The following is a 288,358-nucleotide window of genomic DNA, read 5'->3' on the forward strand; positions in this document are numbered from 1 at the left end:
CACTTGCGTCGTTTTTTCTACGAAACGGTCTTCTACAAAAGAAAAACTTTTCACCGCTTCGGGCTAAGTATCTCCTTGTGGTGCCTTCAGCTCTGCGACCAAAACTCCTGCAGGCCCTGCACGACGATCCGACGGCAGGGCACCTCGGTGTTTCTCGTACGCTCGCGAGGATACAAGAAAGGTACTACTGGGCGCGTCTTACAACCGACGTCACTCATTATGTGAGGACATGCCGGGACTGTCAGCGACGCAAGACACCGCCGACAAGGCAAGCGGGACTTCTGCAGCCAATTGATCCACCTTGCCGACCTTTCCAGCAGATTGGTATGGACCTACTGGGGCCGTTCCCGACGTCGGCTCTCGGAAACAAGTGGATCGTGGTAGCTACCGACTACCTCACCCGCTACGCCGAGACAAAAGCCCTGCCAAAAGGCAGTGCATCCGAGGTAGCTAAGTTCTTCGTCGAAAATATCGTCTTACGTCACGGCGCCCCGGAGGTCCTTATCACCGACAGAGGAACGGCATTCACTGCCGACTTAACTCAAGCGATCTTGGCATACAGCCAAACAAACCACGACAGCGTACCACCCACAGACCAACGGCCTCACCGAGCGGCTTAACAAGACGATCGCCGACATGCTGTCAATGTACGTCGATGTCGAACACAAGACGTGGGACGCCATTCTTCCGTATGTGACCTTCGCATACAACACGGCGGTGCAGGAGACGACGCAGATTTCTCCATACAAATTGGTCTACGGAAGGAGCCCGGCAACGACGCTCGATGCCATGTTACCCAACGTCACCGACGAAGAAAGCCTCGATGTGAGGGAGTACCTTCAACGTGCCGAAGAAGCCCGACAACTTGCGCGTCTCCGCATCAAGAATCAACAGACGACAGACAGCCACCGTTACAACCTTCGACGACGCTTCGTGGAATACCAGCCCGGTGAACGTGTTTGGGTGTGGACGCCGATACGCCGACGTGGACTAAGTGAAAAGCTTCTGCGACGCTACTTCGGACCGTACAGGGTGGTTCGACGTCTCGGCCCACTTGATTACGAGGTTGTCCCCGACAGAATCACGAACTCTCAACAACGCCGATCGCGACCTGAAGTCGTGCATGTCGCGCGCCTCAAGCCGTTTTATGCGCGTTAACAAAGTGAAACAGTGTTTTTTGTATTATTGTTTCATCGTAATTTATTAATTGTACTTTATTGCATTATTATTGTACCTTCATCTTTACTTAAAGCATCGGGACGATGCCTTTTTTCAGAGGGGGTCAATGCCACGTTCCATTTCCCAAGTTTTCGTTATCGTCCCAAAACACCACACGATTCTCAGCGCAAACCACGCCTGCAGTTTTCCAGAAGGTTCCGGACTGTAGTAGATCATTTCGATAAGATCACGCCCACTGTGCGAACGGTACAGATTGTTCTGGAACCTACGCCACCGCCAGCGATATCGCTAGAACATTCGACGGCAAGAGTATAAATGCCGACGCGCTTCGCCGCTTGTCAGTTGTTGATCGAAGGCCGACGCTCCGTTCGCCGCTATCAGTCTGAGACTGCTATCTGTGCGAGACTGCTGCTGTAATTGGACTTTCTGTTTACCGGCCACAGGTTCGCCCAAATAAACAGTTACATTCCAACAAGAAGTGTCCTGTCTTCGGCCACGTCACGACCCCGTGACAATATTCACGCCCTGCAGAATGTTGCTGAAGGCCATTGTCACCAGGGCACCGAGCAGGCACCTTGCACAGCTTTGCCGCGTTCCATGTTTTGCCGTCGTCGAGAATGAAGGATGCTGGGCCACATTGCTCGATGACTGTCCTTGGCTTCGAAAAAGAGATGTCACCTTTGAATGAAACCGGTGGTTTCTTCACCCGCACCATGTCTTCTACTGCCACTGTTGTCGGTTTTCCCGCTCGTCTCCTGTCGGTCTAGGCTTTGCTGTACTCTTGCCTGCGCTTGACACGTTGCCGCAGCCTGGCCAGCTCCTGGTAGGGTGCCTTTGCGAAGGACTTGGCCGATAAGCCGAAGATGTCAAGCTTCGCTCTTGGCAGCCTTCCATGTAAAAGTACCGCAGGGGCCACTCCTGTTGTGGCGTGTGGTGTACACCTGTATGCGGTGAGGTAATCCCGTACAGCAGTTCGCAGTAAACGTTGTTCTAGACGGGCCAGTAGTAGGTAAGTCTTGAACGTGCGGTTGAACCGCTCGATCTGTCCATTTGCCTGCGGGTAATAAATAGATGAGTGCGACAGGCGGATCGCTTGTTCTTGTAGGAAGTTAACAAATTTCTTTGACGTGAATTGAGGCCCATTATCACAGACTATCGCTTCAGGATAGCCTTCCCGTGCAAATACGTTGAGCAGGAACTCGCTCACGGTTCTTGTAGAAATTTCCCTTCAAAACTCTACTTCTGGCCATTTTGAGAAGTAATCTACGAGTGTCAGCACAAATCTGCAATCTGGAGGCGCCCTCGCCAGGGGACCAACGATATCTATTGCAAGTTTCTGCCAAGGTCTCTCTGGTAGCTCGGTAGGTTGCAGTGGGGCAGGCGACGTCTTTGCCGATTTATCTGCTGCTTGACAGATGCTACAATTGTGGACTGCTTCTTTCACGTGACTGTCCATGCGGGGCCACCAAAACTGCTCCCTAAGTCTGGCTTTGGTGCGTCCAATACCCTGGTGAGTTTCATGTGCTGCTGCCACAAGATGAACCACGAAAGGTGATGGAACTACAAGCCTCTCTGCACGCAACAACAATTCGCTCACCACTGACATTTCGTCTGGAACTCTGAAATATGGTTCCAGACCTTCCGGCAAGCCTCTGTGTGACGGCCAAGACCCATTTACAAACACCTTCACCTTTTGAAGAGTGGCGTCAGCAAGAACCGCTTGTTAAAACTGCTACTTGATCAGGCTACTTAGTTGAACCATGTAAACAATTTCCTCCTCAAAAGTCAGCTCTCCATCTGCCATATGAACGGGTAACCGCGAAAGAGCATCGGCTACTCTGTTAGATGAGCCTTTCTGGTACTCCACCGTGAAATTGTAACGTAGTAGCCTTGTGCACCAACGTGCAATTCTAAGTGGGCGTCGGCCTGAGCCCTGCGAAGACAGAAGCGAAAACGAGGGCCTGGTGGTCTGTTCGGAGAGTGAAGCTCCGTCCCCAAAGGTAAGCATGCCAATGCTCGCAAGCCCAAATGCATGCAAGTGCTTCCTTCTCGCCAACTGCGTACTTTCTTTCAGCCGGAGATCGCGTGCGTGGTGCAAAAGCAACAGTACGAAGCTTATTATCGGCGTGCTGCTGAAGGATTGCTCCAAGACCACAATCGGATCCAACAGTGGAAATAATAATTGAAAGCGCAGGATCAATGATGTGCGAAACAAGATCTGACGATAATACCTCCTTTACCGCACGGAAACTGTTATCCAGCTCAACAGACCAGGTGAAGGTTTCGCCTTTCCTAAGAAGAGCCCTCATTGGTTCTACCATCTCGGCCAAGTATGGCACAAACTTGGCGTATTATTCCACCAACCCAAGAAAGGAGCGGAGTTCAGCGGCATTTCTTGGAAGTGGGGCTTCCACAATTGCGTCCACTTTCCCTGACAGTAGTGAAATACCGCAAGGTGTCACCTTGTGGCCCAAGAATTCGAGCTCCTAAACTCCAAACACACATTTGCTGTTGAGCTTCTGACCTGCGTCTTTGATACGCTGCAACACTGCCTCCAAGTTCTTGAGGTGCTCCTCAGCTGATTTACCAAAAATAATTACATCGTCGATGTAAAAGAGGACACCCGCACAATTGCGAAGGATTCGAGACATCATACTCTGGAAAGCAGCAGGTACTGAGGCTAGCCCAAAACAAACGCGTTTGAACCGGTACAGCCCTTCATGTGTTATAAAAGCTGTCAAGTCCCTGCACTCAGGATCCAGCGGAACTTGGTGGCAGGCAGACGCTAAGTCGAGTTTGGAAAAGTTCGTGGCACCCACCAAGGCTTGAAGCAACTCATCCATGTCAGGCAGCGGAAAGCTGTCCGGAACGATGACCTTGTTAGGTTCGCGTAAATCTACACAAAGCCTAATACTTCCATCTTTCTTCTGAATGACTACAATGGAGGACACCCATTCTGACGTATCGATACGTTCAATGATGTCCAAGCTTTCCAGGCGCTGCAGTTCGGAAGACACGCGTGGTCATAACAGGAAAGGAAGCTGGCGAAGTTTGGATGCTACTGGCTGAACACCCGCACGTGTCTTAATCCTGTGAACAAAACCTTTTGCAAGGCACAGCTCATTTGAAAAGAGCGAGCAAAACTTTTGCTGGAGTGCTGACGGCAGCTGCATGGATGGCTCTATTGGACATGTCCGAGCTACTTCGGCGTTCGATACCGTGCTGGTTTGAAAACACTGCAGCTGAGAGCTTTCAATACACAGCTTCAAGGCCTTAATACCATCCAAGCCAACGAGAGAAGTGCCCTGTTCGACGACATAAAATAAAAGTGGTGCACTGCGATTCTCGAAAAAGACCTCAGAAAAAAAGCATTCTCAAACCGAAATTGGTCTTTTCGAATAATTCAGAAGCGTCACACTAGGAACAGGAAGAAGCGCACACCAGATAAATGTTCGTCAAACACCTTGCCTGAAAGAATAGAAACGGAAGAGCCAGAATCGACTAACAGCTTCATAGCGACCTGCCCGATTTGAATGTCAATGTGAATTCCGGATGCAAGAGGCTGTTGAACTACAAGAACCTCGACGGTTTCATCCTGCAACGGGCTATGTACTGAAACCTCGTGGACAGCTGCTTGCGACCGCTTCTGGTTGCAAACGTTTTCAAAATGTCCGATACGGCCACAAAAGAAGCATTTTTTTTTCCTTTAGCTGGGCAGCGTTTCCAAGAAGCGGCAAGCTCTGTTAGCGCGGTCACGTATTCGTGAATAGACTCGCCTGGGAACTGAATTCGACGGTGAAATCGGTGGCACTCGACGACCAGGTTGCAGGTGGCATCGAAGTGCTTAGCCAGTGCCGCTACCGCGGAGTCATACACGTCGGGCGTAGCTCCGGTCCCTTCCTCCTCAGTCTTTTCGGCCACCTGCAAAATAGACATAGTATTGAAGATACGTTGACCTTCGGGTCCCAAAAAATGTAGTAGAAGAGCCTTGCGTCGCTCTGGGGAAAACTCTGAAGCACCGGACGCCAGCAGATAGACCTTGAACATGTCGCGCCATCGGAACCATGGCTGCACGGGACGACCCGGTGTCGGAAGGAACGGATCCGGTGGGGCGATGCCAGCGAAAGCCATCTGGGGGCGTGGATGGTTATCCCCCGGCAACTATCTCAGACGGGGTTCAAACACTTGTCGCCATTGTAGTGAACGAGTGACGTGCCTCGCACTCCCGGGTAGCGGTTGCATACTCTCCTTTTTATTCGATGTTTCACAAATATGTACAATCACAAAAACCCAGTGTTGTCAACTCAAACACAGGAACCGAAACTACAGGTACTATATAGAGGATACAACAGTCCGTAATTACTTTTAACTTATCTGCCAAAGACTAGCCCAAGTGAAACTCGCTGGTACCGGTGAGGTATAATACGTGAAAAGAGACACTGAGAAGAAGAGATTACCAGCCAGATCTGCAACACCACCAACACTGTCACTATCAGCGCTTTTGGGTTATATTTAGTGCACGTCTGGCGAGGGCGATTTCTTTATCTTTCTTGCCCGTTCTCCGTAAACTTCTCCAGACATTGTTATACGAAGAGGCCCTGTTCAGTTCCACATGATGTTGACTCTTTCTCACTGCGTACTTCCTCGAAATACCTTTCTCAACTTTCTGGAGTCGGGTAGGGGGAAGAGGGCGACACGAGTGATGTCACCTATGCATGCCACCGCCCCCCCCCCCTCCTGTTTCGTAAATTATTGGAGTGTAGAAGGAGAGCGCTTGCAACGTGTATTTCTGCAAGCGGCATTTTTTACTATGTACACAGTTACGTCTCCAGTCTGACAGCTTACAATAACAAGAAAGGAAAAATTATGCACTCATGGTGATTGCTATGGCATGAACTGACGACTAGGGCAGGTAGGGAAACAAGAACGGGCGCTGCCATAACAACTAGCCCACGCCACTACCCTTCTAAGCTATAATGCGCTTGCGTAGTTTTCGTGCCATTCGCGGTCATCCGCTGGGGCGTCTTCGGACAGACTGAGCTTAACGGGTGCCCACGACTTGAGGTAGCAGCTGGTGCAGTAGATGACCGGGTATCGGTGGTCGAAGCTGTGCGACTTTCAGCGTCGCTGGCCTTTCATCGTGGTGTCAGCCTTCTCCTTGATGGTCACTTGCGTCTTGCATTTATTCAGACAGAAGAAGGAGCGACGAACACCGGGACACAGCCTGCTCTGCCACTGCGGAAATTTCCCTTTCAGCGGCAACATCGCTGCGTGAATCGGGGAAAATGGTTCACGTGTCATGACGAATGCATAGGGTCACAGGTCGGCAGAAATTGTGCATCTCGCTCAAACTCACTCGCGAAACATATCTGGCGCTCTGGACTCACTCGAACCGAGACTCACCAACACTTTCCTGAGCCCGGCACACTCGGACTCAGGCTCACCAAGTTATTACTCACCCGGACTCACTCATACTAAGGCTCACAGCTCGATCTGAGTGAGTTTGAGTGAGTTGACTCGTGAGTAAAATCACCGACCTATGCATTCTACTGAAGACTAAACTTACGTTGAAAAAGGACAACGTCATTTTGCGCAGCTATCAAATACGTTTAAAAATCGGGAGCACAGGGTGTCTCACTTCAAGGCTCCAAGGCAAGTCCGCTGGCCGAAACATCGGCACGAGCGACCCTCCGTGTTCACCAATTGTTCTTCGCTTCAACCTTCACTCTTCCCCTGAACTTCTGCTTTTTTTGTCGGAATTTCAAGAGTTCAGACTTTGTTATTGAAAGCGCATTAAAGACAAGATTTTTGCAATACATAGACAATAGTATTTTTGATTCATGGAAGGAGCCTTTTTTTATTTTTGCAATATTGATCTCTCAGCCCTGTGTGTAGTGGCATGAGAAGAACGAGGTCACGTGACACTGAATTCACACATTCGTTTCCATGCATATGGCTCTATATTGTTGCACGGCGTTAATTTACTTGGTAATGGTTCAAAAGGGCAAGGTTATCTGTCAAAAATAGTTTCAACTAGACGCACGTGTAAAATAGTCTTCGATGCCTTGTTTTTCTAGCTGTTGACTAATAGTCACAGTATATTTACAAGAGCTACCTTTAGTGATCAATCAATTGTGTTAAATAGCACTACTGTCTCATCGCAAATCTATTCTCATTTTGTTCGTTATTTACAGAACGCCGTGTGTCAAAATTGTTAATTGAGTACTGCCGTTTTTAAGGAGGCGCAACCTTGTTAAGGAAACGAGCACGCCCTCTTTGCATCAATGAGTCTTTCCATCGGACACAGGCCCGACGAAGAGAGTTGCTCTTTGACATGGGTGATGTCCTTAGGGTGCAAAATGTCAAACCAGCTTTGTCCGAGAAGATGCCTGAGGAGATCTCCCTGGAGATACCGAAAAAAGGGATGAAAAATGAACCTTGACGATGTTGAATGCGTAAATCGACATAACACATCATCATGCATAGTAAGCACTTTGCCTTAAAATGACGGCGAGGATTCGTTACCGTTGGGTGACATGAAATTGTATGTATATTAAAGTGTTTTTCTTTTTGGTTTTGGTCATTCGTAAGGACTTGCTCGTTTACCTTTCTTTTTACAGCCCTAGTAACGCCTGCTACGGTATAGTGAAACTATACTCCTAACCCACATACGCGCGCGCAGACACAGTCACTGTTACCTTGATTAGCTCGTTTCGGGGAAAAGTCAAAATCTTTCAGTACTTCAAGTGAGCACCCCCTGAGCCAAAGCTTGTATTAGCGTGGCACATATAAAAAAACGAAAAGACGACATATACGTCAAGAAATGTAGGCGCTAAACGCAAACTTGTGCCGCCAAGTGCGCCTCTACTGGCACGTTCTGTTCACAAGTTTACGTTTGATTGACTTGTGGGGTTTAACCTTTCAAAACCACCGTATGGTTGTGAGAGACGCCGTAGTGGTAGACTGCGGAAATTTCGACCACCTGGGGTTCTTTAACGTGCACCCAAATCTGAGCACACGGACCTACAGCATTTCCGCCTCCATCGGAAATGCAGCAGCCACAGCCGGGATTCGATCCCGCGACCTGCGGGTCAGCAGCCGAGTACCTTAGCCACTAGACCACCGCGGCGGGGCCACAAGTTTACGTTTAGCGCCTACCTTTCTTGACGTCTGTGTCGTCTTTTCCTTTTTTTTTCCCTATGTGCCACGCTGATACAAGCTATCTCCATGGGAAACCAACTCGTCCAAGCCACACGACTTTTGAGCCAAGATTCGCCTTGCGACCACTTGGGTGAAGCGTGAGGGTTGGGTTGGTTTTACTCTGACGGGAAGGGGGTGATTTTCATTGGAGAGTTGTGACACTTTATTACCTAATTCCTGAGGACAACAACATCTATAATATTTCATCATATTTTTGTCCCCTTTACTATTCATAATTATTCCTTTCTTCCTATTTAATCCACGCAACATGATTGTGCTCATACATCTATTTCTTACATTTCATCTTTTATCCTTTCTATTATTTCCCCTTTCCCCAATTCCAAGTGTAGGGTAGCCAACCGAGCCAAAGCTTGGTTAACCTCCCTGCATTTCTTCTCTAGTTCTCTCTTTCTTTTCTTTCTCTATCCTATCACTTTGAGCAGATTTGCAGACGGCAGAATATTACTTAAACTTCCCATTGTTTTCACAACGGTACCACCTTACATTCTTTTCTTCCTCTTTCAGTTACATGTTCCAAACTCGAACTCGGAAACATTGGTCGCTGCAGCTCTTGTGGGCCATTTTTACCACATTTTTATGAAAAGAAGATAAGTGAACTGCTGCACTATTTTCGTTTTTTTTTTCCACGCAAAGGTATTTCATGCCGAGGTCAACCACGGCTCCACGACGTATTTCTGTCACGAATATGACGTTGTGAAATATTTACACAAAAATTGCAAAAAAACGAGAAGAAAAAGTACCGCAGTGGGGCGCCGAACCAGCAACCTCGCGCTCCACAGCACGTTTTAGTAATCAGTAGCGATACGGCAGGACGGGCGCACGTTGGGCGGGCGCGCTCCAAAGGTTGTCGTGCCATGCCAACCCGTGCTTCGCTGTGCATGTGCGAGCCGGCTCCGAGGCGCACGCCCATGAAGGCTCGCTAACACCTCCACATATCGTGGTTGGTGTGGCCAAAGTACGTTAGATGTTCTTTAGCCCGGTGGCTCACTCGCGCACACGCTTATCTCGGACTTAGGGTGCTTTGTATCTCTTGCGTTTCCTCCTTAAGTTTGCTTTGAAGTTACAGCGGTTGAAGAGAGCACCACAATTAGATCACTACCACGGCCGTGTTTACGAAAGAAGCGAGCTGCTCACACCAAGTAAAAACTGTGACACAGTTGTTTGAGTTCTTCCTCTATAAATTCAATTCGTGAGTGCGTTCTGCTTGAGGTACGCGTTGCAAATGTCGGGCTGTTTGCCGTTCTTTGCGTAACACTGCAATTGGTTACTGCAGCATTCATTCCTTCGCCCTTGTGAAGAAACAACGCACAATGAATGCTCAACTACCTCGGCGAGGACGCGTTCAACTTTTGTGCTATGATGATTCCTAAAAAGAAGGATCGTCTTTTATGCGGAAAACAAGATGCGTGTGAGAGAACACCGCGGTACTTTCTCCCTCACCTGAGTGTAGTTGAGCATCTGTTGCACCGACTCTGGCATAAACAGGATGCGACCGTGGTCAGAGCTCACAATGAACAGAAAACCATCAACAACCTGCAAAAAACAATTCATCAGAAGTACCTTAGGTAACAGCGTTTTAAGTCTGACTGTCATTCTTTATATTACATGTTCTTCAATGCCTCACTGAAAGAGTTTTGTTAAAGCAATGCCTCCTCTATTTTATCAATGCTAGCCAGATGCGCTCGATCCAGCTGTTCACCACCCTCTCCTCTAGCATTTTTGTTATCTCTCCTATCACCTAGTTTTCGCCTGTGCTTTGCGGTCATGGGGACGAGAGCCCTTCATGCGCAGTGCGTCACGACGGGAATAACATTAATCTTTTTTTTTGCTCAGTTGTGTACAGATCCGTGGGGCGGCGTCTTGCATTCCTCCTCATTACTATATCCAGCATTTGGTCACGCTGGCTTTGTAAGTGATACGGTGTTTGAGATAGCGTGTCGCCATTCGTGGCGCTATGCGGGCCACCAATGGAAACGCGTTACGGTGCCGCCGCTGCCTAACTAGAGCTGTGAGGTAGCAGTGGCATTGCTTCCAGCCACAAAGAATGAGCATGAAGGAACAAATCTAACAGACGTATGATATTGGAGAGGGACACACGTCTATCGTGTTTCCATGAAAAATCGTTCGGAAGGACCAATGATGCACGCAGCCCTACCCCTCCTGTGGCATCGCATCACGACCACTTTCTGAACTAAGGGGGACCGACGGCTTTCGTTGAAGAGCGCGCGTTTGCACTGGCATTGAATGAAATAAAGGATTCGTTTTTTTAAGGTCATTGTAGGAAACCCTCATGTCACATTAGCTATGGCTTATGAACTTCAATTTTTCACGATAAGCTTTCGCGAACAGGGAATGTTCCACAGCGTGGTTATCATCTGATAAACGTTTTTGCGGTTCTTGCTGCAAAAGCTTATCCGCGCGGGAGTACAAACGAATGCGCGACGTGGCACCAAACAATGCCCGCTAAAGACAGCCTCAGAGTAGCTACAGTAAATTGGACGAGAGATTTCTAGTACATTGCTATCTTGATCGCAAGTGAAAATAAGCTTTATGCGTAACTTCTAACGTGAGTTACATGAAGGTTATTTAAGGGAATAAACTTTCAGAATGAAAGTTACGCTATAACTTACCTGTAGGACAACGTTTTTGACGTCCTCGTCCGACAACCATGGGAGCTTGTCCTTCTGTGTACGAATTTTCGGAACCGGCATGATCGAAGACAAATGAATGGTATGAACTGAATACGACCACCCAACATAAACATCAGTAATGATCTTAGGCATATAAGATTCATGAGTCGAATAATGAGATTGATTGGCGAACTGATATTGGTAATGCGCGCAAGCACTGCGAAGTATCGCAGCACAATGAACAATCACTGAACGAATACATGGCATCGTTTTCTGTGAAATCATAAGTGATTAACAGTGCAGTAAATATCCAGCTAAGTTTCTGTAAAGCACACGAATTCGAAGGAAGATTGTACGTCGACCCCAGTGATTGTGACGAGCATGTTCTAGGTATGATCTTGATGAGCTGCACGATCATGTGGAGTATACGGTCAACTTGTCCAGCTTCCGGGACATGGCCTTGCACATGGGCACCAGGGAGGCCATCGCGCTGATCTACATGTTCACCTTGTTCCGGCGTCGCTTCTCGATCTCGCTGTGATTCTGCTTGCAAATCCAGCTTCAACCGTAACACATAGAGCAACGCTTTTACCGCGGTGACGCCTTTAGGACGCCTATCCATCATCGTGCTTTGGCATAAAGAAATAAAAAAAAACGTTATAGGTGTCACTTACTTCGAAATTGGCATAAAATGCAGGCACACATGCTCTTTCAATGCACACCAAAAGCAAAAGTCATTGAATTTCGCTAGCTCGCACAAACAAAAAACAATTGGCTACGTGCCGTGCATATCCTATAGACGTATCAGGCGGGAGGGGGGAGGGCAAAGGGGGCAGGAGCCTTTCACTGTAAAGCGAGCCCCTCTCCCCCCTTTCGACTGTGCTCACTATTGGCTGCACGCTGAGAAAACTAACTGAGGCGAAGTTTTCCTTCACCATAGTAATCGCTCAATTATATTGTTCCGAGGAAATGAAAATATTACGAGGGAACGCTACAATATAGAGCAATTTTTCCACCCTTTTTGCTGTGGCGATTTTTAATAGGCTTTTTTGCAGTACGGGCTGCCTATTCGGCGCTTTTGTACTGTAGCATATTGCAGAGCACGCTAGTGCTGAACAGGGGACCCATAGCATTACATCACTTGTTCATGCTTTTTATTTTGCTGTGGCTGGCCAATGCAGCTACGAACGGGAACCTGCAAACTTTCTGTCGACCGGTCAAAGCATTTGCTGCTTCCGGAAAGTAATTTTCTTTCATCGAAAGGGAATAGCATCACCGCTGCTCTGTCGAAGCTGCTGTGAGCCGGTGAGTGTTACAAATTTTATTAATGTTTTAGTTTTCCCGTACTGAAAGCACCAAAAATAAAAGCTTCCCACTTTACTCTTCGGTAAAACCTGATCAGCCTTGTTTACGGTAACTTGGAGCGACGGCGGCAGCTTGCGAAGTGGCGACGAATAAAGCTATAAACTCCAGCACAATGGAAAGCTCTGCTTTTAAGCTTGCCCTGAAACTTGACCAGGAAGAAGGTGAAAGACCACGGGTTTTACCACTATGGAGGCTTAATTAGGAGTAGGCTCAGATGACAGATTGGTTTTCATTCAACTTGAATTGTATTTTACATCTTACAATATAACTAGGACAGAAAAGAAGCAAGCGTGCAGCGCTCCTTCTTTCTCTCTCTTCCTCTCTTTCTCAGTAAGGGTGAGCTCACAGAGATGCACGCACGCACATGCTGCTAAACGCTGTTATGCTGCATAACGAAAATATTTTATTATACTAATATTATTACATCTCGCCAACTGCTATAAATAGCCGCTGCAAATGTCATCGGCTGCTAGAGCCTGTTTGACTTACATTTTGAAGGAGATGCTCGCCCGCAACTTCAACAAGCTTTAGGTATTATTCAGCACTTGAATGCGCTGTTTAATGTGTATGCGCTGAAATAAACAACACAACATTTCATAGATTTGTGACGTCATGTAATAAACAGGCAACTTTGTGGCAGCCAGAAAATTTGAAATGTCCAAGAACTAATGGCAAATAATATACCGTATTCAAAATAGTTCATTCTCTTATTTGTTACGTCGTCGTACATAAGTAATCATTGCGCGATGGATTCTTGTCGCATCTTTTGGTGGCTCGCGTAACTAGCTGTGCTGTGTACATGACACAGCATATTTAGGACAACTATATACAGCTAGCGACCACTTCAAAAGAAACTAATAAAAGGTAGTTTAAAGTAGGAATACATCCATGTAGCGCGCTAGCAACGTACCATACGCACTTTGCACCGCTTTGATGTCTGCCTTTTACAAAGTAGATTCAAGGCCTTGCGTGGTTCAGTGGTAGAATACATGACTGCCCACGGAATGCTTGAGTTGGATACGTGCTAAGTTTCTGACGTTTATTCTTCGCAGTCGTCGGAGCAATGCTGCCAAGGCCAGATTTTTCAAAGGCTCTCTCATTCTAATTATCGACGACTGTTGTCGTCGCTTCTAGGTAGATACAATCTTTAAGGCACATAGCCGCACATCCGTATAATGCGGCCTGTGGTATACGGGTATGTGACGCATATGACTAAAATAAAGAGCTTCATGACGTACAGGACATGGCTTTCACGTTATTTATGTCCCAACCAGACACACCTCATACCGTCATGCCCCCCTGTATGCCAGTTTTGGTCTATACTAAAGTAATGAGGCAACTACGAGAATAGCAAGACGTATCTGGCCAGATACTCGTGCACCACGGGGCCGTAGCGACCGGCCCCGTGGTGCGCGAACAGGGGCGGCAGTCGTGATGCGTTTCCGCCCAACGATAGTTATAGCGTGAGAACAAAACGACGACACAGAGACAAGAAGGACACGAAATACTTCTTGTCTCTGTGTCTTCATTTTGTTCTCGCGCTATAACTATTGTCATGCCATACCAACTAGCCCAAGCTGCCACACTTTTAAGTTGCGTTTCCGCCGTTGTCTTTCCCGAAAATCACCTCCATGGTGACCTCGTTGTCTACGGGGAGCAGATTACACCAGCGCGCGACATAACTCGCAATCGCCACGAAGATCAACAAGAGTTTTCAGGCCATGCGGGTATCTTGTAAAGCGAAGCCGTCATCGAGGTCACTGTGCAAAGCACTGCCGAGGCGAGAAACGCCGGACTGCTGGAGCAGCGACTCAACGGCTAGCAATATGATTCGACTATGTCATGGTAGTACAAATGTGTGCATAACGATCACGCTTATGGTGCTGGTCACAGCAATGGCGTTGACTCTAGAGGCAGCAGTACCCACCCACGAGGGGGAATCTTCAATAATCAGGCAAAAAGAGTTATGGAATTAATTATTGTCTAAGTATCACAAGTAGCAATGAAAGCAATTGCTGAGAAGATTATATTGGAAGAGATAACTTGACTGGTTGATTGCATATACAGCTTTCACAGTCCTGTACCATCTCACAAGCTGGTTAGCTCACTGTAGAAGCAATGGGGAGCATGGCGGTGGTATCACGGCGCACTACAAAACAGTACGCTCATTGCTATTTTTGTTGGTATCATAACTACAATAGGTGCTTTTGAGTGTGCCCCTATAATTTAAAGCCCCGCACCGGTGGTCTAGTGGCTAAGGTACTCGGCTGCTGACCCGCAGGTCGCGGGATCGAATCCCGGTTGTGGCGGCTGCATTTCCGATGGAGGCGGAAATGCTGTAGGCCCGTGCGCTTAGATATGGTGCACGTTAAAAAACCACAGGTGGTCGAAATTTCCAGAGCCTTTCACTACGGCGTCCCACATAATCATATGATGGTTTTGGGACGTTACACCCCACATATCGATCAATCAATCCTATAATTTAAAACTGATTAGAAGCTTTCTGTTGTGAATATTTAGAGGATCTCCGCTTTAGTATTTTTATTTGGCTTTTTTAACACGAACATTTTATCCCGGAGTCCACCACGACTCCACTGACGTATACTTCCGTCACGGAAGTGACGCTGAAAATACTAAGAGATTGCAAAGAAAAAATCAGAAGGAACATATCTGTCACGCGGAATAGAACCAGCAACTTCCCGATTCTCAGCCCTCTATCACGGTATATCTGGTACACTACAACATGGCAGTTATAGTGTACCGGGCATACGGTGATAACGGGCACGATAATAGCGGGCTAGAAGTGCGCGTGAGCAGATACGTACGTTACCCGTACCGCTTACCGTAAGCGCGCTATTTTTCAGATTTCATGGTATACCGTGTTAACGGTAACTTGGCGGCGCTTTTGGACGCCCGCTTCGAAGTGATTTTAGCGTAGTTGTTGAAAAATTCACTTTGATCACCGCAAACGACTGTTTGAAAGGGCTCTGCTTGCCTTCAGTTACTTTCGATGACGGAGTATTATGAATAAGCTAGCGTAATTTTTAAGATAGCTTCTTATGTCGAACGTATCTACGCCTAACTAAAAAAATTGATGCAAAGAAACTGGCAACACAAATGTGACGTTTGATGTCTGGTTTATAATTATTTAGTTTTATTTTTACTAATGTAAACTTGCGTGTTCAGAAAAAAAATGGCAGCATATCCACCGAGTGAATGATGGATAGTGGGGCGACGCATCCGCCAGTCCGTGCGTGCGTCTGTTCGGCGTCCGCACGTTCATCTGTGCGTCCGTCTCTGCTTTCGTCTATGCATCCGCTCCTGCATCCGTTCATGCGTCCATCCGTCCATGCAGCCATCCGCGCGTCCGTCCATGCATCAGTCTGTGTGTCCGTTCGTCCATCTAGTCAACACTCCAAGTACCGCCGTCTCGCATCTTTTCATCATATATTCCTCATATAGAAGCACCGCCATCCAGCGGACATTTCAAGGACTGAATGAGAGGAGGCACACGCACACTTTCTTACGGCTTGCGCTTCGTGTATAATTCCCACCTTCAACCACCTCGAGTTCATGGTATATTCTAGTTCACTGTATTCATGGCACTGCGGCCCAACGCTCGCTTATGGCGTATTCGGTTGGCCGCTCTGGTCCTCTGGCTCAGAGTCGCTAGATGCAGAGGCAGCTTGCAATCGGAGCGTAAGAGGTAGCGTACCAACCGAATACATCGGTGATCTCGGAGCACCCAGAGCAGCGCGCCTGTAGCGCCACCGTGCAGTACCCACCCAGTACCCACCCACAAGGTAGTTTCTCGCCAGCGCGAGAAACTGCCGGGTAAACAGTGCTGCGCCTGCGGTGCGGCAACAAACGGGGTCGATCAGTTCAGTGAATATCGCTGACATGTCTGACCTCTCTTATATTTTTTTTCCTCTCATACGCACATGTCTGGATGTAGCGAAAGCTCTCTGAGCTGAGCACACTAATCTGGCGATCGTCTTCCTCTGAGCTGCTATCCTCAAGGCAAATCACGACGCTGCCTGCGAGCTGCGGTAGCGACAGCATTGATGTTTCCTCCACCTTCGCGCTAGCCGCCTCATTGTCGACATCGTGCATATATGGCTTCATAGATGTGAACTCGCCCCACACACATTCAAAAGCCTGGCGAAGCCCCCTTTCGAAATGCACGCTCGCACTCCTCACCTGCATGGTTCGCCTGCCGGCGGCTACATCGTTGGCCGGCTTGTGTCACGTGATCCGTCCTCCCGGTCAGACTGCGCCACGCTCTCACTTCGAAGTCAGAGCGCTCGGGAACGCTCTGAGTCAGAGGCTGATGCTCTGGAAAAAACAACCGAAGGTAGTCCGAGTGCTCGAACTCTACGAACCGAAGGTGCAACCCCTTTCCAGAGCGCTCTAGAGCGCTCAAAATCGCCCAACCGAATACGCCATTAGCCTTTCTAAAACCTAGGAGGTTGTGCCCAGCGAGTATAACGTAGCAACCCTTTCTTGTCTTCTTTGCGTTGTTCAACAATAAAAAAAGCCCAGCCTGCGCGTTAACTAAAAGCTGAATTCTCCTGTCTCTCATTCCCCATTAGAAGCCATTGGCATGTACCTTGAGCACTATTTTTTATTGTTCAACAACGCACAGAAGAAATATCTCACCAGCACAACCTTGAAGGTCAAAATGTTATACTTGTTACGCACTACTACAACGGCTACGAGGGACGAACGGGTGCCATTATAAGGAGCTTCGCCCCTGAAATTTGTCAATGATTTAGAGTACTTGGTATTCTACTATGGGAGAGCATAAAGTCGTCCCGTGGGTATATAGCTAATAGCCATGGCCCAGTGTACCAATGCTTCGCGCGGTGACACGGGCAAACACTCTTGCTTTCTTTTCCTTTTTCACTGTTCTTTAACTTTTGCGACCCCGTGTTTGCATGAGTTACGCAACTCGTGTTTGCATAAGGTCTCCAACCCATGTTTGCAGATTTTTTTTGCAAGCTTCTATCTTCCTCTTTTTGTCGTTTTCTGCAGCCATTTATTTAACGACTTTCTTCACCTCTGTATTTGTTGACACATGCTCCTGCTTCTGCTACGTTTTGCCTGCTCGTGCATTGTGGTTTGGTCCCGCCGTTTACAACTATGCACGCAGTCGGCTGTGATGTCTGAAGTTTACCATGCTGCTCTTTGGTCAACCACGACCACCGAAACGCAATTGGCTCGTAAAACAATTTATCAATAAAATAAGGTGCCGTCCGTTTAATGACCGATCTGCTGCGGTGGGTTGCGCGATAGACCCGTAGGACCGACCGAACGACCGACCGACATGACATGACATGATCATGATCATGACATGATATGACATTTTATAACATGTTATAAGAGCACTAAATTCTTCGCCGATCCCCCACAGTGGGTATGAGCCACAATAGACGGTGAGCAAGAACAAGATGAGATTGCGTTCGAAACGCAGAGGTCAGGCTGCTTCTTTTCTCACAACGTTGTTTCTTTTCAGCCACGAAATGCAGGCCGGTAAGTTTGGCAGTTACTGCTAAACAGAGCAAGGTATGGCGTTGACTGATTTCATGAAGAGTGCAAACGACTGGAATTAATTCCGATTATTTGTGCTTCTGGAGTCTCTCGTATGCCTTCCTTAGCAGATCTCGCGATGCTTCATTGTTCTGTGGTATTGAAGCATCATGATTAATGCGTGACTCCCCCATCCCTAAATGTGCTTGCTCCATCGATAACTCTGTACTAGGGCGAATTATAGTCATCACTACACTTGAACTGCAAATGTCCTTGGGATCTTTGGCTAGTACTTCCAGCTGCAGTAGCGCCTTCATGCAGCCCAGTCTCTGTAGGATCGACTGGATGGGCGTTAAGCACTAGAGCTGAAACCGGTAGATGCAAATGACCTGTTTAAACAATTGCTGAATTTTAATGAACTTACTACTAGTATCTGCAAGACATCTTGTGCCCAATACCAAAAGCAAGTGTACGAACCGCTTATTATAGTACACCAATACCGCGCATGACAGCACTATACCCCTGTCACACGGCATGTGCAATATCATTCGCAGATAATGCAGTTAGGTTATAATGGCATAACAGCTGCTGCTACAGCATCACAGTAAATGACATCTACAGCTAATGGCGTTAGCTCATTTATTGGGTTCTCCGAACTTATGCAAGTGTGACATGTGTACTCTCGATGACAGGAGCTCGACAAAAGTTGCACAATTGGTAGGTTATAGCAAAATTTTATCAATGTCAAGGTTACTGTTAAATTCTATCTTAAATTTTTGCAGCAGTTGTTGACGTATATTGCACTCCAAGCAATCCATGGAACTACATTATTTTGGCCAGAATCCAACTTGACACCCATTCGTCCTTTCAGCCACGTTGTAGGAGCTTGCTCGGCAAACTTCTAATGCTCGCGCCTTGTCCTGCGTCCGGCGTGTACACCAGCCTTCCCAGTATACACTTCCCTGATCACCACTGAAGGTATCTCCTCCAGTGGTTCCAACAATGCTCACTATAGGTGGAGCGCCACTACCCGAAGCGTTGGTTTTCGATGGCCCGCGCGCTCACTTCCTCGCGACTATGTCCACTTCGCTCTCGTCGTTTCGTAGACACGGCAGCACGTGAAGAGTTCTTACGATGAGTGTTACGCACGGATACCGATATCTACCCAGGCCCCCTCACCTGCCTGCTCTCAACCCCGTTGAAAAACACCTGCTAGCTCCACGTCTGCAATTTATGAGCGTTGGGCATTTGACTCACGGCAGCGGCCAGTATGACATATAGGGGCTGGTGGTTAACGCACTGACACATGGGGCCAACACTGCGCAGTGCCGGCTGTGGAACGTGCCCAACAACGCTGCCTTTTACGTACACATCATGCACCGGCTCGTTAACAAGGCTTGTATAGAAATGGTCTCGCCAAGAAACTCCTCGTGCACCTCCAAGCAAGCTCCTCTAACATAATTCACTTTGTGAATATGGCGGTGATATTTCAAACAATCGTCTTCTGTTTCTTCTTTTTCAGTTTCTCTACATGCTGTTCTATAGAAGTAGGGTCACAATCACAAGATTAAAATTTTGCGCACTGTACTTACTACAAACACCGACATATACTGTGAAAACCATATTACATACCCGTATAGATCACGTACACAAAACCGCAATGAAATTCGCTTTGAATGCCATTGTCGTATTGCGCAATCACTCTCTTAATCGTCATTAGCAATGTGATTAGTTTTGTGGAATGACGTTCTCTATTGTCATGAGCAGTAAATGGCACATTGAATGTTACGGTCCTGTAGCTAAATGAATAGCATCGCCACCGTTGTGCATCTCGTCTTGTGAACATGAAATTTATCTCTATTGATAAGTAAAATAGGTGGTTCGTTTCCTCTTCGCAGCGCGAGTGCTGAACCGATTCGTGCGCCACTACGAGCCACTGTCCTACGAGCCTGTTGGTGTTCGCGCATTGGGGCGCTGGAAACGCTCTGCCACCGCTCATCGGCACGACAACAGCAGGGCACGGACGGTGCAGGTCGCATTCAGAGCTCATGGAAGGTGAAAAAAAACACCCTCATTACTCTCTTTATCTCCATCCTGCCCGCCAGTACTTCAAGCCACTTAGAAGACCCCTAGAATAGGCAACACCACTTTTATTCCGTGGTAAAGGCGACGTCTATGCAGGGTTGTATAAAAACGTACTTCAAATCATATCCCACCGTCTGATGCATGCGCAGCGCTTATTCGTTTGCAAAGCCCTAACCCCTTCATGCTTTCATAATTAGCAGCGACAGGCATTTCTAACGGAGCACCCTTTAGCCAAACATCTACCACCTCTCTCTGTTTTTACGCTCTTCCTTTTGCTCGCTTTGACTCCTTTGTTTCTTTAATAATTTGGTTGTTGTCATTCTTGGCAAAAAATGGCAGCATATCGACGGAGTGAATGATGGAGAGTGGGGCGAAGAATTCGTCCGTTCATTCGTTCTTGCTTCCGTCCGTACGTGCGTCCGTCAGTGTGACCGTTCATGCGTCCATCAGCCCGTCCGTGCGTGCGTCTATTCGTGCGTCCGTCCCTGCGTTCGTCCATGCAGCCGCCCCTGCGTCCGTTCGTGCGTCCATCCATCCATCTGTCTATGTGTCCGATCGTCCATCTATTCAACACTCCAAGTACCACCATCTCGCATCTTTTCATCATATATTCCCCATATAGAAGCACCGCCATCCAGCGGACATTCCAAGGACTAAACGAGAGGTGGCACACGCACACTTTCTTACGGCTTGCGCTTCGGGTCCACTTCCCACCTTTAACCACCTTGAGTTCATGGTATATACTAGTTCACTGTATTCATGGCACTGTGGCCGAACGCTCCCTAAACCTTTCGAAAACCAAGGAGGTTACGCCCAGCGAGTATGACGTAGCAAACTTTTTCAGTCAGATAGTGCTCAATGTACTTGCCAATGGTTGCTAATGGGAAATGAGAGGCGGAGAATTCGGCTTTTACTTTTTTACGGCTTGCGCTTCGTATCTACTTCCCATTTTTAACCACCTCGAGTTCATTCATGGTATATACAAGTTCATTGTATTCATAGCACTGCGGCTCAACGCTCGCTAAACCTTTCTAAAGCTAAGGAGGTTACACCCAGCGAGTATAACGTAGCAACCCTTTCTTGTCAGATAGTGCTCAATGTACATGCCAATGGCTGCTAATGGTGATCGCAGCCTGCGCGTTAGCTAAAAGCCGAATGCTCCTGTCTCTCATTCCCCATTAGCAGCCATTGACATGTACATTGAGCACTATTTTTTATTGTTCAACAACGCACAGAAGAAGTCTCCCACCGGCACCACCTTGGAGGTCAAAATGTTGTACTTGTTACACACTACGGGGGACGAACGGGAGCCGCTATAAGAAGTTTCGCCCCTAAAAATTGTGGACCAACTTTCGTTTTCTGTTCAACCACTTTTTGTTACAAACTCACGATTTCCATACGGGCTTTCTGAGAGTTCTGGTTGTCTTGTACAAATTTATTTAATTGCCGTGCAGGGAGTTTCGGCTTCAGTTGACCCAGGACCGATCTGCCTTCACTGAAGACTTTTCGCTGGTAACGAGCCGAGGGCGAGAGAAGGCCAGCTTTGATCACATATACTCCGGCCACGTTGCAGGTGCCGACGCATTTTTCTTAAAATCCAAAGTATGTTGATATCGAAAGATGTTCAATATACTTAATAGTGTATCGACTATAACTTTTTCGTGACTGTTACTTTCTACTTAGAACTTGTGCTCTACGTATGAAAAGATTTTTACACGACACAGCATTCCTGAAGACAGCAAAAAGCTGTGAAACGGGTGTAGACAAAGTCTGAAGAAAATGTCGCGCTAGTGCATGGGCTCTCGGTCTTGGCTCTTGCTATCGTTCGGCAAAGCCTCTACAATACAAATCAAGCGAAAGCGTTCCTAGGAGGGCGATTGGAGCGAAGGTGTTCCATATGAGCACAGATGTACAGTGTGATGTCTCGTCGCTGTTCTACGGGGCATCAATGCAATGTCTAGGTTGAAACAGAAGAGCCGTTCTGTTTTGCTGTGTAATCACTTCTTGAATTTTCATCCGCTCTTCCATTGCTCTGTTACCTCATACATAGCAGAGATGGTGCTGTTGTGCCAATTCAGTGGCTCCGGCAGTGGGCGTTGCAAACATAAGAAATCACGCCATATTCACGGAATGAATGATAAGGGGGATGAGCTCGAGAGGGGGAGATCATTGGCAAATCAAAACTGCCTCGTGACAAGCTAGTCCATTACATCATTACAAAGACGTAAGACTGTGCGTATATTATACAAATCAACGTTTCTTTTGTTCTTGTTCGTTTGTTCTTTCGTTTCTTCGTGCGTGTTTTTTTCCATTTCTTTGTTGTCATGGCGGCTGGATTGCGAGGCTGGATTGCCATCCGTCCGCCTGTCTGTCTGTCTGTCTGTCTGTCTGTCTGTCTGTCTGTCTGTCTGTCTGTCTGTCTGTCTGTCTGTCTGTCTGTCACTCACACTAGCGCCACCTGCTGAGTCACACAACTAGGTGATGACGAACCGGTCACAAAAAGACATGCATGGACAGACCCACAGCTTTAGGAGCTTCGCCCCTAATAAATAAATGAAATATGACAGTTGCTACAGCAGCAACACTTAAAGCTTTTCGTATTTATTACGTTCGTTTATTTGCTTGAAAAAGGCCACAGACACCCCCCTCCCCCCCCCCCCTCCCCCCCAACTAGCAGTCCATGCCACTCCTTCACCAGAAAGAAATCGTGCGGGGCGTTTTCCTTCCGTCTTCTACATAACCATCGACGACAGCACGGAGGAAGGAAAGGTAGGAGAGGGCATGCCTAGCCGGCGCGGGGCGTGAAAAGTGTAGCGGAAATGACATCATGGCGGCCATATTCACTAGGCACAATGGCGGCATTGCTTTGGTTACGTGTTGCGCAGTGGAGCTGGTCTAGCAGTGAGCGGCCGCGGCTGGCGGCGGAATGTGGGCCTCCCCAGGTCTCGTGCTGAGCCGTGGCGGATAATATCTGTGCTCTGCGCCGCGTTATTGGTTACGCAGTGTTATCCTGGCAGTTACATTACTCTTAGCAACGTTTACAAATACCTTTGTCCACCACGGGGTTTCAACAGTGCGTAGAACAAGTGCATATCCATGTGTCGTGCGGCGGATGACGCGGATGAAGCAGTTGGTGTTCAGCGAAACTGCGTTGTGCACCATGACGAAGCAGAACGACGACGAACGCCTTGCAGGTCAGTGACGGTTGGGCAGTGCTCCTGCTTGTGACAACGGACGACGCTGTTGAGCCCAGCAAGACGCAATGAGGACCATGTGCACATACGTAGTTTCGTGTTGTGTGTCTAGTGTAACAACTTGCATGTGCGTATTAAAACACCTTTTTGTACCACTTCGTATACTCACCCCCCGCATTGCATGTAATCTCAACGTAACAGCAACTGCGATCAAGTGTCACTTGCACCGTGCTTAAAGTCACCATGGTCGCAGAATGCTGACGCTGGTGAGTTTCACGCGAAATACGGACACAGTGGCCGGGCGCTGCGTCGGTCTCGTGTCGGAATGCAACCGTAGAAGGCGCACGACCGATCGTGTTGTCTGTACAGTTGCTGAATTAATGACGGGAAAGCACTCGTCGTTGTCAGTGCATCTAGCGCGCATTCTCTCGTAGTTGCTTTGTTGTTGGCGAGCTGTTACTCCCTGTTATTACTCGGACGAAGCGATTTCGCTGAAGGTGTCCCGCTGGCTCAGAGTGATGAGCCCAGTTCCATTAGTTTCGGTTCGCCACGACACACGCGCTGCGCAGCCCACGTGCTTTAAGAGCCGGAGAGGGAGTCACACCTTCTGCTTCGCATTCATATGTAAACAACAGAGAAGAATTTGCCTAGTCAATATGGCCGACTTCCGGCTTCATCGTGGCTTCACAACGAGTGACGTCAGGGCCTCTCCTTACCTTTCCTTCCTCCGTGGACGACAGCCTCAAGCGTAGAAGGTGTTATCGTATGCACCCTTCGTGCGGTGGAGATGACCGGCTCGTTTCTATGCTTCAGACGCGTTCGACCCCAGCACGCGCGCGCATAGCATATAAACGATGCACGGGGTAATGCTACTGATTTGTACATTATGCCGAACATTACGGCTATGGCTAAACCTCGCCGAGATTCTCCATATAATTGCTATGGCAATAATAAACGATCAACACGTCGTGTGGGTGATCTTTTGCCGCTCATATACTGTGATTTATTGTATGGCCCGTGTCTCACCAAAATACAATGTGTTTCCCCATCTAATGCTTTGCTGAACCGAGGTATTCTGCATTAAAACGAAAATAAACAATATTAATTTACCTTAGTGATTATATTGAGGCGGCTTACTTTTCGCGCAGATACGCAATGTAGCATCAGACACGAGAGAGACCTGCTTTGGTCGCTTGGCGGAAGAAACGTAGCGGATGTGCGGACAACCAATTGCACGTTGTTGCAATACTTCACCTCCTCTCTGTGTTATTCTTTTACATCTCTTTGTTCGTACCCATGGCGTCAGCTGAGGTTACTTACAGAGTACAGAACTATATAGCTATAAAGAGGGCCTATACGGCAACTCTTAACGATATGTAGAAAATATACTAACCACTTTTTCATGAATATCTGCCTGCTCTGTGAACCTGCATCGTGTTTGCTGGTCGGCCGTAACAATTGTACCGCTATGTTGAATGCTGCAGTGCGAATGGCGGACGCTGTCGTTCCCTTATGCGCAGGTGCCCCGGGTAGCCGCGTGGTGGGCTCCATGATGGACGGAGTCTTCAGCGGACGGATCTCTCTGACTCCTGGCGACGACGACGGGGACTTCTACGTGGAGCGTGTCCATTCTTACCTCTCCTCCTCCCCCTCCTCTCCTACTGCCCTCTTCCACTCGCTCATCTACGCGGCCAAGGACGTCAGCTTCGATGGCACCGGATGCGGAGTGCGTGGACACGCGCAGGACGTTCCCGTCGGAGTACGACGTCCAGACGGGCGTGAATCGTCAAAGGTGATTGCTAGACGTATGGGACCCTGGGCCAGGAACTCCCCCAGTGAAAATCGTTTCAAATGCTGGATAATACTGTGATGTCTCGCTCTCCTAGAGACGAACTTTTTCATGCTTTTCCGCATGAACAGTGACCAGGTAGAGCGAGCGATAACTGGGCACTTACACTCACCGCGAAAGCTGTCGCAAATGCGGAGCAGTGACCATCGCCTCACTCGGTGACACTGGCGTACACGGGCAAGTAAGCATTGGCTGTCTGTACATGCGGTCAACTCAGCGTCCATGGCGGGAAAAGACCCTTCATATTTGATGCTGAGTGGCCCTCTCCCCTTCTCCATTCCCTCTTCCTCACTCTCAGACTACTGCTGCTTGGTATTCCTCCCGACTCTGTTCTAAAATGGCCTTTTTTATTATTTTGTTCTTTTTGGTCTGAGGGTGCCCCTGACGTGTAGTACACTATATTTTCGTAAGCTATGCTGCAGAAATTATATCTTTTTTTCTTTTTTTTTGTTGCACGCTTTCCAACTAATGATAACGTGTGCTATGCTGAAAGTTTGCGATGACACGAGGTTAGGCATAAACACTTTTCGAGGAAGAGAATGTTAACTTCGCAGAATTCAGAACTGAGACGAGCCAGACGCTCCACAGCAACAGCCGTCGTGGGGCATCCAGAATCGCAGGACCCCCTTGCCGACGTCAGCAGCATTGGCGCCGTGTCGACAAATGCCGGTGCGAACCAGCGGCTGACAGCACGGCAGATGGCCTTTGAAGCTCGACCGGCAGACGCTCGTATCCGCAAGGGCGTGCAGCGGGTGTGCAACATCGAGCTCATCGTCGACCACACCTTCTACGAGGTGAGCGCGGGGAGCCATACAAGGAATTCCGTATGAAAGGGAAGCTAAGGATGTTTGAGAATTCGATAAAACTTCTTCGTGGTTAGCGAGTACCTACATTATTGACGGCGATGGCTAAATTGGTTTCACGGTTCTTGCAGGAGCGTTTAAATGCGTGAAAAAGTGTTTATTGCTCCGCCCAAGGGAGCGTGTTGAAAGTGTGAACGCGAGAACCTACGTCATCTTCGGTTTCTCTAGCGGAGCTTAGCTGCACTCCGGAAGCTTCCGCAGCCACTCGTTCATCCGACCTACGAGAGTGCTGTTTATGTGACCAATGCTGAAGTAAAGCTAGCAAAGACGAAAGTTCTGCAGATGGAGTGCGATATCCGGAATAACGACAGACAGCCGAGATATACGAGAGGAAGCGCCTCTCGTATCTTCAACCGTGGTTTCCGTGGCTAACTAGTGACATCCCCTTGCCGGATTAATCGAGGAGGCCAGAAGCCCTGCGACCACAGTCTGTTTTTGCCAAAGAGTGCGCTTTCGCATTCACTTTGGGGAATTTTAACACTGCCTTTTCTAGCAAAACTGAGATTTGGCCTAGTTGGAACAAATTCGTGGTAAAGGTTCTTGCGCGAGCACACAGAGGCCAGAACTATCCGCGTGTTTATTTTGCTTGCCTCGAGAAAAAGAACGTTAAGACACTTTTTTATAACTTGGCAGTTATCACACTGTCCTTATACCCCCCAAAGCCAACTTTTTAGTTGCTTCAGCTTCTCTTGAGTGGTGGCGTCATAGTTCGTGAAAAAGCTAGTGACAACAAGTGTGCAGAAGTGCGGCAGTGCACAGATAGGCCTTCAGAGGCGGACCGGTGCCATGCGCGTTTGTACGCACTCTTTTGCAATAACTGATGCTCCTTCGATCGTGGGCTTCTCGGGAACCAGCTGTTCGATATGAAAATCAGGCCTTTAATTAAGGTCCCTGGCCCTTTCACGTTGCCACGTTTAAATTTCGCCTTTCGTTGTTTCATTTCACTGTTTCGCGCATGACCGTCATTGCTGCCTGTTCCAATTGAAATTTAGCGCTGGTGAACACGTGCGAGATGGCTCGATCCCGGACATAAAGGAAGGAAAAAGTTAAGAGGAGCATTTCGCAACGCAAAAGAAAGAAAGAGTAGGTGAGGCGCGAGCACACCAAGCTTGGCTTGCCGTTCATATGCCAATAGGTGAAGGACCCCTAATTTTTTTTTGGTTCCCTTCCATGACGAATTAATGAACAAGCTATACACCTTTTCAAGTTTTTTTGTTCCTTGTGTGTATCTTAATGACAACACGAGACTATCAACAACATTTGTATTCAACAGAGTTATGATGCGCGCATCTTCTTTATTCTGTGGAGTTGTTTATGCACTACGTGAGTGCGTTTGCTTTTTGTTTTGTTTTGATTTTTTTGCCTCCATTTGCCATCTGCAGATGGTGTCGTCAGATATGAACGGCGATCCGAACAAGATCCAAGCGGCCATCACGAGCCTGGTGCATACGCACGTCGCCTCTGCGACGGAAATCTTCGGGACCACAAATTTCAATGGCATCACGGACATCTCTTTCGTCGTTCAGCGCTTGCAGGTACTTATGGCACGCGTCGCGGACAATGCATTTAGCGGGGAAAAGTACGCCTTCATCAAATGCACTCACAGAAATACGAAGACCAGTTAGTCCAGTAGACGAAAGTGCAGGCGTTTTCGTAAACTGAAGAAGAAAGGCTGATTGTGTGAATTGGTAAGTTTACATCACAAAATTATGAAGCAGCACTTTACTAACTTGACAAAGTGACGCATAACGCTGAACTTTCAACTGGGTTTATTAAAAAAAGACCAAAAGAGCTCACACGAAGGGGTGCTTCATGGAACGACAAATCGTTTTTGAAGAAAACATGCACACTAGATTTAAGCCGTTTGTTTGATGAAGCTCCGTGCCCTATTTCAGTAAACCTATTGGGAAGGTCAGCGCAATGTATGCCATTTCTTCTATTTTTTCTATTTTTAAGGACTGTGTAATATTTTTATTACAATTTTATTATATTCGTAAAGTCGGTACTACTGTGTTTACAATCCTCCATACAGATTTTGCATTCTGTATTACATAGTGATTTTATTGCACGAGTACTAAATGGATCATCTAAGCATTTACAGGGAGTGCTCTCCTTTTACGTGCGTGTACTACCGACGGTACAGCGCATTCATAGCTCAGGGTGTATTCGCGTTCTGCAAGCACTAGTGGCCCCGTGGAAAAGACTTTCGCATTTTTAGCTTAGGATCGCAGCATCTTAGAAACCTGGCACCGCCAAGAATTTTTATAGCTATTTGTTCTACGTGAAAGTGGAACGTGTGCACAAGTGAATGAACGGACACACTAAACTAGTTTAGACTCAGAAAGACCTACGCGCTTTAAGCTAGCACTACAGTCCTGAGCATACATAGGTCGGCGAAACTTGTGGAGCTCACTCAGAGCCACTCATAAAATATATTTCGAGCTTTGTACCCACTCGTGTTTAGACTCAAGAAAATTTTCTACAGACGGACTCACTCGGACTCAGACTCAATAGAACATTACTCACCCTGACTCACTCAGACTCAGACTAACGGCTTGGTCTGAGCCTGAATGAATCAGCGCATGAGTCCGTCCGCCTATATTAACCTCTTAGGCAATGGTGTCAATGCTCTTTAACACCAATATCTCACGTAGTCGGTAATCTTGTTGATGCCATTTGACATGGTGTCTTCGATACAAATTCAAACAGCTTCCAGACTAGTAAGGTCATTTTTTCTAGGAAGAGGTGACAGCATAAAATATAGTAATCATGAAATTCTCTGAAATAGTTGATGGGGTGAGGTCAAGGCACCCTCCTACGAAGTGTACAACTCTAATTAACAAATATTGAAACGTTTTATGAACGGCACTGCTTTGAAATACCTGAGAGTAGACACGAGTTTAAACATGAACCCAGGTAAGGCTGATAGTAATGCTCAAGATGACTAGATAGGACTTTCGGTCGGAAAAAGTAACTGGGACTGCTCACTCAAGAAATATATTTTCCGCTTTGCACTCACTCCACCTCACACTCACAAGAATTTTCTTCACTTGGACTCACTGAGACTCACGCTCATGAAAACATGACTAACCCGGACTCACTCAGACTCAGGCTCACGGCTCGATCTGTCGATCTGAGTCTGAGTCCGAGTGCGTCGACCCATGAGTGAGATACGCAAAATGATATTTTGCATATCTAAACGAGTTCTAACTCCTTTTCCTTACTTTATGTGTATATAAGGTAATATATAGCATGAAACAAAATGGTATTATGTTCTTGACCATTCGGGCGCATGTAGACATGCAGTATTATATTAAATGTATTGCTAGTGAAGCGTTCACTCTTCTCGTTTGTTTCTTATAGACTTTTTGTGAAACGAGTTTGTTTTGCCATGAAACCATTCTCTTTTGGCTGCCGATTAGCATATTCAAGATAACGGTGCATGCTGACGGCGTTTTAAAATGTCTTAGGGCTTCTCAGCTATGTAGCTCCCCCAGTGAGACCGAAAGGCTCGATCAGGTCTGCCAAAGCTAGGTTCCCTGCGACTCCGCCGTAGGGTGTTGCCAGCAGAGCACTGTATCCCCCTGCAGTGACAGAAGTTGCCGGTCGCATAGATTGCATATGGGAGTCAAAAGCAAGGGCTGGATAAAATGACTATCAAATGTACAGCAACGGGACACATTGTCAGTGTTTGCGGTTCCAAGTAAGTCTGACAACCATTACATTAATAGCAAATATTAGCTATGAAAACAGCTTGGGTAGATAGTCTTGAGGTGTTACGCAGTGTTTGATATTTAAAGAATCACTTATCCCGTGTCGCAAATTTCTTCGTACTGCTATCCACCAATAGCCGATTATCCTCAACCAGCTCTAGCCGTGTAACTGTTGCGCGAACTCACACGTCGCCCGCCACATCCGCTCTATTATTATTCAATAGCCAACCTTCCTTCCTTCTAGTTTCACTGCCACTGTTACATCAGCATAACACCGTAATGTAACGCAGATGGTCTTGACGTGCCTGTTCTGTGAGGTTCCTGACGCGTTCGTTTCTGTACATTGTCCAGTATATAGGTTTACAAGCACCAGCATCAGGCTTTCGCAAACTGAAGTCAATCACTTCGTTCGCAAGCTCACCAACTGCAGAAAAAAGTGGGGCGGCTGCTTTCGGTGCGAACATGGTTTGTGGTCTGCTCTTCCATCACCACAGATCAACGACTCCAGTGCTTGCGAGGGCTCGGTGCGCCGCACGAATCCCTTCTGCGCCGACACCCTGGACGCAACGCACACGCTTGTCGAGCTGTCCAAGATGAACCACGACAACTTCTGCGTCTCATACCTATGGACGTACCGTGACTACCCTGGCGGCACACTGGGCCTCGCGTACGTCGCAGAGCTCAACGGTATGCATCACGACACCAGAGCCACGTTGCATAAGCGAATCATTGGGAATTAATAAGCTGAAGAATTTCAGGTTTGCACACTTCCCGCTTTGACATCTATGACGCACATTTAAAACGGAAGCGAGAGCGCTTATGTTCTATATCGCTGACAGTGAAGTTTCCAGTCATTGAAACCATATGGCCACCTGTTCAGGTACTCTTTTACATACCATTGTGGCGGGAGGCACGGCTTGCTAGCGTGGCACGCACAGTTGTGATTTACGGCTTCTTCAGACGCACATTTCAATAGCGTCAATAGAAACGGTGGTCAGCGAAACAGAGTGGTGGACGGCCTGTTCACCAGCTTTTCCCGTGGGAATAACCATGCCATGGACGTAATGGTATCAATAATGCATCATGCGAATACACTGCATATGCTCTATCTACGTAACAAGGAGCGTGCAGTCACCAAAGTAAAAAAATCGGGAAGTATATTTTGCACGGTCGCATTGATACAGTCATGTGCTCGTTTCCCGCGAGTTGCGAGGCAGAGAAATCTCTGAATTCACTGGAATCCGTAAACACTAATGAGTGCCAGAGAGGTGAAATATGGACAACATCGAGTATTCCGTCACTTTTTCTTGCTCTGCGTAGAACTTAAGCATATAGCTTCTGTTAACTGAGTTACATCGTCCATTTGCTGTATTTTTCACCCTTTTCGCATACGTTCCGTGGCAAAAACACTGAAGGTATTCAGAAACTACCATTGAAAAAAGGTTATCAGGTGTAATCTTGTCACTTTATTCCCTTCATTTTCTTTTTTTTCATTCACTGTGTCTACAAGGACAAGCCTGAGCATACGTTTCTGTTAGAACACTGTTAACCCCAGATAACGGTAGTAGCATTGTGACGGACCACTTCAGAGTTTAATATCTTTGCGCCCTAATTAGAACATTCAAATACCCGCACACCTGGAACGTTTGATGCCAGACATGCACCTTTAAAGGCGAGACCGCGTAGTTCACCAAATGCCGACTAGCAGTTCAGACGCACAGCAAACCATTGCTGCACAGAAACCAGGTCTTCAGCTGCATAATAACTACCACCTTTGTTCTGCAACGGCAAGCGCCGTTTGCATCACCCGTAAAGTCAGATCACCGAGCATCGACTACCACAAATGAAGACGGAAGAGTCCAAGAAGACTATTTGCCGACACAATCGGTTTTTGTCAATGCGTCTTTATTTGCGTCTTTACCATTGAACGGCTGTGGTGAAAATCGCGTAAGACTGGGAAGGACAATAGTTAATACGCATCTCGCGAGCTGATACTCTGGTTGTCAAACCCAAGATGAGCCCTGTTGTCAGAGGCTGCAGTCTCGGGGTGAGCCTTGTATTCGAGCAGTTGCCGCCATAGCTCGTTCGTGGCCGCGGTGGTGCTGCGGCACCTGGGTTCAGTACATAGACCTAAAAACAAGTCGGTTGCCATTCCATTAGAATTGACCATTGCTCGTGCGCAGTGGAAAGTCTTAGGTGATGTACTCGATGTCAACCCGCATGTTGCAAGCTGAAGACGCCAGTGCTTGATGTTTTCAGGCCACGAGGATAATAATTTTGGTGAGAGCGCTGCACACCAGCAGCAGCTATACCTGCGGCCTGTGCACACCATAGGGGTTCTCGCTAACTGACTGTGAAGCACGCCTCTTGCGAAGAAGTGGACTACGTTGCGCGGTCGAGACTGAATTGGTGTTGTTCTCAGGTAATGCTGGCGGCCTGTGCGAGAAGTTCCAGTCGGACGTGGCATTGCAGCTGACCTCGGACTACATGGGCCGGGTCAGCCTGAATACGGGTATCGTCACGTTCGTCAACAAGAACGTGCGCGTGCCCCACCGGGTCTCCGAGGTCACTTTCGCCCACGAACTGGGACACAACTTTGGCGCACAGGTGCGTGATTGCACCCTTCATGTACACACATACCTGCGTGGTCTTGCGATCAAGGAAGTCCAGGCACCCACCAATCTGCTTTTTGCTCAGCAGCTTGACGTTTGCGTATTGAGTATCCGAATTTGACTATGACCTGTACAAGGGAAGACACCACGGAGGTCATAAATTAATCATTAAGTGAGTGGTGCCGTCGAGGCTGCACCAAATTATTTTAATCCGGCGTCATGACGTTGCACCTTCAATAGAAATGTTGTAACAATAAAGTTCATCATTAATCTCGGCTGCTAAGGTGGTATGACATCCTTAGATGAAAATGGTTATATCAAATACGTTTATTATGTATTTATTTCTTTATTTTCCTATTTGTGAATTATTTATTTATTTATTCATTCATTCATTCATTGATATATGCCCTCAAGGCCAAAAGGCATTAGAGAGAGGACTGGTCAATAAAAAAAATTGGCAGGATATCCACGGAGTGAATGATGGAGAGTGGGGTGAAGCATTCATCCGTTCATTCGTTCTTGCGTCCGTCCGTCCATGCGTCCATCTATGTGAACGTCCATGCGTCCATCCGCCCGTGCATGCGTGCGTCTGTTTGTGCGCCCGTCCCTGCGTTCGTCCATGCATCCGCCCCTGCGTCCGTTCATGCGCCAATCCATGCATCTGTCTGTGTGTCCGTTCATGCATCTATTTAACACTCCAAGTACTACCATACCGCATCTCTTCATCATATATTCCCCATATAGAAGCACCGCCATCCAGCGGACATTCTAAGGACTAAAAAAGAGGTGGCACACGCACACTTTCTTACGGCTTGCGCTTCGTGTATACTTCCCACCTTTTAACACCTCGAGTTCATGGTATATACTAGTTCACTGTATTCATGCCCAACGCTCGCTATACCTTTCTAAAACCAATGAGGTTACGCCCTGCGAGTATAACGTAGCAACCTTTTCCTGTCAGATAGTCCTCAATGTACATGCCAATGGCTGCTCATGGGAAATGAGAGACAGGAGAATTCGGCTTTTACTTCCTTACGGCTTGCGCTTCGCATCTACTTCCCACCTTTAGCCACCTCGAGTTCATTCATGGTAGATACTAGTTCATTGTATTCATGGCACTGCAGCTCAACGCTAAAACTTTCTAAAACTAAGGAGGTTACACCCAGCGAGTATAACGTAGCAACCCTTTCTTGTCAGATAGTGCTCAATGTACATGCCAATGGCTGCTAATGAGGATCGCAGCGTGTGCGTTAACTAAAAGCCGAATGCTCCTGTCTCTCATTCTCTATTAGTAGTCATTGGCATGTACATTGAGCACTATTTTTTATTGTTCAACAACGCACATAAGAAATATCCCACCAGCACCACCTTGGAGGTCAAAATGTTATACTTGTTACATGCTACAACGGCTACAAGGGACGAACGGGTGCTGTTATAAAGAGTTTCGCCCCTAATAAATACACGCAAAAAGTCACACTTTTGGCGCAAATTTCACGGACGGTCACGCGCAGAATGGAAAGCAACAGATTGAAACGTGCTCCCCGTTTTTCGCGCACAAGTGACGCACAAAACGTACTTACGGGTACATCATCACCATCAGCCTGACTACATCCACTGCAGGACAAAGGCCTCTCCCTTGTTCCGCCAGTTAACGCGGTCCTTCTTGCTGCTGCCAATTCATACCCGCAAACTTCTTAATCTCACCTGCCCACCTAACCTTCTGTCTCCCCCTAACCAGCTTGCCTTCTCTGGGAATCCAGTTAGTTACCCTTAATGACCAGCGGTTATCCTGTCTATGCACTACATGCCCGGCCCATTTCCATTTCTTCTTCTTGATTTCTGCTATGGTATCCTTAACCCCCGTTTGTTCCCTAATCCACTCTGCTCTGTTCTTGTGTCTTAAGGTTACACCTACCATTTTTCTTTCCATTGCTCGCTGCGTTGTTCTCATTTTGAGCTGAACCGTCTTTGTAAGTCTCCAGGTTTCTGCTCCGTAGTTAAGTACCGGCAAGATACAGCTGTTATATACCTTCCTCTTGAGGGATAGTGGCAATCTACCTGTCATAATTTGAGAGTGCTTACCAAATGTGCTCCACCCCATTCTTATTCTTCTAGTTACTTCAATCTCGTGGTTCGGCTCAGCGTTTATTACCTGCCCTAAGTATACATAGTCTTTTACATCTTGAAGTGAACTATTACCTATCTCGAAGCGCTACTCTTTTCCGAGGTTGGTGTACATTACTTTCGTTTTCTACAGATCAATTTTAAGACCCACCTTTCTGCTCTCCTTGTCTAACTCCGTAATCATGAGTTGCAATTCGTCCCCTGAGTTACTCAGCAATGCAATGTCATCGGCGAAGCCATTAACTTTTATCCCTAACTGTTCCCATTCTAGGCTTCTGAAAACCTCCTGTAAGCACGCGGTAAATGGCATTGAGGAGATTGTGTCCCCCTGCCTTACACCCTTCTTGATTGGTATTCTTTTGCTCGCGGGTGCAGATGAACGTGAATAAGCGTCTCAGTTGTTACTTCGCTGTGTCTGAAAAGGGCGCCCTTTCAGCCAACGGAGAATGCGCAACGATTGCAGGAACCATTTTGCGCCCGGTAACTACAACAGAATAGCTCCGGTGAACACCCATGACCTACAATTGTCTCGACCACGAGATAAGCAAGCGCACGTGTGAGCGTCCACCCTGCTTCCTCTCAAAATGGCAAAGTACGCGTGGGAGATGAGAGTCGCGCCGCAGCGTCGTGACAATGTGGCGACACGCGCTCATTGCACCATCGCGCTGGTAATGCTGAAAACACAATAGCTCCCCCGAGAAACCCTTTACCAGCGGTAAGTGGTAGGTATAAAGAGCTTGCCGTTTGAACGTTGAAGAAAATGCTCCTTCGTGGCTCAGTGGCTAACACCTCGCACTCATGATTCAGAGGTCAGACGTTTAATTCCGCGCGCTGGAGTCTTTTTCTGGATTATTTTTTTTCTTTCTTGCGTTCTCATAAATATAGATACGTATACATATATGGTAAATGACGGCGATGCCAACGCCCACGTCGACGCCGAGGCCGATGGCGAAATCCTGCCAAAATTGTCTATGTAATTGCTATCGCAATAAAAATGAAATTCCAAACACCAGCGCTATGTTCCTGGGCTATACAATTATATACAACGCTCTAACTATTTACGAACAAAAGTCAGAGATCAGTACAGAACAACTAACACGTCTTTTCTAGCCTTGGTATACAAGGTTAGCTAAGTTATTCAGGAAACAAGCGTTGTTCTCGATGACGGCTGTTATTTCTGAAAGGCGGTTTCAGTCTACTGCTGTGCAGACAGCGAAGGGCTGTGAACAAAATGTTGTCTGAAATGAAGGTACGCCTACTTTGTGGGAATTATCTTGCCTGGGTGAAATGAAAGATGGAGACATATTTCATTGTGTATGTTAGGGCAATGGTAAAAATATTTTGAAAGCAACATAAGCGTGAAACTTGGCGTCGAGATTCTAGAATTGATAAAATAAAAGTGTTTTTCATGGTGGCGACGATTGCGGTACGATTGTAGTTGCGTAAACTGAAACGGGCAGCGTTGTTTCGTACGAGCTCAAGTGCAGTAATTAGGTTAGCCGAAGATGTGTCCCAAATAGCTGATGTGTAATCTAGTTTGCTACGAACAAGCAAGTTTGATTGAATACATTTCGGCCCACCATCATCCAGCATTGGAAAATCAGTTTCCATACTTGACTTTTGTTGTTCTGTATTCCCTGTTTAAAGAGTTGTAGGTCTGTCAAATTCGCTGCAAAACCATGCAGTGGCCGGGTACAGGGATCCGCATATTTTCGCTCACTCTCACTCGCGACATCTGAAGTTCGCAAGTCTTAATAGGAAAAAAAAAATTTTCCTGTTTGCAACTTCGCAGCACGACCCTCCAAAGTGCGTTCCTGGGGGCAGCGTGGGCAACTTCCTGATGTTCGCCAGCGCATCTCAAGGCACGATGCCCAACAACCGGCGCTTCTCCGTATGCAGCATCCACGACATCTCGGCTATTCTGGCGCATATGTTCTCGGAACAGAGTACCCGCTCAAACTGCCTCCAAGGTGTGCTCATTCGCACTTCTGCTCTCTCTTTTGTATCCACTTCGAAGACATCATGGGAGATAGCCGGTGGTGCTAGAGTTCTTCTCGAAGGGTAGATAGCTGAGCTAATTGGTAGGAATTAGTTAGAAAAAAGACAAGCTCAGATTATCAAATAAACCACGACATTGTGACTGAGAGAAAAATAGGATCAGCAGAAAATAGTTGTGATTGAGAAATAAATAGTGTACTCGCACCATAGCTAAAAAAAAAGACGGATGAATACTCACTGTGCTAATGCTCATTGAGAATTCTTTGATATATTTTTACAGCAGCACAGCCATTCAAGCCTGATGCAATCAGTTCAACGCGAACAGAAAAAAAATCTTACTCGCAATGACCCCAGCCACGGTGTTCTAGTGGCTAATGTACGCGGCTACTGACCCGCGGGTCGCGGAATCGAATCCCGGCTGCAGCGGCTCCATTTTCGATGGAGGCGAAAATGCTGTAGGCCCGTGTGCTCAGATTTGAGTGCACGTCAAAGAACCGCAGATGTCGAAATTTCCGGAACCCTCCAGCACGGCGTCTCTCATAATCATATGGTTGTTCTGGGACGTTAAACCCCACAAATAAATCAATTACTATAAATGACGTCACTGCGCGTTGCCTAGCGACCGGTTGCACAGCTGGGTGTCTGCTTCGCTACCTCCTACGCTGTTTCGAGCCCGCCTGCCTTCAACAGAAACTAAAGTCAAATAACAATTTACGTCAGAGTGAAATCTCAATGTGTTTGAACGTCTAAAGCGATAATATTATCAACAGCAGTGCCCTACTTACTGAAAAGCTAAGGTAAATGCACAAGAATACGAGTGGTTTGAAAATTGAATTTTCGCGTGGTTGAACTCCACAGGTCGTGCTATTTAGCGGGGCTTAGTTGAACCAAGCAGCCGGCGATTATGGAGGCCATGGTTAAATATGTTCAATGGCCATTGTTGCTGTTGGCGCTCCCGCTAATTTCCCTCTGCTGCTAGTTGGCAGCTGCGTATTAAAGCCGGGAAGCGTTTTGTGCGGCAACAGTGACGTCAGACGTTCCGTTGAGGCGGGTAATTTGAAGTGTGCTAACCCAATGCGAACCACTAAAATGCGATTTCATTTAAAAATAAGCCCTTCTTCGACACAAAAGTAACGCTACGAGGTTTCTAGACCACTATTTCAACAATCAACGCTGACTTAATAGAGGCCTTTAGTGTCCCTTTAAAGTGATTTTGCCTGCCTGGACTCCACGCGCCACCACTCGGTCGCGTCAGACATGACTTTGCGGTTAACTGTGCTTGCGCTCCTTCATTCTTTATAAAGCCTGTGCCTGAAGCAGACATGCAAATACCAAAGAATGCTTGCAATGCCGATGAAGAAGCCGCTTACTGGGAATCACCAGAAATCGACTCGGAGGAATTTCAAAAAGGACCTGGGATGACGTGCTTAGAAGATCCACCGATGTCATAGCAGCAGCCACTCATTTTAACCTGTCACTAACGGCAAAAGCAACAGTCATTAGGACACAGGCATGCGCTTTTGCGTTTTACATAGCACACATCGCCCTTTTACCTCGCCATGTAACAGGACGTCTCGCCTCCATGGCGGGGACCTTCCTCTGGGGAGGAATATCAGCAAAGGTACAAAAGAAAATTTTACAGCTTCCCACAAACCGTGGAGGCTTGAGTCTCCCAGACATACCACCATTCACGAGAGCTCTGGCAGCAAAATAACAGACAAGCTCTTCGATGACAGCAACTGCCTCGGGTACAGGCTCTTGATGTACTGGAGCAGTACACTAAAAGGTACTTTCAGGGCAAATCCGTACATCGGACCACGAGCAAAAATCCCGCTTAAGTTTTACAGAGCTGCCAGTGCCTTCAAACGAACAGTGGAATCAATAGGTTCATGCAGTTTGGAAGATGTTTCAGCGCAGGAAATAAGCGAAACGGTGAAAATTAGCACACTGAGCAAAGAGGAAGAAACAGCATCCTCTACGAAAAAAAGGGAAACGATGGCGTTGCAATCGCGTACCTAACCAGGTGCGCGAATTTGATTGGTTGAGAAGATGGAGGGCATTCCCTACGCGTGATCGGTTAGCACATTTGGGGAGTCGTTCCAAATGACCGCTGCCCAAACTGCGGCAAAAGAGAGACGGTCCAACATGCTCTGTTTCGGTGCTCGGTGGCGAGGGGCGTCTGGCACATGGTACAACGCCTCTTTGGCTTTCGCCTGGCATGCATGGGAACAGAACGTGGGCTGTTTGCAAGACTCGTCTTTACAGTGATCTTGTACGTACTGTGGCGGCGACGCTGTTTAGCGGAAGTACGGCACAAGCCGCATAGAGGCGCCTATCCCGCACTACAGAAAATTCGGCTCATTGTGTGAAATTACCTAGATCAGCAGCTATAAACTCACGGTGAAGAGGCTTTCCTTCGACGATGGCTCACACGTTTCTTCAAAGTAAAAGAGGAAAAGCTGAAGTTTTCAGTTGTTCCGTACTATCCATGTGCCCACTCTAGTACGCATACATAATTGTTATCCTGTGAAATGTAATTAAATTGATTCATTTTAATTTTTCTTTGACTTGTAACATTTGGATACCCAGTGATCATTCAGGTTTTGGTGGTCGTTTTTAAGATGTATGCACTGTCTTTACTTGTTTTCAATGTTTCGCTTGTGTATGTACAAGTTAAGTGTGCAATAAACTTTCCATTCTTAATAGTCCGTTACGTAGTACGCTGGAAATGGCAAGACGCGACTGTGCTGAACTTGGTTGGAACAGCCCCGCCGCGGTGGTGTAGTGGCTAAGGTACACGGCTGCTGACCCGCAGGTCGCGGGATCAAATCCCAGCTGTGACGGCTGCATTTCCGATGGAGGCGGAAATGTTGTAGCCCGCGCGCTCAGATTTGGGTGCACGTTAATGAACCCCAGGTGGTCGAAATTTCCGGAGCCCTCCACTACGGCGTCTCTCATATTCATATGGTGGTTTTGTGACTTTAAACCCCACCTATCAATCAATTGGTTGGAACATGGCATCACTTCCCATTACTTCGTGTAACTTAGCATCATTTGGCATCTTTCGTATAATCTGATACCACTTAGTATGGCAAGGACCAGATTGGAACAGATCACCATTGGTTTCGGTGGAACAGTGATTACGGTGCTTGGCTGCTAGTCCCAATGTGAAGGGCTCGATCCCGCCAGGATGATCGCAGTTCGATGAAGCCGAAATGCTAGAGACCCGTGCTCTGTGCGATGTCAGTGCATGTTTAGAACACCAGATGTTCGAAATTTCCAGATCCCTCCATCACGAGGTCCCTCGTAATCCTACCATTGTTTCGGCACGTAAAACACCACAGATTAGAGACCAATCAGTTCCACTGTGCATTGCGCCACTTGAGCAAGCTACGCCCGGATTTTCTTCTTGTTTCATTCATTCTCATTCATTTTTATTGCCGCAAAGGTCCCGGTTGAGATTAATACATGAGAAAGCGGGTGATAGAAAGGCCATTATTATAATGGCAGTTACGATGGGATGGTTTTGGTGAGCCGCTTGAATGCTTAAGTGTCGATTATAGTGGCAACTTCACTGGGCAGGTCAGTCTAGCCCCTGGCTGTGCGCAGGAAAACGATTGGGGAAAGTTGACGGTATGGGCTTGAACTGGATAGTCGAGAAACGCGAAGGGCTCCTCTAATGTATGGGTTATCTAAAGGCAAAAAATGGAACAATTTATGATAAAGCTTAAGACATGTGACTTCTTGGCATTTAGCCAGATCGAATAAGTTAATATTTACTTTTTTAGTGCCGAGATCTTTGAGGTGTATGAATAGTTAGGTAGTATGAATCACGCTGCACGGTTCTGGATAGGCTCGAGGGTGTTCATGAGGTTACTGTGGTGAAGATCGAAAAGCGCATGCGCATACTCTAGCTTTGGTCGAACAAAGGTTTGGAATGCAACTTTTTTTAATAGAAGGAAAAGCGAGCGAAAGGTTACGGCGTAAGTAGCTAGAGTATACGATTAGCAGAATTTATGACGTGGGTAATATGACAGGTCCAAGTTAGGTCACGATAAATGTTCACACCAAGGTATTTAAACAAATCGACTGTAAAAAAACTGGCTTTTTGACATTGTAATTATAAACTGCGTGATGATGACGACGATGGATAGACATTACCACGGTTTTATAAACATTCGAAGACATGAGCCCACATTTACACCCGTTCTGTGTGCGGGTGAGATCACATTGTAATATGGAATGATCGGATGGGTTAGTAATTGCACGACAGACAACACAATCATTGCTGAATAAATGAATGTGAGAAGAAATGTTTGCAGCAAGGTCATTAATGTATATTAAGAAGAAGATGAGACCAACTACGATATCATTGCGGTACACCTGAAAGAACGGATGTTAGAGATGAAGAGTATGAGTTGGCATGAACGAATTGCTGATGGTTGATTAAAAAACATCGAATCCAGTTTAGAACACAGTGTTGGATGTTAAGATGGGACAGTTTTACTAAAATACGACCACGGGGAACCTTATGCATTGTCTTTTCGAAATCTCAGAATATTGTGTCGGTCAGAATGTTATGGCCTCGGTTTATGTTAAAATCACGCAGAAAAAGAGCAAGTTGAGTGTCACAGGAATAATTTTTACGAAAGCTATGCTGACTTGGGTGAAAGAAATTGACAGATGTTAAGAAGTAGCAGTACGAGAGTGTATGCATGCTCCATTATTTTACAAATGTCGCTTGTTATGGAAATGGAACGGTAGTTACTCGGTCATGTTCTGTTTTCTTTCTTGAAGACCGGGATGACCTAGCCCACCTACCAGTCATGAGGAACTGAACCACCGTTAAGTGATTCATGAAATAAGAGTGACAAAAACAGGCTACACACATGTTTAGTATCTTTAAGCATTTTAGAATTGATACCGTCTACTGCTGTGAACGATCAGTTATTCAATGACTTTGACAATGCCGTATGAATTGATGTGATATTTTGCATCATCGAATACGTGGAAAATGAAAGATAAGATAAACTGTCGGGTGGCTTATTAGTAAAAACACTGCTAAATACTGTGTTCAGGCAGTCAGCAACACCATTCTCAGGAAAAGGAAGTCTTGAGCTGTCACTAAGTGAACTTTTATTAGAAGGAGAGGGACTAATGGTTTTCCAAAATCACTTAGGGTTAGTTTGCAACATGGCTGGTATTGTAATTGAAAAAAATCACGCTTAGTTTTGAAGATTAGCTTATAATATTCTTCCTCCACTGCGTAATACCTCTGCCATGTAGACGCACACTTAACTCGTTTGGCGGCTCGAAATAGACGCTTTGTTATTATTTAGCCGTTTGAGGAATGCATTGAACCACGGAGAATTATTTTTTCCTGTTATTGTAATGGTCGGGATATAAATACGTATAAGACGATGAATCTCTGTTTTGAAAAGCAACCAATTCGACTCGAGAGAACTTAGTGGAAAGTTAGCGGCAAAAGTGTCAAAGTATTCTGTTAATTCCCGGTTTATGCTAACTTAGGCTCCGCTATCGTGAAGGCTAAGTGTCTTTCGATTTTTTTTTGTTTCATTAATACAATAAAATGAGGTGTGCACTGTTTGGTGATCGCTCAAGCCATGCAATAAGGTGATTGGCGTCATGTTTTCAGGGTGTGTTGTTAACACCAGCTCGAAAACGTTAAAAGAGTGATCAGCGATGCGCGTAGAATCAATGACGAGCTGCGTTAAGCCGAGTGTCATGCACGTGTTTAGAAAATCGCTCGCCGGGCTTCTGTTAGATAATGAAGAAGCGGAATCAGACCAGTCAATGGTGGGAAAATGAAAATATCCGAACAAAAGCAGGGGGCCATTGGGATACTCCTTTATCAATGTATTTAAACTTTCATGAAGTAAAGGCGTGAATGAACGGTCGTAACTAGGAAGCCGATAGCATATACCAACGAGGATGTGGGGGTGCGTGGCTATGTATCGAAGCCAAACCATTTCCAATGGTGAAGGAAGGTTTACAAATGGACAATGCGAATTCGGCTTAGTTGCGATTGATACACCACCACCACGCAAGTTATCTGCTCTATTTTTCCGTAATATGTCCCATTGTGAAAAAAAGAGAAGAATCTCGGAATAGTCGACGGATGCGTTAAGCCATGTTTACGTTAATAGAAAGACATCGCATGAAAATAAGTTTATTAAACTGCACAGTTCATCGCGTTTAGGGAGCACACTACGAGTGTTAGCCAGTAAAAATGAAAAGTAACTATTTAATGCAGAAGGTTTAATACCAGATCTAAATAATGGCTGTTGGTGTTCTTCAACGACGCAATTAAAGAAGTGGTCGTAGTATTACGTTTTTTTTTCATTCGCTATTATCTTTTTGTGACGTAACACGTATCACAAGTTTCGGGCCCCTCCAAACTTGTTGAGGCGTCTGTGGACGAGCCGCGTGCTGGGGGAGAGGTTCTGCGCGACTGAATAGCCAGTACCTTTGAATTTCCGCCCCGAAGATGGGCTCTTTATAGCGAGCGAATTTCACGATTGGTGACCTGCGTTTTTCAGTTTGGCAAAACCCGATGCGATGTGCAGGCTCGGTATCGCGTGGTTTTACCTGTGTGTCTCATATTCGTTCGCAATGTACGATGGTGTTTTTTTTTTTTCAGAATCAAGCTATGTTTTTTTTATTTACCTTCCACGCCTTGGAAAACAGGGTTACTTCTTCTAGATCTATTTTCAGCATGATTTATCCGGTTATACAGGGTATTTATATGCGCCACATTTTCGGTACAAGTCCCATTGACTTTCAGTCATTCAGTCTGCATCTCATCGATACTAGCACAGACTGTCTCGATTTCCTCGAGTCGAACTTTATTTCACTGAAAGTTTTATCATGATCAGCTAATTGAATTTTGACCAACTTGAGCTGCGCTAATATCACCATCTGCCCGGATCGTTTCATTCAAGACTTTTAGAATTTTTTTTTGTCGGGGCCGGGATCAGATTCAACATCATCGGCTAGTAAGACGAGGCTTTGTCACATTTGAGCACAATCACTTGCGATGGAGCAAAAACGCCGCCTGCCCGCCAGCATCAAGAGTGCTCACTGACTAGTTGGTTTGGCATAAAGACAATAAGAGTTCAATACCTGCACCAGGAAGACGGCGAGGAGCGTTAGCACGGGTCACCGCTATCGTGCTACCAGGCCCACTGAACGGCGCGTTGTTCAAGCTTGCTTTTTAACCAAATCCAAAGCATGCGTGGATTGGTTCAGGGGTGGTTTCTGTGCCGAAGTGGCCGACTGAAAGGCACAATGCTCGATGATACGGTCGTCGACAGGGCATGAAGTGCACAGATCTGGATGCTCCGAGCAGAGGTTAATTTGAGGGTCAGGATAATGCCGTCGGTTGGTGCTCGGGTAGCAGAGGCCATGGCCTGACATCAGATGCTGGAAACGGGATACAGAGGTCGGACGGCTCCAGTAGCTGCAAACTCTAGAGTCTGAGAAAGTGCACCAAGAGCAAACGAGGAACGTTAGCACGGGCCATTGTTAGCGTGCTTTCCATCTTCTCATCTATAGTGCTATATTTAGCCTATATACATCAATATTGCGTCGTATATTTTTCTGGCGTATGTGTCTGCACGTATTACTTTAATTATTCATTATTCTTCGGCTTTGGGCTCCGCCCATAGCCATAGGCGTCGTTCTATTTCACGTGCACAGTATGAGTAACGGCAAAAGCATATTCAAGCGATTTTTATTTACCCTTGTTTCACTTCAGTCGAATTCATCCTGTGCTTGCGAATTGGCCTATTATTGACTTCATCATACAACCTAATCTGCTAGTGTCCTTAGCGTTTCTATATGCTTGGTATCGCTCTTTCGTTTACCTTCACTATAGTCGCGCCGCTAGTCGTCAGCACTGCGCACTTAGGGACTTCTAGAACTGTACTTTTCCCTCGTGACCTCAACACGACTACCAGGCACCACCTGGTCGTGATTTGATCTATTTTCGTGGTCATGTCCATCAGCGTTGCGCCTATATTTTGAGTGACTTAAACTGCAAGTTGCCTCGTCCTAATTGCTATTCTAACATCGTACTGTCCACATAATGGACACCCAGACTGCATTCCCTATGGCAGCGTGCCGTCGCTCAAAACGATGACGCTGATCGCGTTATTGCGAGGCTACAGCCTTTCCTCGCCTTCTCGCGCAGGTGTCCGAGGCCCGTTCTGCGGCAACTCTATACGGGAGGAGGATGAAGAATGCGACTGCGGCTACGACTGGAACGAGTGTCGCGAGATGTGCTGCTATCCGCGTGAGCACGGACAGCTCAACCGCAAAGGTTGCACGCTTCGACCGGATGCCAAATGCAGGTGCGAGAATGAAACTACCATCATTGAACTTGCATGACCAAAATGCACGTACCTTCGGTGAAGCTGCTCACCAGCAAGTCGCTGCAGGAACCAACCAGATTTTATATGACCGCCAATTGCGTTCCTCAAACCTTCGTGAAGTGACTCAAGGACACTTCCTTCAGTTTCATTCGTATACTATTCGAAATGAGTACGGTCATTGCGCCATTTACCGTCCGCTGTGTCCCACTACATCAGCTAGTCTAATGCGATATTGATATTGTCATGGGGTCGTGACGTTGACGAAGGCAGCAGTGAGTTTGTATCAAGTGAAACTCCTTATTTGGTCGAATTTAGTGACCGGGAAGGGAAGCTCAAACTGCAGCGAAGAATGCGTGCCCCCCGTTCCTGGTCTCCTTGGAGTAGGGGGAGGGGGGGGCGCAAAGTTTGTTTATACATTGACCTAGTATAGAGTGAGGGGGCGGGGGTGCTGCGACGAACCTTCACTCTCCGCCCCATAAAGGGCATCCCTGTGCACCCTCATGGGTGGTAATTTAAAATGTACAGAGAAAGGAGTGTGTGGAGCAACATAGAAATGACAATCAATCGTCGGAATAGGGACGGTGTAACAATTGAGTGCCCCGTCAAAGGCGTTTGGATGTGAGCCAAATAGCTGGCAACACTTCCAGCTGAGCTAGAACTACTTCTATAAAAGAATATTTGTATTCTGTGTTATGGGTTCTATAATTGAAAAAGGGATCAACCATAGCGCTCGAGGTAAGGGAAATGAGAATAATGATTTCGTCATAACTATATGAAAGATAGCGTCAAAGTGACTCCGTTTAGCCCCTGGCAATATCGTGAAATCAAACGTCTACGGAAAAAAATCAAAACGGGCCGACACCCCCTGCATGCCCGAAGACGCCTCGCACATGCTGTGGATCACGTGTTGAATTTGGGTAATCGTATTCGAGAGATCATAACGTCGGAAGATCGAGACACAGGCATGCCAGAAGCACCCTATATCCACCAATGAGCTTGGCGAGGAGAAACACTGGCGCTCTCACGTCTCCTTTTTTTGTTTCCTGTGTTTATTTGTGCGGGTGAGATCACACTGTAATATGGAATGATCGGATGGGTTAGTAATTGCGCGACAGACAACACAATCATTGCTGAATAAATGAATGTGCGAAGAAATGTTTGAAGCAAGGTCATTAATGTATATTAAGAAGAAGATGGGACCAACTACGATATCATTGCAGTACACCTGAAAGAACGAATGTTAGAGATGAAGGGGTATGAGTTGGCATGAATGAATTACTGACGGTTGGTTAAAAAACCTCGAATCCAGTTTTATCCGAATCATAGATGAATGAAATGCGTGGGTGTTTAAAATATTTAACAGCAATGACGATAATAGTAACGCATTCATTCACATTACGGTCAGCGGTGTATCGAAGCAGAAATACCAGGGGAAGAGGAAATATTCGTTTGTCCCGTACCATAGACTTAATTTTTTTTTTCCTAAAAACTGCCCCCAGCACGTTTCCCAATAGGCGACCTCGACCTGTGAGTAAAAGGACCTGATGAATTTCTAACCTCTCTCCGGGTTTATACACTTCAGTCAATAAAATCGGATATATATATATATATATATATATATATATATATATATATATATATATATATATATATATATATATAGTGATAAACTTCGAGAATAGTGCAGTATAGGAAACAAAACAATAAAATATTTATTTAATCCTAACAGTTTCGGCTGGTGGACCAGCCTTCTTCGGAGGATGTAAGTGAAATGATACAAGTTCCCGTAGCAGAGGGTCACCCTCACAGTTTAAAGACCCTCCAAAAAAAGAGAGAGAGAGAAAAAGACAAGCGGGCGAACGAGGTAGCAACAGACAACAAGAAGCAGAAGAAGGAGAGGAACTAGAAAGGAGCGACGGAGAGCCGCCGGAAACGAGCGGGTAATTCTGGCATTGTTGCTGCGTATAGGTAAGACGCGCCGCCAGCGGAGGCGACCAAGAAAAACGGAAAAATGTGGAACATGTTGCCGCCTTACTCGCATCCCACACATGGATCGAGTTTAAGTTCACGTGGTTCGGCGGCTGGCCCGTGGCATCGGGCCACACACACACACACACACACAAGAAGCATACGACCCGCTCCAGCTTTCGGAATATAATGGCCACGTGGAAAGCTAATGTGCCCTCTCCCCCTCCCTCCACCTGCCCTCTCTTGCAGAAAAATGTACAACCAGTCATACTGAAAATAAATAAATGGGTATTCTTGTAAAGGATGAAAATATATAAAAATAAATAATACTAAAAAGTACTCAGAAATGAAAATAAAGCTTAATAATACTAACACACTCCGTTCGGTTTACGTAGCATCGAATTCGTTTAGTTTCGCTATATTGACTAACTTGCGTGTGCGACTTCACGTATGTATAAATAAATTAATTGAGTAATTCAATTTATGTGTTTCACGAAACGTCGCGGAGACACGTCAGTCGCCCAGGGCTCTCGTTGATTCCGTGGGTAAGTGATCTGAATTTCTTTATAAAGTATGACTCCCGCTGTTCGCGCTCCCGTGTGTTCTGGAAGCCGGATTGTAGGAGTATGACACTTACGCGTTCGAAAGAGTGACCAGGAAGATTGATATGTTTGGAGAACGGCAAATTGGGGAGGCCCTTTACGTGTGCCCTGTGGTTGTTGAAACGCAAACGGAACGCGGTTTCCGTGTGTCCAATATATTCCTGTTTGCACACCTCGCAGCGAATTTTGTATACCACATTGGCTGAGTCACAGTTAAGGTCGTCTTTAATTTTGTACACATAGTCTGAACAGGAGGCTTCGGCCGTATCTGTGGTCACCATGTGTGTGCACACCCTGCAGCGAGGTTTCCCGCACGGTCTACAGCCCTGATGGTGGTCGGATTTGTGTGTTTTCGCCCTGACCAGTAAGTCTCTCAGGTTTTTATTTCTTCGGTAAACCACCTTGGGCGGAGTCTGAAAAATGGCAGAGAGGCGACTACTCTGTTTAAGTATGTTGAAGTGGCGGTTTAGTATAGAATTCACCCGAGGGGCGGCGGCGCAGTATGTGAGGATTAAATTTGCCCCTGAAGTTATATCATCCTTATTCCCACCTTTTTCTCCCATTGTTGATTCTCGGTCCAAAGAGCGAGCGCGCTCAATTGCATTGTCAATTATTTTTTCGGGGTACTTTTGACGCAAGAAGGCTGTTCTCAATTCCTGTGCGTGGGTGTCAAATTGCGTGATTTCAGAGCAAATTCTTCTGTATCTGTGGGCTTGAGAGTAAGGAACACCTGTTTTGCAGTGATGGGGGTGACTGCTATGGAAATGCAGATACTGTTGGCGGTCTGTTGGTTTTTTATACAGGGAAGTAGATATGGTGGTGCCACTGAGTGATACAGTGACATCCAGAAAGTGAACACTCTTCTGCGAATACGTGTGCGTGAATGTTATCGAAGGATGCACGGAGTTGAAACCGGAAATGAATTTGGAAAGATTATGTTCACTATCGGCCCACACGAAGAATATATCATCGAGATATATATTCTTCGTGTGGGCCGATAGTGAACATAATCTTTCCAAATTCATTTCCGGTTTCAACTCCGTGCATCCTTCGATAACATTCACGCACACGTATTCGCAGAAGAGTGTTCACTTTCTGGATGTCACTGTATCACTCAGTGGCACCACCATATCTACTTCCCTGTATAAAAAACCAACAGACCGCCAACAGTATCTGCATTTCCATAGCAGTCACCCCCATCACTGCAAAACAGGTGTTCCTTACTCTCAAGCCCACAGATACAGAAGAATTTGCTCTGAAATCACGCAATTTGACACCCACGCACAGGAATTGAGAACAGCCTTCTTGCGTCAAAAGTACCCCGAAAAAATAATTGACAATGCAATTGAGCGCGCTCGCTCTTTGGACCGAGAATCAACAATGGGAGAAAAAGGTGGGAATAAGGATGATATAACTTCAGGGGCAAATTTAATCCTCACATACTGCGCCGCCGCCCCTCGGGTGAATTCTATACTAAACCGCCACTTCAACATACTTAAACAGAGTAGTCGCCTCTCTGCCATTTTTCAGACTCCGCCCAAGGTGGTTTACCGAAGAAATAAAAACCTGAGAGACTTACTGGTCAGGGCGAAAACACACAAATCCGACCACCATCAGGGCTGTAGACCGTGCGGGAAACCTCGCTGCAGGGTGTGCACACACATGGTGACCACAGATACGGCCGAAGCCTCCTGTTCAGACTATGTGTACAAAATTAAAGACGACCTTAACTGTGACTCAGCCAATGTGGTATACAAAATTCGCTGCGAGGTGTGCAAACAGGAATATATTGGACACACGGAAACCGCGTTCCGTTTGCGTTTCAACAACCACAGGGCACACGTAAAGGGCCTCCCCAATTTGCCGTTCTCCAAACATATCAATCTTCCTGGTCACTCTTTCGAACGCGTAAGTGTCATACTCCTACAATCCGGCTTCCAGAACACACGGGAGCGCGAACAGCGGGAGTCATACTTTATAAAGAAATTCAGATCACTTACCCACGGAATCAACGAGAGCCCTGGGCGACTGACGTGTCTCCGCGACGTTTCGTGAAACACATAAATTGAATTACTCAATTAATTTATTTATACATACGTGAAGTCGCACACGCAAGTTAGTCAATATAGCGAAACTAAACGAATTCGATGCTACGTAAACCGAACGGAGTGTGTTAGTATTATTAAGCTTTATTTTCATTTCTGAGTACTTTTTAGTATTATTTATTTTTATATATTTTCATCCTTTACAAGAATACCCATTTATTTATTTTCAGTATGACTGGTTGTACATTTTTCTGCAAGAGAGGGCAGGTGGAGGGAGGGGGAGAGGGCACATTAGCTTTCCACGTGGCCATTATATTCCGAAAGCTGGAGCGGGTCGTATGCTTCTTGTGTGTGTGTGTGTGTGTGTGGCCCGATGCCACGGGCCAGCCGCCGAACCACGTGAACTTAAACTCGATCCATGTGTGGGATGCGAGTAAGGCGGCAACATGTTCCACATTTTTCCGTTTTTCTTGGTCGCCTCCGCTGGCGGCGCGTCTTACCTATACGCAGCAACAATGCCAGAATTACCCGCTCGTTTCCGGCGGCTCTCCGTCGCTCCTTTCTAGTTCCTCTCCTTCTTCTGCTTCTTGTTGTCTGTTGCTACCTCGTTCGCCCGCTTGTCTTTTTCTCTCTCTCTCTTTTTTTGGAGGGTCTTTAAACTGTGAGGGTGACCCTCTGCTACGGGAACTTGTATCATTTCACTTACATCCTCCGAAGAAGGCTGGTCCACCAGCCGAAACTGTTAGGATTAAATAAATATTTTATTGTTTTGTTTCCTATACTGCACTATTCTCGAAGTTTATCACTTTTATTACGGTAGCCGGAAGAAACTCTGATCATCTATTTCATCATATATATATATATATATATATATATATATATATATATATATATATATATATATATATATATATATATATATATATATATATATATATATATTGTTACGGGGAAGATTTATTCACCGAGAGCTGGTCTTGCTAACGGCTTAAAGAGCGCACAGTCATGCAGGCCAACGGGAGAAGCTCGAGAGTCCAACCCACTACAACCACGTTGTAATCTTCTTCATTTGGTTGCCAATTCAGCTGTGTCGGGGTGACAGTTTCATACACGTATCATCACCCCGGCCCATAAGGCACCGTCTCGGTGCCTGTTAAATGAGCGAGTCGGCGTTGTAGGGCTTGAGACGAGAAACGTGGACTACTTCCGTTCTGGGTGCAGCAGCTGATGAGTTTGTGGTAGCGGAAATCTCGTAGGTCACAGGTGTGACCTGACGAATGACTCGGTAGGGCCCGGCGTATCGCGATAGTAGTTTCTCGCAGAGGCCAACACGTCGAGATGGGAGCCACAAGAGAACAAGTGATCCCGCAGAGAAAACGGCATCTCTATGTCGACGGTCGTAAAGGGACTTCTGTGCTGTCTGCGACGACGATAACCGAGCGCGCGCTACCGCGCGTGCCGTGAGGGCCCGGGTGATCGCATCCTGAGCGTACGAAGTGGAGGATGGGTGGTCTGATGAAAGCAGTGTGTCGAAGGGCAGTAAGGGATGACGTCCGAAGAGTAGATAAAAAGGGGAGTAGCCCGCTGTTTCATGACGCGACGAGTTATAGGCGAAGGTTACGAACGGAAGAGCTATGTCCCAATCAGTGTGGTCGGTAGATACGTACATGGAAAGCATGTCCGTCAATGTGCGGTTTAGGCGCTCCGTAAGGCCGTTAGTCTGAGGGTGGTAAGATGTGGTGAAGTTGTGACGGGTGGCACAAGATTGGAGTAGGTCATCAACCACACGAGATAGAAAGTAGCGACCACGGTCTGTGAGCAGGTGAGTCGGAGCGCCATGCTGGAGAATAATGTCGTACAGCAGGAAGTCGGCAACGTCGGTTGCGCAGCTGGTTGGTAGCGCTCGAGTGATTGCATACCGAGTGGCATAGTCAGTGGCCACTGCAATCCATTTATTTCCAGTTGTAGAAGTAGGGAAGGGACCTAGCAAGTCCAACCCCACTCGATAAAATGGCTCGGCTGGAACTTCAATAGGTTGAAGAAGACCGGCAGGGGGAGTCGTAGGCTTCTTTCGGCGCTGGCAGAGGTCACAAGATGTGACGTAACGGCGAACAGAGCGGTACAGACCCTTCCAGAATACTCGTCGACGAATGCGGTCATAAGTTCTGGAGACTCCTAGATGTCCAGAAGTTGGAGCGTCGTGGAATTGTCGCAGAACATCCTTTCGCAGGTGATGCGGTACGACGAGTAAAAGTTCCGCGCCGTCGGGGTGTAAGTTGCGGTGGTACAAAATGTTGTCTTGAAGCAGGTATCTGCTAAGAGATGGGTCAGGATAACGCGATTGAAGGCGGTCAATGATGGTGAGTAACGATGGATCTCGGCGCTGTTCGTCAGCCACGTTCAAAAAGTCAGTGATGGCTAAAACGTAGGCATCGGATTCCAAATCAGTGGAGCTAGGTGGATCAACTGGGTGCCGGGATAAGCAGTCAGCATCGCTGTGCAGCTTTCCAGATTTGTAAACAACCGAGAACGTGTACTCCTGTAATCGAAGAGCCCATCGGCCGAGTCTTCCTGTAGGGTCCTTAAGCGTCGACAGCCAGCAAAGCGCATGATGGTCCGTGATGACTGCGAACGGACGTCCGTATAAGTACGGACGGAATTTCGCGATAGCCCAAACGAGGGCTAAGCATTCCCGCTCAGTTATAGAATAATTTTGTTCCGCTTGCGACAAAAGGCGGCTAGCGTAGGCTATCACATGGTTGGTGCCATTCTGTATCTGAGCGAGTATAGCACCAATGCCATGGCCGCTTGCATCGGTGCGAAGCTCTGTTCGAGCCGTTGGATCAAAATGAGCCAACACAGGTGGTGAGGTGAGGGCGGTAATTAGCGACGCAAAGGAATGTTCTTGGTCCCTTCCCCAAGAGAAGGCCACATTCTTTTTGAGGAGATCCGTGAGGGGCCTAGCAATATCCGCGAAGTTGAAGACAAAGCGGCGGAAGTATGAGCAGAGCCCAATAAAACTGCGAGCTTCTTGTGTGGAACGCGGAACCGGGAATTCTCGGACTGCACGGACTTTGTCAGGGTCGGGTTGAACACCAGTGGCGTCAACAAGGTGGCCGAGTAGTTTAATCTGCCGACGTCCAAATGAACATTTCGACGAATTCAGTTGGAGACCAGCGCAACGAAAAACGTCAAGAATGGCCGAGAGACGAGACAGGTGGCTTTCGAAGGAGGGCGAGAAAACTATTACATCATCCAGATAGCAAAGGCAGGTCGACCATTTGAAACCGCGAAGAAGAGAGTCCATCATACGTTCAAACGTAGCCGGGGCATTGCACAACCCAAAAGGCATGACCTTGAATTGGTAAAGGCCGTCGGGTGTGATGAATGCTGTCTTCTCGCGGTCGCGGTCGTCGACCGAAATTTGCCAGTATCCGGATCGAAGGTCAATGGTCGAGAAATAGTTGGCGCCGTGGAGGCAGTCGAGCGCATCATCGATTCGGGGTAAAGGATAAACGTCCTTCTTGGTGATCCGATTCAGGTGGCGATAGTCGACGCAAAAGCGCCAGGTGTTGCCCTTCTTTTTAACTAAGACCACAGGGGAGGCCCAAGGACTCGATGAAGGCTCAATGACGTCTTTACTCAACATTTTCTCGACCTCCGTCTGTATAACTTGGCGCTCAGCATGTGACACGCGGTAAGGGCGTTTGTGGAGTGGACTGGCGTCGCCGGTGTCGATGCGGTGGGTTACGGCACTTGTGCGGCCCAGGGGTCGGTCGTCGACGTCAAAGATATCCAGGTAAGAAAACAGAACATCCCGGAGCGCCGCAATTTGGGAAGGTAAGAGGTCGCTGGATATCATTTTGTCGAGGAACGCCTTATTTTGCGACTTGATGACAGGTTTCGCCATGGTCTTAGTGTCAGGTGTAAAAGAACAAATCGAACATTCATCAAGGGTCGAAAGATCAGCTAAAGTGATGCCTTGGGGAAGAACTTGGGTCGACGTAGAGAAGTTCAGAACTGGAAGTAGCACCATGTTGTTAGCAACAATCACTATAGTATGTGGTAGTGCGATGTGGTGCGTAAGGGTCAAATCAATGAGGGGAGCTACCAGATAGTCTCCATCAGGAACGGACGGGAAGGGCGACAGAGGAACGTACATAGCAGCCTGGGGCGGTAGCCGTAGAGACTCCACGGATCGTAGCCGAGTGCGACTTGGAGGAGTGAAATCGGGACGCAAAGGCAATTCGAGCCGTAAGATACCGGTAGAACAATCGATGAGGGCGGAGTGGGTGGTTAAGAAGTCTATTCCAAGGATGACGTCGTGTGGGCAAGCATCGAGGACTGCGAAGAGAACGGAAGTGTGGTGGCCAGCAACAGTAACGCGGGCAGTGCACATACCAAGTACCGATGTTCGACTTCCGTTAGCAACTCGAACAGTAGTGAACATAGCTGGTGTGAGAACTTTTTTCAGGCGAGATCTAAGTGTAGAACTCATAACAGATACTTGGGCACCAGTGTCAATTAGAGCAGTAACGGCGTGGCCATCAACGAACACCCGAAGTAAATTGCGTCTTGAAATTGTAGCCGGTTGAGGGTTTTCGTTCCGAGTCGTCAACGCAGCGCCACCTCCAGGAGCTGCACTCGTCAGTTTCCCGGGGAATGGCCAGAATAAGCCGGTGACGGAGAGCGGCGGCGTTGAGGGGAGCGTGACGGCCGACCCTGAGGTGACGGCGAGCGGCTTGACCAGTTTCTTTGGGCGACGACGTCAGCGTAGGACGGTTCGGAGCGTGGAGATGAACGGCGAGCGGAAGAGTCCTGAATATGGTCATCCGAAAAACCGGGTTGCGAATAGTGTCCACGGTCCTGACGGCGGTCGACATTACGAAAGCTTGGCTGGAAATATCCCCTGTTGCGACAATGGCGGGAGATGTGCCCAACTCGAGAGCAAGAAAAACAGATGGGTCGATCATCGTGCGTACGCCACTCAGATGGATTTCGGTAGCGTGGTGAAAACCGAGGAGTCGAAGCTGCCGCAGCGACAAGTGGGGCAGAGTGGTGGTCAGCGTTGTGGACAGGAGTGCTCATGGGCTGCGGCTGGGGAACCTGGACGCCCAGGTTAGCAAACTCCTGGCGTACGACGGCTTGAATGAGCGAGACTGTTGCCCAGTGGTCTTGCGCAGGGGGCTGATAGGAAGCGGGTGCCATGGCTTCCAGCTCCTGGCGAACAATCCTTGCGATATTGGCTGGAGGCGCAAGTGTATGGGGCGCTGCATAATCCTCGCAAGACGAAGTCGCAGCAGTGTTTGGTAGTCTCGCGATGTGGTGGGTGATTCGCCTGCTTTTTGCTTGTTCAAATCGTCGGCATTCGGATATGATGGAGTCGACAGTGGTGCAGTTCTTGCACATTAGTATGTTGAAAGCATCATCAGCAATGCCTTTCAACACGTTGCTGATCTTGTCCGCCTCGGACATGTTTTTGTCCGTCTTCCGGCACAGTGCCAGTACGTCTTGGATGTACGTGACGTACGACTCCGTCGATGATTGAACACGCGACGCGAGGTCCTGCCTGGCTGCCATCTGACGAGCAACTGACCGACCGAGCAAATCGCGAAGCTTTTGCTTGCATGTGTCCCAGCTGGTTAATTCTTCTTCGTGCGTCTCATACCAGGCGCGTGCCGTACCCCTTAGGTAGAACAGAATATTTGCCAGCATAAGCGTTTCGTCCCACCTGTAGTGCTTGCTGACGCGCTCGAATAATGCGAGCCATTCTTCGACGTCTGTGCTGTCCGTCCCGAAAAACGTGCCAGGGTCGAGAAGATGGGGGGGAATCACAGGTGATGGGGCCGGCGCGGATGGCGAGGCCTGAGTGCCAGTTTCAGGCATCGCGGCTGGAGAAAGCTGGCGTCCACTGCGGAGTTCCAGAGCCGGGTTGTGGGAAGAACCCGCACCTTCCACCAAAAGATGTTACGGGGAAGATTTATTCACCGAGAGCTGGTCTTGCTAACGGCTTAAAGAGCGCACAGTCATGCAGGCCAACGGGAGAAGCTCGAGAGTCCAACCCACTACAACCACGTTGTAATCTTCTTCATTTGGTTGCCAATTCAGCTGTGTCGGGGTGACAGTTTCATACACGTATCAATATATATATATATATATATATATATATATATATATATATATATATATATATATATATATATATATGTCTGGGAGGGAGCACCGCGATAAAAGGGCGCCACGTCATTTTTTTACCGGTATGTTTATGCTACTTAAACCAGGGACTAACGAAGTATAACGGTAAATGTTACTTGTTGTCGTTAGGAAAGGCGCGATGTGCTGAATCGCTTTTCTCGCTCGTAACGTTCCTCTGCAGTCCATCCAACAGCGCCTGCTGCAGTGACACCTGTCTGTTTTACAACGCGTCGTGGCTGTGCAGACAAGACGACGACTGCCGATTCGAAGCCTACTGCGAGTATCCTTTACATCGCTGAAGGGCGTACACGGGACATAGAATTTAATATTAAAAAAAAGCTTTGCTTGTTTGAAGCACGAGCTTACAAAAACATTCCGGTGCATATTTTGAATAGGATGAGGCATGTCACTGTTGAAACAAAATTCCGGAAGCTACTCAACACGTCGTAATGCAATGCCATTGTTTTTTACTGACAAGACCAGTGTTAGGCAGTCATCAATGAGAGGCTAGGTATGTGAAGCAGATGTCAGTGTCAACTTTTCAGTGGTTGGGATAAAAAAGAGACGTTTAAAAGTATCGGCGAAAGAAACAAGAAAAATATTGAGGGAACAACTGCGAACGAAGGCTCGCGTGCAGAAAAAAAAACTGAGTGTTTCGTGGAGACGGTTAGAGTGTATATATAACATGTTTCCTTTACCTTACGTTAAATGTAAAAGAAATGGCGGCTGTGGCAACTTGCCGTCACAGCAGCCGCCGTGTCTTAAAGGGGATGTCAATTAAGATAATCATAATTCAACACCATTATACTGATTCGTCATAATCAGCACATAATTTTAGTATGCCACATTCTTTATGCAATAAGCTTGGCTCAAGGTACGTGGACTTAGGTACTTAAGTGCACGGCCTTTTATGATTGCCTGTTCCCGGGAGAATCGGCGTGATGAGGCTCATCGAAGGCTTACTAACTCTCTTTGAGAAAACCGATTTCGCCTCGCGTTCGTACACAATTCGCAATGTCACTACTCATTTGTCGTGACGTCTGTGTTATTTTTTTTTCATTTATCTTTCTCCTATCTTCTTCCCACTATCTTATTTTCCCCTGTTTCCTATTCTGGAAGAAGAGGCAGGTGTTGGGCTTCTTTAGGTGGTAGTTCCCAGCTTTATCCCTGCCCATTTCGTCTGTCGGTTCAATTAGCTTGGGGATACACTTACGGTAGGGAGACACCACGAAGAAGAGAATACAAAGAACATAGAAGACTGCTTAACAGAACGAGCGCAAAACGATGTGCTCGTTCTGTCAAACTGTCATGTGCTTCTAGTCTGTTCTTCGTAGCGTCTTCCTATTGTTAGCGCATCACCGTGCCAACATGATGTAACTAGCCCCTTTCGTCGCATTACTTTGCTTTCGTGTTTTCTGTGTATCCATACCAAATCACTACGGTGACCACGATGATAATAACAATAATAATAATAATAATAATAATAATAATAATAATAATAATAATAATAATAATAATAATAATAATAATAATAATAATAATAATAATAATAATATTAATAATAATAATAATAATTTTATGTAATGATATATGACAATGAAATGCGTGGGTGTTTAAAATATTTAACAGCAATGACGATAATAGTAACGCATTCATTCACATTACGGTCAGCGGTGTATCGAAGCAGAAATACCAGGGAAAGAGGAAATATTCGTTTGTCCCGTACCATAGGCTGACGCTCCGCGCACAAGCTTCACGAAGGGAGTGTAGGAAGCCGGGACATCCGTACAAAAAATTCCTCCTCCTCTCCGAAGATTATGCGCCCTACCGCACGCAAGCGGGGGACAAATGAGCCAATTCGGCGACGCTGTGGAGGGTGAAAGAGCGTCGCCAATTGGCTTATTTGTCCCCTGCTTGCGTACGGTAGGAGCCCTGGAACGTGTGTTGCGGCTGTGCGGGAAGCGCGTGGAGCCGGCCCTAACACCTGCCGGCGCGCGGCCGCCGCCTCGGACGCCGCCATCGGATGCCTGACATAGCCCGACTAAGAAATGTGTTCGCATTTAAAAAAACCTCTGCTGGGTGCATGAAGGACCTTGACGGACTTACTCTCAGCGGTTGGAGCGGCGAGTGTCCCGTCTCACCGCACAAGCGTGACGGCGTATTCTGCAACCACGGCACGCAGGCCTGCGAAGGTGGCGAGTGCGTGCGCTCAGTCTGCAGCCTTTACGACCTCGAAGAGTGCTACCTCACGGGGCCCCAGCGCACGCCGGAGGAGATGTGCCTCATAGCATGCCGAGAGAATGGTACGAGCCTGCTGCTGCTGTGGCAATGACGCTGTGTGATCTTTTAAAAGGAAAAAGTGTAAATTTAAGATCTCGTTTTTTTTTTGTTAGCCAAGTTGATAAAGCGGACGGGGGGGGGGGATGAACGACCGCCGCCACCGTAGCTTTGTGGTAGGGCACCGGGCGCGTGACTTAAAGGTTGCAGGTTCGGACCCTGACGGCGTCAAATTCTATTTTCGTCAACGTTTCTTTCTTCACATTATCATTACAATTACTGCTAATGAAAACCCCTGTACTTTCCTTGGCAACATTGTCTATTAGTTCAGTGATCTTTTGCTAGTTGCAGAATCTTTGAATGTGAACGTGCAAGTGTCTTTCTTTTTTCGCGAATATAGAAAGTAAATTTTAGGGCTCGATTTTTTAAGTAACTTTAATGAAAACTGTAATGGATCACGTTTTACGTGACGCCATCTGACAAGAAAAAAATGACAGCATATCCACGGAGTGAATGATGACGAGTAGGGCGAAGCGTCCGTACGTCTATGCCTCCGTGTGTCTAGGAATGCGTTCATGTGTCTGATCGCGTTCGAGAGTACAGACGGCGCGCGGGTAACACCGACAAGACGCGAGCCAATGAAGCCGAGCGCAAGCGTGTTCAACGCGCCCGCCGCTCTGCTTCGTCCATGCCCAACCAACGATCCGATACGTGCGGCAATTATCCAGAAGACTGAAGGAGGCACTCTTTCATCGAGCGCTGGCACTGCCCCACGCTCTACCGGGCGCTTCGAGTACTGGCGTGTCACGCCGACGGACAGGGGACATTGCTCGACCCTAAGGAGCTTCGCCCCTAAAAAAATGTTTCCCATTTGCAGTCATGACCTATGAGAAGCTCTGATTAACACTGTCATGTTTACATGTACATAAAATACCCATATAGACGAAGGGACGACTACCGCCGCACCTCAAAATCGCAAGAGCATCGGGCGCGTAATCCGAAGGTAGCAGGCTCGGTGCCTGCCACTTCACTTTCTTCACACCTTTATCACAATTACTGCGATAGACTTGAAACATTATAATTAACGTCTCATATACCTTCTTTCACTCCATTGTCGGCTGGTTTACGTTGAGGTTTATTTTTTCATAACTGAAGACAACCACGTGGGTGCACGTACGCCCTTTGGGTCCTAGTCTTTAGCAGTGGTGTGCAATGATATGTGTAAAGAAAGTAACGACTTAATGCGCTCCTTCTTTCATTTGGAGCGAATAATGCCTACCTTGATTTTCTGCCGCTGTTTCTTTCTTCACAGTGTTCTTAAATGCGTGAGAAAGCCACAAATGAAAAAAAAACGTAATATGACAGTGGTGATCCTGTAGGTTTTTTCTATGTGTGTGTTTTGTCCTCCTCCTTTACGCTGTAACAAGAGCACTGTCCAAACAGGTGAATTCATTATGTTATTATATTTCATTATTATTAGCCCTATTTTCTGATATCTCTAGCAGCTTTGTTCAGATGCAAATGACAGAATTTAGATAGACTCGACATAGTAATTTTCATATAAACAAAGCTGCTGAAGGTCCCGGCAAATGAGCACCTAAAATGATAAACATAGCGGATGGGCGTGACCTTGACTTGTCGGCAAACTGTTCGACGAAGGTTGTACAACTGTCTGTCTATCTGTCTGTCTGTACAACAGTCCTGTCTATGTGTTTCCTTCTGTGTGGCTGTGATTTTGGCTAGAAGACGACTAGTTAATTCCGACACGTACGAACTAGCCCAACAGCGAGTTCCACCGGGTTGTACAACGGTTCACAATCACGCGCAGTGTCGGGAAGCGTGTGCATGGAGGCGTGCCACTTCGAGCGCATGAAGGACTTCTGCAACAAGAAGCTGGAGCCAGGGGCGCCGTGCGACGACCTGCGCGGCTACTGCGACGTCTTCCAGCGGTGCCGCCTGGTGGACGCCGAGGGGCTGCTCTCGCGTCTGCACTGGCTCGTTTTCGGAGGACGTGGCCTGCGCAACGCACTCTTGGTAGGAGCTTGCCTGCTGTCGATGAAAAGTGTGGCATGCATTTCGCACTATTGCGGCGCATGGTGGAGCACTCACGCCATTTGAATAGGAGTTCTCATTTTCTACGCAATAGATAACGTGAAACTCTGTCATCGTCTCACATTCTTGTATTCGGAGGGCTTCAAGAAATGCGTCCTAAAATCCTAAAAAAAATAGGAGGAGTGTAATATTTGCTCACTATTTTCTGGTTATTTTTTCTATAAGCTTAAAATGACGTAAGGCATGAGTTATGGCAGTAATTGACGAAAATAACAAATATTTTTTTTATTATTGAGACCAGCGGTCTGGTGAAATGGATAATTGCAGCTCTCTCTGCGAAGACCTCATAGCTGCTCTGAGATTTCCAAAAAGCGGCCTTTGGTAAATGAGCAGATTGATGAAGTCCAACCGCTTGGCAAGCGAAATATAAATCGAAACGCGGAAGAAAGTTATTGTTATATTTTTTCTAGACGTCCAGAGCGAGTAAGCGTCGTTGATTGAACTTACGATCAATCGGCTTCAATTAATTCATGTGTTGACTCACTTTGGGACAAAAGCACGCGTGTATCACATACATTAACGAACGCAGAAGAAGCACTATCACTGCATATAGTCGTGGTCGTGGACCATGATGTCTTTGTGGTCACCTAATGCTTCAGCTCATTGGTGCTTTCGTTTCGGATTTCATAAGAACATTGGTTTATTTTCATTACACCGAAATGATTACCACAGGCCGCTTTCCGTAATTCTCAAATGCGATGGTACGTTCTTCGCAGAAAGGACCCCGATTCTCCCATTCTACCCAAGTTTTCAACTCCATGAACTAGGTTAACTATTTATTGTTCTAATCAGTGTTATACCTGGTGAGTCTATAGCCATATTACGGGGTCTTATACTACAGGAATGTAATTATGCAGAGAGCGAACAGACACTACTCTTCTACTTTTGGAGGCTGTCGGACGTTTTTCCTGAATTAACCAGGGGCTGGTAATAAATTCGTCTATTGCAATAATGTGGTTCGCGTGATTTTCGCATTTTTGGGAAATAATGCAATCGAAGCGATAACTGAGAAAAATCAATATCGAGCAATATGGATGCCCAGAGTGAATGATTGTCGAACGCATACGGGAGACCAACTTACTTTTTCATGTGATGTTCACCTCGGAAGTAAGGCCTGTTAGCCATATCTTATTTTGCGCTAACTAGTTCAAAGTGCTGAACCTGAACGCCATAGCATGCCTATTCACTACTTGCAGTTATCGTGTTCTAATTTATTATCCTAAGCAATTGAACTATTTGGCGTCAGTGTACTACTTCCTCTCATTTTCCTTTATTTAAACAATTGGTCCGACAAAGTACCTACCTGTAACCAGAGAATAACCTAGCACATCACAGAAGCCGCTAGATAGTTTCTGGTTATTTGGGCTGGACGTCACGTCATATAGCGAAAGCAGCTGCATTGTTTTGGAGGAGCACCTTGCATATTCATTATTACTCAGGTGGGCCTCTAGGTAGCCCACTAAAGTGTGCGGTGTTCGTGCAAACACTGTGCGGGCAACGACTGCTGGGCAGCCAAAGTGGGCAAAGGGTAGCATGCATTCTGGCAAGGCAATCATATGATACTCCTCATGAATGATGAGACAAGCGCAGTATGCAAGAGGCAGGATGGGGCGCTTACTACCAACTGAAAATTTTTGTTGCATTCTTTCGAAATAAAGATTTTCATTTGCTAGCGAGCGCTCCACCCTGTCTCCTTTCTAAGTCTCCGCGCATATTTCACTTGTTTCATCACGAATATTTCCCAACACGTCCAAATGGAGGCCATCCTAGAAAAAAAAAACATTTTCACCATAAGGGAAGCAATGAATGCGACAGCAACAATCGTAAAGTTATACGATGTAAGGCTGGCGGCTAACTCTTTCAGATCCAATCTCGGTCAACTCTAGCAAACGCTGGTATACGAGAATACGACCGCTCCAGGGAGAGCAACATTTTTCGCGCAATCTCTTCGCGTAGAGAGCGCAGCACGTAGAAGAATATACTAGCCGCCCGCTGATGCCTGCCGAGATGGCACGTGCGCCAGTGATCCATACCGCGCTCTTAGCATTGAAGTTTTGCTGCTCGAGTGACTACCCTCCCCCCCCCCCCCTTCTCGCGTGCATTCGTGCTTGTTTAAGACGGGTGGAGCGTTCCGTCTCTGCTTGAGCAGCATTCGAAGATAAGCCTAACATGCGCGGAAATGTTACCACATGCGCCCATCAAGCGAGGATGCCCACGTGCGAGCGGGCACACACTCATTTACCTGCGGGCAGAAAGTATGATGCATGGAGGAATGTCATCAACTTCGATATTATTCGGAGCATGACGGTAAAAATTACGTAGACGGCAAAACCTGTCGAGAGTATCTTTATAGGTAATTTCTATTGTAATGAAACGCGGCGGGAGTGCTGACCCTTTCCCAATGCAAATGTGTACACCTGCCGCAGCACTACTGGTATCTCACGGCGTTGGCCGTCCTGGCGGGCAGTGGGCTCACGGCGCTCTTTATCAAGCTGTGCGCCGTACACACGCCCAGCAGCAACCCGCACCTGAAGAGACACCGCGCCATCGGCGAGTCCGTGCGGAGACCCATGAGTTTGCTGCGCACGTGAACACCCATTGGCGCCTCTTCGCCACCACAGACGTTACCTACCACTGTAGGGAGCACATTTGTGCGCGTGTATAATTTTATTATGCCTCATTTCGTGTTTTCATTTATATTCGGTAATTAAACAGCTAACTCTTGTAACATTGTGTGTCATCTCATTTCCTTCATGCTGTCAGAAAAAACACACAAAACCCGAAATCTCAGCCTACACAAACGATGTCAGAATAAATTGTGCACTTGAATATAAAAAACGCAGCAAAAGGTAAGTCGTCTCACCCAAGTGCAGTGAAAACAAGGGTACCGTAAACAGAGAGAAAGAGAGAGAGAAAAGACTTTCATTGTCTTGTGGACGACTATACCCTTGCTCTGGGAGGAGAGGGAGGATACCGTGAATGTGCACTTGAACTCAAATAATCTCTGGAAAAAGAATTTATCACTTATGCAAAAACATGAACTATTCGTCAACAGTCCAATTTACAAACTGAAGAGTGTTTCGTTGCATATTCGCTGTTGGTTTTGCTACAGCAGAGTATTTGGTTGTAAAAAATATTAGGAGAAGATAGTACCTTTCTATTCTATCTACACAAAAATTTTGTCCTGATTCTAGCATAGCTTTACAGCCAATTATTTTTCGCACTAGTTAACTTTGTCGCAGAAAATGAAAAGATATATCTCGTGCTCACCAAATCAGAATGACTTGCTATGGTTCACTGCTGCGTAGGAAGCTGCAGAAGAACTGGAGTCGAGAAACAAGTATAAGCGACAACACAGCACGTCCTTAAACGGCCACAAGTGAAGTAACGAGCATTGGAACTTAATTTATTATTCTAGCAGCACTCCCGCTATCAGGCTTAGCTGTTTTAAATTATACTCTCATCAGAGCATTTCAAACGAGGCAGAAAATTACACCTCAACAAGATTTTTGTGGTTTCTTTTATGTAAACGTGATGCATCAGCTCTATATTATTTTCATTACTCTAGGTTGACATTTATCGAAATAAAACCAAGCCTATGCCTACAACCTTTAACGGGCCTGAATTTGCATGCTACCCAGAAAAGCCTACAGCAAGTGGTTTCAGTCTAGCACTATGTTAAAGAACTAAATAAATAGAAAAAAAAGCATGTGTACCTGGTGCTAGTGGGGCAAAATTCTATGAAATAAAGTTCAGCAATAGTGCACCAACAGTGAAGCATTTCATTATTAACCAAACGTTGTCTGTCAAACGTTTTCTGTCATATGAAACGTCTGTCAAATCAAACATTGTCAACCAAACGTTGTTGCCGTTGTCTGTCTGTCTGTCTGTCTGTCTGTCTGTCTGTCTGTCTGTCTGTCCGTCCGTCCGTCCGTCCGTCCGTCCGTCCGTCCGTTCATCTGTCTGTCTGTCCATTTATCTGTCTGTCTGTCTGTCTGTCTGTCTTTCCATCTGTCTCTCTGTCCGTCCATCTGTCTGTCTGTCCGTCCATCTGTCTGTCTGTCTGACTGTCCATTTATCTGTCTGTCTGTCTGTCTGTCTGTCTGTCTGTCTGTCTGTCTGTCCGTCCATCTGTCTGTCTGTCTGTCTGTCTGTCCGTACATCTGTCTGTCTTTCCATCCATCTGTCTGTCTGTCTGTCTGTCCGTACATCTGTCTGTCTTTCCATCCATCTGTCTGTCTGTCTGTCTGTCCATCCATCTGTCTGTCTGTCCATCCATCTGTCTGTCTGTCCATCCATCTGTCTGTCTGTCCTTCCTTCTGTCTGTCTGTCTGTCTGTCTGTCTGTCTGTCTAATCTGACTTGTCATTTCACGTTGCCACATTGGATTGTAGCCATGATATTAACGCACGGTTGTTACTGTTGAAGTGTTATCTTATATAAAGTGTCACGCTGCTCGGCGCGTGAATGAATGTCCGATTGTCGGCATGAAAAAAAAAGAAAAAGTGACAATTTTCTGTATTGTTCACTCGCACACATGCTCTGGCAATGTCACACGTTACCTCAGGGACCTATCACCAGTGAGTCCGACTGCGAAGAGGCACTCAGGAGCCCCAAGCTCCGACACCAACTAAAAGCAGTCCAGAGGGTCCAAAACCTAGCGAAACACCACCACGTTCCCGCCCCGACTAGGGTGTCGCCTACAGTAGCGGCTGCTAGGATGCCCCTCGCGGACACCCCGGTGGCTTAAGCTCTTACGGCCATTTTAATAAAGATCTTCACTGACTGAATTCGCCAAAAAGTTACAGCATCAAATACGAAGCAACGAATATAACAAAAACTGTCAGTATACTCCTTCGGCAAACGCGGCCGCTGCGTCGAGCTAAGTAGCCTCCATGCTTTATGACTTCAACGCGAACTGTCAGGATAAAAGAAAACTGCGTACAGTACCATGAGCCATCGTTTGAACCTTCTCTTAGAGATAAGGTGCAAGTAATGGCGACCATGCAGTGTAAGTCAATCTATGGCTGCCGTCCTGATCCTGCAGGATATGCAGCGCGGTGATGGAAAGGCCCGGCGATGATTCTTAAAGCAGTTCCTCTTGCACTTTGCGCCTCTCACCTAGCCTGCGCTTCATGCAATGGCCGATTGCGTCATTAAAAAAGCAAATGAGAATCTGGAACTGCGAGATGACAGAACCATGGCGCCGTAAGAAAAAAAGGAAAAGAAAAATAATATTCGTACTAGTGCTGTCAAGCCCGAAGAAAGTGTGGATTCGAGCGGTCTTCCACGTTTCTTTCTTTCCTCCTGCTTTCTTCCTCGCTTTCTTTTCATTTCTTGATGGTTTTTTCTATATTATTGTTTATATGCTTACTTATCTTTCTTTTTTTAACTCTAACAAAGTTTCTTGTTTTTATTTCCTTTCGTTCTCTCTCTTTATATTTCTTCCACTTTATTTGCTTCATTCTTTTTCTTTGTTGTATATAGAAAAGAAGAGGAGTAGCGCGTGTGGTTATCAAATAAAGATTATGATGTTAAGGCATCAGATGCATCGTTCTTGTGTGTTCTAACGTGATACAGCAGTTTAGCTTTCTGCCTTGTCTGTTTTCTTCTACCTCTTTTTCACACGAAAGTGTTCTATGCCGGGGTTCAACAAGACTTCAGGAATGTATTTCCCTCACGGATTTTGCATCGAAAGATGCACGGGATAAGATGACAAAAAAAAACATTTTTTGCTTTACGTGCTTGTCTAGTTTGCGATTTTTACTGACACGTAAACGAATTTTTGAATGTCGCCTTCTTTTATTGCACATTTGAAGCCTATATTTAATAACCAGTAGGCTTCTTTGCAATTTGAGGTTATTCTAAGCGACCTCCAATTGCATCTTCCTTGCTATTGAGCGCGAACTAGGGGCAGCGACGACCTCCATTCTGCCATTGTACCTGGTGGATGTGGTTACGTGTACCAGCAGCTGTAAATGTACCACTTGACGAAATTTAATTAAACCTGTGAGTCCACGCGTAGGTAAATAGCGGACAGCGTTACCATATTGCCGAGTTTTACTGTCAACGTCATCTCTCTCTCTCTCTCTCTCTCTCTCTCTCTCTCTGTGTGTGTGTGTGTGTGTGTGTGTGTGTGTGTGTGTGTGTGTGTGTGTGTGTGTGTGAGTGTGTGTGTGTGTGTGTGTGTGTGTGTGTGTGTGTGTGTGTGTGTGTGTGTGTGTGTGTGTGTGTGTGTGTGTGTGTGTGTGTGTGTGTGTGTGTGTGTGTGTGTGTGTGTGTGTGTGTGTGTGTGTGTGTGTGTGTGTGTGTGTGTGTGTGTGTGTGTGTGTGTGTGTGTGTGTGTGTGTGTGTGTGTGTGTGTGTGTGTGTGTGTGTGTGTGTGTGTGTGTGTGTGTGTGTGTGTGTGTGTGTGTGTGTGTGTGTGTGTGTGTGTGTGTGTGTGTGTGTGTGTGTGTGTGTGTGTGTGTGTGTGTGTGTGTGTGTGTGTGTGTGTGTGTGTGTGTGTGTGTGTGTGTGTGTGTTCGTCACACACCCCTCCTCCTCAACCTCACATATCTCTTCCTCACCACCTTCCGTTTTTCACCCTCTTCCCGTATACTGTACAAGACGATGCTATGACTCACTGATGCTTCTGTACAGCAGAGTAGTTAGGACGTTCACCTCTGAATTGTGGGGAAGCTGATTCGAATCTCGGCTCGACGACAAACTTTTTCGCCAAAAATGTGTCTTTCGTTCTCTCTCTATTTGCTCGCTACGTATACCCATTCTATAACCCATCAGAGTTATTTTATCGCACACCTGACAAATTGCCGCAAGTGTTCTGGCAGTGAAGCAGAAGAGGTAGCAAGGGAAAGCGACGAAGCAGGGCGAACACAGCACTTGTCTGCTCTTGATGATGATAACTTTCTACGCAAACGGACACCTTCGGCCATAACAACAGTGCCGTAGAAAAATCATCGTTTTTACATAAACCACATTGTTTTGGAACTACCCGATTCCTGAACGATTACCTCTGAGTAAGTGTGAACCAATTTTTCTAAAAGTCTGTATCTAAACTCACTTCATAGATAATAAATTAATACATATGTATTTTATTGCACTAAAAAACAATAAATAAACTGTTTTGGACAAAATAAAGAAACCTGGCAATTTTTTTAGAAGTCTGTGAGCGCACATTTATGTATCAGTGTGACCACCTGGCGAAAGTGCAAATCACCAAAATGACCTGTTTCTGTGAGTATTGATATCCATCAAAACGTTAAATAGGACGGTGCGGTAATGATATATAATCCTGCCCACTAAAGATGGCCATCTCATCATATTAGGCTTCAACATAGCCATAGCGATCTGCGTATACATGTAATCGTAATAAAAAACAAAATAATTGTCTTGTGCACCACCCGTCCGGAGATAAATTGAACGTGCATTAATCTAAATGCACCTTCAATTTCGCAGATCTTTTATACCCAATTCTGAACTGTTTATTTTTTCTATTTCTTCTCATTCTGCCTGTTCATTGTGTAACATCTAATTAACTCCAAGAACTGGTCATGAGCACTTGCCGGAGTAGGCGAAAGAATGAAACGTACACGTAAGAGCGCCGCATCAGCTGTTCGTGATCGGGTGCTTGTTCGTGAAATCGATGTGAGTGACAACGCAGTCACCGCAGCGGCGTACGGTAGACGGTAATTGCGTAAGTTTGGATCACTGTAAATTAAGCACGGGCCTACTGAACGAAAGAAATTTCTCGTCACCTATATGTCTTATAGAAGTCATGAACACATACGGCTTCTACAGAATAGGTGCGGTCATCTTACCGGACAAGTGCGGATTGCGACCTAATTTCTGCGCAAGAGGCTCTCGAAACGCATTATTAGGAGTTCAGCGCCAGCCCTCGTAAGAACGTATTGTGGTAAAAAGTTTTACCTGGAGAATATTTCGGCTAATCTTGATGGGAAGCATATCACTAGCGAAGCCAGCTGACCAGTGGCAAGACGCACAGACGAAAGGGAAGTTTTAACAAAGGGCTTGATTGGGCTGGTTGGTGCTGCATGGTAGACGAAGAATTAAGAAGAGCGCTTCACAGCGCAAACTACAAAAGAGGTCTCGCCTCTTCTATCCCCTCCTGTCATTTGCGCTGTTAAGCACTTTTCTAAATTCTTCGTCTACCGAGAAGTTTTATTAATCCTACCCCAAGTGTTCACCTCCGCCGTCACTGCCGTACCTCTGGACCATTTCATTTCACCTGTTATGTTGACTCAACGGCATTACTTTCATTGTGTCACTTTGTAAATATTCAATGCAATACGTGTCCATGTACTTCATTCTGTTTATGACAAGAATGCGTTATGTTTTCCCATTTATAAAATGCTTAACAAGATTTCACTCGTGCAATCTTTTGAAAGATGTTTTCCTGGTTCCCTACTCACAAAAAATGTCGGACGCTAAATGTCTTCGTATGAGAATATTTCATCCAATCGCGATGCGGTACACACGTCACTGCCGAAGCCGACTCACAAATGGTAAAAATGTTAAAACGCATTGACGAAAGGTTCCGCCCAATTGTACGTAATGCTTATGTTGCCTGTGATATGGCCGGTGAGTTGCTGGTGGTGGGCATGAGCCATACTGCCGGTTCATTGACAACACAACAGTAATGAAAACGCGTACGTAGAGGTAGACCAAATTGTTTTGAAAAAGGGGCGGCGCGGAGGCGACGTCAAGATGTCTTTAAACACCTCCCATGCACCGGGTGGAGTATTGGTCTTCACTGGTGAGCTGTAAGTACATCCTCGTTCATCAGCTTTACGCGATAAAGGCAAGTATGAAACAGACTGAATCGGCGTTTACTTTTTATGCATCCCCCCCCCCCCCCCGCCACGGCTTCATCACGTCTCACATAACTCTGTTTACCTAAATTGCCCCTTTAGGTGGATTACCCAAGAGGTGGCAGTTTATTAAAATATTACTTGGCTGATTTTTTTGTTTGTTCGGATGGGTTTATGATGGTTGAAATGACGTGATAAAGGTCATTGCAGTCTTTTTCTGCTCGTCTAAAAAAGGAGACTTGGAATGTAGTGATCCTGGTACGTAGTGGTACGACTTGAAGCGGATGAGCAGTGCGATAAGATATGTGTGGAGCGGTGGCACCTATATGGTGCAACGTCGTGCACTACTTGGCACCTATGGTACTACGCTGCTGAATGCAAAGACGTGAGTTCAAAAAATGAAAGTAGAGAACAAAAAAGTACGAGACACCGTAGACAAGTAGACAGACTCAACAATACACCAACTTCCGCAGCAACGGATTCAATGACGTGGGTTTTATTCACCGACACCGTGACCACGTTGTGACGAAAGTGAAATGCAAAAGCACCGAGGCTCCAGCCACGGTTTTCTAATGGCTAAGGCACTCGGCTTCTGAACCGCAGGTCTCGGGATCAAATCCCGGCCACGGCGAACGCATTTCGGATGGAGGAAAAAAAAATTGGGGACCCTTAAGCTTCACCTTTAAGAGTTGAACGCGATACCAAAATCCGGCCCCTAGTGCACCCTTCAACCGCTAAGTGCATACTTATTCATATGTTTTTTTGCATACACACGCACGCACATAAACACGCACACAGTATATCGGACCAGCGCCCGCTATTATCGCCGAATGGGCTCGTTTTCGTCGTGGCACCTATCGAACAAAATGCGTTAAATGGACCCTGAAACACTTTCTTCAAGTAACCATGATGGAATGAGTTCACTAGAAGAGCTTATTGCCTCACGAATTCAACACCGCAAACATTTTAAGAATATGGCCAGTGCGAGTGGAGTTACAAAGGTTTGTCGCACGGCGCAATTGCAATATATTGTCTCTCGTCTCGACGAAAGCGCTGGAAGCTAAGCAGGGAGCGGTTGCAGGGCAAAAAAACTACCGTGCCTCGTGACCTTCAGCACTTTTTTTTTCTTCGAATGCGCGGCTTTTCAGTGTGATCGCGCGCACACGCGTGGACAAGTATATAGCGGCCTCCCGCGGCTATCTCGGTAACTTGATTTTAAGTGTGAATACACTTTATAATCGATCCCAAACCATCCACCGCCGTCGGCGGCGTCCACAGTCTTCTCTCTATCTTTAAAAGAAAGAGGACTTGGCGGGCCGCAGCGCGACGCTCTACCGAATAAGCCACGGACGCGACGCTGATATCGGTGTCAGTAACTCGCCTTATACCCCCTCCCCCTTCGCTCGCTCCTCCACTCTCCTCGCTCGCTGCAGCTGCGCGCACCCCTCTCTCTCGCGCGCCCGCCTTCTCTCTCAGTCTCCCGTTGAGAGCGGGTCGTGCGATGGATGTCCCGGAGGCAACGCTACCATCAACAACGAATGCAGTACAACCGAATGCCAGCACTGCACCCGTCGTTGGAGGTGACGGTACCGCGGTGGTTTCGCCGACGTTCAAGCACGTATGATGAGGCAGACCAACGTTGCGTTAATCACCTTTGAAGGATTGAAAGTGCCTCGCTATGTGCGATTCTACGGCGCCGAACTCCACTGCTACCCTCATCGCCCTCGCCAACTGGTTTGCAAGATATGTCACCGGCTCGGTCATTGGGCTGACCACTGTCCCACGCCACACGTGCTTATTTGTGCAACATGCGGGACTGACAACCCAGCCCCGTCGCATCCGTGCACCCCTCACTGCAGGTCCTGCGACGGAAGCCATCCTACATCCGACCCAAACTGCCCACGGCGCGCTCGCCAGACACCGAACAAGGCGTGGGTGCGTAAAGCTCTGAAGAAAGAGCAGCGTGAACTGCGGCCCCCCAGCACATCTACTGCTTCCAAACATATAGCAACGACTGGACACTCACAAGTCTCGACTCAGGGGACACTGCGAGCGCGTTCGAAGTCTCACTCGAGATCCCGTCGCAAATCCCAGACCCGTTCCAAGTCTCGGTCCAGATCCCGCGGAGCATCAATGCGGCCGCCCGAGAAACGCCCTCCTGACCAAACTGCACCACCCTCACAACAACCCTAAAAGAAGGCCTTGCTTACCAACGCCTCTGCCAAGGTGGCCCAGGCCCCCACGGAGACGCAGAGAATCTCGGCGCAAAAAACATCCACACAGGCACCTCGGGAGGTAAGTCGAGCGGCGGATCTCCCACAGCTCGTTATAGCCCATACTTCACTTTCTACTCCGTCCCCTCTCAATATCTCATTCTCTGCTCCCGATCCCCTGGTAGAAATCGCCCGTTTACGCCGTGACATGGAGGCACGCTGTGAGCACTTGCAAAAACAAATGGACGCGCTGGTGGCAGACATGGGTACAAGTATGCAGGCGGCCCTCGACCGAATCGAACGGCAGATGGAAGAACTTCGTATAGGAATTACGGAGCAAGTGAAATTATGTATAGAACGTACTCTCGCATGAGATAATAACATACAAACTCCTGAACCTAGCAGTTACAGCGCCAGCCTGCCACCCGACCACATCTCTCGGCCGCAACATTCAAACGTGGGTAACTCTAACGGGGATAACCGACGCGCGCATCCCTATACACGCCCCTCTGCTTCCTTTCGTGATGATGATGGCGCCGCGTGACCCGCCACAGCTAATGGTGTGGCAGTGGAATTGTAGGGGATTCCGTCAAAAGCGAGGTTCCTTGCAACAGTACGTTGCCACATCCACAAACCCTCCGATTGTCAACCTCTTACAGGAACCCAATTGCACCCCTTCATTATCCGGTTGCAGCCCTCTCTCGGCTGTCTCACCTCTTGTGGCAGCCCTAGTCTCGAAATGCGTTACATGTCACATGCATACGACGACTAGCGACATTCCTCATCAAATATTGGAAGTTATTACGCAAGGAAAACGCGGCGACAGTTTGTTTATCCTCAATGTATACAGTTCCCCTCGTTCGCGTACACACTGTTTTTACCGTCTGTTAAAAGAATTTGGCAGCCTTGGACGGGTTTGTGTGGTATGTAGTGACTTCAACGCTCCACATGTCGCATGGGGTTACGTTAAATCGCAAGCCAAGGGAACCCGCTTATGGAATTCCATCTGTAACATGCGATACACACTGCTCACCGACCCAGAGCCCGCCACTCGTATAGGCAATAGTGTTTCTCGCGACACCTGTCCTGACCTTACCTTTGTCCGCAATACTGGCCCAGTCGTAGCGCACGGGCCTTTAGAAGAGCACCTTGGCAGTGACCACTATATTGTCGCAACCATCCTGTCGTTACGAGGCGCTCACAGGCCAGAGCAAAATGTGTGCATTACAGATTGGACAAAATTCAGGGAACGCCGCCAAGACCCGCCTGAGGACCAGGGCTACGAACGATGGCTTGAGTCTCTCGCTGACAATCTTGAGGCCACCACGCGTACAGTGCGTACCACAACTGAGACACCAGACATAGATCCGCATTTACTTCATCTTTGGAACGCCCGGAGAGGGTTGACGCGGCGATGGAAGCGACAACGCCTCAACAGAAAACTTCGGAAACGTATAGAAGAAATTACACGGGAATCCGAGCAGTACGCAGCGTCCCTCACCAGCAATAACTGGCGACAATTTTGCAACCGCCTCTCTGGCACATTAAGCACAGCTAAAACGTGGTCGATTCTACGTTCGCTCACACACCCCAACACATCAAAGAGAAAAACATTTCAGCAGCTGCACATCTTAATGCACGAGTACAGGGATGATCCTGACTTGCTCCTCACGGAACTAGAACATCAATTCAATCCCATAGGCCCGCCACCACAATACCCTGATTACCCGTATGTGGGTGAGGAGAATGAATTGCTGGATGCCGACATAACCCCGGACGAGGTGCGGGTGGTCCTACAAGACCTACGACGAAACACGGCTCCAGGAGCGGACCAAATCCGATTTTCCACCCTTCGTAACTTGAGTGACGCGGATATCAACCACATTACCCGTATCTTTAATGAATACTGGCGCGAAGGCACACTTCACCAAGCGTGGCGACATGCTGACATTACACTTATCCCCAAACCGGATAAACCTATAAAAGTTGAAAATTTACAGCCCATCTCTCTAACATCATGCATTGGTAAGCTAACGGAGCACGTACTCTTGCGGCGCCTGCAACCTTTCCTGGAAGAAAACACTTTCTTTGTTAACACACAATTCGGATGTCGAGCTCATCTGTCTGCCCAAGATGTCCTTTTACAATTACGGTAGGAAGTCTTAGGACCACCGTCGCGCGCCCAAACGAGAGCAATTGTCGCCTTAGATCTCAAAGGGGCGTTCGATAATGTTGCACATGAACTTATCACTCGCAATGTTTCAGAGTCGCATTGTGGGGCTCGTATGTACAACTATATCCGCGCATTTCTTCGAGATCGCACAGCTACCATCAGAATCGGGCCGCATCGATCAGGTACAATCCGCCTTGTAGGGCGTGGGACACCACAGGGCTCTGTTCTGTCCCCCACTCTATTCAATATCGCGCTTGCAGGGCTCCCCCCGCTTCTCGATCAGATCCCCGATGTCGCTCACGCTATTTATGCGGACGACATCACTATCTGGTGTACACGCGGTTGCGACGGTGCTATCCAAGAGGGACTGCAGCAAGCAGTCGACACTGTCTCTGAGTATGCGAGAAAAGGGGGCTTAAATTGTGCTCCGCAAAAGTCGGAGCTCATAATCATTCGCTCCCGCAGCCCCTCACCTATGCCGCCCATCACTGTACACGTGGATGGTATACCCATACCACAGGTCAGCCGTGCTCGCATCCTAGGCCTACACGTCCAGGCGGATGGCAGGTCTAACTATACTGTTTCCTTTCTATCCCGACAAACTGAGCAAATTCTGGCCATGATCAGGCGGGTCTCTAACAGGCGCTCGGGTCTTCGAGAAGAGGACCTGCTGCGCTTGGTGGAGGCATGCATCATCAGCCGTCTTACATACCATTTTCCCTTTCAGCGGTTGACCCAAGCGCAACAACTTCGCATTGATGCCCTCATTCGTAAAGCGACGAAGCTAGCCCATGGCCTACCGCACTATACTTCCACATACCGTCTCCTTAATTTAGGAACGCATAACACACTAGGAAAACTACTAGAGGCGCATTGGGTCAGTCACCACCAGCGCCTCTTGCTCACACGTACTGGCCGCTATCTCCTTGCACGGTTAGGGCACTCTGTCCCACCACTTGAACCTGAAGCCCGCCCAACGACCTTATCACCCGCCCTACGTAAGGTACTGAATATTCATCCCTTGCCGCGTAATATGCACCCAGTGCATAACAAAGAACGGCGTAAAGCTCGTATGCGATACCTTAACCGCATGCTCGAAAACATCCCAGAATCCCAGACTCTATACACAGACACGGCGCGCACTCAAGAGGGCTATACATCCGTAGTGTTGGATGGCACTGAATCTCTGAAGGACTCTGCTGCAATGCGCGGCACTAATGTCACGTACGGAGAAATTCTCGGCGTTGCTCTCGCCATTCGACATGTCGTTCGTGTCCCAGGGGAAGTGTATATACTGACGGTCTCGCAACAGGCATGCCGGGCGTTCCTATCAGGACATGGCATTCCGAGAGCGGCACAACAAATTCTCAAACAGATCCCGAAAAATGATGCAGTCACACCTTCCCGCATCCACTTAATGTGGACCCCTGGTCATGCCTCGCTGCCGAGCAATGAACGCGCACACGCAGTAGCCCGCGATATTTCCCTCCGGGCGGCCCGGCGTGGTGAAATGACCAGTTCAGGGTGGGGGGATCCCTTGCTGCGTTACGGAGAGATTCTCTGTCATTATAGAAGCGTTCGCTGCACTCACCGTGCGCCACCACCATCCTTCTCGAGAGAGGAAGCGGTGGCACTACGCCAGTTGCAAACCGACACCTTTCCTAATCTTGTCTCCCTGAACAAATTCTGGCCGCACTGTTATGCCGACAATTGTCCGGGCTGCGGCGGGTCACCCTCCATGTTCCACGTCACTATCGAGTGCACGGCAAACCTTTTCCCTCCATTACCACCCCTCCTCCGCCCGCTGCGCAAAAAAGAGCTGTGGGACGACGCCCTCCGCGACGGACCTCCCGAGGTTCTGCGAGCCATCATACAACGGGCTCGACACGTCGCCGGAGTCGTCCTAGGGACCCCGGACTAGGGGTCCCTCCCATGCTTTTTGTTCTACCTACATAATAAAGATGTTTGTCTGTCTCTCGCCGACGTGGGAAGACAAGGCGGCGCTGCGAAGGGCTTGTGAGACCGAACGTAAGCGGGCGAAGCGTGCAGCGGATGCCGAACTGCGTGCTTGCGAGGCCGAGTGCAAGCGGGCGAAGCGTGCAGCGGATGCCGAACTTCGCGCTCGCGAGGCCGAGGACAAGCGGGCGAAGCGTGCAGCGGATGGTGAACTGCGCGCTTGCGAGGCCGAGATGAGGCATCAGCATCGAGCCGCGAACGCGGCCCAAGAAGCGGAACGACAACGCAAGCGTCAGGCGGAGAAGGGCGATGAAGGCCGGCGTCAAGACGACGGATTTTAACTTTACTCCCCCTCATAGCATCACCCCGTGAATTCGCACTTAACCATGTTCACCCTCGGGGAAATGCTAGGGATTTTTTTTTCGGTCACACGCGCACAGACGATTTTTCGCTCCCAATTAACGGAGCCGACGCCGGCAACGGGTTTTCTGTGACACGAGCTCCTTAACGCTATAGCGTTAAAATGCTTGAGGCCCGTGTGCTTACACTTACGTGCACGTTAAAGAACCCCAGGTGGTCGAAATTTCCGGAGCCCTTCAGTGCAGCGTCTCTGATAATCATATCGTGGTTTCGGGTCATTAAACCCCAATAATTATGATTAGGAGTGCCTAGGCCTCTAAATGTTTGTTGAGGAAGCCCAGCTATTCAGTCAGTCCAGCAATTCTCAAACTGTGCGACTCGAGATCATATCGTTGTTTTGGTGCGTAAAACCTTCTATTTCAATTCACTCACGTGTTTAGCCTTCCGTTCTGTGTGAACAAGTATGGTCGACTTGAATATGCTGAACCACGTAAGAATGCCTACAATGAATAACGATGACGCTTGTTCACCCGTGGCCTGCTTATTTTTCAAAATTATAGTTCTATTCTGTAGCTCTATTCGTTCCAGTGTTTCAACATAAGCTGATGCGCATCGCATAAAAGTTTGGAGTTGTGGCACGCAAGCAGTGATGCAAAGAAGTGATGCGCTAAGTGTAGTTAAGAGACAACAGCACATGACTCAGATATGCCAGAGGTCTAACAACCGAAAGTCTCCTGCAATGTTGTCTTAAAGGGCGGTGAAATTCAAATACCTGGTACTTTCGTGATTCCTTCCAAACCACCAGCATCCTGCTTTACTCTGATGATGTAGAAGTGACATTTGAAGGCCCAGCTGCAAAGAAATTCCAGGGAGCCAAGAAAGGACGCATCTACCTCACCACGCACAGGGTAATGGGTTTTTTTCTTACTCACTGAACCTTATTTTTCTGTCCTGATACAAATGTGGCGTCATTTCTATTTTGTCGCTTATACACATGTCCCTTTTCTTTTATCCGAGTATTTGTCCGTGTAAAATGAAAAGCACTGCCTCTATTTCGATTGCTGAAGCCTGGTAGGAAGTGTAATCTACCAAGTAATTCATTGAATTTTTTAAAAAATAATCTAGCGCACGAGGTACACTACCTGGCAGCGTTGCAATGTGGATCGTTACTTACAGTTGTTGTGTCACTTTAGTCTTCCATTCTGAAATACCTCCATCTACTTTGAAAAGTAACGAAAAGAACAATTTTTGGGGCTTTATTTGAAGTGGCAGGACTTGAGGAGGATGTGTTTCTTTTTTAACCAAACTCGAAAATCCACACTAAGGTAAATTATTTGACCCACTTGTAGCTCATAAAAGCGACAAGCAAGTGACAAATCTACCCTGCAAAACAAATATTGCCAAACCAACAGAACACCGTCAGAAGTAGTGCATTTCAAGTGGGGTAAAAAAAAAGAGAGCCATGTAGTACACAAGCAGTCTCAATGCATATGAGTTAAATACAGTGAGTCAGTGGAATCTCTAGCCGAGGACGTTCTGTGGGTAATGAAGTAGTACTTAAAAGTAGTCTGATGTCCGCTTGAATGGTACGATCATTTAGCTTTTGAGTTTATATGCGAAATGGCGTGATAGGGGAACACAACTATAAAAATACCACCAGTCCCGTTTAAGGACATTGCAAACAAATGGCGAGTAGGGTGATCAGGTGGCCACAAAGGGATCGCGGCGCTGCTCAATTGCAAGAGATGTGCGCACTACAAAGCCATTTTGCAGTAAAGTGTAATCGCAAATAATCATATAAAGAACTTTCTGAAACTTATGTTTTGTGAATATACGCACACTCTCACCGAGTGACGCGTTTGTGGTTAATCCGAAATCTGACTCTAACCTAAAGCGTATACGTTCCCATATTTTGCCAAATATAAATAACTAATGTGAAATCTGCTGTTTGGCCATCAGCTGAAATGCGCACGCCCCGCGTTGAACAAGGATAGTGATTCCGGCGAGTTAATTTACGTTCACGGCGAGTATGAACAACTCAATGAATTGAAGTGCGGAAATACGGCGTTCGTCGGGCCTATTGCTTCTTCAGTTACGTCTTGCAAGGGGGAACATTCGTCGCGGCATCAAACAGGCCTCTGATTGCCAAAGCGACACGCATACCTAAAACCAGTCCTCATGCTGGGGTGAAGCGAGGCATGTATAGGCATGAAAAAAAAATAATTTCCGCGAATTCTGCTCGAAAAGTGGTGAAAGCGGAGATACGTGGGTCTCCGTACTCGCTTATGATCACCTGCTGCGCTTCGCTTTCCTTTTTCTGCCTACAGGTGGTCTTCATCAACAAAAACAGCAAAGACTACCTGCAGTCGTTCAGCATGCCATTCGTCAGCATGAGCAACCTGGGTCTAGAGCAGCCCATCTTTGGAGCCAACTACATCAGAGGCAACGTCACCGCCGAGGAAAACGGTTTGGAATATTTGTGCACCTGCCTGCATGGTTGTTAACGGGACGCTGAAGGAACGTGTCGTATAAACTAAAGTCAGTGGGTGCATCTACAACGCATCCAGTTCACCTATCTTATCGTGAAATGGCATTGTTTCACGCGAGGAATCGCGTGAAACACGAGTAAAATTTAAACCAAAGGCTGTTGTGGAAGTGTTCGTACGATACAAGCGCTGTATATATTTGTCTATTATACCGGTAACCATTCGTGTTACAAATGTTTACTGCGTGTAACTCAAACAGATGAAATGCAACACGTCCGAAACTATCAGATTTTAAGGTTCATAACTTTCTTCCCATCATAACAGTGGTACTGTTTCTTCACGCCGCTCTGTTCATTTTATGAAAGCTGGTTCAGTCCTTGAGCGGTCTTTTCATTCATATTAAGCAGAAAAGCAGTCAGTTGTAGAGTGTTACATCAAATTTGAACGTGGCCGTTCGGAGCAGGAGTTTTAGAAACACTTTGTTACGGAAAACAGCATGCGAAAAATCGCAGAAGGAGGATAGGGAAGAACAAGCACTGACGACAACACAGCACGTTTATTGTTCAAGAAAAAGCATCAATGTGTTTAAGGTATGCAAGCAAAATGTGTTTCGAAACACGTACAGGCCTCCTGCCTATGTCTAGCTCAGCGCCCCGCCGCGGTGGTCTAGTGGCTAAGGTACTCGGCTGCTGACCCGCAGGGCGCGGGTTCGAATCCCGGCTGCGGCGGCTGCATTTCCGATGGAGGCGGAAATGTTGTAGGCCCGTGTGCTCAGATTTGGGTGCACGTTAAAGAACCCCAGGTGGTCAAAATTTCCGGAGCCCTCCACTACGGCGGCTCTCATAATCATATCGTGGTTTTGGGACGTTAAACCCCACAAATCAATCATTCAATATGTCTAGCTCAGTAAGTTTACTATTTGCAAAATGTCTTCATTGCTTTATCGGGTATTGGTATCGGGTAATTCAATGGATGGTGAAGTGAACCAGCTCCCCACGCCCAGACTCTTTTTTTAAAAAAACAGGCACACTTGTAGTTGAGTTACTTGGACCACCATAAAGTTGTGCGTTCTCTTCAGTGTGCTTTTTTTTAGAATTTCATTTATTTTCGGAACTTCATTATATGAACCCCGCAATGGTGGTGTGATTTCACCGATCACTTTCGTATGAGTCCTAATTGATTTAAGCAACGCACGAATGTGCAAAAGTCTTCGCCATCCTTGTTTATTCTTCCCATTTTTCGTGAATTAGCCGTCGTCTACTTTGTCGTCTATTGGGTAATTTGCTAATATGGGATAAATTTTAGTTTTTTATAGTGTCTAAGAACATCTTAAACGCAAACTACAGCAAGGTACCGCACGATTTTTAATATTAATACGGTAGAACCGATCTCACGAATGATGTCGACATTGATGCGATAAGCACTGAAAACAATAATTGTCGCATCCCACAGCAGTGAGCCGCCTTGCGCATCAAGTTTAAATGAGAACGTGTGAATGAAATGGCGCAGGTCTTGTGTTCTTCTGGAAATCTAGAGCGTGGAAGCATCGAGAGGCATTCAACATGGCTTACAACACGAAATCGCGGGGCCTCGCGATCTCAAAGATCGTGCATGCACTCTAAGAAACAGAAAAGCACACGCCACTTTTTTCGCGTATTCTTGACTTTCCGTGTGTATGACTCTCTTTAGAGAGACATTTCAACTCTCTTTTGTGCCCCACGATTATCTTGTATACCGAAACATAACAGTCTCCTAAGAGAGTTCACGCGTATCCATAAACAGAGTCATATACGCGCCAAGCTTAAACTGAAAAGGAATCAGAGAGCTCTCATTTTTCTGAAATGGTAACTTGAACTCACTTTTTTTACTACCTAAAAACCACATTTTTTTCATTTTGACATCACACCCCAGTTAAGGACAGCATCTAGTTCTGTAAATAGAAGTAAGACACGGGTGATACTGGCGCTCGTGAGCATGAGCATTCCCTTGTCGCCAGTCATTTAAAGCGCTAGAGGTCAAATAACTGCAGATTCTGGGTCACGGCACACTTCGGACGATGTTCTTCACTTCTTGTGACAGGGAACTGGACCGGCAAGTGTTCTTTCAAGTTGAAGTTCATGAAAGGGGGAGCCATCGAATTCGGTCAAGCGATGATGAACGCGAGCAAGTTTAGTAAGTACTGATTCGTTCTTTGTAAACCGCGTCGTTTTCGGTATCAATTGCATCGTTATGATATCGATATCAAATTTGACATCAATATTTCACATATTGGCCAATTCAATCAGCTAATACACAGTTTTCGATATCCCACACGATGGAATACGCTAAACTTTCTAATATATATTCCAGCTCAGCGCGCACCAAACGTCGTGGTAGTGGCGCATCAGATGCCTGCTGGGCCGTACCAGCCACTCCACCCTACAGCCTACCTGCCAGGACAAACTACGAACGTCGGCTTCTTCCTCCCCGTCAACGTGTTTCCACAAGTTCCTCCAGGTGAGCCCTCACGTGACGTCAGGCAAGCGTGGCTCTTTGTTAAGGCCAAACGCGAAACGGACCATCGGCGCCTTCGAGATTTGGCAAGACCTGGACGATACTGCACAAGTCTGGTTTCGACATCAACATCAATAACGAAAAAAACTAATATAAGTCGGTCAAGTCATGTGATAGCCACGTAGTCAAGTCGGTAGATGTGTGCAGTCAATGTGCCAAAGTCTCATGGCCTAAATGTGACGTGACATAAATGACGTAATCGATTGCGTTGTGTTACGTAGAAGCCGTGTGACTTTTGGTACACCGATCTGTGCCGTCATCATGACGTCAAATATTTGTGTACTCGCAGATTGGTGCCATCACAGATCGTCATGACGTCATGACATCCCAATTTATGACCTCGTATGGATGCTATAATGATGTGTCCAAAGGCCACTAGTCTAGCTGAGCGAAGCGCCTGTGCCTCTTGAAGTGAATGAGATGGTGTGTCCAGGCGTAATCCATAATTCCTATTTTCTTCGCGGAAATAATAGGGAAAAGTGTGGAGGAAAAAAAGAAAAGATGGCACACGGCACGTGGGCGGCTACCGCATGCACATTCGGCTGACGTAACAGAAAACGCAGGCTGTTACACGATGACATCATCACAGAAATGTGCCGCTTGTTCAAAAGAGGGCCAATCACGGAGTCTGTGCAAAACCCTGTGATATGCGTAACGCTTTCAAATTCTCCTAATCTGGAAGCAGTCTAATTCCGCGTTATGTTAGGGAAGGTTTCTGAGGTTGTGGAAGGGAGGATGAATACGTCGAGTAAGGGGGAAAAAAGATGGCTTTTGCCTTCATGTCATCTTGGAGTTTTCATACGGAAACCTGGGAGCTCCTTTCCCAATATTATGACGGAAGCTTGTCTGTTGAAAACCCCAATATTCATTTGCAAGCTTGGGAAGCAGGAACTTGAGTCGTTTTTTGTACGTAAACCAATTCCTTTTACTTTACTCGCTTTCGCAGTTTTCATTCGGAAGAAGCATTCTTGCTGGCGTAAATTTTCCAATTTGCTTAGCATACAGTTGTTCTAATTGACCACCTGTTATCCACTCTATTTATGTCTTTTTCGGTGGAGGCGAAGATGGTGCAGGCCCATGTGCTTCGATTTAGATGCACGCTAAAGAACCCTAAGTGATCGAAATTTCTGGAGCCCTCCAGTACGGCGTCTCTCTTAATCATTTAATAAATTTGAGACTAAACCGCACATATCAATCAATTTTGAATAATGTCATCTAGACTAACTGTCAACTAGACAGAACAACAAAATAAACACCAAGGGAGGATAATCGCAGTGGAGGATGAAAGGAGGTTTGGTGGAATGATTAAATTATTTACTTTGCATGCATAAAATGGGATAAGCGCGCGCCATAAGTGTTAAATGAAATATCATTGGGGCATGCATTTCTCGTGAAATCGACATAAAACAAGAAGCTGATTGTGATGAACTTAAACGCAAATTAAGAACGCCGGGGTGAGTAGCAGCGCTCTTAGTGACATCTCTTCATGCTGTGTTCACCTACATGTTATAAAACACTATGTAGCATAAACATAAAAAAATGTAAACCAATGGGATTTCTTAAATTCATGCGCCACACAAACTTTTCGTTAGCTGGCAAATCTCCTTTTTATAAATTCATGTGAATGTATACAACCGGGTTTTTAGGTGCTACCTTGTTGTTGGGTCAATTTTATGGATCGAAATTTTCGTGAAGTTCCTTTAAATGCATGATGTCTGGAAGGAGAAACGTAACTCTCATGTGAGCCTGGCCCTTATCGCGACTACGCCTGAAGGTATAGTTCCGGTATTTTACTTTATGTTGCAGCAAATTCGGTGTACACGTCAAACGTGCCTCCACCGTACCCCGGAGTGTGCCCGGCGAATGAGTACCCTCGCATGAGTCCCTCGAATACTTCTGCGTCGGGCGCCACGGGCACAGCTGGTGGCACAGCACAGCCACCACCACCAGGCTTCAAGGAGCCGGCAGCTCAAGAAAGTGGCCACAAAGAAGCCAATGAAGCGCCGTCCGCGCCAGCCCCGAAACCTGGATTCAAGGACCCTCCGAGAAAAGATTCGCAGTGGTGATTCCTTGACAGCTTGCTACGGAAGTCTGTTGCATGCAAACGAAAATTCAATTCAGGGGCAGACTGTTACATCGCAAGGCTTAGCGCTCAGTTCTGGAAACGTTGTCTCTTCTCCGAATTGCCTAATTAGGTACCGCCCTTTCAGTTAAATTCAACAAAAACTACAGCGAGGTCTGTGCAAAAAGAAAGTTAACTATGCACGTGGCAAACATTTCGATATTGGTTTTGTCTGAGATGGCAAGAGAAACACTTACAAGATTCAATCGGTACTTCTTGTTTTGTGTAAGCTTGCATTTTCTGTTCGACAGTCACCTTCAAAGGGTATTTTCTGCCCTGATTTTTTTTACTGAGTAGAATTTTTCTTGTTGATTTTTCTCTACCATCCGCTCAATAGGACAAAAACTGGTAAATTGTGATGTCCGACCCCTGCCCTCGCGTCGACCGTTTAGTATACTTGTGTCTGATGCTTGTACTTACGCCTACGCACAGATCTTTTTGTTGAATTCTCGTAAACACCGCTAAACTAATTTATTTTTCGCCCCAGCAACAGCATCGAAATATATGTGCTGAACATTAATAGTCATATTTACAGGTGAGAACAAAGACAGGAGACACAAACACACAACGAAATCCTGCAGGAAAAAAAATCTAAGGTGAAAGTTGTGTAGCAGTTACAACAAATTACACTAACTGCAATGATGAATTGACTTTAAGTGCACCAAGATCACGAACATCCAGCAGTTCCAGTGGAGTTTGCTTGTTCCAAAGTCTAAGCTCACTCCTACGAAAAATACCGCTTGAAAGCCTTTAATCTATGCAAGCAGTCAATAAAAAGCTGAGAATTATTGTCTAGTACGAGAAGACACTCTGCTTGGAGGACTCAAGGTATTGAGGTGAGACTTGTGCGACCTAAGCGGGATAGTGTAATGAAAAGCATACCGGGTAAACTCTCCGTGCTTTAATAATACTTTTTTTTATTTTTTACCGGTTACCACCTCTTTTGTAAGGCCCGTGTGCTCAGATTTGGGTGCACGTTAAAGAACCCAAGGTGGTCTAAATTTCCGGAGCCCTCCACTACGGCGTCTCCCATAATCATATAGTGGTTTTGGGACGTTAAACCCCACATATCAATCAATCAATCAATCAACCACCTCTTTTGTATTTTAAAGCAAGCTATAACTCGAAAGCCCTCGTTTGCTTCAATCGCCGCCAGGTAGCACACAATGACACCGCCACGTAAAAAGTGCTGAACTTCTTGATGATTAAAGAGTCGTGTCAAAGGTTGTTAACCTTTGGTATCCTAATCCTGTGTTTCTTCATTTCATATACCCTCAACAATATCCCACTGCGGACTGCCCTGCTTTTGGACTATTAGCAGCATTCAACCACGTGTTGTCGAAATGTGAAGCCATTGGCTCAACCTTCAGCGAAAGCACTTAGTATATAAACAAAAGCGTTTGGTTCCCGGTTAGAGTCCACGCGACAGATCTCTGCAGTCCCTTTTTTTTCTTTGAAATCTGTTAGTACATTTAGGATGACTGCCAGTTGGGAGTGTTGGTACAGGTTCATGATGAAACAAGCGCTAAAAATACACACACTCAGAGAGTTGTCATATCTGTTAGTACAGATATGACGACGTCATATCTGTGACGGTAACACGTCAGCGGAGCCATTGTGGACCCCGCCAGCGGAGCTGTGGTGTACCCCACGAGTTCTTCAATCTGAATAGGTGCCAGATTTCTCACTCAAAAATAAGGACAACGAATACGACCAGCCGTTCGCGAATACTGTTGGGAGAGACATCAAATGCCCTTAAGCAGGCTCGAAACCGCAACTGTCCAGCTGCAGTGCTTGTACCTGGAGATCAAGCTCGGACACTGCACTACAATCGTCGTTACGATGAAGGCTCAGTTTATAGGCCATCATGTACAAAGCGAAACGCGTTGTATAAAAAATTTTTCAATCATCTAATTTCGTAATAAAGAAATTGATTTCAAGTAAATGCCTGAAGAACAATGTAGGGTAGGGTAGGGTAAAATAGGAAAAAAATTAATAAATAGTGAATATGTATTTTATTTAACTTCTGACAATTAAACATAAATGCAGAAACTTTCCTTTGGGTACAATGTATGAGCTGTAAATACTGTCATGTTACCACCGTTCAAAATATAAATTAAATTTAAATAATGTTCCAAATGTTTCATTTCGCCCCAGTCAGCGGGGCGAAAGGAGACGCTGCGTTAGGTGGAACAAGGCAGTGAGAAAAAAATTATTTCAGTTTTTGCAGTCGACAGACTTGAAATTCACTCTGTGGGCCCTTGCACAGTCTTAAGGAGCCAAGTCATGTCGCGTTTTGCCCTCATATCATGCCAGAATTCAAAAACATTTCCGCCTTGGCATCAAACGAACTAAAGTTTTGGTGTTATGTAGCTCGTACTCCAAAGTAACAAAATAAATATTTACGTTGCTGTACTGACGCAGTAGTAGCTTCATGCACGGATCCAAAAAATTTCGCCACGCAGAGTTTTGCCTTTTTTTGACGGGTCACGAACACACTGACACCAGCCGCGTAATTTTTCTCGCACGAACGCCGGGAGCAATCATCAACTTTTACACATGAAAAGGTAGACAAGAAAAAGCACACAGATAGGATGGAAGCAATAATCCTGTGGACGGAATATAATCAACTAAATTATCCATGGAAGTCACAGTGGGGCCAATCTCGGCAATCAGAAGTGACGATCACCAGATTTCAATGTCATGTTAAACTTTCACTTGTACAGGGCTGGTCTGACGATATCACCCTTCTACCAATTCTGTAGAGAACTAGAAAATATTGCACATTACTTTTTGTCATGTTCAAGATATTCTCGTATTAGAACTCGACTTCTAATTACTCCTCTTGCAATGATATGCTTGATCTTGTCGGAAAAAAAAGTTTTAAGCTTCTGTGCTTTAAGCTTGGGATATTGCCACAGGAATGCTTTTGACGCCATGTGTAATTTCATTACAACTACTTAACGAGTACCATTTTAGTCTGGTATTCAAAATTATTTGTCATTTCAATAAGTTAAAAGCTAACCAAGTTTTCAAAGTTGTTACCATCAGGTTAATTCGGCAGTCTGAAATACAAGCTCAAAAACATAATATTTGTAGTTTAGGTTGAATATTCTACGTATTAATGCCTTTTAACTTCTTTATTTTTTGTTTTTATGCACATATTTTATCTATATTAACACTTAACAGCCTTAACTTCGCATTCTTAGCCAATACCCCAAAGTGAATACGTGTCATTTATCGAAGGAAACAAACAAACAATACAGAGGCCGGCAAAGTGAAAATGTCGCGTTTTGCCCCGTCTGTCATTTTACCCCACCCTGCCCTAAACATCTACATTTTTCTGTAGATGCCTACATTCTTCGGTTTGCGGCTTAGTTATCATGATGGTCAGCGCAAAAAAAAAAAGTTACGGCATAACCCAGCTTAGTTACAACGCAAACCATGGGCACATCGGCTCTTTGTTCTGTGCCCCGCCACGGTGGTCTAGTGGCTAAGGTACTCGGCTGCTGACCCACAGGGCGCGGGTTCGAACCCCGGCTGCGGCCGCTGCATTTCCGATGGAGGCGGAAATGTTGTAGGCCCGTGTACTCAGATTTGGGTGCACGTTAAAGAACCCCAGGTGGTCTAAATTTCCGGAGCCCTCCACTACGGCGTCTCTCATAATCATATAGTGGTTTTGGGACGTTAAACCCCACATATCAATCAATCAATCTTTGTTCTGTGTGGCCATTCACGGACATTCATCAATTATTTATCATCATTTATTACCCGCGTGTCAGAATTCTGCCTCAGTTCAGGTTCACTCGGCAGCAGAGATCTTGCTACGAATGGCAGTAACCCATAAAAATTACTGCCTAGTGCTTTGGCACTATCGTCGACGAACAGGCGGTCTGCATTGCGAAAATCGACGCGCCAGCTCTTTTCCTTGCCCACACCGTATGAGTAGCATCTACGGTAGTGGTTGACCACTAGCTCGTTACTGTTCATGCGGACAGCTTCTTGAAAATCGATTCAAAACTCGACAACCCTGTGTATTGCCGCCGAGCAAACAGCACGAGCGCGAGCGATGTATTTAAGCGTGAAGTTGTTGTCGACCACGCTCAAATGCGTGTTCAAGATGGTGGATCGCAGCGGCAACACGTCCCGACGAACGTAGTCGTGGTTCAGTTGATGCTCGTAGCAAAATACGCGGTTTTTCAGAACGAGGCTGCCCACTCTACCGGCGCCTCGTCCATGTTCGACGCTGTTGATTAAGGTCGACAGGTTGGTGCCGTAGGTGGCTCCCGGCACTATGAGCTCGTCGAAGTCGACGTTCATGAAGTACTCCGTCTTGAAGCGAGACCGGAACGCGCAGTCCGACAGCATCGCTGTCTGGCCCCAGGCAATGTTCGAGTAGTTGTACGGTATGGGCAGCTTGAAAGGCACCAACGTGATGTCCCAACCTTCCGCTTGCAGTCGCTCGACGAGCCGCAGCATGGACTGACTCATCTCCAAGTCGTAGAAGAAGAATGACCGGGCGCCCAAGAGCTTGTAGTGAGTCACGAACTCGACGACCTCCCACAGCCTGGTCGTTGTACCATACGTTGGTCTCACGCACAGGGAACAGCACTTATTGGGCGCGGTCTCGGGCAGTTTCTGCACTGGCAACTCAACCTGTTCGGTGTCGGACTTGCTGGCGGTCCTGAGGATAACTGACGTGGGCTAAATGCCAGCGACACCTTCCAAAGGGCAGATCAGGTGAGCCCTGACAAAGTCGTGACGGAACTCTTCCCACACTTTCTTCACGATCACGGGCCTTCGCAGCGACTTGCCGTCGGCTGCGCGAACGAAGCACTCGATCGATGGCACGGTCAAGCTGCTCAGTTCAGCGTCTCTACGCACGAGACTGACGACGTGGACGCCCCAAATGCTGGCGTTCGCCAGGTAGGATGTGAAGACGTAGACGCTGTCCTTCAGCAAGACCTTCCACGCAGCCGATTCTTTTCGAGGTAGTGCCCCGGCGCTGCCGTTTTGCAGCTGCTCAATCAGGACACTTTCCCAGTCATCCATGTACCTCGTCAGAAGCCGCTCGTTCTCGTTCGGACAGGTCATGGCTGCGAAGGACGTGTGAGAAGCGAAATTTGCGGGAGGCTGAGCTTTGCTTTGCATGCAGTTTATTCACTACATGGAATCACGGGAGCTGGTCAGTAATGACAGGCATTATGTGGATTTGTCTGTTCAACTGAGGTGAATTCGCTCGTAGTATGCTTGAAAACTTAGAGCAGCATACGGTTGTGTTTAAAACTCTTATAACAAATTTCACTTGCTGCCTATCTCTTTCACACACACACACACACACACACACACACACACACACACACACACACACACACACACACACACACACACACACACACACACACACATGCACGTGCGCGCGCGTGCACACACATATACACACGAACACAGCACAAACACAGGTACAAACTTGCATGTAATACATAGCTTTACGGCAGAATCGCAAAATGGTCATTCTACAGAGTTAAGATGAATGCGGCAAGCCAGGTCGAATGAAGGCTGTGTCAACAGCAACGATATTGGTCTTGAGTCAGAAACATCCAACTAGAAGTTAAAATGATACAAACTCGCTTTTACGTATTGGTGGTTTTGTAGAAACTCTTTCATCTGACGCCAAAACACCAGTATTAAGCTCTAGCTCTATAACACAGAACTTTAATAAACCTTTTGCTGTATTATTTGCTGCTTACATGCTTGTTAATGCAGATCATTGCTCCACTAGGGCTCCTCTACATTTATGGTTGATTCCCTAGCTTAGACGTGACAACTGCTCAGCTAAGTAACTGACATGCATGGCTGTGTATAGTATATGTCTTGTTTATTGTCTTGATTGCTCCTATAGTTGATAGTTTTCACGTGTAAGAAATACACAAAGCGTAACCAAAACGTCCCTCATGGCTCAGAGCAAAGCTAGAGCAGGTTTTTAAAGGTGACTTCGGGAAAGCGCATCACGGAAAAAAACAGCCACGCTGGCCAGCACAAAAGGACACAGAGCTTACTTACAATTGATATTTATTGGTCAATTGTATAAAATGTATATTCTTGCGCAAGCGTACATCAAAAAACACCCGAGCGTAACGCCAAGATAAGACCACACCTTCCCAACGTCACAGATTAAAGTGTCATAGATGGAGGGAAACAGCACGAATGAAGGAAGACCAGGCAGAGAAGGACAGATACAACAGCGCTGACTCACAACAAAAGTTTATTCGTCAAACTTTGTGCCATATACCTGCGCAGTTGCAACGAAAAGAAGAAACAAAATTTACAATTGCGCTGTGAGAAAAGGAGGTTGTGCTTCTATTAGGATGACTGCACTCGTTGCGTTATCAGCATGTTTTTAACGATTATGTTCGTATTTCATTTAAATTCGACTGTCATTTTTCGTTCTTCTTTGCGTTTCAACTGCTCAGGTATATATATTGAGTGGTTTGACAAATACACTTTTTTGTAAAGTAGCGCTGTTGTATGTGTCCTCCTTTGCCTGGTCTCTCGTCTTGTGCCCTGTCTTCCTCCAATATGTCGTACCAACATGTCCAAGCAACCAATTTAGCTTCATAGATGGTTCGTCTGATCATAGAAGGACAGTTCTTATATACAAATAAGGCCAAGGAATGAGCGCTGGCCTATGCGATTCCAGTCCTTGCTATAAAATGCGCTTCGGCAATAACTCGCTTGATTTGTGATGGGTGCTTTTTCAACATTTAACACTGATCAAACTTGGGGGTAATATCCACTGTCTCGGTAATGAATTCCGATTTGTCCCTGAATTTCTTTCTGCCCGTTGTAATAGTGCTCGTTTAGCCTTTGGTTGGTTGATATGTGGGGTTTAACGTCCCAATACCACCATATGATTATGAGAGACGCCGTAGTGGAGGGCTCGGGAAATTTCGACCACCTGGGGTTCTTCAACGTGCACCCAAATCCGAGCACACGGGCACACAGCGTTTTCGCCTGCATCGAAAATGCAGCCGCCGCAGCTGGGATTCGATCCCGCGACCGGCAGGTCAGCATCCTTAGCCAAATAGACCACCATGGCGGGGCGCTCGTTTAGCCTTTACTTACGTGTTAACCTTCAGTCAGCATTCCCGCCATGCACCAACTCACCAGCAGGTCGCGGGATCGAATCCCAGCTGCGGCGGCTGCATTTTCGATGCAGGCGAAAACGCTGTGTGTCCGTGTGCTCGGATTTGGGTGCACGTTAAATAACCTTAGGTGGTCGAAATTTCCGGAGCCCTCCACTATGGCGTCTCTAATAATCATATGGTGATTTCAGACCGTTAAACCTCAAATATGAATCAACCAATGACATTTCCGCCAACTTTTTTTTCACCCTCTCTTCCTCTGATTTCCACTGCCCGCGTAAAAACAATTGATAAACAGTTACTCATTTTGTGGCTGACCACTGAAGAAAAAGTAGCCCCTTACCCGATACCTCAGCCACGTCATGTAAAACTGGAGCCACGTAGGCAGTGGTCGGCTTCATCGAGGTCAATATCAGGTAAGTCACACATGATCAGTGCACAGGCCAAGGCGGATTGGAGTCGCGGAGATACTGCGCATGCATGAAGTTGTTTTAATGGCTCTGTCAGTCTCGCAACCGGCGCGACAACACATGAGCGGTGCAAACACCTCCACCCCTCATATACTACTCATTGGCTGCCGAATGTATTCGGCGTTTGATATACGTGATGGTCATGGAATCAAGCTCGTCAAAGCGTAAAATGTAAATGCAGTCATTACTTTTGCAAATAAAATATTTTTATTATATAAATTAAATCGCTAAATTAATTACCATAATTAAAAATTTATTCACAATACAACTTTGTCACTTCAGTGTGTTCGTGAATAGCAGTGCTGTGACGTGTGATGTAAAAACACTTTGTAGGGCCTGTTTGGGCTATTAGCCGCAATGGGGAACCAGTATGTAAAGATAAAATATGAATAAAACACTTTAAATAAATAAACGACCGGTTCACGACGCGAGAACAGTGAAGCGTGATTTCTCTTTCAGTGAAGCTGCTAGAATATACAATTATAAAGATAATGAGAGCTAATTAAGGAAACACTGAATACTACAACAAAAAGTTCTGACAGGCATTCTACTTTAATGACAGTATACGTTCCCGCATTTTTCCAGGCAGAGGTTTGTTATGCTCACAACAAATACACACAACGGTGACGAGCAGGTTATGCCACATCTCAATACTGCGCTTCTCATAATCGTAAGCGCTTCTTATAACCTCGAAAAACGTATAAGTAGGATCACTGTAGCCTTATTGTGACGTCACTGATGTTATTGCAATTCACCTGATTTCGCAGTTTGCTTGAGACAGCGTGCAAGATCGCCATAAAAAAAATGGCCGCGGATCTGCAGGTTACACTGCAAATGTCGTCGAAAGACGATAGTCTTGCGTCTGGGGAGAGTGGACAAAACATTTATTTGATGTTCTGCGCAACAAAATCGGTGAATGGTATTTTGGAGGCTACGCGTTAAAGTGCTTTGAGTGTGCAGTGGAGGCGAACGAGTGCATCAACTTAGAAGTGTGGCAGCTCGGGCTAGTTGGTATGGCATGACGATAGTAATAGCGCTAGAACAAAACGACGACACCTTCGTGTCCTTCTTGTCTCTGTGTCGTCGTTTTGTTCTCGCGCTATTACTATCGTCGGGAGTGCATCAAGCCACGTCACACGGGTGACACGCGCTATCTGGCAGTGATCTTGGAAAACAAAGCGCGCGCGCCCTGCGCACCCGTCTCGGAGGTGACAAGGTGTAGACCGCAAAGCGACGGGTAAGTCCCACCACAGTGTCGTCTTAGCAAAGCGTTGGAAACACTTGCCTTTTCGTGCAAGCGTTGCATGGTCAGCGCAACGTGATAAATGCTACGGTCCTTAGAATTACTTATGTATGCCTTTTCTAGTAAGAAACACACAAACAAAATATTGGCGTGTTGTTATGGTGCCTCGGATATGCCCAATAACTGCTTTTTAATTGACAATCGCACCAGTGTGAGCGATGAACCTTGAGCAATATTGGTGGGTGCTGCGGATGGGGTCGGCCGTTGTCACAAACCGAGCGCTCAAAAAAGGGCACGCCACCAAATTCTCGCGACGAAGCGCCGAGAGGTCAACGATAAAAAAAAGAGAGAAAACAAGCATCCAAAGACTCCCCGGGCGCGCGCCTTTCTCCTCTCGGAAGTGTAGGTTCGCCGACGACCCTCCTCACCCCACATCGGCGCCCGAGCAAGCCCTCGAATGTTCTAGATGGAAAGGGGCGGGGTGATGCCGGGTTACGTCATCCGTCGCGGACGGCCTTCGAACCGTCTCACCCTTTCCCCAGCCTTCGCTGCGCATCGCGCCGACGAAATGATGAGAACTTTCTGGAATCGCGCGTGGAACGTATTTAACCGAGCAGCGGAGATGAGAGATCAGGGGAAGACGGAAGTTAGCGCCAGAGTGCGTAGGGTATCCCCCCGTGTAGTCGGTGAAGGTTTTGTCCGTAGTGACAAAGCAGGAGAAGAAGAGGATTTCCACCTGTGGGTGAAGGCTCGAGCTACAGGCAAGAGCGTGTGTCTACCGCTATCGAGCGAAGACTCGTGGCAACAGCTGCGTGTGTGAAGCCGACGTGTTTCCGGCGAAGAAGGTTGAAGCTTGGAGAGTGGCCAAGTGAAGACGCGAGGTTTCCTAGAAGAGAAACTTCGGGGGCAGTCGAGGTTTCCTGGAAGAGAAACTTCGGGGGCAGTGGAACGACAACAACGCTGGACTTTGAGTGAGTGATTCTCGGAAGAGTCTCATCCAGACTTTTGTTCCAAGAACTTTGAACTGAATAGGTTTTCTATCTCTTTAGTCTTTAAGTGTCTTGGTTGTTCAATGCATGCGACTGCATTGTAGTGCGTACTGTTATCTGTGTCCATTGTTTCGAGTGTGGCTGATTGTACTGTGTAGTACGTTGTTTGATTGGTGACATATTGTACTCAACTATTGTGGAGTGTGCATACTTGTGTGTTGTTTTTGATCTGCCATTATTGAGAATATAATTTTGTTTTGTTTATCAACTCTCGGCTCTGACTTGTTCTTTGGGCCACAGCCAGCGTCCGCTGGCGCGCCAAATAGGACCACTTCTAAATTGTCCACGCTTTCGTGGTGTGGTTCGGGGGGCCGATACTTCGGCCCTTGGAATTAGCCCGAGAATCGCCTCCCTAATGAACGGGACCTGTGACAGCCGTTTGGGATATTGTTTCGGATGGGGTCAGCCATTTGGGATATTGTTTGGTGCCGTTTGAGGTATTGCCGTTTGTGTGTGGACAAACAGACAAATGTACATACAGACGGGTAGACAGACAGACAGACCAAAATTTTTCCGTCGAAGGTCCCCAAGAAAGACTATCGTGTTTAAAACACAAGCCTTATTCTGCCATCAGAATGTGAGACGCCATGGGTAACAGGTACAGAAAATTCATTTCAACCTCTCCAGTTATACATCTTGCTTTTGCATGCCGTAACAGCATCTTATACCGGTTCTTACGTATACAGAGCGAGAACCTCGAAGCTCAAAAATATTGTTCAATTTAAATTGAGGATGACGCAACCAACGATGGAAAGTAAAATGATAGGTGTAACCTTAAGAGGGATAAAAAGAGTAGTGTGTGTCAGGAAACAAACAGGAGTTAAGGACATCATAGTTGAAATCGACAACAAAAAATGGGGCATTGGTCGAGCACGTAGCGCATAAAGAATGTAACCACTGGCCATAAATGGGTAACTGAGTGGATTCCGATAGAAGGCAGATGCGTGATAGGGAGACAGAAAATTAGATGGGCAGATGAGACTAAAAAATTTTCAGTTATAACCCGGCAGCAGAAAGCAGATGATCGGGTTGATTGGCGGAACATGGCAAAGGCTTTCGCCATGCAGTGGACGTAGTCAGGCTGAAGATGATGATGACGTCACCGGTATTCCGCCCACAGTATTAAGCATGACAACTTTGCATTTGCGGGAACACGATTCACCAATTTAGCTCAGCTTAACGCGCTCGTTTAGCAAGGGTAAACTTCTGCCCTTGTTAGTACAAACTGTTCACCGCTAAGCTAACTAAAGCATTGCTGAAAGTTAGCACTCTTGTGTGTTTTCCCCCCAGCATCGTCACGTCATATAAGTTCTGCTCTTGACACTAAGTAGGAATTCTCATTTAGTGTCACTTGAAAAGGAAATGCGGTTTTGTATACGTATAATTAGTAAAAAGAATCGGGTAGGTTTTGTAAACGTATAATTAACAAGAAAATTTGCGTGCTATTATTTAGGCGCAAGCGGCGCCGACGGGACGCGAAAGACAACTGCAGGGGCCACCATACCTTCGTTTTGAATTTCCTCTCTCGTTCTTCTTTCCGGGCGCAAGCCGCTGAACTTTGGCGCGGCTGCAAGCGCGAGATCAGTCTTGTTGGTTAAGGTGAAAAGTACGCGTCCGTAAGTTCAATGCGAAATTGTTCGCATGCAAAGACTCAGGACACGGCAGCCAGTGACAACTACACCAAACTGCCTTTTTGGGCGATAAGAAGCAGCAAATGCTTCGAAGTATCGCTGTTTGTTGGCGCGCGTCCACGATCAAACGCTTTGAATATACCAAGTGTCAGCAGCCTTTTCAGAGGGCCGAGCTGAACGAAGCCAGCCCGGCGGGGGCCGGCCACCAAATCAAAAGAGAGTAGGGGGAGGGGGCTTAGCATAGAAAAAGAAAATGCATGGAGAACTTGCAGTAATGTATACAATCTGGAATAAAAGTTCTATATGTAGTTCCAGCGCGCATGTCACAATGTTGAAATTTACAAACACGGGTTGCAAACAAAAACCCCGTTAGAGTTCAAAAGTGTCACGCCGACTTCGGATAAAAAGTCACGAGGGGAGGCGGGTGGTTCACGTGGTGTGCCGGGGTTCGCGTAATACTGCCCCGCGGACCACAGGTTGCCCACCTATGGCATATACAATACCTGCGAAAACGCAGACAATGCATGAAGCGTAAGAAAATTACACTAACAGCACGCCAATGACTTACCATGCTAACAGTATAAACAAAACAATCTTTCTTCCCCGCCTGTGCTTTTTGATAACACAATATATCGGCATACGTGAAAAATATAAAAAACTCCGTACTGTGGTCTTCCGGTAGAGCATCGCAACCTGCTTCACAAAAACGTCGATTAATTGATTGATTGATTGATTGATTTATTGATTGATTGACTGATTAATATGTGGGGTTTAACGTCCCAAAACCACCATATGATTATGAGAGACGCCGTAGTGGAGGGCTCCGGAAATTTCAACCACCTGGGGTTCTTTAACGTGCACCCAAATCTGAGCACACGGGCCTACAACATTTCCGCCTCCATCGGAAATGCAGCCGCCGCAGCCGGGATTCGAACCCGCGCCCTGCGGGTCCTTCACAAAAACGTCATACGCTACGTTTATTCCCAAGAAAAGCTTTTCAACTAATTTTAATGCATATAGTTACCTACACCAGAACAGTCAGTCAGAAAAAGCTTTTACGAAGATGGGTTTGGCGAATGTGGGCTCTGACCTCGCACATTTTTCAACAAATGAGCGTCCTTCCAGGTTCGCAAAGCAAAGGATGCTCAAAGGCTCCAAATCTACTACATTTACTAATGAAGGCCCCAACAAAAACGTTAGACGCAGGAGTTCATGGCAGGCAAAGGATAAACGAAACGACATACTCATCTTTGTAGCAGACTTTTCAGTTTGGAACAAGAAAGCTGCTTCGTTTTTCTTACCATATACGGCACGTGGCCACAACAGAAAGAATTCTCTTCACCTTCTTCAACGATATTAGTTCAAACAAGCCGCGAGATGAGGCGTCTCCTGTAACTCAGTGGTAAAATTACCTGACTTATTGCGGTACGTTGTTGTTCGCACCTCCACAAAAACACAGAAATCTCTATCTATTGTTAGAAGAATATTTTCATGAATTCTTTCTCCATAACTTCCTTTTTTTTTTTTGTCTGATGGTTGGCCTCAGTGCTCATGTACCAACGTATATACCGTGCCTAGGTTGTCAAAGTTGCTGGGAAGGTGTCGGGCACTTTTTTTTTTCAGTTTGTACTGCGCCACCACGTAGTGTCGTTTCGCGTGATGTGTTATGGGTATCGTTTCTAGTGTTTCTGCGTAATTGCATTATTAATCAAACCATGTGCAGCTATTCTGTGCGCAATTCAAAACCCTTTATCACACAAACTTGTTATGCTCGAGGTTTGGCGAATGTCTTAGATAATAATTTTGGGGGGTTTCACACCCCAAAACCACGATATAATTTTGAGTGCCAATAAAAAATTGCTATTATCACGAACCGGCACGTACTTACTTCAGCCCTCTTCTTCATCGTCATTTTCCCTTTTTCCTCTTCTGATTCGCTCCGAGAACGCATTCGCCGATTTGTCCTGCGTGGAAATGCAGTGATTCTGCCGGGTGAGAGGATGAGTGCAGAGAGAGTGAAAGAAAAAAAGAAAGGAGCCGTGAAGGCGAGATATAGAGCGACAAGAAAAATAAAGAGAAAAGCTTGACGAAAACGTTCTTTTGCGAGGTGAGATACGAACCCGCATACCCAAAGGCAAGAGTTTTAATAAAATAATATGTGGGGTTTGACATCCCAAAACCACCATATTGTCGCGAAGGCAATGTCTCGCGGAAAGCTTCTTCTTTTCCAGCTACAGCTGGAGTTCGTTCTTTGCCAGATGCTCTTGTTAGAGGCGCTATTTAACGACTTGTCTCGAGGAGGGCACCTCGAGGAAGAATGAGAGTCTGAACAGAAAAAGCTGCATCCGGTCGGTCACTGTGCGCTTCGCGCCAAACCAGGCACCGCGCCGTGCTTCCGACCGGGCTGAAGTGATTCTTAAAAGAGAAAAGAAGAGAAAAGTGAGCCCCGTTATTGTCTGCTTCAGTGAGCGACACCGCCACAGTAGCTCACGAGGGATGGGGGTGAGGAGGGATAAAAAGGATAGGAGTAAAGATATAGGAAAGCCGAAGAAGGAGAAGAGAGGAAGAGACGTGAGGTGGTGAGCCAGAGCGAGCGACGACAAAATGAGGGGATAGAAGAGATAGGAAAGATGGGAGCACGGTCACTGGAGTCCGAGGACGGGGCGCACCTGCGAGAGCTCCTTTCAGCGTCAGTGGATGGCGTAGAGCAAGTCCAGTAAGTCAGAGCTGCACCGTCGTCGGAGGTGAAGGTCGTCGGCGGCAGGAGGTGACGTAGGGCGAGCCCAGTCGGCCAGAGCCACGCTGACGCCGGAGATCGCAAGCGCGCGGAGCACGCGAGCGCCCGACCGGTCGGCCCGAAATCCAGCAAGCTGCTCTTCCGACCGGGCTCCAGAAATTAGGTGCCTTTCTCCTATATATTCTACCCACTACCACCACCATCCCAAACGAGCGAGCCGCCGCTCGTGTCCTCCGGGGCAATCGGGGGTGGACATTTGAGCACTTGTGTGCGCGTCAAGGCCGTTTTAGAGAATGTGCCCGTTTCAAGAAGCTGCCACAGCTTTGTTGCGAGGCAGGCTTCACGCGACCATGAAACCTCGTGTTGAAATTGGTTATCCTCAGTTTGCCTGATTGGTTCGCGCACCCATGGATGCTGGAAAACCCCATTTAAGCAGCGACTCGAGCCCTTTTTGAGGTGAGCGGACTTGGGGTCAACAGCACATCTCACCACTGGAAACCAGTCATGCAAGCTGAAGGGTATGCCATCATTTCCCATGTTTCGTATTTGTGGCTTAGTGCATTGTGTGAATTTAACTTGTATTAGATAAATAAACCCCTAATGAGTCCTCCCCGAATTCATCGTGTCGACTTGTCATCGCTTGCCTGTGCGGAATTGCTCCCACGCTTCTTTGCCTCGACGGTCTTCAGATGTGTCTAGCTTAAACAACCCCGAATTTTCGCTACAATAAGATTACGAGGGACGCCGTAGTGGAGGGCTCCGAAAATTCTGACCATACCAGCGGCCCTCGGGTCAGCAGCAGAGCAACACAGCCGCTACACCATGTCGGTGAACACGGCGAGCGCCTAAACCACTCGGCTATTCACGCCCGCTAGCGGAGCATGGAGTAGCCTTGTATAGTAGAGTATATTTCAAAGGGGTGCAACAGGGAAGTAAAGCTGAGAAGGAGAGAATAACCACCGAGAAAAAGAAATAGGTAGAAAGAATGGGCAGGCAGAAAAAGATGACAGGCGAGTGAATGACTCCAGAGCGAGAGAGACGAAGAGAAAGACATAAATAAGAAGAAAGACTGAAGTAGTGAGGGAAAGACAGCAGAAAGATAGAAAAAATTGAAAGACAGATAGAAATGTTCGCACAAAGAAGGAGATAACAAGAAAATGGAACAAAAGACTAGAAAAAAATAAAGCAAGCATATAGCCATGAATTGTATAGTATATCAAGAAGCGGAAAATAGAGGTGATAGTGAGGTCCTTAATACGTACCCACCAGCACCTAGCAGATCTGGTAGGCAGCTGGCAGGACCTGCTAGCTGCTGTCAACCAGCCTTGCGCAATTTAGCGCAATCCGAGGTAATTTTTACACGACAGTGTTTTATTCCGGGTCCTCCAAGGCTTCGGTGACGTATTTCCGTCACGGAAATGATGTCCAAAAAATGCGATTGACCAGGTGGCAAACAAGAAGTCGAACCAGTGAAATCTTAGTTCACGAGAAGAGATGCAGGGCATGTTGCCCACTGTGCTATAGCGTTACACATGCAGAAGGCTTAACTAACACGCTTTTTCTAGCTCACAATTTTATCACACAGGGATCTTGGTCGGCGAAATGGGGTCTCCATCTTGGAGCGACACACTAAAATAATGCATCATTGCCGTGACTTCCACGATTAGCTTTAGCAACCACGCTATTGCTGCAACTGCCCATTTGGCCCGTTTCCAATGTGCCATTTTCTCAACGCCTTAATTCATCACGATGTGGCGACCTTAGCCTAAGCCTCTACCTCACTCATAACATCCATTCGCATTGCTCGCACGCTCGCACCTAGAGAAACAAAGGGGAGACACGACGTGCGCCGCTTTTCTGCTGTATTAAGTCGCATTGCTGTAGCTTTGAATGGTATGTGGCGTTTAACGTCCCAAAACACCATATGTATATGAGAGACGCCGTAGTGGAGGGCTCCGGAAATTTCGACCACCTGGGGTTCTTTATCGTGCGCCCAAATCTGAACACACGTACAGACCTACAGCATTTTCGCTTTCATCGAAAATAGAGCCACGGCAGCCGGTATTCGATCCCACGACCTGTGGGTCAGCAGCCGCGTACCTTAGCCACCATTACCGCGGCGGAGCATCTTGCTGCTGCATTAAGTCGTACTGGCTGTCTGAATACAGGGACTAAACTAAAAAAATGACAGCCCTTGGTGTGTGTGTGTGCGTGTGTGTGTGTGTGTGTGTGTGTGTGTGTGTGTGTGTGTGTGTGTGTGTGTGTGTGTGTGTGTGTGTGTGTGTGTGTGTGTGTGTGTGTGTGTGTGTGTGTGTGTGTGTGTGTGTGTGTGTGTGTGTGTGTGTGTGTGTGTGTGTGTGTGTGTGTGTGTGTGTGTGTGTGTGTGTGTGTGCGTGCGTGCGTGCGTGCGTGTGTGTGTGTGTGTGTGTGTGTGTGTGTGTGTGTGTGTGTGTGTGTGTGTGTGTGTGTGTGTGTGTGTGTGTGCGCGTGCGTGCGTGCGTGCGTGTGTGCGTGTGTGCGTGTGTGTGTGTGTGTGTGTGTGTGTGTGTGTGTGTGTGTGTCCCGACACTGAAACAGTTTTATATAAAACAATTTCAAACTAAGGATATGCTCTGAGCCTCTGCTATAACTATTATAAGCCTTTACTAGAGCCATTCTTACTATAGGGTTCTATTCTTCGCAGATTTTTGTCTAAATCAGAAGTCAGAAAGTGCAACGGAAGTACTGCGCAAGAATCTATAGTGTCGCTCGGTATCGAGCTATGGGTATGAAATTCGGTAGCCTAATGGCCATAAGGGTATTCGAGAGTCGGTCTAAATGTATTAACACGTCACCTTTCTTCACGTTGTGATGCGTCAGTGGCAATAATAACTTTAGTTGCAGAACTCGGCAAGTGGCCCTGTAAAATATGATGTGGAAATAATTTCGCATAATTAGGAAATATATTCAGGAACGGCATATATGTAAACTAATAATTGTCACGAGTATCAAGAATGCCGCATATACGTACCTTCAAAGGATCTAGTGATTGTTGCACAAATATACTTTACTAATTGTTTAACAGCAGTCATTCAGCACGAAAAATTACGTTTAGCCGGAAATAAAAACTGCTGAGAATTATCTTAGGAAACATTCGTACACTCTCAAAACATCCATTCTGTCAAACGGTGAAAGCTACACAAAATAAAAGGAACTACCTATTAAACTTACGGCACAATACTTACAGCAATTCCAGGATGTCCAAGACATTACCGCAGTCATTCTTCTTTAAAAAAAGCTCTGACATCAAATTTACTCATGACCTTTTTGCGCCAACGAGTAGCTACCGACCCTTTAAGCAATTCGCGACCTAAAACGCATCTTAGGTACAAATGATTATCTGTATTATTGATTATTATATCCGCTGTTGAACGATGTTCAAAATGAGTCGAAGTCCCGCCAAATTGTAGTGCTGTCAGCGCTACCTCGCGGGCACGTCAAGGCTGCTGCACAGCTGATGCTGCTTTCACAAAAAATGGTGAAGTCACGCACACTGGCATGTCGTCTGCTAGGAGCGCACGTGCAGTCAGTCCAGCTCTGTCTCAGATGATGTAGACTAAAGACCCTCCATACCTTTTGCGCCGGCTAGTTTAAGTAGCGCCAACTCATTCTTCCCCTCTCCATTTAGCCCCAGCCTCGAGAAGGGGCCTCGTTCTACCTCTGTCGTTCGGCTCCAAACACACTCAGATCGTCGGTCGACGCCATTGTTACTATCGTATCGTCACTCAGGATAGTATTTGTAGAACGTATCACACCAAACACGTAGCACTAGTGTCGATGTCACAGGGCAGTCTATTTTCCGTTTTAAACGCTAAGCATTTATTCGTGAACTTTGGCGACCTTGAGCGTATCTATCTATCTATCTATCTATCTATCTATCTATCTATCTATCTATCTATCTATCTATCTATCTATCTATCTATTTATCTATCTATCAATCTATCAATCTATCTATCAATCTATCTATCAATCTATCTATCTATCTATCTATCTATCTATCTATCTATCTATCTATCCATCCATCTATCTAGCCGCTTACATTTGGGTGCTCTCGTGGTCAGCCCATTTACTTGGCGTGAACCAAAATTAGCAAGAGAGGGTAGGATGGTTTGCCGAATAGGACGCGCCTGTCAAGACATAAATAATGTCACAATTCCGTCGCGTACCTCGTCAAACACTTCCCACCAGACAGTGGCACGTATACCCATGGGTGGGTATGTGCCACAGGTGACTGACACTTGGAATCTGCTCAGGAACGACGAAAACACACATGGGCAATTTTAACGCGCGAGTGTTAAGAAATACCCGACGTTGGTATAGCGTCGACCCGACGAGACCCAGCTGGAATTAAACCCAAGCATTCTGGGTGCTAATGAAGCATTTTACCACAGAGCTACGCCAGGTCTCGCAACTACTTTTCAAATAGACGCTAATCTTCGTGAAACGTTAATAGTGGTTTCAGTGCTGCCTACCCAGTTTTATAAACATTACACATGTACTATTTTGATACAGGTCGGGTTAACGTCAGATGTGGTTAGTTGCCATGCGCTGAAGTTGATTTATGTAGCAGGGTCCAGGGTAAGCATCTTCACGAGCTTCAGCGTTTCAAATCAGCTTCTGGTGTTGCTAATACGCATGTTCCCGTTGGCATCGTTGCGCAAGTGCAAACAACTGGTTATATAAACATCTGCAACTCTTTAACATATGTCTGTGTGTGCGACATTTGTACAATAATTTAGCGTAATTTCATGACATGTCACTCAATAAAAAAATTGCAACACGGTCACCTTTTTTCCGCATGCTTAACATAACCTGAATTCCCTGGGTACGTGAGATCTGCCGTTTTTTCTTTCTTCTTAGCTTTTCTACGCTGTTTGACATCGAACTAAAATAATTTCCACGCGACGGATGCCATTCAAATTTGGCCAAGAAGACCTATGCATACCAAGCGATCGAATGATGGGCACATTTCGATCTTGAAGTTTGATGTCAGTGCTCCTTTAAAGGGGCCCTGCAAAACTTTTTGAGCATGGTCATAAATCGCTGCCGATCAGTAAACGTATAGTACAGGCTCCCGAGAACACGTGAGCCAAGTGTTACAGCGCAACAAGCACCCTAGAATTCACAAATTATCAAAGTAGGCTAAAATTTCATTTCTCTTCACTCGACTAATCTCGGAATAAGCCCAAAAGTCACTCGTAGAAAGCCCATCTATCAGCCATTGGCTGATTTGAACATGGCGCACTCGGTTGTTACAGAGATCGCCACGAGAGGTCATCACTTGTCCACACGTACGCGCACGATACCACTGACAAAGCCGCGTATTCTAGGAAAAAAAAGTGCTCAATGTCACGAGGGGTGCGTGACATTTTTTGTTTGCTCCTTCCATTCCTCCCTGCTTAGCTTCTAGCGCTTTTATCTGGACGAGATAAGAGAGAATGCAATTGCAGCGTGTGACAAATCTTTTAACTCCGCTCGTATACTGGGCGGATCCTTAAAATGTTTGCGGCGTTGAATGTGTGAGGCAATACGCTTTTCCAGTGAAATAATCCCATGGTTATTCGAAAAAGTGTTTCAGGGCTCTTTAAAAGAATTAGATACCGGTATGGTAGACTGACGCACCAAATCTTCAAATAGCCGGTACAGACGCATCAAAATTCCTCAGCAAGATGGTCGTAGATGCGATATGTCCTTATCAAGGAGGATACATAAAACTTGCTGGAGTGGAAGCCGCCTATGCGCCGCTACGGGAGAGAGTGAAGCGGCGCCGAGCGTGCGGCGGCCATGTTGCCAGTGGCAGAAAAGAGCCGAGCGCTGCAAATTTATGCTTCATCGCGCTGCGGGTGAAGTGGCTCGTGTGTTTATAAAGCAACGAAAACAAGTAATTCTGGTTGTAAATGTTTATTGCGACTTGTACGCAGCCAAGTGGCATGTAGAGAACTCAATTAAAGTGCATATGCATCAAATGGCGATGCCTAAAGCAAACATATAATCGAAAACATAGGTTCCCTACTGGTGGTTGAAAATTATTGCCCTTGTCAAAAGTGGTCCCACCTTACTTTTGACCGATTCTCGTTTTTTTTTTCCTTCGTCATGTGTTGTATCCTCACTTTTACGTATTGTTCGGCGATTTGCCTGCACAAACTGCAAACCTGATTATCAAGCGTATCAAAGTCTAGGACGTGCTGCTCTAGTTTATGGAACCAGTTTTTCTCGGAGGAAGCTCATAGAACTTTCAGGATGAGGTGTTTTGCTCTTGACTTCACCGTTGTGATAGAATCACATTCAGCCTGCAGCCGCCTCAGTCCTCGACTTCTTTACAGAGGCTAATGACATCTCGCGACGGTGAAACAAGACCACCTCGCCTCTTACATTTAATTGAAGGTGTCAGCTCATCTGAGTGCATGGCTGCTATGCACTCTTCACAGGTAGTTGCAGTTCGACCTGTCGAACAATGAAGCCTGCTATGTATGGCACCACGAAACCGACAAAAACAGAAAAGCTTTCGGGTTAGTCAATGCGATGCGTATTGTCGTGGTCATCGGGCTGCAGGACTGGGGCCTTGCGCATGTCGGTGAGATTGCTTCTTGGATCTACCATGGCTGCAGGAGTCGTTGCATTCAAAACGGAGAGAACATCTTGGGAGCAGTGTCCAGAATTTGAAGACGTGACTTCCGTCTGAACCAATAGACGCTTGTATGCAGCCATAAACTGCGAAGCTGTTGGGTTGTCGTTATGGCCGCATCATCCACGCATTGATTCAAAGAAGTTTTCGGCATAGTCTTGACTGAGTTTGTGTGTCCGTAAGTATTAAGCTGACCCTGGCTGACAAGTCTGTCAAACATTCTTTCTGCGCTTGCCATGCGTATCCAAAAACCAATGAATCCGTTTTTTTTTTTTCAGTCCTTCTGTCACTGCCGGATCTTTCAGCCCGTTTATGTACGCTCGAGTCTCCGCGAAAAACGACTTCCAGAATGCTTCGTTCCCCTGCCAAAGGGGCGCTTTGTACGACCTTGCCAGCGGGTTCCTGGAGTTTAAGATGTCAAACAAGCTATCAAAAGTTCTAATAAACGTAGATCTTGTGCTGGCACCCTTGAATCGCGGCAGCTTTAGCTTTTGTTCGCAGAAGTCCAAAGCGTCGGCAACTGATGCACTCGATCAGTAGTACAGCATATCATACCTTCATATTCTTGTTTTTCCCATTGGACGTGGACTTTCGTAAGTTTGTTTCCGAGCCACAACACTTCTTCACGTTGAAGTGCCTTCAATGCCACCTCATAACCCCATTTCACATGCTTCCCTTCAATATCAAAGAAGTGGTCAAAGCACACTGGCGCGAAGTGCACAGAGCGAAGTGATCTCAGTCTTTCGCATTCTACTTCTCACGGCGAACGGCCCACTCCCAGAGGCTTCGCGTTACGGGATCTTGAGAAAACCTGTAAAACAAATCCGGACTTTTATGTTTTGCACGCTTAGATCGCGTCAGCTATAGCTCCCTTTAGTAACGAGCGCGGAATGGCTATGTCGAAAACGTTTTCATGTACGTACAGGTGGAATGTGAGGCCACAACCTTTTTTCAACCTGTTGGCACATTCGTAAACGACGCAAGAGACAACCATTGTAAACCATTTGTCTTTACATGCCGACAAGGTGAAACAAGAACAGACGAAATCAGCAGCTCGCGATGGCGCTGAGCACGCTTTTTGCCACTGGCAAATGGCGGCGGCTGGCTTCACTCGCACAGCGCCCCTTCCACTCCAGCAAGTTTTATGTATCCTCCTTGGTCCTTATGCATGTGTCCATCATCATTCTAATACGGCGGTTGCTTAGCATAGCTCAATGTACCAACTTATGAAAAAAAAATGACCCGCATATTCGACCACATATTGTTTAAACAAAAATAACTCACCCAAGAAAAAATCTGGAGCTCATATCTGTGCCAGACACGCTCGTATGAAAGACAGGGAAACGAACTATGAGGGAACCTAAGCAAACCTGATGATGTGTAAACGAGGCAATACTACTTGTCACCAAGTTTATTGTTGCAGAATAATGTCACTGAGCTCGGAGATGGAGTTAGATGATGAGTCTGGATACAGTGTACTATATTCTAGTACACTGTAGCGGGTGTGAATAGGCGTCCTGTGGCGCACATACAAATGTACGCAGCGGCGCTTTTTTGTGAGCGGCGTCAGCTGACTGTCAGCGAATAAAATTCTTTGACTGCAGCCTACTCGCAATATACATGTTGTTCATTGCAGAATCGATGCACGAAGCTGGCTCAACATTACTATTACATGTGAGAGAAATGCAACCTGCCAATGAAAGTGATGTTCGCGCTAGGCGGCAGTTTGCGTTTGCACACTATATCACGTTTATTGTATTTTTTTTTTTTCATTCGTAAGCGGCGACCTCGGGTAGCGATAACGTCCTGCTGTAGTGCGACTTAATTCACTATTTACTTCATACATGCTGGTCTTGGATATACCAAGCGAAACTCCATAAAAGAACGAAATTCCATATTTTTGGTGCATTACTTTTATATGCTTTGCTATTTTTCGTCATTCTTCTGAGAAGCATGGTATCGGCTAAGCAATTGCGAGAAATTTCGTGCCAATTGTTCATGCAGTGGCCAACAAAGGTGAGGAATTATGCCTGAAGTGGGTATGCGCCACAGTTAATAGCTGAACAAAAACAAGCTTTTGTAATGGGTTGGAGCATTGGACGACCCACTCGTTATGCTTATGCTATTCGCATTGTGCAACGACTGCTTGTTCTTTCACTGTTTTAAAACACTTTATAAGTCGTATTGTTACGGTGAATCATCGACAGGAGCAAGCGTGGCACTTTGCAAAGACGACGAAGACGCCTGTGTGTTAGACGATTGCGCGAGAGGCAACTCAGCCATCTTGTTCGGCTGACGATTCTTTGTGGACGCTCCACTATAAGCCTAGATTTCGCCCCGTCACATTTGGTGGAGGTGTTGGGTAACAATCCCAGTACCTCTCGCTCACCTACCTTTGACAGCCATATCACATGTCTGTCAGGCGTTCTGGATGTCTTTAGGAGCGAAGCTCCTTAAGGCGTGGGCTGTGCGTCCCCTGTATGTAGCCACCTCTCGTTCAGTTCTAAGTATTACGCTAGCCACCGCCCGATCTAAAGGGTACAGCCATGTCCATCCGTCCGTCCGTCCGTCCGTCCAAAAGATGCAAGATGTTATAAACTAGACGGCGGTACGTGTAGTTGATTATGAAAGATGCGAGGTGTTATAAAATAGGAATGATGCCACATATGGCGCGTGTCATCGTTCGATATAGTGCGGCGACGTACGCTAGGGGGAGCGTTGCAATAAAATCGAGTGGGCAAAATGTACGGAGGATTCATGGTTTACCAGGTTTACCTCCGGAGCTTCGCCCACTCATCATCATTCACTTCGTGGATATGGCGGCATTTTTTTGAAGAGCCGCTCTCCAGCTCAATTCTGCAACATGCCATTTCGGACGTCGCCAAATCAACATACTCGGTCACCTTGTCAGTGCCGCTGGCGTTCAACCGGATCCCGACAAGATGCGAGCAGTACAAGAATTTCCTGAACCACGTTCAACCAAGGACGTCCGAAGTTTTGTAGGGCTATGTTCCTATTTTCGTCGATTTGTCCGCAACTTCGCTGACATCGCTCGACTGCTTACTGATCTCTTAAAGAAGGACGTTCCCTTCGCATGGGGCGTAGAGCAAGCGGACGCCTTTTCGGCTCTTATCCATCTGCTGACTACGCCACCAATACTGGCCCATTTCGACCATGCATCACCTACAGAGCTTCGGACCGATGCCAATGGTCATGGAATTGGGGCGGTCCTCGGCCAACGATAGCACGGGAAGGACCACGTGATTGCTTACGCCAGTCGTCTTCTTTCACCTGCTGAACGGAAGTTCTCCATCACTGAGCGTGAATGCCTAGCTTTAGTGTGGGCTGTGACAAAGTTCAGGCCTTACCTGTATGGCCGAACTTTTTCTGCTGTTGACCATCACGCTCTTTGCTGGCTCTCATCCCTAAAGGACCCATCTGGACGTCTCGATCGCTGGGTGCTGCATCTGCAAAAATACTCTATCGTGGTCCACTACAAATCGGGACGCCTGCACACAGACGCAGATTGTTTGTCACGTCATCCGGTTGAAACGCCCTAGTTGACAGACCTTGAATCAGACCCCTGCATGCTTTCCACGCTTTGTGTGATATCTCCACCGAACAACGACGTGGCCCATCGGTACTCTCCATCATCGAGCGTCTGACCTCTGCTCCAACAGACCCTTCCGTACGCCTGTTCGAACTGCACGACAACATTCTGTACCGTCACAGCTTCAACACCGATGGCCCAGAATTACTACTCGTGCTCCCGCATCACTTGTGTACCAGCGTTCCTGAACAACTATACACACAACGTGCCTACAGCCGGTCACCTAGGCATCTCTCGAACCTACGATGGTGTGCGACGTTGCTTTTTCTGGCCCGGACTGTATTGTTCTGTGGTTCGCTACATCACTGCTTGCGACCGCTGCCAACGCTGCAAGCGCCCCTCCGTGCTACCGTCTGGCCTCCTACAGCCCATTGACATACAGACCGAACCATTCTTCGGTGTTGACCTTGACTTGTTGGGCCCGTTTCCTACGTCCACCTCCGGAAATAAATGGGTTACAGTCGCCACAGATTACGCCACACACTTTGCCATCACTAAAGCACTACCGAGAAGCAGTTCCACTGACGTCGCTGACTTTCTCTTGCATGAAGTCATTCTTCATCACGGCGCTTCACGGCAGCTGCTTACTGATCAAGTAAGGTACTTCCTTTCACGTGTTCTGGATGGCACTATTGTTGGCCTGCTCAACTGAGCACAAGCATACCACCGCTTTTCATCCACAGACAAATGGATTGACCAAGCATCTGAACTGAACGCTGACGCAGATGCTGTCTATGTACATTTCACCAGATCACTGTGACTGGGACAAAGCACACCCCTTTGTCACCTTTGCGGTACAACTGTTGCGATACAATAGCCAGTTATTCTCAGTTTTAGTTGCTGTTTGGCCGACATCCAGCGTTACCATTTAACAAACTCCTTCCTTCGGCTGCCCCCTTGTCTACTTGAGTTCGCCAGCGATGTCGTTTCTTGAGACCATGCAGCCCGTCAGCTTGCCCATGATCGGCTGCACTTGTCGCAAGAGCACCAAAAAGACCGTTATGACAGTCGCTACCAAAGCGTGCACTTCTCGCCGGGGTCTCTGGTACTTCTCTGGACACCAAACTGCCAAGTCGGCTTATCAGAGAAGCTACTACCACACTACCATGGCCCCTACAAAGTGGCACGACAACTCAGTGACGTGAGCTCCGAGATCACACCCCTAAACAATGCCTGTTCGGCCTCCTCACTCCAGACGGACGTTGTCCACGTTTCCAGACTTTAACCATATCATCCTGCTAGTTCGTCGCCGCTGTACCAAGCGCCGTGACGGCGCTTCCGTCGTAGGGGAGTGATGTTACGGTGCATCTTCGACCGGAGAAAGCGTGGCACTTTGTGAAGACGACGAAGACAGCTGTGCGTTAGACGCTTGCGCGAGAGGCAACTCAGCCATCTTGTTCGGCTGCCGATTCTCTGTGGACGCTCTTCTACAAGCCTAATTCTCGCCCCGTCACAGGATTAACGCAATTGCTTTACCAACATCAAGCCTGCCTAAGGCAAGTTTGCCAACAAGTCCCAAGCACCGGCGTAGCTCAGGAGATTAAGGAAGCCGGCGTGGCTCAGTAGCAGAATACTGGACTGGTCCCCAGCGGACCCAGGTTCGAGCCCCACTGTGTAATTGGTACTATGTATTTTTTTTTCTAATTTCGCCCAATGTGATTACAGACACCGGCAGCGGCGAAAACAACTAAGGTGCTGCGCGCGACCCGAGTTGTGATCTTATAACAGCTTTCGCTGTAAAACATCTCAAGCACAATTAAAACTCGTCGCACAGCTCATAAGTAACAGCACCACAGTTGGACAACAACAATGCAAAACTTTGCTTATCACTGAGTAACTAAGATGCTAACACTCCTCATGTATGGAATGATGACAAGTGCACAATACGATGTGCTTCAACTGCAAAGCAGTGTTTACATCAAAATGACCCTGCGTACAGAAGATATAATAGCGATAGACAGCACTTGCACCAATATTACGTGACAAACATACTGGTAGTCGATTATTATGAACAGTATCAAACACAATTAAGAACAGGAGCCAAGCCCGTCAATTTTCGGCACTGCCAAGCAGTCGCCACGCGCAATCCTGCCCCATATGATCAGTCGGCCGCATGAAATGGTGACGCGAGTTTCAGTCGACATTTCGTCTGCTCGGTGCGCCTGTGTATAGGTATGTCTTCGCCACTCTACTGATGTCGCCGCCGTCATAAGTATCCACAAGCGAGGACGAAAACATTGAGGAATATAAAATAGGGGCGATTCGCGGCAAGGCAAATTATTTTTGGTTTTATCAGAAATTATTCTGAAATCGATGTCGTATTGAGGAGCGATGAGGCAGCTGGAGACGCGCGCTTGGTCCACACTGGCTGGTAAGACAATTGAACGCTGTGTGCATGTTACTTGTTCGCGATGAACATAGCTTCAAATATTCACATTCACGCTCAAGATTTCCCGACAAATCACCCGAAGCGGCTCAACGAAAACGCAGCATTGACACGAACGTGCTGCATGAACCAAGCAAAATAAAGCAGGTGAAGCTGTTACCAGGTGTCGCCGGCAGTGGTACCACATGTAGACAACGCAATGCCAATACTAAAATTGCCGACATCATCACTGCTTGCTCATCGTCACTTTGAGCCTGAGCGGGGGCCTAGGAGCTAGCTGAACACGTCAAAATACTGTCGATATCTCATTGCCGGGAACGCACCGTTGAGCCATGGACGCCTTTTGGGCTCAAAATAGAATAAAGTCTACGTAATGACCACTATTCGTACTTCGCTAAAAAAAAACTTATGCATATCAAGTAATCGAATGAACGCCACATTGCGAGTTTTAAATTTGGTATCACTACTCCTTTAACGCAATTTAGGCTTTATGACTAAATAATATTTGGTGATTGTTAAAAAGAAGTCTGTGCACAAGATCCGATGAACGGACATCTCAGCTTTTGAGAAATTGCTGTGAGTGTGGCCGAATTATTTCATTTAATTCAATAAATATTTAAGTGATTGCAAGCACTTAGCATTATGTTTGTCACAAGCACATGCTTATGATAAATATATAAATGTGATGCAGTGCTGGATACAGAAGGCGGTGGGGGCGAGCTGACCCCCCCCCCCCCCCCCTCACTTCAGTGCTCGCAGTCCACCTCCTATCACAAATTAGTGAAACCACTGTGAGCACACAATAAAGGTCGTCTCGATTTCGCTGCAATTTCTGCACATACTAAACGAATGTGTCGTGCAAGTGCCACGCCAGTTCCTTTAGTGTCAGCGTAGCACAACACTAGCGGTTTCAGTGAAACAGTCAAATCAGGGGAAGAAGTGCAGCCACATCATTTACCTAGCACTACTTGCATGAAACGAGAACTCACGGGAAGGCTCATGCTGAAGTGCCAAAGAACTCGTGCAGCACGGCGTCAAACAAGAGCAGAAGAGGTGGCATGAGCTGCACTCGTTAAATCGAGGGCCCAAGTGCAGTACTCTTGAACTAGTGCAGGAAGTGCGATCAAATCGAGGACACCTTAACTGTATTTCTGCTATGAAAAAGTTTTTCAGCTTGTAAAAACAAAAAAGTCAGGACGACGCCCCCCTCTCCAGTGTTATAGGCGGCCCCCCTCCCCTCCTCTAAAATGAGTGGCTGGATCGGCCAGCGATGTGGCGGATTCTCACAAATCACCTACATATTTTGCGAACGCAGACATAACTTTCATGGTAAACCGCAATACAGTTACTGAATTGAAGATGTCCGAATATCATTTGAGACAATTCGGCAAACACATTCTAACCCATAAGTATATGCCTAGTAGTACTGAAGTTAGAACCACTAAGCATACTTTCATAGCGCCGATTTTTCGAAGTACACAGTGAGAACAACAAACCTCTCCCGCTCGGACAGGAGTTTGCCTATTCTCAGCCAGATTTTTCAAGCTGATACCTTGAAAGATTTGCATCATGAAATCGAGGAGTAATCACCACCACATCATTGAAGCATGGGCACACCAAGGGTGCAGAAAAGGGCAAACAGCAGTAGCGGAGCAGGCAAGTCCTTGCCTGCTCTGTCACATCGCTGTCACAGCAGCAACGCCAGTGTTCGTGCTCGGGGCTAATAGGTTCGTCCCCTTTTTTTCTGTAATGTCTGTTTTGTTCCAAACACTATCATTATTATAGTCTTAGAGTATTTTCCAGAAACCATGGAATGCACAAAGCACTGTGCAGTCTTCTCATGTGCCTCCTCGTGTGTATGCATTGCTTCACGCTACTGTATATCCAAGTTAGATAATTGATGATTGATATGTGGGGTTCAACATCCCAAAACCACTATATGATTATGAGAGATGCCGAAGTGGAGGGCTCTGGAAATTTAGACCACCTGGGGTTCTTTAACGTGCACCCTAATTTAACGTGCACCCTAAGCCGGGATTCAATCCCGCGACTTGCGGGTCAGCAGAGCCACTAGATCACCACGGTGGGGCTATCCAAGTTAGATGATTCACCAACAAGCCCACACTACAACTTTGGTTGATTACTACAATGCATGCTTCTTTATTTACAGTTGGTGTCATGCCCTTGAGCAAATGTGCACACATGCTGCTAAAATTTTGCTTATGTCTTAATATGATGGACAGCAAAACCCAGTGTAGTTTGCATCATAGGATCACAACACATAAAAACGCGTACTTTCAAACTGCAGCCCTTGCTGCTTCTGTTTTTCGAAACAATGCAGCACTTGGTTTGCTGGCTGGCACTGTATGGTTGCCCACTATTTTGATGTTTAAGATTGGAGAAGCAGGGCAGGCTGGGCATCCATTGGTGTGAACAAAATAAATAAAGCGTGACGGTAATTAATTACAATGTTGCCTATTTATTATTCTTTTGTTTTCTAAAGCAACACACACGCCTCTGAGCAGCACTGGGCAACAACCCTGACAGGCACAAAACAAAACACGAAGCACCGGCACCGAGCCGTGTTGCTTGGCAAACATTTACAACCCTCGAGGCCTCTTCGGACGGAGACGAAAGGAGGCCTTAATACAGGAGGCTAGGAGTTTCATGCCGCTGTCATCACAACGGCGTAACACGTTTCCTAAGAAAAAAAAAGAGGGGGAGTACTGACTTTGTCTCCAACTTTGTACAACAATCTAAAGCAGGGCCTGACTGAGCTGGGAGGAAGAAAGGAAGGCTGGCGCACCCCCGATTCATACATACAAAGTAAGCCCAAGGGAAAAACAGTTGGAAACAACTCACAATACACAAAAGACAGCATTGGGAATGTCACTCATATGTTACAGCAAGGAAACAAGGAAAACGTTTTCTAATTTTGTCGGAAAAGAGGTCTACTACTGGGGTGGGTGGAGGGGAACAGGGAATTTTTTAACGGAAGTTTTCTGCAAAAACAGGCACAGCATTTACAAGGAGCGCGTGCGAAACTCTGCAATGTTTTTCTAGCTTCCCTTCGTATCGCGCAACGTACACCTGTCATTGCAGGATGGTGCAGCACAGGGTGGACAATAGGAGCTAAGACTGGTCCTGGAAAATGAAAAAATTATAACGGGGCAATCCTGGAAGAGAAAGAGGCACAACGACGAGGATGGGCGGAGGAAACGTCCCTGTCAATCCCCTATCAGGACAGCAGCCAGTCCTTTTTCTTCCTTCTCTCTTTCTCTCTCTTTGTACAGTGGCCTAGGAGGAAGGAAGGGTCCAGCGAATAATACAGGCAAGGCCAGTGCTGAGGTTGACGATGAACACTGCTGTCCACCCCTCGCGAGGCCTTTTCTAAGGAACACACGGTGCTGCGTCTCTTCAGCCAGGCGGCTCGCTATTGGTAGTCGAAGGCGCCAATACATGCACCTGCGTGGCTCGGCTCCAATTGTACACCTGGCCTGGCAGGAATGGCTCCAGCTTGGCAGTACCCTGCGCACTGCTGCCTTCAGATCCTGTGCAAAAGAAAGCACAGACGGTTGGACAGCCTCGCGTGCCGTTGCTTTGAAGCAATGTTAAAGGCAACGCCACTACACCATAACTATCTGACATGAGTTGGTGCACCATGCGTTGCTATTTCGCTGCATAGCCTTCTGCTTCAGTCTATGACATTCTTATCACCCACCACTGAAAGCCTGTGGTTTTACTGTACAATCAAGCGTGCTTATAACGAACCTGAGTGTGGCGCAGCATCTATTTGGTGTATCCTGAAGTTCATAGCAAATGAAACACACCTCTAAAAAAGTTGGGAGTGAAAACATAAACCATTTTTTCCGAAAAAGACCATGATGATGCACGTGTTTCGAATAGCAGAAGCAATAAGGATGGTCTCAAGCCTACATGAAGCGGCAGCGTGCTCTTCATTAAAACCCGTGGCATAAGCTGCCTGAGATATTAATGTAGCCAATTGCCACAAGCACGCTCGTGGGCTCCGGCTCCAAAGTTTCATTGTTTTCGTAATCTTATTCCACCCAGTCGCTCTTGCCGTGCGCTTAATTCACAATGCCTTTGTCCGTGCGCAGTTCTGCAGTGTTGGCACCATTGTTGGCCGTAATGAAATCATCACAACAAATGTCCCGCACGCCCCCCTTGTCGGAGTCGACTACTTGCTGCCACAAATCGCTGCCAGAGGGGTCCTGTTCAGAAGCTTGAAGCTGCGCATCGGGTTCGACGTCGACGAAGTCAGCCTTGCAAAAAAAGTTTCGCACACATGTAGGCGTCACCGCCGCTCACGAAGCCTTCATTTCAACAGTTGAATATAGGCACACTCGAAGCGGCAAGTTAGCTGCAGGGCGGTCAACAGATATGAGCGCGCGCTCCACAACGCGGCACCTATTATAAGTCTTAAACGCACGAACTACGCCAAGCCAAGCGGTCACACTTTCGACCATTTGTTGAGCGGCAGAAAAAAACTCAGAAGGCCTCCCGTCCTCCACATCCTGATCACACACGCACACTAACAACGAGCAAAACACGCATACGCAACGTAGAAGCCCACACGCATGAAACTGTTCTGGGCCCGTTTCTTATCAAAAAGCGAAACTTCCAACGTGACTGGCAGCTGTCATGGCACAATGGAGCGGAGATGCGACAAACAGAGAAGAGCAGTCTTGCGAGAGACATGCGAAGGAGTTGCGATAGTGATGCACGATTAAGGAAGCATATGGCGGGAAGAAGACGTTGAAAACCAAAACACGTGGGAAAAAGGCAGGTCGGGCAGCTTGCTTACAGGGTTCACGAAACGTGCAACTCGTGCATAGAAAAACTTGGGAGAGTGGTCAGCACGCGCAGAGGTCATACAAAAGCATTTTGGCGCTGATGGACTAGTGGGGCCCTACCAACTTCGATAATTGGTGATTCGGTCCCTGTAAAAGTCGTTTTTAAGCTTCCGAACGCATGTGGAGGGCATGCTGAGCTGAGTGAGAAGTGAGTGAGAACAGGTCTTAAAACTAAACAAATTGCGAACGGTGGGCGGTGCAAGCACGTGCACTGGAACAATATGACCCTGATCCAGACAAGACACAGATACATACGATCGGGTACAGTCACGGACCGATAATGTCTGCAGATGGTCTGGTCACTTTAGACTGGCGACGCCAACGATAGTGTAACCAGCAATCAAAAAACAAGAGGATACTACCCTGCCGACCCGACCAGATTTCAAAAGATTGGTGGCAGAATGAAAACACCGCTCAGAATAGCGGGGCCAGAAAGGAAGAACAGGTGCTTAACCAAAAATGCTCAGGAAGAGTGACAACTAGAGCGCTGCAGAGACAGGCTCGGAATTTATTAATAAAAATCTATGAACACCTCGCCGATAGCTTATCAGCGGCCGAAAGGGCGGTCCCCGAAAGCCACCGGCGCGCTAACTCCGTTCTGGGTAACCGATGGGCGTCGCTCAGAGACGTTCACTCTAACCGCGATTTTGTGCTATTGAAATAGTGGATATTTCCACTGTCATGCGAGTATCGTTAGTTTTGAGCGAAAGTTCGTTTTATGTGGGGCCGTTATACATGTACTTGACGATGTAATACTATAAACTGACCACTGCTTTGACTAATAACAAGGACAGAATGGTGCGAAAACTAACAAGCATTACACCCAGAAAACATCACTAAAGCCAAGTCCTCAAATCGGGCTATTGTTAAAGGTGGTTCATGACAAAGAGTAAACACAGAGCCAACACTGGCACAGTGGAGTAAAGAGGCCTACCGTGTTCTATACTTGTGTGTCCCTGCGTGTGTGCCATGTTAAACTCTGTACTGCAAAACGCCACATAACTGTGGCCCAAAGCTACTACATGTGATGGTTCTGTTCCAATGGCACCACTGCTCACACTGCGCAAGTGGTGGCCTGCCTACGTTACCACCAGGTCTGCTCAGCCATGAATAGTGTATGATGTCAAAAATACGCATACAGTAGGGCAGGGGCAACATTTACAATGTGCTAACACAGATTAGTAAACAGGAAAAAGCACTAACAAGTCGTAAACGCAAAACCTCAGTGCCACCCTGCTTGTCTTTAAGCTACACAGAAAGTACGGGAGCCATGGCAACAGTGCCCAGCAACGAAGATTTCAAAGGCCGAATTCAGTGGCTTCAGCATTCGCCCAGCTTACCGAGACTCTTGGAAGGTGTACCGCCAGACGAGGAGGATGGGATGTACCGTGACAGCCTCACTGTGGGTACGGGCAGGAACCCGACCTGCAGTGGCTTCACTTCTAACGTGACAGTCTGCTCACGCTGCTCAGGACTCAGCTGCAGCACCCCTGTGTAAGATGTGCAAGGATGCGAGACAAGTTAGTTCATTAAATAGCTGGTAGTTTACAGAGTTTGTTTATTTTTCATTTATTTTTTAATTCAATTATTTGTTCATTCATTCATTGAATTGCCCACAGCACCCTCAGGCAGGACAGTGACAGGAGTCTAGAGCAATAGTATAAAAAAAAAGTACAAGTAGCAGGTACATAGAGCATTGAAAACTTAAAATGTACAGCTCTAGAATTAAACTAGCATGCTTTCACAGTGGAACACTTTGTATGTACACAAAACAAATACAAGGGGCTGACAAAGATGAAAAGAACAACACCATAATTTGTGTACAAAAGTACGGGAATTTTCCAATGGGGTCGTTTTTCTGTATTATACACAACTAATGAAACTGACAGGCAATCAAGCCACGAAAGTTCTAGGGGATAGTACTTGTAGTTTATTCACTGTAGTGTAACGACTCTCCTTTAAATTGAAAGGAATTATTGTAGATAAAAACTTACCCTCTTCGATGGTGGAATCTGAACCCACGACCTTCGAATTGCACTTTCGATAATCTACCACTTGTCTGTATGATGCTCTGTCGTAAATTCCAGGTGAATCTTCCTTTTTCGAACCTGACAATATTCTATGCCTATGTAACGTTCAGCAGCGGCACCCTGAAACTATGGCTTTTAGCGTACATATAAAATGCACAGCACCATTTTGCATCCACCCCAACTTGTATACAGTAAAACCTCATTAATTCCAACTCAGTTATTTCGAAATCCCACTTAATTCGAAGGATTTCCACGGTCCTGTATTTTGCAATGTAAGTTTGAGTGGATAATTTGAAGTGACGGCCGGCACCAGTTCGGTTAATTCGAAAACACTGGATGCCCCCGTGCGAGTTCGATCCCGATTTCGCCTCGAATACGTGAAATGACGGCTATTCATAGCCACAGGGCAATGCAACGTATCGATACTAACGAGTGGCAGCTGAAGCACTCCAGCCTCGCTACTTCCAGCGCAAAGAAAAAGAAAAAAAAAAAGGTTTCGTGATCAACCGAAACGTGCGCCTGCGGAAAACAAGTCTTGCTTTACTGCAACACAGCGGTGACACGCGGGCAGCTTATTGCATGTTTCTCGCAATGTCATCGGGTCATGGTTTGCCCATTCTGACTGGGATAGTAAAGAAATTAATAAAGGACAGTTTAGCGAAAATCGCGATGTATGCGAACCACCGATTGCTCCAGCAATTCGCGTCTTTGCACTGCGGCGGAGTTCTTGCCAGCAACACCTACATTGAAAACTAAGTTCGAAAGTCTCAAAAATGATTGTTTCCAGCCAAAACCCATCGTGAGCTTCGTCATACTGGCCATTATTAAAGTCATAATTATAAAGAAATTGGCAGATCCCACATAGTGGGAATCGCTGATATGCGAAGCACGATCGAGGAAGCTTGAAATATCACTTTAAAATCAGCACAACAATACAAGGCGGAGGTAAATGATGCCGTCCGTGGGATGATGCCGTCCGAGGGAGGGATGGATGGACGGACGGACAGGTAGATAGACAGACAGACAGACAGACAGATAGGTAGATAGACAGGTAGATAGAACGTCACGCACCCCTCGTGACATTGAGCACTTTTTTTTTCTAGAATACGCGGCCTTGTCAGTGGGATTGTGCGCGCACGTGTGCACAAGCAATGGCCTCTCGAGGCGATCTCTGTAAAAACCGAGTGCGCCATGTTCAAATCAGCCAATGGCTGATAGATGGGCTTTCTACGAGTGACTTTTGGGCTTATTCCGTGATTTGTCGAGTGAAAAGAAATGAATTTTTAGCCTACTTTGATAATTTATTGTGAATTCTAGAGTGCATGCTGCCCTGTAACACTTGGCTCACGTGTTCTCGGGAGCCTGTACTATACGTATACAGCTGATCGGCAGCGATTTGTGACCATGCTCAAAAAGTGTTGCAGGGCTCATTTAAAGGAGCACTGACATCAAACTTCAAGATCGAAATGTGCCGATCATTTGATCGCTTGGTATGCATAGGTCTTCTTGGCCAAATTTGAATGGCATCCGTCGCGTGGAAGTTATTTTAATTCGATGTCAAACAGCGTAGAAAAGCTAAGGAGAAAAAAAAAAGGCAGATCTCACGTACCCGGAGAATCCAGGTTATGTGAAGCATGCGAAAAAAAGGTGCCCGTGTTGCAATTTTTTTATTGAGCAACATGTCATGAAATCAAGCTAAATTATTGTACAAATGTTGCACACACAGACATATGTTAAAGAGTTGCAGGTGTTAATATAACTAGTTGTTTGCACATGCGCAATGATGCCAACTGGAACAAGCGTATTAGCAACACCAGAAGCTGATTTGAAGCGCTGAAGCTCGTGAAGATGCTTGCCCTGGACTCTGGCCTGGACTCTGCTAAATCAACTAAAGTGCAGGGCAACTAACCACATCTGACGTTAACCCGACTTGTATCAAAATAGTACATATGTAATGTTTATAAAACTGGGTAGGCAGCGCTGAAACCACTATTTACATTTCACGAAGATTATCGTCCATTTGAAAAGTAGTTCCGAGATCTGGCGTAGCTCTGCGGTAAAATGCTTCATTGGCACCCAGAATGCTTGGGTTTGACTCCAGTTGGGACTTGCCGGGTCGACGCTACCGACGGTGGGTATTTTTTAACACTTGCGCGTTAAAATTGCCCATGTGTGTTCTCGTCGTTCCTGATCAGATACCAACTGTCAATCACCTGTGGCACATACCCGCATACCAGCGGCACATACCCGCCCATGGGTATGTGCCACTGTCTGGTGGGAAGTGTTTGACGACATATACGACGGGATTGTGACATTATTTATGTCTTGACAAGCGCGTCGTATTCGTCAAACCATCTTACTCTCTCTTGCTAATTTTGGTTCACGCCAAGTAGATGGGCTGACCACGAGAGCACCCAAACACAAGCGGACGGACGGATGGACGGACGGACGGACGGACGGACGGACAGACAGACAGACAGACAGACAGACAGACAGACAGACAGACAGACAGATAGATAGATAGATACGCTCAAAGTCGCTGAAGCTCGCTAAGAATTGCTTCGCATTTAATAGAAAGAATGTGCGAATGGTTGCATCATGACGCGCTGATGAAGCGAGAAGCAGGCAACATGCTACCCGTACGTCACTACTGTGTTGCAGTGAAGATGTCTTGTTTTCTGCAAGCGCACATTTCAGTCAATTAAAACCGCGTTTCATTTTTTATTTTTTACCGGTGGCAGCGAGGCCCACTGTTCCTTCATGTTCATGGCAAAATAAAGACCAGGTATAGGTGGAAAACATGACATTTGGAGCCACAAGCTAGCCGGCACCACAAATAACAAGCACTGATTACTTTGAATAGTTCTAAGTTCCTTGCATCCCACTTCTTGTATATTCTGTTAATTCGGAAACCCGCTTAATTGGAAGCCTTCTCGCGGCCCCAGTGACTTCGAATTGACAAGGTTTTACTGTATTTAACAGTCAGCAACCAGGGTGCCACACACATTGATGTCTGCCAGACTTAATATTCGGTGCACGTGCAGGCTTTTGTAAGGCATTTTGTAATAGTGTGTATCACAGCAAACTTTGCTGCGTTTGACTTTTCACCACAAAGCTGTGATATTTCTCTTGTCATACTTGGTAAGCAAGGCATTTGAAAAACATTTTCGGCAACACAAGATATGATTATGGTACCTACCATACGGAGAAGTGCGCTTGCAGGGAAACAGCGCAATGCAGCAATCTACTCGTACTGAAGTCACAAAACTTTTTCTATACATGCCTAGTTTAACTGTACAAAAAGTACCGTCGAACCCCTTTATAAAAGACACTGACATAAGAGACAAATGAGTATAGGATACACCAGTGTGCCTACAGTAAAATATGAGTTGAGAAAATGTATACATGGTACCATGCATATACAAGAGATATCTCAAATAGGAGACAAAATTGCTGCCCAGAGCATGCCTCTTATAAAGGGGTACAACTGTTATACTATATACCCAGGTTCAACCACGTTAAAGTAGAGTTACACCTGCAAGTACTTACATAAGCCATGCGCTTCGTGCCCCAGATGTGAACCTGCAGCAGCAAAATTTACATGACAGCACTAACAAAAACTGACCCCCTTAGCACTTCACGAGCCTATACTGCTACAGAGGAGCACGTGCACCCACCAGCAGTGCGTCCAAGCACGGCCCAGGTTGTTGCGTCTGGAACGAGCTCGTACATGAGTGCAGATGGCGCTGTTGCCTGTAGCTGACTGATGTGCACGTGCAGGCTACATGCGCAGTCTGCCCGGCAGAACTCAGCTCCAGACTGCGGCTCCACTCGCACACGCACTGTGTATAGCGTCTGAAAGAAAAAGGGAGTGAGAGAAAAAAACAAGAAACGCAGGACAGTTATTAAAGCGAAGCCATCTTTGCGAACCTCTCTCGATTTTTCTGACTTAAAATTAAAGTGCAGAAGAGCCAACGTGAGTATACCAGGACTAAGTCATGGCTCCTTCAATTGGCCAAGTTACTTACGGGAGTATGCACTTTTAGTTTTACAGTCTTTCTAGTCTTTACTAGCAGTCTGCTGAGTTCACTTTTTTCAGCTGTCACCCCCAACTGGCACTTAATGATTTCCTTTTGGCTGTAATGCAGAAAGACAAGAGGCAACGGCCGTACGATGAGCCGCTCATTCTTTATCTGCCTTTCGTCTTTCTCTTTTTCACATTCGCCCGGTTAATGCACGAGCCCCTGTGGTCGACTTTGTCGTTACATGGCTTACGCATCACTTCCAATCACGGTAGACCTACAGGGCCTGAAGGTACCAGGAAAATATGTTTCATTTACTGAGAGATGAACAGGGGCGCAGAATGCAAAAGTGAAACCGAACGTATCAGCAACAGTAGTTTCATTTAGGCAGAAGCTTTGTTGAAGAGATTTCTGTTTACTGAGAGTCTATAGCCTGGCTAAAGAAGTTGGATAAAAATGAATCAATATCGTGATAATCGTACCCCACACATAAAGTGATTATAGAAGAGGCCTTAGAAAAGACATTGCGTCATGCACCTGCTAGCATTGCATGAAAGACTAATATGCAAACAAAGTTTGCAGCATAAAGATTCTCACTGGGCCCACTGCATCTGCTGCTATTTTTCATTTTATATGCTTATCTCATACTGCGGTAGTTTTGTCACTACAGGAGTAGTGTAAAAACAATATTGTTCACGCGAGTAAACTCACTAATATTCCCTTAAACTGCAAAAAAAAAAAAAACAAAGAAGGTTATCCTAACGTATCATAAGTGCTAGCCAAATTTAATCTGAAAAGAGAAGGGGGGGAGGGTGCAAATTAGAGTTTCATTGTGGCTGGGGGGGGGAGTGGAGCACTAATATAGCTATAGCTTGAGTGGAGGGCAAGTGCTCGTGTGACATGTGCCCCTTATGCACCCTGCCCATGGCACCTTAAAGAGATACTGAATGAAAATTAGAAAACTGGCGAAAACAAAGAAATTCTACTTGGAAGATGCAACTGTTCCGATAGAGGGAGTTTATTTCTCATATTTCTGAACCACTGGCTATATTTTTGGAAGACTGCCACTGCACGGCGGCTGCGCACCAACGCGAACAGTGACGTTACATTCAACATGGTACACGCAGGGTGCGTATGTTCCTGTCCTATTCATCCCTCACTCCACCTCCACTTTGCATCTCACTCTCGCCACGCACAAAGGCACATAATTTACTATTTTTATTTCAGCTGGGAGCACTGCTTGGTGCTGGTGCGATTCATGGTGGTTCTGGGTAACCGCAGTGGAAACTGAGTGGGCTGAGAGACGCTGGTGATGGCTGACGCTATTGGTGGGCCTGCTTCCAGCACACGAAACATCGCCAACCATCCCCTCTTCTAGATCACGGCACAGCCGCTAGACGCGATAGTTTGTGAATAACTTCCCTCTAGTTTAGGCCTCAGAGGTTCTATCTTGATTACAGCACACAACCTTTTAACATGGCTGAGAATCTTGGCGGCAAAAATTGCACTCAGCAATAGAGGTTCATATTCATGCACGCGTGCAAGCACCCACCCACCCGCACACCTGGTAATCCTCGATGCGGAAGGTGTGGCTGAAGCTGTTTTCAACACGATCCTCGCCCGTGCCGTGAACGTAGAGCACAGAGAAGGAGAGGCGCAGCGGCTGGCCCTCAGCATTGAGCAGCTCCCAGAGGAAGCACGCCGACTGCTCGGGACTGATCCTCTGTATATAAACAGACAGCATGCTCTCCTTTACTGCACTATAAATTTAAAAAATCCTAAGCATAGCAATCCAAACAGTCACTTCTGTGTTCTGACAGTGAGGTGAGCAGCCCTATATCACATAAATTTTCATGAGCCCCCCAGAAACCCTAAGCACAAGGGGAGAGATGCTGCGCTAGGGGCGTTAAAAAACAGATTTCAGATCTGCAGACTAGAAGTGCTACGAATGGCAAAGATACCTGCAGAAGTGCTGCAGTGGAATGTTCACTTTGCTGTAATGGTTGCAAAGTTTGGGGTGCAGTTGTTGTGTGCACACAGAATAGTGCAAAAAGCTGTAACATCAGCACTGCATGCAATGAAACCTAGTGTTCAAAAAATCACACCTCACATTAAATAGCTTCATTATATTAAATAATCAGAGTGAATGTATATCTTGTGTACAGTTATAGCGCTGAGAAAGTTTTATAGTGTAGTGTTTATTTATTTATTTATTTAATAATACTGTAGGTCTTCTGCAGACCCATACAGGAAGCAGACATACGACATCACAGGTAAACAGATACAACATTGAGGAAATACAGTATTTTGAGGGACGATATGCACAACAGCGAATACTTACAATAGCGAGTACAACAATACTACATTGGTGCTCTACCCATACACAAGAAGAAGATAAAAAAATAATAAAAACCACGTACTACGCATGAAAAGCAATATATATGTACAAAAGAGTACAATGGACCACTGAAAAACACGTTTTTCGCTATCGCAACAAGAATAGCAACAAAATATAACTATACTGGCTCTGTTACCTGCTCCACAAAAGAACAAAATTGATCAATATTTGTAATATTAACAACTTGACCTGGTAGTGCGTTCCAAGCGTTGACAGCGGGAGGGAAAAAGGAATATTTAAACATGTTGCTGTGGGCACTGAAGAGACGTATGCATTTATCATGGTTCGTCCAACTAGAACTTCTAGTACTTCTATAGTTTCTATGTTTACTAGAAGTACTAGACGTACATAGAAGTACTTCTAGTACTTCTATGTATCTAGCACTTCTATAGGCAACTTGTGCCCTTGTCATTTTAAATGAATGAATGGGTATCACAAACACACAAACTCAACTAACAGTGTTGTGACATAGGCACACGTGGGTGACATGAATGCAGCACATTACATGTATGTACTGGAAAAATAAATCAAATATAGCCTGACAGTTGGATTTAAATTCTCAGTATTTATTACTAAAGTGTTATGTTTTAGCCACAACATCACAGGTGGATGCATCGTCAAATAAGAAAAGATGCATTTAAGAATGTCAGGCAAGGAATCATGCACATTCAGATGCTTGGCACATTTTGCAAATGCTGATGATTTTCTGAATAATTTCCTCCCGGCAAACCAACACATCTTGGTTTTTGATGAGTTTTCGCTAGGGGTGCGCGAATATTCGAAAGTTTTGAATATTCGTCGAAGATTGCATTTGTAATAATCGTACTTGATTCAAAAATTTTGAATATTCGAACTGCCTTGAATATTCCTCAGTATTGGATGTTCACGAATATTCGTTCGCATATGTCACAGTGAAAAACTTGCGATTTTGCGAATTTAAGATAAGAGCCTCAGTAGAGCATGCAGTGATTACTATGACTTCGGGGCGTGTGCAATTATGCCTGCATAGGAATTCACGGGAGCATGACGACGGCTACCGACGAATGCGTCGGTACGTCATCGCGACAAACCTACCAATCATAAACATCTCAATCAATCTAGATAATGTACTGCCTGCTCGAAAGTACACGTGGCTTAGCGGTTTAGCGCCTGCGGTCTGCTGCCGCGCCTGTGTGCAAGGAATCGCAAGTGCGTATCGCTCGTGAAAACAAAGGCAAATGGCCGCTGTCACATTTGCTCGTCAAAATAGTCTTCACACCTTTGCCGGGTCCCGTGCTGCGAGCGTGAAGGAAAAAAAAAGCCAGTTTCGCCGCAAGGGCCAAGCAATGAATGCAATAGCAGCAATAACTTAGAATGTACACTGAGAACGGCTAGCAGATCGCAACGTGCCATGCGCTGCTCACAAATGACGCACAAAAACAACACACACAATATGATAACTAACTAACAACATTTACAGCTCGATGCTTAACGCGCTGTTTAAACAAAAACGATGCACGAAACATAATCACAGCTACAGATATGAGTGCGAACTAGGGAGTGTCCCAGTTGTTTCTTCGCTGTGTTTGAAAAGCGCACTCTTTTCGCAAACGGGGCCTGCCCAGCGATCAAAATGACCTTTGTAGCCCAGGCAACTAACGCCATCATTCCGGTGAAATGCCAAGGCCCACAATTCTCCCCACCGAAGGATAAGCGCGCGTTGGCGCATCGCGATGAACTGGGTGCCGAGCACAGGTGGCTTTTTCTTCTTTTTTGAGTTTTCATATATACATAGATACGTATACATACACGGTGCATGATGACGGTGGCGACAGCATAAACTAGACGAGACTGTCCATATAATTGCTATCGCAATAAAAATATCTCTACGCAGGGGCAAATGCACGCATATACGTTACAGGGCGCAGTGCTGATGAAGTGAGCTTAGTAGGCGATGCACTGCAAGCAACTAGCTAGGGGTGCACAAAGCTTGACGTACGATGGTAATGCGTTTCATGCATAGCCACACCAGTTTTCGCTGATGAATTGCCGTACAAACGTATGCACACATGTTGAAGCCTGATGAGTCGTCCGTGAGCTGTGCCGCTATTTCAGCATGTATACTCTTTTCATAGTTCTGGAATGATTTCATGGTAGCGGATATGGTCATGTGAATGAGCTGAAGTGTTTTTCCGCACAAAGGCAAACATAGAAAAGGCCATGCACTTTTGGTACCGTTACAGTGGCGGCATCACATATAGTTCTTCGTTGCTAACGGCGGTGCACGGAAGGTGACGGACGGATTAATGCATTGTTCCGCTGTATTCCCGACCGCACCTTTGAAAAAGTGTCGTACGTGCATCGCACTTACGCGGCAACGTCTCCTGCAATCAACCCTCTGTTACACCGTTGCTGCGATCTCGCTCTTTTGCCAACGTCAGTTTACTGCTGTCGGCAGTCAGTACGCCGAAAGGAATAGCGATACGGCAAAATAGTGCCCTTGTCACCGGGAGTTATGGCTCCGTTAACAAAAGGTGTACTTGGGGCGTCTTTCTATCACATATCAGTAATTATCTATCTTGCACGTTTATCTCACGTTGTCGCATCACGATCATGCCGCTATCAGCGCAACACAGCATTCTTGGTCAAAAGAGTGGCGAGTGTAGGAAATCGAGCCTTCCGTTACGTAGAAAAAGGGGTTTATAAAACTACAGCTCGACTTTGTAGGTTGCTGCTGCAGCGCGTGAATCAAAGCCCAGTTCTTCGTCTTTTTTGACTTCGATCTTTTTTTCAAACAAACTGCCCCATGCCCAGAATTTCACAAAAAAGTTCAATTCCGGCGGCTACAGATGCTGAGAGGTCTGGTCGTTTCATGGCAGCTCTACCAAGTAGTCTGTGGAGCTCCACTATTCGAAGAATCTGTAGTTTCTGGGGCTCGCTTGACTGGTGTAAACTAGGCGCTAACTTTCGGCTTAACATTATTCTCCCTTCTGAAAGGCATCTGGTAAATTATTGTTCCCAGGAAAGCATACTACACCGACTTTCATTTCTTCGGCATTGAAGGCTCCCTTTGATGCACTCTTCTGCTTGTGTTTGGCAGCATGGTGTAGTAGCCCAGCCGTGGCGCGGTCGGTAGAGTTGTGAGGCCATTCAATGTCTTCAGGAGCAAGCCATTTGTGTCCTGCCCACCGGAAAGAAAAGGATTCACGACCCCATGCTCCTTTTGTCAAATAGTCCCGTAGGCTCTGCTTGCCAGGGCTCATCTTCACTGTGGAAGAATCCAATACACCAAGAGTGTCGTTTAGGCCTGAAGTCACTTCTGTTGTGAATGTTTGCTGCCGTATATTTGCTGTGTTTCGCTTCAAGAATTCCACAGAACTTGTCCAACTTGATGACAATACGTCAGCACCAGGATGCCATATCTTTGTCATGGCTTCCGGTTATTCTTTCTGTTTTTCAAGATGCAACTCTGAAGGTCGCATAGACTGCATGCCGATAACGTGTGAATGATTCGAAGCGAACTTCTTCATCTTCATAGAAACACATGGTGCCTCGTTGACTTCTGACTGCAACCTGGAAGCGTCTTAGACTGAAATTTCTTCTGGGTTTTCATTGTGGGTCCTTTTACCTCCATTGCATTTCATTCTGATTATTTCTACGTTACCGTAGTTGTTTTGTAAATTTACAGTCTGTCCCTGCCATCAGAACAATTGCCTCATTGCAATACGTGATAGCAGAGGAGGAGGCTACCGGTCCATGTAGAGTGCAGCCTAAACTAGTGTCTACGGCCTAGATACCAATGTCCAAATTAAGTGTATTGCCTGTGATAAGTGACCAATAATAGTCACTACTGATCAAGACATCGACCACGTTTGGCTTCCGGCTTGATAAACATCAGAGAAGTAATATCCTTGCTGTTCAAGCTTGTCAATGAAGGCCCGATGTGGTCGTGGGACAGACTGGTGAGAGATGTTTGTCATGACAATGGCTTCGATCGATAGTGGCGTCTTACTACGCTGCGAAGTTAAAGTGGCGAGCGCACACTGGAATGCCATCTCATCATGTTGTCCTCTGAAATATCCAACCGTAAGTTCTCGTGATCCAGTACATGACAATTTATATTTTGGGCCAAGTGCTCAGTGATGAAACTGCGCTGGCTGCCTCCATCGAATAAAACTCAAACTAGGCATTTGTTTTCTTGTCCGGTGGCCCAAGCTATAGCTGTCTGAAGGAACACACGCCATTTAGGACTGCCAGTTCCAATCATTTCTAGCTGCATCAGTGCTGTTGATGTTTGTGGGCTCTTAATCAAATTCAGCAATTGAGGATCACACACTGTTTCGGCATGACGTCGATTGCACTTTGTACATGTCACGTCCCTTCTGCAATCTTTCGCCTAATGATATTGAAATGTACACCAGAAACATCAGCCCGCACTGAGTAGTCGCTTTTTCTTTTTCTCGAGAGGAATCGGACAGTCGCACTGCACTGTGTTATGGGTGTTTGCCTCGCAAAAAAAAGCAGGCATTCTTGCTTGGAACTGTTTTCGCCGATATGGTTAATGACTCGGTTGTGAACAGTTGACGTCGCGAAGAAGCTGTTGTGCTAGTGCGTTAATATGTATCTTGGCACTTTGACATGTGTTCTTTTGCAGACATGTGCCGGACAACTGTTCGTTCGCGAGACATTACTTCTGTCTGAATAAAGAACAGCAAAGATTCAATGCTTGCCTTCAGTTCTTGAGTGGGCCATTCTGGGTGCTCTGTGCATTGGCGTGCGATGGCCTTGTTGAAGTCGAGGACGATATCATGAGGAAGCGACTTCAGTAAGATGAGGCAGAACATCATGGAGTAACTGTCCTCCGATACTCCAAGAGTCTTGAGGGCACGAGTTTGGACCATGTCATAAAGGCATCGAAGTCCTCGCAGATTGTTGGAGGACTGCACAGGTCACAAGTCGGTGAGTCGCATGTGAGACTGATTGATGACCTCGGTCTTGGCAAAGCATTGTTTTAAAATGTCCAGGGCTTCACAATAGCAGCTTGCTGTTGCTAGAAGTCGCGATATGATGCCACGTCACCAGTCAGAACCGAATGTAAATAGGCGAACCAGTCTATGTCGGTGAGCGCACCGTTGCTGTGAATCAGTTGATTAAACGGCACCCAAAAAGGCGTCCCTGACTACGATTCGCCATCGAACTTCATGAGGTCGGTTTTTGGAAGTTGAATGGCGGGCTGGAGCTTACGTGACACAGGTTCCGTAGGTGCTGCCAGTGGTAGTGCCCGGTTCCAGAAATGTTTAAATTGGCGTAGCCTATACTTGAGCATTGCTGACGTGGTTGTGGCTCGATCGTTGTATTCCACAATCTGGTCAAACTCTGTCTCTGCTTCTGTGAATGATAGCAGAAGGACGATATCGAAGTCGGTGGCCCTCAAGTCAGTGAGCAGCAGTTTGATACTTCATTGAGAATGCAAAGCTCCTCTTCCGTGACACTTTCTTGGGTGAGCACAGCTTTTGCCTCGTTTATAACGCGTGTTATTTGGGCTCTCTCGGATTTAAGCTTCAGTTTGAGAGCTTCCTAGGTTTGTGCAAATATATGTTTTAGGTTCAAAGCAAACTCGAAGCGAATTCGAAGCGAATAGTGATTTTCATCGAACAATTTCGAATCGAATTCGAATGGTATGTATGACATATAAAAAAAAGGGAATATTTATTGCGACTTAACTAGCCTGCACAATAATTCTTTAGAATTGAAATGAGAGCTCTATGCAAATGCCATTTTTTTTTTTTCATTTAAGGGAAGTCTAAACAACCTTGAGTTTGGGTAGGATGCGAGTGATAACCTGTAAAATACTTCACGTTTTAAAATTTATTATACTTGGAGCATATAAGCCGTCATTACAAGTTTAATAAAATGAAGAATTGATTTGAGGGTAACATGTTTCTTTAAAGGGGCTCCGCAACACTTCTTCAAGTAGCCATAGAGCCAGTAAACATGCTTGTTGCCTCACAAATTTACTGCAGCAAAGTTTCTAGAATCAGTCCAGTACGAGCGGAGTTCAAAAAATTTATCGCATGCTGCAATTGCATTATCTGTTCTCGTCCCAACGAAATAGATGGAAGAAAAGCAGAAAGGAATGGCACGGCAAAAGAAAATACATCACGCGCACCTTGTGACTTTGAGCATATATTTTTTTAGGGGCGAAGCTTCTTGAAGTGGCACCTGTTCGTCCCTCGTAGTAGTGCGTAACATGTCTTACGCTTTGACCTGCAAGGTGGTGCCGGTGGGAGATTTCTCCAGTGCGTTGTTGAACAATAAAACATTCCCAGCGTGCGCGTTAACTAAAATCCGAATTCTCCTGCCTCTCATTCCCCATTAGCAGCCATTAGCATGTACATTGAGCACTGTCTGACAAAAAAGGGTTGCTACGTTATAGCCGCTGGGCGTAACCTCCTTGGTTTTAGAAAGGTTTAGCGAGCAATGAGCCGCAGTGCCATGAATACAGTGAACTAGTATATACCATGAACTCGAAGTGGTTAAAGGTGGGAAGTAGACACGAAGCGCAAGCCGTAAGAAAGTGTGCGTGTGCCACCTCTCGTTTAGTCCTTGGAATGTCCGCTGGATGACGATGCTTCTATATGCGGAATATATGATGAAAAGATGCGAGATGGTGGTACTTGGAGTGTTGACTAGATGGACGAACGGACACACGGACAGATGCATGGACGGACCCACGGATGGCTGCACGGACGGATGGACGCATGGACGGATGCAGGGGCGGATGCATGGACGAACGCAGGACGTGGGGACACATGAACGCGTGGATGGACGCACGGACTGTCACACAGACGGAGGCATGGTCGGACGGAAGCAAGAACGAATGGACGGACGAATGCTTTGCCCCGCTCTCCATCATTCACCCCGTGGATATGCTGCCATTTTTTTTTCTTCAAATACGCCATTTTTTTATTGTGATCGCTCACGTACTCTAGGACAAGCGGTGGCCTCCCGCAGCGGCCCCGGTAACAACGAGGGCGCCATGCTCAAATCAGCCAATGGCTGTGGACAGAGCCGTATATTCCTTCTTGGCTGTGACAAGTAATTTTTGAGCTTGTAGCATCATTTGCCGAGAGAAGAAAGCAATTTTTCGCTTAGAAAATTTCTTGTGAATTACAGGCCGCGTGCTGCGCTATATTATTTGCCTCGCGTGTTCACGGTAGCCTCGACTACCGATCGGCAGCGTTTTCTGACCATGCTCAGTAAGTGTTGCAGGGCCCCTTTATATTTGAAGGGAGACTTCGCAGCAAAACAAATTCTCTCTGTTTAGGTGTTTTCCCTGTTAGCACCCCTACAATGCAGCCAAATCCCCTTTATAAGCTATTACATGTGCAATAATATGCATCTATTCGTTCATTGCGAATACTTCGAAAATATTCAATAAATCGAATATTTGAAACATTCAAATATTCGCACAAGCATCAAGCTTCCATGTTTCGTAGATGCGGTGAGCAGCTGTAAGTCGGTTGGTCGAATCCGTAAGTGGGAGGCCGATTACCTTGAGTTCATCGACGTGGTTCACTGTTCCAATCGTTTTCGGCACCACTTGTAGAAAATCGAGCCTCCTGTTGCGTAGAAAAAGAGGTTTATTTGCAATAAACTGCAGCCCAACTCCGTGGGTTGCTGCTGCAGCGCGTCAATCGAAGCCCAGTTCTTGGTCTCCTTCGTTTTCTGTCTTTTTTTTCCAACAGCGAGCACGCAGTCCTCAAGAAAGGCAACCGAAGCAAGCGAGATAACAAGTATTGCTGTGTAAATCAAAAATGCTCCAAGTACTCCTATTTCTCTTAGCGACTTGAGCTGTGAGAACAGGGGAGAAAATTGAAGAAAACTATAAAATTGGGGTCTTTCGAACCAAAATTGATAGTGTGGGAACCTGGACGAATTGTGACCACATAAGCTACTTTAATGTTCGCTTAGACTTAATTATATGGTTGTTAACTGTTATGCAATCATACCAGTGGCCTAATGCTCACTAGTCATCACGGCACGTACGAAAGCTTTTCTTTTTTTTTGTAATAGAAAAAAAAGATACAAAAGGTTTGTTTAACATGTAGATTGAACCCAAGATATCACAGTCACAAGATCAACTATTGCAGTCTTTTGCTTTCTGGAAAGTACAGATGGTAACGTTTCTTAATTTTTGTGTGCAATAACTGACTATATTAACAATGGTATTGTTTTCAACATAAATATATGATTAAGTAAAAGATTACTGGGGGAAGAAACTTGTACCTTTTCATTATTCGATATTCTCTTCGTATTCAAAGCTATGTATTCATTTTTAATTCGGGTTCAAAAATTTTGAAATTCGCACACCCCTAGTTTTCGCTATACTAATGAAGTCTTAGAGAGTCGCCATTCAATGGAATGGCAGCTCTATAAGACTCCATCACACATTCACAGTGGCGATTTTTAGCTTGCGGCATCTTATAAGCACCCGAGACGTTGTAGAAAGGGAAGAATTTACTTAACTCTCTCCCCACCACGGTGGTCTAGTGGCTTAGGTACTCGGCTGCTGACGCGCAGGTCGCGGGATCAAATCCCGGCTGTGGCGGCTGCATTTTCGATGGAGGCGGAAATGTTGTGGGCCCGTGTATTCAGATTTGGGTGCACGTTAAAAAACCCCAGGTAGTCAAAATTTCCAGAGCCCTCCACTGCGGCGTCTCTCATTATCATATGCTGGTTTTGGCACATTAAACCCCACAAATATCAATCAGAACTCTCTCGAAAACACAAGCCACACAGGCTACAAACGCCACACAGGCGAAATGGCACGAGCGCCATTCCGTCCTCATCATCGTCTTCCTTGACTATTTGCTTCAGGGCACGTGCATTTCCAACATTCAGTCAAGTTGAAGCAACTTAACGTCCTCGTTAAGTCCCGAAATTGTTATTCACGATTCTACATAAGAAAATTATGCAAACAAGATGAAGGCACAAAAACAAAATAACACAAAACTACACTGACGTCCTGAATTCAACACAACACCGAAAAAATGACCAGTTTGTAACGTCAAACATTGACTAAAAGTCACATCTCCCAGCCATCTTGACTGGCTTGATGCTGCAGAAAGCCACAGAGTAATGAAAAAATAAGAACACAAAAGCTTTTGTCATCATAACAATTTAGCACGGTGGAGTTCTTTAAACCCACGGGCAGAAAAATAAAATCACCAAACAGTCTCTCGAAGCCTGGCTGGTTCTACGCGCTTGCACTGAAAATGCTGCACTGGACAATCTATATGGTTGGTTCTCCGGATTCGTCATGTCATGATGTGATGCTTTACATGAAGGATACCACTTCAGGAGCTGCCACAGGCGTAGGCAGCTCCTGAAGATCGACCTTTCTGTAGGCCAGTGTGCTCAGATTCGAGCGCACGTTAAAGAACACCAGGAGGTCGAAATTTCCGGAGTCCTCCACTACGGCATCTCTCATAATCATATGGTGGTTTTGGGACATTAAACCTCACATATCAATCAATATATAACAGCCTTTTCATTTAGGATGTAAGTCAGTGACGCGGTGAGTGTCCCCAGGCAAAGCATGTGTGTCGAAGAGTGCTCCATCACATTTGGGCTGAGTTGTCCTAAAACTGGCGTTTACAGGACTCTTGCTAAGAAATACCATTTCACCGACTTCGGAGGGCTTTTGAGGGTAGCGCTGGTGATTGCAGGTATCTTTCCGGCACTAGGGATCCTCTAGTAAACGTTGGCGCACATGTGGCCTTAATTCCTGAGTTGGTTGCGAAGGAATTTTTGTATCGCTAAGCTGCTAAAGTTGCAATTCACAAAAACTTGACTTGTAGCCATGAACAATCTTGAATGAAATCTTGCCGGTACTCTTGTGAGGCGTTGTTCTTATTACACTCATCTGCTCTCAATCTGATACCCCAACCAAGCTGCTCAGGATTGTCGACAATCGCTGATTTTTTAAATTTCTTTTTAGGAAACACATCAAGTTCACAGTGTCCTCGAAAATTGGTCACAGAGCGATCGCTGGATGTAGTGATGTCGTTCACAAAATCATTATGAAGCTCACATTCTTCTTTGGCTGTCACGTGCAGTTTAAGCCGCTGCGCTGATGACACCAGATTAGCGAAATACAATTGTTGAGGAGGTAAAAGCGGAGCCTGCTTCCCACCTTGGCATACATGACATTGGGCAGTCCGGTGAACGTTTGGCCCACCAACATGTTGATTCTTTGTGCATCGTCGGGGACTATCAGAACAGGCACATTTTCTGCCAAAACGCTGTCTATGCTCAACTTAGCCTTAAAATTACCGAGGCTTTCCGTCACTGGTAAATGCTAGCTGCCAAACCATACAATTCGGTCGGTTCCCGAACCATCTCGATGCCGCATCGTGCCGCCACTGTTACATGCAACAAGCAACCAGAACTCCCTGTGTCGTCAATGAGGCTTACTAGGGTAAAGTCATCGTCACTTCCTTGAGCGTCACTTCCGTCTTGTCATGTCACTTCCTTGAGCAACACATGACCTGCCCTAGTGCAAAAATGTTCTCCGACACCATTCGTCTCGTTTTGCAGCAAAGCCTGGCAGTTGCGTTGAGTGTGATCAGTTGCTTGGCAACGATGACACTTGAGTGGGCGCTTAGGCTCAGGGCAATCAGGTGCAATGTGGCCGTAGACATTACAGTTATAGCATTTTCGCTCACCGAGACTGTTGACGGACGGCAATCCCAGGCATCAAACTCCTCCCTCTATCGAGTCAATGGTTCCTTTACTTGGCATGGGCAGTCTTCGCTCTGAATCCGGTGATGACGCAAGGCTTCGGTTGCGAGACTCGAAAATCTACCGCCATTCACATTCGATGCGCTCGAACTCCACAATGCCGTGAAGAAGGTCGACGTCGTCGTCATACGCCCTTCCTAAAAGCATGGTGCAGAGTTCGCGAGACCTCAACCCCTTGAGGACTTGTTCTGCTGTATCGGTAAAGTTGAGGTTGACTTCACGGCACAGACGCACCTTCGCATGGAAATAGGCGGTCGTACTCTCGTTGCATTGCTGCACACGCTCTTGCATCCTGACCCATCTTTCCGCAATTTGAGTCTAGCTGAAGAAGGTCTGATGGAAACATGCCTCGAACTTTTTCCACAACGTGATCTGGGAGCTCTTCAAACGGTACCAGTCCTTGGCAGTTTCTAGCGTGTACGCAGCTGGCCACCCGTGAAGGTTAAACATGCGACGAATATTCTTGATCCACTCAGGCGCCGATGGAGCATCCTCAGAGCCGTCGAAGGCCCTGATGTTGTGGCTTAAGTCTGGAATAACCTGGAACGTTGGCGCTGGTTGAGGTCGCTCTGCGCCATCCACAGACAGACGTTCCAGCAGGGTTGCTAATAAGTGATCCTTTTCTTGGAAGGCTTGAAATAGGTCACGAGTCGAGATAGTGTCGCCAAGGCCAGATGCTGTGTCTCTTTTGTCGGTGCTTTCCATCTTAGGGTTAGGGATACCAGTTTCGTGCACTAATTAATCTCACGTTTACTCTTTCTTTGGCGACTGGATGGGCAATCCCACTTCTGAAATGTTAGCTTGCGCCATTTTTTGAGCACCTGAGACATTGTAAAATAGAAAATATTTACATAACTCTCTAGAAAACAGAAGCCATACATGCTACAAACACCACACAGGCGAAAACGGCACGAGCGTAACTCCGTCCTCATCGTCGTCTTCCTTCACTATCTTCCTCAGGGCATGGCACTTCCAAAACGATCATCAGTATAGTTTCTGCTGTATGTGTAAATTCACTTTGATAATCAGCGTATCCGTGTTTGTTACAAAAAAAATTCACAGCTTTGCCGCAAAGGCGAAGCAATGAACGCGATAGCAACAAATTGGAAAGTCCCCCACAAAATGGCCAGCAGATCGAAACGTGAACCGCGTTTCTCATGCACAAATGACGAACGAAACGTACCCTCAAGTATAGACTAACGCGAATAAGCGTCTCAGTTTTTACTTCGCTGTGTCTGAAAAGCGCGCTCTTTTCGCAAACAAAGACTGTGCAACAATTGCAGTGACATCTGTGCACACGGTAACCACAATAGAATTGTTCCACTGAAAACCGAAGGCCAGTCAAGACATACGATCCTCCCCACCGCGAGATAAGGGTGTGCGAGAGAGCATTCACTCCCCTCCTCTCCGCGGGCCAAAGTACGCGTGGAAGATGAGAGTACGCTTCGCCGCGTCGTGACGATGTGGCTACACGCACTCATTACACCATCTTGCTAATAATGCTGAAAACACGATAGTTCTCCCCCCCCCCCCCTGAGATGCTCGTGAACAGCGGTAAGTGGTAGACATAAATAGCTTGCCGTATGAAAGGACAAAGCTCCTCAGTGACTCAGTGGTTAACGCCTCGCACTCACAAAGCAGGGGTTTCAAGTTCGATTTTGAGCGCCGGAGTCTTTTTCTGAATTTTTTTTTCTTGCATTTTCAAATACAGTGAAAGCTCGTTAATACAAAGATCAATAATTCGAATTTATAGACAATTCGAACTGTAAGTTATGGTCCAGCCAAGCTCCATACAAGCCTATGAATAAAAAGCTCGTTAATTCAAACGCGAGTAGGTTCCGCCACGGATAATTCGAAAGTAGCTAACGTGGTTGCTTGGGCGAGTTGGTACGACATGATTCATTGTCCCTCATTATTGGCACTGTTTCTTATGTGGATAATTCGAACTACGCGCCACCACGCCAGCAGCTTGGCTAGTCACTCGATAGGGCGACTGCCGAGTTACGAGGTGGCGATGACAGGGAGCGGAGAGAAAAACGGAGAAATTGGCACGAAGGCCAGAGTGCAGAAAATAGCGCCACTTACACTTCACCCCCTCCCCCACAATCTCTTTCTCCCAGAGGCTGCTTGCTCTCCGTCCTACGAAACCTCCAAGATTTTTTTTTTTTTTAAGGCGCCCATCTTGGAGCCTTTGAAAATCCTGCGTAGTTGTTGTCGCTATTAGACGACAGATGGCATGACCAGCACACAGCGAATCGGGTGTGTCGTAGCTTCGTCCAGCCTTCTCTGCAGTCTCTGTCTCGGGCGTGCGTCGTACACCTTGGTTGTTGGTGCTGGGAGTAGCTTCCGACTGTCGCGATACTTTGTGTTGGTGTTAGGCCTCAGCTAACGTTTGTTGCGGTAGTAGCTTCCCGTCTGTCGCGATTCTGCTACTTCGACTTGATGGCGTGTGCCCGTGGCAAATACCGTGCCAAAACACTTCCTGCCAGCAAACACGACAAGCTGGCCTTCCTTCCAGCAAACACGACAGCAGTACTGCAGCCCATAGACCAGGGTATAATCAGAAATTTAAAATTATTTAAAATTATTTTATCGGTGACATATGTTGGAATGAATTATTTTGTGCAAAAACTACCAAGTGACACTCCTAAGTGCACTACACATGCTTGTGCGTGCTTGGGAGCAAGTGAGAGCACTTACGAAAGCAGATTGCTTTCTCCACTGTGGCCTCAGCATTGAAGCTCTGCAAGCTGAGGATCCACTAGTGCTCGAACACGGCGTCACCGCCCCCATGGCGGACGTTCTGGAAGACGTCTCGTCTGCTTTGCGGACTACGTCGGGGTGGACTCAACTGCAGTGGTGTGTGGTGCACTCACGGATGGCGACATAATATGTCAGGTGAAAAGTGCAGAACCTGTCACTGCCAGTGACGATGATGAGGAGGAGGACGAAGCACCAGTGCGGCCCTATGCTGTGGAAGTCATGGCCGGATTGAATGCTGCCCGTCATTTTTTAAGTTTTGGAGAAGGCGGAGAAGAGGCCTTCCACCAAATTCGCTCGTTAGAGCAAAAAGTGCTGGCTGTCGCCTTCAAGGAAAGAAGGCAGACCGGGATCACAGATTTTTTCCAAAAATAAATTGTTATGCCCCACTCACAGTGTACTATTGTTCTTCACTTTTGTTAGTTCGAACTTTCGTAAACTTCAATTAACTTTTGTTAATTTGAGCTCAGGCATCTTCCCTTTGCGGTCCCAATTAACGAGCTTTTACTGTATATAGATGCGCATACATATACGGTGAGTCACGGCGAAATACAACCAAGAGTGTCCATATAATTGCTATTGCAACAAAAGTTCAAATTTCTCTAAGGTGTACGATCACTAAACTCATGACTGACCAGCAGTTGTGAACTTGAGTGGAGGGGTTTGAGGTACACAGGCTCGTTGTCTAGTGCCAGCAGGGTGGCATTTCCCACTGTGAAAGGTTGCGATGTCAGGCCCTGAAGGTTCACTTGGAGATACTTCCTGCAGTAAACACAAACACACACATTTAAACTGCCATCAGGAATCTGACGCTGTCCTCAAAAGCTTGGCATAAATATGTGCTGCTTGTATGAAAGCAAGCAACATTTTACGCATGCAAGCATCTTATTTATTAACGGGAGATGCGAGTCTAAAACGCAAGTTTTTTTTTCGAAATCACATATTTTCTGCTTTTGTTTGCTTTCACAAGTTTCGTTTCTCTACTTTCAGAACAAAAAAACTGAACATTGTAATGCAGCTCGAAGTAAGTTAAAATCGCTTTTAAAGAGCCTAAGGTGGCCACAAAAACTAAAGAGACCTCGTTGTATACAGTCCCTTGGAAAATGTCACCTGGCTGCTTGCCATTGCATTTCGCATGAGGAGTTCACTAAAGCCACTTGCCCTCCGTGCCCCCCCTTGTGCGCACACCTATGATCATCATTTTGCATTTCTTTACGTGAGCCATCTCCGCTAAAGAAGGAATAATACAGTGTCACAGGAAATATTGCCTAAAGTGCCAACCACGAAGCCATTTTTTTCCCTTTTTCCTATGCTCAGAAATTATTGGCATTCTCACATGACAGTTCGATGGCACGCGATGGCGATAACAAAGAGCGTTTCGAGACTACTGTGGAGTCCAGGGTACACAGTCAACGCAGCGACTAAAATAGCGATGAAACGGACATACTCAGTTGTCCACGAGAAATCTGTACCGGGATCTGCTACTTTGCGAAAACTGGCAGATTCTTTAAGATGCGGTATGGTCGCAGGGAGCGGATCGTTCACTAGCTAGTTACATGCAGCACTTCGCCTACTCGGCATACAAACTCCGCTTCAGACCGTACACAGATGCGACGAGAAACGTGCTGCGCTTACCCGACGATGCAAGCTTTCTGCAGATAATCCAGCAATCCTGAAAGCGGACGGCAGTGCGTTTGAACTGTTGCTTCATGAAAGCGTGTGCTAGGCTCGTTCACTCGCTGCCCGCGATCCACAATGCTCAACTTTGCAACAGTGAGCTGCTTTTGTTTCTGCAAAGCAGTGCACACAAAACATGATCCCGCACAACAATTGGGGAAGCAGCGATCGACGCCTCAGTGCTCTCAGGTAGTCGCTGGCTATTAAAAGTGTGCTGTGGGCTTAAACGGCGCTACGCCACACACACAGGCTTTTTATCCGCGACAAGTCCCTTTGGCGCGGTTAGCGGTAGTCGCCACATTGCCATCGTTTTTCGCCGATGGTTACCACAAAAGTCACCGCTGCAATCGCGCAGAAGTCATAATAATTAATCGACCAATTCGGTGTTTTAGCAGTGCAAGTGTACAAGATGGCAACCATCACGTAATATCGGTTCACGATGCGCAATCTCAACATTACTTTCGGTTCCAAAACTACCTTGTGGTGCAGCATTGAGCAAATTAGACAAAAAAAATAGTTTTTTGGGACAGTACTGCACAGTAATTTCTCATTGGCGCAGGTTGGCGCACAGGTTTCGCATTACTGTAATTGACAACCTGTAAATATTGTTATTTTAAAATATACTATGCTCTGAGCACATAAGCCGTTATGACAAGGATTTAAACTTTAAAAAACAATGAATCGGTGTGAGTGAAATATGTTCACCAAACTTTGAAGTGAGGCTTCGCAGAAGTGCAGATTTCTCCTGGACAGGTTTTTTCTTGGCTTAGGATTCTTCTTCTGCAGTGAAATCACCTTAACAGGGGTTACACGCGGATTAATGTACATCTACTTGTTCTATTTATATACTTTGAAATTTTCTGTAACTTAAATTTGAATCGATGCAAATTCAAATACAGATGATTCATTTGAATATTTGAACCAATCGAATATACACACAAGCTTAAAGAAAAGGCATTAGGAGGGTGCAGCAGAAGTGGTTCCAAAACCTGGTAAGTAAGCAGGCAGGACTTGTGCTGAATTGCCATTCTGTACTTTCAGACTCTCGTCTATGTATCTTATAATGTGTAAATAATTGGTTATGTAGTAACAAAACAGACTGATTGATTGATTGATTGCAGTGAAGACAGCAGTAGTAAAATGATCAGCTAAGACGAGCAACTGAGAAATAAATCACATAGTGCGCTCACCGCTGCTCGCAGGTCTGCAACCGGTGGGTGCATGCAAAGGGTGCCAGGAAGTGGAGCGCCACTGTTTGAGAGGAACCTGGAACATTCACGCCGCCTGGGTCTTCCACCGCTAGAGCCACGTGGTGTGTGGCAGGTAAGGTCGAGGGTGCCAGCGGCGCCTGGAGCACCAGCGAGAAGGTGCGCCCTTCTGCAGACGACGCGCTCAGAGCGGGCTCTCCGACTGGCACGCGGCAGTCGTCGCAGAAGGGTGAAGACAAGGAAGACGATGGAGGCAGCGGACAGTCGGAGCTTGCGTCTTCAGTTTTGGAGTCCGTCTGTCTATGGCTAGGCTGCGGAGGTTTCACCATTTAAGTCTAACTGATATGCTGCTTTCACTTTGCAAACTTGCAACGCTCATACAGTCAATATTTATATACAAGGTCGCACCCAACCCAAAAAATTTGCAGCTTAGACTAAAAGGAGAAGCCCTGGCAGGAACAGCAACATATTCCCCAGATACACACAGTCGTGTTGGAAGTCTTCACAAGCTGGGCTTGTTGAAGCTTCGAATACATCTTGCAGCACGAAAACAAAAACTTAATGACGGAGCACAAAAAAAGAAATGAAAAGACCGTAAGAATACTAGGCAAACAACTAGTTCCAACGAGATAGTCGAGTTCTTTTAAACTGAAGAGCAGTAGCAACTAGCCAGATGTACCATAACTCACAATAATATGCAGATACTCAAGAAAGCAGTCGAGGATGGTCTGTGGTGGTAATTAGCCTAACAGGTAAAATGAGGTGAATAGGAGTTTATTAACCATATGACATAAATAACTTTTTTATTGGCATTAATTTCATTCTTCTATATTTATCACTGTTGCTTTCTCTGAGTTTATCATCTGTTATATGATAGGATTATTTATTTGCTTGCCTGTTTGTTTGGTTGTTTGTTTACTTGCTTATTGCGACAACTTTAGGACCCACTGGGTGTTTAGAGGGGGTTGCGTGTGGGTATAATATACTACAGTGAAAGCTCGTTAATTCACACCTCATTATTTCGAAATTTTGGATAATTCGAAGTGGTCGCCGCAGTCCGGTCCGCAATGCATAGGAGACCATGTGTAAAACGATTCGTCAATTCGAACAGAAATTGCTGCCTCTACGGATAATTCGAAGCACGGGCCGCCGAGCGTCATCATCGTCAAACACTAGTGGAAGCTTTTACGGTCGAACGATAGGTGGCACGACCAGTTTTTTCGAGCTTCAAGTGGCCTCCGAGCAAAGGGCGAGCAAAGTATGGCCTCCAAAATCCAGGGAGCAATTTTTTTTTTTCCGTAGCCCTCCCGCTATCTCAGCGCCTGGCGCCACTTGTACGCGGGACCCACGGGACGCTGAGGAGCAGGCGGAGTAGTCCTAGCAGTCCTAGGCCGCTCCCGGCAGCGTCACTTTGTTCCTCGAGCACGTTGTTCGTTCACGCCATCAAGCCGTCTTATTCCGCATCGAAGTTGCAAGATGCCGCAGGGAAACTACTGCGCGAAGACTGTCAAGGAGAAGGTGGAGATTTTGCGAGAGGTTGACCAAGGGAACTCGAGCAAATACGAAATTGCGAGGAAGCACGGCATACCTCCGAGCACGTTGTCAACCTACATACACAACAGGACGGCCATTGAAAACGCCTATGAAGCGGAGGATTTTGGCGCCAGTCGAAAAAGGCTAAGGACAGCGAAGTTCCCGAAACTGGAGTCAGCTTTGATTATCTGGGTTAAAGAAATGAAAGTCCAGAGTATCGCATTGAGCTGCCCTATCATCATGGCCAAGGCAGCCGATTTCGCCCTGCGCTTGGACATTGAAGACTTTGTCGCCTCCGAGGGATGGTTGCATCGTTTCAGGGAGCGGCACAATCTCGCATTCCGCACAGTATCCGGCGAGGCAAAGGAAGTGGACGCCGAAACATGCGCTACTTGGAGAAGCGACACCCTGCAGCAGTACTTGGAGAGCTACTCAACACAGGATGTGTTTAACGCTGACGAGACAGCGTTATTATTCAAGTTGCAGCCAGACAAGACGATCACCTACAAGGGAGACAGCTGTGCCGGCGGCAAGCGCAGCAAAGAGCGTGTCACTGTTCTGGTCGCCGCAAATATGACCGGTACAGAAAAGGTACCCCTTTTTGTGATTGGCAAAGCACTCAAGCCACGGTGCTTCAAAAACATTCGCTCACTGCCGACGGAGTACGCCGCAAACAAAAAAGCCTGGATGACAGGTGACCTATTCAGGAAGTGGGTACTGAAATTCGACAGGCGAATGGAACTGGGCGGCAGACGCGTTCTTCTTGTCGTCGACAACTGTTCGGCGCACAAAGTCGACGTTGAGCTGAGAGCAACTAAGTTGGTGTTCCTTCCAGCAAATACAACTGCGGCCCTACAGCCAATGGACCAGGGTATGATAAGAAACATTAAGTGCTTTTATAGGCATCACGTGCTGGAGAGAATGATTTTTTGCGCGGGCGACAGGAAGGACTTCGGCATTACGCTGCTCACTGCCATGCACATGTTGGTGCGCGCATAAGAACAGGTGACCGCGACCACAATCGCAAACTGTTTCCGCCACAGTGGATTTGCAGCTGGAAGTGCGCAGGATAGTTGTGACGTCGACGTGGATGGGGCTGAGGAGCTCATGCCAGTGGCATTGCGCGACACTCTTCGGGGCGTACGTTTTGCCGATTATGTTAAAGTTGACACCGGTGCATCGGTGTGTGGTGCCCTGACTGATGAGGACATTATCGCTCAAGTAGCCGGTGCGCAGCCTGATGCTGAAGGGCCAGAAGCTGAGGAAGATGAAAATGATGAAGCGCCTGTGCGCCCGTCAGCTTCTGCGGTGATGGAGGCACTTAATGTGGCGCGTCTCTTCTTCAGCTTTGAAGAGGGTGAAGAGGATTCCCTGCGCTGCGTCCACACGCTGGAACAGAGAGCCGCAGCTGTGGCATTCAGAGAAAAGAGGCAGATGGTCATCACCGACTTTTTTGGCCAATAAATACTTTTTGTGATCCCACCCCCGAAATCCACCCATTTTTGCTCACTTTTATTATTTCGAATTTTGTTTAATTCGAAATTGCTCAGCATTCCCATGGAATTCGAATTAACGAGCTTTTACTGTACGCATGAAAAAAACAGAAATGAAAGAAGGCATTCCTATCATAACTTCCCAAAATGTTACAAGCTAATGGGCACTAGTATACAAAAAAAATAATTAATATAATAAGAAAAAGAACGAACATTTTCAAAAAAGAACATTTTCAATCTGTGACAGCAGAACTAGCATACAGAAAGTAGTCAGTAATGGCTGGTTTGGATGGTCATTTTGTTTGGCGGGTATTACTAAGCAACTCTGGCACTTTGGACACTCCAGGTAGTAACAATAGACAGCATACCCTGATGAGCAGTCCTTTGGATACCTTCAGGTGAAGCTGGTGCTCGGCAGTGAGGGGAATACTGCCGCAAGTCAGCACCACCTCTAGCCTCTGCCGCACGCCAGCCAGAAGCTCACCTGCATGGGCGGCAGGAGGACAAACCGTACAAAGCTCACTAGAGCGAAATTTTACCATCACGATTTACGGCTGAAACGCGAAAAAAATGCCACTCAGATTCTTATGCATTTGCCTAAGGCGACTCAAAGGCAAAAGCCATCTTCTGTTTCTTCTCAGTCAGTTGTACTGATGCCCCTCCCCTTTACTGAGAACATTCTGCATCCAAGGTGATTTTGCATTGCCTCTGGGATCGGAGGCATCGAGAGTTTTTTAAACCTTACATGGTTTTGTAGTGCCTCCGAGATCAGCATACTTTCACCAAGCGAGAATGCCATGTGACAGCAGCACCATGTGATAGTTGCTTTACGCGATGCCTAAAGGTGAGGATGATGAAAATTATTTTGCATCACTCATGTTCACAACAACACCAACGTTGACTCTGCACACTTGATGAGGCATGTAAGGCATCTAAATTGTATTGTACAACAAGGTGCAAGCAAGGTGACTGGCTCAAACACAACTGCACTGCAGTGAAACATGACTGCTATAATGAAAAAGACTAATGAATTAATATAATCTCTTGATACACAATCACGTTTTATGCTACATTGTAATTAAATGGGATAACAAAAAATATACCTAACTGACACAAAAAAATATTTCTTTTTAAATCCCTAATAATGTTGCAAGGTACCAGTGATGTTCAGGTGCCCCTTACTTTGGCACTGACCAAGAAAGACTGCTGTTGTGTTGTTGAGAGGAGGCTTAGACTGGACAAAATGCAGTTTGTTTATTCACAATAAACCCGCAGCGCTTCCCAAGATCCGCCTACCCTAGGCCCTCCCATTGCATCTCTTTAAATAACAAAAAAAAAAAGAAACATTGCTCGGGGTCTTCTCAAGTTCGTGCACGGTGCTTTCTAACGAGGGCCACGTTCACACAGCCCGAGCATGGCGCAGGTATGCCTCTAGTCATTGTGGTCTGGAACACCACGGTCATCAAGTCATAATGCTCAGCAAAGTTGAAGTCTGTGGCGAGGACTTTAAGCTGTATATTTGGGACCTGTGCCTGTTGATAAGACACTCTATGCAGTCTCTGTCTGGGTCCTCAGAAATGGCTTGCGCCCACCACATGCTTGTACAAAATGCCGATGGAGACATTCCAGCCTACACCACAATGCATTTCTGAAGGGGCGCTTCCGAGGGGAAACCCTGCCAAAGCCAGCTAAAATAACACTGACCACCAGCTTTCGTCTATTGCTCAGTTTTGTTTATATGAGTCAGAGGCGCTGCATCACTTTGTCCAACAATCCCACTGGATACCTCACAACTGTTGCATATAGTCAAGTCTTGATCCCTGTAAACATTAATGTTGCACAAACACAATCACTGACTGCACAAACACTATGGTTTTGCCTGATTATGCGAGTCAGCACACGCACTTCACGAGATTAATAGCCTATTATTCATGTTGCAATTCTGTAAGAACAAATAGCTTACTTTAGAATTTCAGTAGCAATTTCTATGTCTACATGCTGCTGTATTGTGTATTCAATATACAATAAATGCTCACTAAAATGTGCTTGCCTCTTACACAGTGCCTATTTGAGGCCTGTGAGCTTCTGAATACTTCTCCAGCCCACAGTGCATTGCTTGTGCCATCTCTCGCTCATTCCCCTTACTTTGAGGCATGCCTGTTGCCCCTCCTCTCCTCACAGCCCGACAACCTAGCCACAAAGTCAAAACTGCCAGTCAAGCACACCACAGAGGTGTGTGAGGTTTGACAACTGCACACTGTCGCACCGTCCTCCTGGGCACTTGTCACTCTCACCCTGTGGGAAGTGCAGTGCCACCTTAGGGCTGTCATAGTAAACGGTGAAAGCGGGCGGCCGGGTCATCGAGAGCTTCCCCGCCCTGCTCGTGAAGCTCCCGCCCAGGGTGAGCTGCGCCAGGCTGAGCTGCTCCCAGCGCAGGTCTAGCTGCCGGCCCACGTAGTAGCCCACTTGGGACACCTGCAAGGTGCCAACAGGTGCTGTTTGAGAGAAGACTACAGAAGAAACCAGATCATGAGGCTTTACAATAGATGGTAATGAAAATAATGGTACTGTCGATAGCACTGTTTTAACATTTTGAGCGTTTTGGCCGTATGTGCACGGCATTGCCTGTATGTTTTTTAAATGTGTGCCTTTTCTTTGCATCAAGCATCGTAATTAGTAGGCTTGTGCAAACGTTCGAATGCTTCAAACGAATAGTTGAGTATTTGAATTTGCTTCAATTCAAATTTAAATTATCGAATATTTTTGAAGTATTCACAATGAATAATGTTTTTTCCTTCCATTCCACAATGAACGAATAAATGTATATTAATCCGCATGTAACCACTCGTAAAGATGGTTTCACTGCAATGTAGAAGTGCAAAGTCGTAAAAGCACCTATCCAGAAAAAATTCGTTTTGCTGCAAAGCTCCTTTTTGAATTTAAAGGGGCCCGGCAAGACTTATTGAGCATGTTCATAAAACGCTGCCGATCGGTAGTCGAGGCTACCGAGAACACGTGGAGCAAATAAATATTATAGCACAGCATGCGGCCTGTAATTCACAATAAATTTTCAAAGCTAAAAATTACTTTTTTCCCGCGGCAAATGACACTACAAGCTCAAAAATCACTTTTCAAAGCCAAGAGGGAATATACGGCTCTGGTCACAGCCATTGGCTGATTTGAGTATGGTGCGCTCGTCGTTACCGGGACTGCCGCGGGATGCCGCTGCTTTTCCACGAGTGCACGTGCGAAAAAAAAAAAAAAAAGGTGCTCAAGGTCACGATACACGTGTGACGAATTTTCTATCGCCGTGCCATTTCTCTCTGCTTAGCTTCCAGCTATTTTGTCGGGACGAGAAGAGAAAATGCAATTGCAGCGTGCGACAAATTTTTGGAACTCCGCTCCTACTGAAATGATTCTATAAACTTTGCGACGGTAATTTTCTGAGGCAACAAGCATGTTTACTGGCTCCATGACTACTTGAAGAAGTGTTGCAGGGCCCCTTAAAGGAACATGTTACCCTCAAATCAATTCTTCAGTTTATTATGCTTGTTATCATGTCTTATATGCTCCAAGTATAATAAATTTTAAAACGTGAAGGATGTTGCAGGTTATCACTCGCATCCTACCCAAACAACTACTAAAGGTTATTTCGACTTCCTTTGAATGGAAAAAAAAAAAGGCATTTGCATAGAGCCCTTATTTCAATTCAAAAGAAATATTGTGCAGGTTAGTTAGGTGATAATAAATATTCCCTTTTTTTATATGTCATACATACGATTTGAAATCGGTTCGAAATTATTCTATCAAAATCACTATTCTCTTCGAATTCGCTTCGAACCTAAAATTCACTATTCATACAAGCCTAGTAATTAGGCTTGCGTGAATATTCGAATGCTTTGAACATTCAAATGAATAGTACAATATTTGAATTATTTCGGTTCGAATTTAAAATATTAAAAATTTCTAAGTATTTGCAATGAAGAAATAGGTGTGTATTAGTTTGCATGTAACTGCCTGTAAAAATAATTTTACTGGAGTGTGAAAATGCTAAGCAGTGAAAGCACCTAACTAAAAGAAATGTGATTTGCCTTGAAGCCCCACTACAAATCTAAAGGGGCCCTGCAGCACTTCTTGAGCCTGGTCAGAAAACGCTGCAAACCAGTAGTCAAGGCTACAGAGAACACGTGAGCCAAATATTATAGCGTAGCACACGGCCTGCAATCAAAAGTAAATTCTCAGTCAGCTAACAATCGCTTTCTTTTCTATTAACAAGTGACGGATAAAACTCAAAAATTACTCGTTACAGCCATTGTATCAGTCATTGGCTGACTTGAGCATGGCACGCTCGGTCGTTACTGAGGCCCCCATGGGAGGCCGCGACATGTCGATGCGTACATGCGTGATCCCACTAAAAATCCGCATATTCAAAGAAAAAAATAAGAGAGAGAGAGAAAAAGTTCTCAAGGTCATGAGTCACGCGTGACACATTTTTTTTTGCCATGCCATTGCTCCCTCCTTAACTTCCAGTGCTCCCGTTGGGACAAAACAAGAGAAAATTCAAATGAAGCGTGCGACAAATTCTTGCAACTCTGCTCATTCTGGATGTATTCTAAAAATTTTTGCGGCAGTGGATTCATGAGGCAATAAGCTTTTTTGGTGAATCAATTCCACGGCTACTTGAGAAAGTGTTACAGGAGCCCGGTAAATGAACATATTACCCTCAAATAGATTCATTATTTTTTTAAGCCTAAAGGCTTGTTATGCCGGCTTATATTCTAAGTACCATAATTTTAAAATGTTATGTATTGTAAGGTGATCACTTGCATGTTAGGTCATTATAAATATGCCCATTTTTCTTTATATGTCATACATAGCATTCAAATTCGATTTGAAATTATTCGACCAAGATGACTATTCGCTTCGAACCTAAATTTCACTATTCACACAAGCCTAAATGTAATGCTTTCATCAAAGTGTTTGGCTGCTGTAGTAGGAAACACACTGAGATTAAGGAAAGACACAGTGATAACGCAGAAGGTTCCATTCATCATTGAGTAATGCATCTATCTCCTCCTTGACTACTAGTCCAAAGAACTGGCAAAAACAAGTCGTGTCCACATATTTATCTGGACGTTGTGCCTTAAGCATACAGTATGCTGTGTTCTGTGCAACCCCCCACCTTGTGGTGGAAGGTGAACCGATTGGTTCCTGGCACCAGGTCAACACCTAGGAGCTGGAACTCGATGTCGCCACTACCACCAGTGTTCGTGAGGCACGGTGCCTGAGGCGGTACAACAGGCAGGTTGGAGCACACCAGCCCCACCGATCCTGCAGCATGGTGACCGGAGGTTCCTCGACCCGCGGAGGGACTCGATGTGGAACGTGGTGTCAGCACAGCCATGCGAGGACTCCACCCGCCAGGGCGACCACTCGATGCTAGCCAACTCCACCGGCCACGCTGTTTCTGAAAGTTTTAAAGCACACCGACGGATGGGGTACCACATTTTCACATATACTATAACTCCTGCAAGAAATACTCATAAGTGCACGGTAAAGTCAGGGCACGATTTACACACTAATTTCATTGTTCAAGATGGCTTTCAGACAATGCTTCCCGGAATGAAGATGGCTTCACAGCAATAAGCAGTGGGGTCTTTCTCTCCCTCTTTTTTAAAACTTTTTTCTCAAATTGCAGTTAGAGGTGCTGTTTATATTCGCAATGACCACGAACTATGGGTGGTTGCTGTGTGATTCAAGACGACACCTGCAGAAGGGTCTACCCGTTTGTTAGCATAAGAACAAATAAAACGTGTGGACGTACAGCTCGTGCCACTTTCAACTGACAAAGTCATGAGTTGCACTGAAATAGATATGAGACCGAAATACTTTCCCAAACCATGGGAAGTAGAAAGTGCTCGCCACTTAAATATTTGCTGCAGCGTGAAAGTTCATATTTCAGCTCCATTACCAATGAAGCTTTGCAAAACCCTGTGTGCGCTACAAAAAACTGCTTGGACTGCAATATATGTATGAACTGAACAGCATTTCAAGATAGTACGTAAGGAGGCTTCCCAACAAATTCACCACAGCAGTAGACCACTAGTGAGTAGCACAATCGCTGCTGCACGAGATCGCATTTTCAACATAATTATAGTTTGCAAATGTATTACATCATTGTCACTACTTGCACAGTCAAGAGCACGGAGTAACTTCTTCAATGGAACACAAGCATTTAACATCCCATTCAGTAGCACTTTTGTCACAGTCATGCTCAGACTCTAGCCGTGCACAACGCACGGCACTTGGATGTTGCAGGTTCAATCAGCATTATAGAAACATTAATTTGCTAAGAATGCACCACAGATGCTTTTCGCACCGTCAAACTTTTTGAGGTTGCAAAAATTTGTCTAACAACAATGCCGTTCAGAAGGTACAGGTGAAGTACACAGAAGTTAGCCGAGTGGCATGGATTGTGGCCGCGACGGCACCTTTCATTGCTCTAATCGTTTTGCTTTGCCGGTCAAGCCTGAGCGTGTTGGCAGCGTGCGGTGCTCCACGATAGCTGTGCCACATGCAATACGCAAGAAAAAATATGCTTGTGTTTTGATCTTGCTCAACAATATGATACATTATATACAATCAAAATGGCTTGCGAGCGTGAGAAAACAATAACGTACGGCGGGACATGAAGTGCAACTCACTCCTTGTGAGTTAGCAGCTGATCGTTCATTGATGCTGTCACTATCAGTGCTTTCATGGCCTTCTATGCCCAGTTAAATATCCTCGGCGCCAAGATGGTTCCTTTCATCTTCATTGCTGAAAGCAACTTGAAAATCCTTCATCGAATGACTCCGACCACCCTGCGATACTATGTTAATGTCTGGGCATGGAGAACATTTTGCTCTCAATTCGGTCAACAAGCAAATCACTTGCCATGTGCTGCCAGCTATCAACAAGCCTACAAAAACAGGAGACACAGCCCTGAAAGCAACATAGGTGAAGGACGGAATTTAGAGTGTTTGCTCTACAATTATGATGGAGTGAGTGAATCCCCGAATGGCTGAAGCTTCGCTCGCTTGATTCATAACAGCACTTTTCTGGAAAAGGACCAAGTGTCTTATTTTAAAGTATTGTTAGTTTGAGATTGCTCAATCCCAGAAAATCACATCACGAGCCCAAGCAACTTGCATACAATGTTATGGGATGCATGCACTACAAAAAGTCTAACGAATGATATATGTAAGTAAAACAGGATGAGCTTCAACTGAAAAGGTCAGACGATAAGATTTACTTGACCTATGTCGCAACAGAAAACCTTGCAAAGCTGATATGTGCATGCTGTGGGCTACCATTGAAAGCACTAGTTGCCATATTTTTTAACGAAAACTTCGCATCTTGCAAGAACGAATCAGATTTACAGTATCATGAAGGACCCGTTTGGTCAACAATGCTGGAAACATGCAAAGTTGTAATGTTCGTTTCTTGTTATTGTGATAACACTGAGGCTAGCACAGCCAAACAAGGCAGCGAGTGCGTAGTGCTGCCAATGTGTTGTCTACTAACCCTCCTTGAGAGAATGCTCTTGAATTCCACTTGGTGGCACGACAGTTCATAGGCATTGCGAATATGAAGTCAGGTTACGTTCGAGGAAATACGGCTATTCAGGGACGTAGGCAAGATTGTTCTATGTATGATGATTCAAGAGCAAACAAAGGAATGTGTGGTTCTCTAGCACCCCAGTGAGTTGCATAAAGCATGAAGCAGTACAAAGAAATGTGAAGCATCACGGCGAATCACAGTTAATTGCATGCACATCTTTGTAGTCTTCCCTTTTCTTTGAGCAGTGCGAAAACCAAGAGCTTCTATGTTTGAATTTTGAACAACTGTGGACAGTACACAACCATAAAAAGTTACTTCCCACTCTCTTTTGAAAGCCGTCGTGACACAAGTAAGACAAATCACAGAAGACCGAAGAATAAACAGTCAGTTTCGCCGCAAGTGCGAAGCAACGAATGCGATAGCAAGATATTGGAATGTGACACGAAGATCGACAAGCAGCTCTATAATTGCAGCTTCCCTCTGAAGCACAATGAAGGACGCTTCAAAAGTACTTGCAGATCTACACAGGATAAGCGTGAACTAACCACTATCACAGTTGCTACACCGTTGCAGTTGAGCAACACGCTGCAAGTGTCGACAACGCAGAACCCGACACTCTTCGATATTCCTTCTTTTTTTAAAGTATGGCGCACAGAATAACCCCTCTGCATCTCCTGCTATGTGATGGTGTCTGACGCAAGGTGTGTGCGGTTTCCTTTCTTTAGTTTCACATCACGAGTGGATACAGAAAAGGGGCCCCTTTTTCGTGTGCGTCTCAAGGGCAGTTTCCAAATTTAAAGAAAATGTTCAACACCTAGAATACTCATCCCCAAATGTAGAACACCCAGAACACTCATCCAAAAAGTTATAACAGAGCTTGGCAAGTATCGGCAGGCACGTATAGTATGGGCATTTGTTACTTACATCGTCATCATCCCTGCATGATCACAATCACCATCATCAGCTTGTCTCTTTGTCCTCATTGCCACTCTGGGTCATCATCATCGTCATCGTCTGTGTACTGGCTCTGCCCGTTCGTTTTGCGAGGTCTTTCCTCAAATAAATGCTGACGCAGCCAAGACTACCAAGACTTCATACAAGGTCCAGCAGTAGAGGTCCAGCAGGTGCAGACGTGGGGAGTTTACGATGCTGGCATGGGTAGCAGGAGCCGACGTACCGTGCTACACTAGAAAAAAGGCCAGGCCAGTAATAACGACATCGAATGCGGTCAAGAGTTTTTTTAAAACCAAGATGACCAGCAGTCAAGTCGTCGTGGAAGGCTTCGAGCACCTGAAGTCGAAGAGAGCGTGGCAGTACAGGAACCCAGCGCTGACCGTCAGGGTGATAGACGTGGCAGTAGAGAACACCTTTGTCCAGCTTAAAGTGCAGGAGTTGACGACGGAGTCGGGCGTTGGGTGGATGAGAAACTCCCGAAAAGTGGTCCATCATGCGTCTGCAGTATGAATCCGACCGCTGGTGAGAGATAAATGTTGACTCGTCGTCCGAAGAGGGTTGCCTTAATGATGCAAGCGTATGAACTTTGGTAGATGTGGCGGTTGAGTTCTCACCAACGCTGATATGGGTAGTTGGAAGCGAAAACGAGATAAAGCGTCGGCGTCTTGATGTTTTCTGCCTGACTTTTAAGTTATGTCAAAGTCGTACTCCTGCAAGCGTAGTATCCACCAACCCAAGCGTCCAGACAAGTTCTTCAGTGTAGAAAGCCAGCATAAGGCATGGTGGTCCGTAACGATTGTGAAGTGACGGCCGTGAAGATAGGGACGGAACTTCTGGACCGACCAAACCACAGCCAAATACTCTTGCTCAGTTATAGTGTAGTTCTTTTCGGCAGGGGTGAGTACGCGACTGGCATATGCAACAACTTTCTCTAGGGAAGACTTGTCGCGTTGTAGAAGAACGGCTCCTATACCAAGGCCGCTAGCGTCGGTAAGGAGGATAGTCGGTGCGGCTTCGTCAAAGTGGCAGAGCAGAGGTATAGACGTGAGTGCCAGCTTCAACAGGTCGAATGCCGTTTGACATTCTTGAGACCACAGAAAGGGGACGTTGGAAGCAAGTAGTTGGTGTAATGGAGCAGCAATAGAAGCGAAGTTCTGGATAAACCGGCGAAAATAGGAGGCGAGACCAAGGAAACTGCGAAGCTCCTTTGGTTTTTCGGGACGCGGAAAGTGAAGAACTGCAGAAATCTTGTCAGGGTCGGGCCAGATGCCATCTTTGCTAATGACGTGCCCTAAGACCTTGATAGATTTGCTAGCGAAAGAGCATTTCTTAGTGTTTATTTGAAGTCCGGCGCCGGCAAGGCGAGTCAAAACTTGATCCAATCGTTCTATGTGCTCAGGAAACATTGACGAAAAGATAATAATGTCGTCCATGTAGCAAAGACAACTTTTCCATTTCAGGCCGAGCAGCATGGTATCTATCATGCGCTCAAAAGTCGCAGGTGCGTTGCAGAGCCCGAAAGACATCACGTTGAATTCATATAGCCCGTCGGGGGTTACGAATGCTGTTTTATCCTTATCGTCTTCATGCATGGGGATCTGCCAGTACCCAGAACGCAAGTCGATGCTTGAAAAGAATTCCGCGCCTTGTAGGGAATCAAGGGCGTCGTCAATGCGTGGCATAGGGTACACGTCCTAGCGTGTGATCTTAATGAGCGCCCAATAGTCCACGCAAAACCGCACAGAGCCATCCTTTTTATGGACCGAAACAATAGGAGACGACCAAGGGCTAGATGAGGGATGGATGACTTACCGTTTAAGCATGTCCGCAACGTTTTCTCCTATAATTTTTCTTTCAGTTAGAGACACGCGGTAGGGTCGGCGGTGTACGATAGATGTCCTAACAGTTTGAATTCGATGTGCTGTAGTATTAGTGCGGCCCAGCTTAGACGAGCAAATATCGAAAGAATTTGCATGTTTCTGTAACAATGCGAGCAGCTGCTGCCTCTGTGAATATGTCAATTCGCTGCTGATAGCGGTGGTAAAGGCGGAGGAAGAAACATGCTCACCGAGGCAAGGTTCTTTGGATGCGATGGCCTGAAGTGGCGTGACAAATACAGGCTCGAAGTCAGCAACACGGGCCACAGTAGTGCCCTGTGGCAGTAAGATCTCCAGTGTAGAGTTAACAGCGGTGACAAGTGTCAAGCCATTGCAAAAACGAATGACCCCGGACGGAAGAACTATACCTTTGCGAACGCAAAGTGGTGACGGTGAGACCAATACATCCCCGTCATAGATGTCGTTGGACGTAATGCTGACAATTTGCTCTTGTAGTGGCGGCAGTTCAATGTCTTTCGCAGCGACCAGACGATGTGGCTTCTGATTGTTGTCGTCAAGCATGTAGTCGGTGTCAGCGAGGTGAACGACGCGTTGTCCACAACAAATCGCCGCGGAAGCAGATGATAGAAAATCCCACCCTAAAATTAGTTGGTGAGAGCAGCGGGACAGGACAGCAAACTGGACATGATGGCAGATGCCGTCGAAGAAAACACGCACAGTACAAAACGCGGAAGGGCGAATGACATTCCTCTGGGCAGCAACTAACGTGGGGCCATCGTAAGGCGTCACTACTTTTTTTTAAATGTTCACACAAATCAGCACGTATCACAGACAATGTCGCACCTGTGTCCACTAAAGCATCGACTCGCACTCCTTCCACTTCCACAGAAACCATGTTACACGGGCCTGATGGAGGAATTTCAGTTCTAATTCCGAATGCAGTTTTTCCTCCACAAACTGCATCCCTTAGTTTTCCGAATGAATATCAGAGGTGAATGAGGCGAGCCGAAGTGGAGAAGTGGAACGGCGGAAGGGCGAAGGCGAGCGGCGTCTCGTGTTTCATCTGTTTCGTGGTGTAGTCGATGCAGGAGGAGATGGAGACCGGTGCGGGGAAGACGAATAACGTCGACCTTGATAAGACGCCTCGGTGTACAAATCCCGTTCACGCACGTCGTTCTGATGCTCATCTTGCTGGCGCTTTCGGCAGAAACGAGATATGTGGCCGCGATAGCCACAGTAGTAGCATACAGGGCGAGACGAGCGCCACGGTGGGGAACAGAAGGCATTCGGGGCACCTGGAGATAGCATGGTCAGGTGGGCCGAAGGGTCAGGGGGCACGGAATGGTAGTTCACCGGGGGAGCGGCAGCAACTGACGCGTAGGATGGACGCGGCAATGTCGCGTGGGCGTCTATGGGAGGCACGGCAGCAACTTGAGGGTACGTGGATATGGGGTGAGAAGCAGGTGGCTGTACGGGCGCAGAGCCAGTCAGGGATGTAAGTTCCTCCCTGATGATGTCATGTAAGGGCATTTCCGAAGACTGTGTAGATCGCGGTGTAGGAGGTGTGAAGCCCATGGACCGCAATTCTTCGCGTATAATGTCCCGGATGAGGTCACGCAGATGGCCATCTGACGTGGAGTGGTGGTCGCCAATGTCCGGTTGAAGGCGAACGGAGTCCAGCGCATCAAGGCGCTGACATGTCGTCACGACATCAGCGATGGTAACTGGGTTTTGCACAGCGAGGGCATTAAAGGCAACAGGCCCAATGCCTTTCAATATATGGCGCACTTTGTCCGATTCCGGCATGGATTGATTGACACGCCGGCCGGAGTGTAAGGACTTCCTCGATGTATGAAGTGTACGATTCATCGGGATGTTGTCGGCGAGTATCGAGTGTCCTTTTCGCGACGGCAGATCGAATGTCTGGTGTCCCAAAGACGTGTCGCAGCTGCTGCTGGAAGGTACCCCAGTCAGGTAAGTCAACGACGTGATTAAAATACCATGTCTTCGCGACTCCGATCAGATAAAAAGGCACGTAACGCAGTTTGGCGGCTTCGTCCCACCTATTAGCGGCACTTACGCGGTCGCAGTCATCAAGCCAGTTTTCTACGTCTTCTCGCCGAAGACCAGCGAAGAGCGGGGGTTCCCGCTGATGTCCGTGTACGTAAGTAGGAGGGGCAGCTTGCGGCAGTGCGTGGTTGATGACATCAGTGCCGGCAGGCTCGGTCTGGGACATGCTGCTTGACAGTGGGCGCAAGCGATGGCCTGAACGAAACTCAAGGGAGTATAGAGGGCTGCGGGAGGACAGAGGACCGAAAATCCACCTCTACCACGTATGAAGTCGTCGTAGTCTTGGTTGCGATAGCGTTTATTTGAGGAAAGACTTCGCAAAACGAACGGGCAGAGCCAGTACACAGACGATGACGATGATGATGACCCAGAATGGCAATGAGGACAAAGAAACAAGCTGATGATGGTGATTGTGATCATGCAGAGATGATGAAGATGTAAGAAACAAATGCCCACAATATTTTTAACTAAGAAGCTGAAGAGCTGTGCGACAGTGCTGATGACAATGAGTGGCCTCTTACGGTGGGTGTGTTGGGTACAGACGGTGGTGACTCTAGCCGGTGCAGGTGTAGGGTCAGGGTGCAGCCCTTGAGGGTGGCTGGTAGCTGGCTCGTTAGAGTCAACGACAGCTCCACCTCGCTGCCCTCGGCCCACCGTGGAACTGTTGATGCTGGTGGTGGCAGCGGAAGGAAACCACTAGCCTCGTCCGCCTCAAGCGACACCAGGCCTTCCATGGGCAGAGCCACAGGCCCATCTCCTGGAAATAATGGTGTACAAGGCTTCTTCAAGCATTGCAGTAAGAAACAAGTTCCCATAAACTTTCATTCCTTTCACACTTCTGTCCAAAGCCACATCAAAGCTTTCCATTTAGAATTTTTTGAAGACGAAGATCCGAAACTTGCCTACACTGTTTTCGATGTGAGTCGCCTTAAGGCTGCACTTTTTTACACACACTAGATTAAATGACACATTGTGATAGTGAATTTGTGATACATGTTTTAGTATGTTAGTAAGGCAGTGTCACAGCAGTGACTTTGTGTTGCCTTCACAGACTTCAAGTCTTTTCCTCTTTCACGCACCTCTTTCCACTTGCCAAGCATGGGATAGTCCACTAGAGATCTCTGCATTAACCGCAGCCTTGGGGAGAATTTAATTAATTCGCAGTTATTACAAGAGGCTGCTTTCCCGAAATCTCAAAGCGGCAATCAGTTCTTAGCATGAAGGCCTTCAATTCTCCCATTTGACTTCACTGCCTAACCCCACTAATAAATATTTTATTATCTTAACTTTTCTAATTACCATTCTAAATAATACCTTCAAGCCTTTTAAGGTGGCTGCGACCATAGAAAAAGCAACTGTGAAGAGAGCGAGAAAATAATGTTTTTGCCTGATTTCTTAAGCATATTGGACACATTTCTTGAAACGCCCTGTATTTAATGTTTATTTATTTATTTATTTATTTATTTATTTATTAGCAATACCCTCAGGGTCAATGGCATTATAGAGGAGAGTGGGTACATTCATAAGATTAACAAAAAAAAGCAGCGAGAGAATAACATAACAAACATCTTATACAAAATTAGGCAAAACAAAAAGAAATACAGCAAGCAAGCATAACTGTACACAACAAGCAGGAATTACAAAATGTTGACTATGGCATTTTTGAAAATCGTGTGATTTACAATGATTGCTGTAGGAGAGGGAAGGTGATTCCATTCTAATGACGTACGGGGAATAAATGATTGAGAAAAAGCGGCCGTTCGTGTTGATGCAATACCGACTTTGTGAGCATGATCAAGGCGAGAAGAAACGTACAATGGAAGCAAAATGAGTTCTTCACGCAGATGTTGGTGATAAAATATTTTGTGGAACAACGAAAGTCGGGAAATTTTACGTCGAACTGCTAGGGATTGAAGGTTAAGGGTAGATTTCATTGTTGTTACGCTGGCAGTTCGGTTATAGTTTGACAGGATGAAACGGGCAGAATTGCTTTGCACCATTTCAAGTGAGTTTATGAGATTGTTACAATAATGATCCCAAATACAGTCGACTCCCGGTAATTCGAAGTCGCTTAATAGGAAGTTTCGGTTAATTAGAAATGAGCAAGTGGTCCCATCAGTTTTGCATGCAATCGTATAGAAAAAAATGCTCGATAATTCGAAGTTAGAAACCCGTAATATTGGTTAATTTGAAGTTTTTTCAATCGACAGTCTCGTCGCGACCGTAATTTTACAGTAAAATAGGGAACTTTTCGTATGCCAAAACATCTGCCGGACCGCGCTGGTGTCTTCGCCATCACTACTGTCCGCAGCGCCACAGATCTTGAAGCGGCAATCTTTTTAACGCTGGCAATCTTTTTAACGCTGGTAGAACAAAAAACAACTATGGTGTGAAATTTCGTGATCTTGAATGTATGAGAGCAACCACGTTTCAGTTAGTACGATGATGTCAGCGTTACAAGTGCCAATGACAGATGTTACAGCATCCCGTTTGTTAATAATACTCCGAACATTCGTGAAAAGCACAGATACATTACACGACTTAGTTCCACTGCCCCTCACACGTTCGTACGTTAAAGCACGTGTTGGGGTTGGATGGGAGAGTACTTGGGGTTGGATGGGAGAGTACTGGCATGGTTGAATAATCGGCGGCATCGACTGATTGTTTAGTTGACTTTTGTCGAGACTCGAGTGTGTCACTGCGTCACCCGCGCGCTGGGTTGATTCCACACGTGTTTCCGCGTTTCTGATTTTGAGTGTTGTGGTGGTGACGTACGTTTGATAATGGCAACTCGTGGCCCTTACCGAACGCTAGACCTAGCGACGAAAGTCGAAGTCTTGAAGGAAGTTGACCAGGGAGGCACCACCAAACAAGACATTGCAAGAAAGTACGGCATTAAGCCTAACACGCTGTCGACTTTCATAAAGAATAAGCGCTCAATATTGGATGCGTTTGAAAGTGAAAAATTCAAAACATCGCGGAAGCGGATGCGCACCGGCGCCTACCCCGAGTTGGAGGAAGCACTGCTGATTTGGATCAGAGAGGCACGAAACAACAAACTTCCTCTCAGTGGTGATGTCGTCACGGCAAAAGCGTCATCGCTTGCTGAAATGTTGGGCATCAACGACTTCGCTGCTTCGGATGGGTGGCTTACGCGTTTCAAACATCGCCACGACTTGATTTTTAAAAGCGTGTGTGGGGAGAAGGCGTCAGTCGATGAGGAAACGTGCCTGACATGGAAAGCGGGCAAGCTTCGCGAGTACCTCGAAGAATACCAGCCGGCAGACATTTTTAATGCAGACGAGACTGCGCTTTTTTATCGGCTGCTACCGGACAAGACCCTGACATTTAAAGACGACGACTGTTCTGGAGGCAAAACTGTCAAAACTGTCGCGCTTTTAAACTAATAAAAGTGCCGTTTTAGTGCTTTTTGCTTAATTCGAAGTTCGTTTAATTCGAAGTTTTTTGCGGTTCCCGTGAACTTCGTATTAACGGGAGTCGACTGTACACGGGGCATATTCTAATTTAGAACGAATAAGTATTTTGTACAACAGTAGTTTAAGAGAAGATGGTGCCTTAGCAAAATCACGCCTCAGGTAACCCAGCATGCGGTTTGCATTGTTAATAATATGTTCAATGTGAACGTTCCAGGAGAGGTTGCTAGTAATGTTAACACCGAGATATTTATAGGAAGAAACAGAGTCTATGGTGGTGCTATCAAGGTAGTAAACACGTAATGGGTTATTTTTTCTGGATACACGCATAAATTTACACTTGCTAACATTGAGTTCCATGCGCCACTTTAAGCACCAAGCCGTTATAGAATTAGGTCAGTTTGGAGGGTGATAAGGTCATCGTCACAGATTATTTCTCGGAACACTATGCAATCGTCAGCAAAAAAATTTATATTAGATGAAACGCACGACGTTATATCATTAATATATATTAGGAAAAGCAGAGGGCCGAGAACAGAACGTTGTGGCACACCCGATTGAACGAAGGTATTATTAGAATTTCGGTTGTTAATCGAAACGAACTGCGAGCGAGTAGTTAGAAAAATCTCAAGCCATGCAAGAAGTTTTCGTTCAATATTAAGCTGACGTAACTTGTGTAGTAGTAGTTTATGGCACACCTTTTCCAATCCTTTTGAAAAGTCTAAATAAATGCAGTCAGCAGATGATGATCGATCAAGTATGGCATGAAGCTTATGTGTGAAAGATACTGTGTTTCACATGAGTAACCTTTGCGAAAACCATGCTGTGATCGCGTAAAAAATGAATTTGATTCTAAGAAATTAACAAGGTGTGAAAAAAGAACATGTTCGTGGATCTTACAAGGGATGCTAGTAAGTGAAATGGGTCGGTAATTAAGCAGCGAGTTTTCGTTCCCTGATTTATAAATCGGAATCACCTTCCCCACCGTCCAGTCGGCAGGCAAGCAACCATCGTCAAGTGATTGCTGAAAAATCTTTGTTAAAATGATGGATGAATAGGCGCAAGTGCTCTGCAAGAATTTAGGGCTGATTTCATCACAACCGGGAGCGGAAGAAACTTTGAGTGTTTTAATTACTTTTGCGATTCCGCTTGGTTCAATAATGATTGGAAACATATCAATGTATCAATAATATCAATAATGATTGGAAACATATCAATAATGATTGGAAAGAGGTGGCATGCAGACGTTTTTGGAAAAAGAAAAATTTCGCACAAAGATTTCATTAAAAGGCTTAGCCCACTCTCCCGAATAAATTGCAGCACCGTCGGTGGCGGTTAGATGAACGATATTGTTATCACGAGGATTGATGGTGCGCCAAAACTTTTTAGTGTCAGTAACTAGCATAGTGAGTAATACAGTAAGAAAAGTTCTCTTTGGCTGACCTTAGTGCCGCAACATACTGTAGTTATCATTAGCTAGTGTGTAAGCCGCCCAAAGCATATCATTATTAGAAAGTTTAGCTGATTGGTACAAGCGTTTTTTCTTGTTAGATAAGTGTTTAAGGTTACTTGTATATCATGGAGCATTACAGCTGGAAGAGATAGAGTGAACAGGAATGTATTTCTCCATGAGATCGCTAACTTTCTTAGTAAACATGTTCCAGTTATTTTCCACTGTTTGATTATCAAAATCGTTAAAAAAAGGGTCAAGAAATTCGCCTAGCTCGTTGTTAATTGCTTCGAAATTAGCACAGATATAGTTGCGGACAGGTTTACTTAGTTTTGTTGTTTTGGGACGCAATACATTTAGACTAAATGTGAGTAAAGAATGATCGCTCAGACCTGGTAGATGTGCGAGGTTAGAAACAAAATCAGGCATGGTTGTAAGTACTAGATAAGAGTGTTAGCTGTACCGTTCATTATTCTTGTCGGTTCTTTGACTAACTGAGTTAGTGAAAAAAGAGAGCATAGGTCTAGGAATTCTTGAGCGAACGTAAAGAAGGGAAAAATAGTAGGATGTTCATCAGCCAATTCTATATTTGGCATATTAAAATCACCCAACAGAAACAGGGGGGACGTAGAATAACGAGAAACAAGTATGTTTAACACACCGTGTAGCTCACTTACAGAACTAGACGAGTCAGTAGGTGGGCGATAGGCGCAAAATGACAACTTTCGGGACCCTATTTCAACAAGGGCGCATACAACTTCGAGGTTAGTGCTAACATGAATGCACTGGGATGACAAATCTTTCCAGATACCTAACAAAACGCCACCGCCTCGCCATATCGTTCGATCACATTGGTAGAACAAAAAACAACTATGGTGTGAAATTTCGTGATCTTGAATGTATGAGAGCAACCACGTTTCAGTTAGTACGATGATGTCAGCGTTACAAGTGCCAATGACAGATGTTACAGCATCCCGTTTGTTAATAATACTCCGAACATTCGTGAAAAGCACAGATACATTACACGACTTAGTTCCAGTGCCCCTCACACGTTCGTACGTTAAAGCACGTGTTGGGGTTGGATGGGAGAGTACTTGGTTATCTTTTTGCTACAGCTTTAGCTCGGTTATGCTATCAGTGAAAAGGTCATAAGTGTAGTGCTTTTTGTCTATTATTAGCTTGGTATGGTGCAGCTTGAATCGCGGTGATCTGGGTTGGCTTTTGGCAAAGGCCACGAGCTTTCCCCGAGCCTGACGCGTAGCTGGGGAAAAATCTTCGGTGACGGCGACATTTAGTTCTTTTAATTTTGTACGAGCCGAAAGAATTTTGTGTTTTGTTTTGTAGTTTGAAAACTTAACTATAACTGGCCGAGATTTGCTTTCTTTGTAAGCACCTAAGCGATGGGCGCGCTCGATTTTTATCCGACAGTTATAAAATTAGAAAGCCAGCACTGCAACTACTGCTGACATTAGTTGCACCAATATGTTTTTGCACATAGGGTCTTTCCGAAAAAAGTTGGAAGACCTGGCATGGCTCTTTTTTAGAATAATCGATTGCTTCTAAGAATGCCTGTGTTTAATTCCTTCTGGTATCTTGATTTTTATTCTTTGCATACCTGGGGTCATCACAGCTGATGCCACATTTTCTTGACGTGCACTCGTTTGAGTTACTAAAGTATGTTGCCCCTTCTGGGTAGATATAAACTGTGAATCACATGTGGCTCGTACATGCATCTCGCAGCCCGTGTATGTGCCACATGTGGAAGGGGGAAAGGGTTTCATGATGTACACGCCAAGATTTTTGTGCTACTCAATTTGCAACTAGGGAGTCAAGTTTGTCATACTGTACTATAGTAACCCCTATGCTGATATTGGTTAATACGAATTAGCTTAAGGAGGTGACGACGACAGTGCCTATATTGACTTTGTTGTCTAAATAGATATACACGCAGATAGAAACACTCAAAATGTCTTCGGTATGCTAAGAAATGCTTCGCATTTCAAATGAAAATAGATGTGGTGGTATTACATCGCAGCTTGTCGCATTGAGCTTCATCTGAATAGGCAACCGGTGTCACCTTTATATTACGTGATTTCACGCACGTGGCTTGCTTTATGTCAGCGGCAAACCTTTTGTAGAGCAACACACAAGAACCTGTGCGCCATGGTCAAGCCTTGAAAGCCGCAGCGCAATATAAGTGGCATTGCCACGGGCGCATTTCAGCTGTCAGGGCTCGCCAAGAGAGTGGTACAGCAAGTTCTGCAGTTAAAACGCAAAGATTTTTACTTTATTTTACAGTATTTCGCCAGTCGAGCTAGTCTCCTCTGCACTCTCGAAAGAGAGGAGCCATCATGCCCTTTCTGGTCCACCTCCGAACGTAAACAAACGCCTAAAAGCACAGTACCGCGCAAAGAAGCTGAGTCACTTGATGTTCCGACGGTGCTACTCGGTGTGAAGACATGAGAGGGACATGTGTCATTATTTCTAGATGACTTGGTTACCATTAAATGCTATCAAGACTGCAAACGACTGTGCAGGAGTGTCCCAGAAGCCCAACAACAGCCACCCCGTTATGTGAACAAATGTCGGACAGTCAAGCGCTTCATGCATTGTTCAAGAAAAGGTGTTGCTGCCCCTTCTTTCTGCCTTGGGTGACAAACACGATGGAAAACAACTTTGGATCGTTCAAAACAACACCACTGCTACGCTATGAATGCTATGTCGAAAGTAGGAGAGCCTTCTCCATGTCACCTGCTTCACATGCCAGTAGCGCCACTGACGCCGCTTGCGGCGCTTTTCGGGAGGAGCGCAGCTAGTGCCGTACAACGGCCGCCCAGTGCCTATAGCACAGCATGTGGCCTGGAATTTACAATTAATTCTTGAAGTGAACTAGAAATCACTCCCTCCTCTTTTTAGAAAAAGCCGTATACACAAATTACTTTGCCATATATCCAAAGCTCACAGCAGATGGCCGATTTGAGCATGGTGAGCTGCCTAGTTACCATGGCCACTCCTGGATAGCACCACATGCCCTCCATGCATGCTGTCACACTGAAAGTAAGCTGCACGTTTGCAGAAAAAAGTAAGAAAACTTGCTCAAGGCTATGACACGCACTGAAAAAGGGATGAATCTTCTTGCCCACTTGTCATCCCATTCTCTGTGTATTTTTCAGCCTACCTGCTGGTCTGCAAAGAGAGAGAAAGTGCTTAAAGGGGCCCTGAAACACTTTCTTGAGTAACCAAAGAATTAATTCGCTAGAAAGCGTATTGCCTCACAATTCAACGTCGCAAAAATTTTAAGAATCCATCCAGCACTAGCGAAGTTACAAAGATTTGTCACATGCTGAAATCACACTCTCTCTTCTTTCGTCTCAACGAAAGTGCTGGAAGCTAAGCAGGGAGGGAAGGGAGGGGCAAACAAAAACTTCACGCATGCCTTGTGGCCTTGAACACTTTTTTCTTTTTCTTCGAATACGCAGCTTTTTCAGTGCGATTCCGCCGTGGACAAGTGACGGCCTCTCGCAACGATCTCTGTCACGACCGAGCAAGCCATGTTCAAATCAGCCAATGGCTCATAGATGGGCATTCTAAGTGTAATTTGTAAGCATCTTCCGTCATTTGTCGAGGGAAGAGAAAGCAATTCTTAGCTGACTCTGATAATTTATTGTGATTTCCAGGCCACGTGCTGCGCTATAACATTTGCTCGCATGTTCTCGGGAGCCTCTACTACCGATCGGCAGCATTTTCTGACTATGCTCAAGAAGTGTTGCAGGGCCCCTTTAATATGTGTAGCTAATCCTTGTTACTTTGCTCGTACTTGACGATTCTAAATATTTATGTGGTAGTTGATTCATGAAGCAATATCGACTTTTAATGTAACCATGATTATTTAAAAAAGTGTTGTGGGGCCCCTTTAAGTTTATTAAAATAATAGCAATTAATGAAAATTAATGGAATGTGTTCATTGAAAGCTTGGATCGTTGCAGCACGTCATGGAGCCGGTTTAAAGCATGAGCTTCTTTCTAAATGGCCTCTGAGATCCACTTTGGCCGTGCAAGAAAACACAACGTTAACAACGAGAAACACACCAGGGCACAAAAATGCCAAGGTGCCACTGCCACTTCCAATAATCCAATAAAGGATTGGGGTCCCCTCCGACTTGTTATACTACACAAACAGCGACACAGCACTAGAGCGCATCACACACCCATCTCACTCAGGTTCTGCATGCAAGGCTGGACCTCCTCAAACAGCTGGAGTCGTTCGGCCAGGGGCAGGGCAGGGCAGGTAGCCAGGGCCAGCGCAGCGCGTAGATAGCGCCCCCACTCGCCCGTCTGAGCGTAGCAGTCGAGCAAGCGGCGTTGCCCAATGGCTGCCAACCGGTGCCACCCTTCGTCCGCCTGGCTTCTCACGAGCTCCACCAGGAAGGGAACTGCCTTCTGCGGCTCACCCAGCTGGCTGCATGGATGTGATACAAAAAATTTAGTATAGTGTGCACTACCACGCAAGAATGGTCACAGCAGAGCTGGTGAGTACCTAGCTGATCCTTGCTTGCCTGGGATTTTTTCCCTCTCACTTCTCTCTTTCCCACCTCTTGCTACACTGTACTATACATTGCTACGCTCGCTCTTTATCTCTCTCTTTTTTGTCTGTTTCTTTCAATCCCTTCCTTTCTATATTTATTTCTGTATGTTCCTATCTTTCCCTCTCTTTTTTTCCTATCTTTCTATTTTTCTATTTCTCTTGCTTTCATTGTCTTTTTCTCTCTCTCTTTCTGTAGTCATTCTCACACCGTCTATACTTTTGCCGTTCTACCCTTTCTATTTCTCTTTTTCTATCTTTCTTTTTCTCTCTATGTACTCATTATCCCCTTCTCTTTTCCCCCTCCTCCCTCTCAGTTCTCTAGCTTTTGCTATACTATACAATACAAGCTATTCGCGGCACAGTATAAACAGTTTCACATCTCCTCTGCAAGTTCCCAGCTCTTGTGAACACTCAGAAGCAGCTCACAACTGAACACCGCCACCCCAGTCTGCCCTGTGTGTCCCCACTGAACTTCCTATTCCTAGTCGGCTGCAAGGATCACCATCATACCACTCTTGAGGCCCTGATCTCCTTTCTCGAACACGGAAACCCTATTGAGTGGCTTTTCTAAGCCGCTCAACACGGTAAACCAGGCGCTTCTCTCCTGCCTCTACTCCAATCACTATCTTTTTCTTATCCTCTTCTCTCTTTCTACCTCCTTCATTCCCCGCCCCTCACGGGTGTTTCGGTCGAGGTGTCCTACAGACAGTTACCGAGTGCTCTTCCCTTCTTTTCTCTCTTCTTCATCTTTCTTTCCCCTATACAGCCAAACCCCTATATAAGAAACACTGATATAAGAGACAAATGGGTGTAAGAGACTCCAGTGTGTCTGCATTGAAATAAGGACTGATGAGAAGATGCCTACATGGTACCTTGCTTGTAAGAGACACCTCACATAATAGACAAGAAATGCTCCCCAGTGCATGTCTCTTATAAAAGGGTTCAACTGTACCAAGAATCACCAATTATACTACGCTCAGCTAGAGTGCCTGGATAGCCGAGTGGTTACAACACTCCCCTTCAGATCATGGGTATGCGGGTTTGAATCTTCTCTCACCAAGAAAACTTTCTTTCACAAAACCTTTTCTCTTTGTTTCAGGTATCTCTTTCTCTCTCTCTCCCTGTACTCGTTCTCCCGGCCACCCAAGTTACTGCCTCCCATGTCGGAAAAATAGCCGCACACATTCTGGGAGCGAAGTGGTCGGGGAAGAAGCAGGCGTAAACGAAAAGAAAGGCATGAAGAGAGTGTGCGCCGATTCACGATGATAAAATTTTTCTTTTTTCAACTTACAGAAAACTTTGAACATATAAACCCTGCTGTAAACAGAATTCTGGGCTTTTATGTATCACAATCACTACACAGTTATGTACTTTACTACACTGTACAACAGTGATCTGCTATGCCACTTGTCATGCTAATGCTCCTATCTCTAATGCCCCTCTCCTCTCTTCCTTTCTTGCTTTTCTTTTTGCACATCTTGCTCTACTCATCCAAAACTTTCCAGGTAGGGCAATAGCGATCAAGGCGTATATAAGCATACCGAGAAATGGAGTTGCTTTCTTGATGAAGACAAGCCACCTTGTCAAAACGCTGGCTCTAGCACCATCCCAAGTACAACTAGCTTTCATCCGTTTGAGCTGCCATCATTCCCTGATCTATAGAGTTTCCTAAAATTAACTAGAAAAACTCTAGCACTGCGATCATTCAGCGACCATGGGAATGATGGGTAGTACACATATTTGCCTAGTCTTTGTACTTGCAGGCGGCGAATCGCCCTTGCGGCTTCGTTTATTGCTGGTTTCAGTTTCGTTTTGAATGAAAGAACAAATTCTTTTTAATTCTGTGACTCGATTCGAAACGATAAGCCTAAAAAAATAACGTGGTGAAGCACAATCAATGAACATTTGTTGATTTTTGTTTCGTGAGAAAACAGCTCCAAGCAACAAGAACACACACTGAGCCAGAAGCAGGACAAAAGTATGAAGATTCGACAAATCTGTGCACTACCCATCATTCCCATGCTCGCTGAAGAGCTGTGCGTTTCAGCTCCCGTAGAAACTAACACCTGAGTTCCCTCTAGTGTATATTAGGCAACTCTATGTCCTGAACTTCTGCCTTCTTTGAATAGCATGATGAGGCACACAGTTGCTCGGGGATCTGCCTTGATGTTGAGTACTTGGAGTTCTCTGACATGGCAATTTTGGACTCCTTCCCCACTGAAATGTGGATGCCATGACTGGGAATCATATTCATGCTCTCATGCTTTGCACATCAACAGCACACCCTTTACACCACCATGGCAGGTAGATGGATTTACAAACAATGAGAAAAGACATTCACTAAGAACAATATCATTTTCTACGAATAAAGGGCACAGATTCTTCATGTAGCACTAAAAGGTAAGAAGTAGTGGAGGGCAGTGACAGCCAGAACATCTCATGATTTGAGTGAATTATTGCAGAAGCTCCACAAGATGGTGGGAGCAATTTAGCGGGAATACATAAAACATGATTGCAAAAAAGATTTGTGTAAATGATATGTGCATAAATTCAGCATGCTGATGGTAAAACTTTGCCTGTATCCAAATTGTGCCCTAACATTAAGACTTATTGGCATTTAGCTGCATTGGTCTTGTTTGCATGCATGATATATGCACTTCAAATAGCCTATCTCTCGCTTCATTGTGAGATGACATTTGCGATAGTACCTACCCATTTGATTTCAAAGCACCATGTTCTTATAATAAATGCCAGCTTATTTATTTTCTTGCTACTTGTAATATTTGCATACACCAATATATAATGGCCCTGTATCATCAAGTGATTGATATATATAGTGAGAAATTTTAACAAATAAATTATCTTAATTAAGCAGAAGCTATAAGCCAAAAACAAGGCTACTCTGCCTAGTTTGCAGGCTAGCCTTTTCTAAAACTGTCATTCAGAAACCTACTTCAGCAAGTACTTTCACAGTAACTAACTTCAATCATATATACTGCACATAAATTAACAACTGCAGATAATCACCCCCCCCATGCTTTTCTAGACTATTATCAAACTGCTTTGTATAGCTGCGTGACTAAAGAAACACATGCCTCGGTTCATTCCCTTTCTTTTTTTCAGTCCATACTTGCAGTTCAGATGCATACTTGCACACACCTTCGCCTACAGTCATGTAACTTGAATGCTCTAGCATAGCTATTACTATTTGTATGTACAATGATTCACAGTGCTGCTCACTAAGCCCCGCCAGCATCCAAGCCGTACAGACCTGCTTCTGTATTCATTTTTTCATGTTTTAAATACCTTGTTGGGAAGTTAAATATTATAGCAACAAAATGCGCAAACCTCTAGCTGCCACCACATGTATCTTGGTTAGTTACCGTATTTACTCGCGTAGTGAACACACGCATAATAAATAAACCCCCAACTTCAGTCGTCAAAATTTGAATTTTTTCTTTCCCCTGCGTAATAAACGCACCCCTTACATTCTTCTTCTGCAGTACTGCTAACTGAAACTTGGCGCCTTTCTGCCAGTTGGATCCCTTCTATTTTCTATTATTATGCAAACCCCTTGGCTCAATCCTTCCCTACCCCCTTCGCCAGTTGCCACGCGCCGTAATGTTCTTCTTTTTATCTACATGCAGCACATTCACTGAATGATTGAATGAATAAACTTTATTTGAAGTCCGGCAGTTTTCTTCGGGCGAGGTTTTCTTTTGCTGCTTTTTTTTATTATCCATGCATCACAGCAGTGCTCACGAACATTGCGCGTCTAGAGACGTCGCACCTGACAAGACCACAGCGAGTGAAGGTCACGATACTGCCCGCGCCATCCGACGATCACTTCCTGCAAATACGGATCTTCAAGGCCCAACGATGTACACACAATTTTCGAGCAACACCGACAGTATTTGCTGTCGCGCTGTCGCGAGAGGCCATTCGTCGCTATTGCGTCGCAAGATTCTAGAAAACCAGAACAAATCACTTGTCACCCAGAAAAGATCTTAACGATTTCCGCAACATGGTAGCACCCCTGATTCTCATTCCACTTCACTTGTCCTACGCACCTACAGGAACTTCTCATGTGGAAGCGAGGCGGCGACCGTATTTTGTCATTAATCTTGTCATCGACGGCTTGTTTTGATGCTTCGGGGGTAGCTTGCTGCAATGTTGGTTACTTGCTACAATGTCAATGGCGGCGTCACAGTCAATGTGCGAGGTTGCCGTGAGGTTGGCGAAGTTTGTCATAGCGCCCGCTTCTGGGCGATCCTCGAGATCACAGCGGACACCACTGTTACAGTTGGGGGAAAAGATAGCCGCAAAACGCTTTTATGGCGTGCACGGGGGATGTGAAGACAGCTTGCAGAAGATAGCGCCACCAACCACTAAAGATGAGTAAGGTGCAACAAAGAAGCTGTTCTCAAACAGTGTACGTGCATGCCAATTGCGAAAAGCTACACGGCTAAACTTTTATTTTTTGCATTATCGCATTTTTTGCTCATTCCGAAAAGTTTTCATAAAGTTTACCTCGCATAATAAACACGCCCCAAATTTCACTCAAATTTCTAACAAAAAAATGCGTTCATTACGCGAGTGAATACTGTAGTTAAGCCAAATTTCCTGGCACAAAAGCAACTACGACTACATAGCCCTACTACCATATGCGTGTAGTAGTTTGAACGTTCAGCAGCACACAAAGTGACAAAGATGACAGAAAGGGCTCTTTCTATAGCTTGCGTTACCACGTGGGTTTTTAAATTTTTCCATGCAGTGCTCATCGACCACTCACATGTACAGCTCCGCCAAATCTCTGCCGACTAGCCTCGCCGACCGTAGCCGTCCTGTGTGTTTGAACATGATCATGGTGTGCTCTGACAGATCCTGCAGAGAAAGAGCAAAAAGACCAAGGCAGCATTTAAATAGCAAGTGGATACAAACTGCCACTCATAATTCTGCTTAATATAAGACAGTACCTAATTATGTCAACTAGATCAATGCACAAGCTATATATAATGTAGGATTATAATTTATAGCGTGCAGCTTTGTCACAGTCTGTATCATTGTTATTGTTCCCTTTTGAATTCGAAGTGAAAAGCAGACTTGTGTGATTTCCACATTAGGTCATGTCTTGACATAAAATTATGCAGCATGCCAACTACAAAAGCTAGCAGGACTTGCAAATGCTTTGCAGTTATGTGCAAAGGTGCACAGATATTTTGTAGATAGGCTTGTGCAAATATTCGCGCACTTCAAACATTTGATCAAATAATAATGTATTTCAATTTGATTCAATTTAAATTTAAATAATTGAAAATTTCAAAGCATTCAAAATGACAGAATGGGTGTATATTACACAGCGTGTAAAAATGGTTTCTCTATGTGAGGGAGTAATATAGCGTGAATACACATTAAAAAAAATTCCGCGCAGCTACGAAGCCTCGCTTCCAATTGTGATGCTAACCACTAGGCTCATGCGAATAATGAATCTTTGGTACAAAGTGAATTTGAAGCGAATGGTGATATTGGTCAAATAACTTCAAGTCGAATTAGAATAGTACATATCGCATACTATAGAGAAAAAATAACTACAATTGCCATGACCCAACTAACCTGCACAATATTTCTTTAAAATTAAAAATGGCCTTCTTTGTCATTTCTTATGTTTAAAGAAAGTAGGAACAACTTTGAATTGTAACAGGGTTTGACTTTAAGTAGCATGCAAATGATAATCAGTAAAAAATATATTGTTTTAAAATTTCCTACACTTATATCATACAGGCCAGTATAACATGCTTTTATTATTATCGATGTGAAGGTAGTAAATTCATTTAACCTTGAAGTGGGACTTTCAGCATTGTTGATTTCCTCTGATTAAATGTTTTCCCGGCTTCCCACCTCTTAACTGGAGAGAAACCACCTTTACTGGGGATTACATGCGGGCTAACATACACTTATTTGTTCATCTCGAATACTTTAAAATTTTCGATAAGTTAGGTTCAAATCAAAGCAAATTTGAATACTGTAATATTCGTTTGAATATTTCAAGCATTTGAATATTTACACAAGCTTACTAATCACAATCATGATCAATCCTTGTACAGAAGATTTCACGGAAGCCAATGTTTGGACAAGTTGTCTCATGTTTTTTTCAAGGAAACAACTGACAGGACTACTTGGCGAAAAATACGTCCCTAATTCAGTATGACCACAAATGAAGTGACACTCATTTTTTCAAATGATGACAAATTTTATCTGGGTATTATTACATTGAGATGCAATGCTACAAAAAAGTCTGCAAATAAATTTTTCCTGTTGCCTGCATTGTAAGAAAAAATAACATTTCTGTCTTACTATTCATTTTCTCAGACTGCCCCATTTTTCTCAAGTTAAAAAGCAAAACACTACGTTGTGACTGTATTCAGAAGTCTCGTGCAAATATGCTTCAAATATACAAATGAATATTACAGTATCTGGACTTGCTTTGGTCTGAACTAAAAGTATTGAATACTTCAAAGTACAGTTAGAAATGAATGATTAGATGTAAATTAATCTACATGCAAGCTCGTGTAAGCGTAATTTCACTGCAGCGAAGGGATGCTAAACAGTGAAAGCACTTATTTACCTATTTCAATCGGCATGTAATCACCCTGCAAAAAAGGTTTGACAGTAATAAAGTAACGCTAAGCTGTGAAAACACGTATCCAAAAGAAATCTGCACTGCCACGAAGCCAGACTTCAAGGTTAAATTAAGACACTGTCATATCAATTCATTTTTTAAGTTTAAAAGCTTGTTATATCGGCTTATATGCTTTAAGTTTAGAAAACTTTAAACGTAACAAATGTTACAGGTTATCACTTGCATGCTACTGAAAGTCTAAACCTTCTACTATTCAATGTTGTTGTCACTTTCGTTGAAGCAAAAAAAAAAGGCATTTGCACAGGCCTTGTTTCATTTTTCACAAGATACTGTGCAGGTTAGTAAGGTCATGACTGATTTGGCCATTTGTTTTTATATTATGGCATCCATACTATTCAAGTTTGATTCGAAATTATTCTACCAAAATCACTATTAGCTTTGAATCTAAAATTCACTATTTTTTGCACAAGCATAGTATTCACAATTTACAATTTTGTAAGCACTGATGCATGTGCAGGTCTGAGAGCTGCTTGTGATGTAAATGGCTACCTATTTTTTTTTTAATACCACAGAAATCAATTGTAAAGTGTTGACTAGTGTTGTCAGAGGGGCTCCTTACCAGGTAGTGTTTGAGAAAGGATTCCTTGGAAGAGAGTGCCTCCCTGAGCTGACTGTGCGGCGACTGGCTGTCCAGCTCTGCGCACAGAAGAACCAGAACACAACGAACTTTGAAATAACGGTCACTCACTAGAACATCAGCGCAGTGTAGGGCACCCATCCTCAAAAGTGCTATGATCATCCACAGCTGGGAATGACTACTAAATTGTATTACTTTGTGGTGTGACCCACAGACAGTTTGCACTCGGTGATCCATAACATGAGGTGGTGAAAAAACCTTTGAAAGTTTAGGCTTTGAGTTTACCGTCTACTTCATTCAGATTAGGGTATGCACAGCATATTATGCATGCAGTTGTGGAGTAGCAACACTGGTGTACAAGTCCACAACGATCATGCCAGTAGCAAGAGGAAGAACACCGCCTCTGCTGCAGTGTTCAGCTGCACTATTCATCTGTGCAGAATAGTGCATCAACTTACATTAATAGTGCTTCTAGCACTGTCGAAATTTGGGCTTGTTGGTGCATTGTGACGACTGAAAATAGCGCTAAGAAACGGGGACACAAGACGAGGACACACGGCACAGGCGCTAACTTCCAACATCATGATGTTGGAAGTTAGCGCCTGTGCCATGTGTCCTCGTCTTGTGTCCCCGTTTCTTAGCGCTATTTTCAGTCGTCACAGTGCTTCTAGCACTCACTCCAGCATTGACTATAGCATCTCTAGAGACCTTGTAAAGCCTATAAGCTTCATAGGCAATGTAAACTTGTGTACACTGAGAACACACATCATGCACCTTCAGAACTATGCCAACAGTTGACATGAACATGCGGGTGCCCACATAAATGCAATAAAAAAAATATTGCTGCACTTAAAAATGTAATTGGTCCCTCATAAAGTGTTGTGAACTAGACATGATCAGGATGTTGTTCATTTTACAACTACGAGAAAGATTAACTTGTCGTTCCGTCGAAAATGCTCTCGCCTTTCTCTTTTTCATAAAATTTATCATTACAATCCATCTTTAAAAGAGAGCCTTCTCTCTTCCCTTTCTTACATTTCATTTCGTTTCGATCATTGCTTTAAAGTAGGTGTGGCATTTTGCCGAACATCCCACTACAGTGATTCCTTCATTCCCAGAACAAGCAAAGACTGGAACTGCCTTTACGCTGCCTCCGCATCCCTCATCAACCCTGCAAACTTCAAACTCTCCATTTTGCAGCAATTGTAACATTTCGCTTACTTTTTGTTGTATAACCCCCACTCCTTTCTGTAAAGTCTTCGGGCATGGAAAGTATTCAAATAAACAAATAAATAAATAAATAAATAAATAAATGGCGTGAGCCGCGAGACGGTGTGGTACCGGACACTCACCAGCAGCTGGTGACTGCATGCCTGAAAGCAGCGCTATCACCGTGAGCAGGTGCTCAGAAGTAGACTCCCTGCCAGGCATCAGGCCACACAGGTCACCCAAATACTTCAACTGCAGGTGACAAAGTGGACGCATGAGATGAACAGTTAGTCTCCTTGAAGCCAAACAGCGAGCCAAGTTCTGTGGCATCTATCGTGAACAGACGCGGCCCTTGTTTCCCGGTCAAACGAGGTTGCAGACATTCGGATGCCTGCTTCGCAAATCGGTCCGAATCTCTTATTGCCTCTCTCTCCCATTTTTTATTTCCCCCAATCTTGCCTTGCAGGCTGCAGAAGCTAGCTCTACACTTTTTCTGCCACTAAGCCAGGACACTCCAACGACGCACCACACATTAGCAGATTAGCATTCAAAGAACATGCTACTGATTTTGTGAATAAGCCAAAGAATGGTGTGGTTAGACACTTTTGGTATCACGTTGCACAGTCATCCTCAAAACAGCCCATATCTATATTCCCTACATGTTGACTTTGGTAAATAAGATTTTTATTAAAACTGCATGATTTTGACACATCATAACAACTCTCCGTAAGTACCATCTTCTTAGCCAAAAGTGTACTGATGAGACTCGACCAGGGAACAAGCCCAACTCTTGTACCGATTGACACCTTCAAGACCGAGCTGAATGCCCATATGCATGGAACTAGTTGTGCGCAAATAATGGTGCAAGAACTAATGGTGCAACTAATAGTTTAAAAATAACTTTACCAGATTGAATATGAAATACATGTAGTGCCTTCCTATAACTCCTCTGAAAATACTTGTAAAACATGAAACAGTAGTTGAAGTTGATAATAGATGGAGGCTCACAAGGTGATAGGCATGAGAAATGAACAGAACTGGTCAAGTGAGGCATGTTTCAGTCAGGCTACAAATAGCCAACAATTATACGTGAGGGCTCGTCTATCATTCTTGCTCTGGCAACAAAAGACGAGGCCCGTTTTGAAACAGTATCTTCGACCTGACAACTTTAGAGTTCGATTACTTTTTACTCTGGAAATGATAGAGTTATCAACAGACTGTCACAGGGTGCACTACTTGCCTTTTCTCTGGCATAGGACCACAGCCCCACAGTGTGCAAGGAGTATGCTGCACCGTTCACCATGGTAGATGGCTGCTGTGGCTGTTGCTGTTGCTGCAGCTGCACTGGTTGTTGCTGCTTCTCTCCCTGTCGCGATGGTGACGGTGTGGCGTTGGCAGCAGGTGCCACTTCTTCTGCTGGGCCATCACCCTCGCATGCAGACAGCACCTCTAGGCAGCTGGTGAACACCCAGCAAGCCACTGCGCCTGGCGGTGTAGTCAACTAGGAGCAGTGACAAGGCAAGATTTCTGTTTTACCTAAGGTTAAACACTTTTATTTACCGGCTGGCAAAAAAAAAAGAGCTGGCTAACCATCCCATGTGTACATGCACAAAAATGCCCCATAAAGTGAACAGGAGGCTGACTACTGCTGTAGCTCAACTGGTAGAGCATCGGACGAGCTATCTGAAGGTTGCAGGTTCGGTCCCGACCGGCAATAAGTTGTTGTTCTTTTTTACTTTACCTCTTTCAGATTTATACACCCCATTTTCAATAGACTACCAATAACAGTGCCTGTATGAAGTTGTTATATCAAGGTTTAACTGTAAACATAACAATAAGCGAAGGCACATACTACAACTGCCTTCCAAATAAAATGGATCAAGATACTGAACTTGGTGAGAAATTCTTAAAGAGCGCTATCCTGGAAAACATCAAATCTCACAGCCTTACCACTCTGTCAGAAACATGAGACTAGAGCAAGTAGCAATGAACTAGGGTGAACTAGAGCAAGCAGCAAGGGAACAGTGCATCAACTGGTGCGCCTGTTGGGCCGATAACATAGATGTTCTCGACAGCAGCACCAGTGGTCAGCCACAAACACATTCCAACATGTTTGCTATTTGAGCCACTCAAAAAGGCCAAGGCACTTCCTGTGAGCCAATGAGAGCTTACACCATGAGAAACTCCTGTCCACGACAGCACTCCCATGGCACTCATACAGCCAAAAGAACTACGAATAAATCCCTAAATGACCAAAAATTCCTTAACTCCAGTTACAAGAGAATGCAACTAGCCCAACCTTTTGCTTTAAATGCAATTATACCTTTTTCACTAATTTACCGACACTCCAACATATATAAAAGCGCACATGATGTCCTTGTGCGCAAATGTACACACCTGCTACTAGTGCGTATGAAGCAGTTTTCTAGGCATATTTACACCATCGATTTTCACCCATGCTCTTCCTAAGACATGCAAGCGTTCGTACTGTAGCACATCTTGCAAAAGGAATTCCTCACCTCCAGTATTCCTAGCTCGTGGACGGTGTTGTGTAGGAACGAGAGGGTACGGGATGCCATCTCGGATGTTCGATTCTGGAAATAAGAATGCACATCAATATGCGCGTAAGTATAATCATGCTGCGAAATTGGCTCTTCTTCCAAAAACAGAGAGAAGAAGGACAATATAGTCAATGTGGAGTTGTCTGATCTCTCCGATCCTCAAATTCACTTTTATATGCCACTGCTTGTGACTTGTATTCACATATCTAAAGCCAAAAATTATCGATGAGCTTTTCTGGCCCCATTAACATCATATAAAAACAAGAGAACCACATACCACTCACTTGGTTTCGTGGTCCAACAGAGTTTTCAAGTTCTGCTGTGTGTAAACATTTACTAGTATATGTCCCACGATTGCATCCCCCGTCAGAAGCTGTCTTTGTTTGCCGCAACCCTCAACTGCACGTCATGAGTACATCTGTTCTAAGACAGCAAAGCCACAGCTAGTTCTGCATAGTGTACTGTATTTACTTGCGTAATGAACAAACTTTTTTTTCTCAAAAAATCAAAGCAGAGTTGGGGGTGTGTTTATTATGCGGAGCAAATTTTATTGAACTTTTTGGGATAAGAAAATAATGCGGTAATGCAAAAAAAAGTTTGGTCGCTTAGCCTTTCGCAATCGACGTGCACGAACACTGTTTGAAAACGGCTTTTTTGTTGCACTTCCCTCACCTTGGGTGGTTGATGGCGCTATCTTTCCCAAGCTGTGTCTGCCCCGCCCGCACACGACATAAAAGCGCTTTGCGACCATTATTGCTAGCAATCAATTAACCGCAACAGTAGAATCTGCTGTGACCTCGAGAGGCGCCCAGAAGCGTGCGCTATGATGTACTTCGCCAACTTCACGGCAACCTCACACGACGATCGCGACAATGGCGTTGACATTGTAGAAAGTAACTAACAATGCAGGAAGCTACCACCAAAGCATCAAAGCACACCGTCAATAATAAAATTAGCAACAAATGCAGTAGCCACCTCGCTGTCCACATGAGAAGTTGCCATAGAAAAGGTAGCCTATATCTTGCCTTCGTTGAGGTACGCACAGATAACAAGCACAAAGAGAAAATTGCAACCGAAGCGAGAATTAGGGATGTTACCATGTTATGTAAAAAGTGACAATCTTTTCTGGGCAACAGGCAATTCTGGGCAACAGGCGATTTTTTCTGGTTTTCCAAAAACTTGTGACGCGATGGCGACGAAGGGTCCTTCACGACCGCCATAGCGACAGCAAATGAAGTTGTCGTCACTCAAAAATTGCGTGCATGTGGTTGGGCTTTAAAGCTTTGTATTTGCAGGAAGTGACTCTCGGTTGGCGCAGGCAGTTTCGTGACCTTCACTCTCAGTGTGCTTGTCAGCTGTGTGTCTCTACACTCACATCGTTCATGAAACCTGCTGTGGCGCATTGACAATTAAAATACGCCAGGCCTGCGCGGTAGGCGCAGCACAGTCACAGCGAAAGCCAGAAGAGCAGCCTTTCAGAGCCTTTTCAAAACACTCATTCGGTAACTACTGCAAGCACACTTGCTTGGTACCCACTAGGGCATTAATAATAAAGTTTTTGGCAGTAAGCCGGCATTCGCTATGCTATTTTTCTTCATTCTTCTGAGAAGCATGGTATCCGCTAAACACCTGCTAGGAATTTTGTGCCGATTGTCCATGCAGTGGCTGACGACTATGAGGAATTATGGCTGAACTGTGTATGTGCCACAGGTAATAAGGGAACAACAACAAGCTTTTGTGATGGTTTAGAGTATTGGACGGCCTACTCGTTACGCCATTCGCATGGTGCGATGACTAGTTCTTCTTTCACTGTTGTAAAATGCTTTATAAGTCGTATTAATGTGATTGCTTTCCCGACATCAAGCCTGCCGAAGGCAAGTCTGACAACAAGTCACAAGCACCGGTGTAGCTCAGTGGTAGAATACTGGGCGGGCACCCAGCGGACCCGGGTTCAAGCCCCACTGTGCCATTGGTGCAAGGTCATGCCTGCCTAAGGCAAGTTTGACAACAAGTTACAAACACCAGCGTAACTCAGAGGTAGATTATTGGGCTACCAACCAGCGGACCCTGGTTCAAGCCCTACTGTTTCATTGGTGCAAGGTTTTCTTTCTAATTTCGCGCGATGTGGTTACGGACACCGGTGGTGGCAGCAGCGGACAACAACTACTATGCGTGACCCCAAAAGTGATCTCATAACAACTTTCGCTGTAAAAAGACAGTATACGTGCCGCGCATAGATATAAAGAAGTAAAATATGGCGCGCAGCAGCAGGCAAATGGGGGGAAAGAGTGAGCCAAGGTGGCCGAGAGGGGTCGGCATTATAATAAGATATGGAAGAGATCCAACGAGCAAGGAGTCACCAGGAGTTGATTAGTGGGACTGCAACGGAGATTGTAGGGAGTGCGTTTATTATGCAGGGAGAAAAAATATCCAAATTTTGTCGACTGAAGTTGGAGGTGTGTTTATTATGCGAGTGCGTTAACCACGCCAGTCAATATGCTATATGTAGGACACAAGCTCAATTTCACCATGTGGCACTCTAAGTATTCCCTGACAAATTTTTTACACATAACTCAGCATGAAATTCATCCATTTATGTCATTTACAGGTCTGGTTCGTTAGTGATGAATGCTTGCAGCCAGAACACATCATACATGTTTTTATTGCTCATTAAGTACTAAAGTCCTCTCATCAAACATTTTTTCTGTGTTGCTCTCCACTATGCATAAAGCTAAAGCAACAAAACAAACCAAGGAACCAATTTACATGATCCAAATCACACTGAAAACGATGTGGGAGCGAGGAAATAAGGAGAAGCAAACTTGCAAACTTTCACCAGCAAACATGTGACACAGCTTGGTGAGACTACAAGGTTTGCTGTGGTGTAATGCTATGACAACACCTAGCATTCACTCAGCAACTTTCAGCTTGTGCCTGCAAGACTTTGGTGTGCAGCTCTGTCCTTCTCTGCTTTTATTAGTTTTGTTCTTGAATGGTTAGCCACGCAACACATGACAGGTGTGAAAAAAGATAGCATTTCTATGAGAGGGCATCAAATAAAGAGACAGGAAGGTTAGGTAATGATTGATATGTGGGGTTTAACGTCCCAAAACCACCACATGATTTTGAGAGACGCAGTAGTGGAAAGCTCCGGAAATTTCGACCACCTGGCGTTCTTTAACGTGCACCCAAATCTAAGCACACAGGCCTACAACATTTCCGCCTCCATCAGAAATGCAGCCGCCACAGCCGGGATTCGATCACGCAACCTGCAGGTCAGCAGCCGTGTACTGAGGACCACCGCGGCGGGGTAGGAAGGTTAGGTAAGCATTGTCACAATGCCTGCCCACTAAAAAAGAATGAGCATTAGCCCTTACAGTCCTTGACATTGAGACACACGTATATATTTCATGCATCAAGATACACAATACAAAAAAACAAGGAAAAGTGCAGGACTAAAGTGATGAGAAGCTGTTGGACAGCAAATGTCACTTGAAGCGATGCGTAGGATAGGAGACCTGTCCTTGCTAAGGCATCAGGACATTTTTGTATCAGGTACTAATTCTGAAGTTACAGTAACTTGTCTGCATCAGGAGTGCAAGTGCCTGCTACTCCGATAAAGTTGCTGTGATGGAATGTTGGCTTTAGCATCATTTCCTGCTTGAAGGTTTTTCACACATAAAGGTATTCATACTGTATGCACGCCATAAACAAAATTCATCTTGAATAAATTCATCAAATGTAACGAGAACAGAAAATAAATACGGGCAGATTGCCTGTACTAACAGGCAAAAAGTGTGGTAGCGCACACTACCTGTAGTCGAAGCAGGGCACATTGTCGGGAGAAGAGGTAGTTGCGCAGCTGCAGCAGGGAACCCTTGCTGCGCAGCAGGAGCTGTCGCTCGGCACTGTGGGCGGGGTCTACGCCAAGCCGCAGCCCTCCCCAGGCCTCGCAGCCCAGCTGCGCTAACTGGCCCAGCCACTCGGGCATTTCTGCAGAACAGGAAGCAGCACGGTTGGCACACCGGAGCACAACACGAGTGAATTTTGTGTCACAATTCGAAGATTATGCGTTTGGGTAGCATTGCAAAAATTTAACTTTGGCACAACATTGTCCCCAAATAAAAAAATTAAATTCAGCAAGGGATGTGCAAACCGTAGCCTTGTGCGAATATTCTAATGCTCCGAACATTCAGATTATTACAGCATTTAAATTCTATTCAAATTTAAATTATTGAAAATCTCAAAGTATCCGAAGCAAATGAATAAATAAATGTATGGTCTGCATGTAACCTCTTTTAAAGATGGTTTCACTGCAGTAAAGCGATATTAAGCCATGAAAACGCATATTTAAATATATATTAATCTGTGCGTATATCTTTTACGGATGGTTTCACTGCAGTGAAGTAGTGATAAGCCGTGAAAACACACACCCAGGGGAAATCTACAATGTCGCAAAGCCCCAATTTAAAATGAAGATATTTCCTTCACATCGATTCATTTTTAAGTTTAAAAGCTCGTCTACTGACTTACATGCTCTAACTATAGCAAAATTTCAAACTTGAACTTTTACAGGTTATCACTTGCACTCTACTGAAAGTCAAATCCTGCTACTTATTCAAGGTTGTTTCTCCTTCCCTTGAAGCACAAAAAAAAAAGGCATCGCATAGGCCTTGCTTCAATTTTTTTAAAAATATTGTGCAAGTTGGGTCATGACAAATACACCCATTTTTTTCATAATTTAAGGTATACATGTTATTCGAATTTGATTCGAAATTATTCCACCAAAATCACTATTCCCTTCGAATTTGCTTTGAACCCATGATGTACTACTCACACAAGCCTAGCAAATAGTACGTTTTAGGTTAAGCAAACAGTGATTTGGTCAAATAATTTCGAATCGAATGGTTCAAGTAGTATGCATCACACAACATTATAAAAAATGAGCATATTTGTCATGACTCAACCAGCTTGCCAAATATTCTTTAAACTGGAACAAGGCACACACAAATGACTTCCTGGCACTCCCAAGCTACAATGAAACCAACTTTACAGGAGGATTACATGCAAGCTTTTTTGTTCATTTTGAGTACTTAAAAATGTTGAATATTTAAAATTCACGACAAAGTGAATTTAGGTACTGTAATATTCTTTCGAATATTTGAAGTATAGAATACTGGAACAAGGATAAATTCAAGGTCTCTACTAGCCAAAACCAAGGTATAATAAGCAGAAATACCATGGTGGGGTGACTGAGCTCATTTTGATGAACTGAAGTCCTTTACCACTCGCATTGCACTCCACTGAAGTGTGGCTGCATTCACTGGAAATCCAAACCGCTTCTTGTAAGCTCAGCAGCGCAACGATCTAGCTACTGAAAAACTTTAAAGAATAGCTCCCGAATAGTTCACTTAGTCCATGATCAGAGGCAATAGGCATGCCAATCACATTGGATAGAAAAGAATAAACATGAGAATGAAAGCAAGTGCTAATCAACTTGGATAGAAAAGAATAAACATGAGAATGAAAGCAAGTGCTAATCAACTTGCAAGTGGTATTTCAGTGGACTAAAAATATTACTGCCTCTCTACTGTGCTTTAGTTATACCAGAGTCCTTTCTAGGTTCTCTGGATTTCATCAACTCGCACTTTTTCTTTCCCTCTTTGCATTGCCACCAGCAGCATTTACAGGCCACCTACTAAATTGGCCCACAAGACCAAAATTTCAAAGTTTGTCCGTGCTTGTCAAGTGCCATGAGAGACAAACAAAATAAGAAATAAACTAACAGACACTTACCTCCACTGGCCGAATTGATGACCACCTGCGTAAACAGGGCGTCAAGCTCGTCATACTGCACCAGGGCCTCGTCGTACAGTCCCAGTGCCTCGAGCACAAACGCTAGCTCCTCCTGGATAATAACAACGGGGCTCCGGATGTAGACAAGTAGTGCATCGTGGCAAAGTGAAGACTGTACTTGGTGTGATCCAATTGTGCCTAGCCTCAGCAATTAACTGCGATTGTTTCAATGTAATGATAATTTTTATAGGCTAAATCTTCCTCAGCCTCTTTTCAGAAGACAGGAAACTGGCATGCAAAGGTACACTGAAAACTAACTTTGATCATCCTGGCGATTTCAAATACACCTAATGTTAGGCACTCAAGCACTCTGCCTACAGCCACCCATGAAACAAAGCCACAGAAATCGGTAATCGAACCTGTGACCTCCGGCTAAGCAGCAGAACAAATCCCTGAACCACACTCATCTGATGTATGGGCACTCATGTTGTGATGCGAAATTCTGAAAGTGAACGTTTTAAAGTCTACTAGAAACATAAGCTCTTTTCCTTTTTTTTGTCAAATAAATGAAAATATATCTTTAAGATAACTCCTTTACTAGTCTAATACCCCTGTCACACGGCCACCACCAAACTCTGTTAAACTCCGTCAACATAAAACTCCCCTAGGGAGTTCGACGGAAATGGAGGTTGTGGCAGTGTCACACGGCATTGACAAGGTTGTAATACCGTATTTACTCGCATAATCCTCGCACTTTTTTGGCGGAAAACCGATGCAAAGTTGGGGGTGCAAGAATTATGCGGAGAAAACTTTCCACGAAAGCGTACAGTGCAAAAAAAGCAAGCGAAGTGGCCGCGAATCGGGATTCTCACACCAGAAACTAACGAAAAGCTTTGAGAAGTACTAATTAAAACTTACCTCAACATTAAAAGCACTGGTTCAACACAAGGCAAAGTTTATTTCAGACACTAAAAGTGCAAGCAAATAGTCGAGAATTAGAACATTATACGCAAAGCTTGTGGGTGTTGCGGCCGTAGCGGTAGCATTCGTCGCGCAACAAGAGCCCTCAAAAGGTAAACGTAGGGCGTCAGTATTGGCTTAATGGCTATTTAATAGAATCGTTCATAGTTTCCTTCTGAAAAAAATAAAGTTTACGATCAATCCCAGTTTTAGGCACACGGCAGGCCCAAAGCGTCTTGGTGGCTTTCAGCTGCCGTCACTAATAGCGAACAAAAAACTCGTAGACTCCTAAGGGCCTACTGGCGGCCCTGTTGTCGTTGTTTAGTGCATGATCTATCACTTTCAACTTGAAAGCAGTCGTGTAGCTTCAGTATGGCGCCGTAACGTCACAAGATTACCAACACAACATACAAAACACGCTGCAACGCGCACTTGCCACTTTGGCTTGGCTTGGATAGGATTGAATCTCCGTGCAGTAATAGTACGCTTGATGCTTAAGAGATGGCGCCAGATGATGCGCGTCACTATCATCAGTGGTTGGAACGAGCAGACGACATTATTGCGGCAGTTTTTGGGGGTGCGGTAATTACTCGAGGAAAAAAAAGAAGTTGTATTTTTGTTGGGCGATGTGGGGGGTGCGAGGATCATGCGAGTGCAAGGATTAAGCGAGTAAATACAGTAGTTGCCCCAAGGGGCCCAGCCGGTGCTGTTTGATTTTTGCAGAAGTATCCAAATTTCATCTATAGTTGCTTTTTTTTGTGAATCTTCGTTATGCAGTATTTACAGACGCACACTATTCAGTAGGACTGAAGCAAACATAGCATTAAAGACTATTTTAAATGAAAAACAATACGCTAAATGTAGTGATGCTTGCAGTGACACTGGCCACCTTCTGCCTAACAATGTTTGTTTACAATTACAGTGTGCTCTACAACTAGTTGTTTGTGTACGAAAGTTCTTGTGTTTGCTTGCCTCGTCAGCACACATATTGTTTTCTGTATACTGTGCTGCGTCTTCAGCAGGTGACGATGATGCAGCGCTGTCAGTCATTCCTCTCATGTACAAACGCAAACACGACGACGACAATAACCATACGCACAGAAGAAATATCCTGTGGCCCAACTTGCGCAACACCATGTGGAGGGCATATATGTGGAGAGTAGCTGCACTCTGGTGTGTGTGTGTATATGTATGTGTGTGAAGAAACATGTTATGTATGAGTACTGAAACGAAAGAACATTTAATATTGCCAAAATGCATTATGGTTTTCACTGCGGCAATATAGTGCTAGAAATTTTTTTCTGACCTGCAGACTACTGAAGACGAGAGTACCTCTATTCGCTGCAAAAGGAGATCGCCGAACTTCCTTTGCAAAATGCTCCATTTAACTTCGTTTGCATAAGGAATGGACTGCATCTCCCTTGTCAAAAGTACGAGAGAGTTAGACGGTGTTCACGGGTGCCCGTGTGACAGAGGTAAAAACTCCCTTCGCGCTTATGCGTCTCATCTTCAAATCACGCCCAGCAATCGCAACAGGTTCCAATGTGTCTGCATGCTAACTACCTGTCTCCGTACCTGCAGGAAAAAGAAGTGCAGGAAAGACCATTGGGACGCGGTTCTCCGCTCCCGCTGCATCCGTATGAGCTCCTCGTAACGACCCAGATGGCGCCCCGTGGCGTGCAACAGTAGCTGCCGCAGACGCCCCAGAAGCGCTGCCACACCGACCGAACCGCTCGAGTCTGTTGACACCTGTACACACCTGCAAGGCAGACAAGCAGTGCATGTTGAAAGGCAACAACGTGACGAAGGCGAGATGATGAGGAATGAACAGGCATGCTCAGTGAATCACCACTAAGCATGCAGTAGACTAACATAAATTCAACCACTGAAAGCTACAGCGTTTGATTGAATTTACCGATATCTAGGCTTGTGTGAACATTCGAATTATTCAAATATTCGAACGAATAATGCAGTATCTGAATTCATTTTTAATTGAGTTTGAATCATTAAAAATTTCTAATTATTCGAAACGAACGAATAGGTGCATATTAATCTGCTTGTAACACTCTGTAAAAGTGGTTTCAATCCAGTGGAGGGGTGCTAAGCCGTGAAAGCATCTATCCGAGAGTATTAGTCTGCATGTAAAAGTGGTTTCACTGCAGTAAAGTGGTGCTAAGCAGTCAAAACACATTTTCAAAAGAAAATCATCACAGCAGCGAAGCCCCACTTCAAGGTTTTAATGAAGAATTACACTCACATCGATTCTGTGTGTGTGTGTATGTTTTTTTCAGTTTATAAGCTCATTACACCGACTTATATGCTTTAAGTATAGGAAATTTTAAAACGTAGCATATTTTACTGGCTATCACAATGACTGTACCGAAAGTGAAATCCTGCTACTATTCAGAAATGTTGCCCCTTTCCTTGATGCCAAAAGAAAAAGGGCCTTTGCGCAGAAGTTGTTTCAATTTTTGAAAAATATTGTGCAGGTTAGTTTGGTCATGATGAATATGCCCTTTTTTCATAATAATTTGTGATATATATATATATATATATATATATATATATATTGTAAGAATTCATTGGATGTCATCTTCCTCATCTGTCAATAACCATCATCACTCTTCGCCCGTTCCTCTTCATCATCGGCGCCATCTTGCTGTTGCTTGAATAAAGCGTCAGCTGAACCGTTGTATTTCAAGCAACAGCAAGATGGCGCCGATGATGAAGAGGAACGGGCGAAGACTGATGATGGTTATTGACAGATGAGGAAGATGACGTCCAATGAATTCTTACAATACATATATATATATATATATATATATATATATATATATATACTATTCGAATTCGCTTCGAACCTAAAATTCAGTATTTACAGAAGCTTACTAATATCTGAAGTGTTCAATGTTAGCTAAGCTATGCCATAAAACACAGCTACAGGCCTATTCGACAAACAGCCTAGTTCAGCTGAGAGCTTGATCATTATATAGCAGAGAAAAAAAAAAAACATGACTCAGAGTGACTCACAGTGAGGCCTAACAGGGACACGCCCAAGTGCTAAGTGACTCCCATCTCCATGAAACTTCTGATACATCTAAATACATATCCTCAGACTGAGCAGACGTTATTTCCTTTGCTTCTCAGCATACACAAAAGATGGTGCTAATGTATGGCCTTTCGAACCCCTTACCTGTAGCTTACATAAGCCGGACGGGGCGCACAAACAACACAGCTTGAGAAAATTAGGAAAAGAAAATGGGTCGAATTTGGCCCTTGATTGTAAATACTGCAATTGCGAGCAGGCGCATGACGAAATTGTGATTCTGGGCAAAACTCACAACAAGTGGCAGGTGAAATACTTGAGGCGCTTCACGCAGCAAAAAATGACGAAGCACGTTTAGTGACAATTCTGTGGGATTACACAGACGGGAACGTGCTTTTATGTAACATTTTTTTATAATCTCAGTGAACAAGAACCACTAAGGTAGAGTTATATATGAAGCATAGCACAAGAACGTGAGCCTTGTATTTTTTGTTTAATAAGAAGCCAATTATGACATGGCTGTGCTATCTCATGACTATATATTATTGAGCTTTGCTCAGCTGAATAAGCGATTGGCACTCTATCCCCATCGCCACCTTCTTAACTGCTTACTGTGTACATTTCTGGCTAGGTAAACATTTCCTTAATGCTATCACTCTAAAATAATCATTTCTTTCTGTAACACGTGATACATACTATCCTAACTATTAAAAGCAAAATTGTTCAACCAAGTCACTATTTGCGACAAACCTCAAATTCACTATTCATCTAATCCAAGCACTTTCGAATTAGCTTTCCACCCATGTCATGATGACACTCCTGGGATGAGTCTTATTCATATTCCCCCATTTAGAAGTGTATCGGGTGCACCCAACCAAACCAACCGGTCAAAAGTCTTGCTGGGGAAGTCGGCGCGCATGCGGTCATACACAGTCGCACGTGAGAGGAGCTTGGCCTTGTTGGCACGCCGCGCATCAGTCGGCTCCACGGCGACCAGCATCCAGTCGTAGATGCCAGCTTCTTTGAGCTGCGACATCCACTCGATAATTTCATCTCGCACCCGAGACCGATATGCCTCCAGGTCCTGCAAAAGAAAGGCGATGGGACACGAGTGTGGCTAGACCTCAAGACGCATCTATTTTGTAAGCAGCAGAACATGTTGACAGAAGAGCACATTCACGAACTATTACGTAATGCATCTTGACAAGACCAATACAAAAAGAAAAACAGGACAAGAACAGAAAAAAAAGCAGACACAACACTGTGCCCCTGCTTTTTTTCATCCGTCTCAGTCATTTTTCACATTGTCACATCAACATGTCAAGAGTGTTCAAATGCTATAAAGAACATGAACGAAGAGACTGGATACACCTGGATACACAAACAACTTTGCGTGTTATTTGTCTATGTTTCGATTCCTAAAATGTCCACATGTTTTGCAAAGACAGCAAGTGACACGTTTAGGTTTAAGGATGTCCCAATAAAACATAAGCCTACAGTGGCTATTAAAATTTTTTCACAGAATCGGATTTAAAAATGATAAATGAGGCAACATAGTGGCACATCATGTTAAACTACACTTTTATTTTTTTATTTATTTTATTTACAGGTACCTTACAGGCCCTTGGTTAGGGCATTGAGTAAGGGGGGCTAACAAAGACATGTACAACAAGTAAAAGGGCGAAAGGTGCCAAAACGTGAGCTCGAGACATGAGTATCAAATAAACAAGAAATAAGTAAGTATAAATTGACATCATACATCGTTACCAAAAAACTAGAAAGATGCAGTTCGTGGCACGCAGCAGTTAGGAAGTGTACAATACGTGTAAGTTAAATTGGCACAGATTGTGGTATAATACACTGGGAAAATCATGAAAGCGCTTGCAGGAAGTGTGAACAGTTCGTCCTAAGCAAACAAAAATAAAGCACAAAAAATAAGGGGGCAATAAGCGCATTAGAAAGAAACTTTTTGCACAGCATTATGAATGTCATATACATACAAGAACGAAGCTGTGAACATGAAATTATCAACCAAAATGTAAGACCAATTTGTTGCGGAAAGAAACAGGGTTAGTGTCAGATACCAAGTTATCGGGAAGATCACAGAATCGGATTTAAAAATGATAACTTATAGATTAGACTTCAGTAGGAAGACTACCATTTTTCGTAATCAATGAGAAAATCGTCAACAAAAAGTGAGCGCTTAATTACCACCTCACCAGGCTACTGCAACATCACATAGTTTGACCCTGTACAGTTTCGTCCAGTTAAGCGTTTAAGTTAGCAAATATAGACGAGCAAATAGGGACGGTGCATGGTTCAAGAGAAAAAAAAATGCAATATATCAAACATACTTTGAAATACTTCCTGTGCCAACAGAACACATGACTGAGATGGTATTTGACAACCTGTAATCATGCAAACTGTATTGGGAGTAAGGCGTAAACATGATATTCAAAACCAGAAATTTTGCCAATAATCTGTGCCAACAAATACAGCACCAACCCTTTTCAATCAAATGAACTCGTGTACAACTTTGAAGGTTATTTTACCACTTGAAACACTTATTTTACCTTTCAGACATACTACCATCATGAAAACAGACCATGTGTCAACATTCATATTTTTTAGCAAGTTTACACGTGACATAAAAGCGATACTATCATGAGACATTCTGTAAGTTAGAGGCTCAAGATCAATTTCAACTGCTCTAGGTTATTCAACATGCCCTTAAACGTAAGCACACTAGCGCTTCTGTCTTTTACCCCCCTGAAATGTGATCCCTATAGCTGAGAGCTGAACCTGCACCTGAGCGCTTAGCAACGCAACATTCAATCCGCCAACACAGCAAGCAAAAAAACATACAGGCACTGCAAGCCATGCTCACATTGCAATCGGTGCAGTAAACGTGCAGGTGTGCCTGATCGAGCAGACGGCAGTCCTTCTCTCGAGACAGTTGGGCCGCATCGTACTCGACAAAGCGACACTCCACCCACACCGTCTTCGGGCCCCGCCCATAGGACCTGCATGGTTTCGATCGGGCACCGAAGTGTTTGCTCCACATCTGCACAACTGATGCCTTCATCTATGACTGCCATTGGCTGAAAGCAGGATCGAGATACCATGCATAAATCTGACAAGCATTTATTTCCTACAATCGCTGAGCCTCTATCAAGTGAGCTGTCGCAATCAGCATAAGGTTCCTGAAGGTCTTCCATGACCGGATAATAGTCATCATTAGAAGACAGTCTCTATTTCGGAAATTTAGAGTACACCTTGAAAATAATTTTCAATGCTTCAAAAGTTGAGAGAAGAATAAAAACAAAACACATTAAACAAAGTACATTGTCACTTCACACCGTGAAGAAACAAGCATTCCACACATTAGCTGTATGAACGACCCAATTACACAAAATGGAAACTGAACCTGCAGACTGTAATCCTCAGAAAATCATGCTAGCAGATCTGAATACCAGGCGTTCTTTTTCCTACCTATCCCAAATCGTTAAAATAAGATGTTCATAGATTATTGAGATGGAACAGTTTCTGTTCAAATGTCCAGACTGACAGATTGTAAACAAAGAATAGTTTCTAAAGTCTTGCGACTTATATTGAGACATGTTAGCCGATTACTGATGTCAGGTGGTGAAAGCAAATGATAAGGTTAAAACTATTGATGAAGTTGTTCGCACGAGTAAGAACTTTTCAGTGAGCAAGCTTCTATGGGAGATATGCAAATGAACACTTCACATACAAATTCTCTCTAATCTAAACTGCACAAAAGCAGATATAAGTAATTATGCAATTTAAAATAGCCACAACAGCTCAACTGTAAAACAAGAAACTGCAGCACTCTTGAACTAGCAGCTGACAACAAGCAAATGCTTATATTGTTACCTGAATGACAAGTCGTCGTAAAGCACCCCCATTGCAGTAAAATAGAAAGTTGACCTAGTTGGTATACCACCAGGATTGATACAGCGCTAAAAAACGAAGACATAAAAAACGGAGAGCACAAGACGAGCGCTGTTTTGCAACTTGAAGTTTCTGCTCTCCAACTTAAAGGTTTAAAAATGCCAATTTCTTTGTTTTTTTCTGGCTAGCTGTAGTAGGAGGCTGTTGAAGTGGGTAAAAAATCAAGGTCGTCCTGACACACACCAGTAGTGTACAAAAAAAGTATAATAGAGTATCAGTACTGCCATATGTCCATAAATTTTTTATGACTTTTAGAATGAAGTTTTTTGCTAAAGAAAGGCTAGCTCCAATCTGGCCTCTTGCTTAGAAAAAAACAAAGAGGGTAGCGATGGAAAAACAGCCAGTTATGAAATTAAAGATGTACCCACTTATGTACGTTGTGTTGGGTTGTATAAGGAACTCCCTTAACTTCTATTACATTGTACAAGGAACAAAGCGGTAAATGTATTAACATTTGCTTAAAGGAGCATAATCAGTAATTGATAAAGCCTAATGCATTGCATCTTGCATCGCATTGTAATTCGTCTGGCTGCTATCCTGCGTTTGTGCGGAAGTACTTCCGAGACAAAGTTGCACATTATCCCCATGAAGTGAACGAGGCATTTCACATTTAAAAAATTGGAGACGCATGCGTTAGCCAGGCATTGATTTTATTAAGAGACAAAGTTTGAATACCTGCTTGGCAAAAGTAATGTTAAGAGACAAGTTTCGATTTTCTAGCTGATGCACACGCGTTGATATTCAATGAAATGTCTAATACATACACGTGTGTCCTGCTCAGCATTGTTTTCCTGTGTTTTTCTTTCTTATATAAACATTTTAGTTTCAAAACGGCACTCATTCTGTGCATTCCATTTTTTATGTATTCATGTTCTTGCACGGCCTCCCTCATGAAAATGTTTGTTCTCTCAAATGTGCTTGAATATCAAACTGATCTGATGCTATTTGTTCTATTTTTCCAAATTGTGTTATTGAAGTCTTCCAGGATCCGACAACAACAGGTGGTACATATACAGGGTGAGCAGATGTCAACACCACAGTGAAGAATGAAATGTACGGCCAGCAACACGCCATGCAACATACCGTGTCCACTCTACAGGCTCCTGCGGCAACCCTTCCAAAAGCAGAGGCTCAATAGCTTTGAACACTTGCTTGTCACCTGCATCTGAGCAAAACATGGAACACACGAACATTTTATATTGTGAAGAAAGTGCAGAACAAAAAGAAAAAAGATGTTCACTATCACAAAAGCACCTATGTAAGCCACAATTAATTTCTGATACCGAAACATTCGCTGAAGCAATAGCACTGAAAATACTGGTATAGGTAAAGAGTACATAAAGCTTCAATAATCCATAGTCAAAGAAGGAAAAAAACATTAGAAAACAGAACTCAGCTACTGCTTTTCAGCAACATAAGGTACTAACCTGCTTTTTTTCTCATGGAATGTTAAACACCAATGCACAACTATGCTGATCAGCACAGCATGAGCACGAAAAGATGGAATGTTCCCAGTGCAATGCAGGAAAATCAACCTTTGGGGGTAAAACAGTCTAGCTATTTTCACAAATTTCAATTTGGTTAAAGTAGCTAGACATGAACAACACAATTGATGGTAAACCAATTTCAGCACTATACTAGAATCGGTAATTGTCTCATTTCCTTCTTAATCAGCCTTTAAATAGCCCCTAAAGAATTATTCAAGAACCTAGTGCTGTATGGAATGTTCCTAATTTAGGACCATGGCCAGGAAAAAACTTGCTTAACATTGGAGGATTTTGTGGGGTATTACACCGGTTCTGAAAAATCTGGGTTTGGTTGCATCATTTCAAGCAGAAAAAAATGATAATGCTTTGCTTGGAATCAGTATCAAAATGGTCTATTCTGGCCAATTTTCGTTTGATGCATCCAATGGCAGATGAAAGAATTTTTTTTTTACATGGTGTTCTGTACCCACTCCATCTGGAACTAGGTTCTTTACACTATCCAAAACTTCTCAGAGATTATCCCCGAACACAAACTTGGAGAAGACCAATAACGACTCTACACAAGTAGCAATACCTAATTCCCTGTAACTTTCACGCAGAGGCAGCACCTAAGACTTGCTAGCACAAAAAACTACAAAACAGAAAAAACAGAGAGATGACTATGTACCCTGCTTGGTAAACATCGCATGCGTGTTATATAAGCAACAAAGTCGGCAGGATTGTGGTGTGCTTGCTGTTTGCTTCCATATTGACTGTCAATGAAACAAAAGAGTTGCAGATGTTACATACACTTGAAAAATGACCTACAAACATGGAAATCAGTACCGAGTATGCTTGCAGCACAAAATCCCAAAAAGGGTTCTTCATGCGTGCAGCTAGAAAACAGGACAAATTCAAGCTATTATACTCCAGGGAGGGTGAATCATTCACTTTTCAGGGCTGTATACACACTGTGTTGCCTTTTTCTGTGTTGTGCATTTCTCAGTTATTCAATAATTAAATTACAGACGTGACTCGACTTCATCTTTTTTTTTTTTTTTGTAAAGCATCCCATATATCATCTTATTGAAACACAACCATGAGGAACAAGAATTCTATACCCAGGATCAGGATCAAGACTGAAACTGTAGTACCTGGATGCTGTGGAATCTTTGTGAAGATTGGGATAGACTTGTTTCTCGCATCCTTATGTCAAATCCAGTTCAGAAATAACCATAATATGCGATATATGAAAGGCCTTTTCTCAAATGCTAATGTTATCCGACATTCCTTTCATTCCATTCCCCCCCCCCCCCCCGCTTTCCAAATTCTTCACTCTTCCAGCCCTTTGGGGGACTCAAATTTGTGATTGAGGCCAGATCGCTGAAGCGGGTTTCAGACCCCTGCTTTACGGTTATGGGCACAAAAGCCTTAAAGGGCCCGCGCAATGCTTTTTCAGCATGGTTAGAAAATGCTGCGGATCGTTAGTCGAGGCTTCTGAGAACACGAGCCAAACATTAGTACGCAACATGCGGCCTAGAATTTACAATTACGTCTGAAAGTCAGCTAGACATTGTTCCCTTTTCATTTTACAAATGATGTCATATACCCAAGCCATTGGGCCACGTTCCTCAATTTCAAGCCATTGGCTGATTTGAGCATCACAAGCTGCATAGTTGCGGTGGCTGCCACACGATGGCACCATGTGCTCGTACACGCGATCGCACTGAAAGTAACCTGCATGTTCAAACAATAAGAAAAGAAAGAATCTAAAGACATGATGCATGCGTGACGTAACTTCTTCATTCCTTTGGTGTCCCTCCCTGCTTAGCTTCCAGCGTTCTCATAGAGACAAAAAAAAAAGGAATTACAGGGTGCAACGAATCTTTGCAGCTCTGCTCATAGGATATTTAAACTATCGTAGGTGACTCATTTTGTCTTAATTTGAAATTCAAAGTTGGGGGGTCGACCAAGAATTGAAAACTAGTTTCGGTTGCGAAGTCTTTTTGAAAATGATCGCCACGTATTTGCACAAAGCTAGCTTTTCTGCACAACTAAAAGCTACTGTCGTGAAGTTATCTTCGACTTCCTTTTCTTTGGAGACATTGTAAATAAATTTGTGCCTGCCATGCGATTTCAGAGAGGTTGCCTTACATTCGAGACGACTTACAATCGTGTAAGTACCATACTTGACAAATTCTAACATTTTTACGGCGGTTCATTCATGAGGCAATACACTCCTTTAATGAAGCTATTCGATGGCTACGTCTTGCAGGACCCCTTCAAGTATGCTAAGACACGTATGCTCATTTCTCTTCATTCCTGTGGCTATGAAGGCACCTTTATTGTACCTTACATTTCCTTAATGAGTTCTCTGCGGACTGGTGGACAGAAAGCATGCATTTGATAGTTTAATGCCACAAAATTGTTGCCCTGTATATTTCATATGAGTTTCGTAACTGACACAGAAGAAAGAAAACACCACTTTATGCAGACGTATGTGAAGCTGTCAGTTCATAAACCTACCTCTATTATCACTGGGGTTGTACAAGCAAGAACCGCACTATGATTACCAGGCACACCATAATAGGCGACACCAAATCAATTTCAACCAGCAAGTGTTCTCTAACAAGTTTCTGAATCGAAGCACATATGTTTTCTTCTCATTTCACCTTCGTCAAACTATTGCCACCACGGCCGAGAATCAAACGCATGCCCTAGAGCATAGAAGTGCCCCACATTCATAGAAGAGCATGTCTATATCGGCTTGAATCCTTTTAGAGAAGTCACAATATGGTCAAGTTGTACAAGTATAAAGTAGAGAATGTAGACAGGTGAATAAATAACTTCTCGCATGAATTTATGCATGAGAGCCATGCGAGTGTAGTCTTCAAAGGCCATAACACAGTTTCTGACAGCCACCGCTTCAAAGCACGTAAAAAGTTAATGACTGTTAACATAATACACTTATTATTCATGGTTAGTGATAGGGAACATGACCCCATGAAGCAGTACCGCACAGGAAATTACAGCGGAAACGTGCAGGGACGATAAACAGCACATCCCGAACAAAGTAATTAGATAAGTGTCGGCTTGGTGCAGCAAAACCGCCCCTTGAAAACAATGCGTATTGATTATCGAACACATTCTTACAGACTGTAGTAATGATAACTTTATCACAAGGATATCCGCTGACCCTGTCCTGTGATCCAATATGAAGTTGGGTACCAGGATTGGGAATGCATAAAGAAAAAGTGTAATATAAGACCATTTTTGGAATGTGTTTGACCAATGTGAAAGGACCTCCGTACTAAGCCAGAGATTGCGCATCAAGCCTGTGAAGTTTTCCCCAGCCATCACACTTACTTCCACTCTATGTGGCTTATCAGGTCTACATTGTGCATGCTTGATACCTGTTTGTTCACTGTTAGGAAAACATTTGTAGCAGCCTACAACTTTCTGCAGCATTGTATAAAAAGCTGTAATGGCTGCTTATAACAGCATTCCAATTTCCCTTTTGTTTTAATTTACGTTGAACACCAAAGAAAAAACACATAAATGTCCCTGTTCATTACACTAGATGCTTCCTATCATGCATCCCGCTAAGTAATTATTAACTTAACTTGACACCACCAAAGGTTTTCTTGTTTCCATTCTGGCATCGTTTCTTACTGAATAGTTAAAACTGGGACGGCCAGTATGGACTGATATTATCAACCCAATCATGAACTCAAACGCTGAAGCACCGCTTTTAGCAGTGCTTGTGTACAGTGAAAGAGTCTAAGACACATTCTCGCCCAGAAGGAAAGCCTCTTTCAAGTCTCATAGAAGTATTGATGTAGTAAATGACAACTCACGGAGAATGATTGCACATATATACCTGATATTAACCAACAATTTTTTTCAAAGAAAATTATGAATTGTTCAAAATGCTCAATTAGGTATTATACTTAGTATGTAGCATTGAAACGGTCTTTTCTTAGATCCGGCATCACTTCTTTCATTACAAATTTCAGACAGAACAATTCCTAACGCAGCAAACCAACAAAGTTGTGCTACTTTCATCTGATTATAGAAGTAAACTGAAAGGATAAAATGACAATTTTTCATGTCATTAGTGCTCTTGTTTCGTCATAACCTGGTGTTTTTCGCTCATCCCGCATGCATGAGTTCCTTCGAAGGTTTTATCGTTTTTAGTTTTTTATTTTCTTTTACAGGTTAAAACCAGCCCTGTTTCATGTTTTTAACCTCTTCTCAATCGCATTTTTTTAAGGCACATATATATGCACAGGTGACTGCAATCAAATTTCAGTTTTAATCAGAGCTCTTTATCTCTACTGTCTTTCTTTTCCCCATGCCTTTGCGCTGCCTTAGCTAAGTGAGCAAAAGGATAGGTTACCTTGCATGCTATGTCAGCAACTAGACAGTCGCATTACAAAGAGTCGCACAAGGCACACTATTAGCAAAATTGATTATTAATAATTATTTCAATAAAGATATTCCGCTAGACAACGGTGCAGCATACAACAGTATAGCGACATCTTGGTTAGCTTGAAACACAAGGGCTTCACAAGTGAATGAAGGAATGAATGGAAGTGCGTGAGTGAGCAAGTGTTTGTGCTTGTATGTAGGTATTTGTTCGAGCATGTGCGCGCGATGTTACAGTCGGAAAAGAAGTTCAGAATGATTTGTACAGAAAAAACAATAAAATCTGTAAAAATCTTCTTTTAAAGCATGGTTTCCGACAAAATGAAAGCACGGCTTGCGGCATAATGCACTTCCAGGTCAATCTCTAGTACAGAACTCAACTGGGCAGTTCGTTTACAAATATAGTTCCACTTTATTGAGTTTAAGGAAGCATCATGAAACAATACCATTATTAATAAGTCAACACAATCACTGCAGGTTGAATACTGCACAAGTGAAGACTACTTTGGCTGAATATAACTGTTACACTCTCTGTTGATGCCCGCCTCACATCAACTGTGCACGATTATTTATTTTTATTTATTTATAATACCCTTAGGGCCAAATGGCATTGAATAGGGGAGTGGATATATACATGAAATATACAAAAAAAAACAGTTCAGTGGTTTCAGTTAATACAATACTTATGCAGAATATACAAACAATGTAGTTATTTCTAAAAAATAAAATAAAATAGACAGCAGCAATTAGTACAGATATTAGTTTTCCTGGTTATACTATGTTAGCTAATGTTTTGCGAAAAAGTTAGCAGTCAGTGATGTTTGCGGCACTTATATGATTTCTAACGTTGACTTTCTTAGTATTAGTTCTGGCGGGTCTTAGTTATTGTAACTACATAACGGCATTTGCTAAAATCTGCTCAATGCAAACACGAGTAACTAATTCCCTCAGCAACAGCCAAACACTGATGTGCCATAGTTATATTGTAATCCTGGAATGCATGAATGAGCCCATTTTTATTGCTCTAAACAATAGGCTATTCTTTACGACAGCAAACATATGTTACTCATAGTTCCATTATCTGCTGTAATGTAATATGATTCCCAATTCACACTTTTCTTATCGCAACATTGTTATTTCACAAACACGTTCCCCTTTCGTTCTCCTGATATCTATTATGCATTCACTAAATCATGAATTTGCCAGAGCAAAGAAGGCTTTAATAAGTTTTTATGCACTTAGCTAAACTTTTTATTCACCCAGAAAATTATGAAGTTTAATATAACTCAAAATTACTGTAAAACCAGAACATAATTTGTATGAATGTCACACACTGCAACTGAACCAGCAAAGAAGGCAACGAAGAAAGCCGATTCCCAGGACTAATGTGGTGCAGCTGCTGTTAGTATGAATTTACCAGTTTCAGAGGCACGTTAATTTCATTAGCTCTCCCTTTCTGCCCAGTCAATCTATCTGTCGTATGTCAGGATGCTTCTACGGTACGTGAAAGGCACGGTTTCATAAAATACATGGTCAAAGGCATGAAAAATTTGTGAACATGGGTTGTTCCTGGAGCCAACATTTGAACAAGCAGACCTGTCTTCTTCGAGGCGGCAAATATCTGCATTAGTACAGACATGTGCACAGGGTCTAATATAAAAGTAAGGCACCTTTTCCGGGAAAAATTGATTCTGTGATCTGACTCGCAAAAGTGACTAAAGTTCTTCAAAATACTCTACCACTGCATCGATACAGTTGCAGAGACGGGTCAGCCACAACTGGAAGGCACCCTGAAAGTTCTCAACCAGAACATGCCTCAGAAATCAAAACATGTTCTGGATGTTTTCCACCATCTCCCAATGCTCTACTTTCAGCTTTCTGTTCAGTTGGGGGAACAAAAAATTTGCGTAATTGCAAAGAAACCACTACAGAAGAGTGCCACAGATACTTATCATTGAATATAGTGTGAAAAGGCCTTTTCCGAATGACCAAAGTGCAGCAGTCAATCCCCTTCGCGACCAGAGAAAGTCTTGCTTATGCATTCTACAGTATTTCCAAAGACAGGGTCACTAGCTGTCCCGGGTTGTAAAGTCTGTTCAGAGTGTGCGCCCATTGGTATAGGCTTGTGTACCCATTGGTGTAGGCTTGTGACTTTTGAGAAAAAAATGCCACAGACATCCAAAGCTGTATATGACTATGATAACATATCTTGTGATGTTTTGAAACTTTAAAGGGAGTCTAAAGAGAAAATTGATTGTGTACTTATTATTAAATCACAAGTTCGCATTACCAAAAACACCACTCTTACCCCGAGAAAAAGCTTGGCAAGTAAGAAAACATACAAAAATGAAAAAGTGGTTGGCGACACCACGTTGGAGTTCCCACACAATCACCGGGATGTCACAGATTGTGACGATGTCTACAAGGGCCTACGCAATTCCTAATTGGTAGGTGTGAAGTAGCTTGTTCCCTGAGAGGACCAGAGACTAAGCATGCCAAGTTTCAGAGCATTTTATTGAGCTAGTGTAGCCAAAATATGAATAAAACATTTTGAGATTCATGATGTCAGTGGAGAATTTACTGCAAAATTTAAAAATGAAACTTTGACTTTTATTTTATCATTCATTAATGAGGTTATGATGGTGATGTTAAGGACAATAAAGTTTTTCAGAATATAATTTATCGGTTTAAATTTATTCATTACTTTACTTTAGTGTCCCTTTAAAGATGAGAGCAGTTTCGTTCCTTCAGAAACAGGACATTTTGAGTGTCAACAGGTTTCTGTTGACTACTTAGCAGCAAATCTATTGAATAACTTAAACCACTGAGTACACCTGTAAACTTCATATGAATTAAGTGAGTCGTATCAATAACATTCATTGAGATAGCTACTTTTGAATGCTACGATGCTATGGTATCACTGGGAGTCTGTGGCCATCACACAACCAATCAGGCACAGGAAGTCAGCGTTAGTTCTTTTTAGGTCCTGCTCCTTTACCTATATTTTCCTGTAGCTATATATACAATGCCAACGGTATCTTGTTCACTTTGTCAACATGACCTTGTTCACCCTTATCTAACCTATGGAGCATGCTTGAATGAGAAGCATAAAGGAAGAGTGACATGTTTAACAGCATATGCAACACTTGGTTGACCACTGTTGAACAAAATTGTGTTTTGATACCACGTAGTGCGGCACAAAGACACAGCTTTCCTAATTTTTTTTTGAGAAGGTAGGAAGAGGGAGAGAAAAGGGGCAATTATACTAATGATCAAAATTTGAAGTTCAATTATGGAATGTTCTTTCAGCACTACAGTGCACATGTAGAAAAAAATTGAAGGGGCCTGGCAGCGCTTCAACTTAGTAAATTCTGCAGGTCAGTGGTTGAGGCTCTCGCGAATATGTGAGTGAAACATAAGAGCACAGTACGTGGCCTGGAATTTACGCTTCATTTTCAAGGTGAGCTAGAAATCCATAGTTGGTTGTTCAACGAGTTCTGTCCTCAATAGCATGTGGCAACTCTAGTCTCAACTTTGCACATGAACCTAAGCTCGACTGTTCAGTTTCGAATAACATGTAGCCTGCGATGGAGACGAATGCTGTTGAGAATGAGGCTCTGGTTCAGATTCTCAGCTACATTTGGTCACAGGCGAATTGCAAGAATTGTCTTACGTTTGTTAAAATCTATGAGCTTGGCATGACACCTTGGGCCTTAGTAATTTATATGAAGCCTTCCACGACAACATGTAACCTAACATACTAAAATAAAATCTGGGATAATACAATGAATAATTGTTTATTATTTAGAATACATCAAATTAATATCAAGAATGATAGCAATATTTGTTAGAGCCAAAGCCACAATACAATTATGAGACACAGTACTGGAGGAGTAAAAATTAAGTTCAACCACCAGGTGTTCCTCAACAAGCATTTAAATCTAAGCAAATGAGAGTTATTTGCATTTAACCGCTACTAACATAGCAGCCACTATGGAAGGCAGTCAAACTCGCACAGTTCTGGTAAGGAGCAGGATATATGTGCAGCATGCACATGTTTAAAATTGAAAACAAAAACCTGCATGTCCCTTTTATTTTTATGAGAGCTGTCTTTCCAGAGAGAATGAAACCTAACACACAAGCATTGCCCTGTCAAAGGCGTTTCTTGGAACATTCATGGCTGGTCTGGAGTAATACTCGTGCATTCTCAGAGACTTGTCCGGACACGCTGTGAAGTATCACTGCGATTTCACTTTCTCGATCAATGTGGGGCGCAGAATGCTCATGTTAATATTCGGCATTCCTTGTGCCGAAAACCTGATGTGATTATGAGGCAGATCATAGTGTACAGCTCTGGAAATTTCGACCACTTAAGGTTCCTCGACGGTCCACCTTGGTGGAACATTGGCTGCAGTGCTTGGCTGCTGAATCGAAGGTCTCGGATTCAGTCCCGGCTACGACGGTGGCATTTCAATGGAAGCAAAATGATGGAGGCCTGTATACTGTGCCATGTTGGTGCACGTTAAGGAATATCAGATGGTCAAATGTTTCGGAGCCCTCCACTACGACATCTTTCGTAATCATATCATGGTTTTGGGACTTAAACTCTCAATATCATTAAGGTTTTTTAATGTGCACCTGAATCTGAGAACACAGGGCTCTAGCACTTCGCCCCTGTTAAAAAGCTTCTGCCATGGCCTCGGCGACACCCACGACTTTTGAATAGTAGCAAGAGCACCGTAATTATTGTACCGTGGTGCTGAAGCACACATTGCCCTCACCGCAAGTATAATGAGAAGCAAAATAGAGGGAGAAAAATAACACATGCTTGATCCCTCCTTAATTGCAATCTGTAAAACACGAAAGTAAACCATGTCTTTACAGAAGTAGTTAACTGTACATTGGTATAAGTGAGCTGGTTAGTGTTGACAGCTATGGCACCGCTTAATGTGGATGCATCCACACTGACGCCTATTCATACATCTCCACCCCGACGACTGACATCCGTCATTAATGATTAAACAAAACCTTGTGATCAAGGTGCCTGTGGTAACTACAAGGAGCATTAAATCCTTGGGTAGCTGTAGTAAATGATGACAGCGGAACCACAGAAAGCGATGTGACAGCCAGACAGCGTGACTGGACGCTGAATTTGGGCTAAGGTAGACTACTCGCAACATGTTGGAGTTATGAACACCACTGCCCCACCTGAAAGAACCGCAATGCGCGTCGTGTCTTCCTTTCGCCCGGCGGTGATTATTCATGGTGCTAGCACAATTGAGGAATGTACAAAACCGGCGGGCATCACAGCACTATTTCTGGTATGGATGAATGCTATGAGTGACTGCGACACTTGGTTTAAGGTCACCAGCTGGGGGACTGGTGAGGCGTTGACAAAGTTGCACCTGACAAAATTGTAGTGAGTACGTGTCCTTCTTATCCCTCTTGTCCATGTTAAAAACTGCCCTACTTAACCTCACGGTAAAATGACCAATCACCAACTAGCTCAGTTATCAATTCTATTGGACATCTGCAGCTGAAAATGCGCCGAACGGTACGGACGCTTAGAAATGCCGTGTTGAAGGAACTAATCATGGATGACACGGTCATGATGCATAACTGCACTTTACCAAGAACACTGTGAGAGGGCAGTGGTAGATATAGAGGGCGTATTTTTTAAAGCGTACAAAGTATGTGACCCCTGACACAGTGGACAGCGTGCCCAACATTTGTTGTCGTAGGGCGAACCCAGAAGTCATAAATTTGATTCGTGTTGACGGAAATTCCCGTGACAGAAATGCGTCACTGAAGAGTTAATGGACCCCGGCATAAAACATTAAAAAATGAAAGCAGGGCTCCTCACATCAATGTGACATGGTCCGTTTCCTGTGGCACTTGAGAGAATGCAAGAAAAACAGATTGCCTGGAGACGCTACGCGAAACCGAAGTGGGAGAGTATCAGCTCTGGCAATGATCCTGGCAGCACCAAAGCTCAATTATTTCGGCAAAACATAAGCCAGTTAGCACTTTACAAGTTTTAGCGATTAACCAAAACTCGTAATCAGTTGTGGGGAGGAATCAAAGGACTTCTTTTTAGGATCTAACATCTGCAGAAATGCTTCTTCCAGTCTGTTCTCTCGTAACATCAGTAAAGAATAAACACAGAACATAAAGCCTACTACAAAAATGCAAGAAATAAGTGGGAATTCAGGGGCTTGTTTTTCTTTGTTAACACCATATAATGAGAACTTTCTTAGGTATTATTCCCTCATTAATTTTGAATAGTGCACTTTAGCAGTATTGCAGAGCTTATATTTTATGCAAGCAACCTGTAAAGACTAACTGGAACAAAACATATATTCCATCAACTGAAACAGAGCTGTGTAATTTTCCTGCACATGGCTACTAAACTTGACCCAGCGGTAAATCCATCTCATGTGAATAAACTATGCTAATGCATGACACACAGAAAAATGTAAAAAAAAAACAGATAGCACAGTTACATTTTTTTTTATGATCTGAAGCTTAACATGTCGAAACCACAATATGGTTATGAGAGATGCTGTAGCGGAGGACTCCAAAAATTTTGAGCATCTGGTGTTCATTAACATGCACCTAAATCAAAGTACATGGGCCGACAGCATTTTCGCCTCCATTGAAAATGTGGCCGCCACAGCCGGGATTCGATCCCGGGGCTTGTGGGTTAGCAGTAAAGCACCCTGGCAGGGTGAAATGCGGGCAAGTTCAATCGCGGCTCCACCTTATTTGAGACAACATGGCATAGGCCCATTCATTGTGCAATGTGTGTGCACATTAAAGAATCCCAGGTGGCGGATGTTACTCAAAACTCCCCCCCCCCCCTCCCTACTAAAGCATGCCTTATAGTAATACATTGTGGCACATAAAACCCCCAGAATTATTGCTACCGTAAATTCTTTTTGCCTATATTTTATGCAAACCTGGTAAAGAGAAAATGGGGATGAGATGATCAAAATCAACTTTACATTTCAGCAAAACAAATGTTGTTTTGATTGATTGATATGTGGGGTTTAACGTCCCAAAACCACTATATGATTATGAGAGACGCCGTAGTGGAGGGCTCCGGAAATTTCAACCACCTGGGGTTCTTTAACGTGCACCCAAATCTGAGCACACGGGCCTACAACATTTCCGCCTCCATCGGAAATGCAGCCGGGATTTGAACCCGCGACCTGCGGGTCAGCAGCCGAGTACCTTAGCCACTAGACCACCGCGGCGGGGCAAAACAAATGTTGTTTGAGCCCATCACAAAAATTTATGCCTGGTGGTTTTCCACATAGAAAGTTTGCATAAGTGTAAAGGTTTTACAGCTTAGATCACCAAAACACACATGTGTTTCTAACGCTGGATTTATTATTTAAGGAAGCCACAACACTAAGAGACAAAGATATAGCAATGGTGCCAAAGCTAAGAATTGAAATCCGTTTTTTTTTTGTCTATAATTTGTGTCTTCTCTGTACATTGTATCAAGTACATAAATTGCAATTAGTGAACTCCCAGTATTTTAGGGTGGTAGATGGACTAGCTTCTATTGCATATTAAGTATAACAAAAAAGTACCACCCAGCTATGCGTAAAAGATTTCATGTGTTTTGTCTTTACTGTCCTCTTTGTTCTGTACAAAGCGTATAGCATTAGTATTTGCAAACTATTTCCAAAGTCGTGCAACATTTACTACCTTTTAATGTAGTCACCTATGGTGTGCTAACTGCACGGATAAAGACACGTCGACTTGATAACGGGTATTTGCTTGTAGTGAAAAGATCCAGGAAATAAACGTCTGCTTAGTGTTCCTGATTGTTGTTTGTATAACCTTGCCTACACAATGATACAGTGAGGAAGAAAGGTTAGTTGTGCAATTCGAGTACTGACAACTATTGCATGCCTGCGGCTATTAGGTAAAGCTTTGGTTGGAAAAAAATTTTCTACAATGAGAACAATAAAGCATATGGTTGGTCCTGCACAAGCATAGTGTTTTCGTTAACAGAATTAGCGACACGCGCTTACTTGTGCACCTTACAAGGCAGGAAATGCTTGAAAAATGTCTCAATGCACGATTGAATTTACTGTCTTGCTGCGAAAACAGGTTAGAGGGACAAGCTGCGACACAAACTTGATATTTCCGCACGCCAAGTTGGTCGGTAGACTACCGTGACCGTGTCAAGGATCAGGCGACCGTCATAGACATCGCCGCGACTGACTTACGTAGTAGTTGATATCCGCGTGTATCATTCGTTTTATCGCTCCAGTTTAGCGGACATGCATGTTTCCAGCTGCCACCGGCAGACCATATGAGTCCGCGAACCGTTATGAAACCGGTTTACGTCTTCGAGCCACCGCGGAGCCGAGGCTCGGTACAAGAACACGCGAGCGCGGAGCTTGTAGATGCTTACACGTGACGATCGGTTTGCAGTTCATTTTGGGCACGGCCATGCATCCCAGGGCAGGGGGTCACAGCGTTGGAAGAGCGCTTTCTACTAGCCGCGGGCCAGCAGACACTACACCTCCAGGGAGGCGGTGACGGAACGCCGTCGCGCCACGGAGTTGCGATACCGTGTCGCCGACGGCCTGCACCACTGTTTGCCGGCTTTCGTCCGGCTGCTCGTGCATCCGATTTCGAGGGTCCCGCCGGCACGCGTTACAACGAATGTTTTAACTAACGCAAATGCGTCGTAACGCGTTACATTACACCACAGGCTTCCACTTTCGATGCACGATCAGCCGTTCTGAAAATGGCTAGTGACTTACGTTGGCTTTCGCCGGCTATTTAGAATCCGAAACTAGGTGAAATACTTACGTTACAACGTCAAGACACACGGAGTCAAGACAAGATAAATCCGCAAAAAAAAATATCTAAACACGTGACTACAATGCAAGTGACGTATAGTGTCATGTGGCAAATGTGTGGTGATCGGCGACGTCAGGTGTTCTGTGACGTCCGCTCGCTCTCGGCCACGGAGAATCATTTCTTCCTCCGCGCTGTCGGCGAGCGCGAGCGGTGGATTGCATCCGTGCGGCAATCTGATGCCTTTTCCATTTCTCAGGGTGAAGTGGCAGCCAGATGTCGCAGGGGCAGTAAATAGGCTGCGCTCGCCAGGCTCTGTATGCGTATTTACTGGCAGCATCTGAGGCTCGGTCGGCTCACGTGCTGACACATCTCTCGCTTGTTACTGCGCAACGCAAGCAAAGTCGCTTATAGAAATCGCACCAAAGAGAAAAGTGCCGAGCGAGCAGCCTGTTGCAACTAGAACGTTTTATCGCTAGCTTCTTCCTAGCGCTCACATTGATGTGCAAAGCCACTACATCTTCGTTTACATTGTCATATGGTGCGCCTGCCTCACTATTGCTAAGGAAGAGTGTAATCGCTCCGAAGAAGCGCGACCGCTACCAGCGCCGCAACGCATTCTGCTGAGCCACAGAACACCTACCAGACGCCTTCTCGTGCGTGCTTTCCCTCTTCTCGCGCGTTTTCCTTCTCCCCACTTCGAGGGTGGGCACAGATAGCGGCTGCTTACTTTGCCCTACGAAATTCCGTCATCTCACAGAAACATAACTGAAGGCACAGTATACTTGAGGTAAGATATACAACTGCGCCCCATACCGCCTCGGAAAATTATTGTGGCTGCGAGTCGCACAAATATACGCGCTTGCTCCTGCTCAGCCACGACAGGCCCCACAGCCGACGGCCGCGAGCCCTCGACTGAGCTTAACCTCCCATACGCGTTGAGCATTTTCGTGACCGCTGCCTTACCTTGTGTCCCACCCTTATGAGTGGCGAAGTTACTAATGCACGGTCTGCGTGGTTGTTAGCTTTCAAGGCCGCGGTTGATCTTTTGTTACGCAAGGACGCGGCCGCTGATGCGCTGCGTCGTCGTTAAAAACCGCCATGTTGGTGTGGTGTTTTTCCTGGAGCCTACGCAGTTGTGGTGAAAGCCGAAGCAACTTCGGGAAGTGTGCCTTGCCCTAAAGTGGTTGCGCTAGGTTTCTCCAATTTGATTTAGCTGCTCTTGGCTCGGCTGCCTCGTCTGGGCAGGATCGGCCTGTGGGCCAGCTATCACAGGAAGGCGGGTCATGTATAAGCCTAGACAGCCAGTGGTACGGGAAACGAGCTTGTTATCACTGACGCTGCGGTAGAATGAAGTTTCCTGATAGCCATTCACTGCTCCGTTCGGCGTCCCGTCTGCCGCACCTCGGGCCTGTTGATGTGTTCAATGGTAAGCAAGCTTCGATCAGAGATTTTTTTTTTTTTTTTTTCCCCCCACGGGAACGGCGCACTCAGCCATTGCTTGTCTCGCTTTCCGAATAAGTTATGTGTGGCTTGTAACTTTGTTTTAAGGCGTCTCTAGTGCATGTGTGGAACATTTCAAGTTGTCCTGCACACATTAGTAGGTTGATTTCCCGGGTTAATTTAGTGTGTCCCGACTTACTCTGTTTACGTCTTCGTTTTCTGTCCGGATCATGTGTGAACGCGAGGTCTGAATTAATGCTCCCAGACTTGCTTGTTTTCCTGTGTAGTCGACCTACAGCGGTGTGCCACCGCAGCTAGTCCTTTCGCCCTGTCTCAGGTTGTCGAAGCCCTGTAAGCTGCGGTGGCCCGTTCCGAATGGGCGTTGCCGCCAGCTGTTCAAGAAGTCCGCGACAATCACTTTTTGATTGATCTCATGCGGCGACCTCCATTCGTTGCTTTGTTACAGACATTCAAATGAGGTTTTCTTTCTAAAGCGGCTGGTCCTAACCTGGCAGCGCGCGGGTGTTGCGAATCTTGCAATACGTAGCTGCAGCATTTATTTTGGTTTGCATAAGGCGGCGTGATCAACACCGCTTCGAAACTTGATGGGTGACGGCTTACCGCTCAGAATTTGCGCCAATGAGGCGTTGAATAGAGAGCAGAGCTGCCCACCGCGGTGGAGCAGAGCTGCCCACCACTGGCAGGTACTCGGCCCCTCACCCGCAGGTTGCGGGATCGAATCCTGGCAGCGGCGGCTGCATTTTCGATGAAGGTGAAAATGCTGTAGGCCCGTGCGCTCAGATTTGGGTGCACGTTGAAGAACCCCAGGTGGTTGAAATTTCCGGAGCCCTCCACTACGGTGTCTTTCATAATCATATGGTGGTTTTTGGAATGTTAAACCCTATATATCAATCAATAGAGAGCAGAGCCCGTTTCTACTTAGTAGTTCAACATATCACTTAGCGGTTTCACATATAAGGTCATCAGCCGGATTTAACTTATTTCATGTCGGGATACCCTCATTTGCAGGCAGCTGATAAGCAGTGCTGACGTGTTTGTACTTCATTTTTCCAGTTATCTTGCCAATAAGCGGGAACTCCCACCGGTACAAAAGTCTCATGCGAAGTAAATGCACGTTCATAACGCTACGTTACTTGCCTCCCAAACCGCTTTTGCCTGACTGTTATGCATGGAGTGCAGTGTCATGCCTTTCTTCTGGGGCAGTACCGGCGGCAAGGTATCTCGATTTTCATAGCTGAGGTAGCAGCAATTCTAAATTTTGATTGACAGCCTGACTGCAAGCTTTCACATTGAACAAAAACGGGCTTTGCATAGACACTGTAGGCAAGTTTCATAAGTCAGGGAGTATGCTGCACAGATTTTTGTGCTTGATTTTTTTTGTCTATACGAGCAGCTAACCAGCAAAAAAGATATTTCCTCCGCAGCTTTCTCCAGTGCTGCTGTGTTGCTAGTCATGATGGCTCTTGCCTCGCTTCCTTATAGTGGGACTGCCTTTTTTGTCCTGCCATTCAGGAAATGGCAGCCTATGGTGCGTGATGAATGTCTGGAGGGAAGTCTGCATTAAACACATTCGGGGAGGGTTGCTGTTTTTACCCTGAAGTTGTTTCCTTTGCTTGGCTGCTTTGCACATGACTGATAATGTGCTGATTCCATCCTGGAAAGGAATAGCTCTGCGTCATCAATGATCATTATTGAGGCACCCAGGTGAGTTTTCTAACACGCACGGGTCTGTGGGCACAACCGATAACGCGTCGGTGATTGAGTAAAGGCAATGTGCCGCTTTCTTTTGATGCCTCACTTTATCCACAAGCGTGTTTGTTTGCTCTTGCTGGCGCCTCGGTTATCTGCTTGTTGTCTGGGAGACTTTAGTGGAGGTTTCCTAGTTCAAGCACTTGTAGTGTCAGCAAATGGCGTATAAGAGGATGGGCCATAGGAAATTTTTCTTCCTCGCAAAATTTGTCATTGGCTTTTCAAGCATTGTGGAGGCATTGTGGTTCTGTGGCTGTATGAGTAGCTTCATAATTGAGTCAAGAAAAAACGTCTTTAAAACAAGTTGTCCGGGGCGCCGTCCAAGCTTGACGTCACAGTTAAAGTTGAAACATAGCTCATGCGATGTTGAATCATTGTCACAAGCTTGTTATCGACTGGAAACCTTTGAAAAGTAGGTTGATTTTGTCCAGCTTATTCTTTACTGCATGAGCCATAAATATTAGAGCAGGGCATAGAGCATTGAAGGGCCCCTAAACCACCTAGAGGTTGAAATGTAGATGTGGCATTGCAGTTAATGCTGGTGGAGTACCGAGCGTTTCCTTGTTTCGCTCTTTTCTTTGCTAAGCTGCATTTGTTGGCTTGTGTGACCACCTCTACTAGTGCCCTTCCTCAGCGTCTGAGGTGGAAACACAAGCAAGTACATCTGCTAGCAGAAAACGGGCCTTCTTCCGCCCAGGGACGGCGTCTCTTGTGCACAATGCCATTTGTTTTGTACACAGCGTCAGTTGGCATCATGACAGCTGTTCTCGGTAGAGGAAAGGCATCGACAGTAGCATGCGAGCATCCCTTAGTAGTTTAGAAGCCCTTTTACAGATGCAGCTTGCTAACAGCTTTTTGTTAGGTTTCATATCAAACTGTGCAAATGCTTGGCTGTAGTAGCAAAACAATCAGAGCCCATTGCGGAGTTGTGAAAGGAAAACTTTTTGTTTGTTTTTTTCTTTTCTGAACTGCTCGTGACAAACGAATAATCAGTGTCAGAAATGGCATAAATGTATTCACTTTCGAAAAGCAGAACATTGTGTTAGCTACTGTTTAGTGAAAAGCAGTTTTCAGAATACTACATGGAACAGGCTGTCATTCTTATAAGAAATTAGGGTTCCTTTTTTTAGATGCGAAGCATCTCGAAGTCGAGCACAGACCGGTGTGAGGCACAACCACCCTTACAGCATGCGTTTCCACCCCTCCCGCTCTCGCTCCTCTCTGACTGTATGCCCCTCTCTTCTGAGTCGCCAGCGAAGGCCAGGAAATGCCTCCTCAGCAGTGCCACGTCCACACCTCCTCTGTGCGTGTACATCTCCCTACTTCTCTTTCTCCTCCGCTACGCTCCCCGTGGAAACATGTGCCACGTTTCTGTGAGACAGAAGCACGTCTGCGTTGTTGGTAGTCGTCGATTGTCGCCCCCTCTCGCGCGGTGTGCATCTCCCGTCCAGCTTCACATCACAGTTCACTTCAGCGTTAGATGGTGTAATTATTTTTCCTTAAACAAAACATAAAGTTATTGCTGGGAATTGGAAGGAACTCTTGAACCTAGCTTGTGTAAAGCTGTTCTTAGCTACGTCTTCAAATCATCATAGACTTACCTCATTGTAGGAGTTGCTTCATAAATGCATTGCCACGAAAATTTTTCTAAACTGTGAAGTACCAGCGGAGTTGCTAAAGGCTTGTCACACGCTTCAAGTGCATTGTTTATTCGCTTTTCCTGACAGCCGCACTGAAAGTGATACATGGAAATATCGCAAGCGGTATAAAAGCTGTCAGTGTAGCATCATATAGCCTGTTAAATCATTTCTGCTATCTTACAATACACTCGAGCATGTTGCTGGCATGTGGCGTCACCCCATGGCAAGGAGCATATCTAATTCAAATGCTACTTTTTGCCTGTGACAGCTATCAACCAATAGCAGCAACGTGCTCTAGGGCAAAGAAAGAGCACTTCAGATAGCGGGAAATGTGCGCTCCACTTGTAAATCCTCTTAGTCGTGTGCAATTGTAAGATTAGGCCAAGCTGTATGCAGCAATGTCTGCTGCTGAATGTGTTTTTTTTTTTCCACCAAGCACAAGGGGTTGTGAAAGGGTTCCTGGTACAATTTTCCAAGTAAACGTGGAGTAGGACTACTTTAAAAAAGCTGATTGCTTCAACAACTGAGTGCTGCAAAAATGTTTAGTCTGTCAAGTGTAAGCAGAGTTGCAGTGATCTGCTGTATGCTTCAAAAGGGCCCTGCAACACTTTTTCAGCATGGTCAGAAAATACTGCCACTTCGTGAATAGCAAATTTCAGGCAGTGTGCTGTGTGTAATGTCTGGCTCACATAATCTCATGAGCTTTAGCTACTGATTAAAAGTGTTATGTGAATATGCTGAAAAAAGTGTTGCTGAAGCGTATTGAATGTCATCCTTTTGAATATGCAAGTTCCAAGGGATCACAGCAAGGTCCTTGTGCTTTCTCTGTAACACTGTCAGTGGCATAGCAAAGAATCATGTACTCTGTGCTCATTATTGTTCAGGAGAAATCGTTCAAATTTTTTAATTTTATGTTGAAATATTGCTTGGAAATCGCTCCGGCAGTCAACTCTAGAACCTGGGTCGCACATTATGGCACTGTTAAATGAATTTTTGCACTTAAGGGCCACTCATCAGGCCCGATAATAAATTCTAGTTGCACACTGGCAGTTGTGTGTTCCAAAATTAGCATGCCTCCAGAATTTTTTTTAATTGGTTCATTATGAGCTGAGAAAACTAGTATTTTGTAGCGGTGTGAAATGCTGATGAGAGGAGGTGAGCTCGAAACCCTTCCTTCTCGCCTCGTGTAGGCTTCGCAAGCGAAATCTCTTCCCTAGCTTCTCCAGCATTCGAGCAAACGGTCACGTGCACATGACATCCCAGAGCAAGCCCAACCCCCGAGGGCATAAGCAGCGTTATTTTGTGGTCTACTGCCTGTTTCTGCGAGATGAATGCCTCGGTGCGTGCTCGTTTAGAAACGCTGGCTTGAATGTGGTATAATAGATGAGCATATTGAGTGCTCGAACGTGCAGGGCCCTTAATTTTGTTTGCAGGGCTGGGGTCTGCTCGATGCGCTAACTGCGAAGACACGAACGCATGCGAAACGCAGGCACATTGGCCCCGCACTTTGTAATTCGGGGGGGGGGGGGGGGGATGAATAGGACACACACATTCCCTTTTTTGTCTCAGTATTTATTTCAAGTTTTATTCACCTATTCAAGCAAGAAATTGTGCAAACTAAATATGTCGTGTGAAATAATTTTCGCCCTGTCACGTGCTACTGATGGCGACAATGGGGCACAGTCATCTATGTAGGGGGCCGATGTCTCAGCACTATCGTCTACGTGGGCGATTCCTACGTCTAAGCCATGCCCTCATTCTCTGAGCACGCGCGCGCGAAAGGAAGGGCAAGCAGCGTTCGTCTTGAAATTCGACCAATTTTTGTGCCACGTAGCATTGCAAATTTTGGCAGACCTAATCATGAACACCCCGTGTATGCATTGCGCTCATTTCAAAATGGTCAAACCCAGTGAGTGCTCCTTTAAATGGCAGTACCAGGCCTTTAGTAACTATGCACTAAATCTACTTGAAATGATCGCTACGATATCATTCCTGCAGATCTGTTTCATTTTGGTTCTCATGCTGGTGTCTGTGACAAGGCTAAAATTCTGAAGGCAGTCATGCCAGAGCTGTGTTTCTGCTACCAATAAAGCTTGCTCAGTCATAAACAGTGCTGATAAGACGGTCTGCACCTAAGACAAAGTAAATGGTTTGTCCACTGAGGTCACATGAACTTGTGCTTGGCAACATGCGTTGTGCATTGTTTGCCAAGTACCTGAGTGCAGTGTTTTTTTGTTGCTTTGTCAGGCAGACTTTGTAGCCAAACAGAAATGCCGGATATAGATACAGCTGCTGTATGTGCAAAGTTGGAAGGCAGCGAAGCAGTCTGAGGAGCAGCTGAAGTTGTACGCGAATTTACTGAAATGCGTATATAGCTTAGCGTCATTCTTTAAGCTTCTGTTTTGTTAGGCATGCATCAATTGGTGGTGTGGCAGACCTGCATGCTTGCGGTGACAAATAATTAAAATGTGGGAAAATTTACAATTGGGGCTTCAGGTACTTATGCAAGCCAGACACAAGTCTTTAATCCTGTTTGTTTTTTATTTAACACCAATTTTTTAGGTGAATGAACTCCATAAGATCACTGACCTTACATTTCACATAATATCCCTGTGACTTCCTAATTAGGCTTTTTTTTTTTTCAGAAATAGTGTTACATACGCACAAAAAGTAGAAAACTTGCAGCATACCACAGAAACTGCTGGGTATGTCTGATTGTAAACTTTGACATTGTAAGGAAATTACTGTATAAAAGCTAATAGCAATGTAGTGCACTGCTTTTCAAGATTAAGAAGTGCCCCAGCCCCTTCAAGTGCTTACTAGTCGGTAAAAACTTTGCGCACCTGAGTTGCTGGCACTTGCCAACTCTAAAAGCTTGAACTCTCTGGTTAATGCTGCCCATTGACGAGGTCAGCAGCTATATAAAAAGGCATAGGAGCTAGATTGTCCTGTTGTCCATCTATGTCGCAAAATAATGCATTATGTTAATATGCCTTATACCAGGGTCATACGAGAAGGTTCGCAGTCATTCGCATTTTGCAACATTCGATACATAAAATATTGAGGATTGATATGTAGTGTTTAACGTCCCAAAACCACCATATTATTATGAAAGACGCCGTAGTGGAGGGCTCCGGAAATTTCGACCACCTGGGGTTCTTTACCGTGCACCCAAATCTGAGCACACAGGCCTACAACATTTCCGCCTCCATCGGAAATGCAGCCGCCGCAGCCGGGATTCGATCCCGTGACCTACGGGTCAGCAGCCGAGTACCTTAGCCACTAGACCACCGCGGCGGGGCGATACATAAAATATTAGGTGCAGTTGGCTTCAGCATAGCAGGTTATAATGGCATTTTTAAACAGTTATGCACTGAAAACTAAAATGAACACGATAAGTACCAGGGTGTTTGGAAATGACAACTATGTATATGGAGTTTTAATAAAAATTGTTAACGGCAAATGTCTGCCATTCTGCATTGGCGTCATTGGTGGTATGCAGGCTGTGCTTTGATAGTGTAGCTGGGAATGAAAATACTAGAACTTTTGATAATGGATAAGTTTATTTGTTTGGCAAGGGGTAAAATAATATATTTGAAAATACAGGCATTATAATTTTTTTAACATGTATTACTTATCTTTTAATATATATGTATTCGTGGCCCTTCTTGGGGGAGCGTACTCACTCAAGATAGAAGCTCATTCAAATTGGTTCATCATACTCATTTGTTTACGTAATTCATTAGCTATAATGAAATTAGATGCTGTGTTGCAGCCAAGAGCTTCATATGTTAGTGTCGTTAGGTATGAATTTCATAGAAGTTTTCTCGTGCCAAAGAGCTCCACTTGCTCACGTTGGAGAAACTAATGAAAATACCTGATGCTGTACGTACTTCTGTGCAGTCATTTCAGTTGGCCATACCCACAGCATCTTGCTCAGCACACATGCAACAACAGATTGTGTTACGTACAGTGTCTAAAGAGCATGTTTATTGCTGCCATTGTTCGTCTAGAACCATTCAGTTGGCAGGCTGACCTCTTCTTGTGAAAAACACCCAGTTTGCATCTGTCTACAGATAAGAAAGAATGAGATGTGGACTCTGTCATGCTCGTTAGCTAATCTCTACGAAAGAGCTGTCTCGTGACAACTCTTAGCTGTTCTTGTGTCTGTCAACAAAATAGCAGTTGCGCGCCCACGTGACACACTTTAGTGTAGCAAACTTGAGGACTGACACCATGAAAGTGGGTAAATGGCAGATCTTTGGCCTGTCTGTGTCTGCATTTAGTGTTGCAGTTTGGTCCAATTCAACATCATTTCTAGCCTATATATGTCCACTAAGCTGCAAAAGTGTTTTCAAAAGCTACAAAAATTATGTTAGCAAGTTACATTGGTGAATATGTGAAATCATCATTGAAAGGCACTCAGTCGTTCTGGTAGGCAATGGAACACTGTGATAGGTGCAAAAGAAATGTACATGCGCATCAGCTACTTGCTAAGAACTTGGCAGCATTTGTTTTGTGCTAAGAAATTGCTCAGGTTATGAAAAAGTCAATTTTGCCAGAAGAGCAAAGAAGCGAACATGATTATAGCAAGTTTCACTCTTTGAGCTTTGCATAACTCGAGTGAAGCACTGGCATAAAAAAAAATGCAGCCACTGAAGCGAGTGGATCTATCTTTGTGCTGTCTATGGCTGCAATGCAAACATTGCCGTAAGGACAGGACACGTACATGTGCTATTACCCATTGTATGGATTTCCCCACTGTGTGCACCCCCACCCCCCCACCTTTGTTCCCTATGTGTCTTTAGCTCCTATCTTCACGCGCCTTTCGCACAATGGAGATGGCCAGTTCATTTTATCTCTGCCTCATCGGCTCAGTTATGTTTTTTTTATATTTGCAGATGTTAATCTATCACTGTAACCTTAGTTGTTATTTGCCTTCAGCACGCGAAGCCAACAGATAACGAAGCTGAGGAAAGTGTAGTACATTAGTTGTAGTTTTTGATTGAAACATTGCCATTATGTTACGAGACGCAATGTGGAAAAAAAAAAAACCTAGCCGCATATAAGAACCCAATCCACAATCTTTGCATTTTTTTTAGCAGAAAGGGGCCCCTTTGGTATTTGCCTGTTCGTTAATTTCATAATAGTTTCTGCTTCAGCAGAACTGATGCCTTTACCTGGCATGTGAGGATTGACTGGTCAACTGTCGACTAAGTAAATATTTGCATCTTCTGCAATCTTCGGCCAGTCCAGAGCGCATGTTTGTCATAAAGTACCCAAGATGAAAATAAGTTGGCAAATTAGGCAGCGTGCAAATAGCCTTGTAAATTGTGCTTGAATCTCTTAGAAAGAAGACATATTAATTGAACGAATCGTGCTATAATGTGCAAGGAGAATGAAATGAAGCACGCTCTTTGGCATGGTTACGCAGCTTTGCGTCTTCTCAGATGCCATATAGGGGTGCCGAAGCGCGGTTTTTCTTCTACCATATGGTCTGACAATGCAAGAATGAAGAAGCTTCAGGCAGTATGTTCAAGTTCTGTGGATCAGCAAGCAACCGATGGACTGGTTAAGACTATCGGCACAAACCCAAGGTTGCCTGGCATCAGCACAGTCCCATCGCTGGCACGATACCATGGCTACCCAAAATAAGCTGGCTGCCCACCTCCAGTCATCAACAGTTCACTCTCCAAAATGAAGCTTACTCACTCTCTGACTCCACTTGTCGCAAAGCCTGCACAGTGCCCATAGAACTTGTGAATAGTCTATATTTTCTATAAGTAGTAAGATCGCTTGTCTGCAGGAAGTCTTCATTGACATAAATTTTCAGGGGTTATGCGCAGTTTAAAATGGCTTCGACCGTGTACATGAGGCAGATGGTTCACTCAAAATGAAGAAACTTGTAGGTCACACAAGTTTATTCATGAACTTTCAATTACTTGCACCAAATTTGTCCACTAATGCTAGACTCGGGATAATGCGAGATGCCTTTTTTTTTTTTGCCTCTTCTGCCTTCGGTTCCCGAAGCTGGTACCCTGGAAGGAAAGTCTGCCGCTTCAGAAGTGCTGGTGCATAGGGAGGAGACGTGGTTTTAAAGATTTGTTTCCAGAACCATCTTGTTCCATTATTCTGTCATTCTTATGGGCCATTCTGAAATGGTTTTCATATCATTTGAAGTGTGGCACAAAACACAGAGTGCCTAGCATTGTGCCTAGCAAAAGTATGTTAAAAATGTAATAAATAAAATATTCAGTGTAAATTCGGGGTATTAATTAAAAAATATAGTACCTCAAGAACTGATGTGTAATAAAAGAAACCTGGGTGCCTGTTTCCCTGGGTTTGTTGCACCACTCAACAATGAATTCATATCAACTAGCTTAGTTTTTCATACTACTACAGGAATGATATATTCTGAAACATATCTTTGTCAAATTTCAAATGACACATGTAAGGCCAGTGAACAGGCAGACTTTTTCTTATACACCTATAACACAAGCTAGCTATATTGCACAAAAGGCTCTGGCAATCACATTTTGCAAATATCTCGGTGCAGGTGTTAGGATTTTAAAACAACTCCCGTGCCCTTTTCCGGCACCTGTCCAATACTTTTCTTAAGCGAGGTGATGTTCTCTTCCCCATGAGCAAGATTATGCAGCACCGACCTTGTCGATTGGCCTTTTGCTGTACAGAATTTTGCCATGGCCATGTGGGGATGCAGTTTTGGCTGCACAGTCCACATTTTCATTTTCCCGTGCTGCTGTGAGACTACTGGGGCAAGTGGTATTACCAGAATCGAAGCCTCCAAGATAAAGGGGAGTCCCGCGACTTCACTGCCAGGGGAAGGCTGCATACTTCATATTCCTCGCACCATGCGTCCTCCCCCGCACCACTATACCTCGTGAAGGAAGCATTGCTCGGTCGTTGGATGCGTGCTGATAACGTCGAAGAAGACTGTAGGATTGTGCGTGTTGGTACAGCATGACTGGGTGCAAATTAGTGCAGTCAACAGGAGGGGACAAAGAGGAGACAAGACAGTGCTGTGGTCTGTGATCACTCCTGTCCCCTCCTGGCGATTGCGCTAATTTGGACAAAAAAAAAAAATAAATAGCTGATGTCGTGTTACATTGCCAAAGTGGGCATAGTCTCGCCAACTAACCACAGCTGCCTCCTCCTCGCCTCGAGATAAAGGCGGGAAGCATGGGCAAGAAACTGAAACGAGCCAAAGCAAGTGGCCCCATAGCCTGCAAGTTCTTTATTATAGCACTTCAAGCAAATCTATTGTAGCAGCAAGTTTGCGTTGTACAAGTGCAGTTATTTTTTCATCAGAAGTTTTGTCCCCAAGGTTGTTTACTGACCCTTTAAACTTCCATCTTTTTTTAAAGTTTTCACGACAGCCTTTGCTTCTAGTGGCTATTTTTAGTTTTTCCGTGAATAAATTGTAGCATTGGAAAAAGTTTCTGCCAATAATCTGTTGCTTTTCGCAGTTGTCTTGTGGACAACTAAGTACAAATTATTTTACTGGACAACTCATCTTACAACACTTGATTCTGTTCTTTTAATTTGTCTATTACAGCAGTGAAAGTCGTAGCAGCATCATGCTATGTGATGTGAGGCTGAAACGAATAGAATTTTCGCAAAACATGATGAGAGTTGATGTGATCAAAGTTAGGACTCATATAAATTAGTTAACATTAGAAAGGTCTGGGTCAATGATAGAAAAAACCAAGCATATCAGACGAGAGCATGAAAGGGGTTTCTTTTGGTGCAGTTGTTGTAGAGGGGCTGTGCAAAACGATCTGGTCGAGTTCTAGGGCAACTGAAACAGCGGCCACGTGTTGCATATATGCTAACCATTCCTATTTGCTGTCCTCTTCCCCTTTTAGCCGGGGCTTCTTAAAGGGACCCTGAAACGGCTTTTACGATTCCGTACAAACTTGTTGCACCGATAAACCAAGTCCAAAGAGTCATATACAAGTGAATTTGAGCTCTCTGTCTACAACGCTTTAAAGCTGCGAATCGCTGCAGATTGCTGCGACTCAGCCAAACATGCTTTCAACTGCCCATTTACAGAGCGACATGCTCTGCCCCATGGACGTGTCTCTGAGGCTGCAGATCTGATTGGCTGCGGAATGTGCCGCACAGGCCTGGTGAAGGCGGAGCTTAACCCAGAGCATTCGAAGGAAATGTTGGGGGTGAAAGGTGGAGCGGAGGAGGAGGGTAGTTTATTACTCGTAGCTCCATTGATAAGGGGTGTTTCCATTGAATTATAGTGCCAATGATTTGCTCCGGTAGTGATCTAATCAAAAGCAGAATGTGAAAAAAACGTTACAGGGACCCTTTCAAACGAGGTTCTGAGGCATTGCTTCATCTATGCTGCAGCGGCTACTGGTGAACTGCACAATCTAACTGATGCTGTGATAGTTTGCGTCTGCATAGGTTCCACTGGAAAAGGTCGCTTGCTTTCTGGGCACAGTCTTTGTGGGTGCCAACTTTGTGCGTGCTTTTGCTAATTGAAACAAAAATTGTTTTCGCTTTAAATAAAAGAATGTTTAAGAAGCTTGCCAAAGGCAGTAGTATTGCATTTGAATGGGGTGGGACATTGAGTCACGGCGCAGAATGAAGCGTGCTTCATATCAGTTCTCTGCATTAAGAGTTGCTTCACCCCTGGCTCAAGTATTGCAGATTGCAAGACTGGATTGCATGCAACGGAAACTTTAACTTACGGCTTCCTGCAGCTATCAGAAAGGCATGTGTCAAGAGTACCGGCTCTTCTTGAGGTGGAACTGAGTGTGCGAGGCAGATAAGTGATGCCGCCGAGCTACGAGCCAAAGTATACTGGAAAGAAGCAGTGTGAAAATCGACAGAGATGCGAGTAGGCAAATGCAGTGCTGAATTTGATCGACTTTGCCTCTCTTTGTGCCTATCGGTTTGTGTTGTTGCCCTCTAATGTGTTCAGTTAACAAGCCCAATTGGTCTATATATTGAAAGTATTGTTCTATTTTTCTTGGTTTATGCCAATGTTGCCTCACTTGAACTGCCGTGTCTCACCCTCTGTAAAGGGTGTGGGTTTAACATATGGCTACGTGGATTAAAATTTGGAGGAGGCAAGATGCCTAAATGACCTCATACATAAATTTAGCTGCGCATTAACCCTGTGAGAGTCGATTTTTTTTAATAATACTTTTTCGGGTAGTTCAATTACTTTCCTATAGAGTTTGAATGTGTGAAATGTTCAATGTTGGGAAAAAATTTGTTTTGTAATTTGGGAGCAGTATTTCATTGTAAAAATCGCATGGAACTGCAATAGTTTCGGTTGTATTTGAGAGCATGGTATTTTTTGAAACAAGGGTCTGCACACAGCACTTTGTCACGTTCCACAGACATAAACCACATTTGCTGTCTTCTTGGAGTGACGAGTCGGTTTGGCACGCCACACACGGCATCTCTGATTGCAGTTTCCTTGAGCAGAGTGAGCTGTGTAAACATTGAAAGCAAGAATACTTGGGGAGCGTCTTGATAGACGAGCAGTGCTAATAAATATAGACAGCACTGATAAAGATGGAAACCAACTTCTGCTGCCTCTACTAGGCATTGTCTATTAAAAAAAAAGATCGTTTCCTGGCCTTTGTTGCAATCACGCGTAAAACTGAAACAACGATCATCGGCATTGCCACAGACGACACAACAGGTTGAAGCAAGCTATCAGTTTTTTATATCTGTGCAAAAACATAGCACATTCAAATTTCAAATGCTTCTTGCAAGTCGCAAAAGGTGGCAGCTGCAGCTCCCAGTGTGCATAGATTGTCATTGCGGCGCAAAACTTCATACGGATGGTCAAAATCGTGTTCTTAGAGCAAAGACCTTTCTGCAAAGCAAACTGCCACTGTTCATGTGTGGCAAAAACCTTTGCAAGGTTAAAGAGTCCTGGTTGTCGTAATTAATGCTCAGTTCCCCTCTGCAGCATCTACAGCAGTCCTCTCAACCACACCTTGTTTTTAGCGCATAATTTTTTCTTTCACTTTAGGAAGTTGACTGCTCAGTTGATACTGCTCTCTCAAAAAATATTATGGAGATAGACTGAAGCTCTTTAGACTGATTAGTGTTCTTTCAGACCTGGATTTCTGTAGATTGGTCTGGTAGATTCATAGATTTGTCTGGTAAAGAGAATATTAAGGTCAAAGTTTAACTTTTAGGGGCGAAGCTCCTTAAGACCTCGCGATGTCTGCCGTCTTTCATCTGTCCGTAACACGTCTTCATCTGTCTGACATTTCTGAACCATTTTTCATATAACCTTCAACTTATAAGCAACAGAGGGCGTTGGTGGTAATCGTTTTGCATGTAACCTTCCACTTATAAGCAACAGAGGGCGCTGTGGTTAATTGTAGATGTGATGGCGCTGCTGTCACAGCTATATGTATATATAACCACGTTCCATACCACACATTCTTTTCTCTCATATGGACGAAGACGAACGCAGGAAAGCGCGTTGTGCTGAGTATCGGCGTCGCCGTTGACGGGAAGCTACCACGGAGACAAAAGAGAAGGAAGCGGATGCAAAGCGGCGACGGCGACAACTAAGTTCTACACACAGACTAGGGCTAAGGAAGCAAAGGCTAAGCAGGAAAAACGCCAAGCTGACGCGCAGTTTAGACAACTTGAAGTAGATGCAAGGCGGCAATACCGACAAGAAAATTCTAGACCAGAGACAATAGCTAATGAAGCTGAGATTTTGAAGTCAAAACGTAACTCGGAACCTCATATCAGCTATAAAGAAGAATCACCGCTATATCACAATCAATCTCAGCACTATCTCTTTGAATAAAATATATATATATATATATATATATCACAACCACAATCAGTCTCAGTACTCTCTCAACTTTAATCACAATAATCACCTCCGAAAGATTTGCCCCATAATTATCTTCAAGCAGCTTGAAATGCAGTGATTTTTGATATTTTTCACTAGCACCCTGATGCCTTTAAATCAACATGTCAGATTTTAAGAGTCGTTGTGTGTATGTGGATGCGTGCATACCTGTGTTAGGAGTCTGCGGTTCAATATAGTTGCTAAACTTGATAAGCCCGTTGTTTTGTCGAAGTACATTTCGGCATATTAGTGACCCTTCATATTTTTTTAATTGGCGGCAATGCCGCTTAGCAGGTATGAAAATGCCTTCTACAGTAAAAGTAGTTCGTCTCATTGCTCATGTCTGCAAAAATGTGCAATCAATCAAATACATTTACGGACCTCATGGGCGCATGTCGAAGAGCCTCTTCATGACATTTCGACTACGTCAGTGGTAATCACCAGCGGCACTATGCCTATGACACATCCTTCTTTTGATATGTGGCTTTTTTTTTTTTCACTTGGCACAAATGTGTTCCACTTTTCCACTGATGTCCTCGTCAGCAGCCACAGGTACGTGCGTCAGTCTCAAAAGCGGTCTATTGGCGTTACTGTTATCAATCGCAATCTTTCTCGGAAAATATCTGTCCACCAGCGCGCTGTTTGAGGCACACCATAATGGCTATTATTCTGCTATCAAAGGGGAACTATGACAGTTGTACTTCAGTGTAAAGACAATGGGCTAACAATCTGCTGTGTGGCTATAGAAAATTAATACGGTAGTGAACACAAGGCCTATTTCCAGCCTATGGCTGTGCTCGACGGCAAGCGGCACCTGCAGGCTGTCTTAGCTTACATTTAGGTGGTCTGTAAAAATTTGTGGTGGGCTGTACTCATGGTATCCTGCACACTTATTACTTTATCCATGAACCAGCACTGGCTGAGCATTTCATACTCAATGCGATGCACTTCTGCACTTGCATGACAGGATGTAGCTATCGTGGTGTTTGTGATGTGCTGGTTTTTCTCTTGTGTCAGTGTTTGTATGTTCATTTAAAATGAACATGTTTATCGATACTGTGATGTAATGGAAATTAGAAAAGTTTTGGGTTTTTCCTCCAGTATCTGTATAGACTCACTAGAACCATGCGACATGCAAAGTGTCGATCAAGTGCAAATTTATCATTCTCGGAACAATAATGAGTAGTTACCTCATGTGTTCATACCAACTGTATTGCAGGTATGTTCAAGTTGAGCATTGTAAGCAAAAACTCAATAAGCCATTTGTTTTCAGCATGGTTTAATATATATATTTTTTAGGTGAAGACACTTGCGAGACGCAATCGACCAGATAAAGTAACAACGCCTAGCGCATGTCGTATCGCAGACGGCAGCGGATACTTTGGCGAAACGATGCAAATTCTAGACAAAAACACGTCCTAGTGGCAACTTCAGGTTCGCGAGAAATCTGAATTTTCTTGAAAACGAATGCGGCTATGACATGCCAGCAACTAATGTTTATAATGCATACCGCGTCTTTCAAGGGTGACAAATGCGACAAGCGGTGGATGTGACGTTACCACCAACCACGTCGATTGCTGTAGCAACCTACGTTGTCGAGGGTGGTGGTAGAAATGCAGAAGGCTTTTTCCACTTTTGGGTTGCGTTTTCCCGCCAATGGATACCTGTTGCCGTCAGCAGCCCAACAAATAAATGTGCACCGTTGTTACTTTATCCGGTCGATCGCGCCTTGCATAAAAGCTGAAAAATGTCTCCACTTAAAGTGTGTATATCTTACGCTGTGGTTTTAAATACCATCATCGGTGCATAACGAGCAATATAACAAAAAGAAACAAGAATTCTATACTTGTTATAGCAATACCCACCAGCCTCGTGTGAAGGTAATAGTCATTCTTTTCCCTTCCACGTTGCCATTGCAAAGAAGTGCAAGCACCGTGTCATGTGAAGAGCTCTCCCTCGCAGCTGCGAATGGCAGATATCGTTATCAGGAGTCCGATTTCAGCAGCTGGCGCAAGTGCACAAACATCTGTTATGAGCAAGAAAGGCGCTGAGGCATTGAGCCTTTTGGAAAGTGCACACTTCGTGTGCACTCCTCTTGCAGCAGTTTTAGTTTCTACAATCTCATTTTATATACTTCCAGAAAATAATTAGGAACATTAAGATGGTGAGTTTTTGTATTGTTCCGATTGTGCCACTGGCATCGGAGAGCCTGCAGTTGAAATAAGAATGCAGAACTATGTTATAGTACCTTGTCGCACCATCCGGTGCGGCATTGTTACTACACACTGCTGCCGCAGTGCATATTTTTTTTATAGTGGTTCACCTACTGCCATTCTTGATGAGATGTTCCACGAATACGAGTGATAGATGGGAAAGTTTTTACAAATTGGTGAGAGAAAGAAATTGCTTAAAAGTATGAATGCTGGTGATCATTTTTGATAATTGAAGTTGGGGCTGAACATTTTTGGACAGCTTTCGATAAAACTTCTTCTACCGCTTTTTTTTTTTTTTTTTTGAACAGTTTTTAAACTTACTGCTTCCGATGGAAGCTGAAGCAGGCATTGCCAACTACTTGAAGTATTAAAATTTGCATCGGTCATACTTTTACTGTACTCACTAGAAAAGAAATAAAATATCTAACTTGAATAATAGTGTTATACTGTGTAGTGGTGTCAGAAGACTTTCCAGATTTTTTGCTTGCATAATATTTAATATTTTGTCTCACTTATGCCTACTTAGGGCAGTAGTGGTTCTGGTTGACTTGTGTGCAATGTGAGCACACTTTTATCATTCAAAATAATATAAAGAAAAGCTTTGTTGGCTTCATGTTTTTCTCTAAAGTGGCTTTTTTCAAGTAGAACGCAACTTTTTCTAGTGTGCGCTTCACTCACAGATAGCTTCAGCATGTTGTAAAAGTTGTTGCTGAGGGTGTTGTATTCTGTCTGTTGTCCTCTGTACATCTTGAAAGCTGTAAATGCTGCTCGTATCGAACTCCTGCAAGCTCCACAAAGTGCAGCCATTTATTATTCTGAAGTAGATTGCCTGGGTTGCTTCCAGCTTCTCATAGAGCCTCGCCTGTGCGAGCGTGTGAGACCTCTCGTTTGCTAGAACGTAAGACGCACCACTAAAAATATAAAAACACTCGCAGCCAGTGCACACTTGACAAACTCCCGCCGTTTATCTCTTCAATGTAGATAGCTTGGGTTTCCTCAAGCCTCTGATAAAGTTTCACTTTGACAGCACGCGAGGTCTTTCGCTGGCTGGGCCTTCAACTCGTTCAAGCAGACTGGTTCCTCTCATACTCTCAAATAATCTAGCTTCTAAGACAGGCAGATGATGGCAGGTGCTAATGTCCAGACTTCCCTCTATGTTTATCTCGAGCCTGTGGTTCACAAATGGCGATTTTGAAAGGCTATGGTACAGTCAGCCGACAATAGGCATATTTCAGCGAAAAAAGAAAAACACACATAGTAGAGATCCTATTGCTTTTCACTGCCCACTGGAGATGACGGCCTGAAGCCCTCACCATTTCTTGGCATTGCTTTTGTATACGGTTTTTTACTTACTAATCAAATATAAAAAAACAAAAATATGGAAAAAACCTAGGCAGAATTGGCTGGAGTTTTGTTTCGAAGCCATGCATCCATTCCACCAAACTACATCTCTGCTTTATCTGTGCACTTCGCTTTCAGACTTGGCCGTTAACCTGTCACTTTGAACTATATTTGCAGTTCTTTTACTTTGCAGGATTCGTTAAAAACGTGCAATTGGTGGCTTGATTTTATCCGCTGCTCTGTTCAACTTATCCTGTGGATATCACTTGAGTCATTCTTCCACTGCTGTCCTTTTTATTTTTTTATTTTTTTGGACTTTGCGCATGAGTTGCTCAAATGCTGTGTGAGGGCATTGCGGAAGGCGGCATTTCATATCACATTGCCGTCGCTTTTGAATGTGACAAAGGGGACTATATATTGCTTGCATGCTCTTTTTTGTCTCTTGGTCACCGAGCATTGATGGTGCAGAGGGTTTACAAAAGTCTGATAGGAAGTCCAGTGTTTAGTTGCCTCATGCGGGTGACACCAAAATCTGTACACAGATTCCGCAGCTGTTGCAAGTCATGTAAAATTATCTTCACATGGAGATTCTTAGGAGGATCAGCAAAAGCTACATTTTTGGATGATGCCATCTTTTTCTACATAACTCTTACTTTAAAATTAATTGTTGCAGGTGTGCTTTGTTTGAAATCTTTGTTGTTAATAGTTAATGAAATTTAAAAAAAAAAAGATGGGTTCTGCTTGTTGCTGTCGATGTTTGGCATATTTTTGCAATTTTTTCCGTAAGATACATCGCACTTTTACCATGTTGACTTCTGTTCTTGCTTCAGCAGCATCTTGTAGCATTGGAAAAAAAAATTACCTGTTCTTAATGGAGGTCAGTAAACTGCAGGCTTCTGATGGCTGTTGGGTGTTTCCGGCTATGACGCATCTTTAGTGCCGCCTCTGTTTCGGAATTACTAGGAAAACTTGAAACACCGAGAAATCTCGCACCGTGAAGCCGGAAATGGGACACAACAATTGTTTGCTGCTGATAGCAGCAAGCTAGACAGTGGTTGAGTAATGTTCCAGTCTATCGGAGAGGCGATGGCAAATGCCTTGAAACACGACGCGCCATGTGACGTGTGCCAGCAGAATAGAAAAAAAAAATTAACAAAAGGAAGACCTGATGCAAATGGAAAAACAACCATGGCACCCATAATCACTCAGAGGCCTTGCCACTTCACCCGAGAATGGTGCAAGCAGACACCCGTGCCCCCCAGCAAAGAAGGGTGGGTGTGGACACTCAATGCGCTAGCTTTGTGCTTCGGCGCGTATTTTCGAATGCATAATTGAAAATGTACCAGTACGTCGATGACTGCGAAAGGGTTATGAGCCCATGTGCGGCACAGTATTGTACGATAAAGATCATGCACTTGTGAGTGTACTTGTCATGGCAGGCTTTTTCTCTCCTTTTCATAGGCATTTTCCACTTTTGCTTCAACATTAGCGTGAAAAGTCGCGCTTCGTTTGAGCATTTGATAGCTGTAGTTGGCTTCTACATTGATCTAGAATAAAGGGCCTGTCTTTTTCTTTTTTACAGCTTTAACTGAAAGTGGCACTTGTCCTTCGTTCCATGGTAGTCATGTGACTGTACTTTCCCTACCAGGATGGGACTTGACATGCAGTTTCTCTTCCCTTTTGTTATCGGTCTTTGCGGCTTGTCTAACTCAGCTGTGTTGCACAAATAATCTGTATTGTTTGCGGCGAAGCCCTCCCCTTATCTGTACAGGGTGGTGTCCTCGTCACCATTGTTACAGCTGGTTAACTTGCTGTCTCAAAACAGTAAAAGTCTGCTGTGCCATCTGTAGTTTAGTCATAGGCTATTGTGGTCTTACCAAGGCCGGAAGCATCTTTGTTCGTTGAGAATATGAACCCATAATTGCCAGTCTAATGACCATAGGTGAGATTTGCTGTTGTCAAGCAAGTAACTAGGTGCTGAGCACACTAATCATGAGATGAATATGTTATAACTTCGCTTCCAAGAAAATTTTGAGTCGTGCTTTTTACTCTCCACTGTATGTGAACATTTAGTCTTCTTTTCCATTTCCAAGATGTGGGCATCTGTGTGATAGAGATTTAGTGAGGATGTCATACTTTATGATTTAATTGTGATATATTGAACGTTCACAGTTCAGTTAGAACTCTTAAAGTTCATGTCCTTCTCTTACCTCACCACCTTGTGAGCCATAATGTTGCGACACTGTTACCTCTGGGAAACAAATCTGGGGCCAGTCATTAAAGAGCCCCAAAACCACCCAGAGATAGGCAGAGTTAAACGCATTTAATGATCTGAAAGAGGCCTTCACTCGTTTCGCTCTTCACTACTTTCCATTCGTCAGCTCATCTCTCCCTCTTGCCGAGCGCTCCTCCTCACCATGCGAGGAATAGCAGTGAGCACGCATACGTGCATTATAAACATGTATTGTGAATGACGAGCTGATGAGAACGTTGACATCACAGCATTTGCCGAAGATAACTGAAATGCTCAGAGAGGAGGGATCATTTATTATAATTTTGGGGCACCTTTAGCTCGTAGCCCTGTCGCACTTGGTATTTTTAACCGGGATGGCATTTTGAACTCGGTACATGTGTTTACTTGTAATGCTTTGAATTGTCAGAGGTGGTGTTAGGGCCCATTGAAAAAAATGTCTGCTGTACTAACTCAATCACTGCGCTCTGAGGCTTTGCAGTCTTTTGCAGTCTTGAAATCCTTAGTGCTCATTCAACGCTGGAAAGGAATACTGCCTATCGTGTTGGTACTGCATTTAGGGCTTCACCAGTTAAAACTTGCAGCCTGTGTCATTGGTTCAACAGTGTGTTTATCAGGTGGATCATTCTTGACTTGCTTGCAGGCGTCTACGATGGTGGGCACGGCATTGGTGCAACGGGGGCCTCCAGCCTTTCCGGCACCTGAGCAGACGGTTACGGATGGACCCATGGGAACGTTATTGACCAAGTTTACCAAAAAGATGACCGATCCCACTGACTATAGCCAAGAACAAGTTAGGTTCAACACTTTTCGTGGGTGGCCCCAGAGTGCCCCAGTGTCTGCAAAAAAGCTGGCTCAGGTAAGCAAGTTTCTCTCCCGAAAAAATAAATAAATAAAAGAATGAAATGCACTGACGACAGACTTGTTCTAATACTAGTTTCTGATGGCGCAATAAAAAGCCCCCCTCTTCCCCCCCCTCCCCCCCTTGTACTGATTAAACCTATAGCACTTGATCCGGAAAGTGCTTAGATATTTTCTAAGCAGAACTTCATGATTTGAAAATCTGCCGGAACGAAAAAGAAAATAATTAAGGCAGCCTTGCTCTAGTGGTGTAAAACCACAAGGAAGTGATTTTGTTTCCTTCCTTCTCTCATCTTTCCTGTTCTTTTTACCAGTTTTTCTCTCTATCTTTATTTTTATTAGTATTTTTTTTCTATTCCTCGCTTGCTTCCTCTTTTTATTTTTATACGAGATTCGTTTTGTGTTCTAGCCACAGTAGTCGATCTCCGCATTTTGCATTACCATCAAGGCACTCGATGAACAAGAGGACCAAGACTTTTTTTTTTACGCAAGCGCGTGTCCAATATGATACGGTTGGCTACGTTATGTGTAGGTTTTCCCGCGTTGATATCATCATTGTGGCGTGTGAAGAACAAGAGCAGGAAGACCCGCTGGGGGGGGGGGGGGGGAAATAGAAGGCGAGTCGGCTGAAAATGTGATTTTTCCATTTTCATGGCACAATGTTCTAGCACTACTTACAAGTGCTTTCACGAAGTGGCTAGGTTGTATGTGCAATGGCAGGTGTTTGAAAATGCCCCCAAATACTCCTGCTGATCTACTGCACCGCGGAAACTCGACCTTCAAATGGCGTGTTCTCCGAACACTACTTTTCGTCAGAAAAGGACCATTTTCTCTGTAACCGCTGAAGCTATCAAATGGAAACGTTTGTGTCTTCTTTCTGAATACCATGCGCCCTTTCTGAAGCAAAAGTATGTTGTTTCCACGAGAATTATATTTTTTGCAAAACATTTCCTTTAAGAAAGCAGCCCGAAAAAAATGGCCATGCATACAATTATTATTTTGGTTTGGAAGGATATCCTGGGCATATGTATTAACCAGAAGAGATTTCACCATTTTACATGCAAAATCTTTTTCACAAATGTTCCTTAAAAAATAAAACAGACGAATAGATTATTTCTTAATATATTTAGATTGTCTTCGTATTTTCTTGCCAAATTCACAAAAGATATAGTAAAATCTCTGTTCAGCCAACTTGCAAAATTTTGTAATTTTTGCCTTCAAAAAACTGAACGATAAGCAGTAGTAGTTGCACACCTATCTGTGCTATCCATCCCTTTTTAAAATCATCATCAAGGTGCTCGAAGAACAACAGGAAAAAGACTTGATAGGCACCAGCACGGGCTCAATATGCTACAGTGCTGTATGTGGTTTTGCCTGCGTTACGCCAAATGTTTATGATGGAATATGAAAGAATATCGCATAGTGTGATAGAATTTGACAGAATGTGACAACAAGAAAAATTTGACAATACAACAGATATTGACAGATTATGACGGAATCTAATGGCATACCACAGAAACTGATAACGTACAACAGAATTGGACGGCGTACGAGAGCCTGGCCTGTTGAAGTGCTCTGCACTTAAAGGTAACACCATAGGCATATCAGCCGGGAAAGGCAAAGGGGGCGCTAGCTTCCCCCCTCACTTTCGACAGTGCTCACTGTGGCTGCACACTGGGGAAACGAACAACTAAGACGAAGTTTTCGTTGACCACAGTAATCACTCAGTTATATTATTACGACGAAATGAAATTGTTTCGAAGAAACGTTACAATATAGTGACATTTTCCCAACATTTCTGGTGTGACGATTTTCCATGAAGGCTCTTTGTGGTCCGGTTCACCTATGCCATGCTTTCTCGCCTTGTGCTCTGGTGTCAGAGCAGGCTAGCGCTGAACAGGGGCTCTATCATTACATCACTTGTTATTCATGCTTTTATTCTGCTGTGACTTGCCTATGCAGTTATGGATGGTAACAAACAACCTTTTTATGGACAGGCTAAATCATTTGCTGCTTCGGAAAAATCATTTTCTTTCATCGAAGAGCAATAGCATCATGGCTCCTCTGTCGACCTGCTGGGAGACGATGATTGTGACCAATACTTATAAATGTTTTAGTTTTGCCGTAGTCTTCGATCAACCTGATTTGCCTTGCGTATGGTAGTTTGGAGCGATGCCGGCAGCTTGCAAGGTGGCGACGAATAAAGCAGTGGACTCGAGCATAGTGGGAAACTTGGATTTTAACTTGCCCCGCAACTTGACCCTCCAGACCAAAGAGAAGGTGGAAGACCATGGTTTTTAGCACTATAGATGCTTAATTAAGAGTCGGGTTCATTACATCAAAGTGTGAGCATGATGAATATATATTTATATATTAAGGAAAGAAGTGTATACTTAAGGGCTCGTTATCTGTGTTTTACACAATAATATTTAGATGTAACAGACAATAATGCCAAGGAAAGTATAGGGGAAGATATTAGACCGAATTGTAATGTAAATATGAAAAAAAGTAGGTGAAAAAATAACTTGCCGTGGGCAGGATCCGACACGGCAAGTTATCATGCAAGAGACAGGCAGTGTGGATAACGTCGCTTTCACTTTAAACATGTGTGCAAGGCAGTGGCGTTGCTGGGGTAACACACCCGGCCCGTGCCACCTAACCCCCCCCCCCCCCCCCGCCTCGTAATTTTTTTCTGCTGTAGCATACAACGTGCAAAATGACTTTTGATCACATCTTCCTGAGCAGCACAAACTTCAGATCAAGGAGTGCGCCTCCCTTCCAGCCCCGACAAAAACTTCTGACTAAGCCCCTGGAACAAAGCATGTTCTTTTATGCTTAATTCATCGGATAACAGTGTCTGTACACATAATATAGTATCAATTGACGAGTATCTTACACAGATGGTGCAAGTAATTGTGAAACCTGAATTGAGCGCTCATGAATAAAATGCCAAACATTCAGCCATTCTTAACAATAAGCTCTTTATTAGCTTTTTGTGTGGCCAAAGAGTGATCGTCAGTACATCAACTCCAACCATTGTGTGCATTGTTGGATTGTGTCCTTACTGTCCTCTTGTGTTAGTTTGTTCACTTATTCGGCCATTTCTTGCTCTCTTTGCAGGGTGGTTTTGTGTGCAGTGATGTACTCAGATTTCTGACGCGGTGTTACAGTTGTTCACTTATTCGGCCATTTCTTGCTCTCTTTGCAGGGTGGTTTTGTGTGCAGTGATGTACTCAGATTTCTGACGCGGTGTTACAGTTGTTCACTTATTCGGCCATTTCTTGCTCTCTTTGCAGGGTGGTTTTGTGTGCAGTGATGTACTCAGATTTCTGACGCGGTGTTACAGTTGTGGGCTCGAGGTTTCAGATTGGAGTATTGCGGACGTTGTTGTGGAAAAGCACCGCAGGCTGCAGCCAAGCTGTGCGTTTGTGCGCTCTCTTCCAAGTCCGCGTGTTTCGGCGGAGACAAGCCCCCAGTCGCCTACAACCGCCACTTCATCCGCCGGTGCAACGCATGTAGAGAGGATGCACGTCGACAGTGTGGCTCCTTCGTTGCCGCGCACTGGCAGTGTGCCTTCGGTGCAAAGTCGGACTTTCGAGACTGTGCCACAGGGTGGTGCACGAAATGACGCTCCCCTTCATCGGCTTCAGGCGTCTGAGGAAGAGCGGTTCAACACGTTCTACGACTGGCCACTGACTTCTCCGACGCCGCGGGCTCTCGCTCAGGCGGGCTTTTACTACCTTCATGAACAAGACAAGGTGCGTGTTTCTTTACTTGATTACTGTATTGCTCCACTGTAACAGCTTTATACTATTTCCTGTGAGTTATTTCAATTGACAACTGTTAATGGAACTTGAATCTCACCTTGTGAAATACTAGTAGGTATTTCATACCGCTTGATTTATCTAGGCGTGTGCGAATTTATCTAGGCTTGTGCGAATGATAAATTTTAGGTGTGAAGAAAATTTGAAGAAAATAGTGATTAGGTCAAATAGAATTCAAATAGGATAAATTGCATATTATAAGGAAAAATCAGCATATTTATTACTACACAACTAACCTGGTCAAACAATATTTTTTCAATTAAAAAGGGCTAGGGAAATGTCACTCTTTTGGTTCAAAAGCAAGTTAGCAGAATTTGAGTTTTGGTAGAATGCAATCGATAAGCTGCACAATAGGTTACGTTACTATGCTATATGAAGCATGCTGAACATAATAACAAGTTTTTAAACTTGAAAAAAAAAAAAAATTGATGTGGGTTTAGTATGTCCGTAGTAGGCTTCACGGCAGTGAAGATTTTTCGTGTATAAGAGTATTTACGGCATAGTGCCTCTCCACTGCCGTGACACCACCTTTACAGGGGGTTGCATGCAGTTTGATATATGTGTTATTTGTTCATTAGAACAATTAAAATTCACGTCGAAATGCGGGAATATTCACGCATGCCCAGTTTTATTTTTTTAACAAATGTCTGTCGATGGTCGCTATGTCGCTGTTGTGCATGTCAAAACTCTTGCCTATATTCTAGGTCAGGAAAGTATAACTTGTGTCTCAAAAACTGAAGCAGCAATGACAGTGTGTTCTCTCTACAACATCAGTCTCTCAGAGATGTACCCCTCTTATGACGCAGTGTACCCAAGTTCAACTCTTAGCGGTGGTAGGCACAGCAGTTCGTAGCTACGGGGCACTTATAACAGTTAGACCATTTGTGTCCATAATGAGTGAAACATTGTTTCAGCTTAAAGGATATAGACATGTGGACTGCATTTGGTTTAGCATGAAGCAGGTGTCACTTACACATTTAAATATGCATGTGCAGTGACACTGTGTTAAAGGTGCAGGTGATACATTTCTGAAAGGGCACTAAACCAAACAGTTTGCTCATGCAGTGCCATTAGCTTACAGCAATATTGACAAACCCATAAAGTTGTAACAGTGTAACTGATTATTGTTATATCTGCTCCGGCGAAGGAGAAAGATCTTCCCCCATGCATCAGCAGAACACTTTATGCTCATTCAATAGCCATAAAGTTATTTAAACATGCTAAAAACAAGTTTGAAACCGGTTAATCGGTTGGCATTGTTGATGACATTTCCAAGCTTTGAGATCGTTACAATTTTGTCTGTATTTTCGTATAGCTTTCAAACTTGAAACACTACAGGAAATCCTGATGAATTTGCTGCCTCTGTTCGAGAGATATTGGCGTGCACTTGGTGCCATTTTTCATGAACACACAGTGGGGGGAAACTTTCGTTAGAGATCGTTGTCAGGTGTTGTGTGGCAAAAAGTTCTTTCAAAAAATACCCCATTACAGATGTCCTAATGGCTGACTGTTTGCGGCACTTGTAAAGGGTTTTCCCGTGATTCTCTTCAAAGTGCTTTATTTTCATGTGTTTTGGGGATAAATTTTGGTAGTAAGCATCTTCCAGATAGCCAAGAATGTATCAATCATATATTCAATGTGACTTGTAATCTTATCATTACATATTTTGCTAAAGGGCAAGGGGAAAATTGAGAAATCTGAAAATTTTTATTTCAATATCTGGTGACTTTCTAAATTACACATTGCTGCCAAATTACCTTTTGACAATGCCATAAGCACAATTGTCGCCACTGCCAGGCTCTCAATAACCAGTCAAGCATGCAAAAAGGAAATGCAGGCGACTACACTGTCTTGAGATTTTGTATGAAGTCGCTGGGGCGTAGCAGATTTTTACGGCGTTTAGTAGTGCCTATACTATTCTTTTTTAAGAAGTAAAGTAGGGTTTGAGAGACCTAACAAAGCAAGTTTTGGAAAACTTCATTAAGCCATAATGGCTAAAATAGGAAAATGACTAAAAGGAATGAAGATTGCACGCGAATGTGAAAAAACTAGACTTACATATCATTTCTTTTGTGTAATAATGAAACCATAGTGGTGAATTTAATGATAGCTCTTGAGCAACAATTTGCAAGTCTATATTGATTCATTGTTTCTCTGTGGTGACCCTCTCATGTGGCCTTTACGGGAAGGGCCGACTATTTGCAGTCAGGCTTGCACCCTGACCTCGGAGTGTTCGATTTGAGTGTGCTCGACAGGGTACGACACAGTTGATGTAATATATGTTGTGTGCAGGTGTTTTGTTATGTAGTGCATATTATATGCGAGAGCAGTGCTCTCAAAAGAGCTACGCAAGAGTGCTTTGTCTCGTTCATGCAAAGTTTCTGAACTCCTTGACACCCTGGTTGTCGTGTTCAGCGATAGCTGAAATTTCGTAGACTTGCATCAGGACGGTGCACTGTCGTGGGCCACGTCTTGTCAGAACACCTGGTTTATAATTTTGCTCCTTTTCTTGAACACATGGTGACACAGCTTCCTCTGTTTGTTGCAGGTGAAGTGTGCCTTCTGCAAGGGCGTAGTGCACAATTGGGAGCCCGGGGACGACCCCCTGCGGGAGCACGCCCACCACTACCCGTGTTGCCGGTATCTTCTGAACCCCGACCTGGCCGGCCATGACGAGTGTGGTCACATGTCGTGGCAGCAGGCGCGCTCCGCGCCGGAGTGTGCGGAGCTGTTCATTGCCGAAAGGTGCGTGCGGGTGAGGCGGCAAGTGTCTCTTGGGGCAAATGCTAAAACCTAAGCATTAATGGAAAGCCTTATCATGAGCGAGAAATGCGTGAACATGTAATTGTAAAATGTGCTTGCGCAGCTAGTCGGCAAAAGGTGCATGCAAATGAAACCGCAAGAGTCTCATAGGGCAAATTCTAATGCGTAAGCATTATTGGAAGCAGTAAGACAGCAAGTTGGGCCAGTTGGTTGGGATTCATAATGAACTTGGTTTACAGTGCAACACAAAGAAGGATATGGTGCTGACTCTCAACCGACTTTTTTTTTTTTCGCATGAGCAAGAATTGCAGTATTATGTAATTGTGATATGTAAGTATATATACAAACATGCAGTGCACATTCACAGGGCTACTTGTATTGCCATGCTGTTCTGACAGCGCATGTGGGGTCTGTAAATAGTAGATACTGTAGCGATTTCACCTGACCTAGTGATGTCGTGGCTATGACTTTTTGTTTGCATTGCTAAGCTGAGCTCTGTTTCCTCATATTCAATCCCCTATCGTGGTTAATGCATTTGAGTAATGTGCAAGGACAAAAACACTCACGTAAAACGTACCTCGTATAGTATGCCAACTTTGCCGTGTAAAAGTAAAATGGAAAAATGACAAACTCTTGCTACATTGCCTTGGTGACTGTTCAGAGACTCTACTCCTTCTGCCATAAGCTGTCTATCAGTAGGCTAGCGGACCTGCTGGGTTAATGTGCGTGTAGTCTTTGATTTGAGCAGTGAATGGCAAGCTAACTAAGGGTTCCCTTGATGTTTGGTTTGCCATCAACAGTATCGTCAGCCATCTGACCATGCCTCATTTGAGTAGAAGTGCCTATTTCAATATTGAAGACCTTACTTCGTGTCAACCATTGACAAAGTGTAATAAGAATAGAAAATCCCTTCATAATCGCTGCAAGATATTGTGGCTTCGAAGCTAGTTATTTGGTTGGAAGTCTGACCTTATGTGATGGGAAAGTAACACTGCAAACACGTATTGGGGTATATTGTTGGTGTGCGCTCACAGACAAATTGGGTTCTCTTTATAGCGCCCAAGGACAAGGACTACAGTTAAAAGGAAACACTCCTTCGTCAGAGCTATCTGGCCTCGGCGTGTCTGTGCACGTCGGCCCCAAGCATCCCTCGCAAGCATCGCCCGACGCCCGGCTGCGGACTTTCGAAAAGTGGCCCACAACGTGCCCCAAGCGGCCCCAGGAATTAGTAGTGGCGGGATTTTTTTACATTGGTAAGTGCAAACAGTTTTTGTCCTAGGCCACTTGGTGCCTTGAATTCAGACTTGTGCTAGAAAATGCATTGGCAATATTATTTGCAATACAATTGCATGTGCAAACTCCTCTCTTAGTGATCACTGTACTTCCTTTTTGCGGCCACTTTCATGTGAACTGCAGTTGGTTTGTGAACTGCAGCTCGACAAGCCCCGTCGTGTAATACCTGCCTGTGTGTCTAGTGGAAATCAGTATGAGAAATTTTGTTAACCTGACAGTGTGGATGAGATACCAGGGAGGAAGAGTTTTGCGAGCCATGCAGCCTGCTAAAGAACCGAGACCTAGGCGTCGTCGGTGCCGAGAAAATGGAAATGTAGGCAACTGTAAACCTGTGGTAAAGACCTTCACGATTTATAGTAAACAGACATAGAAGACATAGTACTTGTATGAGACGATTTGCTGAGACATTGTGGTAGTATCAACATATCCAGAGAAGGCAGCCCCTGCAGATTGCTTAGAGAACCTATCCCGTTGTAATAAACTTGCCTTGCCTTCACTGGCCACCCTGGGATACCTTTCTTGGCTTGGTTTGGCCGACTCCGAAATAATGACTGACCTGTCCCCTTGCCTTTGCCCACAGGCGTTAATGACTATACAAAGTGTTTCCACTGCGACGGTGGCCTCTGCAACTGGGACGTAAATGACGACCCCTGGGAGGAACACGCCCGTTGGTTTCCTCGTTGCCAGTTTGTGCTGCTGTCCAAGGGCGAGTCGTACGTGCAGGACTGCCTCAAGCGACACCAGTCGCACCTCAGTGCGGTGAGATGACTCTTTCACTTCTAGAAAATGCCTCATTGAAGATAGTTAAGGCTCATATCTGCGAGAAGCAGGCGAGGAGGACCCGACAGTGTAATGCTTTGGTTTAGCTCGCCTTTTTTGTATGGTCTTACTCAGCCTCCTGTGTGTTGTTTAGAAAAGCCTGTGTACTTACACTTCCTGCGTTTGCCTTTTTGCGATTCCTGTGTGTGGCCTGTGCTACGTGAATGCGTTACCATTACTCTGTGTTCGCAAACCGGTCTGATAGTCTACGCAGATAAAGTACAACTGATGAAACTCGAGATCTTTGCATTTGCCCCAGCCTTACTTTCGGCAGATGTTTAGTTTTCTGAGCAATTCACATTGGACTCGAGCTTTGATTTAGTTGTTCTGCTTCTCCCTGTAAAGCAGTTGTTTAAGGGACGCAAGTGTAAGCCCCACATAGCAATGGAAATGCAAAATTTTTTTCAGGTGAAAAGGCGCTTCTGTGAGAACTGCCAATGGGAGCGTTGAAATTTTTGTGGTATTTGTTGCCCTGGATATTTGGACGACATGTGGTAATGAGCATGCATGTGTAACAGTTCAGGTGGTGCATGTTGAATGTTTTTTTTGTGTTGTTGCAATGTAAACACGATTTTTTTGTTGTTGTTGTAACAACTTTGGAATTCAGTTATAAGTAAGGCCTGTGTCAAAAGTTCACACTTAGCTACTATGGTTTTGTATGTGATATAAGTGTACAAGTTGCCATGTTTACTGTAAATGAAATGTGTGATGCCAGTTTTTGATGTGCATGTTGCAGTAAAGTGGGTCGACTTATAACAGGCAATGTAAAACTTGGCACCTGACTTGTAGAGCTAGGCATAAGCAGGCCAATGGAACAGTTGCATGCGCAAAGCTTGCAACTGCTTCGTTGCAGCAAAAGTCAGTTCAAACACACCGTTTCGATAATCTAGTGCAAGGGCTGCAAGCGATAGAGCTACGATAAACAGTGCACATTGTAACATGGCATTGATGCAGAACTGGAGGCGACAGTCGGGTGAGAGCTCATCGGCGGCTTTGGGATGGCAGTGACATCTCCTATTACGTCAGCTGTCCTGAAGACAGGTAGTGTTGGTTGCTAGATCTTGGTCCGCAGTCCTTTCCTCATGTCGAACTTCATCTTGGCATGGCAGCGCACCAAATTCTCAAGGATCATCTCTGTCTTCTCTCGCCTAATGGTTTTCAGCAGCACAATAATTCGGCATTTCAGCGTCATCCCTGTTTCGTGGCCACCTGCTGTGTTGTCTGCCCCCCCCCCCCCCGCCCCCCCCCCCCTTTTTTTTTTTTTTTTGTCCCATCTTGGGGTAGCGTCTCCAAGTACCATACTTGTCCTGTCCTTCAGTGGGCTGCCATTCATCTGCCCTGCTCAGTGTGCGGGGTCGGTTGCAGTGCTTGTGTCTTGTGTCTAGTGCACCGTCTTAGGTTGGCCTACCACTGGGAGCTGCTACCTAATCGTCTTTTTTCATCTTTTTTTTTTTTTTTTTTTTTTTTGTTCTTTTAATACAGGTGGCAGCCAGTGCATCAACGAGTTCCCAAGGACAGTCTGGAGGTGCAGAAGACGGAATGACAACTGAACTGGCGGCGCTCATGCGATCCGAAGACGTGCAATTCTACTTGTCACAGGGAGTCCCTGCCCAGACTCTGCGGGCTGCATTGCTGAAGCACATGCGGAGCCAGAATCGTGGCTTTGCGAGCCGGGATGAGCTTCTACAGGTTCTTGGCGAGCTTCTTACCCTGCCAAGGTACCATTAGGCCCAGTTAAGCGTGGAGGAATGCTATCGAAAAGGCTGTAGGACAGATTACCATATAGGTCAGGTTGATACCTAATGATGAACTAAAACATCCTTATTATAAACACTAACACTTTAGTTATTAATTACCTTCTTCACTTGGGACAATAAATTATGCACAGTTGAGTCCCACTACAGTTAAACCTGTCTGTGAGAACCTCTATAGAATGAATTTCTAAATATTGTGATGTTTTTCTATTCCTCACCATTACTTCACTATTCATCACATTAGCAGCACGTCTATTTTCAACCTATACGTAACGAAGTGGCTGTGGCAGACACCCTTGATATAACGAGTTTTCGACGCTGACAACTTAAGAATTTTGCCCCGAAATCAGTCATTTTGGCTCGACCGTACATCTTCTGCAGTTGCCCTGCTGACAACAAAACAGCAGCACCGTGCATGACACGCTTGAAGTACAGCAGTACTGTGGGGCGAGAGCGAGCGCTCGGAAATGCGTAAGCTGTGCCGGTGCACTTTGAGTGCCGCCGTACTGGTCATCGTGGCCGCATGTGCGAATGTGCCGTCTCCCTCCCCACAAAGCAAGAGTGGTTTGGCACATTCCACAGTGGCTCCAATAACGCGACAACGCGTTGCTGGAATGGGTTCCTGGTCAGTGATTGAGAGCAGCGAAAATTGGATCTGTTTTCTAAAAAAAGAAGGCATTGTGCTTTCAAATCAGACTGGATGACTCGGGCACAAGATGAAGTGTGGAGTTATCGATCGCAAATCATATCAACTTGTGTGCCGAGCATGTTCGTTGGGTCATGCGACGAATGGTGGAAATTTGGCAATCAAGTTCGTAGACATTGTGTCTGCTGTTGCTTCTTATCGTGAGACCTCTTGCGATATAGCTGCAATTGCTGACACACTTCGATAAGGCCCATCGAGCGTGCTCTCGAGAGTTATCGGATTAGATAGCTGTCACCCATTCATTACGGTTGCTGAGCCGCTGCTGTGGCACTCTCTGTCTTCGGTGACTGTTTGAGGCCCTAGAATCTTGCTAGGCCTACGATTTTCATGCTTCAGAAAGCCAAGCAGGCACATCTTGCGGCATGCCATATAAACAGCCGCACTTCTCTGGGTGTTCTGAAGCCGTGCAACACTTGTCATCTGGCTTGCTCGTCATCGCTCCCCAGTGAAACTTTGCACGGTACAGTTTTCTGTCAATAGCGCTGTGGCCTGCTGATAGAGCGTGTGGAGTGCGTGACCTGGAAGTGCCAGGCACGTGGTGATAAACAGGAAAAGGCGCGTAAGATAAGTGACGCACATTCCTGTGGGACAGGAAGGCAGCCTGAAAGGTGCAACTGTCCCAAGAGTGAGCTCTCGCAAAGGAATTTGGTTGCGAACCCCGCCGCGGTTTGTCTAGTGGCTAAGGTACTCGGCTGCTGACCGGCAGGTTGCGGGATTGAATCCCGGCTGCGGCGGCTGCATTTCCGATGGAGGCGGAAATGTTGTAGGCCCATGCGCTCAGCTTTGGGTGCATGTTTAAGAACAACAGGTGGTCGAAATTTCCAGAGCCCTCCACTATGGCGCCTCTCATAATCATATGGTGGTTTTGGGAAATTAAACCCCACTTATCAATCAATCGTAAATTTGATTGCAAAGTCTCAGAATATGGCAAATAAATCTTGATATTCTTCCTTTTTGTTCTACATCATTACAGTTTGGTTAGCATAGAGTTACTTTATATTGTTTTTCCCTGCAAAAATTCCCCACACTGCCCTGTGCTTCAGTTCTAGTTGGGGATAACACAAAGAAAAGATGAACTGCTGCTTTGTCTGCATTCATATCTCAATAAAAATAATGTTTTTTGCAGTTTTTTGCCTACTGTGCTTAGTTGAAAAAAAGTTTACTGTAGTGTACACTTCCACTGCTTGTTACAATATCAATGGAGATTTTTTTTTTTTTTTTTTTCAAAAAAAAATTGCTGGGAGGTTCTTCCTAGACCTAGAGACTCGTCAGTGGTGCAAGTTTATTGGTTCTCATGTCAACCACTCAGTGGATCAGAATGAAAGAGCCGCCATTGCCACTGCCATTAAGCGCACAAACCATCATTTTGAGGTTTAGTGTCCCCTTCAAGTTCATTACATTCTGTTCGATTACAATCTACGATTTGTCATATCCTCGTTCAATATATACAAGTGTGTAATCAATAAGAAACCTCATTGTGCAGGTATTGGCATGTAATTAATGCTTGCTCGTCATGTTATATGTAATGAAAGTATTAGCATGATATTGAAGACTTCATTATAATGTATGTTTGAATGTAATACACTCAAACCTCGATCTAAAGAACCCATATACTATAACAAAATGTCGATTTAAGGAAGGAAATGAAAAAGTCTTGCAATAGATATTAGTGTTAAAAATAAACCTTTATAACGAATTTTCGAATATGACAAACTTATTTTTGTGTAAGGCGTAACTTTGTTTTATAATGAGGTCGGAGTGCATATCAACCTGCTGTATGTCCGGTTCCATTTATGCTGGTTAGCAGTGACATCACTGGAGCTACTGCAGTGATGAAATTTTTCACTTCCTTCTTTATTGAAATTATATTTTAGCTGCAGTTGTCGGCACCAATGGGATAAGTGTGTTACAGTTTTTGTTATTAGGGGCACTTTCATCTCATGCACAGCTCCGTTGCATTGTGCAGGGCTTCAGCCGACCAGAGTCCACAGCGTTCGGCTACAAACAGTGTCACGATCACCAAAGTGGCGACAAATCCTCAGACGGAGGGCGTAGTTTCTGGTAAGTGGATTTTTTTTTTTTAATTGCCTGCTATACAGCAACTTATGTCAGCATTTTTTCCAGAAAACAGGTTTTTAATTTCACTGGAATTAGTTACTAAACTACAGGGTGTGAATCTATATAAAAACAAATAATTTCCCTTGGTGAATATTCTCAAATGGAGGAAAATTCGCTTCTAGTTCGAGGCTTCGGACCCAGAGTAATGAATCTAAACAAGTAATTCTGCATTTACTTGCATATTGATTGCACTTTTTGTAGCAAATTTAGGATAATGTGGATATGCACTGTGAATTTCGATTCAAAACGAAGGGTTCTGGGAAGCCACCCTGGCGAGAATATTTTATTGCATGATGGTGCTTTGGCGGGGCTGGTTGTTAAACATATAAGTTTTCTTAATTCTGAAGTGTTGGGAAGGTTATTAGCGGGTGCCTCTGCGGTATTTTCTAATGTATTCGAGAGAGCAAATACCAACTGTCTTTGCGGATCACAAAGTAATTTAAAACTGTCCCACAGCTTGAAAAAAAAAAAGTTCTGTGTGCAGCATGGCATTCAAGTCCAGCTAGTTTAGCTGTTCCTTAATCTCGTTCGCTCACGGAGCCGCACGTGCACATTACCTTCGGATGACTGCAATTTTGTCAACGCTCTTCATAGGAGCAAAGAATGCATCGTCGGGGAGTCTTACAGAAGGATTAGAGTCTTCAGATTTGGCTCTGGAAAACCTGCGGCTCAAGGACCAGCGCCTCTGCAAGGTGTGTCTCGACGCCGAGGTAGGCGTCGTGTTCCTGCCGTGCGGCCACCTGGTGGCTTGCCCTGCTTGCGCCTCCGCCCTGTCAGACTGCCCTGTGTGCCGCGCGTCCATCCGCGGCACCGTGCGGACATTCTTCTCGTGAAACCAACGATAAAGAGAGGAAGTGTGTGCACGAGATCCTCCGCTGTAACCGCATTTTCGGCAAAGCTTTAGTTTAGAAGGCAATGGGCCCTTGTTAAGCTGTTAGAAAACGTTTCATTTTTAAAATATTTCCTGCCTTTCTTCTCTGGTAACTCGAAACCTTATTTCCCTGATAATCCTGTAAGACCACAGGTTAAGGCGTACCTATGCCGGTAAACTGTATGCAGATCTTGCGATGCGTGCCTGCAGTGTTTTGTGCACTTGCGGTAAAACACAAGGTGCATCTTACCCCTCTTAAGTGAGAACAATGGTCGCGAGCACTTTATTTTTTTAACGCCGTGAGCGAGACCCGTCATGCACATCAGTAGATTAACAGGCCAATTTCATTCACAAAAGAACACTTACTTTCAACGATTTCTTGGGTCTGTTGCCTTCCACCCGAGCGGCAGGTCTTGAAACACCTGCCGCATGCTCGGTAAGAGAACTCGCAGCTCGCCGAGAGGTGAAAGTGGCGAGCTCTGAAAATTGTGTCGATGGCGTCGCAGGAGAAGGGGTGTGCCTCGGCTTTGCTATCCTCTGTCTTGGTTTTATTGGCCTATAGTGCAGTTTTGCCAGAGAGATGCTTATGGCTGTTTTGTGACGTTTGTAAATATTGCAACTGAGCGTCAATAACCAGCACAGGGCTTTACAGGTGTAGCCATGCTCTCGTCAGTTGCATCGATGTTCTCCAAGATGTTAGTCCGAAGTAGCTTACATGCAGTGCCTGTTGGGAAATTTTACCAGCTTATCTGGAGCAGCATATTTCTGCCCGATGGACAGGGGGGAGTTGATAACGGACTAGTTCGGCAAGTGCGGCCTGCTCCAAATAAACCTGTGAAATTCCGTGAAGTCATGAAATTAGTGGAAACCATGGAAACGACCCCCGTGATCAATCCCTGTAATCATCCCTGGAGCGAACGCATGGAATCAATTTGTGGAATAATTGGCGGCAAGTGTGGGTCTAGGGCAATGGTTAACTATTAACACACCAGCTCTTTTTCTTTATTGTGGCACAGGCAAACTTGGGACTTCGTCATTCACAATGTTATGTAAAACGGGCAAGACACCGTACAAGTACCACTTCTTCTACAAACTTTTTGAAAGGTGACTATTTCACAATGTCCTGGTCAAGCCAAACACTATGGGTCACTTTTAGTGGTATTTCAGAAGTGTTATTGCCATTCTAGCTTACTTTCCTTAGTTGCCCTTTAAACGAGATTACATATTTTAATGACGCCTGCATTTTTATGTACATTGTTTTGACATCATTACCTTTAACAAGAAAAGCACAGCAGAAAGTTATTATCAAGCCAACACGTGTAGCTTCAGTATATTTTTGTCGGTGGAAGCATTTCACGTTTTCCTAAAAGACTAATGCCAGCTGGAAGCATTGCATAGTTGCTTTGTTACATTTATTAATCAGTTACGCTCACCATTTGTTAATCAGATGTACTTACCCTTTACTGTTTTTACGAGGACTCACCTGCCTACCAAGGATTACATAACGCAGCAGACCTTCAAACTGTTTCCTTCTCTTCTAGCAACGACAGACGTAGTCTATTTTTGTTCAAGACTGGACTTCTAAACTATAGAAACACTTCATTAATCTCTCTGTAAGCTCTAAGATACTTTAATTCTAGGTTTGCTACTGCGGGAGTCGCATCACAATTTAGTCACGGTACACGGCACTTCGTACAGTTGCAGAGCAAGTTGAGGCACGACGTTGTCACTGTCGGAATGTGAACTGTGGCGAGAATTTGAAGACCAACGTAGATTTGTTATGCTTATTTCAATTTCGCCAAGCACTCTTCATATCTCTGTTATCGTTTAAGGTGCCAGATTGAAGGTTGTTTTTGGAAGACATGGCTATTTACAAAGCCATTAAGAAGTTTTCTTTTTATTGTGATGTCTATTTATTTAATAGGATTAGCACTATCTGTTTCTTAGGTTCTTCTCTTTATGCATAAAAGCAAATGCAAATTTTTTCAAATTGCAAATGCTAATTGTTACTAGATTTTTTTAGTAGAAAGCTCAGTGCAACTGACTCATTCTAGGTGGCTGTAAAGAAAAAAAAAAGTACGCTTATTCATCTTCATCACTTTTTCAAGGACACCTTTCTTTTCATTCAACTGACAGACACCTCTTTAGCCAGAAGCTTGGCGACCAGTTGCTTATTCAATGTGAGATCTTGCTACGGCACTTAGAGGCAGCTAGCACATTATCTAGTTTCTCACGTGAGTTTTTTTTTTTTTTTCGTTGTGCCGTAGTTTAGTCTATTAGATGAATTTTAATGTCTTTGTACCAAAGCCTGTATATCTTTCTGGTGTTCAAATATTCATTCATCGTAAGGTGCAAACTATTGCACAACTTGTTTCTATGCATAGACTTCTGTGTGTGGCTGTGCTGTCAATGCCTGTGTGCTGTCGGTGTCTTGTCACTGCGATGGAGCATACTCGCCAGCAAGCAGTGCCAGTTCAGTCACATTTGATTGCATTCAAAGTACACGCTTTTCAGCTGGCCAGATGTGGCACTACTGATGTATCGAAATAAATAAATTTTTGCCACCTCTCTGTGGCGCTTTTGTGAAAATGTGTATTTTGCAAAAGTTGTGGCCACGTGAATGCAGGTGTTTTATATGCCTCGAACTGGAGATTTGACAAAAATAAAAATTGGCCCGAATCTACATTTTACACTGTAAATGTCGTCGAAAGACGATAGTCTTGCGTCTGGAGAGAGTGAACAAAACGTTTACTTGATGTTGTGCGTAAGAAAATGGATGAATGGTATTCTGCATGCGCTGCGTTAGAGTGCCTCGAGCGTGTGGCGGAGGCAAACAAGCGCATCTAGGCACATTAGACACAAGTGCCATCTGGCAGTTATCTTCAAAAACGAAGGCGTGCAGCCCGTGAGGAAAGATGCATGCCAGTCTTTGAGGTGATAAGGTGTAGAACGCAGAGAGAAGGACAGGTGCCACCACCGTGACGTCGTAGCAAAGCGTTGGAAACACCTTTTTAGCATCGCGTTGCACTGTCAGCGCAGCGCGATTAAACGCTACATTCCTTGGTTACTTGTGTGTGCCTCTTCTAGTATAAAGGCAGACATAGAAAACATCGACGCATTGTTATGGTGCCTCAGATATATGCAATAATTGCTTTTTAATTGACAATCGCACAACTATGAACGCAAAACCTTGAGCAATATATTGGTGGACGCTGCAGATTGGGTTGGCTGTTTGGTGCAGATGGACAAATGTACAGACAGATACACCAAAATTTTTTCGACGAAGGTCCGCAAGAAAGACTATCGTCTTTAAAAGGGAGATTGCTGGATTCTGCTGTTTCTTCTGCTCGGAACCAATACAAGTGTCCTGCATAGCACGCTGACGTGCTCTCGGAAGAGCTAGTTTGCTCTGTGATTTTCATTTCCTGTAGTGTTGCCCTTTCAGATCTGTAAAATGAGATCAAATTAGCTGCAAGCATCCCAATTTCTAATCGCTGCAGTAATACTTTCACTAAATAGTGAAAAGTATTTTTTACATGGTTGAAGTAATGGATGAGTAATAAGTACAATGGCAACAAACTTTGATGTTATACCAAGTAAGGACAGCAGTTTGCTTCTTTAGGGTCTCACCTGGCGAAAGTCCACAAAGGGGGAGAAAGGTTGAGCGAAAGGCAGATTAACCGGAAAATTTTCCAGTTTGCTAACCTGCGCTGAAGAAGGGGTAACACTGCCACAATAAGGTGCCGCAGCTGAGGCTAGCAGAGCTCCTTTCACGCTGTTACTTCTACACAAACTGAGAAATTAAATGCAGCTTGTACAAAGGTACGAGCAGTCGGCTGTTTTCCGTGAAGATGAGGCACATGCAAGCTCCAATTATGCCTGCCGGAGCCACGCAATCCCTGTCCCGAGACCCTCCCATTGACCACGAGAGCAAAAATGAACCTTGTAGGTCTGTGTAATAGCTCTCGCTCCCACAATAAAATTGAAGCACTGCATTGAAGATAGTTTGCACCTTTGTTGTAGCGAAGTTGCAAAATGCATTGCTTAAAATAAAAGAGGAAGTATGGCTCCGTAGATTTATTGCCGTAATTTTCATAGGAGCGGATTTGTAAAGCGCCAGTGGTTGCGCTGTGCTACCATAAAGCTTGTTGGTCTGGCCTTTTCAGTGTGCTTTGATGTTGCTGCAGAGCTCGCGTAAGACCAGTTTAACACTTGAGAAATGTAAAAGAGCAAAGTGGTTCCCGGATGACCTTATCATGACTGAAAAACCCTCGTTTTCCTTTCAATGCATAGTCGTCTGGCAGTGTCATTGAATCATTTCCAGAGGGTGTTGAAACAACTCAGTTAATTTTATGACATAATTGTCTTTATACCGGTGAACATAATACTGACATCTAGTATTTTTTGTTTTGTACTTTCAATGTCTCGTAATTTTCACCCGTGTTGCTTTCTGTGTTGATTTCATCGCTGCAAGTTTCTCTGTATGTCTTGTTACTGTGCTTTTTGTAGATTTGATATTCTTTTGTTTTGTGTTTTTGTCAGCATTGGCCTGAAAAATGTGCTAAGGACTGCAAAAAAATGGCTGAGAAGGACGTTTGCATCCTCTGGGCAGAATCAATTTAGGATTCGCACGTTCCTGACAGGACGTATTGTTTGAGAAAGTAGGCACAGTGTGGTATAAGTGTGCTTAAGAACAGACATGACGGGTTTTGCCTGAATCGCAGGCTTTTAGCACTGTTGGTGGATGTAACAACCATAAATCTCCATGTGGGGCAGTTCGTTTGATACATAGCAAGCAGCGCTGTGGCAGCTAAATAGAGTCCTTGCTTCCAGTATCAAGTCCAGTGTGTATTGGAAGCAAAAATACATACGTATGTCACTACCGGGTAACATATGTTGTGCATTTATTTTGCATGTGCACTATAAGATGTTGGCAATGTAATTTATTACGTGACAGTTATTTAGCAGAATATGCACTGCAGAATGTGCGTAGCGAATAATTTCTGCTTTTGTGGTGTTGCTTGTCTAGTATCGAACAGAATACAGGAATTTCATTTCAGATAACACATGGTGATTGTCGCGTCGTATGTTGCTGTAGTTTTGCTGTGTATGTGTAAATATTTGGTTGCAACATATCGTGCAGCATTTTATTATTTGTACATATAGTTATTTCGTTTTGCACACTTGACAAATGCAAAGATAGTTGCAAGGACAAGCTTGCGATGCAGTAGAAATTATGCACAAGTGCCTTTAGCGATGTGCCTCGATCATAAATGCCAGCTGTCTCTGCATGGCATTGAAAGGTCACCCTCCTAATTCACATTGACACTTGTTTCTTTTTGGAAGTACTAGGCGGGAAGCATATTACGCCTATTAGTGTCGTGGTGTAAAACTGGATGGCACGGCTGCCATATTTGCAATTCTGCCAGCTGAACTTCCTGGCTTTTAAGAGAGAAAAGGCTTTTCTTTTCATGGTTTCACTGAATTGGCTTCTCGAGAAGAATTCTGACTTCAATCAAATTTAAACTTTTTTTGCATGATTGAATCATCAGCTCACTTCAGTATCCTCACGGCAGAAAGTCTGATTATCGCTCTTTTAGAAGCATCGTTATCATGCTCATTTGGTATAGAGAATGTGAATCCATCTATAAGAGAATACCATTCATAATCTTATACTGTTGGCATCAGTATCTTATACTGTTGGCAACAGTTTATCTTCGGTTAGAAGTAACATTATTTACAAAGAATTCATGGCTGTCATGAGATGTTTGCCTGATTCTCAGTTCTGCAAACTTCAGCATATAAGAAGCACCGCAAACTCTGCCACTTGTTGGCGCATAGCATACTGCTTATTTTAATAGCAAAGGCTCAACGACGTCCTCAACATGTACAGCATGAATAACAGCGGGTACATAAGAGGAGGAGGAGAAAAACTTTATTCATCCCAAGAGGGAAAGACAGGTGCGGTGGTGGAGTGTCAGAGGAGCCTACCCAGCGTAGGTCTCCACTGCCCTCTTGGATCAATCCAAGATCTGGTCCTGGACCTCGGGCGCCGAGCTGCACATAGCAGCCTCCCACTGCTCCTTACTATTAATGTGTAGAGAATTGGGTGGTGGGTTTCGAGTACACCCCCACATGATATGGTCTAGGTTAGCTCTTTGTTGAGAGAAAATGCACGAATGGGAGGGGTATATCGCAGGGTGTATAAGATGGCGAAAAGATGGGGTAGGAAACGTAAGGGTCTGTAACTGGCGCCATAGTATATGATGTAAGGGTGGGGGGGAGGGTATATAGTGCGCTGTAGGTGGTAGTGATTTGTTATATCGTGGAAGGTCAAAAGACGATCTCTCGCACTGAAAAAGGCCGCGTGGTCTAAGGCGCCATCAGAGGCCTGCGCTCGGCCGGTGATTCCTCGAGCACAGGTATGAGCCGCATCATTGCCACTCAACCCCGCATGCGCGGGCGTCTATATGAGAGCAACGTCTTGCGTGGGAGGATGTTTTTTAAGAATTGAAAGGGCAGTTGATGAGATGCGACCTGCGCTGAAGTTGCGTATGGCAGTTTTGGAGTCTCTTACAATCATAGTGATATTGGGGATGGATAGACCTAAAGCGATGGCAGCCTCCTCCGAAGAGTTGACAGTGATGAATGCCGTACATCCGTGCCTCAGACCGTTGTTGATTTCAACGCTGTCGTTGTTACTTATTCCTTCCAATTATATGCAAACTGTATTTTCTCGGTATATTTCTCTCAAACGCCGTCACCTATGCCAATCGTCATGCCAAACCAACTAGCCCAAACTGCCACGCTTCTAAGTCGTCACTGGCCTCCATCAATCAGTGAGCGTCGTGCCTAATAAGTGTGCCCGCCGCGGAGGAAGGAAAGATAGGAGAGGGCATGCCCAGCCGGCGCGCTACGTGAAAAGTGTGGATAAAGTGGTAGCCACCCCAGTGTGAAGGAAATTACACCATGGCGGCCACATTCACTGGACACAGTGATGGCGTTGCTATTGTTACGTGCTGCGCAGTGTAGCTGATCTAGCAGTGAGCGGCCGCGGCTGGCAGCAGCATGTGTGCCTCCGCAAGTCTCGTGCTAAGCCGCCGCGGACAATATCCGTGCTCTGCGCCGCGTTACTGGTTACGCAGCTTCTCCTGGCAGTTACTATACTCTTAGCAACGCTTACAAAACCTTTCGTCCACCACGAGGCTTGAACAGTACGTGCGTGGAACGAGCGCATATCCATGTGTCGTGCGGCGGATGACGCAGATGCAGCATTTGAAGTGTTCAGAGAAATTGCGCTGGGCACCATCGCGAAGTGGAACGAAGACGAACATCTTGAAGGTCAGTGATAGTTGGGCACTGCATGCTCCCAGCTGCTTGTGGCAACGGACGAAACTGTTGTACCCAGCAAGACGCGGACCATGTGCACATATACGTAGTTTCGTGTTGGGAATGTGTACAGTAACAACTTGCATGTGCGTAATAAAAGACCTTTTCTGTGCCGCTTGTTATACTCGCCCCCAGCATTGTAATCTCAATGTTAGAGCAACCGCATTAAAGTGTCACTTGCACCGTGCTCAAAGTCACCACGGTCGCAGAATGCTGACGCCGGTGAGTTTCACGCGGAACACGGGCACAGTGGCCGGGCGCTGCGTCGGCCTCGTGTCGAAATGCAACCGTAGAAGAAGGCGCACGACTGATCGTGTTGTCTGCACAGTTGCTGAATTAATCGAGAAAACACTCGCCGTTGTCAATGCATCTAGCACGCGTTCTCACATGCTTCGTTGTCGGCGAGCCGTTACTCGCTGTTAATACTCGGACGAAATGATTTCGCCGAAGGTGTCGCGCTGGCCCAGAGTGTTGAGCCCCGTTTCATTAGTTTCGGATCATCACGACACGCGCGCTGCGCAGCGCACGCGCTTTCCGAGCAGGGGAGAGAGTCGCGCCTTCTGCTACATTCGGATGTAAACAAGAGAGGAGAATTTGCCCAGTAAATATGGCCGACGTCCGGCTTCACAACGAGTGACGTCAGGGCCTCTCCTGTTTTTTCATTCCTCCATGGTGCCCGCCTTTGGCTGTGTTGCGATTGACGTCGTCCATCCCGTCGCAGACATGATGAGGCGCCGAGCACGCGTGCACGAGTTTCCCCTTGAATATTCCACATGGGAACTACCATTCTATCATTGAGGAAGGAAAAGCTGTCTATTCTAGTAGATGGGTATGCCGCGGACAACTCTTGAGGGGTGCCGACACTGTAAACGTGAGAGAGCTCGAATTAGCCAATCGGCCAATTGAGACGGCTCGTGACCCCACTGTCGGACGGTTTTTTGTTTCTCCTAGCCATATACAGCTTTCCTGTAAAAACGCATCGTTTCGAGGCTACGCTCCTCCTTTCTATTCTATTAGAAGGTCTACTCTAGCACACGTCTAGCACACGCCACTTTCGTTGCTTGAGAAGTTTGCTTGCCAGGTATTAGTTTCGGTTCTGGTTCTCATAGTTCGTGCATCATCATCATCATTGATTCAAGCGGAACACGCAGCGGTCACCACATCCGTCTGAAGCTTTCGTCTGTGTGTGTGCGGTGTGGTTAGTGTGTTCTCGATCAAAGCGATGTTGGTGGCTTCGCGCCTGCCTGAATTACCCTCTGCGAGCCGTTAAAACAACCCATCTTCGCGTCATTCGTCACTCTACATTTGGAACCATGCTATGGTAAGGCAGTGGCTGAAAAATGTTTTCGCTGAGCGCGTGCTACCGCTTCAAACCACTCTTGACTGATGTTTTTCGAGTTTCTCTTTCGTCCCGGCGTTCATATAACACGCTATTGTGACAAAAAACTTATAATCAGTCGTTGCTAGAAGTTATTACTGCCTTGCGTCTGCTTTTCGGCACTGTTAGATGGTCACCAACGTCAAATGCTAACGGGCGCGGAAGTATTTACGCTCCGTGTTGAGGCTTCGTTGGGAATTGTGTTCGTTAGCATTCACGACATATTCAGCTCGGTAACATTGCTGACGTAGTTGCTACAGGTCATTCTGGTGCCGTTTTTTACGTGCGCTTTCTAGGGCATCGAATTTCATTATCGCTAGCGGTGCGTTTTGCGGAAGCAGTCCACAGAGCACTTTCGAGTGAGCTCCGATTGGGATCAAGTACCTCGACCGCGACTGGTATGCTTTCTCATCGTTTTTCTATTCAGCATAATTTGATCTTAACATTTTACAATACAGATAATGAAGCTGTCAGTAAAAGCTGTCCAAGAGCATCTTGAAAGTTCAGAAACCGAATGTTAGCAGAGAAACAGTAGCGGAGCTTGTACCTATTGAAATACTGGGGTAATTATTAAAAAACACACACACGACGCAGCAATATTTGCCTATAAATAACCTCAATACACGTTATTTAAATACAGTGGGAAGTTATTCGCGCAAACCAGAAAAATCAAAATTAATGACAGCATAGCCATCAAGGAGATATGAAAGAGTGTAATACAGGCATTCTTTTCCACGTTTTTTTTTAGTCGTATGCATTATCCACTCGCCACGTCTCGCTGCAAATCGTACTGCTTTCTTTCTTGGTTGTGCACGTCCTGAGGCTCGTTATAACATTTTCATTTAAATTCCGTACTAGTCAATAGTTATTAAGGTTGTGTACTTCAACCACTCGGGAACAACTTAACAAGGCGGCGCTGAAATGTTGGTGTAAGTTATACACAGTTCTACACAGAAGCTATAATAATAAAGTATGGGGGATGTTAGTAGAAACAATTGTAATGTAAATGTGAAGAAAGAAGAGTGGACGAAAATATAATTTGCCACCGACAGGGGCCGAACCTCGGTCCCTGCCAGTTTCATCCACTTTTCTCTCAAAGCAAAATTTTCAGAGCGAAAAATCAGTGACACCGTGAGTGTTATATCGTGCATAATGAATAGCACAGCATAAACGGAGACATCTTGTTTATTTCATCTTCTTCCTTCTCCCCCGTGGCGGCCACCGAGCGCGTGCCACCGCACAGCGCTGTAGTCGGTAGCGACGCCTTATACCACAGTGAGTGAACCGGGTGGCATTCGAAATGTCGAAAATCAAAAGGCCGAGCTATCTGAATGTCTAAATTTAAAACACTGAAAAATCAAAATGCCAAAATTATAGGAAGTCAAAAATTTTAAATGCTAAAAAATAAAACACCAAAGCATCAAATTGCCAGCATCACCTAGCTATACTGGAACATAATGTATAATCGCAAGATAAAGGTTCCACCGGCTTTGTATGATATGCATGCGCTTTCGCACTCATTTCCAACGGCCATGTTCTCTTCAAACATGGTTCAGTCATTCAAAACTCAGGGCCGTCTAGGTTGTTCGGGACCCACCCTCGAGGCCGAGCTCCTGCATGGCTCATGTGGGCAGTCCGCTTTTCTTTTCCTTCTCACAATCTGGCGCAAGGCACTCTGAAAATGTTGCCTTGAAGACGCTAGAGCATATTCCGTCACTTGCTGCACAAGCTTCACAGGTGCCTCGCCCGAGGCCACTGCCAGAACTTTGATCCACTCTTGAGTGCGAAGACCATCGTTCTAGAGACATCCGGAGCATGGTTATTGTAGACCCCTTTTTTTCTGGATGACTTCACAAGTACTTTATCCATGAATGTCGGTAATCATTCAAGCATCATACTTGCCTAGCCTTTTGCACCTCCAGTAGTGTCTAGAATGTATACTTCTTTAAAGCATAAATCTACACATAATAATTTTGCATCAAAGTTTTGCTTTTCTCTTCTGGGAGCACACTTCAACAGTGTCTTCTTCCAGTTTCTGTCAAATGACAATTATCTCACATTGCTGCTGCTTTTGTGCTCCGAACGCTGGACACCACTGTTTTTTTCCCCGCTGACCCATAAGAGCTGCCCTGTTATTAATATGCCTAGCTTCGCAACCGGTCAAAAATGCGAAATTTGACATCGGTTTAATATTCTGATGCTGGTACATTTGCAGATTGAGAATAATATGAGGGAAAGCCAAGTAGGTTAACCAGAAATTGGTGCACCCGGTTTGCTACCCTGCATTTAGGGAAAGGGGAAGAAAGATGAGAAAGAAAGCGAAGAGCAAAATAGACGCATGAAAAAAAAAAAAGTGGGCGGGGGTGCTATAGCCTATTCAGTAGGCCGCTACCACACAAAAAGTTCACCAAGGTCTTAAAGAGCTAGATCAGGGGACAGTGACACGGCAGAAAATGAACAAGTAGTAGTCACAATTTAAAAAGCATGTCATTTATTTTTCACATGGTTGAATAAAATTTCCTGCGCGTTGTTTCGGCGTTCTGGCTGTTCGGTGTTTTGATTTTTTGACTTTTTGTTTTGGCATTTCACTTTTTCGGCATTTCAATTTTTCATTGTTTTGGCATTCGGCCTTTTCATAGTTTGGCTTTTTCTTTTTCGGCGCCTTTATAGGGACCCGAACGAAGCTTCAAGATACATGCATTTAAATAATTAATGAAAATCTTCGGCTTTAGTGAGAATCGAAGCCAGGACTACTGCATGGCAAACATGTGTTCAACCACGAGCCAAGCCCGTGCTTTAAATTGTAAGAGAAGAAGAAAAAAACTATATCTAGGTCATGTACCTGATGCATGTAATATTGCATATTAGAAACCTAGAATCGCTTCAGGTGTCGAAACATGCATTGCGCGATAAGTGGTTGGTTTATAGGCCCACATTTTACCAAGTGCACAGGCGTAATTAATTTATTTATTTATTCAGTTACCCTCAAGGCCCGAGGGCATTACAGAGGGGAGTGGGTACATACATACATGTACAGCATACAAAGCAAAATACAACAACAGAAAAATTGCAATCGTCGCTTGCTACAGGGTTGAACTGAGGCTACGTACAAATAAAATTAGTGACGGCAATTTTAAATAAAGCAGCATCTTTTATACCAACAATATCACAAGGAAGATGATTCCAGCATACAGATGTTTTTGGCACAAATGAATTATGAAAACACTTGGTGTGCGCTAAAGGAAGTCCTACTTTATGGTGATGATCAATGCGAGTGGAAACGTAAGTTGGTTGGGCCAATAATCTGCTTCTGAGTAACGGATTGGTGAAGTAAATTTTATGGAATATACACAGCCGAGACACTTTCCTGCGAAGAGACATCATCATTATCAGCAGAAATTTCAACATAGAGTGCAGCTGGCAGATGCACATCTTGCCCTATGCACTTGTAGTGGGAACGCGTGTGCAGTGGGCTCGATTATCCTATTACATTCTGTTCTTTGAGGGGAAGTTCAAGCATCCTCTCAATTTTTTCTGTGTGTAAATTTAAAAAAGGAGCTGTGCTTATTATTAGTTTTTTGTCATGTTTCGATATTTCCGTTTCTCGAAAAATACGCATCGTTTTATGTACCATTTCACATACGTGCTCAGGTGCCACCATCTTGGACTGGTCATATTGCAGTCTTGTACCTGATCCAAACTAACAGTGCTGTGGTGAACTCCAAGGCACAGCAACACTTGGGGTGGTACATTCAGTGTTTCGGGACTCCCACGACCATTTCAGATTACGACATGCAAAAGCGGTACAATGATTACTTCTCAGCCCAAGATAGCAGTGCCCATGAGCATAAAAACATTGTTTATATTTGAATACTTCTTTCTTATTTCTTATAGAGGCATAATATGAAAGGGTCAGCCTATATTCATGGTCAACCTTGTGTAAACTAAATATGGTAGCTATTTTGAGCATTGTTCTTTTGCATTAAAAGCAGCTGATGCATGTGTCTCAAAACCTTTGGTCACATTACTTGCCGTTAAGTTAGCTTCTTTTGGAAGGGTGTTATTAAGCTGATCTTTGTCTGCTCATGGTTCTTTTTTTTAAAACATGTTCGTCTAATTGAATATATATATGTGTGTGTCTTGTTACAATACGTTTTGGCTGATAGCTTGCACCATGTTTTGTATCCCTTTTTTGATGTTCCCATTTTTTTTAGCACCTCCGCGTTAAAATGAGTTACCAACTTTTCCAGCATTGCATATTTTTTATTTGCATTATAAGATGATATTCATTCCTAAGGTTTGCGGGTGAGGAGTTGATGCTTGGTGAAATTAGCTTTCTCATATGATAGTCTCTGCAGGATGAAAGAAGTCAAAATTTGTTTCCATTTTTAAAGCTTTTTTTATATCAATTTCGCACATGAGCATAAATGTAATTCAAATAGGGCAGGTAAAATACAGCATGTTTTCCCCAATGGTTTTAGTGATTTCTGCCTCAATACTGTCATAAACATCCACATAATTCATAATCACCATATCCAGATTGAAATAGATAATGCTTGGTATGGATATATTTCAAAATGTCAAGAGTGCATGAAACGGTAGCAAGAGAAATGAAACAGACACAAAGAGTGCACTTTTGCCTCTCTTTGTTCGGTTCTCTTTCCCATTTTCTCACGCACTCTTAAGAATTTGTGGTGGATCAATATCCACTAAGTGTTTCTGTATAATGAACTGTGTGCTCACAAATTTTATAATATGGCATTGTTGAGCATTTTGGGTCTCCTTTCTTTATAAAAATGATTTCGTAGTTGTACCAGTTTTGCTTGAGGGTAGACATGATAGACATTTCAATGAAAACTCATTAAGAAAAGTGAGTACCGATCCTTTCTTTTGTAGCTTATGCAGGGCATCACTGGCAGCCGTGCCTGTTCGTGTTGGTGTTCGTGAGGCCAGCAACATGTCATTCATTAGCAGTGTGAAACGGGCAACTTATGTGCGACAATACCCGACAGTGCTTGTGCAGCCAGATGGTTCAACTATCACTGTGCGCTACCACGAACCACGCAGCCTCATAAAGGTAAATCCACACACTCTCTTTCCATATGGTCTAGCATGGCTGGAATCTCGTGCATTGCACAGCTTTTTACTCCACTTCTCTCATCATGATCGTACCTATAAGCCTGTTTATACCTACCTCACGATGAAGGCCTCTCCCGTTGATCATCAATTTACCCTACCACCTGTGAGCTTACTTCATTTGATCCTGGTGATGATATTATCAGTGCCATTCTCGGCTTCATTTACCATTCCTTAGGCTAGTATACATTGCAACCTTATTCTTTTGGCTCAATTTTCTTATTATTTCTATTTTTTAATGTACTTTATGAACAAGTGTGAAAACAACATTGACAAATCAACATCGGTTATCTTTTGACCTGCTTACTATTTTTATGCGCATACAATGCATTCAGTGCCCAAGAACGATAATCAAAATGAAAAATAAGATTGGTTGGTGAATACGGACTTTAGTATCTATTCCATTGCATTAACCAACCACAATTTGTTTGTCCTACACATTGGGAGTCAGCTCAGATAGTTCTTTTTTCTCTTCATGTAAACTAAAATGTCGGCTATACTATTGTTTGTTCTTTGTCCTATTCTGTTGTCTTCTAATCTTTCCATGTTTTTCCTAACATTTACTGTTCTTTGCATGTTGCATGTTAGAACTTGCAGTATGTAATCATTGCATACTTCGTCTCCATAACCACAATTTGTTTGTCCTACACATTGGGAGTCAGCTCAGATAGTTCTTTTTTCTCTTCATGTACACTAAAATGTCGGCTATACTATTGTTTGTTCTTTGTCCTGTTCTGTTGTCTTTCAATCTTCTCATGTTTTTCCTAACAATTACTGTTCTTTTGCATGTTGCATGTTAGAACTTGCAGTATGTAATTATTGCGTACTTCGCCTCCATCGCTCTTGTAATTGCTAATATCTTATTCAGCAATCAACGGCTCTAGTCGCTTTTGAGATAGTAGTAAGTCTCAAAGAGGATATTTTTCCTGTATGATCCCTGATAAAAAATTTACATTGAAGCAAGATCCTTATAGAGCACTGGTGGTACTGAATCCTAGTACACCAAATATTTGTTGTGCAGCCATTGTGAGCTTCAGTAATGCATGGTTGTGAACCATACTACTACTTTCTGATGGTATGGCAAAGGAACAGCAAATAAGTAAACAAAGCTAGTGCTGCTTATTAATAGAATCACACTTACTAAAACAAGCTAAAAACTTTTCTGACTTTGTTTTTATGACAGGTAGTTAGCCTCAGGTTTTACTTACTTGCTATTTTACTTGATGGTATTATGTTACTGAGATCTGTCATTCAGGCCACTAAAATAATTTCAACAGGAATTTAGAGTATCATGTCTCAATGGGATACACCTGTATTTAGCTCACCTGTATTTAGCTCACCTGTATTTCCATATACGTACTACTGTGCTCGGCAATTGACATGCAATAGCTGGCTCTTGTGGTGGCCTGTGCTTTTTTATATCGCAAGTGAGTGCTAGATGACAGCTTATTAGTCAGGAATTATGGTGCTGAAGCAAGGCTTTTGCTTTGCTTCAGCATCATAATACCACTGGCACAAAAGCTTTCACTTACTGTCCACCCAATTATTTCATTCGAATTGCTGACTATCGTACATACAAGCAATGAGACAAGGTACTATGTGAACTCTAATCATTTTGCCAAACATTCTACAATTGACTATTGCACATACAAGCATTGAGGCATGTACCATGTGAACTCTTATTATTTTGCCGAACATTGTACAATTGAGCGCTGCAATCACTTTCGTTCTTTTTGGGGGCAGCTGCCATTGAAGTTCGAAGAGTTGACACCAGAGGAGCAGCAGCTCGTGCTTGTCAAGAGGAAACCTCCAGAGGTAGTCGTCATACAGGAAGAATTAGAGGACAATTTCGATAGCCAGCGATATCTCAAATTCATCAAGAAGAAAAAGAAGTAGCTAGTTCTTTGTCTATGCTAGATTTGCGTTAAAAAAAGAAAGCCGCTTGCATCGAGATGTTATCTATGACACTGTAGACTGGTCTGGCAACACCGAACTCCATGTTCTTGAGTGCGAGTGGCATTAAAGATGTTTACCATTGTCAACCCCTTTGGTGTTTGCTCATGGTGTTGTGCATAAAGATATATGACAGCTGTTGTCAATAATCACTCAATTGGTCTTGTGCTTTGGACATGGCTGTATGAGACATTGGTACCCAAGGACTCACACTGTCACTCTTCCTGTGGCAGTCCAAACTGTCTTGTTTTAGTAAGTCTTCTCACTTGTGTTATTGTTGATAGGGGTACGGTATATTTAAAAATGTGTGTAATTAATTTGTCTTGACTACTAACTCATATTCTTTGACTCCTGCACGTTTTACGTTGCAACTCACATTACAGTTGAACCAGTTATAGGAGGCCCTGATGTAAGAGATGAATAGGTATAAGAGACACCAGCAAGCCTACAGTAAAATATGTGTTGATCAGAAAATGCACACCAGGTGCCCTGCTTATAGGAGACATCTCATATAAAAGACAAGAAATCCTGCCCAGAGCATGTCTCTTATAAAGGAGTTCAACTGTACTTTGAAGTAGTGAAAAGCAACCTTTTGTTCGCTTCTGGTTGCCCTATTAATTGCTCTGGCATTGTAAATGCCAATGTCAGTGTTCGCAATCATCGAATGAGATGTGTTTTCCTGTGTATGTTGACACCTTTCTCGCTAAAAAATTTTTTACAGGATAGTTAACTGCATTATTTAGGGCATGGAAAAGTACAGCCTCTATAAAGTTGAAATTTTGCGTGTGAATATTTACACGCACTCATACACGGGCGCAAGAACATGCATAATGTATGGTGGACCTCCCCATCCCTGAAGCAAGTTTGTGGCTACGCCCCTGCTATCTTTCCATGTATTGCTTTCACCCCTCCTTCTAGCACCACTACTGAGATTACCGTCAGTCATTCTGAGATTATTCCTTCTTGCAATTACCCCCCCAATTTTTCTAATTATGTGTTCGTAGTCTAATCTTAAAGAAGAAAAGTCGATTTTACCGCAAGGTTACCTTGGTATTTGTGTGTACCTTTGTACTATATTTGTGCGTACTGCCAAGCTACCAAGTAACACGACACACAGGGAAGTGATTGATGGGTATTTTATTAGCAAGAAATGTGACCATTGGTTAACCATGCCTTCTTTGACTTTGCTCCAAAAAGAGGTTCAATTTTTGACGGCTTTGTCCTGCTTTGGTTTTTCCCGGGATGCAGAGTGTCCTGGTGAAATTCTCAAAGTCAGCAGAAATTAGCTTTTTAGCTGATTTTGAGATTTCATGGTGAAGCCCAGACTGCGTGCTGCACTACAATATTTGGCACACATGTTCTCAGGAGATTCGACTACCGAGCGGCAGCGTTCTCTGACCATGCTAAAAAAAGTGTTGCTGTGCGATCATGTGGTGTTACCGGAAATCACCGGTTACATTGACCACTCACGCATGCAAATGAGTGGCAAAGCGGTTTGTAGGTATATACAAAGTTTATTGATCATGAAGGGTATGTTGCATAGAATGGTGAATTTCATTTTGCCTTCATTGTTACTGGTTTGTGGTATTGGATATAGGAAGAAGTTGGCAAAGTCCAGCAGCATGTTCCCTTTGTGGTTAACAAAGGTGAAGACAACCACCCGTTTGTAGCACAAAGCCACAAGGAAATTCGTACGGATTTCCCTTTCTTTCCCTTTCTTAACCCTTCCGCCACCTTGCGGCTTTCCGCAGAACTCATTTGCAATACTTGTCTCTGTGTGCTTCCAGTTGTCAATGAATGCGACCTCGCACTGTCAATTGCTAGCTTCCTGGTTAGCTCAATAGGCAGAGCGACCACCCCGGATAAGCGTTGGTCCCGGACTCGAACCCCTGACCAGTACGAATTTTTCGGCAACCAAGAGGCTTTCTTTATGAGAAATCCGTATGGATTTCCTTGTGGCTTTGTGCAACAAACGGGTGGTTGTCTTCTTTCTTTTTCTTAACCCTTCCGCCACCTTGTGGGTTTCCGCAGAACTCATTTGCAATCCCTTTGTGGTTGTCGGTTGCTTCCAGTTGCACGAAATGCATCGTAGAGTGTATCGAGATGTCATATACTGCACAAGCCAGTCGTTGCCCGTAATCATCAGCGTCATGGTCATAACGGCTATGGCGCATGCCAACAGACAAGCCTCAACCTTAGAGAGGTACAGACACAAGATCTTTGGCCTCGTTTTTTTCTGCTGCAATGTGTTGCTGGGGACCTGTTAGTCTTGACACGACATATCGTCTGCTGCAGCTCGGGACGCGCATTTTGGAATGCTGGCGCCGCATCGCACGCGAGAGGGAAAAGAAAGAGAGCGAGGAGGAAGCCGGCTGCTTCTTCAGGACTGCTCGCGCGCTATTGGTCCTTTCTCTCAAGGTCACGTGGCTGGGGACGTGCGTGCCTGCGAACGCACACACGAAGTGTTCACGGCTGTTTCATTGCGCGGAAGCACCCTCGCTACTCGCTGCTGCCTTTGGTCGGCCGCTCACGCCCATGCGCCACCGTGTGATGAGGCACCTGCGAGTGGTTTTGATTAGGTGGTGATAGTTTCGTGTGCGAAGTCGCTCCAACTTATAAATGTGAAGTGCCTCCGCGTCAACATATGCATGGATGGCAAGGTGCACGAGTGAATCAATCACCAGCTACAACGAGGCATCAAATACGACGTCGATCATTGACAGCAATACCGACTACTTTTTCGACGTTGAATTCGTGAGGCAATGAGCTCCTTTAGCGTGTCCCTTCCATGACTACCTATAAAAGGGTTGCAGGGCCTCTTTAAGAGACATGAAGAGAGCAGAGTGAACCAGGGCACAAACGGGGGTAACGATATTATAGTTGAAATCAAGAAGAAATAGACGTGCACCGGGCACGTAGCGCGTAGGCAGGAGAGCCGCTGGTCACTAAGGGTAACTGACTGGATTCTAAGAGAAGACAAACGTACGACAGGGAGACAGAAATTTAGGTGGGTAGATGAAATAAAGAAGATTGCAGTTATAGGGTGGCAGCAGAAGGCACAAGACCGTGTTGATTGGCGGAAAGTAACAGTGGAAGGGTAAAAGGTAAAAACAGCGCAAACTAAAAGAGATGGACGAAGAAACAAATTACAGGGTGAGCGCTCCATGTCTGTTATTTATTCGTCCGTCTCTTCTAGTTTGCGCTATTTTTGCCTTTTACCTTGTTTGACCAACTAGCCCAACAAAACACACCTACGAGAGACGCCTTTGCCCTGCAGTGGGCGTAGTTATAGGCTGATGATGAATCACTACCATACTAATTGAGATCGTTCTAACAATGACCACACCGATTAAGCTACTAAGTCGTAACACTGATTAGTATCTCATTATTTAGGACCTTTATAAATAATTTATCGACAAGTTATAGGCTCGTGACAGTGCTTTCCGCAATTTTGTTCTTACCAAGCCTTCCCGTTGATTTCGGATGATATTCATCTAAATATCACCGCATCTCGTCGGGTACCCCAGATAATCATAAAAGAGACACCAAACGAGAAAGTAATTATTGTCTCAGCATAATAAGAGAAGTTAAGTAGTTTGGTCACGTTCTCGCGGGAATCACGAGGAACCCAGCTGTCTTCAGTTTTATAAAAGTGACGCGAGCACCACCTGTAAAGTTCACTCTAATATAAGTTACGCACTTCATTGAGACTACCTTCGAGGCGCTGAAGGCTGCAAGGATGGATGGATGAACCTTATTTGCTACCCGCCATCAGTAACTTTTCTAATCAAAGACGCGTTTGGTATACACTTTAACTTAAATATTCTAATTTCTCTTGAGGGTTAGCTGTCTGGTCGTAATGTACAAATAAATAGTGACACTTTTATTTGTCTGTACGTTTATTGTCCTTATAATCGAAAATCACTACTATACATATTCAAAAGCTCATATAAGCAATTTTCTTCGAAGTCCCGTCTGTGGCGGCGAATTATATAAGAGGGCACAATAGCATCATCATCGCCTGTTTCCTCGCGCTCCGCGCGTGATAGAACAGAAAGGACAACGAAGAAGACTGCAAGTGTCGGTGAAAGTACGTTCTCACTACCGTCTTATCAGAGAAAAAGATTTTTAGTAACCCCATTACAAAAGCTCGGAATACAAGTAAATTTACCAGTAATTTTATCACTTGGCGGAACTTCATTTGGTTACTGCCACAGGGATGTATGCTCCGCTGTGTTTGATTACATCAACGCAACTAAAAGATTACCATGCTAGTGAACCACTACCTTTTCAGATCTTTAGTTTATGATTCGTAGTTATGTCTTTCAAAAACAAAAGATGGTTTGACCGCTTGCTCAGCACACATTTTTGTATTTTGGTAGTATTATTTTAAGCTACTTTTTCAGATTGGCTTCATTTTCAGTTTAGTTTCATTTAAGTATCCTGCCGCCCGGTTCTTGGCCCATCCCCCTTTGTGGGTAAGCGCCATCCATCAAAGGGCATCAGCATCAGCACTACCGTCTACGAGGTACAGATATGGCTGCCCGTGAACCACAAGACGTGCCGACTGGGTCACCAGGGACCACAGACAAGGCGGAAAGTATCAAGAAAGGCGCTCCGCCCGAATCACCCGAGTGCAGCAGACCGTGTGAGGCCGGTAAGGGTGCAACCAAGTCACCGAAGGAGAGAAACGGATCGCCAGGAGTGACTCGGTCCTCGTCCCAGTTAGCGCCTGGTAAGGGGCAGAGTTCGCTAGTTTCTGAGAGAAGGTCGCGTGGTTCCAAAAGTGAAGCTTGCAGCGCAACCACTACCACAACGTCAACCCCATCGCGAGGGTCCTCGCGGCCGGCAGAAAACCCCGGATCACCACCGGTCAAGGCAGGAAGCCTACTGTCAACCAGCAGGGTCACAGGGCGACGTGAAGATGTCCATGGAGCAACCAAGTCGCCGAAGAAAAAAGCATCGCCAGGAACGACTTTATCCGATTCCCGGTCGCTGGCGAGAAAGGGGCAGAGTTCGTCGGTCTCTCAAAGCAGGTCGCCTAGCCGCAAGAGTGAAGCACGCAGTGCAACCACTACGACAACGTCGACACCATCGCGACGGTCACAAACCTCCGGATCACCACTGACCAAAGTAGGAAGTTCGAAGTCCACCAGCAGGGACACAGGGCGACGTGATGACGGTCATGAAGCAGCCAAATCACCGAAAAAAGGGTCGTCGGGAACGGTTTCATCCGTGTCCCGGTCACCGGCGAGTAAGCGGCAGAGGTCATCGGTTACCGGGATAGAATCACTGGGCCGCAAGAGCAAAGCGAGCGGTGGAGCCGCTGCGCCGACGTCGACTCTACTTGGAGGATCCCCGCTACCGGCAGTAGCCCCCCGGTTGCCACCTACCGAGGCACGAAGCCCACTGTCTACCAGCAGGGACACCGAGCTACGCGAGGATGATCACGGAACAACCAAGGTGCCAAAGAGTGAAGTATCGCCAAGAACGAATTTATCCGAGTTCCAGTCGCCGGCCAGTAAGCGTCAGAGTTCTCGGGCTTCTGGGACAAGGTCCACTGGCTACAGCAGCGAATCTCGCAGCAAAACTGCGACAACGTTGACCCCATCGCGAGGTTCAACGCGACCGGCAGGAGTCCCCAGATTGCCATCGGTCAAGGCAGGAAGTCCACAGTCTACCAACAGGGATAGCTCGCATTCACGCGGAAATAGTACCCCACGAGACACTCGCGCAAGTAACATGACGCCGATTGCGTCGGTCTCGCAGGCTGGTAGTCAGACGCCCTTGACAACGCCCTATGTGACCGCACCTAGTACGTTCTGGCAGGCTGGTAGACAGACGCCCTTGACGACGCCCTATGTGACCGCACCCAGCACGTTCTCGCAGGCTGGTAGTCAGCTGCCCTCGACGACGCCCTTTGTGACTGCGCCCAGCACGTCAAATACTCCAACCACGCCGTACGTCTCCGCCTCTTCACGCTTACCCCATAGCGTTGAACCGTGCGCTGATGGTATCGCACGGAATATGGCTGCTTGTGCGGCCACTGCGATCCTGCATTCCAAGTCTCCCGAAGCGGACGAGTCGAAATCGCGTAGTCGAGGCTCGAGTACCAGGTCGCCGCGAAGCACCAGCTCTAAACAGGGTGCTGCCGGCAGCAGCGGAGGGTCTAGAGGCACGCGTGACGCTTCAAAATCGCCAAAAAGCGAGCATAAATCGCCCGGAGGAGAACCCACGACGCCAGCACAACCGAGCGCCGTCGGCAAGAGTTCAGCGGTTGTAGGGGCTCACGATTCCGGAGGCTCCAAGTTGGACTCCTCAGCGCAGGCTCGCAAGGACAAGTAAGCATTGAAAATGGTCTTTTTGCAACAATCGCATCCAGTAATGAAGCATGATAATGCCGGATGACTGCAATTTTTAACCGAATTCATCCACATCGTACTAATTCGCATACTACCGGGAGCAACTCTTGCAGGCGAGTTTTTAGCCATCGGTTACTACAGTGGCAACGTGTACTTAGCTCAGTAGAAATACAACAATAAAGTTGTCTGCCACGTTTTTTTTTCTTTCTGATACACACGTTTAGTTACCGTATAATTTGGAGCGGCAAACATAATATTTTAAACATGAAAAAAAGGCGTTAGATATGACGACCTGCCTGGCTAAAGAGTGAATGGGCGTTAGTGTTTGATGAGTTTTATTGTGCTCAAGTAGTATATGTTTAAGGTGTCACTGGGTCGCCGAGTTTCTGGACATTGCAACAATCGGAACCGCATGCCTATTGGCAGCAATGTTGCACCGTTTATGTCCTATTCGACGTCGCATTCGGAAGCAATCGTAAATCTCAGTGGAAGAAGGAGACCTGGAACCACAATTCGTATTTCTCAGGGAGACGTCTCGCATCAATGACCCTTTAACCTGCAGCTTTCAAATGGCGCTAAATATGTTGCACGAGAACGTGCCTTGGTACTTGTCAGATTTGAAACGAGGTCGTAGAGAAAAACTGGCCTGAATTTGGGCACGGCAGCACTACCGCTTTTGCATGACAACTAGAGCAACTTGACGGGGCCATTTTACGACGAAACGTTGTGGTATAACAAATACAAAGTCAGGATATAAACAAACATTTGATCCCCATTCTCGCACATTTTCATGTAACTTTATACTTCCGATGATACTAGCCAGGAACAAAGTACGGTTAGCGCAGTGGTTTCTAATAATATGAGGCATAGATATATAGTCTGGACGGAGATAGAGAGGCGTGGATAAACGGTTGCGCATATAGCGAAGGCATTAAATAAATAAAAATGGTGCGGAGCTCAGAGTGAGTATCTTGAAGCCTGCAGTTGTAAACTAAGGATGGGCATTTTCAAGACAAATGGTCAATTAATGCAGTATATAGCTTCAGCAGACAGCATGAATGAAGCAATACGTACATACACGTTAATCTTGGCGGCGTATACGTGAGACTAATGCGTACGTTGTTTTATTGTAGAGGAGCCGTGAAGTTGGCGGCATCGTCGCCGGTGACGGGCAGCACAGACGATTCTGTGCTGGGATACGCCAAGGACCAGGACCTCGTGGCGCTGAACACCACGCCCACGCAGGCTTCGCTGGACAAAGTGATGACCGGAAAAGGCGGCGTCGCAACGCATCCGGCAGCTGGAGTTGCCGCCGAGACCAGCTGGGCCAGTTTCGAGGTCATTGCTATGATTTCTTATACGCAATAATGCCATAAGCACTCATATTAGGAAAAAAATTCCAGTTCTGCTTATATATAATTAGTGAATTTGGGCTTGCATTTTTTTTTTCAGTAAATATAGCTAATGTTGTGGGCGTCTCGAAATGAACTGTCGAAACGAACGGACACCGCAGACGCGGTCGGGCAAATCGAACAAATGTGCAGTATCGACGGAAAAATACTAGTGACACGCTAAATAGCGTTAAAGAACACACACAACATACATAACAAGGTACGTACTGTGAACACGGCGTCGCCGACGGCCGACTCACCACAAGAGATCCACGAAAAATGACCCGCGGTGTCGTATACGTGGGCCTATACCGCAGGAGACGACCGTCAACACCCGCTGCCGACCCCCCAAAAAACTCCCTTGTTTCCCGTGCGCCGGCCTAACCTTTTCACCTTCCGCCGCGCGGTGCTTACAGCACCACTATTGACTCCATAGAATGAACCGCCGTAAAAGATTGAACAAATTAACACCTCAAGATGAACTCCTCACTCGGCGGTCGTTAAGCCAAACTGCGACTATATAATTCAAGTGACGCGCGGGAAACGATTTTACACGGTGTAATAGTATACCCCGCAGTGTTTATCACGTTTAAATATCGCGTTGATCGTTGACATTGAGCAATTGAGCATTGATGTAAAGATTACGTTGTGGGAATAAACAGCTGTATTTATTCATGCACAATCAAATGTGCATTAAACCGAATTGAGACGACCTTGGCGACAAGTTCACAGTAGCGTATGCCCCGCGTACTGCGTGACGTCAGGGCATGTTAAAGGACACCAGATGGTCTAAATTTCCCGAGCCGCTTCCACTGCGGCGTCTCTCATAATCATCTGGTGGTTGCTTTTGAGATGTAAAACCACAGATATTGTTATTGTACTATCCGTGGATATGCTATATTCTTTATCGCCTCCTCCTCGTTTTTGGTAATATTTTTGACGGAGACTACGCCTTGTTGAAGGTCGGTGTCCATTTCAGTTCACGAACGCCGTTCTCGCTCCTTTGCGTAGCAAATTTGCGCGTCGTACCACGTCACATGGAAATGTCAGGCAATTGCCGCCTTAAAACCAATATCAAATCACACAGCGGAGCGATGGGAGGAGCTGCTGGCCAGTGAGAACCTGCAAGATCAACCGAGTGTGATCGACAGGGCCCGCAGAGCGGCTGCTGCAAACGGAGCCCTGAACTAAAGTCTCCCCCCCCCCCCCCCTGCAAATCAAGAACCTCCGACTACTCAGAGCTTCTCCGCAGTAAAACCCTCGAGGGTAGGGTAGGGCAGCTAGAAAACGTCTCGAAAGACGCCCGACCCGCAGGAGCGAGGCCGGTCAAGAGCAAGCCGTACAGCAGACCACCTGCGGCTGAGAACAGCTGCATAGAAAACTCGAGTAGCCACCATGGCGCCGCCTAATGAATATACGATTTGGCAGTGGAATTGTCGTGGGTTTCGTCGTAAGCGGGGTAACCTGCAGCAATTCGTAAAAACCAAGCAAGCACCAGATGTAATCGCCCTCCAGGAAACTGGGGGGACCGCAAAATTATCAGGATACAAATCATATAGCACTTTAGCTGAAAAAGCAACAGTAACCACACTGATACATCGTAATATAACGGCTGTAGAACACGATACTGGCGTACACAACATAGACCACGTCCTACTAGAAATTCTCCCGTCTCGAAAAAAGGAGGGAAGCTTGTTTGTGTTGAACGTGTACAGTCCACCACGACAAAAGGTAAAGTTTGGCTCGCTTTTCCGCAAAGTGCTAAACGTAGCGGGCAGACAAGCACTGATCGTCGTGGGCGACTTTAACGCACCACACGCCGCCTGGGGTTACACCATCGAAAACGTTAAAGGCCGCAACCTGTGGAACGACGCGCAGCACGAGGAGCTCACGCTAATAACTAACCCACAAGACCCTACCAGAATGGGGAACAGCGTCAGTAGAGACACCACGCCGGACCTTACATTCATAAGGAATATATCCAACCCTCATTGGACCAACACTAACGTAAATCTAGGCAGCGATCACTACATTGTATGCACAATTTTACAAGCAGGTCCGCGTAAAAAGAAAGGTAGAAAAATAATGTTAACCGAGTGGGACACCTTTCGTAAGATAAGAGAGGACGATGCTACAGAGACCATCGAAGATATACAGAAGTGGACAGACACACTCCAGCGTAGCGTGCAGAAAGCCACCAAACATGTTCCCGAAGAGGCAGGAATGGAAGAAATGGACAGCAAGCTCTTACACATGTGGGAGGCAAAACGCAGCCTGCAAGAGCGCTGGAAAGGTCAAAAGCACAACCGGCGTCTAAGAAAGAGAATCGTCGCGCTCGACAGAGACATAGAAGACAACGCAAATAGGCTGTCCCAGCAGCAGTGGGCAGGCATGTGCACTTTAATGAACAGGCAGTTCGGAATGTCCAAAACTTGGAACATTCTCCGAGGCCTCCTTGATCCAGAAGGCACGAAAACAACACAAAGACAAAACCTGCAACGGATACTACACAGCTACGCAGGTACAGAAGCAGAGCTCTTACGCGAGCTACGCCAGACATACGTAGGAGATGCCACAAAGGCGCGACTCCCAGAGTACGAAGGGAAGGATAACGTCGACCTCGACGCCTCCATAACAGAGGCAGAGATTCGATACGAGCTCGGACGACTCAATCCCAAGTCCGCCCCGGGTCCCGACGGTATAACAAATAAAACACTTCGCAACTTAGATGACGAATCCGTCACTGCTCTCACAAAGTACATAAACGAATGCTGGGAGAAGGGCGCCATACCCCAGCAATGGAAAACCGCCAAAATCATATTAATACCCAAGCCGGGCAAAAAGCCGCTCATCGGAAATCTCAGGCCCATTTCATTGACGTCCTGCATTGGAAAGCTCATGGAAAAAGTAATTTTAACGCGTCTCGTCAGATACATGGACGACAACGAGCTATACCCACACACCATGATCGGCTTTCGACCAAGACTCTCGACGCAAGACGTCATGTTGCAGCTAAAGAATCAAATCATAGACGCCGAAACGCACACCCTGGATACAAAAGCCATTCTGGGCCTTGACCTGCAGAAGGCATTTGATAACGTCACCCACGAGGCCATATTGCGCAACTTGCAAAACCTACACGTAGGTCGGAGAGTGTACGATTACATAAAAGATTTTCTCACCAACCGTAAAGCTACAATCACGGCCGGGGAAGCGGAATCCGAAGAATTCGTTCTAGGCAACAAGTGAACACCACAAGGTTCGGTGCTTTCCCCTTTCCTATTCAACGTGGCGATGCTTGGTTTACCCTCAGAGCTGGAACGCGTCGAAGGGCTTCAGCACAGTATCTATGCGGATGACATCACCCTATGGGTGACGGGCGGGAGCGACGGTCACATAGAAGAGATTTTACAACAAGCAGTAAATACGGTAGAGCGATACGTGGAGAACAATGGCCTAAAATGCTCTCCTCAAAAATCGGAGTTATTACTCTACAGACCTACAAGCAGAGGTCGCAAGCGCATTCACGAACGACACAACATCACAATCTTAGCAGGAGGTTACCCAATACCTCAGGTACAACACATAAGAGTTCTGGGACTCCGAATATCCGAGAACGGACATAACGGGGAAGCAATAAAGTTACTGGATAACAACACCCAACAAACCATTCGAATGATTCGAAGAATCGCCAACAAAAACTACGGCGTGAAAGAACACAACTTAGTGCAGCTCATCCAAGCCTTCGTCGTCAGCCGCATAGTGTATGTGACCCCATACCTCAAGTTGCAAGTGGCGGAAAAACAAAAGATAGAATGCATAATTAAAAAAGCATATAAGCAAGCCCTCGGATTACCGATCACCACGTCTAACGAAAAGTTCGAAGCGTTAGGAATGCATAACACGCTAGACGAACTTATTGAGGCTCATATGATAGCGCAATATGAACGACTCGCGCAGAGCAACACGGGAAGACACATCCTGCACAAACTTGCAATAACGTACGCTGGCCAAAGCGGCAATAAATACGATATCCCAAAAGAAACCAGAGAGCGCATCATAATACCTCCGTTACCCAGAAACATGCACCCCGAACATCACCGGGAGCGGAGGAATGCAAGAGCGAGAGCACTGCACAAGAAGTTTCAACATGACGCGGACGTGGTATATGTAGATGCAGCCGAATATACAGACGGTCGACACATGGCAATAGTCGCTTCAAATCAAGCGGGCCACCTGCTTGCTAGCGGCACCATTAAAACAGGAAATTCGGAAATCGCTGAAGAAACGGCCATAGCGCTGACGCTTGCGTCCACAAGGGCCAGCGTCGTAATCAGTTATTCTAAAACCGCGATTCATAACTTCGCTAACGGAAGGGTCTCGAAAGAGGCGTTAAGAATCTTAAATAACTTTCGCGGAGAGCGCGACGTTTATGTTATATGGACGCCCGCCCACTCCTCCCTCCCGGGCAATGAAACCGCACACACCCTAGCTCGAGAGTTAGCGAGCCGAGCAGGGGCAGGAATGACGCGGAGCCCGCGTGCGGAGAGAGACCGCATGTTCAGTTACAACGAAATTACCAAGCACTACAGATTAGGGAGGCAGCACTACCCGCCACCACACTCCTCATTAAATAAGCAGCAGGCGACAGCGTGGCGCCTATTACAAACAAACACGTTCCCAAACCCAATCGCTTATAATCATTGTTACCCGGACCTCTACTCAGACAGATGTAAACACTGCAATCAGCGGGCGGACCTCAAACACATTATCTGGGCTTGCCCCAACATCGTGAAGGGGCCAAACACATACATGAATACGGAGCAGTGGGAGACCGCGCTGCTAAACTCAAGCATCGAGGACCAACTACAGATCATCAGGCAAGCCGAAGATGCCGCTAGGGCCCAAGGACTCCTAGCTGCCATCTAAGGGAGGGGAGTCAACTCCTCTAACACTTGCCGTTTCAATAAAAGTTGTTTCTCTCTCTCTCTCCGCAGTAAAATGTCCTGTAAATGAATAAATAAGTTTTCACCACCACCACCGTGCAGTCCGAGCACCATCTGAATAAACCGAATTGCGGCCAAATAGGACCGAAATAACAAGCGTTTGATGTCAATAAACCATATACATATGCAGGCGAATATTTTAAATGCGGAGCATTTTTAGTCGCACGATGTCACGCGTCGTGCGTTGTCCACATGCTCACTGCGCACGCTCGCGCCTCGCGTATTGTGCCGCATGCTTGCGTCTCGTGCCAACTGTTAGCTCTTCCCTCTCTCTCGCCTCGCAAGGCCGACGCAGGCAGTGTCTGCTGGTAAAAACAGACTGCTCGAGCTGCACAACCGTTCACTGGCCACCCCGTATATGTACATGCTCTGGATCGCACATCAGCGTCCCACCACTCGTTGAAGGCAACGCTTCTCCTTCATACGATACATAAGAATAATAAAAACGAACTAATAATAAAGCGTTGCCAAACCATACCCAATTTCGCAACATTAATGCGATGCGCCCTCAACTCTGCGACGCATTTACTCAAGTTCTTCCGTGGGAAGATGTCGGCGACACTTTGGGGGCGAAGCTCCCTAAGCCGTGCGTCGTGCGTCCGTGATGTATCTAGTAGTAGTAGTAGTAGTAGTAGTAGTAGTAGTAGTAGTAGTAGTTAGCCACCTCCACGGCCAGACTGGAGGAGCGGCATGCGCGCACCCTTTTCAATTGAGGGCGAAACCCGCGCACGTTAATCATGAAAAGATAGTTGTTTTTGATGAAATAACTTACAGAGACGAGTATTGCTGACTTAATCTTCAATAAAATTTGCCTTGAATTTGATGCTTACTAAAAAAAAAGTTCCCATATGCTTCTTAATAAAGCGTGCCTATTTGACCGAGTAGTAACGACACCCGCCATCGGACCGTGGGTACGCGAGATCGAGACCCACCTCGTCAAGAAATTTTATTATGTTTTATTTATTGCTTTCCTTCTATATCTCCTCTAACATTCCTTCCTCCAACGCGTTGCTGTGAGGCGCGAGATCCCATATAGAATAGAGGTAATTCGGTATGATAATAGTTTTCTGTTTACGCGACACGGGGCTTTACAGCCCAGCTCTTAACAGAAATCACTCGTTGGGCTTCAGCATGCGCTTCGTCTTTGTGCATGCATGTCTCGAGCTTACTGTTTTCGCTGACCGTTTCGCTCCGACCCACGAGGTTAACTGTTTTTTTCTAGGTCTTCAGATGTATATAGCACCGACATTCGTAACACACAATCATCTATCCTCGCAGGACCGGCTGCTCCGGCATCTAAAGATCAGCCGGGTCAGCTCCATTGCGTCCAAAAAGAAGACCGCGACAGTAGAGGAGGAGCCGCCGGGTTCACGAAAACGCCTGTTGGTCTTTCTGCAGACGTCTGTGCTGACTGTCTGCGAAGTGGGCGTCTGCGTCTCGCTTGTGCTTATGGTGGCGAGCTTCACGATACTGTGGAGGCGCTCCAGTGCGGAGGCGGCGGCCGCCCTGGCGGCTCGCACTGCCGCGTCCGCGGCCCACGACATGGCGCGCTGCGATGCCATCGAGTGCATCCAGCTGAACGCGCTGCTCAACGCAAGCATAGACCGCGGCGTGGACCCCTGTCGGGACTTGCACCAATACGTGTGTGGCGGCTGGAGCAAGCGTTTTCCGGGAATGAGCGTGCGCCAATACACGCAGGCAAGCTGATGCGAATCACAGCCTTAGTGCTGCTGAACCCGCAGTGTCCCTTACGCATTCGTCTAAGGCGGCTAGAAGGCGAAATCTGTCTTCTTTTTCTTCTTAGCCTTTCAGTGATCCTCCCCTGCTCCTAATTATCTTTCTGCACCTAACGTGGTTTTGCATAGCCTCCAAGATCGGAGGCTATGTGAATGTCTGCATCTGATCTGGTTTTCTCACTGTCTCCGCGATCCGCCCATCTTGGATCCAGTGACCGTGTCATTTGATGACGCCATCGCGTTACGTCATGTTCTGAGATGTCACGCAATGACTTCAGAGGCCTGTTCTAGTCTTCGTGCGCCAACCGCAATGCCACGATAAGGTCAAGAATTTTCCCACTTTATGAAGAGAAGAAAGATATTGCAGAGGTCCTCACATAATGATCTTTTTTTTTGAATAAATCGAGTTGAGGCCGACGCCAAGAGATGCCTGTGGCCAATTTTCACGTTTTAAGAGGCAGCTAAGCAATATTTTAGCATATTTAGCATTGCGTGAATAGTTCACTGAGTTCAATTGATGTCACATCCGAGAACAATTTGGCCTTTACATTGTATGAGCGTGATGATGATGTTTAGTCATCAAGCTAGCTGAAATGGCAGGTTTCTTGTTTCCTTCACAGTGATTATACGGCTGCTGACACTAATGCGGCGGGTTCACTCGCCGCGGTGGCATTGACATCTCGATGTAGGCGAAAAACTTGAGACCCGTGGGCTGTGAAATGTCAGTGCGCGTTGCAGAACTCCGAATGGCCCAAATGTCCGAATCCATCTTCTACGTCGTGCCTCAAATCATCGTGGTGTATATATATATAAGAGAAACCCCGTGATCGGTCCATCTATGACCATGCTACGATGTCATGGCATGACGTCATACAAGACAAGTTACGTCACAGCACTTCGCGATGGTGTCGCCAATAGTGGAGATGCGACGTCGTGATGGCATCATATGTTGACATCATGACGCGTTAATGGTTTTTTTTTTTTGGATCAGTGGTGTCGACCCCGTCGATGAGGCACGCCGACGCGAGACACCAGTCAATTTTGGCGGTGAGACATCTATGGCCTTTGCCTTAATAAATAAGCACCTTTTTGGTGATCAGACGAAGGGGCCAGTTTGTGTAAAGGGTGTCCCAGCTAATTTTAGTCATCATTTAAAGGCCCATATTTAGTACGCTTATTTTAGCGCACCACGCCGCGCGTGTGAGGCCGGATGTGCTGGTGACGCGCGGTCAGCGACGGCGTCACTTTCCACAATCAGGTCCCGGAGGAACTAGAAAAACGCTCGTAGCTAATGGATAGCTCATATGACGTTTGCGCACCTTTCTACGACTTACTAGCGGGTACTCATCACCCAGATTTGTTGCTTTACAAGTTCACGAATCACACTTAGTTAAGCATTTGAGTATAGAACACGAAAAATAGTAGACTTACCTACTATACGTAATAGACAGCCACACGTACCTGACCGTGTTTTCATAATTTGAAACTTGTCTTTTATACCTAATTTTTGTGCTCGTGAGCTGGAAGAAGGTAAGTATGTTAATGAGCTGAACCTGTTAAGCGCAGTGGCAGGCAAATCGCACCTTCGTGGAAGGCGATGAGTTGCGACGTTCGAAGCTGCTGTACGCCGGCGTAGCGGGCAAGGCGGCGCTGGTGTTCGACTCGTGCCAGGACGTCCTGCTGCGCGACGACCGCAACATCGAGCCCATCGCCCAAGTGTTACGCATCGGCGGCCTCTATTGGCCACACGTGAGCCCAAAGATGGACGTCCTCAATGCGATGGGATTCATGGACCAGACTCTGGACTGGGCCGTTTTCTTCGACTTCGAGCTCGTGCCGCGAAGCGAGACCGCTTGTAGCCGCATGTATGCATCCGTGTTGTCACGAGCTTATGCGAATAACTGCTTCTTCAAATAATGCGCATATTTTGGCGAAAACTTCTACAAATCCGTACGTGGTTGCGTAGAGCTCCTGAGAGGCCGGCTATGGAGCGACACTGCCGCGGTGCATGGTCTGACGTGGTTAGTCCAGGAGTGTGCGTCACCTAATATACATGCAGGCCTGTTGCACGAGTGGAGAGATTGATGAGGCTCCTGTTTAACTGAATTCACATTTGCCCTCAGGGTGGCGCCTGCGGTATTTTGATGCCAAGTAATGACGCGTTGGGGCTGCTAATACGCGCCAGAGTCTTTCCGAACAAATGAGGCGTGCTTTCTGGCCATTTCGAAATACTCGGTCACAAGTAAAAGCGATAACATCGGGCATTGCGAAAAGCGGGGAAAAAAATCAAGGCGCTTGCCAAACATCATTTCTATAAAGCACTGTGCGCAGATATGCGTGTCTGTTCGGCCGCGCATGCTCCTGGAAACGCCTCCTTCATTTCTTTCAATACCAGTGCGAACGCCTGCTTCTCAACGGGAGCTGTCGGTGAGCCTTCTATAGTTCAGGAAGTGGTCGTGATGCGACGCTACATGAGGGGTAGCGCTAGACAGCGATGCTTGCGTCACACGCGCGGTAGCATAGGTTCGTGCCCCCCACGGGACGGCTTTACGCTCTCCCATAGTAGAGTACATAGTACTGCAAATCGTTAACCACTTTTTCCTAAACACGCGCGCTTCCGAGCGCTTTCCCCCGGAGGTGCGATAGACGTGCTTCCCATTCTAATATCACACGCCTGCCAGATTTGTTCCTTCGTGCTCCTTATTCGTAGCTCGAAGCAACGCCGCTGCCACATCACAGCGCAGCGCATGCTGTAGCGTTTCAGTGACGCTTCCCCATTGGCTGCCTGCATAGCGCCACGAACGGTGACACGCTATCTCAAAACACCGCATCTTTTACAGAACATGCATATGTTGTGAACACGGGGAATTCAAGACGCCGCCCCACGGACTTCATACAATTTCCGCCGTGAGACACTGCATGAGGGGTTCTCTTCCGCATCACCGCAACACACACGCGAAGGCTAGGCTATGGGCGAGAACAGGCAAAGTCTAGAGAAGAGGGTGGTGAACGGCTGGCTCGGGCGCATCGATCAAATAGAGGAGGAGGAGGAAAAAACCTTTATTGATGCTGGCTGTGCCAGATAGCCCTTATCCCCACCGGGCTGGTTGACATCCCTAGTCCGGGACGTCATTAGTCGAGGCCGCCACCCGAGCCCGCTGCACTAGAGTTCGCTGTTCCTCTAGTGTGGAGCTATTGAGTAGGGTCGTCTCCCAGTCCTCTTTGGTGGGGTTGGGAAAGGGGGTTAATTTTGGGTTTATTTGGCAGGCCCAGACCATATGGTAAGTGTTGGCCACTTCCCCCTCAGTACTGGCACTGCCCACTTATTTTAGGGTCATAATATTTTGGTATGGCTGGACAGAGCAGCGTATTTGTCTGTAGGCGCCGCAGGATGCGCTCCTCCGTTTTCGAGAGTCCCTTCGCTGGTGCGGGATACAAGCGGCGTTGCTCAATGTAGTATTCTTTGATTTCTCGAAACCGTGTTAAAGGTGTGGGACGTTCAGGTCCATCAGGGGAACGGGGAGCTTCCCGGGAAGTAAGCACGCGGGCCGCTGCATGTGCAGCCTCGTTACCCTGTAGACCCTGATGTCCCGGAGTCCATATAAGACGTTTTGGGGTAGGATCGCGGTTCCTGATGCTGAATTTTAAAAGTCTGTTAGCCAATGGAGAGATTTATCCTGCAAGGTAGCTCTCGCAGGCTCTTCGAGAGTCTGTAAATATTTGTTTTGAGTTTGGATGGGATACTGCCAGTGCAATGGCCACCTCCTCCGCCTTACTTGAGCTTGTTGCTTTGAAAGTGAGGCCGTCCACCGGCGTTCCTTGATGTATTACCGCCGCCGTGTAGTATCCCCTAGGTGACGGCCCGGCCACATCGACGTAATAGACCCCATTACAGGAGCCAAGCCGTTGTTCAAGTGCCTCAGCGCGCGCTTGCCTTCTACCCTGGTGCGCCTCCCTGGTCATATTGCGGGGAAGCGGGGACACCCAGAGTTTTGTTCTCCAAAGTTCAGTGATACGCTCCGCGTTTTCAATTTCGCATTCGTGCCGGATCAAGAGGCGGTCCAGTAGGCGCCGCCCGGGGGGCGTCTGCGTAAGACGCGTATATTGATTTGTGAGGTGGGCTTCTTGGAGCTCTTGTATAGAGTTAAAGACTCCCAATGCAGAGAGTTTCTGATTTGAAGTGCTGATGGGTAAATCAAGTGCGCGCTTAATTACTTTCCTAAGAATAGCATCGACTCTGTTCTCTTCGTGTTTAGTCATTCGTAAGTACGGTATTGAATATAGAATCCTGCTAGTTACAAAAGCATTGGCGAGCCGAATCGCGTCCCTTCTCGTAGCCCCCCGCGCTTGTTTTGACACTCGGCGGATCATGTGCCCTACCTGTTCTCCAATTTTTGTGTAGCTTGTCTAGCGTGGTGCTGTTTTTTGTTCTGTTGTGAATCAGAAGGCCAAGAATTCGTAGTTCTGAAACCTCTCGTGTTGTTGATCCTGATACCATCAAGTTCAGGATCGTCCTCTCTTTAATGTTTTCTCTGATATGCAGGAATTCAGATTTGGTTGGAGCGCACTGCAACCCACACTGGGCCGCATAGTCCTCCACAATGGAGGCAGCCTGCTGCAGGCGGTCTTCTATTTCTCCTAAACTGCCCCGATTCGTCCAGATTGTTATATCATCGGCGTATATTGCATGATATATTCCTTCCACTACTGCCAATGCTTGCGGGAGCTTCATCATGGCGATGTTGAATAGCAGCGGAGACAGGACAGCTCCTTGCGGGGTTCCCCGCGTCCCCATTTTGAATGGTCCATGTTCCTCGTTATCTATGCGAATGAACGCCAGTCTTTCAGAGAGGAAGTCTCTGATGTAGGCAAATACTTTCTTACCGCAATGGACACTACTCAAGTTCTTCAGGATGCTTTCATGTTTAACGTTGTCGAATGCGCCTTTAAGGTCGAGTGCAAGGATTGCTCTGTCGTTGTGCGTCGAGGGAATGGGTTGGATAATGTCTCGTTTTAGTTGCAAGAGGATATCTTGCGCAGACAGGTGGGGCCTAAAGCCAAACATGGAATCTGCGAAATGCCCCTTGCTCTCGAGGTACGTGGCGAGACGGTCTCTAACCATTGTTTCCATCAATTTGCCGGCACATGAAGTTAATGATATAGGTCTGAGGTTGTCCGTGCTGATTTGCTTGCCTGGTTTGGGGATGAATGTGACAACTGCTGTTTTTCATTCAGTTGGCAGTGGTTGGTCATCCCAGATCGCGTTAATGTATTGCAATAGATGCCGATAAGAATCGTCTGGCAGATTTGCTAACAGTTTTACCTCGATCAGGTCTCGGCCCGGGGCAGTGCCCCTGCGCATTTTTTTTCAGTGCTGCTTTCAGATCGCACATTTCAAAAGGGGAATCGAGCTGACTGTTATCTCTACCTGCGTATTCATGTGCGTTCCTGTTGAGATCCGTGGTGCGACATAGGTATCTAGCACACAAATCATCAACCAGCTGGGAGTTGGTTCCCTGAAAACTGTGCAGGGCTCGACGGAGCTGCTTTTGCGCTTCTCCTCGGGTTTGGGCGGGGTCCACGAGAGTACGAAAAAGGCGCCATGCTTTCTTTGTATTTATTTCTTTAGCTACAACATTGCACCGTTCTATCCAGTTGGATTCGTTCAGTTGTGCAGCATATTCATCCGCTTGCTTACTCAACTTGGCTATTCTAAGTTTAAGCTTGCGGTTGAATTTATTTTTCCGCCAACGTTTAGTTAAGCTTCTGCGGGTGCCCGAAAGGTGGAGCAGGTACTTATCGACGGCGGGAATGTCTTCCGTTGTCTTTATAGTTTTAAGACACTTGGAATTGGCTGCAAGGAGCTATTTTGCCAATCCCGTATATCCTCCCGCCCCTGGCACAGAGGGGATCACCTGTGAGCGGAAGGCTGTCCAATCTGTCAGCTTAGCTTGGCTCCATTTTCTACGGCCTATGTTGCCGGAGAGTGTGATTCTGAGGAGACAGTGATCACTGCCGAGCGTTTCTTCTAAGTTTTCCCATGTTGCGTAGGAAATGTTCTTAGTCAGTGATAGATCCGGGCAAGTATCTCGGTTTACAGAATTCCCGATTCTAGTGGGTTTCATTGGATCTGTGAGAAGCGATAGACGAAGAGTGGATATGAGTTCTGCCAATTTCCGTCCCTTGGGGACTTCGCGGGTGTAACCCCAATGATAGCTGGGGGCGTTAAAGTCGCCCAAAATCACTAGTGGGTTCTTATCTGCTTCCTTAATCGCTTTATAAAACATTTCGTTGAAGACACATTGCCTAGATTTTGGAGAACTGTATACATTTAGAATGCACAAGCTAGGATCTCGTCTTTTATTGAGAAGGACTTTGACCATTGTGTATTCATGCGCCTCTGACTGATCAAGGTCTATCTGACAAGCGGTATACTCCTTGTGTACGAGAACACAGGTGGACGCATTTCCCTGAAATGAGTTGTAACCAGGCAATTTCGCCTGTAAGCCGGTTTCTTGTAGCGCCAAAACTGCAGGGGTAAAATGTTGATTCTGCAGGAAAAGGTTAAGAGTGGCCCTCTTTTTCCTATCTTTAAACCCCCTGCAGTTCCACTGGAAAATATCGAGTTGTTGTTGTTGTTTGGAGCTTTTATTATTATGTTTAGAATTGCCTGCCATCATGAATTTATTATTGAGGAGGGGTCATTTTCGCCACTGCATCCAGCGTGGGAGCCTGGAGAGGCGTGGGGGACTCAGTTTGGTTGGTTAACGACTGGGCTGTGTTGTTCTCGGATTCAGAATTTGCCAGGTTACGATGAACAATTTTGCGTCGGGGTTGTTCTGTTGTCTTAATGCTAGTTTTGAGGTGGTCCAATTGGGGTGTGAGCCAATTTTGAACGGTTTGTAGTACACTGGCTGTGAGAATTGGCAAAATGCTTTGCTTGAGGTCTTGCATAGCGGCTTGAACTGATAGGTTCAGCTGCTGCGGAATAATGTCTTGTACTGTAAGCTTGGTTTGTTCTAGGATCATTTTGCTCTGCTCCTCAAGCTTAGCCTCTAGTCTGCTTAGTCGACCTTCTATGTCATTCGAAGCACCTACTACAGTTTTAGACACACTAGTGTTACCCGATACGTCTGACTGAGTGTCCTGCTCATCGTCCGAGCAGTCGGAGGTGTGCATAGCCACCGGTTCCGACGGTGGTGGAGGAGTAGCAGCCTGCGACGCCTTCAGCGCCCGATTTTCGCGTTCCAGAGTTTCAATGCGTTTTTTCATGGCTTCCAATTGTTTTAAAATTTCAGAATTGGAGGGGGAGGCAGTGGTGGTGGTGAGAGACTGAGAGGATACTCCTACCCAATTGCTCACCTGTTTGGGCGGGTTTGCCAGTGACGGGAAATCCTCGGCACCGAAGGTAGGCGGCCTCGACTTCTGTCCGGCTGGGGCTTTGATCGGCTTGGGCTTGTTATGCATGGGCTTCGCTTTTTCGTCAGTCCTGAGAGGGGCTGAGGGCTATTCTTGCTTGTTTTTTAGTCCATGTTGCCGCTGTGTTAGAGCGGGCTTCCATGGCTTCCGGAATTTTCCGACGCACTGCGCTGAGCCGGTGAAATGGTTTTCACCGCATATAAGGCACTCGGGTTGACAGTCGTGCTTCGCTGGGCCCTCCGGAGTGAGTTCCACCTTCGCACCACAGTGAATGCACCGCTGATTGTCCGGATTGGGGCACGCATCCGGTCTGTGGCCCACCATTCCACACCGGTAACATGCCGGAACCGTTTTCTTGTAGTAGCGCACTGGCACGGTTTCAGAGCAGTAGTGAATGAATCTTGGAACGTGGCGTCCTTTGAAGGTCACCACTGCAACTTTGGATGTTCCGAGTTTTCGCACATACAAAATTTCGCCGTCGATCCACTCGAGCTTGCGTCGAAGGGATTCCGAAGTTTCATTGTCTGTGACGGTAACGACACCCTTGCAGGTTTCTCCGGCTGATTTCAAATGTCCTTGAAATGGTACCTGGCGGTCCCCGATCGTCAGCGTGATGTCCCCGATGAGCTTCGAGGCCAGGCTTTCCGTTTTCACACCTACAACAACGATGTTTTGGTCCCACACCGGCCACACGGAGATACCAGCGTTCGTGGTGCTGCCGGTGAAGCGTTGCACTGCTGTGCCAATCTCGCCTGGGCCGAACGCAGCGTGCAGATCCATGGTTATTTTTGGTTTAAGCACAATAACCAACTCGTCCGACCGGATTCGAGGCGTATGTGTTGGCTTCCACGTCGCCAGCTGCCGCGGGGACTCAACGCAAGCTGCGGGTGTTGATCCTGTTTTGCGAGCCTGTGGCTGGGCGGCGGCCGTCGAGCCTCGGGGCTTCATTTTAGCGAGCTTCTCCTGCATTTGGTGAACCATGATCTGAAGATATTCGTCTTCACCTGGTATGGGGTCTTTCCGTGTTTCTGCCACCTCGATGTCAACCCACTGCATCGTGCCGGGGTCGTAGCCTGTCTTCGTGGACGCTGCCATGGCTGGGGAGCCCGGGCGTAAGCCTCGTTGGCGTTAGGCTTAGCCTGGCTCGGGCGTCGCGTGGTGTTGAACCAGTCGTAGATTGGCGGAAAATGGGTCTACCTGGATAAAATAGGTATCCAGAGGTTCCTGATGGCTTCGCCGAAACGCCGAACCCGGTTTCTTGTGGACATTTGCCAAAAGTCCACAACATTCGTCGATTTCCGACGGAGCCGACGTGACATGCGTGTCACGCGCGCGCTGAAACGCCACGTCCAAATAGAGGAGGCGTAGCTCCTGGACACACCACGTCAAAGCCCACAACTGCCGCGAGGTGCCGCCTCATAGAACCGAGGTGGCTGCTCGTGCGCTCTTCGCATACGTGGGACATGGCTGTACATTGGATTGCACAGTATATTCGCTCTCTGGTTATAGACTATGGTCGATCGCAACCCAAGAACAATTGCGAACTCCTCCCACAAACGTCTCTTTCCCACCACCAAAGAACTTGCACATATGTCCCTTTCAATTGCATTTGCTTGTTCCCGTGACGTCAAGAATCTTTGGCGTGTTTCAGGTAGGTACTCGTGAAGAAGGCTTTCGGCCTAATTTCATTTGATTCCGATGATCGCCGCTCAGCCAAACGTGATATAAGAAGTAAAGACGATGAACTTTTATTTCTTAACATCTTAGTACTCATTTTAGCTAGGAAAAAGCCCTTACTGATAAAACCTACTATGAATCGCTTGAATATAGCACAAGTGATTGGCAGGCCCACGCGCAGTCCTGTGGGCGGAGCTTTTTTTCTCGGGTTGTGACTTGACTTAATTATGCACTGGCATAGAAAGTTTGCGTGTTGAAGGGGCTCTTTCTGGTGTGTGGCATTATGGTTGTACCTAATCATCACTATCATAGGACTGTATCATCACCTTCGGGGGCTTTGTTGGTGAGCCTGCCGAATAAAGGTGCAACAGTTCGGCCCATTTCCTTTTAATTTATTGACTTCCTAGCAAACGTATACTGGATCACGGACGTTCAGTTTCGTGCATATCTAAGGTCATAACGAGAGATAGCCTTATTGAAAAAAAAAGAAAAATAATACCCACGTGTTTTTTTTAATATAGTATAGTGGTTTCGTTCTTGTACATTCAAAGTGTTTCTGGTCTGGCTGAGGTTGATGCGTTTGGAGCCATGTATGCTCATATAGCTTTTTGAGTAAACACGGTTTTGACATTGTTTCAAGGCATGCTATACTTATACCAGACTGTCACACTCACCCGCAATCACTCTATAGCATGCGCTTCAATTTCACTACAGCTTTACATGTATGACCTTCTTTGCACCATAAGAGACTTGCTTTGAAAGTATAGCTCGGCAAGTGCTCTTTCTGTAAATGAGGAACCGCAATCTGCTCGTGCGGAAATTTAATGATTTGTATTTGAAGGGTCATGTGTGCTTAGCGCCATCTCTCGTCGTCAACAACCATGGCCGGCTGTAACTGAATAGGAAACAGGGCAAAAATTTATTCTGACAAGAAAACCTAGTTAGAAAAAAAAAAACGATTCCCGGCAATATGCAGCAAAGACCCATTGGAGCATGCTGGCTTCTCATAATGTTATTTGATTACAATTGGGTCCCGATGGTTTATAATAGGCCGTGTTCAGTTGTCCTGGGAAGCCAGACGCTTTGTGTTGCAAGCAATACTGCAAAATTACCGAAGTCCTAAAGAGTTGCTGCTGCAATAATCATGTGGTATAGCTTTTTTTTTTGGTTACTAGGTTTTTTTTTTCGTCCGACAATTTAGCGCATGTTTCCTATTCAGTTATTTTAGGATCACAGTTACCAGGTCAAAAAGAAAGAAACATTGCCAGAAGATTGCAAAAACTAGTCAGAAAGTAGCCAGATTCAACCAAGGGTAGCCATAGTAGCCAAAAATAGCGATGTGCATATTGAACTGCAGTATTTTTTATCTAATTGTATGAACACAAAAACCTTTTATCGAAGTCACCATAGCGTGCACGGAGGAAGGAAAGAAAGGAGAGGGCATGCTCAGCCGGCGTGCGACGTGAAAAGTGTGGAAGAAATGACATCATGGCGGCCATATTCACTGGACACAGTGACGGCGTTGCTATGGTTACGTGTTGCGCAGTGAAGCTGGTCTAGCAGTGAGCGGCCGCGGCTGGCGGCGGCATGTGTGCCTCCACAGGTCTCGTGCTGAGCCGTGGCGGACAATATCCGTGCTCTGCGCCGCGTTATTGGTTACGCAGTGTTCTCCTGGCAGTTTCTGTACTCTCAGCAACGTTTACAATACCTTTCGTCCACCACGAGGCCTGAACAGTGCGCAGAACGAGCGCATATCCACGTGTCGTGGCTTCATCCGCGGCGGATGACGCGGATGAAGCATTTGAAGTGTTCAGCGAAATTTCGTTGGGCACCATGACGAAGCGGAACGACGACGAATGCCTTGCAGCTCAGTGATGGTTGGGCAGTGCTCCTACTTGTGGCAACGGACGAAACGGTGTTGCCCAGCAAGACGCAATGAGGATTGTTTTGCACATACGTAGTTTCGTCTTCGGTATGCGTACAGTAACAACTTGCATGTGCGTAATAAAACACCTTTTCTGTTCCGCTTGTTATACTCGCCCACAGCATTGTAATCTCAACGATAGAGCAACCGCGTTCAGTGTCACTTGCACCGTGCTTAATGTCGCCACGGTCGCAGAATGCTGACGCCGGTGAGTTTCACGGCGGAGTGGCTATGAAAAGAGAAAAGAAGAGAAAAGCGAGCCCCGTTATTGTCTGCTTCAAAGAGCGACACCGCCACAGTAGCTCACGAGGGATGGGGGTGAGGAGGGATAAAAAGGATAGGAGTAAAGATGTGGGAAAGCCGAAGAAGGAGAAGAGAAGAAGAGACGTGTGGTAAGCCACAGCGAGCGAGGACAAATCGAGGGGATAGAAGAGATAGGAAAGATGGAGCACGGTCACTGGAGTCCGAGGACGGGGCGCACCTGCGAGAGCTCCTTTCGGCGTCGGTGGATGGCGTAGAACAAGTCCAGTAAATCAGAGCTGCACTGTCGTCGGAGGTGGAAGGTCGTCGGCGGCAGGAGATGACGTAGGGCGAGTCCAGTCGGCCAGAGCCACGCTGACGCGGGAGATCGCAAGCGCGCGGAGCGCGCGAGCGCACGACCGGTCAGCTCGAAATCCAGCAAGGGATTCCGGTGAGTTTCACGCAGAACACGGGCACAGTGGCCGGGCGATGCTTCGGCCTCGTGTCGGAATGCAACCGTAGAAGGCGCACGAACGATCGTGTTGTCTGTACAGTTGCTGAATTAATGACGTGAAAACACACGCCATTGTCAGTGCATCTAGCGCGTGTCCTCTTGTACTTGTTTCGTTGTTGGTGAGCCGTTATTCGCTATTAACACGCGGACGTGATTACTTCGCCGAAGGTGTCGCGCTGGCCCAGATTGTTGAGCCCCGTTCCATTAGTTTCGTATCGTCACGACACGCGCGCTGCGCAGCCACGTGCTTTCCGAGCTGGAGAGGGGGTCGCGCCTTCTGCTTTACATTCGGATGTAAACAAGAGAGGAGAATTTGCCCAGTAAATATGGCCGACGTCCGGCTTCACCACGGCTTCACAACGAGTGACGTCAGGGCCTCTCCCAATTTTTTTTCCTTCCTCCATGCACCATAGCTACAGTGTACTAGTAAACTGTACCATAGCGAAGGTCTCGCCCGCCATATTGTAACACCGCATACTGGAGCGTCTGTGGCTACGACGTCACCAGATAATGATATTTTGGTTAAAATAAGGTCAATAAAAAATCACCGTAACATAGCCGAGTAGCCAAGAGAATTTTTCTGATGCCAGTGGTCCAAAAAGTAACCAAAAGACGGCACCACGTACTGATGTCCCCTAGGGCATAAAGTTTCCTAAACTTAACTGGATTGAACTTTGGCGCTGAGATTGTTCAGCAACGATGCGAATTATGGGTTAGTACATGAATTTGCCTAGTCTTCATGCATGCGAGCTTCAAACGCACTTGTGGCATTGTTTATTGTCGTGTTTTGCTTTTGTTTCGAGTAAAATAACTGACCGTTGTGGACTTCGTTACGCCATTTGAATCGGTGAGCCTAAAAGGTGGTGAAGCGTAACTGCTCATCATTTGATGATAGTCGTTTCGCAACAAAGCAAGACCAAGCCACGGTAAGCGAAACGGAGCTGAAAGTACGAAGAGAAGACAAGTCCGTGCACTACCGATCATTACCTTGGTCGCTGAAGCGCCGTGTGTTGCAACTCCCACAGACACTAGCACCAGAGTTCCCTCTAGTGTATTTATCGGGAACTCTATGCCCTTAGGGTTCCTGGATGCGCACGCCACGTCCCCGAATCTAGAGAATGTTTTCCCCATTAAAGCGTCGTTATTTGGCTCTCTGCGACGTTCACGTGCAGTTCCGACAAGTACTTCACCGGCGGAAAAGTCAGAAAAAACGTTGTGCGGGTGAAGCTGTCTCGTCACTTCCTGAGGCTGCAGCGCCTGGTGGCCAACATGATTTTGCAGGGACGGTTCGACTCGTACCTGGAGCTCCTGTTCGTGACGCTGGTCGACCAATCTTTGAAACCCGTGCCGATGGCGCAAAACAGCAAGTTTGTCGAAACTGTGGTAGGTGCATATTGAGTGGTGTAACCCTTTTCACATAAGCCTGCGCACGGTATCCCCTACAGGGGAGCGATAAGGTTTGTCACAGTGCCCCCTATCATGTCAATGTACAGGGCTAACTTTGCGCCGCCCTCTCGTGCCCCCTTCCTATGCACGGGGCTCCCTATATGCATCGGGCGGAGGGGGTGAGAATGGGGAGCTTGTGCCCCTCCCTCTCGCCCCCACCTCTTCGCGTGCACGCATATGCCCCCTTTTGTGGTATGCATGTATGTATGCATGTGTACTCGCATCTGATTGACTGATATGTGGGGTCGTCTTAAAACCACCATATGATTATGAGAGGCGCCGTAGTGGAGGGCTCCGGAAATTTAGACCACGTGGGGTTATTTAACGTGCACTCTAGTCTGAGCACACGGGCCTACAGCTTTTTTGCCTCCATCAAAAATGCAGCAGCCGCAGCCGTAATTCAATCCCACAACCTGCGGGTCTGCAGCCGAGTACCTGCGGCAAGGCGTACTCGTATCTATATGCATGCTAAACGTTAAAAAACAAAACAAAAATAGGGGGAGGCTTCGCCGTGAAAAGATGAGTGCGATAGCGATATCCTGTCCCTAGTGTGTACTGGTCACTATGGAGAAACATGCCGCTATGTAAAAAAAAAAAAAGGGGGGGGGACCTTTAAGCTTCACCCTTGAAAGTTGAATGCGATAACGATAGTCTGTCCCTAGAGCGTACTTCAACCACTTACTGCATACTTTTCGTTATATAATGTTACTCGACAACCTTAAATAGTGGATTACTACAAAGCATACCCAAATAACTTGACAGTGGTTCGTGTCAGTGAAGCTTTCGCATATGGCTGCATTATGTGTAACGTGTAGCATGCTTTAAACCTCGAGCAATTGTGCAAGTGCTATTTTAAAAGTCGAACTTGTTAGGCACCCATTACGTCATGATTATCATTATTGTCATGATGAAGTCCTCATGATAATCGCATTTTCTGACGCCTGATGGCAAAGTCTTGTACCATGCTATATCACTGCGGTATCACAGGTTGTATTGTAGCGAAACTTCAGGATTGTTGAAGCTAGGCACATCTGAAGGCCATCGAGGCGAAGAAGCGTGGGAGAAATTCCGCACAGCCAAGCGATGACAAGTCGACATGATGATTTCGGGGAGCACTCATTGGGGGTTTATTTATCTAACAGAATTCAAATTTACACAATGCACTAAGTCACAAATACAAAACATGGAAAATGATGGCATACCCCTCGCCTTGCATGACTTGTCTCCGGTGATGAGATGTGCTGTTTACCTCGAGTTCGCTCACCCCAAGAAGGGCTCGAGGCGCTGCTTAAATAGGGTTTTCCAGCAACCACAGGTGCGTGGACTAATCAGGCAAACCGAGGATAACCAATCCCAACACGTATTTTCATAGTCGCGTGAAGGCTGCCTCGCAACAAGACTGTAGCAGCTTTTTGAAACGGGCACATTCTCTAAAACGGCCTTGACGCGCAAACAAGTGCTCAAATGTCGCTCCCCGATGGCCCCGGAGGACGCAAGTGGCGGCTCACTCGTGTGGGGTGGTGGTGGTAGTGGTTAGAAGAGGAGAAAGGCACCTGCTTTCTGCAGCCAGGTCGGGAGCACGGCGGAGTGTCTGGTTTTTAGGCACTGCGCCGTGCTCCCGACCGGGTTGCAGAAATTAGGTGCCTTTTCTCATTTTCTAACCACTACCACCACCACCACCACCACCAGTGCCTGTGGTTTGGAGCGCGGGGCGCCCAGGGACCGACCGGATGCAGCTTTTTCTCCTCAGACACTCATTCTTCCTCGTGGCTCCCTCATCGAGAAAAGTCGTTAAATAGCGCCTCTAACAAGAGCACCTGGCAAAGAAAGAAATACAGCTGTAGCTGAAAAAAAAAGAAGCTTTCCGCGAGACATTGCCTTCGCGACAGTGTTGTGAAGCCCGTATACAGGATCCGTGTTTTTGTAAAGCACGAACGTTCTTTACCCTGCATTTCCAAGCAGAGGAAGTTATTTTGCCTGTATTTTCTAGCAGATCCGTGACTGTGTGGTAGAAAACCTGCCGCCCACGCAAACGGACTGGGCTCGATCATCGCTCGGACACGAAATTCTTTGTTATTTTTTTGCATCTTTCTCGATTTTTGTGGTCACAGACAATATGATTTTTTTCGCTCACAACCACTAATGCTAACGCCGGAATTTCTGCGAAACGGACTCTTTGACGCTATCGCGTGGAAGCCTTGCCTACCTTGCTTGGAGGACACTGATGGAACAGCCTAAGCTTGTGGCGTGCAGTGGGGTTGAATGAAGTGGAAATGACGTGGCGTGAAGTGGGTGATTGACGTGAAAGGAGTTTTTGAAAGAGTAGTGGGCAGGACGGTGAGTTGTGGGAGTGGCAGGGGGAGTGGCACAAATTCTTAAGGAGGTCTACCCACTCTGACGGGGGTATATCCCGACGTTGGGTAAATCCCACTACGATCTAATACGGTCCCCGGGCTGGAGTTGACCAAAATTGGCTTAGCTGTTGAAACTTGGAGGGTGCTTGAGCTTCGCTGCTCGACTTCTTTACCGCGTGTGAAGCACGAGAACAGTGATGGAGCAAAACGGGCGGTAAACGTTGAACTCCTGCAGTCACAGCAACGCATAGCTCTATATATACACAACTGTGAATCGCGCAGAAGTGAACGCGTTCTTCTCTCTAGCTTCGGTTTCAAGAGCAGAAATATGCATACGTTCGCATCGCTTTCTCAATCGCCGGCTTCACTTTCCCGCAGACACGTCAATCATGTCACAAAGAAAAGAACGTCCGCGCGAGTAACCTTGGCCGTTTTAAATTATGGCCTAGAATGCCCACAGCTAGCAAAGTTTAGGTGCCTGCTGCATTGTAATTCTTCCTTTAATTCTTCAATAACTCACTCACTCACTTATTCACTCACTCATTCACTCACTCAACATATTTGCCCAGCGCAAGCCAACGAGTAGCTACTGCGCAACTACGAAAGAAAGAAGCATGAACAGGAAAAAGCGCAACCAACCTTCATTAGGAAAAAACGCTGGAAATACATACGCATGACAGGAAGCAGCACAACCACGTAACCTATTGCGTCAGAGCCAGACACTCGATATCTCGTTAAGTGGGCACAACAGCACACCTCAGCGCAAACTCTCAATCTATTGCGTCACAGGTAGATACCCTAGTTCTTTTTTTTTTGTGAGCGCAACTGAAGGCATACTAATACATAGATCACGAATTTGGTTGCATTTCATTAGTCTCGGTAATCTCGCATGTTAGCTGCTGACGATGTTATGCGACAACGGTGCAATTTTCAAATTCCGCTTTGCGACCAGAATCTCTGCAAAAAAATACCCAGATGATCTTGAACAGCTGAATTTACATGATAGAGATGCTCCTTTAAACGCCCACTCAACCATCTGCCGGTTTGTCCAACTTACTTCTTGGCGCAGGACAACAGGATCAGGCAAACGACACCCGCAGCACATATGCTACGACTGTCTTTCTATGTTTAATTGTGCAGCAGTTCCTTTATGCGGACTGCGCATTCAAACGTCTACAGAGCACTGAAAGCTTTACTAGGGCGGACAATACAACTTTGACGTCAACTTTATCACCTATCTTTTTGAAATTGTGAGAAATATTATGTATACAGGGGAGCACAGCGACGTGCTTTGGACCGCACAGTTCGCTGGTGCTTCACGTCCCTGTTTAATGATTCTAAGCATCTTTTCCGCCGTCGAAATTAGCACATGATCAGAGAATCAAGTGATTATCAGACGGGAAGCCTGCTAAATAAAGTGGCTGTTTATCGAGTCACCGCAAAACTTGCGAAGAGAGTTGCTGAGACAATGCTCCTTACGAGCTTTGAATGAGCCGACAATTACGGTATGAATGGATGAAAAGAACTTCATTGTACAAATATTGCAGAAGTGGTTTGCTTCCTATAGACTTGTTTTTCCAGCATAGGTGGTCGCATGAGATGTCCAATATCAAATCGAAAAAAAATTGGCAGATCCCACGTACTGTGGGAGTCGATGATATGTGAAGCACGAATGAGGAAGGTTCATATGTCCCTTTAAAATCGGCACAATGTTACGAGGTGGAGGTAAATGATGCCGTACATGAATTACGTTTTATGATTATCATGTTTGAATGTGCCGTTTACCTTAGTCATCTATTCACGTCACGTGATACCAAATTTAGTATATGTGGAGCTAGCGAAACGGCCGCGAGCACGCTATGAGCGTCGTATGTTGTCATTTTCTTAAATGACACGCTTGTTAGCATTATCATGTTTGCACCAGTCATATACTTTTCGTCGTCCATTGACGTCAGGTAACGCCAAATTTGCTATATGTTGAGTTGGCAAAACGGCTGCGAGCGCATCATGAAGGGCCCAATGTGCCCCGCCGCGGCTGTCTAGTGGCTAAGGTACTCG

General features: G+C 45.4%; 9 protein-coding genes and 1 pseudogene across 16 annotated transcripts in view; 7 read left to right on the forward strand and 3 right to left on the reverse strand.

Annotated features, from left to right (window-relative positions):
- Positions 1 to 6,071: 6,071 nt before the first annotated feature.
- On the reverse strand, positions 6,072 to 11,516 carry LOC142817560 (protein cycle-like; annotated as a pseudogene).
- A 6,401-nt stretch (positions 11,517 to 17,917) lies between these two features.
- Positions 17,918 to 57,897, forward strand: LOC142817561 (disintegrin and metalloproteinase domain-containing protein 10 homolog). Its single transcript, XM_075894602.1, has 12 exons — positions 17,918 to 17,927; positions 19,823 to 19,979; positions 21,464 to 21,582; positions 24,724 to 24,995; positions 25,607 to 25,846; positions 27,298 to 27,450; positions 30,123 to 30,321; positions 32,048 to 32,235; positions 36,157 to 36,334; positions 44,575 to 44,734; positions 55,747 to 55,845; positions 57,678 to 57,897. The coding sequence occupies exons 1-12, from the start codon at positions 17,918 to 17,920 to the stop codon at positions 57,895 to 57,897; spliced, it is 1,995 nt and encodes a 664-aa protein (XP_075750717.1).
- A 10,678-nt stretch (positions 57,898 to 68,575) lies between these two features.
- Positions 68,576 to 82,834, forward strand: LOC142817368 (WW domain-binding protein 2-like). The gene is made up of 6 exons (XM_075894393.1): positions 68,576 to 68,736; positions 76,292 to 76,394; positions 77,814 to 77,952; positions 80,052 to 80,144; positions 80,322 to 80,468; positions 82,332 to 82,834. Exons 1-6 carry the CDS (start codon positions 68,681 to 68,683, stop codon positions 82,589 to 82,591), a joined length of 798 nt encoding a protein of 265 aa, XP_075750508.1. The 5' UTR covers positions 68,576 to 68,680; the 3' UTR covers positions 82,592 to 82,834.
- A 3,563-nt stretch (positions 82,835 to 86,397) lies between these two features.
- On the reverse strand, positions 86,398 to 87,741 carry LOC119173737 (uncharacterized). Its single transcript, XM_075894603.1, has 2 exons — positions 87,400 to 87,741; positions 86,398 to 87,351 (listed from the first exon to the last, which is right to left on the reverse strand). The coding sequence occupies exons 1-2, from the start codon at positions 87,739 to 87,741 to the stop codon at positions 86,662 to 86,664; spliced, it is 1,032 nt and encodes a 343-aa protein (XP_075750718.1). The 3' UTR covers positions 86,398 to 86,661.
- A 24,300-nt stretch (positions 87,742 to 112,041) lies between these two features.
- LOC142817922 (trafficking protein particle complex subunit 10-like) lies at positions 112,042 to 203,812 on the reverse strand. Of its 3 annotated transcripts, none has more exons than XM_075895884.1 (23): positions 203,444 to 203,812; positions 190,202 to 190,283; positions 188,031 to 188,166; positions 186,028 to 186,227; positions 183,673 to 183,856; positions 181,138 to 181,249; positions 179,156 to 179,334; positions 175,300 to 175,374; positions 174,021 to 174,281; positions 172,924 to 173,032; positions 171,554 to 171,630; positions 169,087 to 169,178; positions 163,927 to 164,168; positions 155,348 to 155,583; positions 147,545 to 147,829; positions 144,657 to 144,837; positions 142,731 to 142,846; positions 139,319 to 139,647; positions 137,087 to 137,213; positions 122,073 to 122,231; positions 120,164 to 120,341; positions 115,797 to 115,946; positions 112,042 to 113,133 (listed from the first exon to the last, which is right to left on the reverse strand). In XM_075895884.1, exons 1-23 carry the CDS (start codon positions 203,481 to 203,483, stop codon positions 113,000 to 113,002), a joined length of 3,684 nt encoding a protein of 1,227 aa, XP_075751999.1. In that variant the 5' UTR covers positions 203,484 to 203,812; the 3' UTR covers positions 112,042 to 112,999. The 3 variants fall into 3 exon arrangements, with proteins under 3 accessions (XP_075751999.1, XP_075751998.1, XP_075752001.1); XM_075895883.1 differs by having other exon boundaries at positions 163,918 to 164,168; positions 203,444 to 203,808; XM_075895886.1 differs by lacking the exon at positions 203,444 to 203,812 and adding an exon at positions 191,273 to 191,372 and having other exon boundaries at positions 163,918 to 164,168.
- Positions 203,813 to 204,015: 203 nt separating this feature from the next.
- Positions 204,016 to 242,964, forward strand: LOC119174266 (Death-associated inhibitor of apoptosis 2). Of its 5 annotated transcripts, none has more exons than XM_075895890.1 (9): positions 204,016 to 204,625; positions 226,010 to 226,225; positions 229,524 to 229,985; positions 232,600 to 232,796; positions 233,871 to 234,067; positions 234,688 to 234,866; positions 236,409 to 236,644; positions 239,353 to 239,447; positions 240,099 to 242,964. In XM_075895890.1, the coding sequence occupies exons 2-9, from the start codon at positions 226,019 to 226,021 to the stop codon at positions 240,335 to 240,337; spliced, it is 1,812 nt and encodes a 603-aa protein (XP_075752005.1). In that variant the 5' UTR covers positions 204,016 to 204,625; positions 226,010 to 226,018; the 3' UTR covers positions 240,338 to 242,964. The 5 variants fall into 5 exon arrangements, with proteins under 5 accessions (XP_075752005.1, XP_075752003.1, XP_075752004.1 ...); XM_075895888.1 differs by lacking the exon at positions 204,016 to 204,625 and adding an exon at positions 204,641 to 205,264; XM_075895889.1 differs by lacking the exon at positions 204,016 to 204,625 and adding an exon at positions 221,601 to 221,725.
- Positions 242,965 to 248,591: 5,627 nt separating this feature from the next.
- LOC142817923 (large ribosomal subunit protein mL55-like) lies at positions 248,592 to 256,320 on the forward strand. 2 transcript variants are annotated; one of them, XM_075895892.1, is made up of 4 exons: positions 248,592 to 249,085; positions 250,872 to 250,960; positions 254,039 to 254,219; positions 256,022 to 256,320. In XM_075895892.1, the coding sequence occupies exons 1-4, from the start codon at positions 249,083 to 249,085 to the stop codon at positions 256,172 to 256,174; spliced, it is 426 nt and encodes a 141-aa protein (XP_075752007.1). In that variant the 5' UTR covers positions 248,592 to 249,082; the 3' UTR covers positions 256,175 to 256,320. The 2 variants fall into 2 exon arrangements, with proteins under 2 accessions (XP_075752007.1, XP_075752008.1); XM_075895893.1 differs by lacking the exon at positions 250,872 to 250,960 and having other exon boundaries at positions 248,660 to 249,085.
- Positions 256,321 to 259,455: 3,135 nt separating this feature from the next.
- Positions 259,456 to 262,748, forward strand: LOC142817369 (uncharacterized). Its single transcript, XM_075894394.1, has one exon. It carries the CDS (start codon positions 260,768 to 260,770, stop codon positions 262,574 to 262,576), a length of 1,809 nt encoding a protein of 602 aa, XP_075750509.1. The 5' UTR covers positions 259,456 to 260,767; the 3' UTR covers positions 262,577 to 262,748.
- An 803-nt stretch (positions 262,749 to 263,551) lies between these two features.
- On the forward strand, positions 263,552 to 271,149 carry LOC142817370 (uncharacterized). The gene is made up of 2 exons (XM_075894395.1): positions 263,552 to 263,931; positions 270,269 to 271,149. Exons 1-2 carry the CDS (start codon positions 263,704 to 263,706, stop codon positions 270,695 to 270,697), a joined length of 657 nt encoding a protein of 218 aa, XP_075750510.1. The 5' UTR covers positions 263,552 to 263,703; the 3' UTR covers positions 270,698 to 271,149.
- Positions 271,150 to 283,457: 12,308 nt separating this feature from the next.
- LOC142817371 (uncharacterized) overlaps positions 283,458 to 288,358 on the forward strand; it is a 10,589-nt gene continuing 5,688 nt past the window's right edge. Inside the window, exon 1 of the mRNA XM_075894396.1 lies at positions 283,458 to 283,883. Within this exon, the coding sequence (XP_075750511.1) occupies positions 283,770 to 283,883 (114 nt within the window). The 5' untranslated portion in view covers positions 283,458 to 283,769. The remainder of the gene's footprint in view (positions 283,884 to 288,358) is intronic.

This window comes from Rhipicephalus microplus, chromosome 5, assembly GCF_043290135.1.
Source record: "Rhipicephalus microplus isolate Deutch F79 chromosome 5, USDA_Rmic, whole genome shotgun sequence".
Lineage (NCBI taxonomy): Eukaryota > Metazoa > Arthropoda > Arachnida > Ixodida > Ixodidae > Rhipicephalus > Rhipicephalus microplus.

Bases quoted from the DNA above. Each gene is read 5' to 3' on its own strand.
- LOC142817561 (XM_075894602.1), top strand. The intron at 44,735-55,746 runs GTGCGAGAATGA...GTTCCTCTGCAG, and splicing joins CGACCGGATGCCAAATGCAG to TCCATCCAACAGCGCCTGCT. The intron at 55,846-57,677 runs GTATCCTTTACA...ACTTACTCTCAG, and splicing joins CGATTCGAAGCCTACTGCGA to CGGTTGGAGCGGCGAGTGTC.
- LOC142817368 (XM_075894393.1), top strand. From the start codon at position 68,681: ATGTCTTTAAACACCTCCCATGCACCGGGTGGAGTATTGGTCTTCACT. The intron at 68,737-76,291 runs GTAAGTACATCC...CCAAACCACCAG, and splicing joins TTGGTCTTCACTGGTGAGCT to CATCCTGCTTTACTCTGATG. The intron at 80,145-80,321 runs GTAAGTACTGAT...TATATATTCCAG, and splicing joins GATGAACGCGAGCAAGTTTA to CTCAGCGCGCACCAAACGTC.
- LOC119173737 (XM_075894603.1), bottom strand. From the start codon at position 87,741: ATGACCTGTCCGAACGAGAACGAGCGGCTTCTGACGAGGTACATGGAT. The intron at 87,352-87,399 runs GTCAGGGCTCAC...GCTGGCATTTAG, and splicing joins AAGAGTTCCGTCACGACTTT to CCCACGTCAGTTATCCTCAG.
- LOC142817922 (XM_075895883.1), bottom strand. From the start codon at position 203,483: ATGGCCGTGCCCAAAATGAACTGCAAACCGATCGTCACGT. The intron at 183,857-186,027 runs GTTGGTTTGGTT...TCTGCCTTGCAG, and splicing joins CCCAGCAAGACTTTTGACCG to GTGTGTACAGGTGTCAACAG. The intron at 142,847-144,656 runs GTGAGAGTGACA...CCGCCCATGCAG, and splicing joins GGCACTGCACTTCCCACAGG to GTGAGCTTCTGGCTGGCGTG.
- LOC119174266 (XM_075895887.1), top strand. From the start codon at position 224,348: ATGGTGCAAGCAGACACCCGTGCCCCCCAGCAAAGAAGG. The intron at 226,226-229,523 runs GTAAGCAAGTTT...CTCTCTTTGCAG, and splicing joins CTGCAAAAAAGCTGGCTCAG to GGTGGTTTTGTGTGCAGTGA. The intron at 232,797-233,870 runs GTGCGTGCGGGT...TTCTCTTTATAG, and splicing joins GAGCTGTTCATTGCCGAAAG to CGCCCAAGGACAAGGACTAC.
- LOC142817923 (XM_075895892.1), top strand. The intron at 250,961-254,038 runs GTTATTGTAGAC...TTTCTTTTGTAG, and splicing joins CTAGAGACATCCGGAGCATG to CTTATGCAGGGCATCACTGG. The intron at 254,220-256,021 runs GTAAATCCACAC...TTTTGGGGGCAG, and splicing joins AACCACGCAGCCTCATAAAG to CTGCCATTGAAGTTCGAAGA.
- LOC142817369 (XM_075894394.1), top strand. From the start codon at position 260,768: ATGGCTGCCCGTGAACCACAAGACGTGCCGACTGGGTCACCAGGGACC.
- LOC142817370 (XM_075894395.1), top strand. From the start codon at position 263,704: ATGCGTACGTTGTTTTATTGTAGAGGAGCCGTGAAGTTGGCGGCATCG. The intron at 263,932-270,268 runs GTCATTGCTATG...CTATCCTCGCAG, and splicing joins CCAGCTGGGCCAGTTTCGAG to GACCGGCTGCTCCGGCATCT.